Below are 288,358 nucleotides of genomic sequence, written 5' to 3'. Positions count from 1 at the left end.
CTATTTCTTTTTTTTTATATTCATGTTTTGCTATTTATTTTCCATACCCTTATTCTGTTTCTCTCTGCCTATTATCCATCATACACTCTTCACCCACATCTTATACTTTTCTGATTATATTTTTCCTGCTAGATCTTCCTATTGAGTTCTGTGACTTGCGGTCATTTAAAAAGAAACCCTGGCAATATTTTTAATCAGGTAAGTCTGCTCTTTGCCTAGGAGAAGAGCAGGGAGTATTCACGGGTATATTAATTTACCTGTTTGAGGATCCCTGGTCAGGGCACTTCCAACCCACCTTGGTGTGAATTTTAAAAAGGCATCCATTTCTTGAGAGACAATTTTTTCCCTCTCGGAAAATAGTTGCAATCTGCAGGCTCTGTTATAACAAGATATTTTGTTGCCATTTGCCAGAATAGATGATGAATGTATAAATCTATGGATGTGAAAAGCCCTCCCAGGGTTGCATATTTTAGGCGGGTTCTTCAATTCTGTCTTCCGGTTTACTACTTTCAATTCCATTTTCTAAGCTACTGTAATTCAATCACTGGTTTTTCAATTATATTGGTGTCTATTTTTTTCAAATCTATAAATTTAAGCAAATTCTAACACCCATTTTGAGTTTTGAGTACTTTTGAGTTTTGTCATTATTTCTGTTTCTTTATTTAAAACTATTTTGAGCCTTATTGTCTCTCATTTATTTTTTTAATTTTACAGATGCTTATATCTCAAGCATGATGTGCTAGACATTGTTGGGAATATTTTATGAATATTATCTCATTGTTCTATGATAAACCTTACCTGGCCGCTCAGCTCACTGACTGGTGGGTGACATAACCCCAACTCAGGTACATCCGATATAAAGTAAAGGCAGCTGGACCGCCCATCCCACGATGGCCAGATCTCTTGCAGCAAGCCACCTCCATGCATACGTGGGTCCAGTGCTTTCCTAAGCAGCAGCACTCAGAGACTTAGGTTTACTAATGCTGGGCAGAGACGGTTCATGAGATTTTGGCTTTAAAAACTCACCCTGTTCCTCTTCTCTCAAAACTTGTCTTGGAGAGGCGCTAGGGTCCTGCTTGAGAGTAAAACTTTTCAGCCTTCAGTCTTTGGTTTCTTTCTGTTTAACAAATATGAAACTACTTCCCTATTGTCGCCTATTCTTGGGATGATAATTATCTTGTTTCTCATACATGCTTTGTTTTATTTTATTAATTTCCTTGTTTGAATGCAATTTTCTGTATCGTGAGACTTTCTTTATGAAGGTTTTTTTTTTCTTTTTTTCCCCATGGGAATTCTGTGTCCAGCTTGTGGAAATCTCTCCATATTCTAGTTTTGCATTTGATCTGAAGGAAAACTGGGGAATTCATAAACTCAGAATCAGTGTTGGTCTTAATTACGCAGTGTTGGTGGATTCGTGCCTCCCAGAGCTGAGGTTTAAATTCAGATCTATATCTCCGGGTGGGATGATGTTTGGTTTCCAATTCTCTTTGAGTGGCATGGCATGCGGGCAAGCTTCTGCCATTTCTGAGGTCAATGGGAAGAGTTTTCCCAATCCCAGGGTTAAAGGTGGGCTAGCACTGGACGTTAGCATATTTCTGGTTTGCTGGTGGGGGAGAGGAGGAGCAGACAGGAGCGTGCTTCTTCCTTAGATAGGCCTAAGACCTGCCTCCTTTCCCATATCCTTCCGTGGACAGCAGGACCAAGCCCCATTGCTAAGGCACTCATGTGTCCGGTCCTCCCACAGACCACTGCAGGTGAGCCCTGCATGCTTCTGGTCTTTTGGGACCTGGGGATTTCTGCTATCGATTTTCAGCTCATATATGTTTTTAAATATTTTTTGTTGTATTTTCTCCATTGTTTCTTTACATTCTTGAGACCTAACAGTCCTTGAAGACCTCAACTATCATAATTCATATAGTATGGTGCCTACTTTAAATACCTAATTCTTAGATCCAGTTTTATTCTGCATTGTTAGCAATCTACTATTTTTAGCCACACACTTTATAGCAACAAGAAAGAAAGCATTTCCTAGTCAAGGAACTATAAGATGATAAAGTTGTTACATTTTAGCATTCACTCTGGAACTCACTATTGAGAGGGGTTGTTCCTTTCCACAAAATGTGTTGAATGACACCAACTAGTGATTTTAATTTCTAAACTTCAAAAGATTTGACAGTTTACCCTCGGTAGTTTTCAGTTTATAGACACCTTGTACTTAATCTTAAAAAAATTTCCATAAGATTGTAGGATTTTTATTTCAAATTTTCTTTTATTATTACAATAACTTTTAAAATTGTTCTCCAAACAGCCCCAGAATTTAGTAACGGTCCCTCAGAAAAGTGGTAATTTGCACGTTTATATTCAGACCCTCCTTCACTTTCAGCAGAACCGCTCTCCTTTTCTTTGAACACAAAAAGCTAAAAGATTGAAAACAACTACATAAAGCCAATGGTATAATAATGTGAGTTACAGTTTCTCATCTTCAAAAAGAAGATGACTGAAGAAGAATATGCTTTGTGGAAGTAGTCTGAGGAGAATCATTCAATAGAAAATGCTGCATATTGAAATAAGTTTATCAGGAGCATCACAATAGATAACATATACTGCGAACTTTTGTGTGTCTAGGAATCCTAACTGATTTACATTTATTAACTTGGTGGAATTCCAAAACAATCTAATAGGTGGGTCATATGGTCCATATTTTACAATGAGAAAAATGAGGCACAAAAAAGTAACTAAATTACCCAAGGGTATTTATCTAGCAAAAGATCTACTTACAGTTGGAAGGATCAGATTCTAGATTAGCACTCTAAATTTTATTTATTTTTCTTTGGAATTACCGTTTGATTGCTTTTTATTCAAACCCAGCACTAACCTCTAATGTATAATGGTGAATATTCCAAGAACGTATCCAATAAGAGACGGACACTGTTGGCTGAACTTAGACTTAAGAATTCAGATGTTTTAAGTTCTCACCCAAACTAGACGTTCGGTCTTTCAAAATATTTAAGAATTCTAAAATCAAAATCCTTTAATCTAGCTCAGAAAACAAGTGTGTTTTGATACAACATTCGCTCTCCATTTATTTTAGGGGTTGCCAAAGATATCATTGAAGTAAACTCCAGGGTTAATTATGTTGAGTACTTTTGACTTTAAAAATTTTTATGTTACTATTTGCTAATATTGAAGTAGATACTGTAAAGGGTTTTGAGGGTTTCAAGAAAAACATAATTTTCTTCCTTTTCTGTACCAATATTCTAAGATTTTACTGTGAAACAATTCACTATCAAGAAAAGAGACAAACAGATATAAGTTTCTCCTCTGGTTCTACTACTTTATAGTTACGTAAAATTAACCATTCTGAAACTTATAATTTGCATATGGATATAACTTTTTTTTGGTACAATGCTGTTTTAAGGATTAAATGAGATAATACAGGTCAAGAATATATGATGGAGGGACTTTTTCTTCTCATCTCCACTTTCTTGTCTTTTCCAGAGTGACCATTGCTCCCTAATTTATATAATACTAATGTGTTTTGGGAAACAAATCATGGCATCAATTTCAACATAATTCGTTAATTCCTTCTCTAAATATCACATAGATTCATAATTAAATCATCATAATATATCACAGCTGAAGATTAGGTTAGTTAAGTGAAGACATCAATTCAAAACTGATGTCAAGTTCAGCAAAATAATAAGAAAGCATTTATTTTATGGGTAAATACATTTCTAGTAGAGAAAATTAAATGCTAGTGATAGATAAAAATTACATAAATTGATTTTTTTTAATTTAACTTTTTTTTTAAAGATTGGCAGCTGAGCTAACAACTGTTGCCAATCTTCTTTTTTTTTTTCTGGTTTATCTTCCCCAAACCCCCCCGTACATAGTTGTATATCCTAGCTGCAGGTCCTTCCAGTTGTGGGATGTGGGACGCCGCCTCAACACGGCCTGACAAGCGGTGCCATGTCCGCATCCAGGATCCGAACCCTGGGCCGCCGCAGAGGAGCGTGCAAACTTAACCACTCGGCAACGGAGCCCGCCCCTGATTTTTTTCTACATGTAAATAGGAAATCCCAGGTATGTATAAAAATGCTGAAACAGAATTTTATCATTTTATCATATACATTTTACCATGCACATATAAAAATTACATTTTTCAGAGCCAGCCTGGTGGTGTAGTGGTTAACTTCATGCTCTCCACTTCGGTGGCCTGAGGTTAGCTAGTTTGGATCCTGGGAAGGGACCTATGTGCTACTCAACAAGCCATAGTGCAGCGGCATCCCACATACAAAATAGAGGAAGATTGCCACAGATGTTAGGTCGGCAACAATCTTCCTCGAGCAAAAAGAGAAAGATTGGCAATAGGTATTCGCTCAGGGCCAATCTTCATCACCAAAATATATATATATATTTGTCAAAATAACAAAAACTAAAAAATTTATTTTGACAAATATATTTTAAATGTTGCAATACTATCAATAATGTTGTTTTGTAGTCTCAAGCCATACATTTCCCTGTGGAAGAACACACAGTATAATGAATTTCTTTTGGTATTATAATAATACCAATAATCCTCCTCAGATAGCCTCTAAATTGAATACACTGTCTCTCAAATATGGTGTAGGACATTTTCCCATAAATATAAACTTCCCATCAAATATTTCACAGTATTTCCTCAACATTTCAAGTGCTAACATTTTAAAATATGTAACATATCCTAAAAGACCTTACCTGAATCATTTGATTTGATTTCTTAGAAATATTTGATTAACGTCACAAAGCGATTCAGTTAGCCTTATGCTCGTTTTCCGAGATCTAGTTGTTCTGAGCAGCATGGTGTGCAGTGACAAATTGTTAAGCTGTTCAATTTTATAATTTATTTTAATATCTTATTTGCCTCTTTATATCCACTAGTGTTGTTACGGCTGTTCTTTGAAATCATTAAAAATAAATGATTTTGTTTTTTTGATATTGTTTTTGTTTTTAAGAGATAGAAATTTAATGACAGAAGAAAGAATAAATCAGTTATACACTGATTACTTTACTATCTGTTATGACCTTCCATGGATGGCCATTATGTGGAAAAGAGGCTTAACTGATAAGTTTTAAGGAAAAAATAAAACAACACTGGCAAGAAATTCTTTAGTAGGAAAAGTACTATAAGGGTCAATTAGAGTGATGCTTCAAATCCAAATATTGCAGACTTCCACTTCCAGCTTTGATGGAGTAGCTTGTAGCTGACCAATATTCTTGCCAAGCACAACAGGAAAATACAATGAAAATTGGAAAGAGGAACTCGAATTGGCCAGTGAACATATGAAAACTTCCTCAAGCTCATTAATTACTGGGAAAAATTAAACCCACATCAATATGTCATTACATATCATCAGAAAGATTAAAATTAAAAAGAACAAAAATATCAAGTGTGGCTGAAGATGTGGAGCAATTTGGACTCTCATGTAATGACATTTTTACAGCCCCAAAATGGTGAAATATCACAAATTTCATACGTTTTCACCTAACTCAATCATTTTTTGAAAACCTGCTAAGCAATACCTGCTTAATATTAACACACACTATGACTCAGCCGTTCTACTCTTACATATAAAACCACCAGATATTTGTGTATGTGATGTATATGGGAAGGGGAGAGACTAGTAATTATCATCCAAAGCTGGAAACACTCAAATATGCTAGGTATTTGTGATATGTTCATGCAATGCAATACTGTAAATCAATAAATCAATGAGAATAAAAAAATGATTGGTACATGCAATAGCATAGATAGATCTCACAAACATAATACTAAGGGAAAAAGAGCCAGACTCAAAAGAATACATACTGTGTGCTTCCATTTACATAAAATTCAGAAACAGAAAAACAGAATTGATAGTGATGCAAGTAGGTATACTAGCCACATGACTGACAGTGGGCTCAGGGGCACTTTCAGTGATGCTGGCAATGTTGTAATTCCTGATCTGGATGCTAGTTACTATTGGTTCATTTACTGTATGTGCATTTCAACTAAAATATATTTTAACAAAAAATAAAAATGAATTTTATGAATTTGGCAATAGTTTAGTGCTTTGCCCAGCTGTATTACCATTGTGGTCTTCCTAGACTAACGTTTTTGACACATAGTAGAATTGGATGCACCCACAGCTAAAAGGCTACTTGCTTAGTTTGTATCTCTGATTCTGACTTTTGAAACTGTTACAGTGATGCCTAGATCAGAGAATCCTAAACTGCAAAGCGAAGCAGTAAGAGGCCTGTTGAAATTTTCTTTCCGTATGTTGCCTTTTCTCTTTTGTTTCATGATTTTATATTTGTTCTTATTTTTCTCTAGTGATTTGAAATATATAGGTACAAATACCCCTGAGGGTTAATTTTAAGGCCTTAAACAATGTAGTTGAACATAAATTACTCTAATTAGGAACAGCAAGAATGAAACATTATTTGCTATTTCCCACCCGTATAGGATAAATAACTCAGCTCCATTTTCTTCATGTCATCCTCTAGTACTCCTGTTTCACAAATGCTATTTTGATAATAAAAGCTAAAATTTTTTATGCATACTGCAAAGATCAGATCATTTAACTCCATCTTTCAACACTTATTTCATCATTTTTATGGTGTTATATTTCCTTTAAAATATTTAAATTTCATTTTTCTGATTGCATTTTCTAAAAATTGTATTTCACTTCACAAATCTTAACCTCTTTGATTTGCACCATCTCTCAATTTAGTGTAACTCTTTTTTTCCTATTGTGTTTAAAGTAACAGTTTTCATTAAATATCCATGGGTTGTTTACATTCTGAATCCTATGACTGAGGATTTTTTTATATTCTGTTGCCCAGGAATATCAACTTAGAGTATATGTTGTGTCTTAGATCAAATATTTCTATCTCAATCTTACTAATAGCAGTGTTTCTTTTAGTTAAATCCAAGTCCTGTCATATTTTTGCAGGAAATATGATTTTTAAGAAAAGTCTGGGTATTAGGACTTGTTTTACATTGCTGAATTACAAACAATTGAATGTGAAGAAAAAATATATGGATGTTAATTGTGTTTCTAAAGTTCAAATAAGCATAAAGTGATGAGGAAATTATTGTGTGCAGAGCGAGGTGGATAAAAAACACACCAGTCACAATGTAGAAAAAAGTGTTCCATGAAAATATGACTAAAATAAAGAAAAATCGATTGACTTATGAATGTAGTTTTAAAACATTAAAGATCTTTTAAAAATAAAACCAGAAGTTTGACATTCATCTATTCAGTTTGGGTATCATTTTGCAACATATTGGAGATGAAATATCAACATAAAATCTGAAAAACAAAGACTTTGAGCAATGACACATTTACTAAAAGTATAGCTCAGGGATATTTCATACGACAAATTAAAAAGCATCAGTAATTAAGATGCTATATTTTTAACTAATTATGACAATGTAGAATAATTTTTAGTGTTATATGAAGCAGGTTCAAAACAATATTTACCATCATGAGCTCCATCCACTTATACATATAAATCTTGTTAATATGTAGATAGGGTAAGGTAATATTTTGAGAAGAAGTAAAACCAAAAGATATATGTGATCTCCCATAATACATGAATACAAGGACACAATTTCACCCATGAATGGTCAATGCAAATCATAAAATAATTTATTCCAAAAATATTTATATATTTCTATATGCCAGAATCTTTGTTCCTTTATGAAAATACAAAGACGAACATGACACAGAAATGTCCTTCAAAGGACTTAATCTAAAGATACATATAAAAAGTAAACTCTTCTAACAATACGGTGGGATAAATGTCATAATAAAAACAATAATAGTGATTATATAGGGTTTTTTTGTGGTTGTGATAATGTAGGTCTCTTTTGTTAAGATGAGAAAATAGAATCACAAAGCACAATTGCCTAACATCAACCATCCTGCAGTGCTGGTGGCAGGATTGAAACTGAGACAGTCTAATCTGGAGATTAAGGTCCTACCTACCACAGAAGTGTCTCTTGAAAGGCTACAATGCTGTGGGCTCACAAAGACCTTTTAACTCATCTCATAGCCTCAGGTACTTCCTAGCAAATATAGTCTCAAAACTAACCAAGGAAAATAGAGCAATTGCAAAAAATAAAGATCTCCTCTATTTCTTTTAATATGGGAAAATTTTAAGCCTGGTTTTTTGCTCAAGGAAATGGATCACATGACTAGAAATTAGAGATATGGAGATACAACAGTTGAAAATAATAGCAGAGAAATGGCATCAAATATAATTGAAACTAAGAATAGAACAATACAAATAAGAAAATTATCCTAGAGCTGATTTAATTTTTAAAAGATGTGGGATATTTAGAAAGATTCTATTTTTGTTCTAGTCATTACATTTGTACTCACACCATTTTTAATGTCCTTAATGCTCGTTCTCTCATTTAATCGTTTAATGCCTGGTGTGTCAACCTTTTTTAAAATGGTGTCTTTTATCTCCCAACGATTGACTAAATAACAAGGAGCTGCTCTGGGTTCCTATTCTCCCTCTTACATTTTTTAGTTGAGTTGTTACTACTTTGCCACAAATATAGCACTTGCATCTCAGTCTTCTACCTTTGACACCACTTCTGTTTTAGTTGTGATATTTATTTACTAAAATGGCCATTATCTGTCCTTTTGCTGGTATGTTTCCATTCATTGCTTGGTTGCATGAAGCTCATCTTGAGCAAGATTCCTCCAAAAGTGCTTATGGGTAGACAGTTCCCCAAATTCTTACATTTTAAGCTTTTTTCCTTCTTTCTGGCAGTATAGCAATGTCTAGACATTTAGTGGTTTTTTTTTTTTATTCTTTGAAAGTGGAGGAAGGGTTTGTGTGTGCTCTTCGTTACTCAACTGTCAAAGGATGCTTCTGTTTTTCCTTTGTGCTTCTCCTTTTCCTTTGTGCTTCTCCCCCAGAAATGATTCACTTCCATGCTTGCCATTTCACAGGACGTCCTTTCAACTCCCTTCCCTGTAACATGTTCTCATCTACCTGGGCACTTATTTTAGTATCTTCAGACTCAGGGTGCACTTGCTCTTTCTGATGGTGGTTTTAGATAAACTTTAGGTCCATTCCTAGCTCCTTCTCTCTTCCCAACAGATTTCTCTTGGTGGGGTGGGGTGGAAGTATGAGAGAATGCTTGCTGGAATTTGGTGGGTTTATTATTACTTTTTTGTATAAAATAGAGTTGTCTAGAAGTTCGGGCATTTTCTGCCTTCAAATGATGTTGATGTTGGAATTCTTGTATAGTTTTATTTTATTTTTACCTATTGTTCTTCTATATTGTTTCTAGAGGAAATATGGAAAGATGTGAACTAGACATTCCGCTTTATTGTCAGCTACCAGGAACCTTCGTCTATTTTCTGCAACACAGAGATCACAGTTATTTTAAAATTCCTGTCTGCTAATTTTCACATCTACATCTCCTGTAGGTTTATATCTCTCATCTGCTATTTTCTCTTAGCTTTTGGCCACATGATTCTCTCATTTCATATTCCAAGGAGTTTTTTATTTAATGTAGGTGCTATAGAGTGAATGTTTGTGTCCCCCCAAAATTCGCATGTTGAAACCTAATCCCTAAAGTGATGGATTTATGAAGCGGGGCCTCTGGGAGGGGATTAGGTCATGATGGTAGAGCCCTCATGAGTGGTCTTAGTGTCCTTATAAAAGAGACTCCAGAGAGCTTCTCCTCACTTCCACCATGTCAGGACACAGTGAAAAGATGGCACCTATGAACCGGGAAGCCGGCCCTAACCAGACACCCAATCTGCCAGCCCTTGATATTGGACTTCCAGCCTCTAGAACTGGGAGAAACTTTGTTGTTCATAAGCCACTCAATCTATGGCCTTTTTATTATAGCAGCCTCAGCTAAGACAGTCAGGAAAATAATATACGCATACATATATATTTAATAAAAGATGATACCTTCCTCTTTTATGCAGAGACAGCAGAGAGTTGAACACCTTAGTCCTCTCACAGACTAGGGTGGGCTGAGGTCGGTGTGCAGTGTTAAGAACAGTGTACCTTTGTCTCACCCCTGTTCTAAGAAAATGACTCTAGAATTCTCAATGGAGATCTAACGGGCCTTTGTCTCTTCACCACTGGGGGCTGCAGGAAATGCACTCAGATTTACAGATCTCTCCAGCCTCTGCTCTAAGCTTCTTTACCATTTAATAAAGCTCTGAGGTAGAGACTGGCTATATGTGTGATGTTGCTCAAGCCTCCAGTTTTTCAATGATCACTCCAAAGCTCTATGGCTTCTTCTCCCTCAGCAGAGGCCCTCAGCCAAGGAACTGCCTGGACCTCAGCCTCTCCCTGAGCCCAGAGAAAGACACACCCTCAGGGAAGATGCTGTTGCACTTTGTCACTGTCAAGGCACCAAGATGTTAGTCAAAGGGTACGAACATTCAGCTATGCAGGATGAGTATGTTCTGGAGCTGTAACATACAGTATAGTGACTATAGTTAATAACACTGCCTTGTATACTTGAAGCTCACAAAGACAGTAAATCTTAAATGTTCTCACCACACACACAAAAAAAGTAATTATGTTAGGTGATGCAAATATTAATTAGCTTGATTGTGGTCATCATTTCACAACGTATACACACATCAAAACATCAAGTTGAACACCTTAAATACGCACAATTTTGATTTGCCAATTATACCCCAATAAAGCTGGAAAAAAGGATTTTGATTCTTCACAGTGTTCTCAAACCCTCCCCATAGTAGGTCTTTTATTCCTAAATACCACATTACTGCAGGAGATTTTAATCTGTTTCATAGAAGTTTGGTTGAATTCTTTAGCCTTCCATGGGAAGCTTCTGAATTTAGTAAGTGTATTGAGCCTGTAACTAGCCTTGTGTTTGAAAATCCTCACATCTCTGATTTTGGCCAAAAGCTCTAATGATTCCTGTCCTAAAATAGAAGACCTCAGCTTTGTTCAAACCTAGATTCTGAGGCTCTAGCCTGTGCCAGGTCAGCAAATGATCCTATCATAGCCAACAGCTCTCTGAAGCCTTTAAATTTATGCTTTTAAATTTTTCTCCCTTCTCAAAATTTTCTGCATAGAAATGCAGTCTTGTCACAAAGTAGTTCATTCTGCTTGAAAGCAAATAAACCATTTATATTTTTTAAGTCACCATTTGAAGTTACCAGTTTCAACTATTAAAACAACAAACTGGAAAACATCTGGGCATAAATCTAGCAAAAAGTTATGCAAGATATCTAAACAGAAAGCTATAAAGCTTTACTAAACAACTTTAAGAAAGAGTAAACAAAGGGAGCAGTTATCGCCTGTTCTTGGACAGGAAAATTCAATACCACAAAGACATCAATTCTCACAAATTTTATAAATATATTAAGTGAAATTTTAATGAAAACCATGAAAGGAATTCTTGTGGAAGTTAACAAGTCAATATCAAGCTTAGAACTGAAAAACAAAAGAACAGCAACAGCAGCAGCAGAAGGAAGAGAGGGAAGAGGAGAGAAGTTAAGAAACCTATAATTATAACAATTAAAAGAGAGAGCTGCTGGTTGGTACAAACACTTGCAAACCAACCAAGGGAAAAGAACTGAGAAGCCAGAGGGGATACACACTTACATATGCTTCTTTGACAGATGGTAAATGGCCACGGAAGATCAGTGAGGAAGGCAGGACCTATTTTGTAAATGAAACAGTAAAATGTGTATCACTACTTCAGTCCACATGTGAAAGTCACCTTCAGGTGACTTAACTTGATTTTTAACCCGGTAACATTCAGAATAGAAACATGGACAATGAATCATCTAAAAGTAAATCCTCTCAGCAAAGAAAACCATCAACAACTGAAAAGGCAATTTATGGAATGGGAGAAAATATTTACAAACTGCATATCTGATAAGGGGTTAATATCCAAAATATACATGAAACTCACAAAACTCAATAGCAAAACCCCCAAAATAATCCAATTAAAAAATGGACAAAAGACATGAATAGACATTTTTTCCTAAGAAGGCATGAAAGGCCAACAGGTATATGGAAAGATGCTCAATACTGCTAATCATTGAGGAAATGCCAATCAAAACCACAATGAGATATCACCTCACACCTCTTAGGATGTGTCATTGAAAAGACGAGATATAACAAACGATGGCTCTGTTGGTTATGAGGATGTGGAGAAAAGGGAACCTTGTTTCCCACTATTGGTGGGAATATAAATTGGTGCAACCATTATGGAAAACAGTATGGTGGTTCCTCAAAAGATTAAAAATTGAACTAGCATATAATTCAGCAATACCACTCCTGGGTATATATCCAAAGGAAATGAAACTATTATCTCAAAAAGATATCTGTACTCTCGTGTTTATTGGAGCATTATTTGCAACATCCAAGATATGGAAGTAACCTAAAATTACTGTTGAACTGCAAAAGATTCCAAATAGCCGTAGCAATCTTGAGCAAAAAGAATAAAGTTGGAGGCATGACACTACCTGGTTTCAAAATATACTACAAAGTTATAGTACTCCAAACAACATGATACTGGCAGAAAAACAGACATACAGACCAATGGGACAGAATAGGGAACCCTGAAATAAATCCACATATTTACAGTCAATTGATCTTTGACAACTGTGCCAAGAACATTCAATGGGGTAAGGACAGTCTCTTCAATAAATGGAGTTGGGAAAACTGGATAAGCACATGTTCAAGAATGAAATTTGAGACTTATCTCACAGCATATACAAAAATAAACTCAAAGGGATTAAGGACTTCATGTAAGACTTGAAATTTTAAGACTATGAGAAGAAAACATAAGGAAAAAGTTTCTTGACATTAGTCTGGGTAATGATTTTCTGGATATGACCCCAAAGGCACAGGCAATAAAAACAGAAATAGACAAATGGGGTTGCATGAACTAAAAAGCTTCTGAACAGCAAAGGAAACAGTAAATGGAGTGAAGAGACAATGAAGACACGACGTACGTTATGGGAGAACATATTTGCAAACTATACGTCTGATAAGGGGTTAATATGCAAAATATATAAGGAACTCAAACAATCCAACAGCAAGAAAACAAATAAGTCGATTCAAAAATGGGCAAAGGACATGAATAGATATTTATCAAAATAAGACATACAAATGGTCTATAATAAAATATTCACCATCACTGATCATCAGAGAAATGCAATTCAAAACCACAATGATATAACACGTCTTACCTTTTATTTTATTTACTTTTCACTCATTTTTTGAGGAAAATTAGCCCCGAGCTAACATCTGTGCCCATCTTCCTCTACTTTATATGTGGGACACCTGCCACAGCATGGTTTGACAAGCGGTGCATAGGCCCACACTCAGGATCCGAACTGGTGAACGACAGGCTGCCAAAATGGAATGTGCGAAGTTGATTGCTGCGCCACTGGGCTGGCCCCCCTCATATCTTTTAGACTGGTTGTTATTAGAAAGACAAGAGGTAAGGGTATGGCAAGGGTGTGGAGAAAAGGGAGGCCTTGTACACTGTTGGATGGGATGAAAAGTGGTAGAGCCATTACGGAGAAAAGTATGGAGGTTCCGTAGAAAATTTAAAAATAGAACATGTAATTCAGTAATTCCTTTTCTGAATACATATCCAAAGGGAATGAAATAAGGATCTTAAGGAGATATCGCTATATCCATGTTCATTCCAGCATTATTCACAATAGCCAAGATATGCAAAAAGCTTAAGTGTCCATTGACAGATGAATGAATAAAGAAAATGTGATAAACACACATACATATACACACACACACACACACACACATATATATATATAATGGACTATTATTCAGCCATAAGACAAACAGAAATCCTATCCACAACAACTTGCATGAACCTGGAGGACATTATGCTAAGTGAAATAAGCCAGACACAGAAAGACAAATACTGCATGATTTCACCTATATACAGAATCAAAAAAAGTCACACTCATAGAAGCAGAGTAGAATGGTGGCTGCCAGGAGATTGAGGGTGGGAGAAATGGGGAGATGTCAGTAAAAGGGTAGAAAGTCTCAGTTACAAAGGATGAATAAATTCTGGAGATCTAATATAGAGCATGGTGACTAAAGTTAATAATATTATTTTGTATACTTGAAATTTACTAGGTGAGTAGATTATAAATGTTCTTATCACCCACACACAAATAACTATGTGAGATGAGGGATACATTAATTAGCTTAATTGTGGTACTCATCTCACAGTGTATACCAAAACATCATGTTGTATCCTGTAAATTGCTACTCTGCCTGCCGCATTGAGAAAGGACTAAGGGCAGGTGGCTGAAAGCAGAGAAACCAGTTAGAAGGTCACTGCAGTAACCAAAACAAGAGGTGATGGAGGCTTATAGCAGAATGGTGAGGAAAGGTGTGAAAAATGGTCAGATGCTGGATTTATCTTGAAATTAACAAAACTGACTGCTGATGAGATAAGAAATAAAATGGAGAGTCAAGGAAGAAACCAAGGTCTTTTGGCTTGAAAACCTAAAATAAACAAAAAACAAAAAAGATTACATTGCCTACTGAGATAGGGAAGCTCTGGAAGAGTGAATTTGGTTGAGGAGATATGAAGATTTCACTTTTGGATGTATTTTATATGAGCTACCTTCTAACCATCCCAGTAAAGATGCCAAGTATAGATTGAGTCTGTAGCTCAAGGGAGAGGTTTGCTCCAGAGGTATCAATTTGGAAATCATTAACATACAGATAATGTTTAAAGGCAAGAAGCTGAATGAGATTCCCAGTGGAGTGTTAACAAGCAAGGGAGTTGAGAAAACATCACTAAAATTGTATTTAGTAGGGAGGGTCAGTGCATTAGGGAGAAAATCAGAGAGCTTAGTTTTCTCAAAACCAAATGCAGAAAGCATTTCAAAGGAGGATGGGTTGATCAACTGAGCCAAACGCTGCTAGTAGGTCAAGTGAAATGAGCACTGTGAACTAAAAACTTGAATTTAATCAACAATGTCTTTGGCAAGAAGAGTTTTAGTGGAGGAGAGATGGAGGAAAAGCCCAAACTAAAGAGAATTCAAGAGAGAACGGGGGCAGGCATAGGAGACAGAAAATATAGACTATAACTTCAAGGAATTCTGCCATTAAGCAAGGCAAAAAAGTAAATAAATAAAGTGGGAGAGGGGATACTCAGAGAAAAATGTTCAGGGAGAGAATACTTTTCATGTTGGAAGAAAATTACAGTATATTTGTATGTTGCATTTTGGGATAAACTAGAAAAAAATTATAATGCATGAGAATGAGGGGAGAATTGCTAGACTGACGTTCCTAAATAGATTCAAAGGCGTGGACTCTAGGGCACAGGTGTGGGAAGAAGCCCTATAAAGAAGCAAGGAAGTTACATCTCTGGTCACTCCAGGTTTCTCAGAGAAATGATGTCATCATCTGAATATGAAGATGGAAAGGTGTGAAGAGAATGGAATGTATGACACATGAGAGAAGGTAGACTAGAGAAATCAGATTTGAAAGAGCACAAAGGGCCAAATTGCTAGCATGACTGAGTTTGATTTTACCAGAAATGTACACAGAGAATAAAACAGATCTCTAAGCTCACGTTTCACCAGAGAGAAGTCTGGCTAAGGATTGAAATTTCTTGCTACCAGAATGATTGTGTACGTGTGTGCGGTACTTATGAGTATGTATGTGTGATTTTACATATATTGAATTATAAAATCCCGTTATAAACTGCATTCCCCACTCCATATGCCATGAGATCATTTGTTCAGCTCATAGAAATCTATCTCATATTTTTAAAAAGCCAGCCTTTCTTTGAAAGCTATCATACCACTTACATACATCTCCACTATGTGCAAATGTAGTATTTATTTACTGGGCATTCTTTTTGTAGAATTTCACTATGATATTAAATTCCTGAATGAGCATTTCTGTAATATATTCTTCTCTATCTGTGCTATTCCATAATTAGATAAACTTCAAGAAGTGAAATTGCTCATTAAATACTTGTATATATAAATATAGATACAGGTTGCTGGGACATCTATACATAACATAACAATAACACAACATGATCTTGCCATTGATACCAGTGTCCCAGATTCCCTAACCATGAGGTTTCTCTTATGCTATCTCCAAACAAGGCTGAAGGATGGTGTTAGGTGTCTCTTTCTCCACACAACCGTACCTTCAGCTAAGGAATCCGAACCATCTCATTAGCGCACCACAATTTTCATCACGTTAACTATCTTTTTAGATATGATGTAGCTTCCTGTGGTTTCTTAGGAGCGACTCTCTTAATCTGACTTATGACCATCCTTTCAATTAGGAATTCAAAGCAACTTTTACTAGCTTTATGCATAATTTGATCTTGATAACTAAAAATAAGTTGAGGATGATTATTAAAAGTAAAAATACTTTTAAGTAAGCCATAAAAATATAGATTTATGTTTCTACTTTGATACTTGATTGTTAAAATGACAAACCTCATTAAACTTGCATAATGAGTATTGATCTACCATTTTCAATATACTGTTCTCCAATATCATGCAGAGCATTAATTTTTGTTTAATTGGGATGTCAACACACTGTCACAAATTTTAAAAAATAATCAGCTATTCAACAATGATTACAGATCATATTAATCTGCCTATATGGATTTCAGCAGCAATACAGCGTTAATATACCTGAGATAAAGAATCAAATGTTTCAAAATTACTTATGGGTAACAGTCACAGTTCAAACTATTCTTTGAGCTAGAAATGAGGTTTATAAAAATAACAGTCTGTGGAATGGGATATGTGTTGCTGCTGATAAGCAACTAAAAGAATGGAAAATAATATTAGAACTCAAGAGTCTCTATTTTGACCATTCAATATGTCCCACGTATGTGTTCTTTTTGGTGCAGGAATTGGAAATGTAATGAAACGAAGAACATCACAGATGAAATCACAAATAACACATTTAGGTTTGTGCTTTTGGAGTCTTACTGAAATAAACAAAATTCACTGAAAAGAGAAAAGTTAATCTGTCTAGCCACACACTAAAGAGTCCATCCAGGCTCTCTATTGAGGAACCAGTCTGAAAGTGTCTGTTGATGGGATGGATATTACAGCTAAAGAAACAAAGATTCTATTTAAATATATAGAAAGAAGGATAAGCATGCAATAGTCTTTTCAGTCACATCTCCATACATACATTCACAAAGAACCATATTAATATGAGTGTATTTTGGCCCTTCTGTCAGAATGGTGTGCAGAAAGAAAACCCTGAAATTACTCTGATATCCTCTGAATCTTGTATGTGAGACACACTTAATTAGTCCCAAAGGAGTAAAAGTCTCTCATGGCAGATTGAGACCCAAGACTGAACCATCCATATGAGGCAATTTGAAAGGGAGCCATGCAAAGCTCCTTCCCAAAAGGATTAATCTCCTCACCTGCCACCTATAACTCTCAAATGTGATTCTCTACATCTGAAAGCCCTTCCACACTGAAGATGGAGATTAGCCTTCTCACACAAAACTCAGATTTATGTTGGAAAAATAGCACCTTATTTATTCTACAAATTCTGTTTATTACATAGCATTCTGACTGTAGATTTGGGGAGAAAATGGTGTAAAATTATTTCTTCCTCAAGTAATTCAAAGTTTTCTTCTATGTTACATATTCTATGTCCCATGAAATAGTAATTTTATTTCAGTTTGAAAAGGTAAATACAGTTTTAAAAAACACAGTCTGTACATTTTTTGCAGAGGTGTGGACTACCAATTCTAAAACTACATCCCTGTGTATTCTGAGATTAAGCAAATAAGTAAAAATATTGTGATATTGGGAGCAAGGTTCCTCAATGTCAGAAAAGAGAGTTACAAATATGGATATGGGGAATTCTACAATGAACTTTATTGTGTTCAAACGGAATTATAGATATTAGTATGAGTGCATAGTTTTCAATATCTATATAGTAATAGAAACAGTATTGTGATCATATATGTTTATAAGCATATAAATACATAGTTAAATGTATGTTTCTGTGTATGACTAGACATATGTATTTGTGAGATTTGTCAGCTTTTTAGAAGGCCTAGAAACAATTACACCCAAATGAAAATGATTCACCCAAGAGCCCAGATCTTGGTTTCTAAATTCCATTCTCCACCAAAAGAACCTTGGAGAAATGACCAATTTTGGCTAGGATAGGAAAATACACGGCGATTTTAGAACATATTATGCCAAACAGTAAAGAAGTACTCGGAGATTTATGGACACATGTCCAAAGGGTGCAGGAACCAGACTGAATGTGTTACCAGTGGCTACGGATGACACATCATTAAAAGAATGAGAGTAAAGGATTGTAACTCATTGATTAAAATAAGGACCTGTGATTCCACATGTAATTAATGAATTAATTAATAAAAATGGCTTACGGGCTTTCAGTTGCAGTAGAGAGAATGGAAGCCTTTTCCTTACAGTACAAAACCAACTGGTAAATATAGAAGGAATAATATAATTTATGATCACAATTTGATGATTATCCTAATAATAATTAAAGTAAGAAGAATCAATGGACGATAAAAACTGAAGAGTGAATTTTGAGGAGTAAAAGGATAATTTCAATTACCCCGCAATTTACTTGCTATTTAAGAAAAAATATTAACTTTTCAATGGTCAAACTAGACATATACCAACTTAGCCAAAGTTGACATCGCCAGTAATGGAACAAATTGACCTCATACCTCATGAAATACACTGAAAAGAACAAAATATCCCTTACTGCATAATCTTGCCAAAAGTGCAATAAATTGAAAGGTTTTCTACAAATAGATGGTCATTATTTGTGCTATTTAAAATGACTGAAGCTATGTGTCTGATTAAAGATTACAAAAGGAACATGAAAACTGAATGTAAGGGATGATCTGGAATTTGGCTATGAAAGACGCTATTGAGACAACTAGCAAAATCTGTATAAGGTCTGTTGATTAGCTAACAGTATCCTATCCATGGTATTTTCCTCATTTTATAAGTATACAATGGTTATGTCAGAGAACATCCTTGCTCCTAGGAACACTAAAGTATGATGTAAGGGCAACAATTCTGCAACAGAATCTTTAATGTCTCATCCAAAATAAGAAAATAGTATATTAATGTAGACCTGGAGAGGGGGCAGTAAAAGGTGAGTGTTACCATTTGGAGAATCAGATGGAAGAGAAGGTAGGAATTCTTTGTATTTTTCTTACAACTTTTCTCTAAGCCTGAAATACCGTGTCCAAAGTAAAATTTAAATGAAAGTAATGCCACTTACTGTATGGAATGTCTTGGAGATTTCAAATGAACATTATAATATTGAAGGATTTGCAAATAATTTTTAACATTTTGTTTGGCTATTATTTCTAAAACTCTAATGAGTAGCTATATGTGCCCACTCAATTGTTGCCAGAAATCTCTGCATTGTAGATTCATCAGAATTTGCACAGCTGTAAAAATAAGTGATCATTTATTTTCATTCCAAAATGCATCTATACATATCCTTTTGGAATACATAGAAAAGAGTGTGGCGATCAAGATGAGGTTTCTTGTTTCTGGCCAAGGTGCTCACCTAAAAGCAGCAAAACCTGCCTAGAAGTGCTGTATGTTAATACTCAGCGCTGGATGTTAACACCCAATAAGTGTGAAGATGTAGGGTAACAGGCACACTCTAACTACTGGAGTGAGCATGTAAATTAGTGCAACATATCTGCAGGGAAATGTCCCAATATTATTGTTAGGACAATAGCAAACTAAGGAATTTATACTAAGAAAACAATTTGTTAACTGCACAAAAATGTATAAAAGGATAGTAGACACCATACGATTTATACGCAAAACTATTGAGAACCATTTAATTGTCCATCATTGTAGGACTGGTCTGAGAGTAGAACACGTAAACGATAGAACAGGCTGTGTAGCAGACAAGTCAAGAGTCTGAGTACTGAAGTCAGGCAGCCTAAATCCGTGTCTCGGCTCTTCTACTTACCAGCTGGGTAACATTGGTCAGATCACTTACTCCCCTTTAAGCCTCCGTTCACGCATCACAGGATTATTGAGATTGTTAAAAGAGACAAAGTATGAATTTCATAGGGCTTTTGTGGGAGTCAGGTACATAAAATACCCAGCACAGTGCCTGGCATGTATTAGATGCAAAATAAAATTTAGCCATTGTTTTGTTTTATTGTTAATTTATACTCACACAATGGAATTCTCTGCAATTATTACATTCCATTGTGTCTACCTACATACTACCTATGTATATTAATTTCATATAATATGTAAATATAACATTGTTAAAGTGAAAAAATTGGTTTCAGATAGCATTGAAGTATGATTCTTTTTCTGTGTGTGCATATCTCCATAGAACTATCTTCCGGGCGACAATCTAAATATTAACACATAATATTCTTGTTTTTCTTTAAATCTTGTTTTCTTTTAAGTGAACATGTAGTAATTTTATAATCTGGAAAAAAAGGAGAGTCATTTACGTTAAGAAACTGCCATCCTCAATGCTTAATTCCTCCCTTTCATCTTAATCTCATTTCTGATTTCCATTGCCCAGAGGAACAGGAAGGCACACACACTGCATTCCTACAACTGCTCCGAGGGAAGACAGCGCTTGACAAGAGCACCCTGCAATCACCCAGCTCGTAGGCCTCTCTCATTCTGGCCAAGTGACTGATTTAGTTTATACAGGCATTAAATTTTAAATTAATCCTTAAAAATCTCCAGTTGACTATTTGAACTTTTCATGAGAGGGTTTGAGTGTATTGATAACACCTGCACTTAAGGATTTTTTTAAATTAAATATGTGCTGTGTTTGTACATAGTAGGTGGGAAACCATATGGTCTCAAAGAAATTAGGTATGATAACTTAAATCAAAAAAGTAATGCAGTTTTTAACACAAGTTGTGTTTTTATGGAAAGACAAATATTAAGTAAGCAGAAAACCATGTATTATACTTTATAAGATGCCATTGATGGTAAGGTGCACTATTATTTTATGTCCTCCAAAAGAATGAAAGCAAAAGTGGTTTTGTCACATTTATTGTAACAAGAATCCTAACTTCAGAGATGTTAAATATGAAAAGAAATAAAAAATAAAACCCACTCAGTTTTAGAAGAATAAATCACCATATTTTCATAGAGGCTGTGTTTCTTAGCATGGAATTATGGAAGTTACTGCATCAAATCCTATGAGACGCATTAAAATGGGGTTCTTCCTGTTTTAATTATTGGCTATCAACACAATGTGCATGAAATTGAATCAGTGTATATAATGAAAAGGGTTAAACCTCTAACCGGATGAATATTCCAGTGAGCTCCCTCCACAATTAAAACATGAAGGGCTAATAAAAAGTTGAAGCACAATGTGGTGGGTTTTTTTCCTGGTTACAGGCTAATAAAACAATATTCTCTGCACAAATATTTTTTCTTCCCCATCCAATACAAACCAGTGCTTAATGGAGAGTCAATAACCTTATTACGAAAATTGGTCTAAATCAATAGTGTACAGACAGTGGTTAACGATGCTAGGTAGCCTTTTCAAATGCATTTACTGACAGCATCCCATCCCTCTGGTCAGGAGTTATTGGGAACACATCTTGAAAAGCACACTGTGATATAAAGAATGCATGCAGATGCCTAGTGCTCGAGACTAAATTTAATCACCTCCTGCTTGCGACCATTTGGCAGCTTTGAGAAAGTTCTCTTCTAACCAGCTCTCTGAAGCCGAGCTATTAAAGCACTAATTAAAGACAGTGCATGGAAGACACGAACACTAGGAGTCTGGGGTAATTGGCTACAAAAAAGACAAGGCTGGAACACGTCACTTTGTCTGCTTCTCCTGATTAGACTCTAATTCGAATACCAATATTTCACTGCACGCCAAGGTGCTCTGGGAGAGATGTCTGCCTCTCTCTCGGTTGAATGGATGGCTCTTGTGTGAAAAGGGAAAAATAGCAATTTTCTTTTATATTTAATCCTCTGAAACCCTCAGGATCAACAAGGAAGTCCACAAAACCTTTCCTGTGCATCTTGATACAATTTATTAAAGATGAGGAAAATAAAGAAAAAATAACATCTAATGAAACAAATAAGTAATTCTGTGCAATGGCAGTTGCCCAGCAAGCCCATCATGGAGCAACAGTAATTACATTTGAAGAGCTTATGTGCTGCCTGATAAAATGGTTCAAAACGTAATGTGTCTAGTTCTCACCTACTTCGAGCTTTCTTCATAAATGAGACACACTAGAAGGGGTTCAGAGTGGGAGAAGAGAAGAAATTGGGGGAGGAATGTATTCACAAAAGTTCTAAAGTATCTCCCGTGCTCCAGACACTTCCCTGAGCACAGAACACGTGCTTTTACTTAACCCAGTCAAAACCCAGTGAATGGGAATTCCTTCTTTCTTGATTGATGAAGAATTTGAGATAAATTAGGTTATGAATCTACCTAGGATATCCTGTGAAATAATCAGTGAATTTCAATCTAAAAGGTAAGGAAACTGAGGAATGGAAACGAAGCATTTTTGCTAAGGATACCCAGCAGTCAATTCTGGATTCAAGATTTGAGCCCAGACTCTCTTACTGCAGTGTACATATAAACTACTAAACATGACCATTAGTCGTCACAAGGGCAAAAGTCCTTTTCAATTATGTGATCACTAAATTCGTGCTATAATATCTATAAAATTTAAGTTGATATGATACTATTAAACAATGCCAATTCAATTCTTCATAATGCCTATTCTGTTTCCCATGATACTGTATTTCAGTCACTACAGAAACAGCCCAAAGACCATGTTCCACAGATGTTGAAATAGTGACATCATCTTCATACATGACATATTGGCTCAACAAAGTCAGTTCCATAATCTTTTAAAGACAAGCCAGTTCATGTGTCAGACTTTGGAGAAAAACCGAATGTAAGTAAATATTCAAGGCTGAAAAGTAACTCTGAATTTGGCCTCTTCACCAGAATTCATTGTCTTTGAGATAATTTTAAAACTTGAGCTTGGAATGAAAGATGTGTTCTTCAAAGTCCCCATTTAAGCCAGCACTCACACTTCAGAAAAGAGAGGAGGCTATTCTGCAAAGACAGAGGAACAATCATTAAAGATTCTAGAGTAAAGTCTAGATGAAGGGGTGAGAAGTCATTGGGTCTGGACTCATTGCAGGAAAAGGGCCATAAGAACAGGCAGCTGGGGCAGCTGAAGAGGAAATTCGAGAAAAGAGAAAAGATACGACTTTTACCCACCATGCCTCGCCCACCCTCCTCCACTCTCTTTTGTCTATCTCCTCTTTGACATATTCAATAAAGTCTATGTTTGTCTTTGTATCAGTGAACTATTTTTGAAGCCTGAAAGAGTTGTCAAGAAAATGCATGTGAGCAAGGTCTATCCAGAGGAAGAAAGTGCCATGATAATGTAAGACTCTGGTATTTCATGGAAGCCAGAGGGAGTAGACAGACAGCTTTTAGTCTCTTGGGAACATCCAATCAGCAGATAGAGTCAGAGCTTCACCTGGCAAGGGCTCAGAACCAACACCTGGATTATATAATCAGAAGTCAAGAGATCTGAAAAAACTTTCAATATAGAAACCAAAAAGAGGAAAGCAGGGACCAGCTTGCTGGCATAGCAGTTCAGTTCGAGTGCTCTGCTGTGGCAGCTGGGGTTCACTGGTTCAGATCCCGGGTGTGGACCTACCCACTGCTTATCAAGCAATGACAGGCATCCCACATATAAAGTAGAGGATGATGGGCATGGATCTTAGCTCAGGGGCAATCTTCCTCAGTAAAAAGAGGAGGATTGGCGGCAGATGTTAGCTCAGGGCTAATCTTCCTCAAAAAAGAAAAAAAAGAGGCAAGCAATGAGCACAGTCTTACAGGAACTCTGCCACTACCATCTCACGTTCAGCATAACCCAGGTCGTTTTTGCTTATTTGCACGTTTGTTTTTAAAGTAATGGCTGCATCTGTGCTTTTTCACTCCCTTTTCAAAGTGAGAGCTTCCCCTCTTGGTCAAGGTTAATTGTCCATTTGTCTTCCTCTGACCTAGACTTTACACAGTGCTACAAATCTTAGTGCAAGCAAACCTCAGGCAGATATTCATGAAAAGCACTCAATCTGAGTCACATACCCTCTTCTGGAGTCCTACTGAACCCTGTGGATACCTTATTCATACCACTTATGCACTGGACTAAACTTGCTGCAACTGTGGCTACATGGAGTCAGTTTGCAGGAAAGTGGGAGGTACTCTATGCAAGGTAAAGAGAATAGTTTCCCTGGTAGTCCTTTCCTTGAAATGTGCTGCCCGGGACACAGAATTCAGTGTTACTGGGGCAGTGAGGAAGAGGGCATATAGGAGGTGAGATATATTTGACATCTCTGCCCACCCCAGCATATTGTAAAATCCTTGTAGGCAAAAGCATACTTTTCAGCACTTAGTACAGTTCCTGGCTGGTGGTATGCTCTTGATATGTGTGTTTCTTATGTTGAAAACGTATTAACCAATGAGAGAAAAAATGAAAAAGCATCCAATTTTATTAAGAAACAAAGGATTTGACATAGTTTTGAATTTGTTAAATAGATAACATAATGAGTAGAGCAGAAAGTTAATAATTAAAGTAGAAAGATACATTCAAAAAGAGCAAATTGTGGCTGCTGTGGGGGCCACTGTTGCCAACAAGACACCAATGAGGTTGAGGAAGCAAACGCTCGCTGTGTGGAGTTAGTTTAGGCCCTGAAGTCTTTCCACTGAAAAACAGTAGCAGGGAAGCAGAATCATACAGTGAGGAAGGGGCATATAGAAAGTGAGATATGCAACTGAAACATGTGAGGATGTTAGGTACACCTGACAATCCAGATGGTACTGGACACGAGTGTGCAAAACAATGTGTCCGTGAAAGAACACTAAACAAGTTGCATCTGATGAGAAGAGGGCACGGCAGATGTATTCTGATGCTCTGGACCAGGGCTCTCCATTCCTCAGGTCACACTGGTTCCAAGGCTGATACTACACTTAGTTTCTTAAGTTTATTATTTGCATCACACATGGTATCACATACATCATTACATAATTTTTCAGGTTCTTAATCCTTCATACTTATTTTGACCGTTGTGCTTTTCAAGTACTTATATATATTACTGAGAACAAAACCCTGAATGAGAAAGGAAACCGAGACAGGTAGGGGAAATGAGTTCCAGCGTGCTAAAGACCCCCAGGATCACAAAGCAATATATTGGCTAGAACCACCAACTAGAATTTAAATGTCCTTTTCCAGCACATTTCAACAATATTGGAGTGTTTCTTCAAGGCAGGATATAGACAAATGGAGCAGAGAAACAGAATTGAACATTGACACCCTTCTCTGGACACCGGAATATGGTATTGCTTAACCAAATGCTATTATAGGTGAGTAACGCATTAAAATATAACATAAATATTTTACTAAAATAATAAAAGTACATAAATTTTAAAGAGACATTAAGAAGCATATTTGAAATTGATTTTACAGTTAAGACTCATTTCAGAAGAGACTATGCAAAAGTAAATTAAAATAAGCTAACTAAAAAGAGAGGCGAGGATAATAACTCTAATATCAACTACTTCAGCATTGACTTGAATTCTCTCTTGGATAACAACAATATCCTTGAAGTGTATCTTTTTCTTTTCTGAAACATAAGTATATTAGTTTATTTATGCTGCATAACAAACTACCACAAATTTATCAGCTTAAAATAACAGCCACTCATTATTTCACGGTCTCTGTGGGTTGGGAATCCAGGCAACATCTATCACTTATCTGGTTCCTCTCATCAAGGACTCACAAAGTGACAATCAAGGTGTTGATTGGGCTGAATTCTCATCTGGAGGCTCAGCTGGGGAGGGGTCCACTTCTATGCTTACTCAAGTTATTGACAGAATTCATTTCCTTGTAGCTACAGAGCTAAGGGCTGCGGATTCTTGCTGCCAGCTGGAGGGTGTTCTTAGCAACCATAGGCATCTTGCAGTTCCTACAGGCAACCCACCATTCCTTGACACATGGACACATACTTCCTCAAAACAATAAGGAAATTCCTTCTTGAAGTCTTTCAACTCAAGAAGACTCAGTTCTTTTTTTAAGGTTTTCAGCTGATTAAGTCAGGCTCACCCAGGATAATCTCCTTCTTAATCTATTGAATTTATTAATTTGAGATCTTAATTACATCCATAAATCCCTTCACCTTTGCCATAGAAGTGGCATTTCATTACTTTTGCCTTATTTCATTGTCTAGAAGCAAGTTATTGGCCCCACTCACACTCAAGGGAAAGGGATTATACAAGGCATGGACAGTAGGGGTTGAGAACTATAGTGATCCATCCTGGGGTGTGTCCAACTTGACCAGGGGGAGAGAATCCAAGGGGGAAGTAGGTGTGATTCAACTCAACTGTGTTTACTAAGATACTTTGGAACACTTTTCTATTAGAAATAACAGGGTCTTTAAACTAGCTGCTATTAAGATGCTCTTTTACTATTCTGTTGCTATTGCTTTTTATATGTCTGTGCAGAATCTTCAGCAGCTCAGCTGCACTATTATATTCCTGGTCCCAGGAGGTTGCTCCAGCTTGCTTAGTTTTGAACTCCTTAAAGTTGTAAACATGCAAATATGAAAACCACTACATATTTTTTATAAGGTACAAATACTATTTTTGAGATTGAGTTAAGTTTATGTGAGGAACTATATGTATGAGGCCACAGGGTCATCTTTATTAGCTTGAGAGAATCAGTCTGAATAGAAGCAATAATTAATGTTTGTGGAAGAAAAGAAAAGCTCATGGAAGTGTTATTCCAAAGAAAATTTCTTTGTGTGTGCATGTGTGTCTGTTTATCTTGAAACTGTAATCTGAAATATTAGAAATAATTGGGCAAAACATGTCATCATAAATTTTGTCTATATCTTCGTAATTGTTAAAGCTGAAAACCGCACTAGCAGTGGAAAGTAAAGAAAAACATGGCTACAAGAAAAGTAAAGATAAAATGCTTTACATGGTGCTCCTGCATATGTAGCACTCTTATTCTCAAATAATTCCCAAGATAAAATACAGGTAACTTCCTTTCTAAATGTCAAATGAAAATATTTAAAAAATCCTAATAAATGTATAGTAGGAACTACAAATAAAGGACATATAATCTAATTATGGCAATGAAGTATATTTTTTATACATTTTTCAGATTTAAGTACAACCATCGTGCTTCTTGTATTTATTAGTAAACATTCAAAAAAGAATTTATGTTTTCATCATTTTCTCAGTACTGAGAAATGTAGTCTTATATGGCTTGGTTATTACTTCAATTGAGGGGTAAATTAGAGGGGAACAATGACTACAGCTTGATATTTGCCAGGGTTGGGAGAGGAGTTGTGGTCCTGTATGTTCTGAAAAAAATCATAGTTAGTCCCCTCTCTTCCCCATTCAAGAAAAGTAACTACTAAGAAGAACAACTAGGAATATATGAGGTTGTTGCCCTGAGACAAAATACCAACATTGACAACAATTCTCTGAACTTTGGGGACTATGAAACCAGTTTTGACTTTCGTTTCATTTTAATAACACTTTTTAAAGTGTTCTCAGCTCTCTTTGAGTTCACACTCAGTTTCTTCCTCTCTGCCTGGACATGAAGCATCAAGCCCAGAAGCTATGACTGGTTGCTCCTGGGTGGAAGCAGGACATAAGGAGGGAGGAGAAAGGTGGGAATCACAGTGAAAGTGACAAGGAGGAGACTAAATCCTCCAGGGCACCTTCCAGGGCACCCCCACTCTGAGCCCGTCCCTGCTTTTACTCTGTCTACACTGTAGCTGGTGCCTAGAACTTACTAACTTCTGGATCTGCAGCAAGAATAAATGACATTTAAAATTTTTGTTTGTATCCTAAGGCTGTAAGTGTTAAAGAATGTTTTTTGAGTGAATTATCATTATAGTCTTACTAGTTTAAAATCCATCATACCATAAATATATATGTTTTGATACATAATTATTAAATATAATAACTATAGTTTTATTGAGCATGCTTCTGATAATGACATGGATGGAGAGGTTTTTAATTACTTCATATACCTATAGATGAATATTATTTTTGCTAGGCTTAGGGTTCTGCATCAATTCCATTCCTATATAATTTTTTATTTTATAGAAGTAAAAGCTAAGAAAGCTTTTTTACCTAAATAAGTTTACGGGAAGGGAAAGAGTGTTCTTGCTTTTATAATGCTCTGTTCTCTAAAACATATTCCTATTGTTATATTAACACTGTTGTAGCAATTGTTCTCATAATTATCAGCTGGAAGCTTGATTAGTTCTCCTTCAATTTAGTTGAAAGCAAACCAGAAATTATCTATGTTATGAAAAGTTTTGTTATCAGAATATTGTCAGGTCGTTGAAGTCATTGACTTTTTGTCAGTTTGATTTGTGTTTCTTCTTGGCATTTCTGAGATTTTGAATCTTGGAGCTTTGGGATTGTTTTAAGCTAAAATCCAGAATGCTTGTGAGGTCTGTCTTTTGTATTAGGCAGGGAAAAGATGATGTGAAAGAAGACACGGGAGAGAACGATGGGAATCTGGGATGAAGCTCACCTCAGTTCTGTTCTCAGGTTGACCCATTTGTAAAAGAAGGGAAACGAAAGTTGAGAATCTGAAAAGTACTACCCTAGTTTGAAGACCACTGTCGTAGAGAAGCCTACTTCCGAGCATTTTCACTAGGGAATTCCAGTTGAGCAAACATTTGTTGCAGATAAACATGCACATGCTGTTTTCAACTGACAGATTCAGACTTATCAACCTACAATGCGCAACCTACCACGTAGTAGACACTGTGTGCTGCACAAGGTTCAGAAAAATTAACAATTTACTTATAATAATGGTCTAGTAGGAAGTAGAGATTAGACTTCAGGCCTACTATATATTTGGAGTTCGGTCCAATTCATCGTGATGTTGTTCATAAAATTAAGGCTTGGAACAGAGCAGAATGTGTTCAAATGTTCAAAAGAAGAAAATGGAAGGTGTTTCAAAATATTTAAATCATATACAACTCTGTCTTTCCTCTTAGTGGAAATGGTCCTCTCTATCCTCATGGACATGCCAGCATTTTCTGCTGGCCCAAAGAAAGAACTAAAGGTCATTCTTTTTTACAGAAACTAGTCCAAATGACAAGGGTTGTAACAATACATTTGGACATCAAAGTACAGTGTCATGAGTCAGAAGAGCCAGAAACAAAGAGAACTTTCGTCTTGTTTCAACCATATTAATACAGTCTAAATAACAAGTGGACAAAATTTTAGCAAAGTGTGGTTATTTGGAGCAAAGGCAGGGTCATCCCTTGATTATTTCTACTGAGCCATCAGGTTCACAGTTCACCCTTAAATCGAAGATTTTCCCATATTAAGTTGACGCAGGCAGGACATTAATACACATCCTCAGTTGAGGATACCCATAGGCATTTGTAGATTTTAGTTGAAGTACTTTTTTATTACAACTCTTCCTTTGAATAACTTTCACCCTGCATTTAACATAAGACTAGCAATATTTATGTATCATTTCTTGATAAAATTGTTAGGTCACTTTTATCCATTCTGTGAGTATGGGTTTGGAGATATCTCAGCATATAAGAGTCCTTCTCATCTTTCCTACTCCAGCCTTCAGAGAACTGCTGGTTTTATGGCCTCTTCTCTTCATGTCGCAGCCCTTGAACTTCACAGTATTTGATATTCTACCATTAAACACTTTTTCTCTCACTGCTTAAAATAAAATAAATTTGTTCCAGCAAACCTAATACTATTACTTAACACCATTTACAAAGCCAACATTTGGCTTGCTTTTTCTACTATTTAACCTTTCTCTAGATCATGATAAGAAAGGACCAACTACTTCTAAGTCTTATGTTTTCTACTCAGAACTTCAAAATCACAAGAGATGGTGTTTCAGTCTAATCTGTTCCATCCTGCCTCACCTCTTTTGGTATCAGCTGTTGTTCACAACAAATCTGGAGAAATGGAGAACAGTTGGTATTCTTCAGGATCACAGACAGAGAAACTCTAAAGGACCATATAGGAGCATGTTTTGGATGGATGGCATATTGTTTAATATCTTTACTCCTTGATATAAAGAGAGCGCCAAAAAACATATTTGGTGAATGGAGTTCCTTCTAAATAGCCTTTAGTGAGAAGTCATCAAAAAGTGTGGTTTGTCTTTTATTCTGGAGACAACACTGGGATTTCCTTTACCTATAATGGACCAAGTACCCTCCTGGATTTCACGAGTCTTGTGTTCTTATTTAGGAGACTTGAGAAACTTCAGAACAAGAATTTAAGACACTTGTTTTGTATCATCTCAGAGAAATATTGAGAAATAAGCATAGGCTGTTCTCCTCTATTATGATATATACTGTACTCACTAAAGTATTCTTTAAACATCAGGCATGTAAATCACCCTCCACTAAATGGAATTTGGCCCAATAAAGACATTTTTTCATTATTAATAGAAGCTGAATTTTATGCCAGATTCACGATATTAACTGCAGCAATGTCTTGTTCTCTATCAATGATAAGTTTTGGTACAGTGAGTTTAAGACACCATTGAACTTTTACAAGCTTCTCTTACTCCTGATATTCTTCATGAATACTCCCCAGAAGAGGGAAAGGAGGCATATAAAAGTGTGGTGTCAACGAAGCTAAAGACTTTAGAAAAAAACATACTAAAAATGAAAATTATATGATTTGTTAATATATTAAGAGTAAGAAATTGGGAGTATTTGAGATTCTTGTTAAATATGCGTCAAAATTTGAAAGATGTAGATGTTCCTTAAGGTGCCTATGGTTCATCACCTAAAAGCTTTTATTGTTGAAACGCTAATGAAACTCTGAATGAAAATAGAAACAAAAATTCTGGGTGAACTAATCCACCCAAAATGCCCTTTACTTTTCCCAGAAAACTCCTGGAAGGGCTTTCTATTCAAGTGAATGTCAAAGTCATTGTTGGGTAGTACATCTAAGAAGTTCATTGCTCTGTCGATTTTGCTGAGCAAAATCACCTTTGAATACCTATCATTTCTATTCAAAGTATTGGATTTGATTTTCTTTTTCAGTGCCATTCCAAACAAGCAAATTCAATATGGTCACATTTTTTCCTCTCTAAAACCATAGGTTATAACAGTTAAATTGATGGATCATATTTTTAAGTATCAGAAAATGAGAAAATATTTTTAAAGGCAGGACTTCTTAATATTTATTTCTAAATTTTCATATGTTTATGTACTGAATAGCAATGAATACATACAAATAATTGCATATAGTCATTATTTGAATTTGCATTTAAAGTGATTTCATGTACTAAGACTACAAGGCTACGCAATCAAATGATAGCAATTTATATTGAAAATAACAAAAGAATTTATATTCACAATCTTTTCTGTGTGATTATGTAAATGACTTTTAGGTTTTAATTAAAAACTTCCTTTGTAGAGATCTATGACAGTTCTATAATTTAGTTCACTATGGTATTTTGAGGAGAGGAGAAAAATTATTACTAATTAATTTTAGAGCTATTTCCATTGGTGCTTTTATTTACAACCCCTTTAGCTCAGAACTCAGAAATTATTTTTTTCTAAGGTAGAGTACAATTGGACAGAGAAATAAACAACCAGTTTTATTTTTCTTAATAAGACTTACCTTTCACAATTGAATAGAACTGTAATAGTTTAGGGAAACAAAAGTGTGATCCTGACTTACTAGATGTCTAAATCCTCATTTTTATAGCATTCACCTAGTCTTTGGAATTTAGTCAACACCATGGCAGACTCCCCAGCAAAACCTGTAAATCACAAATTATAGGTCTCAGTAAATCTTTAACACTATCCTTTTTGGTATAAATCATTTGCAAATCATCGAAACATCACTTAATGATGTCCAAATTTATGTGAGTTTAGATTGATTCCAGTCAAACAGCATCACTTGACATCTGATAATTAAAATAGAAGGTAGAGATAAATCAAAAGTACATAACCCCCTAATGATACAAGGTGCTTATTTTTAGAGCAGATTACTGGATTTCCACATTTATATACACATTTGTGTGTGTGTTTCAAAAATACATGACGTAAAATTCCATGAGATCTATGTTTTTGAGTTCTGGGGTCTTAATTATAAGTTTTTAAGCCTTGGGTAATTAAGTAGACATCTATTTCATTACAGCGTGCAATTTAAATGCCCACTTCTAAGAACATGCAGATAGGTTTTTCTAGAAATATTTTTTTCCAACCAACCTGAATACAAACAGCTGTAATTCAGGTATGTTTAATCTAACTGAAAGTCAGATGGAATTTAAGATGAAGTTGTGTTTTAAAACTATGCATGCATATACATTTAAGCCATGCATATAATATACACATTTAAGTTAGAAGAGAAGGTTAAATTAAAAATTACAAGTGAAGAAAAACAGAATAAGCCATAAGACAGTACCAATAACCACGATTAAAAAAGCAATATTATTTCCAAAAAGAATAAGGCAGCAATTGTCAACAAGACATTTTTGAAGTTGGAAGCCCTATGAGTGCATAAATTCAAGTGTTTTGCCTATAGATGATTTATAGGACCTAAATATATTGTACATTAAAGAGTAACTTTCATTTTGTTTAATATCTTATTTTGTAATTTTTAGGACTCTTTGTATACAAGCCAAATAAACCCAATCTGGCTAACTTGAACAGAAAATGTATACTGGATTTACATGAAGAGGCTGCAAGAACTGAGGGGAAAGCTGAAAAGTCTCACATCAAAGAGCAGAGCCAAAGCACTGCAATGATCTATGAAATAGAAACGAAACTAGAGTTCAGTTTATTCCTTACTATTAAACTCTTTTGTTGTCCCTGGGTCATCATGTCAAGACTCATAATTCAAGAAGAAACCAGAATTGAGTTGGTGAGATGAGGCACAGCAGTTGTCTGACAAAACCCTCTTCTCTGCTTCCTGATCTCGTGACTCGGCCACATTTCTCAGTTAACTCTTCCCCCTACTTGTGGCCATGCGACAATATTCTCCTCAAGTGTGGTGATGTGGACCAGTTTCCAGCCTACTTTTGATGGCTAAGTCCCTGCCCTCTCCATCCTTCCTTTAGCTAGAACACAAATGTGCCTGAAACTTTCTTTTTCCAACAGAAAGGGACAAGGCCCTAGTGGATGATGGATAAATAAGAGAGAAATATGCTAGGTCTCCGAATGACCTTGTAAAGCAGAGTCAGCTTGGACTACTATGTGGAAGAGAAATAAGCTCTTATTTTCTTTAAACGACTGAATTATTGTAGGTCTAGCCTTAGCTTAATAACTCTACCTAGCTTGGGTTATATGCCTACAGCTTGGAATATCAAAAGAAAAGGCATTTATATTGACCATCCCACCAAGGCGACACAAAATGGTGGAAAGGTAACATCTTTGAGTGAAATAGAGACATTGGGCTGGCAAAATGTCAGGTGTCTTTGATAATTAGTACAAGAGGGATGGTTGAAATGGAAGGAAGAAGGGCCCATGTTCCTGTTTAAGGAAAGATGTCTCTCTATCCTCTGCTCTCTTTTTTTCCACATACCCAAGAATTCAATTTTGAAATGGGTAATTCCCTTAGGCATACAAACTGCTTAAAAAACAAAACAAACAAACAAAAAAACCTCCCTTAATCCTATCCGTTTTTACTTACTATCTCATTTCTGTGCTTGCCCTCTTTAGAGCAAAACTTCTTGAAGTGTCCATAGCTACTATCTCCAGGACTAACTACCATTTTCTCTGTTATAAAGCGATGAACTATTTCACATCTAAAGTCACAGAGGATAATATAAATAAGTCATATACTCAATTTTACAGGAAAAGATATAAAACGTTAAAAACAAAGTGAAAGTGTTCTGTGTATTTCCTTGATCATTTTACTAAACACACACACACACACTGCCCCCGCACTGCAAAATAGAAACTGTGCTGAATTTGGCATTTGTCGTTCTTCTGCATGTATTTATACTGCTACTTCATGTGTATAACCCCAAAACAAGACTATTTGATTTTACAGCTTTGGAAATTTTTGCAAATAGTGCCTTCCTGAATTGATCATTCTGCAATTTACTATTTGTTTCAATATTATGTTTTAAAATTTATCCATGTTGATACACGTAGTCACATAGTTCCTACAAATCCATTTTCTCTCTCATGTTCACTTGATGAATATAACAAATAAATTTATCATTCTTTTTTGAACGTCCTTTATTATATACACATACATACATATATTACATCAATATGTATAAATTTATGTATGCATATTATGTATATATAATTACATATATAATTATAGCTATGAGAATTTTATCTTATAAATAATTTTTGTGCACTTCTTTGAAAATCTCATTTGTGGAGTTGTTTAGAAATGGAGTATTCATGTCTTTCATCAAGTCTAGAAAATCTTCATGCATTATCTCTTTGAATAGTACTTCCCATTCTGCAACTCTGTTGAATTCCTACTCATCTTTTATCCTCATCTTTAACCTCACTTTTCTATTTGCTATGTCTTTGTCTATCATCTAGTTTTCCAATTCACTTTCATCTATGCATACTATCTAATCTGCTGTTTATCCAGCCATTGCATTTGAAAGAATAAAAATATATATGAACTATGATTATATTATAAAATTATGTATAGATAAATTATAATCATATAACTACATTATATAATTTTTATTTTTTAAATATATATATTATTTCTTTCTCTTTTAAATATGTCTTGCCTTTTTTTGGTCTGGTATATTCCTTATGTATTTGGTTCCATTTTTATTTCTTTGATAATTCATATATGCAAACTAGCATCTATACATGCTAATTCAATGACTAGGAATGTGAGAGGTTGTTTCTTTCTGCCGTTTGTTGTTTTGCTGACCCCTATGGTCCTGGAGGCTTTCTTTTCATGTGATTTGAATTAGACTGTGAAAGCATCTTAGTGTATTTCTCTACAAAATTTTGTTGTTTTTGTCTAGCCAGATCTGCTAGGTTGATTTTAAGCCCAGCACAGCACCACACATTGCAACAAACAGAAACTGCATATTTGAACATTAAATTGAAAGCAGGCCTGTTGTTACCAATTCTTAGGTGCGATTTTTATCCTGTTCAGCAGTCAAGTGAAGAGAGACAAGATTTCATATTGTTTCTCTTTGACAGTGACCAGAATTATTTTCATTTCCATTTTTTCACTGAAGTTGTAGCCCTTCAATAGGACTGGCTATTTCAGAGAATTTCAGTAAAAACTCCATGCTTTGCACAAGTTCAAAGTCTTGCCTCTTGTCTTCCTCTATATTACAATTAAAGAAAGTCTCTTTGATACTGAGACTGGTAGTGCCCCCAGGAAAGTTAAAACCACGGAGACCACTTAAGATTCTTCCTTTCCACCTCATCCTCATTGTTGGCCCTGAGGAATTTCTCTTACTTTCTTGCCAGTTTATCTACATCTTTAAAATAATGTTTATTTTATATTACCCATCACTTTTTACAAGTTTTATAGGTTAAGTTTTTCCATGATACCATTATAAGGTCTTTCTATTGTGTAACGTAATTGAATATATGAAGATGAGGAGAAATATTCATTAAAATTCTATTCAATATTTTATAGCATCATATACTAATTTTGTTTTTTAAGCTGTTTTTGAACAAACATGTGGCACGTACTAGTCTTTAAAACCATTTTAGGGGCCGGTTCGGTGGTGCAGCTGTTAAGTTTCCATGTTCTGCTTCTCAGCAGCCTGGGGTTCACAGGTTCAGATCCCAGGTGCAACATGGCACTGCTTGGCACGCCATGCTGTGGCAAGGGTCCCACATATAAAGTAGAGGAAGAGGGGCACGGATGTTAGCTTAGGGCCAGTCTTCCTCAGCAAAAAGAGGAGGACTGGCAGTGGTCAGCTCAGAACTAATCTTCCTCAAAAAAAAAAAAATTAGTTGTGAGTTGCAGTAATTGAAATACTCATATGGCAGTGAAAATTAAAGGAAAATTAGGCTGATCTCATCAAGATGGCGCTGTGAGCAGACATTGAACTCGCCTCCTCCCACGAACACAACCAGGTTACAACAATTTTGGGAAGAATCACCCTGGATTGAAAACTGAAACCTGGATAAAAAGAAACCCACGACAAGGGACAGTCCTGACGAAAGAGGAGAGGCAGTAACTCTGGCAGGAGAGGAAAAAAGCCACCTTTGGGAGCAGCGGAGCTTCTCAGCTGGCCAGGTGGGAGCCAACCTAAGGTACGAGCCCTCCCTGGAGGAGTGAGGTCCAGAGCGGGGGCAATACTGCTATAACCATCCTTCGGACTCAGCCCAACTGAGATGGGGGTCTTACTGTGTGGCTTTGCTGGCTGTTAACTGCAGCGAGGACACCCCAGAAAAGCTATCGGCCAAAAGCCAAAAAGATCCGGGTCTTAAAGGGTCCACGCACAAACTCACTCATTGCAGCAACCTAAAATCACCAGAGAGAAGGCTGACTGTCCTTTGGTGAAACAAGACTCACCTGGTGGGCTCTGGGGGCATCTTGATGAGAGGAGGATCCTCTCAGGAGACTGAGACATTGGTGGGGGCTGTTGTTCTGAACTGGTCCAGGGTGCTGATAGGGACACCAGTGGGGGCCATTGAGGTGCATCCCTTGGGCTGTTAGCCCAGGCATCTGCCACATCCACTAGAGCACAGATTTAATCCAGTTCAGCCAGGGCAGGCAACCCGCCCTAAGGACTGGCCCCACCTAACAGCAAGCTCTCAGGCTACTTTTCAGCCTGCATTGACTGAGTGCCTTGATCCTCTACAGGCAGGCAAGGATGTCTGCCTCTGTGGGGCAGGGCTTGTGTGAGGACCAGCTGAACTGGGGGGTCATTGGGGCAGAGGTGACGGCCTCAGAAGTGTGGCATTGGGGAACGCTCCAGGGGGTTGATAAGTGTGCACAGACCAGGACTGTGTTGACAGTGTATGTGGTCCAGTGGGGGGTGAGTCTTATCAGTGGCAGAAGACTTGTGCTTCACAAATAGCCATAAAAAGGATCAGCCCCACCTTCCAAAGCCTGAAACAACTGAGTGCCTCCATGCCAAGGGCTAGCCCCACTCAGCTGCACTCCTAAGAGAACTGACAACAGCCTTGTTGGCCTCAGGCCTATCACATCTGTACACCCCTTAGCCTAGCAACCAGCTACACTGGGTACCAACCCAATTAAGAGGACAATTGCAATAAGAGTGTGCTAATAGACTTTGTAGCCAACAGTGCTGAGGCCCCTCCAAACTGGATTTACAAACAGCTGACCAGGGAAGGAAAGATCAGACTCCCTGGGTACCTGCAGTGGGACCAACCCTGCCACAGCAGAAGAACACAAGTAGCCCACAAAGGGGTCACTCCTGGTTCTTATGGTCTGGTGACGAGAGGGAACCACACTGCTGGGCTTCATAAGGCATCTCATAAATAAGGCCACTTCTCCAAGATCAGGAGACATAGCTGACTCACCTAGTACAAAGAAAATAGCACAGAGAAAGAGGCATAATGAGGAGGCAAAGGAATACTTTCCAAGCAAGTCAACACTACAAAACACCAGAAAAAGAACTAAGTGAAACAGAAACTAGTGACCTACTCGACAAAGAATTCAAACAAAATATATTGAGGATGCTCACAGATATGCAGAGAAGAATGGATGAACACAGTGAGCACATCAGCAAAGAACTGGAAGATATGAAAGAGACCCAATCAGAAATGAAGAAGACAACACTCAAAATGAGAGATTCACTAGAGGGACTCAATAGCAGAGTAGAGGAAGCAGAAGAACGGATCAGCGAGCTAGGTGAAAGATTAGAGGAAATCACCCAAGCAGAACAGAAAAGAGAAAAAAGAATTAGACAGAATGAGAACCGTGTAAGGGAACTCTGGGACGATATCAAGCGTGCTAACAGTCAGATTATAGGGGTCCCAGAGGGAGACGAGAGAGACAAAGGGGCAGAAAATTTATTTGTCGAAATAATAGAGGAAAATTTTCCTCACCTGAGGAAGGAAACAGACATCCAAGGTCAGGAAGCACAGAGAGCTCCAAACAAGAGAAGCCCAAAGAGGCCTACACCAAGACATATTATAATCAAAATGTCTAAAATTAAAGACAAAGAGAGAATCCTAAAAGCAGCAAGAGAAAGACCACAAGTGACATATAAAGGGAAGCCCATCAGGCTGTCAGCAGACTTCTCAGTCGAGAGCCCACAGGTGAGAAGAGAATGGCACAAAAAATTTGAAGTGCTAAAAGGAAAAAACCTACAACCAAGAATACTCTATCCATCAAGGCTGTCATTCAGAATGGAAGGAGAGATAAAGAGCTTCCCAGACAAGCAAAAATTAAAGGAGTTTATCACCAAGAAGCCAGTTCTACAAGAAATGCTGAAGGGACTTATTTAAGTGGGAAAGTAATGACCACAAATAGAGATAAAAGAAAAAAATAATCAAAAACCCCAAAAGAACAACAAGAAAAAACAGGCAATAAAATCACTAGTAAGGTAAAAGTATAATAAAGGCAGCAGATCAACTACCTGTGAAGGTAAGATGAAGGTTAAAAGACAAATATACTAAAATTACCTATTTCAGTGATAAGAGGGTAATGGATAGACACACACTAAAGAAAAGACTATATATGATGTGAAAAACATATAATGTGGGAGGAGGGTAGTGAAAAAGCAGAGCTTTTAGAAAGAGCTCAAGCTAAAGAGTCTATCTACTCAATATAGACTGTTATATGCATAGTATATTAAATAGGATCCTCATGGTAACCACAAACCAGAAACCTATAACAAGCAGGAAAAAAAGTAAGACAAAAGAAATCAAACATATTACTAAAGATAGCCATCAAACAACAAGTGAAGAGAGCAAGAGAAGAAGAAAGGAACTGAGAAGAACTACTAAAACACCCCAAAAAAAGAAAAAGTGACAAAATGGCAATAAATACATATTTATCAATAGCTACTTTAAATATCAATGGACTAAATGCTCCAATCAAATGCCATAGGGTGGCCAACTGGATAAAAAAACAAGATCCATGTATATGCTGCATACAAGAGACACACTTCAGACCTATAGACACTCACAAACTTTAAGTTAAAAGATGGAGAAACATATTCCATGCAAATGGCAAAGAAAAGAAAGCAGGGGTAGCAATACTTATATCAGACAAAATAGACTTTACATCAAAAACTGTAATAAGAGACAAAGATGGGCACCACATAATGATAAAGGGGACAATCCAACAAGAAAATATAACACTTGTAAATATCTACGCACCCAACATAGGCGCACCTAAATATATAAAGCAATTATTAACAGGCATAAGAGGAGAAATAGACAGTAACACAATAATGGTAGGGGACTTTAACACTCCACTTACAACAATGGATAGATCATCCAAACAGAATATCAATAAGGAAACACTCGCCTTAAAAGACACATTAGACCAGATGGACTTAGTAGATATATACAGAACATTCCATCCAAAAAGCACAGAATACACATTCTCTTCAAATGCCCATGGAACATTCTCCAGGATTGATCACATATTAGGCCACAAAACAAGTCTCAATAAATTTAAGAAGATCAAAATAATACCATGCATCTTTTCTGACCACAAAGGTATGAAACTGGAAACCAACTACAGAAAGAAACCCAGAAAAGCCACAAAAATGTGGAGATTGAGCAAAATGCTACTGAACAATGATTGGGTCAATGAAGAAATCAAAGAAGAAATCAAAAAATTCCTGGAGACAAATGAAAATGAAAACACGACGTGCCAAAATCTGTGGAATACAACAAATGCGGTTCCACGAGGGAAGTTTATAGCAATTCAGGCCTACGTCAACAAAGAAGAAAAATCCCAAATAGACAATCTAAAAGTGCACCTAAAGGTACTGGAAAAAGAACAACAAAGCCCAAAATCAGCAGAAAGAAGGAAATAGTAAAAATCAGAGCAGAAATAAACGAAATAGAGACTAAAAAAAAAAATAGAAAAAATTAATGAAACCAAGAGCTGGTTCTTTGAAAAGATAAACAAAATGGACAAACCCTTAGCTAGACTCACCAAGAAAAAAAGAGAGAAGGCTCAAATAAATAAAATCAGAAATGAAAGAGGAGAGATTACAATGGACACCTCAGAAATACAAAAGATAAGAGAATACTATGAAAAGCTATACGCCAACAAACTGGATAATCTGGAAGAAATGGATAAATTCTTAGAAACATACAACCTTCCAAAACTGGACCAAGAAGATGTAGAAAATTTGAATAGACTGATCACCAGTAAGGAGATCGAAACAGCAATTAAAAACCTCCCAAAAATAAACGTCCAGGGCAAGATGGCTTCCCTGGTGAATTCTACCAAACATTCAAAGAAGACTTAATACCTATCCTTCTCAAACTCTCCAAAAAATTGAAGTGGAGGGGAGGCTTCCTAACTCCTTCTATGAAGCAAACATTATCCTGATACCAAAACAAGACAAGGACAACACAAAAAAAGAAAATTACAGGCCAATATCACTGATGAACATCGATGCAAAAATCCTCAACAAAATACTAGCAAATCGAATACAACAACACATTAAAAAGATCATACATCATGATCAAGTGGGTTTCATTCCGGGGATACAGGGATGGTTCAACATCCACAAATCTATCAACGTGATACACCACATTAACAAAATGAAGAATAAAAATCACATGATCATCTCAACAGATGCAGAGAAAGCATTTGACAAGATATAGCATCCATTTATGATAAAAATTCTAAATAAAATGTGTATAGAAAGAAAATACCTCAACATAGTAAAAGCCATATATGACAAACCCACAGCCAATATCAATCTCAATGGAGAAAAAGTGAAAGCTATCCCTGTAAGAACAGGAACCAGACAAGGATGCCCACTGTCACCACTCTTATTTAACATAGTATTGGAAGTCCTAGCCAGAGCAATCAGGCAAGAAAAAGAAATAAAAGGGATCCACCTTGGAAAAGAAGAAGTGAAACTGTCACTCTTTGCAGAGGACATGATTTTATATCTAGAAAACCCTAAAGAGTCTAGTAGAACACTTCTAGAAATAATAAATGAATACAGTCAAGTTGCGGGATACAAAATCAACGTACAAAAATCAGTTGCGTTTCTATAAACTAACAATGAAGTAGTAGAAAGAGAAATTAAGAATACAATCCCATTTACAATTGCAACAAAAAGAATAAAATACCTAGGAATAAACTTAACAAAAGAGGTTAAATATCTGTACACCGAAAACTATAAAGCATTGTTGAAAGAAATTGAAGAAGACACAAAGAAATGGAAAGATATTCCGTGCTCTTGGATTGGAAGAATTAACATTGTTAAAATATCCATACTTCCTAAAGCAATCTATAGATTCAACGCAATCCCTATCAAAGTTCCAACAACATTTTTTACAGAAATAGAACAAAGAATCCTAAAATTTATATGGAACAACAAAAGACCCCGAATAGCCAAAGGATTCCTGAGAAAAAAGAACAAACCTGGAGGTATCACACTCCCAGATTTCAAATTATACTACAAAGCCATAGTAACCAAAACAGCATGGTACTGGCACAAAAACAGACACACACATCAATGGAACAAAATTGAGAGCCCAGAAGTAAACCCACACGTTTATGGACAGCTAATATTCGACAAGGGAGTCAAGAGCATACGATGGAGAAAGGAGAGTCTCTTCAATAAATGGTGTTGGGAAAACTGGACAGCCACATGCAAAAGAATGAAAGTAGACCATTCCCTTACACCATGCACAAAAATCAACTCAAAATGGATTAAAGACTTGAATGTAAGACCCGAAACCATGAGACTTCTAGAAGAAAACATAGTCAGTACGCTCTATGACATTGGTCTGAGCAGCATATTTTCAAGTCCCATGTCTGACTGGGCAAGGGAAACAAAAGTGAAAATGAACAAATGGGACTACATCAAACTAAAAATTTTCTTCACAGCAAAGGAAACCATCAACAAAATGAAAAGGCAACCTAACAATTGCGAGAAGATATTTGCAAACCACATATCAGATAAGGGGTTAATATCCAAAATATACAAAGAACTCATATAGCTCAACAACAAAAAAAACCAACAATCCAATTAGAAAATGGGCAAAAGATCTGAACAGAGATTTCTCCAAAGAAGATATACAGATGGCCAACAGGCATATGAAAAGATGCTCAACATCATTAGCTATCAGGGAAATGCAAATCAAAACTACAATGAGGTATCACCTCACTCCAGGCAGAATGGCTATAATTAACAAGACAGGAAACAACAAATGTTGGAGAGGGTGTGGAGAGAAGGGAACCCTTGTTCACTGCTGGTGGCAGTGCAAACTGGTGCAGCCACTAGGGAAAGCAGTTTGGAGTATCCTCAGAAAATTAAGGATAGATCTAACATATGATCCAGCTACTCCACTGCTGGGTATTTATCCAAAGAAGTTGAAAACACAAAGGCATAAAGACACCTGCACCCCTATGTTCATTGCCGCATTATACACGATAACCAAGATTTGCAAGCAACCTAGGTGCTCATCAAGGGACGAATGGATAAAGAAGATGTGGTATTTATACACCATGGACGACTACTCAGCCATAAGAAATGACGAAATCCAGCCATTTGTGACAACATGGATGGACCTTGAGGGTATTATGCTGAGTGAAATAAGTCAGAGGGAGAAAGTCAAATACCATATGATCTCACTCATAAGTAGAAGATTAAAACGACAAAAAAAACCACACATAGCATTGGAGATTGGACTGGTGGTTACCATTGGGGAAGGGGGGAGGGCAAAAGGGGTGATTAGGGTCACATGTGAGGGGATGTACTATTATTAGTGTTCGGGTGGTGAACATGATGTAATGTATACAGAATTCAAAATATGATGTACATCTGAAAAAATAAAAATTAAAAAAAATAAATAAATAAAGGAAAATTAAATTTGCTACTGTAGCCACCCCTGACACAGGAAGGGTTAATAATCACTGGAAAAGGTTTGCCAACAAACTGTGACCAAGAGGTGAGAAGGCCAGTCAGCCAATGACGGGTAAGACCCCCAGGGCAGGGCAACCTAAGACAGGCATGGCCACCTGGGGTCACAGATGGAGCAGGAGGGGCCGTTGCCTAAGAGACCTTGCCTGCTTGGAGATAAAAATATACGAGCACAGCAATAACATGATAATATCAAAACAGAGGCCAAGGGAGGGGTCCTTGAGAAATCACTAAGAATTCTTGGCATTTGCTAATTACTTCATCCAGAACACCTGTGTATGTTTAACACCTGTAAGCTATGTATATATTGAAAATGCTGGTTATAATAAACTCAGAGTGGCCATCAGCCCTCTCCGCGTCTATCCTGGTGTGTACATTGGATCGCGACTCTGACAGCTACAGATACTGAAAACATATGCGGAATATTACTGACATTCTTGGCAATTAAATGAATACATGAAGAAAAGAATCTTGATTTAATGTGGATGTGGAAGTAAGGTAATACAATTCTATGCCAATAGAGAAAACTTTCAAAGAGTTTCTGAAAAATATATGAAAAACAAGTCATTCCTCAAAGCTAAAGAATACTGTTTAATAAAGGTACTGCTACAGAAGTCAAAATACAGTGATGTACACCTGAAATTTATATAACGTTATAAACCAAGGTTACCTCAATAAAAAAATAATTAATTAAAAATAAATAAATAAAGGTACTTCTCCTAAATGCTATAGCCAAAAGGACAGAAAAATGATAGAATGAAGAGTGGAAAAGCACAATAGGTCGAATAGTTAAAAACAAACAAAAAGTTGGTTATAATGACCATATTACCAAGCTCTAAATTAACCTGGAGCAAGTAACAAGAGCACTTACATTATATATATTTATGTGTATATATATATACACACACACACATATAAAACATATATAACTTATGTTATATAATATACATATTTTATAGATGTATATTTATATATATTATATATTTTTCTATGAAGAAAGAGAAAGCGTCATAAACCAGACTTAATAACAAGGTGAAGCATAGCAATTCCGTTGGAGTTAATGAGATCATCACCCCATATGAACAACAGAGTACTTACTATGTAAATATTTAACTATTTAACAGCACATGATGCTGTGTTAATTTACAACTGCTAACTACTTGTAGTAACATAGGATTACTGATTTTTAAGGAAATATAAGCCAGTGTATTCTTAAATGATGAAGGTTAGATCTTCACTTATTTTCATAATAGTTATTCCTAACATTTTATCTCAAAAGCCAATACTTTATATCATCTCAAATTTGCTACAAGTTGCAATGGAAATTGGATTCTGCTTCACCAGTTACTTTGGCCATAGCATTTTACCTCAATTAAATACTTTTTTCCTCTTGTACAGCCACAATAATGCTATCCAAAAAAACCCATAATCATACAACCATATGACATTCAGCAATAACTGTTTATGGCTTCCTGGGCTGGGGTCAGCTAATGGATACTAGACAGCTCTGTTCTCACTGTCGGAACTTGGTGACTGGGGCGATTCAACTCTATTCCAAATGTTTCTCATCCACCTGGCATGTTTTTATAGCAATGGTACAGACACCAAAATGAGCAGATCCAATTATACAAGTACTTTTCAAGACTGTTCTTGAAGAGTTGAAGAGTTGAGGTGATGGAGCTGAGAGCCCAGGGAGACGAAGATGGCTAAAGACTGCTAAAGATTGAAGAAAAAGAGCACTGCAACATGGAGAATTCTAAGGATCTATTGAAAATTCCTTCAACTATTCAGCAAAGTTATGTCAGTGCATGCATGGAAAGAAAATACATGAAGTCAGAGAAAAAAAACAAATAAGAAGATTAGAGGTTACAGTGCTCATTGCTAACATAGAGACTCAAATAAAGCTTGTTCCCACCAAACACATTGAAAATTGAGAATTCACAATGCATTGGTACAGTACCAAGAATAGTTTTGCTCTAAGATTGGAGAATAATCAGTCCTAGACTAAACACAGCTCTCACCTGACACATCTTAAAAACCAGACCCCCAACAATTCAAATTGTTTCCAAGTGCTTTAACTGTGTCCCAGAGCAAATCTCAAGATAGTTATATGAATATAAAGTTTCCACATATGACAACATAATATTCACAATGTTTGGAATCTAGTCAAATATTACCAGACGTGCAAAGAAACAAGAATATCTGACCCACATTGAGGGTGAGGAGGAAAGTCAATCAATCAAAACAGAGGCACACAGTTGTTAGAATTAGCAAGTAAGGACATTAAAACAGGAACTGTATTTCAGATGGTTAACAAATTGAGTAGAGACACTAAAAATATAGAAAGACTTGAAATGAACTTCTAGAGATGAAAATATAATAAGTGAGATGAAAAACACTCTGCATAGGATGAAAGGCAAATTAGGCATGTAGAAGAAAAGATTATTTAACTTGAAGATATAATAATATGAACTATCAAAATGAAAAACATAGACAAAATCAAATCTTTTAAAATGAAGAAAGCATCATTGAGCAGAAGCACAATTTCAAGTGGTCTACTGTACAAGTAACTGAAGTCCTAAAGAGGAGCAGTTAGAGAGGGGGACAAAAATATAATAGAGGAAATAATGGCTGAAAACTTCCAAATATGATAAAAACAACAAACATACAGATCCATGAATCTCAACAAACCCAAAAACAAGTAGCATGAATGAAACTACAGAAAATCACACAATAATCAAATTTTTCAAAAGCAGTGATAAAAAGAATATCTTAAAATGTCAGGTTTTTAAATGTACATGTGGTAGGTAGCTTCTAAAAAGGATTCCAACGATCCAGGGCTAATGATATGCAAGCCTTTATATGTAGGCTAGACTTAGTTACTTGATTATGATGAATACCTGAGGAACATATCTGAAACTATAGGAAAATTGATCCTTGTTATGTAATGGCAGAAAGTTTAGCAACACTCTCACCTGCAATTATGCGAGAAACAGAAAATGTGTCCCATGAACGTGATGATCTAGTTAAGCAGATTTCCAAATAAAATGCTAAAGGTGCCACATCATTTTTTTTCTTGCTACTCATATCAAAATGAAAGAATAGAGAAAACTATTTAACTATTAAACAAAAAAGAATCAGGATTTGATATTTGAGAAATGTGTCAGTCTCCAGAGAGCAATGAAAAGCTAAATTAAGAACTGACTTCTCAGCTCTCTAAGGAAAACGAGGTTTAGCGATAATATGGAGGGATGTGACTGTAAACCAGAGAAAGATCAAAATTTCAGAATATTATTTAGTCACACAAAGGGCTTCTAAAGAGACTTAGCATGTGGCTTAGTGTCCTAGACCACAGATCCTTTCAATTGAACAAAAGGGTCCCTAGGAAGCTTAAAGGAATTGTCCCTCAGCTATCACATCAAGAATTCAAAGTAGAGAACAGTTTATTTAGATGATATTTGTAGATGTGGCTTTTGTCTAATGGAGTAAATCCCAGAGGATCCACAGAGTTTTTGAGAAAACCATACCAGCAGAAACATTGTCAGTTGTACCAAAAGGGAGAGAGACAATATCAAATTTTAAGATGCTAATAAATCCCCAAAACTCTATTATTAGGAAGCAGACTGAGAAACTATTCAGCTACAAATATCGTCTCCCTTTCAAGAAACGGTGAAAGCAAGAGCCAAGAGTTGGGAGCAGAGGGCCATAGAAAATTATTAGCAGGCTTTGTAACCTGTTCAAAAGACTTCCAACATTTGCTCTGCTGCATTTAAGAATGGCTATGGATGACTGGCTCATTTATGACTTCTATATTCCTTTTTGAATAGGACTACTTACAGCAGTTGTCCTATGTCTATCCCACCATTGTAGGCTGACTGTACTAAGATAGCATGTCTTTTTAATTTAACAGTCCTACAGATTCAGAGGAGCAGTGCTCGAGGTGCTGAACTTAAGAAACTACACCCATCATCATACCAGAACCTGCGAGCTTCAATGAAAGCAATGCTCAGAGAGAAATTTACAGCAAGAAATTAATATATTAAACATGAAGAAAAATGCCACATCGATAGTCTAACTTTGCACCTTATGAACTAGGAAAAGAAGAGCAAGAAAAACAAGATAAACTCTAAGTTATCATGAGGAAGCAAATAATAAAAATTAGAGTGGAAATAAATAAATTAGAGGATAGATAACAGTAGAGAGAACCAACAAAACCAAAACTGGTTCTTTGAAAAGACCAACAAAATTAAAAAACCTTTAGACAGACCAAGAAGAAAAAGAGAGAAGACTAAAATTATTGAAATCAGAAATGAAAGTGGGGACATTACTACCGACCTTACAGAAAAAAAAAATACTATTAAAAATTGTGTGTAAACAAAATAGATAACTTGGATGAAATGGGCAAATTTCTAGAAATAAATATGCCAAGAAATTTCTTTCAAGCCAGAAGAAAGAGTGCATATACTTTATGATGCCATTTGTAATCTAGAAAATTCAAAGTAAACTATAGTGACAGAAAGCAAATCAGTGGTTATCTGGAAGGAGGGTGTGTAAGGAGGAGTGGGATGGAGGGGTTAGTTCAGGAAGGGCTCTTGCTCCACTCCCATGCTTGGACTCTGTGATACAATCGGTTTGCCTGGGGACCAGAAATCCACCACCTCCCTTTAGACTAATTTTGTGTGTGGATGTGAGGAAAATTGGCCCTGAGCTGACATCTGTTGCCAATCTTCCTCTTTTCCCTTGAGGAAGATTGTCACTGAGCTAACATCTGTGCCAATCTTCCTGTATTTTATGTGGGATGCCACCACAATGTGGCTTGACAAGTGGTGCTAGGTCTGTGCCTGGGATCTGAACCTGTGAACCCCAGGGCACTGAAGCAGAGCATGAAAACATAAATAGTAAGCCACTGGGCCAGCCCCTCATTAGACTAATTTTGCCTAATTGTGATACAGAGATGGCTTGTCACCATGGATTATAGTGAGATTATGACATTTATGGAATTCACAAAGCCCCCATTCTCATCTGATTTTCAAAAGAGACTGGTGGAGGTATAAGTACCCACTGCACCATATATCACACAGGTGTTTCTCTATGTGGTGTCACAGAGACTAAGAGAGGGTGTTCAAGAGTCAGGCAGCTCAAGCTCCACTCTGGGCTTCACCAAACTAGCTGTTGGAACGCAAAAATTTCCTTGAACTCTTGGTGCCTCATTTTCTTATAGGGTTATTCTAACAGAATTTTCTTTATAGTATCGTGGCAAGGTTTAATATGTTACAACAAGTCACATGCTCAGAAGAGTGGACAGCCGCCAATCAGCACTCAACAACATTGACCTCTGATAAGAGTAATAGCCATTACAGCCAGGTGCCTGGCTTCTTCATGAGGATGGGAGCCTCTTGTGAGCTGGGATGTCTTCTTATTCAGATTTGCATCTCCATCATTGTAGATATTCAACAAACGCTAGAGTAAGGAGGGTGAGAACTGTGAGATTAATGACCTACAAAGTCTATCCCCCACCAGGATTCATGAACCTCTGCTTTTCTCTGATGAGATATCCAGAAGGTGGTCACCCTGCTTAGCCCCTAGGTGATCTCCCCAAATCCTTTAACTTATGATTAATGAGAGAGCAAATACTCTATATGTACAAGAACAAAGAATTAACCACCAATATTAAGAGAGGAATGGTTTCCTCACAGCCATTGCCTCTACTCAGTAAAGAAAAAACCCACTATTAATTGTAAGAGTCTTTGGCAAGTCCTCCTCTTTTTCATTCTGTCCAGCCTTTCAAAGAGCCCAGCAGCACACCTTGCTCCCTAGCGCCTGCTCCTAGACCAATGGCAATGTATCGCTATTGATCATTTGAACTAACCATTTGACCTAATTTCAGTCAGAGTGAATTCCAAGTAACAAATTAGTTCACACTCAATACTGACAAACATAAATATTGAATTGTCATACTATCATTTTCCACAGAAGGTAACCACCATGAAACCTAACTTATTTCAATTTTACATAATTAAGGCCAAAAGACCCCACCATCACCAAGGTACATCATCCTTGTTAACATACAAATATAAAGAAACAACCAAATAAATCTCTGCCTTTTTAGATTTTTGGAAGAAATATAAAGAAACAGCCAAATAAATCTTTCCCTTTTAGATTTTTTAAAAAAAACTTCCTGGAGATAGCTGCTCATCACACTCAGGGCCCCTTAAATGGAGGCAGGTCACCAATTATACAGCTCCCTCAGCACCTGAGTTGGCCAGGCTAAGAGCACATGTGTGGGGGATTCGCTCAGAATGCCTTCCTCCTTGTCCACTGCAAACAGCATCTTCACTCCTGCTGTCAGCGGCTTTTCCTTGCTCTTGTCAATCTCCCAGACTTTAAGTCTCAAGTCCCAGTGCTGCCCAGACCTCATGCCTTGTTCTATCACCTGGGGCCCATGCTCCTCCGACATTGGCCCCCTCTTTTGGATACACTTTAACATACACCTCTGGCTCCAAGCACCAATGTGGTCATCCTGTCACCTACCCTGATCCATGATACATATACGCCAGGCCTTCTTCACCAGGAAAAGGACTGAATAATGATCGGTCTTAAGATGACTTCTGCACTGAAGCAGCAAACCAAGACAATGTCAAAACTTCTGTTCTGGCTACTGTACATTTTTCACTCAGGATAATAGCAATAGGGAGAAAGGAAAGCAATATAGTGGCTTTCGCAATAACTTGGTCAAAGTTGCTCCTTTCACACACAAACAGAGCAAGTCTCTTGACGATGACTTTTCCTATCTAATGTCATCATTGCCATTAAAATGTCCCCAATTTCCAAGAAATAGCTAGATGCTCTTACAAAATGTTCTCCGTAATTTGTTTTCTGTGTTTAATAAATTAATAACAATAAACTAATAATAATAAATTAACGCAGTCACTGGCCCTTGTATACCTTTGCCTTCTATTTTAATATGCACTGCCCTTAATGACATCTTAGAACAATAAGGGAACAAAACAACTGTCATTACTCTCTGTCCCTGGCTTTCTAGAGAGAATAAAAGACTTAGCAATCATATAAAATTGTATTGGGGCATACATGTGTATCCACTATCAATTTGATCTGATCTGAAAACGTATTTCTTGGAGCTATCTTTGATCAAATACCTTTTGGAAAATCTCAATCTACCCTCAGAGCTACATGTACTGCAGTCTGAAAAATCACTTTTTCAAATCCAATTTGAATAACAATATCCAATATACAAAGAATTTCCAAGTGTAAACAAATTCAATTTGATGACTTAATATAGTATCAATATTCTATTTCATGATTACACTATTCTAGCAATTCCTATATCTTTACATCCAATAACTTGGCAATATTAGCATCTCTTGCCCAAAAGTTCAATTATGTTTGTATGAATTCTTGTGGAAACAATTACTAAAAGATCTCTCAAGATGATTTCGGGAAAAATATTCAAAGAAGCCTGGAGAAAAGCAACATAAATCCCTCGTGTGCATGTACTTTCAAGGTCAAAATCTAGCACATCAAACTAATATCACATTAGTTTTCTTCAAGGTCATGATTAGAACATAAAATTCCGTGAAAAAACAGCAACATTTGCATTTCATATGAAGTGTGACCAATGACAGGTGCATCCCTTACATGGCTCACAAGACTAGCAAGGATTGCTGAAGAGTTACTACCCATTTGATATAAAAAGAAATATTTACTGAAATGGAATGTACAGTGATGCCATATCATAATGCTAAACCAGGCAAACCCAAGTCAATGAACCCTCCAGGCAGAAAAAGATTATGTTTTAACACAATTAATAGGGCGATGTGATTCCAAAGAAATATGAAATCATGTTACAGAGAAGAAAACCCGGTGGCCACGTTCTTTCTAGGGATGATGATATTTACGCTGGTAACGTCAGGTCACTTCCCGAAGTCACACAGCTAGTTAGGGGCACAGCCCAAAAAAGAAATCAAGTCCTTCAATGTCTAAGTCACTGTTCTTTCCAAATTGTTAACATACTTTAGAAACTTCATTTTAAGGATAAAATTGAAAACCAAAACAAGAATAAAAACTTCTTACTCAGGGGCTTTGAGGTAAGATCCTTAGCTGAATCTAAAGGAAAAAAAGTCATTAGCCCGAGTTAGAAAGGATAACCCTCCTCTTCCTGCTAACATTTTTTCACATTTTGCTTTTGATCATTGCTAACAGACCTCATTTGTACTGTTGCCTTTAATGTTCCTCTGCCTCATGCCATCTTTCCTTTAACTAAGGAAGATTTTTAGGCTTTAAAATCAAGCCTTGAGCTAGCAAGGGCTGAGTAGATTGATCACTAAGCAGGATGCACTATTAGCAGAGGCTGAAAACATTGAAAAAGCCCACAACATTCCAGCAAAGACTTCAGTGTTCACTTCTTCTCCTAGTTTCAAAGTTACTCCTACTTTGTGGTCTAAACTGCTCTCTTGCTAGCTGAAGAATCTCCTCATTAGCATGAAGCTATAAAATATTAACAGAGGAATTATTCTTTCTTTGGAACAAGACACCTTGAACAATTTGCTCAATATATTTCCAATTTATACTTCCTGGCTCATTGAAGAAACCGTCTATCCAAATAACACTGGAAAGAAGGTGGAGAATCAGCCATGGCAACATAAAACAGCCAATAATCTACTGAAGAATAGACTGCATTTCATCATGACAGTTATTTTTACTGATGCTCTTAATCATAAACTTACATGGGCACAATTATTCCCAAAACAGTTGAAAGACTTGCTGAAATGTTTACAAGGGTTACACAGTATTAGCAGTCTTGACAGATGTTTATTTCTTTTGCTTCTATTGAGTTGTCCAAATAAGTATTTGTATGTATATATTACTCCAAATATTATAGAAATGAATAATAAAAGATATTATTTTCTTTAAAATTATAAAATTTTATCTACCAAACAATGCCAAAATTATAAGGAAATATTTTAAATATAATTGGGCCATGGGATTTTTTCCCCAAAATTTTTTGCAGCCCCTGTCTTAAACATAATAGAGATGCAATGTTGGCCTCAATGAATACAAAATGTACCAACAGAATTTAAAAGAATATATTGAAATTCACTCAAATATTAATTTGAATGTTCAAGCTTATCAGATTCTAAAATGTTAACAAAAATGTTCTGCTATAGGGCACAACAATTATGGATAAATATACTTTTCAGCTTTACGTTTTTAACATGGAATGGAAATCTGTCCCATAATGTATAAAAAGGCCTATAAATACAGCCTCCTATGGGAGGAGAGAATATATACCTAGTAGATTGCCAAGTGTTTTGGGCCAACATATTGCATTTGAGGCTCCTTTATAATACATCATGTTAGAAATTTTAATGAACATTATCAGAAATTCATACTGGTTAGTTTCTGTTTTAAATGTTTACCACATTGCCATCAGACAATGCTATTCAGGTTCGTAGGCATAATTGGAGATGATTCCCCTTGAGAGCCAAGATTCTCCCTTCTATGAAAAGTTAAGCACAAAAGTGTTTGAGAATATTTCACATTCTTATTACTTATACATCCTGGTGATGGAAATGTACCCCATATTTTATGTTATGGGGGAGTTAAATCCTCCCAATTTCAAGATCACAACGAATGTCACGTACTAGTCATAAGATTCATTGCTAGGCTTGAGACGGCGCATGCAAGCCAGCTGATAAAACAGCCATGCACAAAGACCAGAAACCATGGCTAACACTTACCTGTTCTTCTTTCAAACCCAACATAGTAAGACTTAAGTACTTCAAAGGAAATTCATTGTGATTAAAATTAAGTAAACAATTATAACTTCAACAGGTCCCTGAAACGTCCTTTCTTAAAGAAAAAGTATATTAGACGTGAAATAAATCATAGATGTTATCTATCTTACCACTTTGCTGTTGAGGGGAGAAACCCGACGCCAAGAGCCCACACTTGCCCACAGATTGTCATCAAGACGATCCAGTTTAGAAGCCACAATTCCTGAACACAAAACTTTTCATCTAAAAAAAAAAATTTTAAAGTTCAAAACACTTACAATTATATGCCAAGGATTACTCTACATATAATAGAACCTAAATAAAATGTGACAACTGAAAATTTTTATTAAATGTCTTCACGTTTTCTTATAATATCCCAGTCAGAATAAAACATTAAAATTTATTTTATCTAGGGAAAAAATGGTTTTAAATGCACTATTTAGGAATTTTGAAAAATCTACATGAAGGTATTCCTAAATTAACAATTTTAAGGGCCAGCCCAGGTGGCCTGGTAGTTATGTTTGGTGCACTCTGCTTCAGCAGCCCAGGTTCAGTTCCTGGGCATGGACCTACACCACTTACTCTCAGTGGCCATGCTGTGACAGTGGCTCACGTACAAAATAGAGGAAGACAGGCAGCTGATGTTAGCTCAGGGAGAATCTTTCTCAGCAAAAAAAAAAAGAGGAATACTGGCAACAGATGTTGGCTCAGGGAAAATCCTAGTCAACAACGACAAAAATATTTAAGAAAAATAAATTATATCATTTCACATTGTCTTCATGAGTGAACACACGTTTGCTCCCAGGACACTTATTTCAAAGGATTATAATGAAATTTTATAGAACGAGTCATGACTCTAGACCACAGGGAGTCTCTTTTCAGTTCAGGTTCAATACTTATGAATCATCCTAACATGGGGGGAAGAGGTAAAATAAACTGTCATTTTATATCCAGTCAAGGGAGCTCTCAAGTGAGTAGAGAACACACATGCACACAAACAGACACACACACACACACACACACACACACACGCCAGAAAAACGGATGGAGAAAGAGCTGGAGTTAGAGCAACAGGCACATCATTCGCATATGTGAGACGTAAAACGAGCCACTTAGCCTGTTGCTCAGCATTTCGGGGAGAAGCAAATTCCAGTGTAAAATGAGCTCTGAGCAGTTTCAGATTCAAAATGGAGAACTCAGAAATAACGGGGCTCAGGTGAAAAATTATTCAGTCATAGCACAGACAATCACAGGACAAATACAAGAGGATCGACCAACCTGGGATAATTCTCAAATGAGAAAGCTTCTGATTTAAACTAAAACAGAAATTCAACTCACGGATGCAGTGGTAGCCCCAGCTTCTTGGTAAGGAGGAACTAGAGGGGGACTTAGAAAGCTGATGACTAAGGATATTTAAGCCTATGTTAGCTGTAAACTAGCCAGCTAACCACATCCTCACTACGTAGTCTAGCGGTTAAGATTTTATGCTCTCTTGGCCATGGCCTGGGATGGTTTCCCCATAAGGGAACCACACCACCCATCCATCGGTTGTGAGACCGCAATGGCTGTGTGTTGCTGGGATGCTGAAAGCTATGCCACTGGGATTTCAAATACCAGCAGGGTCACCCATGGTGGACAGGTTTCAGTGGTTCTCCAAGACTAGAGAGACTAGGAAGAAGGACCTAACCACCCACTTCTGAAAAAATTGGCCAAGAAAACCCTGCAAATAGCAGCGGAGCATTGTCTCATATAGCTCCAGAAGGTCAGAGGATGGCGCAGAAAGAGTGGGCAGGGCTCTGCTCTCAGGTCCTCAGGGTCACTAGGAGTTGAAATCAACTCAATGGCACTAACAACAAAACTATAAATTAAACTTTAAAAAGAATATTCAGTTCAGTGATTTCAATTCTATAGAGTAAATCATTTTATCCTCACAATCTGAGTTTTAAAATATCTTTCTCAGGGGCTGGCGCCACAGCCGAGTGGTTAAGTTCACGTACTCCACTTTGACAGCCCAGAGTTTCACTGGTTTGGATCCTGGGCATGGACATAGCACTGCTCATCAAGCCATGTTGCATGGTGTCCCACATAGCACAACCAGAGGCACTCACAACTCGAATGTACAACTATGTATTGGGGGGCTTTGGGGAGAAGAAGAAGGGAAGAAAAAGAAGATTGCAACAGTTGTTAGCTCAGGTGCCAATCTTTAAAAAAATATATATATCTTTCTCTCTCTCCTTCCTATGCTCTCCCCTCCTGGTATACCCATTACTATACACCAATTGTTTCAGCCTAGATTTTCTAGCTTAGAATATGCAAAGTAAATTAGGGATTCTTCCATGGACCATTTATCTTCTCATCAATGTCACACCCGCAAAGGTATATTGCTACACATTACATTAGTCATTAGGAGTCCTGTTATTAAACCCACAGTGTGTGAATTTATTGGGGTGTCAACTTCTTGAAAGCAGGTGGTAAAGCTCATCCCACATTTTGGGAGCACTGGCAGGAGATGCAAGAGAAGTGAATGTGTGCTCGACTGTGTTGGCTGCCCTCAGAAGTGGCACAGAGACGACCATAAAAATGATTCCATCCACAGCCTCCGCCCTTTAGTCTGCTTATCCTTGATCTGTAATAGAAAATAATCCCAATCCACAAAGAAAAGCTTTTACATTTGTGATATTGAATATCTTCATAGAAAAAGAATAAGTAAGATGTCATGAATCACATTGAATTTTAAATGAGAAACCTTCATTTCACTTCTCTCTGCCACTCCCCAGCTATATGCCCTTGGGTTTACGACTTAAACAGAGGTTAAGCCAGGGTCAGCCACACCCTCTCCACACCTGCTTCACTCCCTCCATCAATAACTGTCTGGGTGCCTTAGTCCTTGACTTAAACCCTGTAAACCTGCACCTCATTTTCCTCAAACAACCATCAGAACACTTACATCATAGATTTGTTGGGAGGTTTAAATGCAAAATATGCAAATCAGCCACATGCCATTTTTCTCAATAAATGAGGGCTTTTATTACTAAAATGGCCAGAATAATCTGTGATTCTTTACTTCTTAAACTTGATGCAAATTACACCAACTTCCATAGGCTGGAAAAATTCCATGAAGATGTGTAAATGTAAATAAAGATTCTGGAAGATGATAGCAGTTATGTGCCCTAAGGAAGACATGAGAAGGCACAGTGGGGTCCCTCTAAGTCTCTGCTCTTCCGTCCTATATGCATCCCAGTAACCTCAGCGTAGCCGTGTTTATTTCACAGGACTATGGACACAGCCGTAGGCACAACCCAAATCCTCATTTTAAAGATGAAGAAACATTTTAACAGATTTTAAAAAGCATTTCAGGTCATTAGAAACTGAATTATTTTTTCCATTTGGTTAATAAAATGCACTGTCTTTTTAGACAAATTCTTTGCTCTAACACAGTTTTAAAATTTCAGAGGAAAACTCCAGGATAAACATTATAGTGGTGTGTATATGCCGTATACCAAGAATGATTATCTCCCTCTGTGACTATGGAGATGAACATTATTGCATTCCTTTTAGGCACTTTTTTTTTGTATTTATTAATGCTTAACAAAATATTAATCACAAGAAAAATAGACGTTTGGGTCAGAAGTTTTCTGTGCACCATACTGAGCAGACTGGGCTAACAATGCAAGCAATCTGACATCCCATTAATGAAGGCACTACTGTTGTGAGTTGAATGCTTGTTTTACTGAACTAAGCAAGGGCTTGGTCTCAAAGAGATTTTGACTCTGGAAAGCCTATTTAAGCCCTGAGAAATCTTCTGTTAATGTCAGTGACATCTTTCAAAGGGCACACTATTGCCAATTACATTTACCCTGCCTTTTAAGGCTAGAATTTTAAAGATAAATCCAATGACAGTATTTCTTCTTAATCATTAAGCCTGTTCAGAGAGTTGACATAAGATAATGCTTCTGGATATTATAGTTAGACTTTGTGAAGTGTGCATAATTGAAAGCGTGCATCTAGTATTTCATTTGTATTTTCAATTTAGCATGGTGGCTAAGACTGCAGGCTGTGGAGCCAGCTGCCTTGATTCAAACCCTGGCTTTCCAACTTATTAGTTATGTGACCTATGGCAAGTTGCTTAACATTTTCATGCATTGATTTCCCTATGTATAAGGTAAGGGTGATAATACATTATTACATAATTCTATTTTAAGGATACATACAAGCCTATAGAACAGAACCTTGTACATAATAACTACTATATGTGTTGTTTTTTGTTATTTATATTAATATTCACAATATTTATTGAAGATCTCCTTTGTGCCAGGAATTTTTCCAGGTTGGATAAAGCATTGCTAAAAAGAGGTGACAGGCCAGAAATGGCATCATTTGTGCTAATAAGCCCCATGTCTGCAAACTGAGACTTGTACCTAACTTAACAGTTTCAGCCTCCCCCAGGAATGAAACCATAAACCAGTCTATCTGGGATTACCTGGTCAGCACTAGCGAGGTCATCTGCCTGACAGACGTCTGCAGTCCTCTAAAGAAGGGTGACCTTGTCGCAAACCATCAGCTCTTAGGCAGTGTAACTTCCTTGTCCGGCCTCCTTCTGCCTATAAAAGTTTTTCATTTTGTACAGCTCTTCGGAGGGCCTTTCTATTGCTAGATGAGATGCTGCCTGACTCACGAATCATTGAATAAAGCCAATACCATCTCTAAAATTTAGTCAGCTGAATTTTGTTTTTTAACAGCATTCAACAAAATATACACAAATCCCTGTTATTGTGAAGCTTTTTGTTTGTCGGTTTTTTGGGTTATTTGTTTATTGTTTTTTGGTGAGAAAGATTGTCCACTGAGCTAATATCTGTGCCAATCCTCCTCTATTTTGTATGTGGGACGCTGTCATAGCATGGCTTGATGAGTGCTGTGTAGGTCCCTGCCCAGGATCCACACCAGTGAATGCCATGCCACCAAAGTGGAGTGCACAAACTTAACCACTACACCACTGGGCCAGCCCCATGAAGCTTATCTTTTGTTTTGAGGAAGATTAACCCTGAGCTAACATCTGCTGCCAATCCTCCTCTTTTTTTGCTGAGGAAGACTGGCCCTGAGCTAACATCCATGCCCATCTTCCTCTACTTTATATGTGGGACGCCTACCACAGCATGACTTGCCAGGCGGTGCCGTGTCTGCACCCAGGATCCAAACCGGTGAACCCCACGCCGCCAAAGTGGAACATGCGAACTTAACTGCTGTGCCACTGGGCTGGCCCCTGAAGCTTATGTTTTAATAGGGCAGATGGACAATAAACAGTGAGAATAGGAAAAATATGTAGTACTTAAATGAGAAGCACTAAGGAGGGTAGGAAATAGGAAATGTGGGAAGGTATGAAAATTTTAGAAACAATGGCTATATTAAGTATTAAACTTCTGTCTCTGAGTTTCAAACTCACCCTTTATACGGTACCCAGTAATGCTGGGGCTGGTACCTTGTAAACCACATCTCTGCTTAGCTAGCAGGCTCCCTGCGAGGCCCTGCCAATAGGGTATGCTAGAAGGAACAAAGGCAGGAACAGAAAGAAGGGACTCTCTACTTCCTGTTCATTCCTGTTTGCTTCCTGGTTCCATCAGTGTCTTTCCAGCCTCACTTTACTCCAGCAGAAGTAGAGCATTCCAGTTGAAGCAGCTGAACCCAGTTTTAATTTTTTCCCAACGCTTATCATATCCCAGAGAAGTACTTGCGTCAACTGGCTGATAGCTCCTCCTCAGAGTCTCCCCAGCCTTAGCTCCATGGATCCCTTTCTCAAAGCTCAGAGACACCACCCAGTTCAGCAGCACTCTCTGCTTAAAGATCTGGACCAAGCTTTACAAGGCTCATCTTCCAAGCTTCTCAATTTTGATAATCCCAGTCTTTTCCCTTTTTTATTCAACACTAGGGATGGCAGCCATTCCCTGCAGCTGCTACCTCTATGATACCTTAAAGTTCTATTGCGCCATTTTCAGTTTCCTAGTTAACGAAACTTTATACTTAGCTAACAATTTTTCTATTAAATTTTCTCTTTAAAAACCTGATGTGAGTTTTCTCTCTCAAATAAAGCATGACTGCTTGATGGACAACAAAGAATTCACTGGGTAAAGACCAGAAAATAGTGAGAGAATGAGCCAAACAGATATAGAAGGAAAAGCATTCTGGACAGAGTGAACTGCATGTGCAAGGGCCCTGAGGTGGGTCTGGGCCTAGTATGTGTGAGGAAAAACAATAAATCCTGGGTTTCTGGAAGAGAAGAAGCTAAGGCAAAGTAGAGAAAGCTGAGGTCTGAGAGACTAGAGGACTGGATTATGGAATGCCTCATAAATACGGTGACTATTACTTAGTGTTGAATAGGATGCTTTAGAAGATAAAAGGTGTACTATTAATAATTATGCTGAAATAACAAGCATTAACAGGGAATGTTCTAGGCATATGGATCTGAATGACCTTCCTATGTGTAAGTTATTATCAGGACCAGTTTTTATTTAAAGTAACGTATGAAACTATTTGAAAGTATTGTATTGAAAGATGACTTTCTCTTACATTTTAACTTCTCCCAAGAGGAGAGTAGATATGTATTTTCTGTAAAACACAATGTTTCTTAACTCAGTATGAATTATTTAACTACAATCTATAGTAAGCTTGGTAAAAGATACATGGGTTTTGAGTAAATTTAGTAGAAATAAAAACACATAGATATGCCAACATATTTACCTTGAAATCCAACTGTTATCAATTGTTTAAATAAACATTGGCTGTTTTTTTTCTATTTTAAGGAAAATCATTAAGATTTTTGAAACTTTGAAATTTAATATCTTAAAACTCCTTAGGCCTTTGTCTCTTCTAGATTTTTTCCTTCTGTTCTTGAAATAGTATAAAGGACAAATTAGCCTACATTTATCTCCAGCTAATATTCATTGCAGGAAAAATGAAAGTTTAGAAGGAAAATCATAGCTGCGAATTAACAGGGCTGGGATTTGAGCCCTGGCCTATCTTCAGAGCCAAGACGGTGTGTGCCTCACCAAGCCCCACGTATTAAACATCCCTTCTGTCTAATTTTATGACCCTTTAATTTCATTTTAAACATTAAACATAAAACACGAAGAAAGGTGCATGCTGTTTTAATTTGTTATTTTGTGGAAATTGGAACTTTTTTAAATGAGAAAAATAATTCCCTTTAAAGTGAAATTTCAATAATCTTAATTCTTTTCCTCTGCCAAAGATTGCCTATTTGCACTCAATACCATTTCTTTTCTCTAATGTCCCCATATGTGGCAAGAACCAGGAGACTGGAAGCTATGTCTACCAGACTCTGCTGTCGGTAGGGTCCCAGTTTAGATTCTACCACGAGACGCACTTACGCAAATGGTTCATTACATGTGAATTTCAGTTCTGTGCTTTAAAGAGAAGAAACAATCATCCATTATCTGGGTGGTTCTGTGTCCTACCCAGGCTAGAAAGAACCTCAACTCTGTAATGTTCTCTACATCACTTGTATTGGGTAAAAGACAGTTTTAACCTATTCGTAGGAATAAAACAGAGGTGTTTCAACTTTTGTTTTGTTTTATTCTCGGTGACAGTAAGAAATTAACCTCAAAGAAAGGCAAAATGTGCATCAAGTTCAGTCTATGTTTCAAACACAATGGCCTTGAGCATCTCCCTGGAAATAGAATTGGTAACAACAATACTGGGATAAAGAATACTGAACTAAGCAAGATAATGAAGACTGCAAATAAAAATCATCAGTTAGAATTTTGCTTCTCTGATAATATACTCTACTGATAGCTCATGAATTAAAGGCATTCCTGTTTTCTAAATTATATATTACTTATTTTTCTAAAAGGCATATATTCTATTATATGAAACAAATATCTGTGCTAACTGAAAGAGCAGAAGAATTAAAATAGCTGAATTTTGGAGGAAGGGCTACTTTCTTATTTGGAAGAAAGTTTTTAATAGTGAAGTCATTTTTTTCTAAAATCCATAGAGAATTTAATGAAAACCTTCTCTCTGAGAGACCTGAGGAGTTGATATTTGTGTTGATGGTAGATTCAATTAGCACGCCAGGATCAGATTCTAACCATCCTCCCCCGATGCTGAAAATATTTGACAATTCTGCACTGATGGCTGAATGTAATTCTAACATCTCATGCAGTCATGAAGGATCTTCTACCATAGGATCCAAACTTTTCATCATCCCTCGTTATTCATCAATATGAATATTTTTCCTTAACCAGAGTGGATTTCTTGCTCTTGTCCAAAGAGCTCCTCATATTCTCTCCACTTTTTATAAGACTGATTTCTCCACACAGAACATTGTTTACTCTCTTCTGGAACAATTGCCAGGAGCTCCAGCTTTACCAGTGACCAGCAGCACGTTAAGAGATATTTTTCAAACAAAGTTATTCTGTCCCATGGAGGGTATGGCTGTGCTTCAGAACTCTAGAGGTGTGTGCTGTGACTCATATATGGAGATACGTCACAGATGTCTCCAGCACTATCAGACCCCTCGGATCATACGCTCTATTCTCAGAACACCTTGAACCACACCTTGAACTTGCTATAGTACTCTTGCTCTTGGCCCCATGTAAAACTCAAAGTCATCTGTTAATCTAACAAAAGTATCACAGAAGTACTGTTTTCTTTAGCTAAGACAAAGACTTCATATTAGCATCATACAGGCAATGAATTACACATGGACTGATCTCTTGACTGTGCAACCCAAACCAAGCTGTAGGCAGATAAATAGGCAGAGTGAACTCTATCACTGAACACAAGTGCAGAAACAGGATCTTCAAACAGAAGACTGAAAATCACTTTACAAAAAAAGCAAATAAAAACCGCACCTATTTTAATATTTTTAAAAACTTGTGAACTCGTAAGTGGCAGAGCTTCAAAAATATCAAAGGATATGTCCTATTAGCTTTGTAATTCTTGAATATTTAACTGTTCATTCCTCATGTGGGCCAGGCCTGTCCTGTTGTTTTTAAATTTCAATTGAAGACATTCATATTTTCATCTTTTGGGAAACTTTTAACATTTCCTTTCTCTATTATTTTTAATTTCTTAAACATGTCAGCATAACACTTAACTAATTTGTATCAGTTATAAGTGATAAAACCAAAAATCTTTCCCTTCCTAAGTTTTAAATCTGAGTAAAGAATAAAGAAACTGAACACCAAAATCTTAAAAAGTCAAATGATAGAGGAGCCAATTGAGAAAAGCCAATTGAGAAAAGCACTCTTACCCTGCCTTAGAGCTCTACTTTGGTAAATATTAACATTTAACCAGTTAGCCAGATGTTTAACCCAGTTAGCAAAATTAACAATGGCATTCCAATAGTAACTCTTTTGTGAATGGTAAACGTTACAAGATGAACTTCACATTTGATAAGGCAGATCCAAAAGACAATTTGCAGGAAATGGTGCCTCCCACTTAACGCTGATTTAAAGACCAGAAAAATGAATAGACCTCTTGCAACTGCTGTGAAACAGAAAATCAAGTGAGGCTCAGGAAAGAAGGAAATGGAAGAGAGGCAGAAGTGAAAAGTCAGAGCACATGGAGAGGAAGGGCTGGGGACAGAGAACGGGGAGGCAGAGAGTGTCAACAAGTGGGAAAGTCCCTCTCACAGAAGTATTCTTAAGTGAGGTATACGTGGCCTTCAAAATCTAAAGATGTCACCCAACTATTTACCTCTGTTTTAGTGGTCAGAGTTGCAAGGTACAGAAACTTTCTCTTTACCTCAGAGAAGTATGTTCCAGCATGACCAAGACCCGATAGGTTTTACTATAAATTTTATTAATAGAACATTCTCATGAATGTTCATGGAGTTTATCTCCCACCGCCTGGTATATGTGTGTTTTGATAGAACATTTAGGATACTTGTAACTTCCGGATTACCAGGTCCAGTTAGCACAATGTCACCAATGAACTGGACCAGCATGATATTCTTTAGAATGTCAAGATTACTGAGGTCTCTATGTACTATTATAAAAGACAGCAGGAGAAGTAACACAGCCCTGGGGCAAGACAGTGAATGTGTGCTGTTGTTCTTGCTACTTAGAGGCAAACTGTTCTTAATCCTCCCTGGTGATGGTTATAGAGAGGAAAGCAGTTGCCAGATAAAAGGCCACATACCAAGTACCAGAGGCTGTGTTGATACATTCTGTTAAAAAAAATTACGTCTGACACAGCATCTGTGATGGCGGCTACCACTATGCTGAGCGAGGCAATCTGCTGTTGGACCTGAGTGTCCCTGCTTGGTGTTGCTGAGTGTGCCCAGAGGCCAAGGTCCTGACCAATCTTTACCTCAGCTATTTCTCAGGCTTGGGTTTTCAGTGACCAACCTTGAGGGATGTGGTAACATCTCCCTCTGGACATTATGCTCCCCCATCTCCAAGTCCCTCAGCTGTGAGGCAAAATCCCTATTCCTACAGAGCACGGTCAAATGATGCTTTTTTAGCTGCTGTTTACATATCCATTGTAATATCTACAACAGCTTGAGTCCCTTATCCTTCCTTTAATACTATGAGAACGAAGTTCTGGCCTCTTTACTTTGTTTTCTCTAGGCATAGTTATGTCTAGATTTCAGTTATGTCTAGATTTCATAACATGATTAGAATGAGTTCCAAGTGTCCTTGCCAAGCATTGCATCCAAATGTTTGGATCAGTGTCCCCATGTTAATAATTCTCTCCTATCGCAGTAAGTAGAGTAATGGCTCTCCAAAGACGTCCATGTCCTAATCCTCAAAACTTGTGAATATGTTATGTTAGGTGCAAAAGGGACTTGGCAGATGTGACTAGTTTTAGAAGCTTAGGACAGGGAGATTACCAGGTGGGCACAATGTTATCACAGGGTCCTTTAAGAGGGAGGCAGGACCGTAAAATTCAGAGTAGGAGAGGTTGGTGTGACACTAGGAAGAAACTGCAGGCCTAGGACAGTGGGCAGCCTCGAAGCTGGAAACACAAGTCAGCGGATTCTTCCCTGGAGCCTCCAAAATGAACACAGCCAGGCTACGCCATTTTAGATTGCTGGCCTGCAGTACAGTCGGATAAGTTTGTGTTGTTCTAAGGCACCATATTTTGGGTTATTTGTTATAGTCACAATAGTAACCTAACATACCTATTTAGCCTGATATTTATCCCACCCCTCCCTCAGTATCATTCCCCCAAGATCCGTTCCCCCATTTATTTCCCCAGTTCCTGCCAGTAAATGTTAGCTGGATCTGAATTCCTCTTCTGCATAAGGCTTCAACTTCTCTGCTTGGGCTCTACTGAGAGCTGAAGGCAGTGAGAAGTGAGAATGGTTCTTAGGAAAACAAGCATTATCTTGCTAGACATTGCTTCAAGTGGCATCTATACACAGTCTCCGGGGAAAGGGTGGCAGCTACTTCTGCCACCAAGAAGACCTTAAAGGCATTTGGGGGAGGATACTTTTTGGGTTCAGCTACCCAAATATTCCAATCTTAAGTCTTGGGGTCTAATTTTCCCTCTGAGAATCCTGAGTCTGACAAGGGAAACATGGAAAGTTTCTAAGAGAGTCTTTTTTGTGGCTGGGTCACCATTATAATATGATCCTGACCTGTTTTTTAGCACAGGAGATAAAGGTATGCATTAAAGTTGCCATAGAGACTCTAGCTTTCAAATATGTGTGAAGTTGTCAATTATCTGCTCTGAACTTATACATCTGAGATAGTTTCAGAATATCATTTTTGTTACAATTTCTCATCTCTATGCTATAATTCCTACCCTTCATAATTAAATCAAAGCTATATCGCTGTCCACCAAAATGATAAAATATCACAACAGAAAGTCAAATATGAGGTGTGGATGCTGTAGACTATCAGTATCCCAAGCCTCATTTCTCACAGAGCTGAACGCCTCATATCGATCAGGTTCCTGACTACTAGAGTGCACCCAAGAAAGGCAAACCAGAGGCTGGCAGTGGGACTTTTTGTTCTATTGTCCCTTCCTCAGCCACTCCACCGAGTCATTTGGTTTAAGTCAGTCAGTTTCATAGCTTTTGCAGAAGGGAAGACTGGCATTTAAATTAACCTAAGTTTCTCAGCTTCCACTCCAAATACATGCTATAATCTTTCTTCTGATGATTAGCAACTAAGAAGGGTATGGTGATGTAAGCTTAGGATTGTGGCAATAGAGGAATCTTCCTTATTGTCATCTTTGGATGGCACTTTTCAGGATCAGCATAGAAGGAATGACTTTTGGATAGAATTTGATTGCTAGATAGGCTATGAAGCCAGAATGCTTTCTTTGGAAAGAATACTTGAAATCTGGGGAAGACAGGATTATTTCAACATCAAGGGCTACCAAATCATCTGGATGTCCTCAGGGTTGCCGGATGCTCATATGGTACACTTGTAAAAATTACAAAAAAGCATCCCTTCCTCCAGACACTTTACTTCCATCCATAGGCAAATTTTCATAATATATTGATTTTCTTATGACACTTTGTTGCCATATTCCAGGACAAATTGTGATAATGAATCTACACATCTATACTGTGTACAATGTGAGAGACACACCTAGATGTGTGCCCCGTGCAGTACACAACTGTAAAACTCTTCATGAATCTCCTAGATTGTATTTCCTCACAGAGTAGTAATTCTTGGCCAAATGTATTCTCTAGTAAAAGACTGATCCACAGTGGTCTTAGGGGTTATGGTTTCAATGATATAAGATCCAGTCGATTGGTAGTAAGATATAATCTAAAAATTCACATAGTTTTCAACTATTGCAATGTAAGAGGCAAACCAAAGAATCAATAAAATCCCTCTTCTTTCATATAAAGTCCATTTCTGGCATATTCACAGTAGATAAGTGATTGATGAATCACTAACAGGAACTAGGGAATCTTAATAGAGAACCATTTATATTGGCCCAAGTATTCTCTTTCTAACCATGCAAAAACTCCAAGGGTCAGCCTGGAGTGAGTACCATCACAGTAGATTTAACCCTGTCAGACCATGGGCTCCTGAAATTTCAATCCAAGGAAATATATGAGGATTTCATGTAATCACATAATGATATTTCAATTGAAGTAGTTATGAAGGATCTCATTCATCAGTAGTGAAATGATATTTATTCATTTACTCTAATATCATTTTTAATGCTTTTAAATTTCAGCTTATTTTCATCATCATAAAAACAATTTCAAACTTCTTTATTTTCTGCTAGTGGGTTCTTCGCATCTTACACTGTACCTGCCAGTAATCACTATAAATACTGCCCAAATTATCTGAACACCACTTTCATATTGATTTCTAGATGACCATTTAAATTCTCTGACTCCAATATCTATACATCAAATAAACACACCAAAGTTACAAAAATCCAGAATAGCAGTAAAGAAAAATATATATCATTATCTAAAAAAATACCAAAGGAAGCAGTAAACGCTCTAAGTCCAAAAGCTATATCCACAGAAAAAGAAATCCTGGATGATAGTAGGTATTATGACATCTAAGTCACATAACACGATAGTCATGTTTTAGATTTCATCATATTTTAAAGCCCAATAATATTCATAACTATTTGTTCTTGACTTTATCCCCAACCCCTTGTTGAAACACTCACTCCCTTCTCTTGGCTTTGGTGATATATTGCTCCAATTTTGCCCAATTGCTTTGTTCATTTGTAGGCTCATCATCCTCTATTTGACCATACGATGTTGGAATTTCTCTTTCTCATTTTTTTTCTCCCACTTTATTTTATTCACTGTAGGAAATATCATCCACTCTCAATGATTTATAGAAAAATACAATTCTTTTTTGTATAAGGTCAAACCCAGATATTTGACCACAAAGATGACATCTTTATTACATCTGAGTAGATTAAATCATCAATAAGTTATATTTACTCCCAGCTTCATTGAAGAAGTATAATTCCCTACCCTTTTGATATTGAACTTTCTATGAGACTTTGGTCTCATGATTTACAGTATCACAAGAGCAACTTAAACTAACCATGTTCAAACCCAAAATAATTATCTCCTGTATTCATCCACATTAAGTTTACTTGTCTAATTCTTATAATGACATCTCCACCTAAGAGAAAAATATTTTTTGGCGTGAGCCAGAATCCTTTGGGCCATATAGGAAAGCACTATGCCCTTCATGTGCATATCAAATCCATGAACAAATCCTGTCAATTTTACTTTCAAAATATTTTAATAAGAGAACTTCATATTTATTATAAATATCTTAGTCCAAGGTATCATCTCTTACCTAAACTACTACAAAAATATCCTAAGCAGTTTCTCAATCTTCAGTAAGGCCAGTTTACAATTTTAACCTCAACTATGCCCCTCAACAAAACAGCTGAACAAATATCATTAACCGTCACAATCTACCTTAGAAAATAGGTAGATTTCTTCTTAAGTTTCTCTATTGACCCGTCACGGTGACACAGGCAATAATCAAAGTACAGCAAGACGTGTTAGTGATTATACAGATTTCATCTTTGCCTTCAACAAGAAAGTCAAGGGCAATTCTATCATCCCTAACAACTCTGGAGAGTGATATTTGGCTGACTTGAAATTCTTTTCAAGGCTTAAGTAGTGTCATTGATCACTTAAGCTAAGTCAGGGACAAATTTTGAATTTAAACACACATTTCCAAATAACATAAATTCAAAAGGAAAATTAGAGAGTATTTTAAATAGGATGAAAATTAAAACACAACATATCAAAATTTGTAGGATGCACATAAAGCAGTGCTTAGAGGAAAATTTATAGCATTAAAAGCTTATATTATCAAAGAAGAGTTCAAGACAATAATCTAAGCTTTGACATCAAGACACTAGAAAAAGAAAAATAAATTAGATTCACAGCAAGCCAAGTGAAAGGAAACAGTAAAAATAAGATGGAAATACAATGTAACTGAAATCAGAAAAACCAATGGATATTATCAATGAAGTTATTTGAAATAAGTAATAACACTGATAAATCTCTAGCTGGACAGACCAAAAGGAATAAAAAAGACACAAATTACCAACATCAGGAATAAACAGGCATCATTAAAGATCCTATAAGCAGTAAAAAGATAATAAGGGATCATCATGGAGTTTACACCTATAAATTAGATAATTTAAATGAAATGAAGAAATTCATTGAATGAAAGAAATTACCAAAGCTCTCTCAAGGAGAAATATATTGACTGCATAGCCCTAGGTCTATGGAAATTGAATTTGTAGTTAAACTTTCTGCAAAGAAAACATTCCAGGCCTCGATGATATCCCTGTTGAATTAAATCAAACAGTTAAGGAAGAAATAATACCAACTCTATTCAAACTCTTCAACAAAATAGAAAATTAAGGGCCATTTCAGGAAGACAGCACTACCCTGATTCTAAAACCAGACATAGACATTAATAATTAATTTAAAGGCCATATCTCTCATGAACATAGATGCAAAACCTTCAGTAAAATATTAAGAAAGTGAATATTAACAGAGACATATGGAGCAGTACACAACTATCAAAAAGTCCATCTACAAAGAATACATAGCAATCCTAAATACGTATGCACCAAACAAAAGAACTGGAAAACAGATGAAGCAAAAACTGACAGAAAAAAAGAAAAGATAAGCCTCAAGTAAAACTGGAGACATTGACTCCCCTATCTCTAGAATAGATAGAACAATTAGAAAATCATCAAGGATATAGAAGAACTCAACAAAACCATCAACTAATTGATGTTTATAGAAAACTCCACCCAACAACAGCAGAACATACATTTTTTCCAAGCACCTACAGAATACTCACCAATATAGACCATATCCTGAGTCACAAAACAAACCCAAGCAGATTTAAAATGAAGTATATAGACCGTGTTCTCTGACCACAAAAAAATCAAAGTGGAAATCAATAACAGAAAGATAGCAAGAAAATCTCCAAAAACATGGAAATCAGGAAACACGCTTCTAAGTAATCCATGGGTCAAAGAATAAATTTCAATTCTTTGAATGAGTCTTATTTCTTTGGCAATAAAAAAAAATACAGCAAGAATGAAACTGAAAATACAACATATAAACTTTGTGATGGAAATTTGTAGCACTAAATGCTTACATAGAAAAGAACTGTATCAAATCAATTATCTAATTCCCCACCATAAGAAACTAGGAAAAGTAAAATAAAATAAACCCAAGGCAAGTGGAAGAAAAAAAATAAATCAGTGAAATTGCAAGCACAAATACAATAGAGAAACCAGTGTAAGAAATAGTTTGCAGTGGTGTTTACACAAAACTATACACACACTTTATACCAATTTCCTGGTTTTAATATTGTACTATAATTACTTAACCAATGGAGAAAATTGGGCAAAACATACACAGAAACTCTCTGTAGCATCTTCCTATAAATCTATAATTATTTTAAAATAATAATGTAAAAAAAAGAATGCTCAGGAAATAGGCAAGATACTTCACCAAAGCAGAAATATATGATAATTAAGCACATGAAACAGTGTTCAACACCATAAGGCATTAGGGAGATACAAATTAAAATCACCAGGACATGCTGCTACATACCTTTTATAATAGCTAAAATTAAAAATATTTATATACAAATCAACAGTAACGGGCTCTGACCAAGATGCAGAGCACCTGGAACTCTCATTCACTGCTGGTGCAAATGCAAAGTGGTACAGCCACATTGGAAAATAGTTTGGCAGTTGCTTATAAAGTTAACCATTCTCTTATCCCGAAACAGCAATCCAACTCACAGGCATGTACTCAAGTCAACTGAAAACTTGTGTTCCCACAAAACATGGACATGAATGTTTATAGTGTCTTTATTCATAACCACTCAAAACTGGAAAGACCCAAATATCCTTCAACTGGTGAATGGATAAACAGACCACCAACCCACCTCAATGGAAGGCTAGTCAGCAATAAAAAGGAATGAACTAGTCATTTATACAACATGAATAAATCTCAGATTAATTATGCTAATTGAAAAAGCTCAAAATGACACTTGAGGACAGACAAAACTATAGGGAAAGAAAAGAGAGCAGTCACTTCAGAGGGCAGGGAATGTATAGACAATGACTACGTAGGGAGAAAAGGAAATTTTGTAGGGTGAAGGAAATGCTCTATATTTTTATTGTGTTGGTAATACAGGTCCTCAGGTCAAAACTTGTAGAACTAAACATCAGAAGGGGGGAATTTTACTTCATGTGAATTAGACCTCAGAATTGAATAGGAACAAAAAAGAATGGCTATCAGGAAACATAAATTAAGATGATAGATGTAAGTTTAAATACACCCCTTTTCCCAAAAATGCATATTTAACTGACCTTTTAAAAGAGAGAATCTCAGACTACATAAAATGATAAAGTCAGCTACATCCTCTTAATAAGAAATATATTTAAAAGATAATGGCCAGAAAACTTAAAATAAAAAGATGGAAATAATGTATCATACAAATACTTACCGAGAAAAAAATGGTTTAATATCAGAGTAAGTAAATTTTAATGCTAAAATTAAAAACAAAATGCAAAATTGTATCATTTGTTTTCACAGGGGACTTCCAAAAGTATCTAAAATAAAGGTCTGGTAATAATATAAATGTTGACATTTGTTACATCTGATTTTACCAGCACATCGTATTCTTCCATGTGTTAAATTAATTAAACAAGGAGCCCATTAGACTGGAGTGGCTCTAATGCCATAGCAGCCTACATAAGCAAATCAAAATCTAAGCCTGTAAATGCCTCAAGGTTATGAAATCAAAACGCTAAGGACAACAACCAATTACAAACAGCCAAGTAGGCTTTAAGCTGTAGCCAATCCGCCATTTCATCACTTTGCTTCTGCACTTTCTCTATATAAGTCTTTCCACTGACTCTCATTGGAGGAACATTCCTAACCACTTCTGGTTTGGTGCTGCCTGATTCAAATCAGTTTTTGCTCAAACTCTTAAACATTTTAATATGCTTCAGTTTATCTTTTAACAGTCCTGGTGTCAGAAGAAGGAACCCAAAGAGACTCCTGACAATTCCCAGGAGAAATGAGCAACCAGATGTCGGTACCTGCTAAGCCCTTTGAGCTTGCAGCTTTCTTGCTCTTCCTGGAGGCCGTGGGTAAGTCCCTTTCAGAATCGGGATCCCAGCTCTGCAGCTGTCCCGTTATGAGCTTTCAGACTTTGAGTATTTCTTTTTCCTGATGGGATCCAGGGTCAGACTTAGACCAGACCGGGTCCAGTGTGAGGCCTCAGGTGCATAAGATTTTGTTTAAGGCTGAAGAAGCATGCTATCCTCTCAAAGATAATCTTGAATTACAGTGGCCACAGTGGAGAACTTCAGGCCATGTTGGATAAGCTTATTCATTTAGGGGGTTTCCTGGAGAAAAAGGGGCCTCAGTCAACTCACTATAAAGGATAGAGGAGAAATTACTTTTCCTCTTCTGCAGCTTCTGGTGACCAGGATGGGGCCCACTGGAATACCCTACTCACTCTAGAGCCTGCAGATGGCATCCTGGGAAAACTGGGAGAAGCCCACAAATGGTAGAATTCTTACTAAAGTCAGCTGTCTCAGATCTCTATCTGTGGTACCTGCTCAAGAGGGGAAGGTAAAGTTTCCTATAGTCCCTTCCTTTCCAAATTCAGATTGGAAGGAAAAAATACTGGTTATTGATCCTTTCTCTCCCACTGACAGTTATTGCCTTATTGCTGTCTCACTTCATGTCCTGAGAACTTGGCTTAGCAGTTGTCATCTTTGGGGCGCCCAAAAATATGGCCAGTGAGAAATATGGGTTGCACTCCATTTTTTGGCTACGATTGTACTCACTGTGCCAGCTCTCAGGGTAATTATCTGTGTCTTTCTTTCTTTTGGTTATCTTTGGAAGTGGCTGAGGATTTTTGGAGGGTCATAACCTTTGCACCCTCTCTGGGGAACCTTCTTGTGCCCATTGGTTGTTCAACATTGACAGGAATATTTACTGTTTGTCCCAGCTGAAATCTGACAAGACTTTTGAAAGGACTTTTTTAAGTAGGTCTGTGGTCAGAAATTGCCAATTTGGAAGCTGGTAGTCAGATCCTGACAGGAACTCCTTTATAGGCCTTCTCCTCTAAGCTAAAATGAAACTATGTACCCAGAGGGAAAGAAAAAGATCCTGAAGACCTTGTGGAAATATTTACTAAAACATTCCAAAGAAACACAGCTCTAAATATAGAACACAGTAATCTTTGGATTTCCATCCTAGTTGAAGAGCTTCTCCCTGATATAAAGAAGCAGATTGAGGATAATGTAGTTGGATGGTGGGGTCAGAGTCTTGATATCATTCAGGTTATAGCCCAGTTCTTTAAGGAATTATAAACAACTGTACTTGTCTTATAAATCTAATATTTACTAGAACAGAAATGCAGCTCTAAAAACACTTCAAAGTTCACCTATTCTTTTCACCAATCCCAAAACCTCCCCTTTCATCTCAAAAAGCTTGCAGATATTGTAAAAGATCTGGATTTAGGAAACAAAACCCTTCTTGGAGAAACTTACATGCCTCTGAGAAGCAAATATTCCACCAGGTCTTCTCTAGGAGCCCAAAGCCATTTCTTGAAATGCAAACTTCAGGGAGATAATTCTAACCAGAATAAAAATGAAGCTACTTGGAAATTAGGTGAATGAAAAATCTTACAGGTCTTTTCCACAAAGATTAGTAAAAGTTTTATCCATCTGAGTAGATAACCTGAACTTATTCTATCTGCCAGAAACACAATTTAGATCCAACCGTTCCTTTATAAATTAGAAATTTTTGCATTATCTTACCTATCTCATGGCAAAAATTTTACAACAAAAGTTGTAAGATCTCTCTGTGTCTGCCTATATGTTTCTGTATGTATGTTGCAGGATGTGTGATATTTTCTATCTCCAGATGGTATTGCCAAAATTAATTTGTAAAGAGCTCTATTTACTTGATGTAAAGATAAATATCAACTTATATAAATTAAGTATACTCTCAGAAATGTAAAACCTAACCCCAAAGTTTTTCAATTTCACATGCTCTAGAATAATTCAGTAAATAAAATCTAGTTTAAGTTTGTTGGCGTAATTAAAACAGGCATGTACTTAAAGTTAGCATTAAATATAATACTTTTAGTCCACCTAGGGTTACTAAAAGTGAAACTCATGTTGTCTCTGTTACAGAATTCACCTCAAGAAAGATAACTTAAGATGACAGTGAGCTGTACAATGTCTCATGAAATTTTCATTGATAATCTAAATATAATTGTTAATACCAAGTAAATTAAATAGATGTAAATAATATGAAGGTTTCCAAATAAGCTTTTCAACAATAATTATGCTTTATGGTATATCCACTTAAAAAATGGTTTCTAAAATCTTATTGTAAGTTGAAATCTTAAAGTTACACTGAGTTGAGTTAAATGATAGATATTCAGTGAATATCTAGAGCACTTCCAAATACGGAAACATTAATTACTGAACATAGGTTCATCGACTTTTGCCTTCCTTTTACAGAGAAACTACAGATATTTGGACCTATTAGTAAAATGTTTTGTGCCACATTGAAAAATTAACTATGATGAAGAATATACTTCTAGAAATTGTGAAATATATTTATAAATTTTCTAATTCACAGAATGCTAGTGTAACAGTTCACAATTGCTTACTTTTTAGTTTTCACCAGGAATAAGGTATTCTAAGGGTTAAGAATTCAATCAATATGCATAATTAAAACTACTTAGAAATAACAAAGGTAAAAGAAAATAACTCTGTTTGAAAAGTAGGTAAGGAAAGTAAAATGACAGCTTGTTCCAGAATGAGAAAAAGAAAAAACATATGGCAAAACTTGAATGGATATAAAAAAAAATTGTAGATGTTTGAGGAAAATAAATCTTGGAATAGGAATTTTATGTGTGGTGAAGCTGTCTAAAATTAGAATGGATTCATGTAGGTCTTTAAAGAATGATATTTAATATTAAAAGTACACTGGTACAAAATTAGAATTTGGCTTTCTGTTGAAAGGACAAAGTTTTCTCGGACTATTGGCTGCTTTTCATAACAGATTGCAAAAGGTATTTTTTACCTTTTGGGTAATCTACCTAGAAAGCAAAGATTTTGTGTCTTATCAAGATAATTTATTATGTTTTACATGGTCTTTATCAGGTCTTTGATTACTTAAGAAATCTCAGTCTTCTCAATATTAAAACAGCTAAGTTTTGTTCACAACTATGTAATCTTCTGTATTTGCATTTAAAATCTTTGTCACCTTAAATAGATAATTAAGTATTATTTCATAATGATCTGAGATCCTGTTTAGTCAAATGCTCTAACCTTTTGACAACTGTTCAAAATCATATACTAAATGGAGCCTTTTTGACCTCTAAGTAACTGAGATTTTCCAGAGAGCCCCTGGAAAAATATCAAAGGATTTGTTTCTCACCTTGTATAATAGATGTTAAACTAATTAGGTTTATTTGGTATGTTAAATTACACGAGAAATATTGTCAGATAAGAAGTGATATAAATCTTCTTAAGTTATATGCATATGGATATGTTACTAATATAGGTATTCCAGAAATTGTTAAAAGATTCTAGAAATTTGCAATACTCTCATGTCCAGTTGTGATCCTAAACTATTGTTTGCCACAGAAATAACTATATACTCTTATTGAATGAACTCCCATCAGATCTTTAACTATGACCAATTTTTAAAGTCTTTTTGTTATTTACAGACAGCTATTGTTTTACTCTGATGTTTTTGCAAAGACCCTTCATCTTCAGAGAGATTCATGGAAATCTCTGACATAGAGATGGACAAGTACTCTAGAATACAGGTTTCTGATAAATAAGACATAAAACTGAACTAGGTAAGAATTTCCTGAACTGATGGAAAAACTGGATTCAAGCAGAACAAGAATTAATAATATGAGATTGAATAAACTGATGAAGATGATTATAAATTTTTTTACAATTTTTCTTTGAAAAGATACTGGTTACTTAATGTTTTATTTTTTCTGTTTATGGACACTTTTTGTCTTTTCTCTTAAGTTATCTGTGGATTATAGAATTTTGGAAAGTATACCTCTGGAAACAGAATTGAAACATTTTCTGTTTCACCTTGCTTTATCCCTCTAGAATTCAGAAACTTCTTTTTTTTCTTTTGAGGAAGTTTAGCCCTGAGCTAACTGCTGCCAATCCTCCTCTTTTTGCTGAGGAAGACTGGCCCCAAGCTAGCATCCATGCCCATCTTCCTCTACTTTACACGTGGGATGCCTACCACAGCATGGTATGCCAAGTGGTGCCATGTCCACATCTGGGATCCGAACCAGCGAACACCAGGCAGCCAAAGTTGGAATGTGTGCACTTAAACATTGTGCCACTGGGCTGACCCCAGAAACTTCTTGAAGTTATGCAAATAACTACTTTTATGGCAATAATAGTTATTTGCATAAGTTCAACAATAATCTGTTTTCCTTATAACAGGACACAAATGAAAACATTGGCCATATTACCAAGGCTTTGACTGTAATGTCATATTTGAGAATATATATAAAATCAAACATGATCAGACAGTTTTAAAGAACTAAGGTTGACTTTATGGTGCCAATAAAAGCTCCTTGGAAAACTGGCCTGGTACTTTGCTTACTGGGTTCCCAGCAGCCTTATCAGATGAGTGATGAAGGTCACTTCCTGGCAGACCCAGGAATCTCAGTATATATTGGGGACTTCAAGAAGAGGGTAATTCACCCAAATCTATAGGTATCCCAGCTGAAATCTGATGGTGAGTTCTTGGCTTGGCTTTTTAATCTGTAGAGGTTATTAAAAGTCCAATCTAAGCTTCTTTATGAAAAGTTCTAGCAAAGCAGATTTTAAAAGAGCTTTATCTGGTCAATCACTATTCTTGCTGTACTTATGTAAGTAATCAGGCAAACTTTAATGTGACTAGACTTACTTTGAAATCATATTCATATTACTGTGATTATCTTTAATAGAAATGAAGGGTTATTATAGAGGAAAAACTTATGTTTCAGCAGAAAATTATAACTCAATCTTGTGTATCAGATTATAATCCTGTTCATTGTCTTTGGGGTTTTGTTTCACATCTGTAAATCAAACTGGGTACTGAATTCTTCTAGTTTCCTCAACTATCTGGCTATAAGCATCCAAACTAAGAATTCCAAATTTCTCCCACCCTTCTGATTTGGAATCACTAACAACAAAGACTGCCTTAACTCTCCTTGGAAGGGACCATAACAAGTCCCCCTTACTATCCAGACCACAGCCACACTTCAGGGACTTGAACTTTGGGACCACATCCCCCAATTAAAAAGAGCTCCTCCAGACACTTGGAACTGCGCAGCGGGTAGTGATCTGAAGTTATAATTAACTATTGAGGTTCCTCTTCAGACACAGAAGGCATCTTGAGGTGGACAGCTCTCCCAAAATCACAGATCAAGATCTTCATCTCCAGTATAGAAACTTCATTTCTTTTGCCTTTTTGCTGCTTGCTTTTTCTCTCTGTTAATGCAAGGGAAGACAATGCTCCTGAACTTTGGCAACTATTGCTGAATCTACTACTAAGGCCATAGTTGCACAACAAACGTCCCTAGACTTTCTTCCTAAGATGGTTTTAGAGAATAGAATTGTCATAGATTACTTATTGGCTAAACAAGGACGAGTCTGTGCCATAGAAAATACCTCTCACTGTATCTGGATCAACACCTCTGGTACTGTAGCAAATATCAGAAATTAACAAACAAGCCAATCAGCTAAAACAGGTTGATGCCCCTTCAGGTACATTCTTTGATTTGATACCAACTGGTTTGGGTTAAGGGGACCTGGGTTAAGGACTACATTTCATTCTTTTGGTATTATCCCCCCAATAGGCATCATTGTAGTCTCCCTGGTGCACTTTATTCCCTCAAATGTCTTAAATGGAAGTATGCAGCCATCAGCAGCACGTCAGATGGCCTCACTACCCTTGGAGAAACAGAAATGAGATAAACAACAAAAACAATTCTTCCATGGATCTAATATCATAGCCTATGAGTTTCACAATGAGACAAGAGCAATTTAACTCTGATGGTGATAGAGAGGCACTAATACCAATTTTTTGGTCAATCTCTCCTGTATGAGAGGATGACCAAAAGGGAGGAATTGTTAAATTAATTAAACCAAAAGCTCATTAGACTGAGGTGGCTCTAATGCATAGTGGCATACATAAGCAAACCCAATCTAAGCCCATAAATGCCTCAAGGTTACAAAATCAAAGTTCTAAGGATGACCGATAACAAACAGCCAACTAGGTGTTAAGCTGTAGCCAAGTAATTATTTCCTTACTTTGCTTCCACCTTTTCTCCATAAAAGCCTGTCCTCAGCTCTTTTGGAGCAGCACTCCTAACCACTTCTGATTTGGCACTGCCTGATTTGAATAGACTTTTGCTCAAATAAACTCTTAAAAATGTTAACATGGGGACCAGCCTGGTGGCATAGTGGTTAAGTTTGAATACTCTGCTTTGGCAGCCTTGGGTTCATGGGTTCAGATCCTGGGTACAGACCTGCACACCACTCATCAAGCCATGCTGTGGCAGCATCCCACATACAAAAAATAGAGGAAGATTGCCACAGACGTTAGCTAAGGGCCAATCATCCTCACCAAAAAATAAATAAATAAATAAATGCCTCAGTTTACCTTTTTACATATGTTTGTAATTTTTTTAATTGTATAAATAAGCATAAAAAGAAAATAAATAACTGCAAGATATAGTAAAGCTCTAGAAATTCTTAACTTGGAGAAATTTTCTAGGAATTTAGCCCTACCCTTTAATTTCTTTGTCCACTACAGGTCATGACAATTTCATTTGAGCATTCTCTTTTATGGCTGTGCACACTCTTTACACAGACAAATACATACTCACACACCAACCACTAAAATTAACATTCACAATAACTAAGGTTTTATTTAGAAAACTGTTAATAAAGAGTGTGAATATTGAGGAAAATACCTTTCCTCTGGTAACTACAGTTAACAGTTCTCAGTATTATTTAATAGCAGCAAGGAATGAGTGGAGACCTTTAAGAAATAAAATAAAAGTGGTCTTGGAATAATGAGTGATCTTTAGATTCTTGGGGCCATAAGAAGCACAAAAATAGAACAAGTAAACAAAGGCTGCCAACAGGAATTCAGATTGAATTAAAATAACTAACACTGTGCGTCCTTTGCTCAAACATGAGTTGAGGTCATTCAGGTCTGAGGGCTTAAGCATGTTTTTATGCCAGATTTGCATATTATGGACAAGTCTCTGATTAGACAGTAAGTAGTCAGGTTATCAAGTGGGATTTATTACACCTTCCTGATATCTGTAAGCATCCATTTATCTGTCTTGCTGAAGTTTTGCCCCCGGACACCAAGTAAGTTAGGAAGCCTTGTGTCATCTCAGAAAACTAGTCAGATGACTGCCGTTTTATCCCCTTTGATGAGAAAATATAAAATAAATTAAGGCAAGTAATTGGTGTGAAAATGTCTTTAAAAATCCATGTGTAGGAAATATTTTAAGAGATGTAAGGAGAATAGGATACGATGAAGTATTCCCTGAAAAAATGTCACGGAGGCAGAAATGTTACCAGTCTTGCTTTTTGCTGTACCACCAGCATCTAGAGTAATGGCTGTATACAATAGATGCTGAAGCAACATTTTTAAAAGAATGAATGAAATATAAGATTCTCTGTGGAGCAGAAAAGCAGATAATGCTAATATTTTTGAAGTAAACTTTTGCAACAGTTGAAAAAAGCAGCTCAGCCCAAGCTGCTTTCTCTAGCTATTGTCCCACAAATTGCATCTGCCAAAGTGAAGAGCCTGGGCTGTCAGATGCATGTCATGAGGCTCTGGATAAAACTGATGCACTGTTTGGACTGCTTATCAGGAAGAAGGCAATCCATTCTCTAAGAGGGATTTACCAGTTTCTGCTTCTACATTAGTTTGACTGAAAGACCCAGGAGTCTACAGTTAGATGCTGGGGGGTGGGGATAGAGACCGGGGGCTGGAGCTTCCATGAGCAGTCAATAACTATGCACAGAAAGTGGCCATGCAGACACGAGTAGGAGTACACGATCTGGGCAAAGAGTAGCATAGCTGAGATACCATGTGGCTCAAGGGAGAAAACAAGGGAAAACAAAGTTTTTATAACATTCAAATTCGAGTGCAACAGGGTTTTGAGCTTTGTTATCGTTAAGAGATAAACTGAAGCATATTAAAAATTTTAAGAGTTTATTAGAGCAAAGATCCATTCGAATTGGGCATCATCAAATCGGAAGCCATTAGGAGCCCTCCACCTACAGGAGAGAGAAGAGGCTTTTATAGAAAAAAGGCAGAAGGAAAGTAAGGACAGGATTGACTGACCCTGGCTTAAAGCATACTTGGCTGTTGTGATTGGTTGCCCTTAGGTTTCAATTTCCTAGTCTTGGGGCATTTACAGGCTTAGATTTTGGATTGCTTAGGTAGGAAACCATGGCATTAGAGACATCTAACATAACGGCCTCCTTGTCTAATTAAACACTATTATGATACAACTTTTTATGCTTTCAAATAATTTATTCATCTTACAAATAAATATTCAGCTCCCACATTATGCCATGCATTATTCTATACACTAGAAACAGAGCAATGAATGAAGTAAAATCTGTGCTTAAAGCTTATATTCAAATGGGACAAAAAGGAGAGGCAGATAATAAACAAATGAACAAGAAAATATATATATATTAAGTGGCAATAATTAAAGTGGGACAAAGAGAATAGGAAGAGATAGCAATTGGACTTCAGTTTTATAAAGAGTAATCAAAGAAAGACTCACCAATTAAGTGAGGAATTAAGAAGTCATTAGCAGAGGTATTAAAATCATGAAACTGGATGAGATAACCCAATGAGTGCGTATAGATATACAAAAAATGTTAAAAGTTCTCCCTTTTACACTGATTTCAAGAGATTTATGCTCCTTGCAACCAAACATGTTTAAAGTAAAAGAGAAATTATTCCTGGAAGAAGCTGAAAATCCCTGATGACGCCTCGTTCCCAATTCTGGATCTTAGGATGCCTGGCCATATCTTTCCTCTCTCCTTTCATTAACTCCCCTTTGTTTGAATTAGCTTGATTGGGTTTATGTTTCTTTCAATCAAATACCCTTTATGAAAGAAACTTAATAATAAACTTGGCTTCAAACACAGCAGTATACTTTTTGGTCTTCTTAAAAACTCTTTACATCCCTCGGCACAATTACAACTTAAATGGTGCCATTTGGCTAGGACCCTGAAACTAGTTTTGCAACAATTTAATTTTAATCTTCTCTAAAAATGATTAAGTCAGAGATGACAAATGACTCAATACCAATAAGTTGTTTCCTTAAGTGGTGAAATATATAATAATGTCTACTTTCAGTCTGTATAAAAAGAATTCTAAAGCAAGCAGGATGTGTGGCATACTTTTAACAAGCTTCTGCACTGGCTGACTGCAGCACTCTCTCCTGAGACAGTCTGTCAGATATACAAAAGAAAAGGCACTTAGAAACTGTTGCTTACTGTAGCTAAAGTCTCCAAGATATTTTTTCCAGTACTTTTTAGAATCAGAGAATTTTCTCTGTCGATTCAAATGTTTTTGCCTTCATTAAAAAAATAAAAATTAGTTCTGCTTTGTTTATTCTTGAAATCCTTACTTTGTTAAAACTGTTAATGATTTTTCCCCAAAGGCTTAGACGTAGATGGCCAGGATAACGAGCAAAAACCAACTTGAACATACACTTTGATTTTTTTTCTCCCCGATTAGCCTTATGTTTTATTTGTTCAATGTGAAAATCTTGATGTTATTTTGACTCAGTAAAAATCTGCTGAATTCCAGGTTAATAATTAATCTATACATTCTCTTGACTTTCCATTTTAAATAGACCACTATGCTAGAGAGTTATAACGACTCTAAAGGTGGGGGGCAATACGACTGTGCCTATACCCTGGGTGAGCTTAAAATCTAAAACTCACGAGGGGCCAGCCCATGGCCCAGTGATTATGTTCCCGCACTCCACTGTGGCGGCCCAGGGTTTCGCCAGTTCAGAACCTGGGCGCAGATAAGGCACCACTCATCAAGCCATGCTGAGGCGGCATCCCACACGCCATGACTAGAAAGACCCACAACTGAAAATACACAACTATGTACTGGGGGGCGTTGGGGAGAAAAAGCAAAAAGTAAAATCTTAAAAAAAAAAAAACTCTAAAGCTCATGAAACTATCAGATAACATTGAAGTACCAGACTTGCATAATGCTGACAAGTAGAGTGTAGACAGGGAGAGAGTATGTGGCCTGGAGAATTCACGGATAGCTTCTCAAAGGAGAAAAGTCTGATATTGGCCTTTTCAGGGATTATTAAAATAATAATATTGCTCTGATTACCTATCACATTCCATTTAACATTTATTGAATATCTACCATGAAGAAAGCATTTTGCAACATCACAGGAAGGCCCAGGCTTATAAATGTGAATAAGACATTGTCTCTGACCTCGGGCAATAATAAAACTCCTGGGAGTAGGAACCATTGTTTATACAAAGAATAAAAACAAATGAACAAAGGAAAAGGAGAGCTAAGATGTTTAATGGGATTAGTCTCAGGTTTCCCTCTTAGGACATGTTTATTACAGAAACGTTCCCTTTAAAATCTGGCCAAGCGATGCTGTTGATAAGAAAACTACGTGGAATTTAATAAGAAGGCCAACAGGAGGGGCCAATTTTTTAAGCCTGGTTTTTTTCTCAAAATGGAAAAAAATTTAAGTGGCCAAACACAGAGAAAATGTTAAATGAATTATAATGCACACATACAATGGGATATCATGCTTTCATTTTTTATTGTATTATGCCTATTCTACAGCAACATAAAAATGTATATAAAGTCATGCACTACATTTGGTCAACAATGGACCTCATATATGACCATGATCCCATAAGATTAGTACCATAGAGCTTAGGTGTGTAGTAGGCTATACTATATGGGTTTGTGTAAGTATACTCTATGATGTTCAAACAAGGACAAAATCGCTTAAGGATGCGTTTCTTGGAATATGTCCCCATCGTTAGGTAATGCATGACTGTACACAGATACCAATAATGGTACATGCCAATGGGGACAGAAAGCCAGACAGGCAACACTTGTGCAAACTAAACAAATTTATTTATCTAAATGATATAGGAACAGATAGGCCCTGTCAAGATATCTAGCAGATGCAAACTTCCTGGCCCCTAAAACCTCAACAGTTGGATTCACAGGAATGGATGACAATATCTAGATTGAGAATGTTATATCAAAAATTCTGAAGCCCTACCTCTCACCTCCAGTCTTTATATGCACGAAGATGGAGCAGTCCAGCTGAGCCCAAACCTGGATACCTGTTGAGACCCACTTACCCAGGTTGATGCACCATATATCCCTCAGAGTTACACAAGGGACAGTGTGCTTTTTGAGTTATGATGTGACCAAATTCTTTCAGACACAAGCAAACCTTTCTTTCAACACTCTCAGCCTCTCCAGATTGGCAGATATATCCAAGAACATTCCTGAGTTGCTAACTTCAGGATCAGAATAAAAACCACTTAAACAGACATCTCTGGGAGTCATTTGCTGGGCCATTAACCCAACTTTAGGGCTGATCTTTGACTAAAAAGCCAAAATGCAAACTATTTGTACCCTATGGTTGTTATCATGTAAAAATGTATAGGCTAATAATGTACAGGTTAATAATGATGATTCTGCCATATATATATACTGGAATTGAACAATTAAGTAAATGAGTGGTGGATGGTGGGAGCCAAGTTTCTCACGGTTGGAGTGAAAATTTACAAATAAGCAGGGAGGAAGCAAGAATGCTCCATGTGGTAACAGATTAGAGTTGGAAACTGTATGAACTCAGTTTAATATAGACATAAATGATTAAATACAGAAACATTTTCAGATATGTGTACATACATGGCTTAGTATACACACATATATTTACTTGCTCTGTCAACTGAGAAGGCTTAGAAGCAATGATACCCCAGTAATGACAAGCACACTGATTGCCCAGATCTTGGTTTCTAATACAATTCTCCAGTATAAAGAACCAGGGCTCCTTGCAGAAATGTCTGATTCTAGGAATGGGGCATGAAATATATGAGATAAACCTGGATATATATATAGACACACACACACAGACACTTATAGGGGGTGTGTCAACAGAACACAAGAGCAAACTAAAAGAGCTCCCAATAGCCAAAGTTGGAAGGCTTTGAGTAACCAACATAGTATTGGATTATAACCCAAACTACAAAATAAATATCTATAAATCCACAATGATATAAACAAATTTTTGAATACATTAATAAATGGGGGAGAACAGATAAATATCCAACACAAAAAAATTCCAAATGATTTATGTAGATACTCCTCCCTCATGGAGAGGAAGCCTAACTTCCCATCCTTAAGTGTGGGTTATGCATAGTGACCTCCTCCCAAAGAATACAGCATGAAAACAGAGAAAAGAGTAGAGAAATGTGACAAATACTCCTTTGATTAAGGTCAGCATTGACAGTCATAACTCATATTGATAGTATATACACTTGATATAATAGTAATGAAAATAGCCCTTTACTTCTGTCTTCATTAATAAAAGACATCAGGCAAATTCTGAGAGTGGGGCATCCTATGAAATACCTGACTAGTTTCCTCAAAACTGCCAAGTCACCAAAAACAAGATAAATCTGAAATAAGCCACAGCCAAGAGGAGCCAAAGAAGACGTGGTAAACGAATGTCATGTGGTATCCAGGATGGGATCCTCTGACAAACAAAAAAAGAACATTAGGTAAACTCTAAGGCAATCAGAATAAACTACGGGATTCAAATAATATCAATATTGGTTCATTAATTATACTAATGGAAGATGTTAGGAATAGAGAACCTAGATGTCTCTATTATGGGTATCTGTAATATGTTCTCAATTTTTCCATAAAATTTAAAACTCTTCTAAAAACTAAAGACTATTAAGAAAATATATAGGCATATTGATTAAAATGAAAGAAATATATAGCAAAAGAAAGTAGATATAGTGGAGTAGTGGAACTACAGGGAATTTTTAAAAAATATGTGTTTTGCCCTTTTGCTAACGAGAAAAAGAGAAATAATTCCCAATGAGATATAATGCCAAAGAGCTGTATGATGTTTTTTAAAATATTTTTCATAATCTCTTGGTTCTCATTTTCATAATTTCCCTAGGATTTTTTGTTGTTGTTGTTGTTGTATGAGAAATTAAGGAAGCAAAAAATTGGGAGAATTTGGCCAACTTTGCACTTATTTTTAGAGAAACTTGATCGTTTAAATGGAACTTGTCTGTTTCTAATCTGACATAACTGTCTCTAATAGCAAGAGAGAGACCTTTTCAAAAGCAAGTTCATAATTCAGGAGGTTATGGTAACTGAAAAATACTGAAAAGCATTTTGGTTTGTCATAAATACATGATTAACTGAGATATGAGATGAAAACATAATATAAAATGTTTAATTTTCAGAGTCAGTTGTATGTCTAAGTAACAGAAAGCAACAAAAAGAAACATATCTGCTTCCTGGCTAGCATTGACATATGTTTCTAAAAGACATCCAAAACATTTAGAACTGCTTAGAACATTTCTGTGGAAACTTTTTATCTGACATTCTACTGATGACAAACATTTTGTAAAAGTCTCAAATTTGTATAATTTATCTTGAGCTTTCTGTTTAGTGTATTTCCTAAGGTTTTAAGTCTAGTGGGAAGGTTCAATTATATTTAACTCCCAATGTAAAAGGAAATTCTCTAATTTGCAATGTATTTGCAATGCTTGTTTCAAAGCTGGAAATCAAAATGTAATTTAATCATTTTTTTTTCAGATTGATTAGTTGTCTATTGGAATAGTTAACAAAGATGGCTAATTACAAAAGATTAAGATAGAAAGGGTGCTATTTATACATAAATAGTGTTTCCAAAGCTGGGAAAAATCACATGGCCTTGAAGGGAGGATTGAGTAGGACTAAGTCCAGCCCACAAAAGTTATAGAGTACATTATGATTTTTTTTTAATATTTTTGGCTCCCTAAGCTGGAACAGGGGCTTGGACCATGCGAACACTTCCAGCACAGTGATTATTTGATTCTCTTGAGCCTCCTGTACATTTGAGGGTGAGAGGCAGAGACTTGAATGAACCCTGATTGTTTGGGATCAGAACACAGATATAAACAGCCTTTCTTGATGTGGAAGAGTAAAGAGAATTTGGATTTCAGAATGATCCTGGGAATTCCTAAGGAAGAATTTAAGGTAAAGGGATAAAGTTTGACGTAAAAAGAGAAATCCAGCAAAGGGGCCAGTGGCTGGTGGGGGAAGATGGTGGCGGTCCAGGCACTGTGGTTGACGGGGAACTCAAGCCTCACCCGGCCACATGGGCAGCAGGACTGACCTGGAGAGAAGGTGGGACTGCACATGAAAGCAAGCTGGATGTCACTACCTGCTGTGACCTCCCAGGTCCCGAGAAAGCATGCCTCGGTGCTCTCTACAACCTGACTTAATGTACTGCAGTGTTTTCTGCCGACTGTGACAAAGCAGGGACACAGCTCTCTGGTGCCAGTTCACAACCTTAGCATTACAAATCCCATTACAACAAACAGATTTTCAGCTCCATCAGGAATCACCAGGCCAACAGTGCAAAGAGCAGAGTTCCACCTGCTCAAGAGCAGCTGAGTGCATCTGTCAGCGACAGGGCTGCAGAATCCTGGCTGATCCAGCCTCAGTGGTGAGGGAAGGAAGTGTGTCTGTGTCATGTCCAATGTAACTCTTCAGAGTTGAATGACCTTTTTGTGGGAGCTCCTACAACATTACTTCCCAAACAAGTGTATCACAGGGTTCTTAATTCTCTAAAGTCGTGGCGCAGATCATGAGTTGTCCTGGTGCAGTTTCACTGATGTTGGTGGTGTGTCACCTCATTATAACCCCCTATCTTAACTAATTACAGGATCTGAAGAGTCGGCCAGTCTAGATTGGCCCCAAAGGGTAACAAAAGGTCAAATTATACAACAAAAGTTTTTAACAAATAGTGAAACTGCGCAACTCTCCATATTTTTTTCTTGCTTGCATGTCAGTTTTTGTCACCTGTGCTCATAAAACTTCATTTACATCAGAGAAATTCATAAGGCCTGTGTATACAGATAAATTTTTGACCTTTATAGTACTCTCTTAGAACTCTCCATGATGATGAACATCTTCTATAGTAATATGGCTCTTCATTCCTTGACATGTGGCTAGTGAGGCTCAGGAACAGAATTTTTATTTTATTTAACATAAATTTAAATTTGACTATTCACGTGTGGCTGTTGGATACTGCATTAGACAACATAGGCCTACAAGAGGAAAAGGATATTTTATTTAAATACGTAATTTAAGAATCTCATTATTGTGGGTAGCATAAAACATCCTCCCCATCAAGTTACCAATGAGAGCCTCTCTTACAGTTACAGCAAACTTACTAAGTGTTGTTATATGGAAGACTCTGCTAGATACTGAGATCTGCTTCCTTTGCCTCTCTCCTTTCCCAATGAGCAATTTGTGGAAAGGGAAAAAGAACTGAGCAAAATGCAAGCAGAAGAGGAACAAGCAAATAGCAGTGATGCATGGTAATTACATCTGGAAAACCATTAGCTTTTGAGTAATTGTGAATTGGCTAACTTACAATCTAAGACCCCTAAAAGTGCCAAATAAGCAAGGTTACTTAAGCTATTTGAAAATAATTTACTGAATATCTACTAGAGGAATAATTTTTATCAGATACTGGAAAGGATGGGGAGTTAGGTAACGAGATTTTGTTTTGTTCTTTTTCTGCACTTTAAATATTGTTCACATAACTTCTTGTCCATAGCTATTTGCCGTTTTTTTCTGTTCTCCAATAAATGCTGACAGAGACAGATATGTCAATAATATCTATATTCTACATTTCTGATAAGTAATTTTCTTCGCCATGACAGCTAATGTTGATAACCTTAAAATTATGACTCTACATTTTAAATTTATGTTCGCATTGTTCTTTGCAGAATTCAAAATATGATCTCTGCTTTTAGCATCAGGACCCTTTGTGATGGATGTAAATGGTGGCTAAGAGAACGTGACTCAGAAGGAAAGATTGACAGTCAAGTCCGTGTCAGTCTCCTGATTTACCGCATTTCACTCTTTTGGATCAACACGAAGAAAACGAAACACGTAAGATATTAGCAATGACAACTTGCCATTTTTTGTTTGGATAAACATAGTGTGAGGGTAGTTTCAAGCCTGAGTCATACTTTGATAGTCACCTATTCCTGACCTCATTTTGATAGGCACAGGTAAGAATTTATAATATGTCTCAGGATTTGTTAAACTCTAGTTGAAGGACAGATTGCAAGAGGATAAGACCAGCTTCAAAAAATACTGCTATACCTCATCCAGACTTTATCCTACATCACTTGATTTGGAAACAGCGCCTAAAATATGTCATCTAGAGTACACAAGAATTATTGGCACTTCTGCATGTAAGATGCTAAAGATCTTTCTCTCTCTCTATGTAGTAAAAAAAAAAATTTATTGGTTAAAATTCCAGGATAAACCATATTTACTTGCTTTTTACCTTCTGGTCTTCTCATATTTGTAATGGGTAGAAGTAGCATTATGAAAACTTTATGAAAAGACCCAGCATGTCTGAAGGGAATCACCTGTGAAATCCATGTACATCATTCCCCAGCCATCCTAATTAGTTACACTTCCAAAAAAAATTTTTAAAGGAAAAAAGTGCTGCTACATTCCTCTGATTGAATAAATTTTCTGAGTTAGTATTTTTCAAATACATACGTATTTAGAAATAATATTTATAAGCACTAAAATGTCTGGTTCTTCCTGAAATCAGAAATCCCAAGAGTCCCTTGCACCCCTATGTTCATTGCAGCATAATTTACTATAGCCAAGATGTGGAACCAACCTACATGCCCAGAAACTGATGATTGGATAAAGAAGATATGGTATATATACACAATGGAATACTACTCAGCCATAAAAAAAGACAAAATTGGCCCATTCGCAGCAACGTGGATGGACCTCGAGGGTATTATGTTAAGCGAAATAAGCCAGTCAGAGAAAGATGAACTCTATATGACTCCACTCATAGGTGGAAGTTAATATATTGACAAGGAGATCTGATCGGTGGTTACCAGGGAAAAGGGGAGGTGGGGGGAGGGCACAAAGTGGGAAGTGGTGTACCCACAATATGACTAACAATAATGTAGAACTGAAATCTCACAAAGTTGTAATCTATCATAACATTAATAAAAAAATATATTAAAAATTTAAAAAAAAATGTCTGGTTCTTATCAGATCTGTTATACTATTCAGTGATAAGTGATGGCTATGACATTGGCTACTTGAAAAAAGCACATTCATCCTTCTAAAACTCTATGTGAGGACAATATCTTCCCACTGCTGTGAGCTGAATTGTGTCTCCCAAAATTTGTATGTTGAGTCCCCAACCCCAAATGTCACTATATTTGAAGATGGGACATTTAGGAGATAATTAAGGTTAAATGAAGTCATAAGGGTGGGACATTAATCCAATAGAGTTGGTGTCCTAATAAGAAGACAGAGAGAGCAAGCACAGGCTGTCTACAAGCTGGGAAGAGAGACTTCAGAATCCGACCATGCTGGCACCCTGATCTCAGACTTCCAGCCTCCAGAACCATATCGATCAGTATAATACTTTGTAAAATATAGCTACATATTCCTCATAAGACTAAGATCACACATGTCAAATGTCCACAGTATACATGTATGAGTCAATAGCCTCATATAATTATATAACATATATGTTAAATGGCAAACCAAGATGGAGATATCCTTCTAGAACCAAAGATTGGTAAAAGACATTAAACATAAAGGCAGGATTACTAACAGAAATAGATCTACAAATATCAGTCTCTGGCATTTAAAATTGAACAAATCGAATATATGTAACACCAGTATGCAACAGAGATCATTGGAGTAGTTCCACATAGTAACCAAAATTTGGTACTCAATAGAGTGTAAAAATTAGTCACTCAATGTGTGAAAATCAGGCACATCATATTGTTAGTGTATGTGAAAGTGGAATTTGTATATCTATCCATAATGTTTGTAAATCTAAACATCTAGAAAACTGAAAACATTCACCTGGCAAGAATATAACCTAAGTGTTTAATTTTACCACATTTCACTTAGAATTTAACAATACTGTTAATTACTTGGAAGATAAATATAAACAAATGATTTTTAACTTCAATAGTCAATGTTACAAAATCTTGACTATAAAATCTTAATTATTGAATTCATTTTTAAATTAAAGAAATTCCCTTTGCTAGCATCCATGTAGCACTACTTGTTAGTACAGTTCATGTTGTAAACCCTATGCTCAATCACTCTGTCAAACAGATAATATTAAAGATATACAAAAAAATCTGTCTTATGACCCAAAGGAGCTTATGTTCTAGATTTAGAGCATTGCTGACACACAGTCCCGTGAGCAGGCTCCTCTCCCCAACGCTGTCCTGAAATGTTGGTGGCCACACGGTTCTAGCTTCCTCTTGTCTCTTCTCACTCCTACCCCTTTACAGATCACCAGGAAATATAGACATCCATATCAGCATCACTAGGTGTCCTCTTTCTCCTAGGATCCAGACGGATAGTTCTCATGCCAAGCCAAATGCAGTATTTCATAGATACATCAATTTCAAATTTTCCCGATCAAACTCATTAACCTCTTCTAGCCCCAAAATAGTGTTGTTTTTTTCCAATATAGAAGACCTGATAGCCAAACCAGATGGATGACCATCATCATCATCTTTCATTCCCTGCTCTTTATTCATCCACAACTAAATTCTGAAAACTCTTCCCTTCCCAATTCCTTTTTTCTATCCCTCAGTACACTCGAACAACTTCAAACTTTTATCTTCACGTCATTAAATCTTCCTACTTGTAACCAACTGTCCCACTAGAGAGTTGAGTATTTTCCAAGTTTCGGCAGTATTATCTTTCCACTTTCAATTGCTCCATGCCTGAAGCTTGCAGTTTTTAGCATAGCACCCGACAACTTATACCAGTCTAGCATCATGCCATGGTTTTAATCTTACCTCCTGTTCCTACCTACTCCATTCCTTCCCCCCACTCCCAATAAACTTGGTGCTTGTTCATTCCAAATATGAGCCTGTGTTTGTATTGTTTTTTTTTTTTCTCTAAGAATTGCTTCTCACTTTCTCTGTGGAGCCTTTTCTCTAGCCTCCAAGCACATTTGATTCCACAGCACAGAGAGCTGACAGCCATCATATTCTTTCTCAGATTATAGTAGCTGGAATTTTAGCTGGTTCTCTAACTGGATCGGGCACTTTTAAGAATCTTATTTAGTTTCTTCTCCCAATCCCTAATACATACCTCAATGAAAGATAGATGCTTTTTAAGCATCTGTTAAAATAAGTTTAATTTAATTGAATATTAAACACTTTGAGTTTTAAATAAGAAGGACAACGAATGCATTTGCATCACTTCTTAACTTCCAGAATTCTGTATTGATAGCTTTTGCTTTATTTTTGCATCTCATTGTACCATCCTAATCATTAAGTCTTTTAAGTTAAATATTCAGAGAGTTTGGTCATGGATATGTGTTGCTATGGTAACGTGATCCTGCCAATATCTAGTGCCCTTAAAAGTTTGTGAGTTTTCTGAATGTAAGAACCCTGGAATAAGCATAACCTTTACTCTTTAGGTGCAGCTATAGTCTAAGTTATGTCTAAATTTTCAAAAGCTGAGTCTAAGCAAAAAACAAAGATAAGTTTACATAACTTGGAAGTGTGTGTTCTTAAAATAATATTCATGTAAGAAGAATGATATTCTATGTAAGAAGCTTAAGTCCCATAATCTGAAAATACACATCTTTAACTATCATGGGAATAAGCTCTGACCCTACTGACTCTATATACATACTTTGAACATGCATCTATAAGTTTGGCTGACAATTGCTCATTGGGAAGATGCTATGCAATGCCAAAATCTTATCACTAATAAATAAGATCTTCTGAGATTGATATACCTACTATGTTATATCATAGCAAAATTACATACTATCAAAAAGCATCTTGCATTTAATACTATCTGTAGCCCACGATTGTGCTTGCAAATAGCTAGTTACTAAATCACAATTTTTTTAGTTTAGCACATCTATATACCTCATTTAAGATAAGCAGTCGCTACATAAAAAATAAAGACCTAACTTAAGAAATCTAATATTATAAATTTCAAAGCTTTTTTTAATTAACAAAGTCAGATTTGATGATTCATATTTAAATAAAGTTCCTTATTTTTTAAAGAATTTGTTTCCCTTCCTTTAAATAAAACAGTTTCATAATTAACTGATTTATAGAGCCTTATGTCCAATGAGTATGCAGGGTATAGGAAATAATTGTAACAACTGCTTACAATTTCAAAATATTTATTTCAAAATAGATATGATGAATTATGAAAATTTTAATTAATGAATGATTTATCTATCTCTAACATTTTTATAAGTTAGTGTAATTTGCCCATAATATAAGTCTCATGAATGCTTTATTTCAAGGCTATTATTTCTATAATTTAGCAGTTACACACAATTTTAACTGCTATATAATATCAATGCCTCCAGATAACAGACAAAGTATCAGTAAGCTATTTAAATATTGTGCATATGAGAGATTAAGGATACAGATATTCATAAACATGCTAAAATTTGTAATTTTTTCTTAAATTTATAATTTTGCTTAACTTGACATCAAGTTAACATTAAAAGAACTCAATATATCTTTAAAATTTTTTTCCTCAGACATAATGACTCATATAAAATTAGTAAGTGAATAACAATATAAATGCAAAGCATTAAAATTTTCATTGTATTCATCCATTCTAAAGAGACAGTGGGAATCATATTGCTTTCTGCTTCTCATTATGCTCTAGCTTTGGTCATAAGGGCCATTTTCAAATGCAGAAGAAAGTAGCAACGGACTACATCAATCTATATTTAATTGGATTATTGCTTATTTTTTCCTAAGTAGTTGTTATAGGAATTGGCCATTAAGGTAATACATGGCAACTCATGAAGAAAGCCAGGAAACTGCAACACCTAAGGGAGAGAATGATTTTGTACCTTCTGTTACAAGCTGGTTTGTGCTGGTCAACCAGTTGACCAGTTAGAGTACAAAGGAAAATGAAGTCTCATCTACATTAAAGAGTCACTCAGCTTCTTCCCTAAGGACAAATCACTCCATAGGAAAGTTATAGTATCTGTCTCCACAATGAATTACTAATTCAAATGAATTTCTCACAGTTCTTGCTTGAAAATGGTAAAGAAAGCATACTTCCTAATAACAGATGACTTAGAACTCTGAATGAGTACCTTCACTGATTACCAAAGGCTTGAGATTTATTCTTGCAAAACTACGTTTGGATAAGTATCCCTCTCCCCAGGTCTATATTTTCCCCATAAAGTGATCATTAGAATAATGTCTGAGTTTGCCTTCTATATCTGTGTCTATATCATCCATCTACATATATACATATATATTTATTTGAATATACATAAATATATGGTTTGAAATACATGTATATGATCTGAAAATATATTTAATAAATCTTGTCAGAAGCTTCTAATGAAGAACAGTTTATCAAATATCAAATCATTATTATAAAGGTTTATAAAACAATAAAACTAAGACTTTTAAAAGATATATTATAAAAGCTTTTAAAATATACATGCATACTTTAATAGTTTACATTAACAATCCAAATAACTAGAAATAATAATTTCTCACTAAGGCCAAGCTGGAAAATATTCATGAAGAAAAGATGTTTAATTAATAGCTGTTGTTGCAGCTGAAGAACAAAGCTGAAATAAGACCACAATCCAGGGCTGACATGATCAAAATTAAAACAGACCAATAAGCGGAGAGGTGCTCATGTAAAAAGAAGGGAGCTACCCTAAAACCCCCACCAACCACTTAGGCATGCAGTCAATCCGTTAGTAATTCGACTAGCAGTTAAATGACTCATCTCAGAGCATTCTCCCATCTCATTCTCTGCATTACACACTGACAATAAATATCCACTCACTAACATCATCTAAACTTAGTCTAGTTTTCTGATTCAGGCATTTTTTGCTTTTTTTTTTTTTCAGTTGTTTTTCTAAAGACTGCTCCTTTCATCGGGGTCAGAGAACATGTGAAAAATTAATTTTCTGTAACAGAAACTAAGCAGATTCTAAACCAAAACACTTTTGCATTTATCACTAAGTATTTACCATTAGCTAGCACTAACACTTAAAGACGGTTTACAGGAAGATATTTACATGGAATCAATCAAGAGAGCTCTATGCTCTTTGCTTTCACTTTTAACTTTTCAAAGCAGGTAACCTAACAACAAAGAACAGTGGGGTGTATCGCCCCACTTCCGTGAACTCAAGCCCTGCTCTAAAAGAGTTTGATGCCAAAAATATGCTTTGGTTTAGTGTAAATTTATTCACTGACTCTTGTAAAGGCTCGTCCATATAAAATAATGGTATCACTGGCTGATAAATGTAGGAAGCCACTTTATCAGATAGCAAAATTATCTTTCCACTAAGGAATCCATAAAGAGAGCACTGGCACTACAATTAAGAGCTTATTAACATTGGTGAAATGACTGGTTTTGACAAAATAAGCTGCTTAAATTTTTCAACACCTAATTAACACCCTTAATCAATGGCATTTTTTTAATTCTTTTTTTTCAAGTAATTTTATTGGGATTATAATGGTTTATAATATTGTGTAATTTCAGGTGTACATTATTGCTTATCAATTCCTAAATACACTTCATCATGCTCACCCCTAGTAGTCTAATTTTTATCCATCACCATACATACGTGCCCCTTTGTCCCTTTCACCCACCCCCACCCCTCTTACCTTCTGGTAACCACTAATCTGTTCTCTTTATCCATATTTTTTTTATTGCATTTTAATCTATTAGTGTATCATTCCACAACGCCAATAGTATATTAAATATATTTGATCAATCTTAAAACAATGGGTTTGAATCTATGTCAACTAATGGTAATGGGTTTTATTTTAAGTCTTTATCACTCTATATCCATTGCTTCATGGATTACAACGTGTAATCTGCTAGATCCCTCATCTGTTTTTTACAAACAATGCATCAAAGAGTCTTACTGAACAGAGAATAAAACTGAATTATATCATCAGAAATATGTAGTTTAAAAACGCCAATACTTTTACCCTTAAAAATCAATATTAGGTAGACAAAGCAGAGTATCTAAAAAAGTGTGAACTGTGACTTAAGAATACTTTGTCTTCTTAAAGGAGAAGATGCTGGCATGAGATGAGGAACACCACTGAGAGCTGGGCAGGTCTATTTCAATAAGGAGTCTCAGGTCTCCTAGGAAGGGAAATTTAGAATCCCTTATTTCTGAGATTCAAAGCCAGTTAAACCTTTCAGAATAGACATGGTAGCACTAATAAAGGACCAATGGCTAAGAATAAATGGGGCTGGCATGATAAAAATCACCATCAGGAGAGAAGCAATGGGTCCAAAAAGCTTGCCTGCCCTGTAATGAATCAGAATGGGGGAAGGAGCACAGAGTTTTGAAGGACTCTAAGGAGCTAACACTGAAACCTATTTCTATTTCGTCATCACAATGGCAGACTGGCACCACCCACAGCGGCTCATGGATGGAAACAGGGTGGGTTGTTGGGAACTGGGAATGATTATCTTCCCTCGCCTTTGAAAATAAATGCAACTTTGGGATGCCCACATACCAATAAGAGATGAAGTCCCAGCCATATTACTTTACTGGAAGATGTTGCCAGCAAACAATCTTTTCAGAATTTCCAGGTTTCAGTGAAACCACAACAAAGCAGCAACTAATTCCGAAGCAAGGAGTTTTGGTCACTTTGACAGATTTGTCCAACCTCAAGAGAGCTTATCAGAGCTCCGATTTCAGGTTCTCTAAGGGAACATGTAGGATTGTCCTGAAATAAAACTGAGAACAATGCATTCCTAGAGAAAATATGCCGGACTCCCTCCCTCATCCAGCATGGAGTGCCTAAATTGTTCTTTGAATTATTCTCAAGCAGCCATTTATTGCAAATTTAAATTATAAAGCAATATGCTACAGGTAAATCTATAAATTTATTGCCTGACTTAGACCCTTAGCCAAGGGAGTATTAAGAAGTGCCCTGGTAAACCCCATCTAGGATATAGACATACTTCTGTTTTATCTCCTCCTAGATAGCAGCAAACCATCACTCCCACCTGACAATTAAGATCAATCATCCCAGGCACTAGAGTGACGTTTTTCTTTGCCATATGAGGAGCCCAAATGGCCAGGGAGCAGTTTCAAATTTCAACTAAGCAGAATCATGGCTATACTCTTGGGTAAAATCACTTGTCTTTTCAGCAATAGGACCTCCAAGCTACTCATCCAGACTTGCTAGGACAAGAAAGAAAATTTCCTACTGATTTAATAATGAGAGAGGCCACTTCCATTTCTACTAGTTTCCCCTACACGTGTGCATTCTGCTTATGGGGAAGAAAACTAAATATCAATAGTGGTTTTCAAGTACCTAAGGTGCTCAATAGAAGCAGTACCCCAATATCAAACAATTTTGTCTCCAAAGTGATATTGTAACTGAGTCATATTCTATCAAACCATCTGCTTCTGGGTAAATGGGAACATGGTGAGTCCAACGAATTCTGAGGATATAATCCCATTAACACAAAATATAACCTCTCTTGGAAGCCAGTTTTGCAGCATACCATAGTGATGGCTAAGGCATTTTGTCCACACATGATGATGCTAACAGAAGTGCTGAGGACAGAAAAGGAAAATCTGTACCCAGATTAAGTGTCTATCCTTGGGATAAAAATGAACTCTCCTCCAAATAAGAAAAAGCATTAGTTATCTGTTGACGCATAAATAAATAGCCCTACATTTAGCAGTTTACACAACATTTAGTATCTCACAGTGTCAGTGGGTCAGATATCTGGTGTGGCTTATCTGAGTGCTTCTCACTCAGATTTCTCACAAGGACGCAATTACATATTGGTCAGGGCAGTGATCAAGGTTCAAAGAGAGAGGATCCACATCAGAGATCACCGACATAGCAGCTGGCAGGCCTCAGGAGATCCACACTTAAGCTCAAAGCCACTAAGACTTTGACTAACACTCTCCTCAAAATCCATCCAGCCTCTGCCCACTGCCCAGTCCAGAAGCCACTTCCATGTTTTTAGGTATTTCCTATGGCAGCACCCTACTTCCTGTACCAAAATCTATGTGTTGTCTATTGCTATGTACCAAATTACACCAGGATGTAGCTTAAATTACAAACAATATCTTTCAATACCTGTAGTTTAAGGATCTGAATGTCAGTTAGCCATGGATGTCTCTGACTCAGGGTCCCTCACAAGGCTACAATCAAGATGCCATTTGGGGCTGCATGCATCTCAAGGCTTAGCTGAGGTAGGATCTGCTTCCAAGCTCTTGTTTGTGGCTGTTGGTAGGACTCAAGTTCTAGCTGGCTGTTGACCAAAGACATCAGTTCCTCGTCACATGAGCTCTCCATATACACATACACATAGCCAATTCCTTCTCCCAGAGAGAGGGCTGAGAGAGAGAGCGCGCGAAGCAATAGAAGCCAGAGTCTTTTTGTAGCCTAATCTCATCATTTTGTCATGCAAACCTACCATGCAAATCCATTAGTTAGAACCGATTCACTACGACCAGCCCACTCTGGAGAAGAGGAGATTATACATAGCACAAATTCCAAGAAGCAAGGAGTCATTTGGGAGCCATTTTGGAGACTGCCTACCACGGGGGAGGGGGGGGGGGTTACAGTAATGAACCTGCCATCTATAAAACTAGTCCCCTCAGAGAGAGACTCAGTGTAAGCTTCTTCTTTGGCAGGTGGGGAAATCAGCAGTGGTAGCTGCCAGACCAGCTTTGGTAAAGGGAAATATATCATTGTTCAGCCATACAAAACTATCATCCCTGAAATGACCATTTTGTGCAAGGGCCCATAAAGAAATACTTGAATGACCAGGGAAAGAAGTTGATTGGCATGCACTAATGGGTCATCTTGTCCACTTAGTGAGTGTTTGTGGTTTTGTTGTTGTCAATACCCTCTGGTATACATTTTTGTGGGATGCAAATATTTTCACACTCTGCTCTTCTCTCAAGATAGATACCTTTTTCTTAGATGTCTTTGTCACTAACTTTTCAGTCCTATTCTTGCCAAGTCTTTGTCCAGCCAGTCAAGCGACTAACAATTGCTCATGGATATATGCCTCAGGCCACTTCTCATTCCACACAAAGTGGACAAATGCACTATCCAAAGTGCTACCAATGGGGATTCTCTTCATCAATGTCTTGCAGGGCTAATCTGAGTGAGAATGTGCTTCATAGCATCCCAACTTTACCTGGCACCAATTTACCATGCAAATACTTTAGTTGGCCAATATTGGGTAATAGGAACCTCTTTAAAGGCTCATCTGTGTAGACTGAGGGATAAGTAGTGAAATAGAATGAGCAAGTACCATGAACATCTGAGCCACCTGCTCTTAAAGTTTACATGTGCCTTCCAGACCCACTAGGAGACAATTTCACACACAGTATTTCTGGTTTATAATGAAAAATGTATGTTTTGATAAATCATATAACTTCCAGTCATGAAAGAAAGTTTGGGTGGTGTGGCAGCCATGGAGGTGTACCCCTCAGATCTCACTCTGAGAGAGAGGCTAACGTGAGGCATGCAGTTATCTCACAGCTTTTCACAGACATGATTTTGGGATCTGCTACAGTGTTCATGCCAAGGCCATGCTCTCTCTGGGCTGCTTCCAGCCAATGGCTTGGAACAGCAGGAGTATTAGAGCAGAACCATTTCTGTCCAGAGCTAGACTCTTCTAATGGTGACCCTTTGCCTTGGGCCTCCCATCAGCCTGGACTGCATTTTCTCAAAGTGAGACTGCAGTCCAAGGCTATTCTTTTTTTTTTTTTTTTTTTTTTTTTTTTTTTAAAGATTTTATTTTTTCCTTTTTCTCCCCAAAGCCCCCCGGTACATAGTTGTGTATTCTTCGTTGTGGGTTCTTCTAGTTGTGGCATGTGGGACGCTGCCTCAGCGTGGTCTGATGAGCAGTGCCATGTCCGCGCCCAGGATTCGAACTGACGAAACACTGGGCCGCCTGCAGCGGAGCGCGCGAACTTAACCACTCGGCCACGGGGCCAGCCCCTCAAGGCTATTCTTATCCACTCTTCCTGCCTTCCCTGTCTCCTTTCAGAGTTATCATACCTCCACTGTGGTCTGAAAGCTCTCCCTGTTTATTCCTACGCCCTCCTCCCTCTGTTCTTTACAAGCATTTCTCCCAATAAATCTTCTGCATCTATAATTTTGTCTTGACATCTGTTTCTCAGAGGACCTGAATTGACATGAGTTGCATAGTTATTGGTACTGCATCTTCAGCTGCTCAGTGTCTACCCATGCTCAATAGCAACCAAGAGATACTATTCAAAAAGAAAGGAGGACATTGCCTTACTTCAAAATCCTAGGAGTCTGTACCTACTATCTTTCTATTGAGAAAATTGGGAATTTCAAGATGTTCTATATTTCTTCTTCGTCACAGTCTCATCCAATAGATGGGGTATGTTGTGTCATCTGGCCCAAGTGTCAGCACATCCCACACTTCAGGCTGTGGAGCCGTTTCCTACTAAACCTACTGGGTTATCTAGTAAATGGGTCAAGTTGGGTGTGAATGCACAACAATTTGTTTCTTGCCTTAGAGAGATATGACATGCCCCAAACCAGTGGACCCCTAGAAACTTCACTAATGAGACAAGTTCCTGAAACTTCTCAGGATTTATCTTCCCATGCATTTATCTTTTAAAGGTATCTATGGTACTTGGTACTTCCTGCTCACTGAGTCCAATTATCTTAGCGTTATTATACAAAAAAGTGTAATGTTCAGTGGGATTTCAAAATAAGCAAGTTATCTCTAGACTTTATTAGGACTGGAGCAGATGTGTTGACACAGTTCCGAGGCTCTTCAGTTAAGGTACACCCTTGCTTCTGCTTTCTTTACTGAAAACAGTGGAAGAAAAGTATTTGCTAGATCAAGAACTGAATGCAGGTGCCAGAGGCTATGTTGATTTGCTGGAATACAGATAGCACATCCAGAAACCCAGCTACAATTGATAACACCATCTGATTAAGTCTGCAATAATTTTCTGTCATTCTTCCTGATCCAGCTGGCTTTTGTTGTGACCAAACAAGCGATTTAAAATTGAAATGTGATAGGAAGTGCAACCCTGCATGTTTGAAGCCTTTGACAATGATGCCAATTTCTTCTTTTCCTCAGGGACATGGTATTACTTTTGGCTTATTGTCTTGATGAAAGATGGAAACGTGTCCAAGGACTTCTTCTTGCCCTTTTCTATCATAATAGCTTGTATTCTAGGGGTCAGAGAACCAATGTGGGGTTTCAGTCTGTTTCTAAGTATCTTTATACTAGACGGTGCAGAGTCATCACAGCAATAGATCTTGGCAATATCGCTTCTCGTTGTACAAGTGTTCTTTTCTTGAAGCTGGCCTTGTACTGACTGTCCATGATTCCTATGTTGGGATATATTCTAGTTATGGTCCTGAAGGCTATGAAAGGTAGTGGAATAGTTAGCCCTGACACTTTGTACCCCTTGTAAGAAATCTGCCTCAGGTATAGTCATGATGAGTAGATTTTTTGTGAAAGTTGTTTCCTCAGGCAGGGTGTGGAGGGTCTGCCTCTGCCAGCAAAGGGAATTCAGAGAGTTTGGGAGAATAGAGCCCTTCATCTGTCTGCCTGTGTTCTTGACATATGTTACATCTCACTTCTCCCAGCAGTGTGGGGTTTGACCTTTTAACTGACTTCAACTCTGCCACTCATACACTCAGATCTCTAGTCTGATCCTCAGGCATGTATGCCCTGCAAATACAGGAGATGAGGGATTTCTTCACAGCTGCCATCATGACTTTCCAATGATCTACTTGCTTTCTCAATTAGACCCTTACAACTTTCATTCCTTCTTTTTCTCTGTTGTGCTCTCTGGCCCCAATAGAGGTCAGGCAACTCTACAATCTTTCCCATCAATATTGTCACCATAATGACCAAGAGCCATGGTCATCAACTCTCTGGACACCTTGCCTTCCAGCTGCACCTGCACATCACCTCATGCCAGCACCGTGAGAATTTGAGAAACAGAGATGTCACCTATACTATGTGTTACCCTGGTTCATTTCCCTCCAGAAAGAAGGTTATCCATATGGTCTTCACATATGTGAGCAAATAAATCCAAGAATCCAATTTTGAGGGTCAGTTTCCTGTTCCTTTATGGAACTAATCAAAATAAAGCTGGAGTATCTACATTAGTATTAGACAAAGTAGATTTCAAACCAAGAAATATAATCAAGAAGAAAGAGGGCATTATTGTATTAGTTTTCTAGGACTGTGTATGTCTTCTTGGGCTGCCCTAACAAAATAACAGAGTAGTCTAAACAACAGAAATTTATTTTCTCAAAGTTCTGGAGTCTTGAAAGTCCAAGATCAAGGTGCTGGCAAATTTGTTTCTGATGAGAGCTCTCTTCCTGGCTTACGGATACTTGTCTTCTTGCTATGTTCTCACATGCTGAGGGGAGAGAGAGAGAGCTTGCTTTTTGGTGTCTCTTCTTATAAGGAAACCAATCCCATTAGCTCAGGCCTCTGCTATTATGACTTTCTTTTACCTTAATTGTCTCCTAATAGGCCCAATATCCAAATATAGTCACCTTGAAAGTTAGAGCTTCAATACATGAATTTTGAGGGACAAACTTCATTCCATAGCACACTATCATAACAAAATACCACAGACTGGGTTGCATAAACAACAGAAATTTGTTTTCTCACAGTTCTGGAGGCTAGAAGTCTAAGTTTAAGGTATTGGCAGATTTGGTTTTTCCTGAGGCCTCTCTTCTTGGCTTGGCCATCTTCTCACTGGGTCCTCACATGCTCTTTCCTCTGTGTGCTTGCATCCCCTATGTCTCTCTGTGCGTCCAAATTTCTTCTTATAATGACAGCGGTCAGATTGGATTAGGTTCTACCCTAACAGCTTCCTTTTAAATTTATCATCTCTTTAAAGATCCTATCTCCCAATACAGTAACATTCTGAGGTACTGGGGATTAGAGTTTCAACACCTGAATTCAGCCCGTAAAAATTACATAAGGAAAAAGGAGGTAATTCTTCAAGAAGCCATACAATCCTAAACATTTTTGGACTCAAGAACAGAGTATCAAAATAAATGTGGCAAAAAAATGATAGAACTGAAGGGATGAATTTGGTTCCTTGTAACCTAAAACAACAAGTTTTTAATTTTTCCTATTAATTAAAGTTAAAAATTAGACCCTTATATCTGGGAATGCTGGCATAATGCATTAACACCTAAAAGTATAGTACAACTACATATTCTATGTTAGTGATAGAAAGGATTTATATGTACGTCAACCAAAGGAGGGCACTCCCCTGGCTTTTCTAGATAACCTCACTCCTTGTTCCACCAAAACTGCCTCCAAATTTGAGCACGGTCTGTTGCTATTACATTACGAACAATAACATCTTCTGCCACATCCCACCTGATCATTCTCTATCCTCTAATCCTGACTTATTCTTCTTTGATTAGACTTAGCCCATGTGAAATACTGATATTTCTTTATTTTTACTTCTCCACTCTAGAATTTAAGCTTCATGAAAATAGTGACTTGGTCTGTTTTATTTATTATATCTGAGAGTAGAATAGTGTCTGGAATATAATAAGCACTCAATTAATATTTATTGATTGAATGAATAAATACACGAATGAATGAGTCATGAGTGTTCTACACTGTTTTGGGACATGCTAACGTAATAACGTTTTTCTTCTTCTGCCATATGAATTCAAGGAAATATTCTACTTGTAATTCTATTATGAAATTATGCAATAAGGGGCTTAAAAGATCACAGTCAAATTTGGACAGCCTAGGAAATATGTGACCAAGACTGGAGAGAATATAGAACCTACTCCATATACCCACAAAATCACTTCCTTTTTTTGTGCTTAAAGTTTTTTAAGTGGGGAAGAAAATCTTTTTATAATATGAGAATTCTTACAAAGAAAACTTATGTGGATGAGATAGCACATTGTCAAATCCCCACTGTTGGCTTTTATGCCTTTTTGAGAGCAGATTTTGGCACTGACTTCGATGGAGTAGGATGATGTGGAAAATGAAAGCCACATTGCCAAGGATGAGCACCTAGAACAGGCTTTTAGTATGACTGCAAGGAGAATTGGTTCCAGCACACAGAATAACAACTTCTAAATTTGCTCCTTAGTCCTAGTTTTCTGCTGTAATTAGAATATGTAGAAGGTTTTAAGTTTTCTGTAGCCACTTCAGTAAAAAACAAACATGCTCAATGTTATTTAATTATTCACTTTCATAACAACATACTGCATACTATAATTTAGCACACATTAAAAATTTACTGCTGCCAGGCACTATATTGGACTCTGAGCATACAGCAATAAAATGACAACGCCCTTGACCTGAAGGAGTTAAACTGCAGTGGTAACAGTCATAAACAGTATTACAATATAATGTCATTATTATAATTGAGGTACACCTGTATATAGGACATAATATAATGGTACTATGTAGAGATTAAATAGGAACACACAAGAATGAATAATTAATTATCCCTAACAGAGCCAGAGAAATCTTCCCCCCAAAAAAATCACTTGAGCTCTGACTTGAAAGCATTGGAAGTTTGTCAGAACGTCATGGCATAGAAGGGCAGAGGGAACCATGTAACTGAGCAAATTTCTCATTTTATAGTAATAGGGAAAAAGTATATTTAATATTCAAATCCAACAATATATTTTTATTTTCCATTTTATTTTTACTAATTTTCTGCAGATACAAATATTGATTTGCATTTGGCATTTCGTTACTAATTGTCTATATTATTGATATCATAATTTTGTTTGTATCTTTTTAAACACTTTGTAGAAAGCAATGAGATAAAAACAAGCTTTTAAAAAGTTATTTTGAGCTCCGTATTTATTATTACTACATCTAGAGATATTTTTTAGCCATTTAAATTACAGAGTTAATAGCTGCTTGTTATAATGATTCAAAAATTCAGAAGAGTCTAAAATGTAGTTAATGGTCACCCCACTGCCCTCTCCAATTTACTTTCTTGTGTTAAACATTGAAAACTAATAGCTAATACGTAATACATCCTTATCTTCCCTATAGAATCATATTAAACAAATGTGAATATCTAGGATACTTTCTGGTTTCTCATTTTATTCTACCAACAGGTTATTATATCATGCATACACTTCTGTAACTCTCTTACTTTACATAACAATATATCATGAATTATTCCACAACATTTCAGCCAAATTCAGTTATTTACTTAAATATTGAGGACCTAAGATGTGCCAGACTTTGTGACAAGCACTGGTGACAGAGTGTGGGACGGGGCAGCTATGGCCCCTGCCCATGTGGGACTCACGTTCTGCTGGGATTTTAAGGAAGAAGAGGGGATGTCATGCTTGTTCTAGATGCAAGACAGCTACGTACTTTCATAGTGTGGAGAAAACCGGAAAACACTAGTTCTTGGAGAGTGAAAATAAATGTTCAGAGTAACAAAGAGAGAGGGGAAAAAGGAGGAACTATGTTTCACAGGGTTATCATTCAAAGATTTCAACAAGTATTTATAGAACACCTACTATTTACCAGGAACAAAGTGTTCCTGCTGTTATGGAAGGGGAAGAAAAAGTTAATATATATGCAGTGTATTAGGCAGGAATGAATGCACCAAAGAAAAACATAGCAGGTAAGGATATAAGAAGAACCAGGATGAAGTGGGAAATTTTATTAGCTCACATAGGGTGGGTGAATGAAGTCTTCACTCATAAGGGGATATTTAAGCAGAAAAGAGAAGAAAGTAAAGGAATAGGTTATGAGGACGCTTGTGAAAAGCTGTTTCAAGGCAGAAGAATGGTCAGTGCAAAAGACCTGAGGTCTAGGAGCTGGGCGTTTGGGGGGGAAGTAAAAAGGACATTGTGGCTGGAACCATAATAGAGTAGTTGGAGATGAGGTCATGGGTCATAGTGAGACTGGAAACCGCTGAGAACTTGGACAAGATAATCACTCTGGCTGCCGTGTGGGGAACCAATATTGCAGGGCAAGTGAGGAAGGAGGAGGACCAGGCAGAAACCTAATGAAACAGAGCAGGCAATGGAAGTTGGTGGCTGGACCAGACTGGTAACAGGATGGTGTGCTAAGATCACTAGTGTTTATGCTAAAGACAGTTGCAAGAACCTCTAAAGGATTTCACGTGAAGATTTTCGTAAAAACTGTGGTTGCAAGAGAGCAAGCATAAATTTGACTATAAGGAGTCTAGTCAGGAACCTATTACATAAATTTGGAAATTTTCTGTTTTCCCTCTTAAATAACCTTATAAAGTAGGACAAGAATTACTTCATATTCATGATAGAGGCTAAGCAGATGCATATGTTGGGATGGAAGAGAGGAGCTAAAGTGGGACAGGATGGAATAGGAAGCTTGCCAGGCAATCTAGAGAACTGATGAAGGGTGATAAGATTTCAAATCGATGGGGTTTTATATTGTAAAAAGGAATGTACTATACCATATTTTAAAATCCACAATTAAACATTAAGAATATTTTTAAAAGTCAAACTACTTTAACATAAAAATTATTTTTATGGATAAAAATGCCATGATTTAGCTTTATAATTTCCTGCTAATGGAAGCATTTCATGAGTGTTGAAATTATTTGCTGAAATACAAAGTCATGCTTTTTTAACCCATCAAAACCATGAAGATCTAGTCATTATTATTTATAATTGCTGCCTTAGTTATTTTAAAGACTGGACTTGGCTAATTAGCTCTTTTGGAATACTCTGAGGCTCTGGTTCCTGCTTCATCTTCATCCAGGCTCCATGTAGTCTTGCTTTTATTTGTATTGACCTTTGACATTTCAATTTTCTGTTTGCTTTTTAAATCCTGGCTAATTAGAGGATTTCAAATTCTTCATGATAAATAAGTTCTTGTACAGAGCGTGTAATTAGAATATCTGATGACAAGAACTGGGAGTTGAACACCCCGGGGTTGAAAGATCATACCTCCAAGCAGCATTTTCCCACAGGATGTTTTGTGTTTCAGCAATTAACCTCCTGTTCAGGACATGGCCCGCTATTCATCTCCTAACATCCCTTCGTCAGGATTATTTCAAAGTCTGTGCTTTTATTGCCTTTTATCAGATGTGGTGAACCCTCAGGTCAAAGTAAAAATGCCTAGAGAGAATGTCTCATCATCTTGTAGAAATGATCACAGTGCCTTTTATTAGAAATGTATCATTGAAAGCTTCCGAATTGCCTTTTGCCCTGCATAAAACTGCTACACTTATGTTCCATTATAATGTTACAGCTATTTCCTCAGTGAATTACAGTACTGGCTGCACATATGCACTTGTGTGTGCACACACATACACTTCCTTTGGAGTCACAGAAATTGTTGGAGTAAGAATTCATACTGCATAGGCAATGAGCTAGGACAGGAGGCAACTAGGAACTCTTTATTGCCACAAAACTGTAGTTGGGTATTTTCATTCCTCTTTCATTCTCTATATATTAACAAATGCCTACTCTGTGATAGGTACTGGAATTTGTATTGTGAATATAAATGCAATAAACCACCAGTGGTCCCTGCCTTCAAGAAATGTAGAGAACAGATGAGAAACAGACTTTAAAGTGTTACTACGACCAGATGTGGAGCTACATAAGTGGTAGTGCATAAACACTTAGTGGTAACAAAAAAGGAACATCTGCATCTGCCTGCAGACTCACAGAAGACCTCAGAGAGGAATATTTGCCCTTATATTTGACGGATAAGTGGAAGATTACTGGACAGACAAGTGTGTAGCAGCAGGTGTGGTGTGGTGGGGTGATAGTGGGAGTGAGAAGGAATTCCAAATATGTAGAAATGCACAGAGCCGGGGGAGCATGTTCACAACCCACCTTAATTCCACATGGTGAGACTGAGGGGCAAGAAGAGCAGTGAGAGAAGATAAACTGGACATTGAGGAAGTTAATGAATTGAAAATACATGGCTCCTCCTCTAAGGCAGGGCTAAACTTGCAAGAGCCTTGGCACAGGTGCCAAAAAAGACATTTCACATTCTCTGCTACAGATGGTGGAGAACCACGGAAATGCGCGTGATCACATGTGGTTTGGTAAGATTATCTTGCTAGTAGTAACCAGGTTAAACTTGAAAGGTTGGGAGTACAGGCGGGGAAATCAGTAAGATGTCCGTTGAGAGAGTCCAGAAAACAGGAGAGGAGAACCTGAAAGTGGATGACAGCAGTGGAAAAGTGGAGGTGGCAAAATATACAAGAGGTATTTAGGAGGTAGACTATAACAGTACTTAGAGACCAGTTTCTGCTAACTGGTGCAGTCCCTGTTTTCCGACTTGAGAGAGTACATGAATGAGGGAGATCTATGACGCAGAGGCTCAAAAGGGTGCTCCATCACCCAACAATGATGGAACTTTGAGCAGATTATGTGACTCCTTGAAACTCATTTCTAAATGGAGACAATACTAGCACCTGCCTCATAGAGATGTTATGAGAATTAAATGAATTAAGACACGCAAATTAATTAAACTACATGGGCTCAGAGCAAGCACTAAATGTTAGCTAGTATTATTTTACAGAAATCTTGAATTTATCATGACTTTGAGGCAATCAAGTTGAGATGTCTATTACTGGATAAATGATAGACTGTAGAGAATGTATAATTTTCAGCTTAAAGATAATAGATTAAATGCACAGACAAATCTAGAAATTTCCAGAATGAAAACAGAACAGGTAAGCATGCAATTTTGGAAGATGTCAACACTTAAGGGGAGAACAGAGAAAGTAGAACCCACAAAAAGGTTGAGGCTAACTGGGAGTCTAGGAACAGACTGAATGCAGTCATCGGGCAACATAAGACAGACTGAGCAGACTGGAGTTAAGGAGCAGGTATCTAACCTCTGAGAGTTTCCTGAAAAGAAAAAGACGTCACACCTTGTTTCAACCAGTATCCTGACATAGAAATATGTTTCTATTATAATGCACATAATTTTTAATTCATGAGTTAGTTTTACAAGTCTGTCTTCCATTTTAAAAGAATGATAATCTTCTGTAACAGTTATCTACTAACCGTAGCAAATCATTCCAAATCTTAGCAATTAAAGTCAAAAAACAACAACAACACAGGTGGACCCAGAGGGTATTATGCTAAGCAAAACGAGTCAAAGACAAATACCATATGATTTCACTTATATGTGGAAACTAAAAAACAAAACAAGCGCACAAACAAAGCAAAACAGAAACAGACTCATAGACACAGGAAAAAAGCTGGTTGTTATCAGAGGGGAGACGGTGAGGGGTGGAGGGTGGGGTGAAACAGGTGAAGGGGATTAAGAGGTACAAACTTCCAGTTATAAAATAAGTCAGTCACAGGGACGCAATATACAACATAAGGAACATAGTCATAATACTATAACTTTGTATGGTGATAAATGGTTACTAGACTTATCGTGGTCATTTTGTAATGTATATAAATGTCGAGTCACTGTGTTGTACACTTGAAACTAACATAATATTGTATGCCCACTATTTTTCAATAAAAAATTAAAGAAATAAAAACAAGAAACATTTTCTTTGCTTACAATAACAAGTGTTACATTTTAGGCTGGCTAGGTGAGTGGCAAGAACACTTAAGATCTACCCTCTTAGTAAATTTCAGGTATACAATACAGAATTGTTAACTACATTCACATTGTTGTATATTAGATCTCTAGCTCACTCATCTTGCACAACTGAAACTTTGTGCTCCTTGACGGACATCTCCTCATTTTTTCCACCCTATAACCCCTGACAACACCATTTTGCTCTCTGGTTCTACGAGTTTGACTACTTTAGATTCCATTTATAAGTGAGATCATGCAGTATTTGTCTTTCTGTCTTGGTTTATTTCATTTAGCATAACGTCCTCCAGGCTCATCCATGTTGTCCAAATGTCAGGATTTCCTTCCTTTTCAAGGTTGAATAATATTTCATTGTATATATGCTTTGGTCATCTAGAGGCTCAACTGGGGCTATAAAGACTAAGGTGGCTTCACTTACATTGTTGGCAGTTGAGGCTGGTTATGGTCTCAGCCCTATGTCTCCAAAAGGCAGCTGCTGCCTTCTTCATGTGGCAGTCTCTGATTCTGGGAATGGGAATGGAAGAAGAAGGCCTCTTAAGGCTCAGGCCAAGAAATCCTACATCATTTTTCGCTACCTTCTGTTGGCCAAAGCAGGTCACAAGGCTGGCCCAGAGTCCAAGGGTTGGGGAAGAGACCCTCTCTCTCTGTGAGAGAAGCTGTAAAGAATTCTTGGCCACTTTTGCTTTACCACATCTCCTTAGAGTAAAAGCCACAGGGTTTTGATTTTGTATTCCTAATTCCTGATACGCTGTTTTTTTTTACAGCTGTATCGAATGAAGGCATGTTTCTATGGTTCTGTGGGGTATACTTCCTTTACAAACATCTAAGGTTAAGAGTTTAAAAGGAAAAAAAACACTCTTCAATAAAATAGAACCAGATTTACTAAGACTGGCAAAGAAAAATGAATCTGTGTGGGAAGAATGAAGCCATACCTCAAAACCATGACTTTTCTCTTGAATTTTACCCTCCCCTTGAGAGCTTACTTTTTTCTGCTGCCAACACCATGTACTCACTCCCTTTAAAACTATGGCTCAGGAGACTTTCTTTGATACTCCATATTATCTTAGATGAAACAAATCTGAAACATTAAACAAGAATTTTCTATGGCAATAAAGGTCAAGAGTAACATAAATCTAAATACTGCTTGCTCCCACAGGTTTTAGAGCCCATTCTACTATCCTATTCATCCTTCAAGCTTCCACCTCGACTCTCAGAGCTGTCACTGCATCTCCACAGCTGCCCTCCTGACTGTCCAAATGCAGGAAAGACAGCCGTGGCGAGCGGCAGCAACTCCGCCCCTCTCCTTCAGAATCCTTCTTCCCTGCCTGAGAATCTAGCTCTTTTTCAAGTCCTGACTCAAGGATTATAGCAAGGGAGACTCCAGGTCCTTCACCCATGGTTACTTCTAGAACCTTACCTGGAGAGAAATAATCACATCATCCATAAATGATGTAACACCAGGAGGGCACTAGCCGGGAGGGTGCTTTTTCACACAGCACTTAAGAAATGTAAAAGGCAAAGTGATCCAACATTATTTTTTTTCATTCACACTAATAGAATTTTCCTGATGTGTCAGAGGAAGAAAGGAAGACAAGGAAGGTAGGAAGAAATGCCCAACCTCGTTTAAAATCTATAAAAGTGTAATACTGTTGCTCCTTGAGTAACTTAACATATGTGCGAGGAAGCCAGTTCTTGACATCTATGCAGTAACATTTTCTGGATGTTCTATAAGATTACTTAATTTTGCAATCATAAGGTTTACTTGTCCGTAGTGCTAAGATTATTACTCATTTCACTGAATCAATGTTAGGGAAGATACAAAGCATTAGACAAATTATCATTTAGTCTCAAAATATTTCTAAGATCATTTCACTCAAAAACAATAGAGATACTAAATAAACCTGGTTATACCAGGTAGTAAGTAAATTTGAAATATATCCCACAGTCTTTCCCTTAGTCTGTCATTACTAATCATAGTGTCAATCTGTCTGCAATTGTAAAATCTTTCACTGCATTCTCAAAGCTAGGGAAGATTTGCCTAATAGAAAAGAAAAGGATGAAGAGAGGACATATAGCTACACATAAGCAAAGATTTTCCTTTAATCTCCTATAAGGCCACATTGGTGCCAAGGTTAAAGGAATGCAGTAGAACTAAGGATCTTCAAATAGAAAAACTTGAATTGAAATGAATTTCATATTTCAAACAGAAAACTCCCAAAGGAAAAAAATTGATTTGTTTGAAAAAATTTTAATGAGCAAATAACAATATCAGAAATTAATTTCACATGTGAAATGGAAATAAATGAAAATTTTCATATGGAAAACAATAAAGCGTATTTGTGGTAATAGTGGTAAATAGCATTTACATAGAGTATTTCAAATGGTTGATTCTCTACTAAAAAATAACTAACGTTTCAATTAGATTCTCAAATTTTGCAGATTAAAGATGTGCACCACTCAGCATTAGAATTGTTTAGTTTGAACTCGATAAGGTGGTTCAGCATAGACAATAGCAATATCTCTTTTTCTTAACAATACAGTTAGGTGCTGTTAGACTTGACACCCAGATAAGGACAAGAGGCAGTTGCTCTAAAGTTTAAGGTTCACACTAGATATTAGGCACCATAAATCTTTGGGAGTGGCCACCTCATGTTGAATGGTTCTCACATCAATTGAATATAAAGAAACTAAGTCACCCTTTTTTGAAAAATTGGATATACCAGCATATGTGCTGGTACACCAATAGGAAGAGCTAATGCCAGGAGCAACCCAAAATCCATAGATGCGAGTGCTTGAAACTTCAGAGAATCCTGATAACATGATCATTTGGTTCCCAAAGACCCACTGTTAATGCACGTGTTCTTCCTAGCCAGACTCCAAACGTCTGGGCTGCTGCTGAAGTCACTCTTCAGTGTAGTTATGGACCAACTCTGGACAAAGTAGTGAAATATGTTTCCCATATACTTGCTGCGTCCTCATTGCCAATGCCTCCAGACTCTGTCCAAGTAATTGATGCCTCCAGAGGGCATTCTGCTCTCATAGCTTCTCAAGGTGATGCCAAACATAGACTGAATCTTCCCATATTGTCATAATCCAGATGTTTTGTCATCTCTTCCATGATCAAAATTGATCTTTCACCTCAGGACTCTGCTAATTCATATGATTAACTGACTTAACCAAAGTACCCATGGTTTATTTAAGATTAACTTGTTATCACTGCCAGTGGCCATGTTCACGTTCACTGGAGATGTATTGGCTGAACTCAGTGAATGAGCAACGTGCAACTTTCATGACCTGCAGGATATCCAGGGGGAAAACAATTTGGGAAGCAGGTAGAACCCTGGTTTCCATTAAATTCACACTGAATTTGTGGCCACCACCTTGCCAATGCAGGTTTGCAAAGAATCCAGAACTGGAATGTTTTGCTATAAGAGCTACACCTGATTGAGATGGAATTCTCAAACTGACAGCACTTTATTGCTTGGCTTGTGCTTTCAACTTGAAATTCAGCAGAGAATGATACATAAACTCATAGGTTTTTTAATGTCTTGATGGGAATTATTGAGTTGTAAACTTTTTTATGCTGGGAAAAGCCAGGTGAAAGTAATTGAAATGTAAATTCTAAGTAAAAATGGTAACATAAAGAAAGGGTTCATTTTAGATTTCATAACAATCCAATGTACAGTTATGAATTTTCAAGGGAAAGCAGAAGTTTCCTATTACCTTCTGCTCCTGGAGGATGGACCAAGCATAGATGATTACTTCATTATCGCTCTCCTGGGAATTTGCCAGATGTTAGAAACAACGCAATAGAAAAGCACTCACTTGGATTGTTGCCACTGAATTAATAGGAAGCAGCAAGTGGATGGACTCACAAGAAACGTCTTCACCATTTCTCAAGATAGTAAGAGTTTAGCTTTTATGGCTGCTATTTTTATTCCCTTTGTATGCCTACCAGGTATTTAAAAACTTTTTTTAAATATCCAAAATGTGTAAAGTACTTTTCCCTGGTCTGAGAACCTCATTAAATATCATGGAGATAAGATCTGTATTAGGCATTTATATTTTTGCTATACTGAAATACATTCTCTATGAGAGGTCAGTGAACTTTTTCTGTAAAGGGCAGATAACAAACATCTTAATTTTTATGGGCTATATGATCTTTGACACAATCACTCAATTCTGTCAGTGTAGCGTTAAAGTGTAGTGTTACACAGACAACATGTGAATGAATGAGCTTGGATGTGTTCCAATAACAATTTATTTACAAAAATAGGCATCAAGCTTGATTTGGCCCATAAACCACAGTTTGCCAGACTCTCTTCTATAAAATGTTTTTTTGAGTTTTTTCCCACTCTGCTATATTGCTCTGCACATAGGTGATACACAATATTTGTTGTATATTGGATGACTAAATGAATGATTTTTTAACAAAATTATTTAAAGTTGATGATAAGTGTTAATAAATTTCTGCAAAGTCTTATTAGGAAAAAAAAAAAACCAGCTTCATAACCACGTTTTCTTTTCTCTTATAAAGTGAGACAATATTAGCATGCTCTTCCCAGGACAATCCCTTAAAAATAACTTTGCATTTTTAGGAGAAGAGCACATAGAACAGTACAAGCTTTCGCTCAAGAGCTACTTAAAAGATAATTTACACCACTAGATATTTAGGAATCAATGCCTTATTTAAATATTTTGCCGTGATCTTTTTCATAGAGAATTAAAAGATATAGCAGTACAAAAGAAGAGATCCTAAAAATATAAGAATATTGGGAAAAATCCTTCTAGATTTAAAAATAAAATATTTAATAACTGATTACCAATAATGAAATTTGGCTTAGTAATTGGTGTAAAATTCTTTCAAATTAAATTATAATTTAGTCACCTTTACTCTTTTAGCCTAAGAGTTTTTTGTGTGATCCCTGTTGGGGTGATAATTTCACTTAATTCATGGCCTTGACATGCTTTATGACTTGTCAGTTCTGATAATAGAAAGACTATCTACCTCTTTCATACGCCACAGCATATATAAGAGAGTTAAGAATAAAATGTCTTTAGGATTCAAAGAACATATGATACCACATCAAATTAGTGGGAACAGGAAAAGAATTACAGAGCCCAATCTTTTTGGTAAGGCATATGAACATATACCTACATAATAATCTGGACTCAGAGAATTTCTTATTTTCACCATGTTGCATAAATGTCTTGTGCATTTATATTTCCTCATATGGTTTCCAGTAAGGGATACCAATCACACACTTGGCCACCCTGACTACCCTTCAAAATCTACTTCAAACATCTTATCATGAACTCTTATTAATCTTGACTTCTTCCATCCCTAACAGAATCTCTGTCTCTACTCAAAGCTGTAAAGCCCTTTCTTCGATTCCTAAAAAGTACTGATCACACTGTGAGACTTTTACTTGTTTAGATATGTCAAGACTCTGAAGAGTCTCAGATTTTTACTTACTTCCAAGCTAACAACTTAGCCTGCCCTGTTTCATGGATGCTGGCAGAAGACACAAGATGCCTGTGTCAGAGACAAAGAACTTTATTACTCACAGCAATAGGAGGAACCAGAGTGGCAGCTTTGTGTTGATACTCCAGGCCCCAATTTCCTCAGGCCACATGAAGAGGACCAGGTGATGCTCGTACACACAGAAGGCTGAGCTACAGGGAGTGAACCCTGAGTTCATGGACCTGAATCTTTTCTAATGGGCAGTTAGTATGCCTGACCTTTGCCTCAAAGAAAGATATTATCTTTATTACACTATACATTAAGCAAATCTTTTCTCTGCTCCTGAGGGAATCAATACCCTTGTTTTCCTGGATGTCAACTACACAAATTGAGTTGAAATCATTGTCCAGAACAAAGACATTGTTTCTACTCCCAAGACCTGCTAAAACGTTAGGGAACCATGGAGAATTGTCTCCCAGCAAGTGGCTTTCCCTCCTTGTCACTACAGAGCAGTCTAGTTTGTGCTCCTCCTGAGGAAGATCTTGAGAAGCAAGTAGTTTTGGGGGAGGTGATGCCAGAAGACACCAGTAAGAAAGAGATAAAAGGAACAGAAGGAAGCCAATAAAGGGTGAGTTAACACTGTATAACCATATAACAATGTAGGTAACAGAAAGTCAATCATTTTGAGAATTCAGAGAGATCATGTAGAATAAATAAAAACCTCTAAATTATCCCCTTCAAGGAGAGAGTGCTGAAGTATTTATATACCCGTTGTCTTTAGTCATTTGAGAATTGTTCCTGGAGTGTGGTAATATCTCTGGTGGCTCAACTGTTGTGTTCAGAGACAGAATAAATTCAGGGAACAAAAAAGAAAAAAAAGAAAAAACTCTCTCACCAAGGAAATAGGATCATTGTACACTGTGAAAAAAAATAGTAACACCCATAGTCATGGTCAATATCTGCTACAAGGGCAGAAAGTGTGTTATTATGTTTTTTTTATGTTTTTGCTTTTTAGCAATCAGCAAAACTGAGTTTATTGTTGGCACTTAATTTTTTCTTTCTTTTGAATGGAAGAGAAACATTTTGAAACACATCTTGAAAAAAGGATATCCATAGACATAAATGGAGGAAATAATGCAGATTTTATCTCTGACAAAATCTCCTTTAACAAGTAAATGCCATATCTAATGTTGTATGGAATTAGACATGACTGAAATATTTAATTCTGCTATTGCACTTCTGGGCCACACAAAAAAGTAGCCCTACCACTCGTAAGATCATAAATTCAGTTTGGTGAAGACTAGTGAAAATTGGCTCTTCTTTTAAAATTCATTCATCTTCATCATTTAAATGAAGACAGGAGCTCAATGAGGCATGCTAAAGATAAGGTTTAATTCATTTGCAAACATTTTTAACACTAAAGGTTTTGTCTCATTATCTAAATTCTTTCTGTAAATCAGACAGTCTGAAATAAAATTGTCTTAAAGAAACTAAACTTTTGAATACAATTTTGTATTCTAAATTAAATGATTACATTCTAAATCTGTGCCCTTCCATAGATTAGACTCTGAGGCTTCCATGGAGATTGACACTATCTCTGATCATGAATATATGAAACTGTTTAAGGATGCCCTTATTCGTCCAAGTATTTAAGAATCTGTTTCTGGGTGGGTTTTGCCAAATAAATGTAGAGGTTCATGCATTAAAGACTTCCTTTCAGTTCAGACATTGATCAAACTACTGGCTACATAAGGGGTCCCTTTGATTTTTCTTTCAGATGCTGTAGAAATTTCATCAAATCCTGGCTCTTGCCAGTTAGCCTTACTTCAGCCTGCCTTTGTCAAAAACAGTAGAATGAGACCTCCAACAGGGGTGGAATATCTTAGCCCAAATTCACTTTTTTTATATTATTATTATTATTCACAAACTACTTGAATTTGCTTCCTGGCCACCTAACCTCACCTAAGACAACAGAAAAACTCTCTAAAGAAGACCAATTATGCTTAGGTATCCTGTATCTGACGGTTAGAAGGAAAAATGGGTCATCTAATGTTATTTCCCAAGCCGTTATCCCTTGTAGAGTGTTCCTGGCTAAGATCATCCAGTTCCTCCTCTCCTGCTTACTACCCCAGAAGGTAGAGATCTGAGTGGTGGTGAACTTTCTTATCGTGAGTCCAAGTGTATTTTGTCAACCTTTTCCATTAGCCTTTAAGTTCAACCTCAAGCAACAAAAAGTAAGTATAATTAAGAACTGTCATATACTAAAAGACCAAGCCTTTCCCTTATTTTCACTTTAGTTTCTTAAATCATCTATCATACAGCACTTATCCTAGAATACCTCCAGACCCATTGCCAGCCTTTTCAGGCTTCACTACTACAATTCACTCTACGTTTTCAAATACCTCTTTTTCAAATACTCAGATGTTTTTATGGTATCCTTATGCGGTAGGATGACTTACCTCACCAAATATTTTTAAGATACAAGAACACTCAACTTATATACTTTACACATATAATTCATTTCTAGTTACAAATTCAGACTTTATTGGTAGGAAAATACCATAAACAATTATTTTAAATATTTCAGACACCAGAACTAAAGGCATGTTTATAGACATGTTAACTAAACTATTAAATATTGTTATTCCCTTTTGCACATAATCAGTACAATTACATTAATTATCAATAAACTAAATCCATAGTTTTGACTAGTTTTAAGCACTAGTGATAACAAATCTAATATCTTTACACATATTTTATATCAATAAAAGTTTATTTTTAACTCTAAAATTCATAATCTAAAGCCAAAAATATTTTAAAGATGAAAGGGACAAAAAGGAATAAGCTATAAAATTATCAAAATTATTTGTTTTCAGGGAAGAATAAATAAGCAGCAATATATGGTGAAAGGTAGCTATGTGGGCTTCCTTTCAGATGTAAAAAAAATTTAGAACTCAAACCACAAAACACTCCCTGTGGAATCTAGTATCTTTATCTAATGGATAAAACAGATACCAAATTTTAAAATAATGCTTAATATATTCAAGGAATTAGGAGAAAAAAAGGAAAACAACATTTTCTAAAACCGCACACTATCTCAGTGCTTCATATACAATGGCTGCATCAGTAAAAAGTATCTAAGTACTCACCAATAAAATGAGACCAGACATGAGGTGTGGAGCTTCTACATCATCAGCTTAATCAGAAATTGCTCACCCTGCTTTATAGTTCTTTTGGACCAGAACAAAAAATCAACTTCAACCACGCACCCTAGGGATGCAGAGCAACAAGATGGAAGGGATTGGCTCCTTGAATAACTTCATGAGGCAGAAGCATATGTGCCTGTCTGGGCCACACACTTCTGGGCTGTTAGCTTATTGAAGCCATCGCGTGTTTTTGTGTGGAATAGCGGCATCAACTTGACATTTCTTACTTCACCAAGTATCCAGAGCTTTGAAATTCCATCACTTATTTTTCCTTTGGTAATTGTTGTTCAATTTACTATTATTATTATTGTAGATAGAGATGAAACTTTTAAATCCAATCTCATTGTCTTTGGTTCAATACATTTTGTAGGTACTGCTGCCTGGAGATGCACAAATGCAAAAGCATTTTAAGACTGCTCCTTATTTTTTACATTTCACAAAAGAATACACCATGCTTGATGATGTATGTTCTTTGAGTATGAATTTATGGCACATTTTTCAAGGTATTCACTGTCAATTCAGCTACACTGCTATTTTGGACTCTTTTATAATGTTCATTTTTCTCAGTCTGACACTTCAGTGGGCCCTAACATACACACATTCACTGGGGAAGCCTAAACATTAAAGAAATACAGAGTTATCAATCAAGCAGCAACACTTCCTGAGTGTCTACTCGGGGCAAGTTCTCTGCTGGGTGAAAAAGATTCAGAAAGGGGCAAAACATGCCTGTGAAAGCCAGGAGCCCATGATCTTGTTAGGGAGCCCAAATACACACACACATTATGACCCAAAACACTAGAAAGTACATGATAAATGCCACTAAGTTCTGATGAAGGGTTGGAGGGAATATTTTAAGGTGACAATGATGCAAAAATTTACAGCTGCCTAGATACACTGTCCACACTCTTGATCCCTACATTTCAGTATTCCTCTTCACTTAGTTTGTGATGCTATTCCAGATACACATACCCAGTTCCTCAAATCTAGCCTCTGGTCTTCACATCATGGATTACAACCCAGAAGGGTTAAAAACAGCAAAGCCTTTTGCTTTGGACTTCTCTTTTGCTTCCATAGTTTATCTTTTCCTTCTATAGTTTAATTTTTCTGCCCTATATAGATTTGAGCTCAAGTAAGATTGTGATCTAGACAAACTTTTATGCACTATCATCACTCAGGTAAAATGTTCCCAGGAAATCCAGAAGTGTGAGAGAATGAAGAGTGATAGCCTAGACTGTGTTGACAACTCAGCATTGCTCCCAGCCTCTTCTAAGATCTTTTCTCATCACAAGGAATTTCAAATACATTTTCCAGAATTCACTTACTCAATTAGAGTTTGCTAATGAGAAGCACTTGTATGAGATTAGTAGCGCAGAAAGATGGAGCCATTATTATCTAGAAGGAATTGCAGCCAGGCATGTGGACAGACATGGGGTGTCTTAGTGAGTTCCTGGATAGCTCTTGAGAAACACATGCTCTACTCTTGCGGACTGAAATAATTGGTAGTAGCTTCCCAGAAAGTCTTAGAATTTCCACCATTCCTCAAGAAGCACTTGAGAACCACCTGCTTTGGAGCTTCTGGCTGAGGCCTCTGCAAAGACGTTCATGAACTTCAGTGTCAGCTTCCTTGACCTTTACTCTTCCAGTTTTTGCTACATTTATGTAAGCCCCTATTCCCTTATTAAGACTTTATCCCTGGAGTACCTACAGGGGCTTGTGTTTTCCTGGCTGAACCCTGACAGTCACAAGTGGGAATCCATAGTAAATGAGGAGATGATAGGAGGAAAGTTCTTGCACTTTCAGGCACTCTCTGTACAAAACATCACACTGAACAACGCATGGAGGGAGTGGGAAAGACAAATCCAATTCTGAAACTGATAATCCCATCACTTAAAGTGAATGAAATAAGAAGGTGGACCTGAACCAGGAGTCAAACAAGATGCTGGACATAAGCACTCGTTTGGTAGAGGCAGGAAGAAACGCCTAAAGAGGAAAGGAAACCAAAGAGGAGCTCACCTGGGATGTGATGAAGGACACAAGCAGATCGAAGAAGAAGAAGAAGAAAAAGGCAAGAGGAAAATAGAGAAGTTAGTTCAGCTAAGGAAATCAGGTTACTTTTTAGAAATCAGAGTGAAAAGAGTTTCCATTTGAAATACCAACTATCTTGATAGGATTTGAAAATCATTCTATATGAGGAATTGGAATATATTTTCCTCCAGTCTCCCCATCCTAAAGAGCCTTGGCTCCTGCAGAACTCATGAGTGCCATGGATGTCAACATCTCAAGTTCCATTTTAAGTCCGCTTCTTCCTTTCTTACTCACTTCTATACATAATTAAAAAAAAAAAATCAAAACCTAAGTTGTACTGTCATCCCACTTTAAGAATGCAGAGAGCCAGACTTTAGAAAGCTTCAGTGAAAGTGAGAGGAACAAAACTATAGTCATACCATCTGATGAAATGCAGTATAATGAAGTATCTCCAAATATGTTCGAATGGTTACTGCTCCCTGCCGAAGCACAGTTTGCTAAAAAAACACATGGTACATACATTTTCAGGAAACTTCTAAGATTTGTTTTGAATAGTATCAAAATTATATTTAACTGAAAAAGCAACCTATGAATAGAAGAAAATATCTGTAAAGCATGTATCTGATATGGAGTTAATATCCAGAATATATAAAGATCTCCTACAACTCAATAACAAGAAATCAAATAATGTGATTTTACACTGGTCAAAGGACTTAAAGAGACATTTCTCCAAAGATGAAATACAAATAGCGAACAAGGATATGGAAAGATGCTCAATATTACTAATCATCAAAGAAATTCAAATTAAAACCACGAGAAAAGACCTTATACCCATTAGAATGACCACTATAAAACATAAAACAGAAAACAAGTATTAGCAAGGATGCGGAGAAATCAGAACCATTGTGCCCTGTTGGTATAATTATAAAATGGCAAAACAGCTAGGGAAAATAGAATGGAGTTTCCTTAAAAAATTAAAATTAGAATTACCATATGATCCAGTAATCCCACTTCTGAGTATTTCAAAAGAATTGAAAGCAGGGTCTCAAAGAGATATTTGCACCCTTGTGTTCACAGCAGCACTATTCACAATAGCCAAGAGGTAAAAGCAACCCAAATGTCCAAATGGATGGATAAAATGTGGTACATGCATACAATGGAATGTTATTCAGCCTTAAAAAAGGAAGGAAATCCAGTTAGATGCTACAACGTATATGAACCTTCAGGACATTATGCTAAGTAAAATAAGCCAGCCACAAAAGGACAAATACTTCATAATTCCACTTATATGAGGTATATAGAATAGTCGAATTCGTAGAAACAGAAAGTAGAATGGTGGTTTCCAGGGACTAGGTAGAGGTGGAAAATTGGAGTTGTTGTTTAATGGGTATAGAGTTTTAGTTTTGCAAAATGAAAAACTTCTGGAGATGTTTCATAACAATTTGAATATACTTAACACTGCCAAACTGTATACTTAAAAATGGGTAAGATGGTGAATTTTATGTTTTTTTCCACAATTTTAAAAATAGCTTTAAAATTATCCTTAAGAACATTCCAAGAAATACTTTTCACAGCAAATGTGCATGGTTCCTGCCAGTACAGGTGGATCCAGCTCTTCCGTTAGTGACATTTGTTGATGGCTCCTTTTTCACCTCTGAAGCCTTTCTCACAGTAATGTCTTATATTTGCTGTACACAGAACTTCCATGGACACATTTAGGGTACGTAGTATTTCCATTATGCCCCTTTGTTTGTTAGTAGTTTTGTACATTTGTGAAACTTCAATAATTTCACTGAAACTCTAAAACTATCAGAACGACATTAGCTTCCCTTTTATATATCATACAAAAACATCAGAGACCATCATTAGTTCAAACGCTTAGCACGTATTTGCTGAGATTCCACATTATGCTTGGTGCTCAGTACATTAAGGTGAAGATAACATAGTCCTCACCTTCAGGACCTCACAATCCACTAAGTGAACAGATAATTATAACACCATAAATGCAAAGCAAATCAATACATACAGAGGTGAGAAGTTCAATGATAAAAGTGCATAGGCAACTTGAATAGGATTAATTGTCAGAGTACACAGTGAAAGCTTTGGAGAGACTGCAAGCCAATAGAATTTACCAGGCAGGTGGGAGAGAATGAAGACGGATAAAGGGATTCTAACAGAAAGAAGAACATCAGTAGATGAATAATACATTTGGGGTTCCAGGAACTACAGGTCTTTCAATCTTGCTGGAACTTGCGGTACAAGGAGATAGAAAAAAGAGATAAATTTACAGCAAAAGATAGGGTGATGGAGGGGGGCCTTGTAACTCATACTAAGAAACCTGGACTTTGTATTGTAAGGGAAACCCTTTGAGTGTTTTCAGCGGGATACAGGGTATAAGATCAAATTTTCATTTTAGAAAAATCACACTAACAACAGTGTAGATTACAGTTTGGGGAAAGTTAGACTACGAAAGGGAAGGGGATCAATTAGAAAACTCTTGAAACATTCTAGATAAAGATAGTGAACTACTGAAGGGCATTTAAGGCAAATGGGCAAGTTGAACAGGGGAAAATTTGAGAAACATTTATAAAGTTTACGGGATGTGATGTTTAGTTTGGTATTCAGGATAAAGAAAAACAGAAATCTAGAATGCATCATTGGCTCTCAACATTAGTACCTTCCGCAGACCAAAGTAAGATATGAGAGAAGTATCTCTGGTGAATGGAGAAGTAGTAAATACTGGAGCTTGAAGCATAATGAAATAAGATATTGAATTTGGGCTTCTTGGATATAGATTCCAGTGGGTTATGAAGAGGAAGACATGCACAAAGCAGTTGAATACATGGCTCTGGACCTTAGGGCAAGATTGGGACTGGAGTCAGAGATTTGAGATTCATACACATAAGCCATAATAATGGATAACATTCCTTAGGAAGTAAAGGTAGAACAAGAAGAAAAAGTACAGAGAAATGTGTATCCCAGAATGCAACAATCTAAAGGAGTCAAGAAAGAGAAGCACCTGGCCAAAAAAAAAAATCCGTAATAGTATATTAACAAAATAAAGTACCCACTATTATAAAAAAAAGCTATCTTAATAAATGAAAGCATAATCAATTTTGTAGCACTAATCTGAATCTCTTCTCATAGTTTACCTCCTCATTCAGAATGTTAAGTATACGTATATGCATATGTATAGATAGATAATATAGTATAGCTACAGATATAATGTGCTATACCATCTTGCCATCATCATGATATCTTCACATCATTTCATACCACTTTGCTGATCTTCAACATAATCCTACCTGTCTCTTATATTTATATCTACTTACATTTGAACAGAATCTTCCCTCAAACTTACGGTTATTATCATCTACCCTTTCTGTTCTTGGGGCACATTTTTTCTGGTCTTCCAACACCACCATAATCATGCTCTTTCCACAGTTCCCTTCTCATCTATTGGCTAGCTACCCTAAAAACTAATTAAATGTAAAGCATCCTTAGATGAGAATGGCTTAAATCCATGTGTTCCGTTTTTTTCCTACAGGAACTTTCAATCTCTTGACCAAAAGGAAAGATTGATGTTGTGTTAGAAATTACCGTCATTCTATGTTAACCTTTAAGTATGCTAACTGGCAAGCTATTCCAGAAGCCACAGAACAGAAAGCCTCACCAATCACATTAAGATGCTTAAATCACACACAGTGAAAAAGAGGAGGAAAAATATGGGCCAAGTTAACACACTTACTATAGAATGCAAGTAGGGTAGTAGAGCAACAACACTTAAATCCCAGGTCATGCAATGTTCTTAGGTACACTTGCCTGCTCTTTCTGCCACATCAGTTTTCTTTACTGATGCTGTGTTTATGAAGACCAGAATCAAGATTTGAACCAGGGGTCTTAGGAGGCCAAAAGTCCTGGAACTAACACACACTTGCTCTATTGGAGAGTACAGTGTCAAGTATGCCAGGTCACAGCTGTAGCTTGAAGAGGAACTATGGATTTTACATGAGATTCTTGGACAGAGGACAGGTGGAGCCAGGATAAAATCTTAATGCTTGTTACCAATGGGTGGTCACTTTAAGATCTTATGAATACTGAGTGCTTCAGGTACATCATGTATATTTGTGTATCTTGAATATTAGCTGCCTCTCGGTCCTTCCATTTCCTCTGTATTCAGCATCTAGACTCGTACTTTATCTCTTATCTAACGTGTTTCATAGGCAATTAACTCATCAACTTGACTCCTCTTTGTGAATTCTGTTTGCATCTCACATGCTACTTACATATTCAGTATATATACATGACACAGCTTATGAGTTTCAACTATGTTTACAATTGACTTATCATCTATGCTTAACTATTTATAGATAATGAATTTTTTTAGCAGTTTCATCATACCATGTATTTTCTCTTCATTTATAGCATAACTATGGATTCTTAATTAAGGCAGCAAAAACACATTACAACAGAATACTAGGGAATTTTCCAGGCATGCGACAGGTCACTGGAAGAGACATTTTGATTTTTAAAAAACAAAAACTTTAGATTTCCATGAAATTGCATTTCATAGACAACTGCTTACTGTTTAAAAACTTAAGTACCCAAGCATTCTGATATAGTGTAAGTCAAAGATATTGCTTGAACATGCAATGCTGAATATACTCACGGTCGCTAGTAGTTTATCCAATGTGAATGTCCAAGTAATATTGTCAGATAGTTACTCCATCAAATTTCTGAAGAATATAAAGAATGAGTAGAAAAGGAGAATAATGATGTTTTTTCTTCATTTACTAAAGTGATAATTCAGCTAACTTTTTCCATTTCTATGAGAATAAGTTTCTTAATGATAATTCAGAAAAGTTGAAATAATTAAGATGTTTCTAGAAATTCTTATTCAAAACAATAATAATCACCCATTGCAGTTGTGTGTAAAAGTCTACTTAGTGACATTAGTTTGCTTTGTGAATAACCAAATTTCTCTGTAAAATAAAAACACATTTCTTGAAATTCTTAAAATTTCAAGAATTTATTAACTTGTTTTTTGGGGATAAGAGAGGCCGAAAAAAATCAATCGTCTAAATTAATTTTTTTGAATCAAAGGATGTCACCTCATTCGAGGAAGAAATGTAGTAAAATATAAACAGTCCATAGTATAAAGATTTTCCACATACTGTACCAGGTTTTGTGCTAATAAAAATTTCCGGATACGAAATTTAAAAAACACCATTATAACATAGCCAAAATATAGTTATTTAGTGGAATTAGCAAGTAGTTATTTTTCAATATTACTTTGTTGATTCAAGATAAAGTAGAGATTTTTGCCTATGTTTTCTTAACAAATAACCAAATTGAAAAGAAATTGAAAATCTTGCAGTAAACATTTCTAGAAGAAAGCATAGGAAAAAAGCTTTTAGATTTTGGTCTTGGCAATGACTTTTTTTGGATATGACACCAAAACCACAGGCAACAAAAGCAAAATACGCAAGTGGGATTACATCAAACTAAAAAGCTTCTGCAGAGCAATGGAAACCATCAACAAAATGAAAAGGCAATCTATGGAATTCAAGAGAATATTTTCAAAGCTTATATCTTAGAAGGAGTTAATATCCAAAATATATAAGGAACTTATACAGCTCAATAGCAAAAAACAAATAACCCAATTAAAAAATAGAGGACTTGAATAGATATTTCTCAAAAGAAGACACACAAATGACCAACTGCTATATGAAAAAATCTTCATCATTAATCATCAGGAAAATGCAAGTCAAAACCACAATGAGATGTCACCTCACACCTGTTAGCATGCCTATTATCAAAAGACAAAGAAGTATTGGAAAGAGTGTGGAGAAAAGGAACCCTTGGGCACTTTCGGTGGGAATGTAAATTGGTGCCAGTCACTATGGAAAACAGTAAAGAGGTTCCTCAAAAAATTAAAAATAGAATTACCTTATGATCCAACAATCCCACTTCTGGGTATATATCCAAAAGAAATTAAATCAGTATCTCAAAGAGATATCTGAACTCCCATGTCCATTGTAGTATCATTCACAATAACCAAGATATGGAAACAACCTAAGTTTCCATTGACAGATAAATGAATAAAGAAAACGTGGTGTATATATATATATATATATATATATATGTGTGTGTGTGTGTGTGTGTGTACACACATGCACATACACAATGGAATATTATTCAGTCATGAGAAAGAAGGAAATCCTACTATTTGCAACATTGTGCACGAATCTGGAGAATATTATGCTAAGTGAAACAAGCCAGACACAAAAAGACAAATACAACATTATCACACTTACATGTGGAATCTAAAATAGTCAAACTTATAGAAGCAGAGAGTAGAATAGTGGTTGCCTGGGGCTTTGGGGGGGTGGAGGCAATGGAGAGATGTTGGTTAAAGGGTACATAGTTTCCATTATAAGATGAATAACATTTGGAAGTCTAATGTACAGCTTGGTGACTATAGTTAACAGCAATGTATTGTACACTTGAAATTTGCAGAGTGTAGATCTAAAGGATTCTCTCCACAGATGTAAAAAAAGAAGAAAAGGGTAACTGTGTGAGGTGATGGATATGCTAACCAGCTTGATTGTGGTGATCGTTTCACAACGTATACATATATCAAAATAGCAAATTGTATAGCTTAAATATATACATTCTTATTTGTCAATCATACCTAAATATAGCTAGTTTTTTAAAAAAAGATATCTGAGATACATTAGTGAAAGTAGCAATTTCTGAGCAATATCTAAAATGTGATTCCTTTTTTGGTTAAAATAAAAAACTAAGCGTCCTATTTTATGCATTTATCAATACCCATAGAACTGTAGACTAAAATGAGCAAATTTTACTATATAGAAATTAAAAAGTGAACTAAAAAGATTGTGACCTCCTAAACGTACATTAAAACATCACCTTTTTCAAAAATATGTGTCAAATCTTGTAATATTAAAAAAAAGCACTTGCTTTAAGTAATTTTGTCCCTGCCAAAAGTAAACATATTGATAATGGTTTATTTGGGGGTCAGAGGTGATTTATAATATTAAGAAGTCTGAAAGAGTGCTTAAGGAAAAGCCCAGTGGCACCCAAGAGAAGTCAATGAGGCATGGCAACTATAGATTGTGGATATGTCATCATAAAATCAAAATGACAAGGGGATATGAGCAATAAATGTAAAATGATAGACATTCTGTCACAAAGCCACGTAGACATCAAATACTGGTAGGACAAAGGTGAATGTTCAAAGGTCATTACCATCATCAACCTTACAGGTCAGTCTTTAACTCTAGACACAAGACAGTCTAGAAGTCCAGATTTAGGCAAGAAAAGGAGAGTATGGGAAACAATCCTTCCAAGGTCACATGTAACATATCAGAAAGCAATAAAACTATTTATCACACTTTCTTCTATGATCTAGAGTCCATTTTTAGTACTGTATATTTTTAATAAATCCTATCATAGGTGGGTGTGTTATGAGGTGAATTTCCTTCTAAATTCACCATGTAACTTAGAAGTGCAAAATAAAGCATGAAAGTACAGTTTTCCAGCTCACACTTCAAAGTGTATGCCTCAAACTGGCCAGCAAGTTGTGATCTCATCATATAACCTGTAAGTGTTGAAGGTGAAAGAAATCTGTCACACACGGGGCTATTTTAATTTACTTAGAGAACATATTCATATTGTATCTACTATTACTGAAAGAGTAGGATAGGCTCAGGTGAGTGCAAACATGGGTACAGTCCTCAGATTTTCTTACAATCCCATAGGCAAGTGGAAAAGTCCATGAACAGCACAAGAAACAAGAGAACACATTGGCTGGATGTGACTTTAATATGAAAATCCTCAGCCTCCCTTTTCCAAACCTAACATGGATTTTGTATATATTTTCTAACCTACAGGCCCATCCCAAAGGTCAGGTCTGCTAAGAGTCCTAGGAAGTGAGTGAAGAAGAAGCTGAAGGTTGTGGGTGAAGAATAAAGTTCATTTCAACTAAATGTTGGTTACAGAGAATTATTCTACCAGGGACATGGGCAAAACAGTGGGATAGATAATGTATATTCTGGTATCTAAAAAGATAAAATGTTGTGCAATGTCTTGAATATAATTTCTACTAAAAGGTTAAAAAACAACTTTCTAATATGCTACATACTCAATAGCAAATGCTCTGAATAATCATGGAAGTGGTAGGTGCTATTTTGATGGTGAGACAGAAGAGAAGGAAAATATGAACATAATCCTAAATTTGTTCTAAGGACTTGAAATCACCAAGAGCAGTTTGGAGTTAAAAAGGAATGTCAGAAATAATGGGGTGACTTCCTTATAGGTATGCTTTTTCTGGTGAGGAAGATTGGCCCTGAGCTAACATCTGTTGCCAATCTTCCTCTCCCCCTCCTCTTTTTATTTTTTTCCTGCCCAAAGCCCCAGTACATAGTTGTACATCCTAGTTGTAAGTCATCCTAGTTCTTCTGTGTGGGATGCCGCCTCAGCATGGCTTAATGAACAGTGTGTAGTCTGCACCCAGGATCCTAACCTGCGAATCCTGGGCTGCCAAAGCAGAGTGTGTGGACTTAACCACCTGGCCATGGGGCCAGCCCTCTAACTTCCTTATAATACAGTACAATCTCATATAATTTGAATCAATTAACAGCTAAAGTGGAAATTGGAGGCTTTGTGGCCAGTAGGGAAATGTGGGAAAATGTCTTATTGATCCAACCAAAGTTTCTCATCCAGGTGAGATTAATGCATTGAGACGCCACAGAAAGGAGGATATAGTGTTTTGTTTGGGTGTGGTTTTCATCCATATCTCATTTGATAAGACCAAAATGTGAAAGCTGGTTGGCAGTAGTAGTGATTAACTGTCTGTCCTGTCTGTTTTAGCTTGTCTCTTTCACAGATTCAAGTAAAAAAAAAAAAGGTTTATTAACAGAAAAATGTGTACAACTAATGTAACCACCACAAACAGAAAAAGTAGAACTCTACCTCTGACATACTGCAGATTTAGGCCTTAATTTCTTCAAGAACAAGGTTGAGAAAACAGGAGTTTATCATCAAGTTACAGATGTCTGTCTGTTTGTGTAAATGGCTTCACTTTCCCAGGAAAAAAAGAAAAGGAACAAGACATAGACTAGGTAAATACTCTTGAAAGCCATTTGTAATTCACACAAGAACAAAATGCCTCCTTTTCCATTATTTCGCTTGAAGGGAATTCCTCTGAAGTAATGATGGAGTTGTTAGACTTCATTCTTCCATGCTGCAGAATACCAAATCCTCCATCCACCAGCCATCAGGACTTAGATCCTATTTAATACAACTTGTATTACCAAGTCTACAGGTTCACAGGCTTTCTAGTCAAATAGTACCAAAACCTAATATAAGAAACAGTTTTCTAGAGTGAAAGTCAAGTAGCAGTCATATGAGAATTGATTTCTACCCACCAAAAGCAATGCCAACACAGCAGAGGAGATACTTGAATCCAACTAGCTGTGCATAGAAATCTTCTAACAAGATGTTAGTAAGTGAGGATGAAAAGCTATAGAGCAAATGTTATTTTCAACAAATTACATATTTTATGTAATTTGTTTTGCCTTTTTTTGGAGTAGAAAAACAAGCACTGATCTATTTTACATATATTTGGATTTTTTTCTTTAATATTTGTTTTTTAAAAAAATTTTAGTATTATATGTAAATAGACATTAAGCTCAAAAACTAAAGGTGAAAATAAAGGCCCTCTGTTGACAATAGGAAAAACGAAGGGTATGTTCACATGGAATCTTTTAGTTTAGAAAGAAAACCAAATCAGTATCATTTGATATGCATATGCATAAGTATGGTAAACAATCCATAATAATTTTAATTTGGGAAATATGTAGATCATACTACATTCTTTCTTAAAATAACTATAGCTCCTTTAATTTTTTTTGGTGAGGAAGATTGTCCCTGAGCTAACATCTGTGCCAATCTTCCCCTATTTTGTATGTCGGATGCTGCCACATCATGGCTTGATGAGCAGTGTGTGGGTCCATGCCCAGGATCTGAACCCACAAACCCCGGGATGCTGAAGCAGAGCATGCAAACCTGACCACTACACCACCAGGCTGGCCCCACAATAGCTTCTTGTGATAAAAATTTCCTAATATTCTATGAATCACTAGGATGGTTAACCGAATCTTTGATGGGAAGGCAGCTATCACCTATTAGTTCTGGTTGACCAGAGGTTACATTTAGGCTGTTAAGTATTTCACCTGGGGGTTCAAACTGTGAGCCTCAGAACCTCATCAGAACTCATAGTTGGAACAGACCTTTGAAATCAGTCCCAGTGTTTTATTCTCTGTCCGGAGGGGAAGACTAAGCAGAAAGGGATTGATTTTGCCTCTTTCTCAGGGAACTTGGTCCAAAATGAAGCTCTGAGGAGACCGGAGAGCCCTGAAACCATTCTTGTTTTCAGAATAAACATTGGGAAAAATAAAGTGGGTGACAAATCTGGTGATGGACAACTGAGCTGCCCCAAGCAAGCACTGAGGACAGAGGTTCAGTTCTTTTACTATCTGTCCTTTTTGGGGAATAGAAAATCCCTGAGATTATAACTGATTCCCATGAGAAAACTGTTTCACATTAAGAAAGTGTCAATATATTAGCAATAGTCATTGAATTATATTTGAAATTTAGGATTTCTTCTTGACACTGGGGATCATTATTTGAATTCCGATTTTAGTCACATGTATTTCTTTGCATACTATTCAAACACAAAGCCTTCTATATGAACTCCATCCACAAGGGAGTAGCAAGATTTCATTAGTGAACTATGTGTAAGTTTTATGGAGGTTCTCTCAGGTAAGGTGATGCATAATATCAAGTTATAATGTTGAAGTTATTAGATCTTAGCAAATAGCATAATTAACTGTCTATGTTTAAATAGGAGACAAGTGAGAATTTATAAACTAAGATAAAATATGCTTTATGCAATTAAGGTATGTAAAATTCTTTTCTGTAAACAAAAGCAAACAGCTTTTTTTCATAGCTGTAATGTCATTTTGAAAGTACCGTGTTTCTCAGGGGCCATCAGTAAAGGCACTGCATCCATCTTTGTCAATTTCTGAGCACAGCCATTAGTGTAATGTCACCTTCTGAGTTCCTCACACCTTGACTACGGAAAGTTTTTAGTTTTTAAAACAACAACAATAAAAACAATGCCTGACGATGACACTGGGCATTAGAATTGTGCAACTAGAAACACTGTCCTGTTAGAAAAAAACCTTGAATGATAACAGACTCTGTGTTGTTTTAATTATAATCATCACTAATCTGTTATCATTATAACAAAATTCACCTCAGTCATTCTCCCCCCATTTAAAACTATCTCCGAAATATAAGAAATGTAATCTGGAGTAAATATGTCATTTGAAGGAGATAATGCCATGTTACTCTTTGAACTTTCCCTGTTTAGGAATCATTTTGTCACTGTATAAAATCTGGGATTTGGGAGATGAAAAAGATAATACAATCATATCCTTCCCCATAATTCTATACAACTGGAAAGTCAGGGTCAGGATCTGGTGTTGAATTGCTGTGTCTGAGGTACCTTAGCAAAGCCCAGGTTCTGGATTTCTGAACATTTTGGCGAACGAATCACATCACTTGCCAAAGATGATGTTAAAGAGAGTCTTACATGTATTGAAGAGCTGAGCTGTCTGATATCTAACATCAGCTCTGAATACAGGATTCCAAGACTACAACAATCACAGACAATAATCAAATTTAGTTCTCCGATAAAAATCTGCACTTTCAAAATACTTAACGGCTTTGCTGAATTCTAGACATTTGCTTTATAAAAAGGAATAAAACAGAACAAAACTATAAATCTGCTCATATTCCTGATTAAAATTAATTTAATTTTATTAAACATGTTTTCTTTTAGTCCCCTGGTAAACATTGTTAGGATATAGCTAATTAAAAGCACTATCACCCATCTACTGCTTGTTTGTCTCTAGGAAATTGAAAACACATAGCAGCAACCGCTTAGCTCATTTGGTGAGGCCAGCCATTAGTTCAACACAGAAGTCTTAAGTCTTACTAGATGACAGGAAAATTGGATACAGAGATGAATGAGACAGAGTTTCTATCCTCAAGACTAGTATAACCTCGTTGGAGGAGAGAGATGTGGAAACAAAGAGTGATAAATGCTATGATGGATGTAAGCACTATATTTCTAATCATGTAGACTAGTCTCATTTTGAGATTAGCTTCCTATTGCTGCTATAGGAAATCATCACAAATTTAGTGGCTTAAAACAACAGGAATTTATTCTATCACAGTCTGAAGGTCCTAAGTGCAAAATCAGTTTCACTGGGCTAAAGTCAAAGCGTCATCTGGGTTGGTTCTTTCCGGAAGCCCTAAATTTTCCCTGCCTTTTCCAGCTTTTATTCCTTGGCTCATGGTCCCTTCCCCCAGCTTGAAAGCCAGAGTAGTAGCAATTTCTCTCTTCTGGCCTCTGATTCCATCCTTACATCTTCCCTGAATCTAATCCTCCAAACTTCCTCTCACAAGGATTCTTGTGATTACATCGGGCTAATCCAAATAACCCAGAATAATCTCCTCATCTCAAGAATCTGAATCACATGCGCAAAATCCCTTTTTCAAAATGAAGTAACATATTCACAGATTTCAGGGATTAGGACGCTGGCATCTTGGCAGGGGAGGGGGGGTGATGCATTATTCAGCCTACCACAGCTATTGTGGACAACTTCTTACAAATATCAAAATTCATGCAGAGTTTCAATAAGCTTTTGGAATTTTACCAACTCATCTTTTTTATATTCCAGGCCTGTGCCTTGTAGGTAATCTGGAGAATTGTTATGATATGATATGATATAATAAGAGAATTCTTATTAGATATGAATTAAAAATGTATGTGAAATGAAACAGACTGTACTATGGATAACATAATGGACGGTACTATTGTTATATATCAATATATATAGTGGACTATACTATTGATGGTAGCATAGTTTTGGCTTAAATGACCCATATTAGCTCTTCAAATTATATCAATGCATTAGCTGATTCTCATGTTTCTATACTCATCTTGGCTTTGAACTATAATTGCAGATTGAGTTCCAGTTCCAATTTTTTTAATAAAGTGTATGTATGTGTATATATACACATATATATTTATATATCCTTTCCATTAAAGAGATCTGGTATTAAAATCTAACAGAAATAGAAATGTATTAAATACATATTATTTGCGCTTTGGTTTAAATGTTTAGTGTTTACCTAGTTTTCAGGAATTCTTAATTACTGTACTGATGAGATTCAGGGTTATAAGTTCACTACTGCTTGCAGTTTTCTGTAATTCTTTTATTATTGAGGTTGAGTAATGTGATTCTCTTGATAGTGTAAATTAATGAAATACTGTAGAGCTCTAATTGATGGCTTTCTCAGATTTCTTCATAAACCATTATTACTATCTGTCTGTGGAGGCTTATAAACTCTGGGAGTTCCATGGCTTCTTTGCATCTTGAGACAGATGTTCTGAAATAATTTTCAATTATACGTCCAATTTTGCAAGTCTAAGGTAGACTGGGAAGAGAGAACAGAAAGCAAATTTCAACCTACTGTCTCAATTTTAGCAGATGTCTCAGTTTGAAAGAAGGATCCTTGGACCCTTAAGGCATTTCTTTTGTATCTCCTCCTGACCCCCAGCCCCAGTGGGTGCCAGCTTAAATCACATGAGCATCTCATTTTGTCAGAAAAGGAATCAGGTTAATATATGTGGCGTACCTCCTACTCCAAAGCTTTGAATTAGACATTTTCCACATTAATTTATTCATTCAACAAACATTTATTGAATTCATATGTGAAAAATTGTATGCAAGTTGCTGAGGATAGAGTAATATAAAACACTCTATCATTCCTTGCAGAAATTCAGGCCTAGCTAGAAAGGACAAGTCTCCTGTCACTGTAGTACATATGATTAATTTTGAAATAAGGGCAAACAGGGCGTACTATAGGCATACCAAAAGACAGCATCTAAATCCAATTTTGAATAAGAGAGTTTTTATTTGGGGAATTGAATTTTGAAGGACAAGAAGAAATTAGCTAAAGAAAGAGGAAAAAGACATTCTAGGAAGAGTAACAGCAGAGAAAAAGCATGACATGACATGGCACCTGAGGAATCAAGGATAGATCCACACGGCTGGAGATAAGGGAACTTTCATGAGGCAGTAGATAGGAATACGTGGTCTTGTTCTAAACTAAGAATTATGAGTCTTATCCTGTAGCTGTTGTGAATCCCTGGAAGCACAGTACTGGCATGATCCAATTTACATGTTAGAAGGATATTTCTGGCACCAGTGTGGGGGGACATGTTATTCAACCATCAAGTTTGCTCCGACCTTCTCCAGACTATAAGGTGTCCCTGAAGGCTGGTCTGTATGGACCATATCAAAGAGCTCCCTGGGATCTACTTCCAGGTGGCCCCAACAGAGGAAGAGAGGGAGGAAATTAAGGTCAGTGTATTTGTTCCTCTGACTCCTTGCCTGATTGTCTCAGGTTAGATGCATCCCTACACCAAAGTTAGGGCTCCTGTAGGAGGCTCTATCTAGGGACTATGGCCCCACTCTACTAGTACTGGGATCCTCCACTATCCCTGGTGGTTTCTATGCACGCTGCCTGCAGCTCTTTAAATGGTTACTTAATTAAACTCCACTGTAATTCTCCAATATGAATCCACCACATTTTATTCTGCCAAAATTCTCACTGATAGCATTTTTATGGTTTTACTTCATCACATAGTGAGGTCAAAATCATTTTTCACATTTCACAGGTGAAGAAACTTAAATTTTAAGAAGCCAGGAATGAATGTCCCTCCCTGCCTAGAAAGTCAGCTCCTTCCACTTCCTCAGATCACAGTGGCATGAGATCCTTACTGACTACGAGAGGACTGGCAGGTCCTGGGGATAGAATCTGAAAGACCATGCCCCAATATTTCGTGCGTTTCCACCTTTTACCATGCTAACATGGTGGATCTGCAGAAAATATGATGTGACTTCCCATGCATTTCGTCTTGCTTCAAAAAACCATTGGATGAGCCATTGCCTCCTTACCTTCAGAATGAATAAAACTTCACAGTTGCATCCTCAACAAGGCAAGGGGTCTGTGACAATCACTCCAATTTGCCAAGACCAATGTTATATATATTTTATATGAAAATATATTACTATATTTTTGGTATATACTATGTATATTTCTTCTTTAAGCATTGTTCCTCTAAAGGAATTGTCAACCCCATTGAAGGAAAAGGCTGTAACTTTTTTCCTCTCAACTTTACATAAATTTCAATGCAAAATCTAATGTGCACTTCTAATAGGAAGTATTTAACAAATGCTAAAAATATAAACAATCCAGATGACAGCGTTTTCAAGCAAAATTCACATGGTGAGGGTTTCTTTTTTTTAATCAAAGAGTTTAAAGCAATTTAACTTGTCTACATAAATTTTTTTCCTTATACCATAACATGGAATAGAGCATTGATATTTTACTAAAGAAATAGATGTCAAATGATAACTTTTATTTTGCTATCTTATTTATACTAATAGTATTATCCCTTTTTTCAGGATCTAATTTATTCTTTCTCATTATATCACAGCTCCTTCATCCCACATATTTGTCTTCTAATCTGAATTCTTGATATCGTTGATAAAGTCTTCAAAAATATGATGGTGCGTGAAAGTCACTAGCATCCTAAAAACCTTAAAAACAGATATGATGACACCTAGTGGTCCCAAGAAAATGTATCTGGCTTGAAGCTAAGTAGATTCAATGAATACGCATAGAAAATAACTGAGAAAATTGACGAATTTCAAGCTTAAACATGAAAGCACACACATCTGCTGAGTATATACGTCCTTCACTTACTGGACTTTACATTCCAGAAGGGACAGGTCAAATTAATCCCAAAGTGATTTATCTTCTTACAAATCTTTTGTGTGCTGACAGAATACATTTGAACTTTCAATACAAAAACGTAGATGAGGCATTCTACAAAAAGATTAATCTAATTTGAATTAATCAATGAAATATTATTTAAGAGGTCACTCAGCGTTGATGCATAACCCCAGAAAAATCTCAAAGAGGCTCTTCATATTTCCCTATTTTTTATATTCATAGCTAACACAGAACTAAATTAAATGCTATACAACCTTTCAGTGTAATATTTACAAATAAACAAATACCCATCTTTCCCAATTCCTCAGAGAATTTAAAATGACAACAGATTTGAAATGCCAAAGTCTTCAGGATAATAATTTAGATGGTGTCTGTTATTGAAATTATCAGAGTGCCATCATAAACAGGACTTTGTGTTTAATTTCCTACCTGTCATATGAAAATGTCAAACTATATTATAACAGCTATTAAAGATGACCCAAAAATTGGATTCTGCCTTCTGTCCTGAGTTTTATTCAAGGTACATGCAATATCCACATTATTATGCTCAAGGAGAAAAGATAAACACAGTGTTAACTCTCAATTTTATCACATCATCATCATAGCAAATGGAAAACATGCCTGGCCTTTTGCTGTATTATTGGAAACAATAAAGTAAAACACGGTTTTAACTTGAAATAAAATTTGGTAATGTACCTGTGTAAGCTCTCGTGTGAAGAATGGAAAGCTGGGTGTCAGGAAACTCAATCTAGTCCTTGTTGTGCTTTCCCACCTGTGTGACCTCAGGCAGCTTCCTGATCAATTTATGCTTCAGGTTCCTCACCAGTCATACCAGCGTGTGCACCTAGATTATATTTAAAGTTTCTTCTGCTTCTATGATGATACACTGTTAAAGCTGTCAAAATCACAACTAATAAAAGACTAGTTGATTTTCTGCATAACTGTAAAGTTTCAGAAAATCACTTTCTTTTTCGTTTAGCTTTGTAAGGCTACCGTGTTCATTAATCACATTTTCTCCTCCTGAAAAATAAATTCACCAGGAATAAAAATCCCGCTTACAATCTCCAGGAAACACTAAAAAAGATTCATTAAATTTAAATATGCAACTTTAAGGCAATGAAACTGATTTCTGTAAGACTCTCCATACAGAAAAAAATTCATTCACTTCTACAATATTTTCTTGAATGACATCACATTACAGATAATTATGCAGCAGAGAATTTCATTGGCTACTTTGACATATTTAGGGGGAAGTAGAGAAAGACACAAATAAACCACTGCATTTGAATTCATGTAAGAAAGAGCTGTGAGCTCTATTGCATTACATTTACAGAATCTGATTAATAGTATACCGCTATTAAGATTCTGGCTTCTGGTGGGAATTATAATGTATCTTAAACGTGACCTAACTTCTTCTTTCTACATTATTATTAATTAAGATCATCTTGGGAAAAAAAAGAAGCTATTTTTGCATTCCACACATACCCTGCAGGGAGAAGGCATAAACACATTCTTTAGGAAGGGCAATCAATTTTCTAATCATCTAATAAAGACAGAAGTTCTTGCTCAGGTTCATTTCATTCCAGCTCTCCATCAGCAGCAGAGCACAGAACCTGGACCAAAATATGTGCCACTCTCATTTTAGAGCAGAAAGGCCTTGGAAGAAATTATGAAAATCCACATATATTGTCACAATATGATACCCTTAGATCAAGAATTTATACTTGTTTTTTATAGGCTCATATCTCTGTACAAGCAATCATCCATATTTCACTATAATTCAAATATAAATATTTAGAAGAATGAAATTTGATTGTTTTCTCAAATATTATATTAAATCTCAAAGAATAAATCAAGATAGTCTTTGCATATTCATAAGTTTCAAACAATGCTTTTCTCCCTTTCAAATTAGCGAACATTAATATCTGCTTAAATGTATAAACATAAAACACAAATATGTATGAATTTTGATGCATGATGTGAAAAGGCTCTATTTCACTGAGTTGTTAATGATGATATAAATAAAATTAACAAGGCTAGAGTATTTTATACTTTCACTAAAATGCCAAGATGCAAATATATCTTTCTAATAAGTTAAAATGGGTATCAGCTTATTACTTATAATAAAGTTGCTGACAAATCTATTTACCTTAGAGTAATGTTAATGAGTGATACTTTGGGTTATCTATTACTCAATCCAGGACTTTTTTTCTAGTTCTTCTTAGATACTTTCAAAATCTTTCCTGGAGACTACTATCTGGCTGCAGTACATTACGTCCATTTTACAGATGGCTAAAGCAACACAACAGCATATTAATCAGCAATGAGATAGTTCTTTCTGAAAATAATCACTTTCTCATATTTTATAAACTAAGAATAAATGGAGCAATATTTATTTAACATATCTGATGTATCTATATTCAACACGAACCTTTTTGTCTGAAATAACACACATATCGTAAACTAGTTAGCAATTCAAGTTCATTGAATAGGCTATAAAAAGTCTATGATATTGGAACTATTGTAGGAAAAAAGCGGAAAATATAAAAATAAGGAAAAAAGTGTAGAAAGAATAAGAAATTATTATTTTGGTATGTATTTTAAACCCAAAACAGCTTGTTGAGAATTTTAAAGTTACATGAAGAAACTACTTTTTTTACAAAAACGTAATAAATTATTTGATGTTAACAAAACTATGGCACAATGATTGGTGGCTTTGCTATCAAAACAAACAGGTAGATACAGGGGCTATAACTTTAGTTCCCAGAAATGACTTTGAAAACCAGTCAACTGTAAATTAATCTTAACCACAAGGCATTGTGATTACAGATGTCCTCTCATTCATTCCTGTCTGAAAGGTTCCGCTCCATCTACCCACTCCAAGAACCCCACTGTGGTTCTCGCACTGATCTGCTGTTGGGCTGAGACAGGATTTTTTTTCTCTCCCTGGGACTATATTTTACCCACAGAATGAAAATAATATCACACAGAATTATTTAGAAGAACGGTTACTGCTGATTAATTCATGACTATAAAGTACTTTTCAGCTACTCTACATTCTTCCCAGGGAATGCAGCCAGAGGCAATTTTACCTTTTCAGATAGTCTTACATAAAACCTAAAAGATTCTGAACATAGTATTTTTCAAACAGTTTTATTCTTTCCAACCATCTGTAATGACTGGTTGTTTTACATTTCTAAAAGGCAAAATATTATATCATCAAAAACTTACTCCTGATTTCATAAGGGTAAAAGGCTTCCAGAAATTGAGGTTGTTAAAATGATGTGAAATAAAGTTAGCTCTTAATATTTAACTGAAAATTATGGAAACGAAAATAACACTGTCCTATGCAAGTTTAGCTTTAGCACTTTTTTGATGTCTGGCTCTCGGCTGTATGTTTCCTTATTGTAATTATAACTTTTCTCGGCTGAAAAGTCTGAAGAGCAGAATGCTACAGCAAAAGCCAAGTGGAACTGTATGGTCTATGACATATGGGACTTGGATATCAAATATTCTGAAGTTAGTAATATTTAAGCAATATTTAAGTTATTAGCAGTATGCCTCAAGGTTCCCTACTTCAGAACTTTTTGTAAGTTAACCTAAAGTAGAAATATACTATAAGGAAAAATAAATAACCTTGCACAGATCATTCATTAAGGTTTTCATTTGAAAAAAAAATTGAGAACATTTCTCACTTGACAATAATACAGGTGTAATTGGGGCAAAACATTGAAAAATAGCTGAATTTATCTGTAGAATATGTATCCTATGCAATATATTTGGCTTTGTAATCAATTGTATACTTATATCTGGATATGGGGTTGTCTGAGATTATTGGAATTCGGAAAAGATATTAAAGATGTAAAAAGAGAGAATGTGTTTAAAGGCCAAGTTCTGGAGAGCTGAGATTCTGCTTAATTTCTTTTTTTTGACGGAGGGTATTTCTATCAACAGTAGACTTGAATTGTGTGGTGGTTTGAATAAGGTTAGAGAATCAAACCGATAATTTGTATAAAAAAATGTTTCCAGATATTAGTTACCTTTGTTTTCAAGCGATAATAATTGCCCACATAAAACTGGGGAAAAGGAGAAAAACAAAAGTAATATTCATTGAAGATCTATTCCATATCAGACTATTCTAGTACTTTAAACAGACTGTACTCCCTCATTTCTCTGCCCTTCTGGAGACAGAGGGATAACTTATCTTTCACGTGGATTCTCAGAACTCTTCTCAAAATTTGCAGAATATTCTATACCTCTTAGTAATACTTAGTATTGCTCTTTTCGCTTAGGCACGTTGTCTTCTTTATTTCTAGGCTCTAATCCTGCAGGCTACATTGCAGGAGTAAGAATAAGCAGAGAGATAGTGCTAAATTATCTGGTCTCCCCATCTCCATATCAGCAAGACTGATGGTTTTCACAGCCAATTGGTGATGAAACTACCACGTGAACAAGCTGTGCCTAGCATGGGGTGGGGGACCTCCAGGCAGGAAGATCACAGACTCTCTCACTTTTTCATGAATAAACAATTCTCAATTTACAGCTTGCCATGGTTGATTTCAAAAGCGCAGAAATGTTTGTTTTCACAGTTTTACCCAGTTTAACACTTATCTGGGGGGAGTGAAGAGTCACCCTCTTCTTCACACCATCATAACCAGAGGTCAATCCACTTACTTTTCTCCTTACCTTTTTCTATTTACTTTTCCTTGTCAGTAAATCATCAAAATCTGTAAATAAAGAAATCTTTTGGGGGGAAGTTTAGGTACTCAGTAAGTTACTTAATTTTTATAATTTATAAAGCACATCTATCTTGTCAAAACAGTACTTTACAAACATAATAAGCATAATAAACTGTTGATTTAATGGCAGTGCAAAAGAATAATCAGTGGCTTACTTGCATGGTAAGATTATTTATGCAGTTTATTTCTACTGAGTATTTATGCAAATTTGATGAATATGAATCTATAAGGCCAAAGCCAAAAATTGCCTTGAATTATCTATACAAGCTGTTTACAAACTTCTTTGTTTACACATTATCAAAAAACAATTTCTATCCAACACTATCCTTTACAGTTTTGTCTCTAAAAATTTTTCATTCCCAATTTAAGTAGTTGAAATGGATAAGATTTCAATTTTATTTCAACTATTAAATTTTTTAAATAAAAATTACAAATCCTTTTTTCTATAGATATCCAACAGAGATTGACCATAAAAACAAACAGGCAATTTTGTGGATAAACTCTCCTTTAATTCTTTGAAATTGTATAACATTTCTTTTTTTCCTTGAACTCCTCATTCCCCACTACTTACTCCTGAGACTTTTATCCTAATCATTCATATATATCTTATGCTTATTTTTAGCAGATATCATCTCTGTAACAAAATTTTGCATTTTTCTGTCTAACTTTAATTTTTACGCAAAAATTTCTTCTTTATTGCAACACAATTATAACTTATATGTAACTTATCAAAACTAAATAAATATGAAAAATAACTATGAGACAAAAATTAAAATTTCATTAGAATTATATCTCAATAAATGGCTGAGGCTTTTTAAAATTTGTTTTGTTTGATACATTTCTACAAAGAGTTCAGGACTCCACTGGGGAACACTATTTACAGCTAAAATCTGACAGATTTAGAGCCAGCCCTGATGGCCTAGTGGTTAAAGTTCCGCGCTCACTGCTTCAGCGGCCTGGGTTTGCTTCCCCGACTGTCGTGGAACCACACCACTTGTCTGTCTGTAGATATTCTGTGATGGTGGCTCACGTGGAAGAACTAGAATGACTTACAGCTAGGATATACAGCCATGCACTGGGGCTATGGGGAGAAAAAAAACAAAATGAAAAAGACGAAGATTGGCAACAGACGTTAGTTTAGGGTGAAATTTTCCCTGAAAAAAGAAAAAAAGACATCTAAAAAAAAAAATCAGACACATTTAAGCATCAATTCTACTCTAATTCCTATGTTTATAGATGTAAGCATTAAGAAACATTGTTTATAGAAATTAGGAACTAAAAGGCTTTAATACAAGAAAAATATGCAATACTTTCAATTCCTTCTGAGTTAAATGTCAAAAATCACATGTCTATTTATCAAAAATGTTTCTGCTGTGATCTAGCACCAGACAGCACTATTAGGTGCTTGCTTGTAAAATTTTGTTGAAAATAAACAATTTCTTAGGAGTACCCTGTAGAAGTATTTAGTACCCAGTCAATAACTCATTCTACTCAATATCAAGAACAGTAGTTTCCACTGTAATTTCTTTGTTGGTTTTAGGGTAAAGCACCAGAGGGAGAGTCAGGATATGTGAGAAGCATAGATTTCTTTGGTACACTGGAGAAGAGCAATGGCAAAATGAAAGGTGGAAAATTAAAACCAACATGATGCCTTGACTAAGGGATTCAGGTTCAGGAAGATCAGTTTAGAGAATGAATATATATGGAGCTGTAGGCTCTCGAAATTGATTCCTTATACCTGCCAATTCCCAGGTAACTGTGTCATGTACACTCAGTGATAAGTGTAACTCAGTTTTAAGACCATTGACCTACATCAAGCCCTAATGGTACAAAAGTAGCCTACAGTAAGTCAATTAAACATGTTTAACCTGAAGCTACATGTGAAGGACGGACGTGAATACACCATTAAATATGTGGTGTACGTAAAAAATTGCAGGTTTAATTCATTAGCATAAAGTAAACTTAAACATGTTTTCACATAAAAATCAAATGACTTGCAAACCCCAATACTCAATTTCAATTCCTGCAAAATCACTGTGACTAAGAGGATCCATTAAGATGCTCTGAGATTCCTCCTTCTCTCAAATCCTAAAGCATGTATTTTACTATAAATCTTTTCTTCTTTAGGACTAAAATAAGTAAAATTTAAAGCAGGGACCCTTTCCCTACATATTTTAGACAATAGAGAACAAGCAGAAATAGCGAGGTTATTTGTTCCAGGAGATACCTACCCCGAGAAAAAAGAATGTGAGCCAATTAAAACAGCTAATTTATCAAGATTCACAACTCATTTACCAGCATTGCTTCAAAATCTTTGGCTCACTGTGCACACTAATCATGAGCCTTGATGAAAAAGACCTAATCAGAAGGAACTATTAATATTAGTATAATATTAATCTCTTAGACTTTTGGATACACATCTCTCAATTAAAGAGACATAAGCCTTCCTCGAATTATTTCCTTGAATTTGAAACTGTTCAGATTGGGGTCCAGAAGCTGAGAATTTTTAGGAATCCTCCTAAAGCAGACAATCTTGGAGAAGAAGGTAGCTTCTGAGCAAGACCTTAGGATCAAGACAATGAACATGTCTCGATGTTCAAAAACGAGCATGATGAAGTAGACATCTTCCACCTAAAATCCACAGAATACGATCCAGAAAACCGAAAGGTCTCCTTGTCACATTTTAACCTTATATTTTTAATTTTTGTCTACTCGACTGTTTTCATTTATCTTTGCTGGTTTAATACTCTGCATTGTCTTAGACACTCGAAACTATAGTTATGAAATTACTGAGCTTTAGTGCTTTGGGTTGTTTTAATGCCTGGTTCTGAGAGCTCTAGGGACTGTGATGGGATCAGTTCATTCACGTGGGTTAATGTGAGCATTTTGGGCTCCTGATGTAGTGGTAGACTTAAAATTGTGATCAAATCTTTCCTTAATATGCATATTGCAGGGCAGAAATGCAATTTCTCAGGAGTCTCAAATACTGCCCAGCAGCGACTGTACCAAACGATCTAACAAACAATATTCCATTTATAGATAAAAAAAAGAAAGAAAATCTGACATGTTTAAAAGTCAGAACTGCAATAAAAAATTCTGTATGCAACCATGACACACTGAATAGTGATGAATATCTGATATCTGGATTGATCATATTCCCTAACAATGATATTCTATCCTCCAGCTTAGGCTGAAGAATGCAAAAAGGGGGTACTAAAAACTGAAACCAACAAATTTACCTGCTCCTTTATTAAATAATACTGAAATCATATGAACTGTTCATCTCTAAGTAAAGCACTGCTGAGAATGAGTAGAGATAATTTGGCTATTTACTCCAGGAAATACTTGCTCCTGGAAAATAACACTATTAGGGAAATAAAATAGCTTACTTGTTGATATTAATTCTTTCCTTATCCATATTTGCTTCAAAACTTTGACTCACTGTGCCCAATCTAAAGCTATTCTATGTTAAATTTTGCCCAATCCCATCCTTCTCCCTGCCTTGAAAGACTTGCCTTAAAATCACTCCATGCGGGCCCTAAAGCCATATTAATATCCTCCCTTGACTTCCCCTTGTAAAACACTACTCACATTCTGCCAAGATGGTGTCCCTACTCATTGCATTATGTGTAACAGACTTATCTTCACTAGATTAAAAGTTGTTCTTGTATTTTGTGGAAAGTCAACAGTTGGCAATATGTACTGACACTGTAACACTCTTTGTAATTATGTATAGAAGTGTGATTTACTTTGATATTGTTATTCTACTATTCTTATTTTTTTTATTTACCAATCAGATTTTGAATACTGTTGTCAGAGACTATATCTCATTTGGTTATTTATAGTGCTCCATAGCACTATATCTTAAGCATCTAATATTTCATTTATTCAGCAAATGCATAGACAAATATGACTAAAGATTTTAATAATATGTACACATTCATTAAATTCTCACTGCATATATGTACAAACGTGTGCACACACACAGAAATATGTATGTGTATATAGTTTTTAATAGATACACATTCTAAGTATTAATTAGTAAAATATACATGATACACAATACTGAATATATTTTACATATTTTTAAATGTGCTTGTGGATACATAGACACAGACACACCACACATAATTTTGAGACTATATATAAATATTTGTGAGACAGCACATATTTTCCAATTTGTACTTTTGTTTTCTATCATTGCAGATGTTGCATACAAAAGAATATCCATTCAAATAAACATCTGAAAAAAATCTAGGCACCTTCATAATCTCACAAGCCATCATTTTAACATCAAACTTATATAAAAGTAAACTTATGCACAAAATGAAGAGAAAGCAGAGTCATAATTAGTTTTTTACTCAAAGCCTAATATGTGATATTAGACATTGATGATGAAATGGCACATAAATTATCTGATTCCCCAAAATAAAACCTACGATCGTATACATTTATAATTATCTTTCAAATATAAACATGTTTTCTTTTCCATATTTGCCCCATATGCAAAGCTATAAATCACTATTTCCTTTACAACTTCTCCTGATGCTCTGTGCCATGCGACTGTTATAACAAGCTAGTGATTCACATATGAACGTCTAGATTTAAGGTGAAAGTTTGTTTATTCTTCTGCACCTGTGAGTTTCAAGCCAGATAACTTTTTGCCCTGAAGAAATAAAATATTCAATTTAATATATTTGCGAAAAAAAATCAGTTGAAGCCACAAGAAATTCCTATGAGATTTCTAAATATTCCTGGAGCATATTTCATAGTCCCTAAGCAATGAACATGTATAAAGATATAGCAGCTTGGTAGAGGCAAGATGCAGCCCTTATTCACATCTGTCAGCTAATAGAAGACTAAAATGCTACAGCTGCCAGGGTAAATATTAATCACTCGAGAAAAGAAAACTGTATTAATCTCCTATGCATGCTATGTTTATATATGAGTGCTATTTATGCACCGCATGCTATGCTTTTGCTAAAATAACCCTGCCCTTGATAAGCCATAGGGAAGTTTTGTGATTGGAAACAAATCACGCATTTACGTGAGTTAAAGCATCAGCATGCACCGGAGATAAAGAAAGGCCAGCTACATTACTAAGTGCAGAGAATCACAAATGTAATCGAAAATCAAAACTGTGACTTTTCTTAAGCAGGATGATAGAACAGTACCAATACAAAACTTAGACTTCTGAAATAACCAACCTTTATTTTTCTTACCACAAACAATATAAAGCCAATTATTTGATACTGCTGTGAATTTCTTTTTGAAAAACAAGTATAACTGAGGGGTAGAGATTAATTTTAATTTCAGCTGGAAATCCTGATTTAGAATATGTTTAGGAAATCTTTTCAAACAAAAGTAAAAAAATCTGATATCTTCCCCTGTTTCTTGCTGTGACATGGTTGGCAGCTATTTCTGAAACACAACAGAGAGAGAAAGCTGGTATACCAGTGCAACCCTCTGTGGATCTTCCAGGAAGACTGTCCTCCGACTCAGCGCTATCCAGGTCCAGCATTACCTTGTTCTGCTCCTGCAGACCTATACACACCAGCTCCCTAAGGGCCAGTGAACTCCAAGAGAGCAACGTTAGAAGTGATCTTGGAATCGAGCCCTCAGCATTTAAAAGTAATATCTACTATTTCTTTCTATGGATTCCAAGCACCAGGAACTAATGTTTTTTACTTTCCTCCTCAATAGAAACACATGCGGAAAAGGAGACAGGCTGAGTTCTAGGTAATCAGAGAATGATCACATGACTAACAACTCAACTCATTTTCCTAAAACCTCACTAGGAAATAAATATAATAAAAACAGTGAGGAGACACACTGCAAAGCGTCATAAGTGGAGGAGAAATAGAATGAAGGAGTGATGGGGAATGGTAAAGAAGAGTGAGGTAGGTAGAAATACTTGGACAGGAGCAGACTGTTGGATTGGAAGCAAATAGAGCTTGTAATGACAGAGCATTTGGCTTGAAAATGCCAGAGAATGGGAATGAAATTTGGGGCTCAAAACAAGGGGATAAATTGAAAGCCCTATATATGGATTTTTAATAACCTCCAATATCATACTCCTACTTCAACAAGCAGAGAGAGAACCCAGGTTTCTAATTCCAAGTTAAAAAGAAATTAATAGTTCTTCTTTAAAGGATTTGGAAGATACTAGAGAAAAAAAAAATGCCTCAGACATGTTGAGATCTTCAGAGTAATAGCTGGTTTCTCTCTGGTTACCCTAAAATGCAATAGGGCAATCAGGGGGCCCTCCCTGACCGTGTGCTCGTAGTTCCCAATGAGTTCCTCTGTCCTTCCATCTTAAATATAAAGAAACAAGTAAGGACCACAAGACCTTGTTGGAAATGACAAACAAACAACTAAAATGACCTCTGAAAACACAGACAGAAGTCCTTAACGATTATGAAATATCCCCAATTAGATTCCCTAGACGTACGTACCATTACATCTCAGCCAGAAAACAAGATCCATGTTAAAAGAAAAAAATGAGTAACCAAAGGATAACACTGCTCTGAAAATAAAATATAATTACTAAAATGGGAAAATCAATAAAAAATTTGGAAAACCCTACTAAATATTTCCCAGAGAGTTGAACAAAAGATCAGAGATAGAAAATATGGAAGACAAAATACATAAACCATGAAGTTCAACATTAAATTAATAAAAGTTTCAGTGGAACAAAGAAGAGAAAATAGAAGAGATAGGTCTAAAAGAAATCAAAAAACAAAGAGACCTGGGCCTGGCCTGGTGACTTAGTGGTTAAGTTCCCGTGCTCTGTTTCAGCGGCCCAGGGTTCAAAGGTTCAGATCCCAGGCACCATCCTACACACCACTCATCAAGCCATGCTGTAGCAGTGTCTCACACATAAAATAGAAGAAGATTGGCACAGATGTTAGCTCAGGGCCAATCTTCCCCCAAAACAAAAATTAATCCCCAGAGCTTAAATCCAGGAGTCTCCAGATTAAAAGATCACACCAAGTGTACAAACTAATTTAAAAAAAATAAGGTTAATACAAAAGTGTGACCAAGATGATCTTAATGTTCCCCTGAGCTTGATCAAACTTTAGATAGGTTTCTTCCTCGTTCTGACTTCCATTTCATTAGAGCATTTACTTTAGAAAACTTGTAATTCTAAATCCTTTCTTTGCTCCTTTGAGATATAAATCCTCACCCCAGACTCTCCACCAATTTTATAATTGAGGAATATCGGTCTCAAGGTCCTGGGAGACATCCCTTTGAAATGTAATCATAGAAGAAGATAGCACCTTAATCTCCTTAGGGTGATAAGGTGAGGGTGAGGATAGGAGTCTAACTTCAAAAGCAACAATTAGCAAACACAGAAGGTATAATCACATTGGTCAACCTCCCTACTCTCCTTATTGTCCCCCAGTACTTTTCCACTAGCACACTCCAGTGCTTAAGCACTCTTCCAACTTTTGTTTCAGCAGAGTTGAGTTCAATCTCTCAATTTGCAATAGTCCTTAATAAAATCTTCCTTTCCTGTTTAACTTGTCTGATTCAATTTTTCTTTGACAAGTGCATCATCAACAATTTTCAGAATATCAGGGATAAGGAAAGGATCTAAAATAACTCCAGAGAATGGAAAAAGATTATCAATATTCTAAACTTCTAAATAACATTACTAGATACTGAAAGAAAAAGGAGCAATTCTTTCAAGTTATGAGAGAAAATAATTTTAAACCTAGAACTCCACCTTTAGCCAAGCCATAAATCAAGAAAAACAAAGAATATAAACAGTATTATAAACACAGAGAAGCTTTCTTCTTTAAACCTCTATTTAAATGGAATTAAAATAAAAGTATTGGTGTTAAGCTTGGTTGGCTTAAAGAAGAATAGTAAAATAGATATAATGAGACAACTAACATCTATCGTAAGATGGCACTCAAAAAATGTTGAGAGGATTTAGAGACTGGGAAGACTACTGAGGTATGATAAGCACACATAACATTAAAAAAAGTAAATTACTAATTTCAGAACCTGTTTCTCTACCCCTCTTTTAAAACCAGACAGATAAAATGGACAAGTATGTTAATATACTAGAGATATGGGTAGCACAAATAGAAAGCACATTTTAATTGACGTATAAAGATATAGATAGGGCAATTCTTGCAACCACAAATAGAAAAAAGCAAATTAGTTTCAAGCACATATGAAACACAAAAATTGACTATACATTTGATCACAAAGGAAGTCTCATCAAATACTAAAAGAGAAATATCATACCCCATTAAATAAAAAAGAATTCTTTTTAAATCCCCCAAAATCAACATGACCTAGACCGCATTCTCTTACTATAATGAGATTAAAATTTATTGATAAAAAGGAGTCAATGCCCAAAACCATTTCATAATAAAAACTCTGAGTAAACTAGCAGTAGAGGGAAATTTCCTGAACTTTATAAAGAATATCTACAAAAAACCTACAGCTAACATCACATCTAATGATGAGAAACTCAAAGCTTTTCCACTAAGATCAGGTACAATGCAAGGATGTCCCCTCTCATCACTCCTTTTCAACATCATACTGGAAGTTATCGCTAATGCAATAAGGCAAGGAAAGAAACTATATACATATTGGGAATGAATAAATAAAACTGTCTTTATTCATAGATGATTTGATCATGCATGTAGAAAATCCTAAAGAATCAACAAAAATACTCCCAGAACTAATAGGTAACTATAGCAAAGTTGCAAGATGAAAACATAATATACAAAAGTTGTTTTCCTATATACTAGCAATGAACAAGTGGAATTTGAAATGAAACACACAATACCACTTACATTATCACCCCCAAAAATGAAATACTTAGGTGTAAACCTGATAAAATATATGTAAGATCTATATAAGGAATACTACAAGACTCTAATGAAGGAAATTAAACAACTAAATAAATGGAGAAATATTCCATGTTCATGGAGAGGAAGACTTCATATTGTCATATGTCACTTCTTCCTAACATGACCTACAGATTAAATGCAATCTCACTCAAAATCCCAGCAAATTATTTTGTGGATACTGACAAGCTGATTCTAAAGTTTATGTAGAGAAGCAAAAGACCCAAAATAGCCAACGTGATACTGAAGGAGAAGAACACAGTTGGAGGACTGACACTACCCAACTTTAAGACTTACTATAAAGCTACAGTAATCAAGACAGTGTGGTATTGGTGAAAGAATGCACAAATAGATCAATAGAATAGACCCGAGAGCTCAGAAATGGACCCACATAAATATAGTCAACTGATCTTTGACAAAGGAGCAAAGGCAATAAAATGAAGCAAAGAAAATATTTTCAACAAGTGGTACTGGAACAACTGGACCTCCACATGAAAAAAGAAATGAATATAGAGACAGACCTTACATCCTTGAACAATTTACTCAAAATATATTACAGATACAGGTGTATAATGAAAAAGTATAAAACTCTTAGCATAGGATAACATAGGAGAAAACCTAGATGACCTTAAGTATGGTGGAGAAAACCTAGATGACCTTGAGTATGGTGATGACGTTTTAGATACAACACCAAAGCCACAATCCATGAAGGAAATATTCATAAGCTAGACTTTTTTTAAATTGAAAACATCTACACTACCAAAGACAATGAAAACATTAGCCACAGACTGGGAAAAATATTTGCAAAAGACACCTCTGATAAAGGACTGTTATCCAAAATATATACAGAACTCTAAAAATTTAACAATAAAAAAAAAAAACAACCGGGGCCAGCCCCAATGGCCTAGTGGTTAAGTTCAGTGTGCTCTACTTCGAGTGGCCTGGGTTCAGTTATCAGGTGCAGACCTACACCACTCATCTGTTAGTGGCCATGCTGTGGTGGCAACCCACATACAAAAAAGAGGAAGATTGGCAGCAGATGTTAGCTCAAGGCAAATCTTCCTCAGCAAACACGTTTTTAAAAAAGAAAAAATCAATTAAAAAATGAGATAAAGACCTGAATAGACAGCTCATCAAAGAAGATATGTAGATGGGAAGCATATGAAAAGATGGTCTACATCATATGTCATCAGGGAAATTCAAAGAATAATGAGATACCACTACACACCTATTAAAATGGCCAAAATCCAGAACACTGACAACACCAAATGCCAACAAGGATGGGGAGAAACAGGAACTCTCATTCATTGCTGGTGGAAATGCAAAATGGCACAGCCACTTTGGAAGACAGTTTGGTTGTTTTTTACAAAACTGCACATACTCTTACTATACAGTCCAGCAATCACACTCCTTGGTATTTATCCAAAGGAGTTGAAAACTTACATTCACACAAAAACCTGCACACGGATGTTTACAGTAGCTTTATTCATAATTGTCAGATCTTGGAAGCAACAAAGATATCCTTCAGTGGGTAAATGGATAACTAAACTGTGGTACAGCCAGACAATGGAATATTATTCAGTGATAATAAGAAATGAACTATCAAGCCGTGAAAAAATGTGGAGGAAACTTAAGTGCATACTACTAAGTGAAAGAAGCCAATCTGAAAAGGCTATATACTGTATGATTCCAACTAAACGACATTCTGGAAAAGGCAAAATTATGGCGATTGTAAAAAGATCAGTGGTTACCAGGGTTGGGGGGGTGGGGTAGGATGAATAAGCAGAGCAGAGGATTTCTAGGGCAGTGAAAGTACTCTGTATGATACTGTAACAATGGATACGTGTCATCACACATTTATTCAAACCCATAGAATATACAACACCAGAAGTGAACCCCAGTGTAAACTATGAACTTTGGGTGACTATAATGTGTTAATGAAGGTTCATCAATTCTAAGAAATTTGCCACTCTTATGGGAGATGTTGATGATGGGGGAGGTTAGGTACATGTCAGGGCAGTGGGTATATGGGAAATCTCTGCACCTTCCTCTCAATTTTGCTGTGAACCTAAACTACTCTAAAAAAATCTTAATTTTTTTAAAAAGTAGCCAATGCCTACACTTCTAAAGTTAAAAATCATCACATTGAGATTGAAAAATTTCAATAGATATAGAAAAAATCATTTGAGTGTTTCCAGGACTGTGGTGGACTACATCTTTCTTTTTAAAAAATTATGTTCCCATGGACCAGATATCAGAAAGTAGCAAAAGTATGTACTTAAAACAAGTTATTGAGCTCAAAAGAAAGTTAGGGACAACTCTAAACAGACAGAAAGATAAAATAAAATAAAAGTATATGAACCTGAAATTGGAAAAAGACTGTTCTTCCTTAATGGAGATGTCAATGCTGGAAACTGAGACACAGGGAGAGAAGGGAGAAGGAGAGACAAGGTATTGTTCTAATAAATGAGGGGGGAAGCTGATACAGAACATCAGGCATAAGAAATTCAAGAAAAACACTTAGTGGAAGGGTCACTAGGGAATAATTTGTCTTCATGTGAGGAGACCCACAAATGAAACTGCCTCTGCCTGTGCCATCAAGAAATACAACTACTACTGATGATGATAATGATGATGATGATGATGATGATGATGATGATGAAGAAATAATAAAACCAACAATAGCAATAACAATACTAACAACAATAATTGTAGTGTCCCTTAATAATTTCTATCCATGGGACTAAAACATTTGGGTCTGGGATTCAAATTTAAAAAACATTTTATTGCAGGAAGAAAATCACCAGGTGAAGAAATTAAACAGAATTTATTTCAGCTTGGTAATATCATATCAGCTGATACATATTAAAGAAAATACCAATCTTCTTTGGATATAATCATCCTCAATCAAGGTATTCCATGATCCCACAGGTGAAATTCATCTAAGTATGAACTAACTACAAAGAACTGATGAAACAAAACATTAGTAGCAAGTGTTGGCATAAGTATACCAAAAACAAGGTCAGATTTAAACTCCTAAAATCTTTAGACTTTAGAATTATGAATTGGAGCAAAACACCACTATGACTAAAGAATTGTGAAGCATAAATGATGAATCTACAAAATTATGCAAGCAACAAGACAATATCAAAAATGGCCAGAGAGATTTGAGGAAGAACCAAAATACTCATAGAGTATGTGTCGGGGGGTGGGGGGGGGCGTGAGGGGGTGGGGGGGTGTGTGTGTGTGTATGTGTGAAAGCAAAAATTAAATCAACAGGTTAAACATCACTTTAGAGGCAGCTGAAAAGATCATTACTGAATGTATGATCCAGAAAGCAGACAGAGAAGTAGAAATAAAGAATATGATTGAGGTTAAGGGACTTGAGGATAGAAAAAGGAGGTCTACTATATGCCTAATTGGAGTTCTAAAGGAGAGAATGGGGGAGGAGTTATTAGGAGAGACAATGAATATAAATATCCCAGAATTAACGAAAAACATAAATCCAAACATATAGAAAGCACAATGTGTATCAAGTGAAATAAATAAGAAATGTCCACTGAGATATATTTATTGGAATTGCAAATACCAAAGAAAAGTGAAGATCTTCAGAGAAATCAGAGACAAAATGGAGACAATCTCTAAGGAAGTTACTATAACTATAAAAAGTAGAATTCCTAAGAATAAAAATATAAGGCAAAGCTAGTAGAATTATATCTTCAAATTGATGAGTAAAATATATATATATATAGTGAGATGTACATATATATAATATGGTTATATTTAGCAACTTACAGTTTAATACACAACAGGAATATTATTTTAATGATTATGGTGAAATAAATACATTTTTATCAAAATTAGGGAGCAAAAGATAAAAAGGAAAGAAAAAGTGGAAAAAATGAAATATAAGAAAATATAAGAGAAGAGGTGAGAATAAAGGATTGAAACATTAAAATAAGCAATTACAAACCAAAATATAACTGGCATAGTTATATTGAAAAAAAAGGACTAAGAAAAAAATGGAAAACATCATTAGGGATATACAAGATCATCGTATATGAGAAATTCAAATTCTCCAGGCTGATTTAGCAACTCAAAACACACATGTACTAACAGCGTAGACTTAAAATTACCAAGTAAAAATTAAGAGAAACAAAAGGAGAAATAGCCAAATTCATCACCATATTGGGAAATTTCAAAACATCTATCTTTTATAAAGGCCAAAAGTCAGTAATGGTATAGAAAATTTAAAAAATATAAGTCATATTTAATGGTAATTTAGAGAACCCATACGTGACAATCACAGGATATTTTTATCAGGAATGTTTGTTTTGTTTAAAATGTTTTGTTGAACATTTTAAAAACTTGTCATAAATAAATCCTTAAAAAAAATCTTAATACACTTCTAAGAAGTGATATCATGCAGATAAGTTTTTGACTGCAATTCAATTGTCAGAATTTTTTTACAGATAACTTTTAAAATACTACATACTTTATAAAAATCACACTTTAAATATCTTAATTTATAAATAAATTCATAAATAAAATGACTGAAGAAATAAATAAAATTGTATATAAACCAGTGTACATGCCAAAGGAAGAGTAGATAATAAACTAATAGACTATATTAAGAAATTAGTAAAATTGTAATAAATGCAGAGTTAAAAAAAGAGTGATAAAACATGGACAAATATACGTAAAATAGAAAATAAAGATACAAAAATAATTCAACGAAACACAAAAAACATTGATGCCCAATATTTCATGTTGAGGAAGACACAAATCACCCAATCTGCTAAGAAACCTTGGATCCTATCTTCATCCATCGTATACCCAGAGTCTGACTACTTCTCAGCCCAGTCTGGTCCAACCTGCCGCCCCAGCTCCTCTGCGATGACTGCAATGGCCTCCTAACTGTAGCAGCTTGCTTCTTCTTCCTTTTCCCCATGTAGTGTAGTCTCAGCACCACACTCAGAGTGTTGCCTTTAAAAGAGTAATTCCTTTGTGCAGAATTCCTCACCTCCATTTCACTCAGATAAGGGCCCCCCCCCCCCACTTTCAGTGGCCCACAGGATGCTATGTGAGGTGTTTGTTAACTCTTGGTCCTCATCTCCTGCTACTCTGCCCCTTATTCCCTTGCTCACTCCCTACCAGCTGTTTCTGGAACATTCCAGACATTCTCTAATTTAGGGACCTTTGTTCCAGGTAGTCCTTCTTCCTGAAACTTCTTCCAGATGCCATTTGGCTACATTCCTCCATTAATTCAAGCTAAAATACCTCCACTTCAAGGATGTTGACAATGACCACACTAGTTACTATTTGAAGCTTTCCACAACTTCCAACCTCCCTATGTGTTCTAGCTTTTCTTTTTCCTACAGCACTTATTAATTCTAACATATTATAATATATACCAGTAGTAAGTTTATGGCCTGGCTCCCACCAGAATGTATATTCTGAGTCAGAATATCTAGTTGGATTTTAATAATGAAAAAGTCCTGCTTTATGTAATTTACCGGAGACACACCTAAGACACAAGGATTCGAGAAATCAAAAGAATCATAAGAGTTTATTTTTCCCGATATTTATTGCAGGTTTATTTATTATCAAATGATCAAAAACAACTGAAAACAACCAATAAGGGACTAGTTAAATAAATTACAGCTCTTCCATACAATGGGAAATCATGTCTTCACTAGACAGGATCGAGCAGCTCTAATTATAGTATATGAAATATTATCAAGATATATTGGTACAAAAATAAATATGTAAATAAATAAAGCAAAGTGCAGCGTGTATATATAGTATGCTACAATTCCATGTGTGTAAATACATGATTTACTTCCAGAAGCATATGATCTATTTCTGAAGGGAAACACATGTACCTTGTAACACTGGTGGTCTTCAGAGTGAGTAGACTATGTAGCTGGGGGATGGGTAGGAAGGGAGACTGCCCTTCCAAAATTGTGTGCCCCATGAATATAACTGCTATAAAACAATTAATTGGATATACCTACTAAAATATGCAACTAAACTGGGGCAGAAGTCTCTTGCTTTTAAATTTAAGTATATATTAAGTGGATAAATATACAAGAAGCTAAAATAGAAGGCAAATGATCTGATTATGCTCTCTTTCCCAGAAAAATAGTACTTTTAACACTTGTAAGAGAAATGGCTATCCTGATTGTCTCCAGAGCATCCTACATATTCCCCCGGACCACATTCCCATCCCTCCTAGAGACGTACTATGACTTATGAATGTTTTCTCTCCTGAAGATAAACAAGTGACTTTCTTCTACCTCTGTCTGCTTCAGAGAAATAAATGTGCACACGTGCATGCCCACACACACAATTTTAACCTTAGTCAGCACTTTCCTGTTATACTGCTTATTTTTCTCAGTTGTGTGCTTCATGTTTCATGGACACATTTACAATCAAATATACCACTAGGCTTTGATAGGTGTTTTTCTCTTGCTCAACCTGGCACACAGCCATCAGCATCCAAGACCATCTTGTGAAGTTGCCGTCCTCATGCAAAGCCCTATGTAAAGTGAGTTTCCAGTCTATGTCCTTGTGTGACACATTGAAAATGTATCGCAGAAGACATACACTGCATAAAACAGACAGAAAGAGTAGATCAGCAGTGAAATAGTGAGCTGACATTAGGGTCAAACAATGTATTTGCTCTGAATACTAAGGGCCAAGTTTATTGTGTCAATGAAAAGCTCACAGTAAACATACAAAGTTTTTGCTTCTCTTCCATTACAGATAAATCACATATTTATCACTTGTTCAACTCGATCACTTAGGCCTTGTAAGGCAATATTTAATTTCAATACAGTCATCTTCACGAGCCTAATCACAATCCTCCTGTTATTTCTGAAATGCAGAAAAGACCCCTTGAGGATTTCCACAGGGGCCAGATATCCTGGAGAACTTCCCTGAATTTCAGAACTCCTGCCTTACACATGTGTTTTTGTTAAGGCCCTACATGTTGCTTTCCAAGGGGGCAGACGGGCATTATATGCATTCCCTCTACAGTGTGAATGCGAAACAGAAGAGCACCAGGCAGGCCATCAGGAAGCCAGAGTTCTTATAATAGGATCCCAACACTTAAACGGTCAGATATTTTGAGAAAATATTTTAAGAACCCCTTATGGGAAAGTAGTCAGCTTCATCATTTCTAAGACTCTAAGTTCTAAAATTAAGTGAACGTCCATGTGGACATTTGTATATGAAGATGATTTAGTTGGTCTGTAAGGGAGTATATTTGTTTATCAGGCTGAGATAACACAGTACCACAAACTAAGTGGCTTTGAAACAATAGGAATTTATTCTCTCACAGTTCTGGTGGCTAGAATTCTGAAATCAAGGTGTTGGCAGGGTCTGCTCTCTCTGAAGGCTCCGGGTGAAATTCTGCCCCATGCCTTTCTCCTGGGTTCCGGTGCTGCCTGCAATCCTTGCTGTTCCTTGCCTAGTAGATGCATCACTCTGATCTCTGCCTCCATCAGCACATGGTGTTCTCCCTCTGCCTGTCTCTGTTTTGCTACAACTATTCTTATAAGGACAGCAGTCCTATCAGATTAAACCCACCCTACTCAGTATCCTATTCTTAACTCACACCTTAATTACAACCAACTAGGTCACATTTTCACAAGTACTGGAGACAAGGACTTCTACATATTTTGGGGGGAACATAATTCAACCAATAGCAGTAGCACAGAGGATATTGCATACTTCCCCATATATACCTTTAAAATCAGATACTCAGTTTACCAATCTAATATGTGGAGAAACTGAAATACAGACAATTAGAACTTAGAAACCTAAAAATCCCATAGTCATGAAGAATATCTCAAAGGACATTATCTGTCATGCCTCTGCATTTTATAAGAAAAATGTGCCTCTCTAAAATATTGCTTCTTCAGGAAAATATATTGAAATTGAAACATAAAAATAAAGAAGATCCCACATCAGATATTATTGCAGGAAATTCAAAATCTTCCACACTCATAAATATCTAAGGAAACAATTGACTTTCTTTAACAAAATTACAAATCTGGTAAAGTTTAGATGATACAATTGTAAAGAACGTTTTATAGTTCCTGATAAGGTAATATAGTGCTACTGGAAAGAATTCACTAAGGAAAATGAGATTTACATAAACAAATTTTCACTTATTTATGCAAAGTAGTATTATAATAATGTTAATTCTTGTATATATTAGGATCTAATAAATAACTGTCAAATTAATCCGTTCCCTTGTTTTCAATAGTGGATGGAATGTCTGGTTGATGTGTGTTCAGAGATGTCCTTGTTAAACCATAAACAGAATGTTACAAATGTTTTCCTGATGGTCTTCCTGCTTCTTGCACAGGGATCTCTATGAATACAAGAAAGGTCAGGCTGGGAGAGGTGGTTAAGAAGGAAAACTGTGTCGGTGTAATGGTAAATGAGGCTCAATGTAATGTGCTACTTTGTCATCTGGTAAAATCTAGAAGCCTCAAATGGCCTAACCTCAAATTTCGCCCCCCTCCCAACTCTGCTCCCATGGATAAGGTCCCTTAGCCAAACCGCCCTCCTACCTAACAGAGGAGGCAGAATGCCTGCTTCTTCCTGAGGAATGGGTTTCAGTTCCTTGGCAGCCTACAGAATTATTGGAACAAGCTAATCACATCCTCCCCTAGGAACCAGGGGTGGATTCACCCTCTTGATACTACAAAGCCTGCCTCCTACAACCCCTGGTTGTTCCTCCCATAACGCTATGTAGTCCTGCATGACATGCAATGTCCTCCTCCCCAGGCTGTGAATGCACATGACTAATGAAACTGCTGTTGATCACATCTGTCCAATGTCAGGTGTCAAGCATTTAGCCATCCACATAACCCTAGAGCAGGAATGCCTCCTTCACCAAACGGGTGAATAGGAGGCAATTAAAACAAACATTTAGTTAAATGACCACATAAACAAGGAATTCCTAGAGGCTCACAAAAGTATTTAGCATCTGACTGGATAAGGAGCTTGATCTCCTGGGGCATGAATAAGCAGCAGCTACCTGTGCATGCCCATCTTCTTACAAGCCATGTATTATACCAGGATATAAACATTACTTTATCAACTAACGTACCAAAAGGGAGCTAAATGGTCTACCTGTTTATAATTGTTTGGAAATAAAGAGTATTCTGGTTAAAGAGACTGAGTTAATTAAAGTATGGATTTAAACTTAGAAGCCTTGAAAGAAAGAGATTTATTTATTTTAGCCAAAGTTGTCATATTTACTTGTCTATAAACCACTTTTTTTGAGGAAAATCTAGTAACATTTAAGAGCATCTAGTCTTTTGCAGAACACATTTTAGGAACACTATTTACACTTTTGGCTTCTATTTACACCTCTGCAATCCATCATTCACGCAGCAAACAGTCATCTATCTAAAAAGCTAATATGACCATGTCATGCCCCTGCTTGAATCCCTTTGGTGGCCTTCCATCCCCCAAAAAGGTATAACCTCCTAAATATCACATACACAGCCTTGAGTGACTGGCTCCCATTCCACTTCCTCAGTCCCACCTCTAATTACGGATAGTGGCTTGTAAGCATGTTTACAGCCCGAGAGGAAGTGCCGGGAGGAAGTACATAAGAGAGGGGACAAATAAGAGAGAAAGATTCTATAGAAGGTTGGAAGAGGGCTCAAGGTTTTAAATGGGAAGAGATGTAGCTCACACTCTGATCTTGATATAATGGAGGTAAGATATGAGATGAAAGAAATAAGATTCAATGTAGGGAGTAGAAAAGAAGCAAGATTATTACTGAAGGCCCTAATATTCTCCCTGAAGTAGGAAGAAAGGTCATCTGCTGAGGCCGAAGGGAGCAGGGATTGAGTTGGTGTTTTGAAGAGCAAGGCAAAAATTTGGGATAGTTGTTCACGCGAATAGGAGGGGGATCTTACCAAGGGCTCAGGAAGGACCAATCTGAGGCAAGATTTGATCTGTAGGGAGAAGTGTGTCAGCTAAACAGAACTCAATCACCTAGGGGCTGAACTATCAGAGCAGAGAATGAGAATCGTTTTATTTCTCCAAAGTTATAGTTTAACTGGACTATGCAGTAAAAAGTGGTTTCCAAGGCAATTGACAAAAACATAGTTCAGATCACAGAAGAAATGGAATCATGGATCTGTGTGGGTGAACAAAAGGAAAGAGAAGGCTATGACTTGGAGATAAAGCTCCTAATGAGCAAAAACCTCCATAAAGTCAAATATCATATGGAGACAGGAAATGTTGGGAAGCTTATGCTAATATAATGGACTTTTAACACTTCCCATTTCTGAGGTTATAGTATTTCTAAAGGACAAAAAGTTCTAGCCAATCTCTCTTAATGTCTCCTACAATTATGGCAACACTTGAACTAAACAGAGAAATTATGAAATTGTCCCCAAATCTTCCGTGAATGTGGGTAATGTATCATTTAAGATACTTCAATTTCAAGAGACAGAAAAACCTATGAAATCTGGAGAATTTATTGGCTCATGCATCTGAAAAATTTTGTGATAGTGCTGGCTTCATGGATTTAAGGGCTCAAATAATATTATAAAGATTAGATTTCTCTATCATTGAGTTCTGCTTTGCTATTCTTCGCATGTTGACTTAGATCAATTTCCATGTGGCAGCAAAAAGTCTATAGCATCTCCAACTACAGATGATATCATATGCAAGTCTGGCAGGACAAGTGCCTCAAATGGAAGCCCTAGAGTCAGCTGTAACTGTACCTAACCCTGAAACACACACTGTGTCCAAAGGTTTCAGGCACTAATTGGCTCGAGCTGGACCACACACTTTGCTCCTGGAAAAGGATGAAACCTCACTCAAACCAGAAGGATTGAGACTGGGGAAGGCATGGATTCCCCAAATGGAAATCAGAGTCTGTTAAAGGAACTAAGATGAAAATGATAAGGAAAAAAATTTCCCAATCTAAAAGCACTCTAAAGTCCCTAACCTCAAAAACGACGTGATACAAGCCCAAGATATGACACAGAACAATTTAAGCAGCTATGTTGCTCTCGTATAATAAGAATTTCCAACTCCCTAACCCTCCGTATAACCTCAACTCAGCCAAATTCATGTTTTATATTCTGTCACTTTCAAAATCCCACGATGGTACAAATTTCCATTTCTGTTAAAATTAGTTGCAAGCAAGAGAAAACAACACTAAATAATTTAAGCAAACAGCAAATAAACTGAAAGTAAATATTAGAAATCAATCAATTTTTTGGAAGCCTGAAGAATTAGTCTCAAAAAAAGGACATGGATAACAGTAATTCTGGATGTTGGATACCAAGAACTCATCTTCACTCTCATCATGGAAATGCAGGATTGAATGAGCTGTAATCTGTTTCAATATTTTGTGCAACTCTGTTCAAGATTCAAATCCCGGGAAAAAGCATCTTACAGGCCTAGCTCGGGTGATGCTGATCTTGGCTAGAGGAGAGGCGGACATGTTAATTAGAAATCACGTTAGAATGATCCAAAGGTTAAGAAGTGAGAAATGTTATATGTACCAGGATACCAAAAACAAATGGCCACCATAGGTAGTAATGCAAAAGCCTGTGGATGAGAAACACCAGAGTACACTGGTAATCATTTTACAATATCTAAGTGTATCAAATCAACATGTTGTACACCTTAAACTTACACAATGTTATATCTCAATCAAAAATAAATAAATAAAAATAAAAACTCATGGCAGTGGTGGGGAAGCATAGAGAATGGTAAAGCCAGAGAGAGTATAAGCTCCAAAGGAGAATGGGTACAACCACAAAAGAATAATGAAAGCTCACAATCATTTATTATTCCTGACAGTTATTAGTGAAGAACCTGAAGAATGCAAAGGGAAGCCAGGGGAGCGGCTGTTTAAAAAGAATAGCGATCACTGTGATGGACTCCAGAGGGCAGTGACATCTATGTGGGAGAGCTGGGGTCTCTCTAGGAAATGGATGTGGAAAGAGAACTCTTTGGTAGAATGAAAATGATCAAAGTTTCACATAATGGACCAGATTGAGGTTTGGTTTTCTGGCAGTCAGGACAAGCTCCAGTGAAAAGGAGAAAAATTGCAAGACATCGTTCAGTCAACCAATGTCATGAGATGCATAATTGTTCCTGTCGTAGCACATTGGTACATTTAAAAGAAATATATGATACGGTCCCTGATTTCAGATCTATGTGTTCTAGCATTTCATCACTGTTCTGCAATAATGAAAATATTCTGTAATCTGTGCTGTCCAATTTGGTAGCCATTAGCCACATTTGTCTATTGAGCGCTTGAAATGTGGTTACTGTGACAAAGGAATTGAATTTTGAATTGTACTTTATTATAATTATTTGATTTGTTTAAATATAAACAGCCATGTGTGACTAGAGGCTACAGTAAAAGACAGCACAGCTCTGGATTATGTTATATGAAATAAACGGTGAGACTTACAAGATAAAATAGCATTAACTCGTATGACGTAAAAGTCTCCAAATTTTGTAAATGGAAATTTAAAACAGTCTTTGGATTTATACTTGTATGAATAAGAATTCAAAAATGAGTGTTAAATTCATCAAAATTCCCAAAGGTGGCTTGATAAAAAGCTGAACTTAAGTAATCTTTTTATTACACTTTTTCATCTTAGAATGCAGCTAGTGTAGCAGTAGTATGGGGGCATTCACAGGAGAGAAGACAAGGTTCAGATAATCATGGAGAAAAATTTCCAGAATCGGGGACATTCACAGCTCTGAAGATGATGACAGGTGGTGCATATCCAAACAGTAGGCTGTTCCAGGGACACCTCAAAGAACTCCTCCACCAACAACGTCGAACTATCACGGGGTTGTTCTCCAAGTGTCCTGTGAAAACTACTTCTCTACTACAAAAGTAACAGGATTTCTAGTAGTCTTCTTATTCCCTCTACCTGTCAGATACTATTCCTACTGATTTAGTTAACAAGAGGTTCAATCAGACAAATCTGAAATTGCACACCCACTGACTTAGATGATTTGGATAAAACTGCTTCATAGGTGACTGCCTTTTTTTCTCCAAAACCAGTCCTAGAGAGGTCACCAGATGAATTGGAAAAATATACCAAGGCTGTAAAGAAAGAATTTCTTCTTCATATTTCATTTCTCCTTTTAACCAAGTGGAAGTAAAACCCAGTCATTTTTTTTTTTTTGAGACATTTTCCTATGTACCAGCCCTTTCATTAAACGATACACATTTATAAACTCATGTAATCCTCTATGCAACAGAATGAGGGAGGCTCCATTATCATGCTCACTCTAGAGAAAAGAGAACTAGTGTGCTGAGTGGTTAAGTAACCTGTCCAAAGTGAAGAACTTGATGCGGTAGAACCAGGACTCCAACAGGGCAGTCTGGTTCTAGAGCCTTTGCTTTTAAATTTCCCATCATACTGCTTCTCTCAGCTCACACATACACTTGCACAATCACACATACACACACAACAACGACAACAATGAGAGCACCTAAAACTGATTTTGGAGAATGAAGAGACGCACACTATTGTTACCACATGCCCTCCATGACCAGTTCAACCGACCCTGTCTCTTATCAACAGAGTGATTAAGAACTGTCTTTCAGAAAACGGGCAAGGTCCTATAGCCAGAGCATGCACAAAAGAGGAAATCTTGACCTGAAATGACTGCGGAGCCAAAGATCCTCCTCTCCACAGGACCAACGGCCAGGGACATGACTGGAACTTGAAAGTCAGACTTTTATCAGAAGCAAGGCATCCCTCATTCAGGAAGATCTGGTGTTGAGTTACCGTGGACATTTAATTGGAACTATGCAATAAGCAGTTGACGTGTTTGCTTCATTCATACAACTTCTAGAATGGGCAATTTTATGCTTATTTACATATTTCTTTGTTTGATGCTGATTCTCCTACTAGATGTAAACTCCTTAAGGCAAACATGTAATACGTGCTTAATAAATAGATTTTTGTGGAATACATGATTCAAGTTGTGGAGAAATTTTTTTTTTGAGGATTTGCTACAGAAAGAATGCTTATATCCCCGTGAAATTCATATGTTGAAACCCAATCTCCAATGTGATGGTGTTTGGAGGCAGGGCCTTAGGATGGTGATTAGGTCGTGAGGGTGGAGCCCTCATGAGTAGGACTAGTGCCTTCAGAAGAGAAACCCCGGGAAGCTCCTTTATCTCTTTTGTCATATGAGGTTATAGGGAGAAGACAGCCATTTGTAAACCAAGAAAAGGTCCTCACCAGACACCAAATCAGCCATCACCTTGTTCTAAGATTTCCCAGCCTCCAGAACTGGGAGAAATAAATTCTGTTGTTCATAGATCATTCAATCTATGGTATTTTTCTTATAGCAAGCAGCCCAAGCTGACTAAGACAGTAGGAAAATGTACAGTTTTTAATAAAAGATGATTCCTTTCTCTCCTAGAGAGAGAGAGCAGAGAGTTGAACACCTTATCCCTTTCACAGACTAGGATGGGTTGAGGTTGGTGTGCAGTGTTAATGACAGTTACCTTTGTCTCACCCCTGTTCTAAGAAAATGACTCTTTAGAATTCTCAATGGAGACCCCAAGGGCATTCGTCTCTTCACCACTGGGGGCTGCAGGAAATGCACTGAGATTTACAGATCTCTTCAGACTTGGCTCTGAGCTTCTTTAGAATTTGACAAAGGCCCAAGGTAGAGACAGGCTGAGTGTGTGATGTTGCTCAAGCCTCCAGTTTATAAGACACCCAGTCTATGATATTTTGTTATAACAGCCTGAATGGACTAAGACAGGAGTTAAATAGTATGATAAAATCCAGTAATCTTGCTGCAGTGTTTAGTTGGGGGTGGTCGCAGTGTTGTCGGCTACATCTCCTCCGTCCTTTGTTGCAATCACAGTGAGGAATAGCTCAGGTAGCACCACAAACACAACATGTAGAGCCATACACCTTTCCCAGACCAGAAGATGGGGAGCCGGGGGTCAAAATATTGTTCAGAAGAGAGAAAATGCCATAAAAATCTCTTCTATCACTTCACATCCTCCATAATTCTCTCTCCATTCTGGACCCATGGGCTCCATCTCCTAGGAGGAATCTAGCAGGAGACTCTAGAAATCTGATACAGTAGGGTCCGAAAGAAAGAGATATATCATTTATACCATGGCTGGGGCTCACCAAGCCAAGAAAGGACATGATGATTTGGGATAGGAGACACTAATGGAGTGAGTACTTGGCAGGAGAACCCGCTGCCTTTCTTTCCAGAATCTAGGTATGGAAGTGGGTGATTTAAGGGGCGGAAATATTTACACAGGTGGCAAATGCCAATCCATTCCAAACATGACAGATTAATAAATATTATCTAGCTACAACAGTCATATATAGGCAAATTCCTTGATGCTTTGAATTCCTGGGATGACTCCTTCACACCCTGAAATTTTTCAACAGCAAAAAATGATGAAAACATCTATGTTTCTATTCTATCTATATGTGCCATGCCTGCATAAATAAGACAATGAAAAGTCCACTAAAATATTTGCAAAGCATCTGTTGAAATCAAAATGCACACCAAATGGGTCTGGCAACTAATTAACACAGGTTACACACTTAATATATCTTAAACAATTATCACATCATTTAGTAAGAAAATACTTTAGAGTCTACTAGAAAACTTCCAGTATTTTCAAAAAGCCGTCTACTAACTATCTTTAAACTATTTTTCATACTTCTTCAAGGTACTACTTATAAGGACACCAGTCATATTGGAATAAAGACCCACCCTACTCCAGTATGACCTCATTTTAACCTAATTAACTACAACTGCAACAATGCTAATTCCAGATAAGGTCACATTCTGAGGTACTGGGAGTTAGGACTTCTACTTATCTTTTGGGGAACGCAATTCAACCTGTAGCAGGCACCTTACTAGAATATTATTTGATCTGCATAATAGACACAATTTTAGATTTTGATGAGAAGAAACCTGACTTGATCTACCATAGCAGATAATCATAGCCTTTTATCCCCTGAGTTCACAGATCCAAATCGTTTGATTTAAGGGGATGTGTCACCCCTTTGGAAAAGATATGGCAACACTGACATGAATACACCCTAAATCTTTCTCCACCCTTTCCCCCAAGAGATCTGCCATCACATGCTAGGGTAACTAATGCACTAAGGAACAAAACTGGCTCAATCTGCCTTACTGGAAATTCGTTCTGAGTTGATGTTAATAAACAGCGACCCCAAATGCCACATTGGTCTAGTCAAAATGGAGGTTTGTGGATACCAGATTATAAGTGGAATTTTGACACATCAGGGCTGCAACCCATGTGGTTATTTCCCAAGTTCCTGAATTTACAAAGAAAATGGACATATTCAGCAACTGGCAGAATTCCCACACTAATGTCCTGGCTTATGAAATGAAGGCTACAGTAGAAAGAACCAGGTGAAAGAGGAGCTTCCTTTCCCTTCAAGGATAGCAAACTAAGGGCAATATGGTGTCTCTGGAGGAATTGGGAAGATTAGTTTCACCACCAAAGACTTCAAAGATGGTGGTGATTCTTATCACGTCCCAATTTAACTCAGCCATTGGATTTATGCAATTCATTTATATCATTTTTCTCCCTTTTCTTGTTGTAATATCTCTTTGCTTTCCACCACCCTAGTGACTTCAGAAGCTGGTTCAACTTCATGTTCTCTTCCTAGATCCTGAAATCATTCTCCATTTTTAACTCTCTAATGATCCTTTTTTTCACAATATCTTTTACCTTCTCAAAGTCAATTAGTGGTACTTCCACCCATCCCAGTTACAATCTGAACTTCATCATCACTCAAAACTAAGTCGTATCTGGATCTCTAACTCTGATAGTCCCTTTTTGATCACAGCCTTCCTATCTCTTTGCTTCCAGTTCTCAGTGAACACATTAGTTATCCACTTTCTAGTACTAGCATTCACTGTTTATTTCTAAATCTTTGCATGGTTCGTAATTTTAACATACAGTCCCTGCTACTTGGAATTTTTAAATCACAGTGTCTTCCATTATTATCGCTCTATTATTCTCCAATTCTAAGTAAGCCGTAGTAAAGTTTTTCCTTTATTTCTCAAAAGTAATAAATTTTGATGATTGGGACCATTATAAGTTTATGTAATCATACCTTAGGTAGACTCTCACTGACACCTGGAAATTCACTTATCCAGACTTTATGGGTATCCTGATGCATTTTCATAATAACTGTTTTAAACTTTCTACTGTTTTTTAAAGCTCATAAATCTCCATTTTTGTCTCAAAGAAAACGTCTCTATTTTTTATTTAAAAATGTTTTATCTTCACATTTCTTTCTTATCATTTGACTATTAGAAAACATGGCAAAATGCTTGAAAGGGGGAACAGCCGTGTCTCCATTAACCTAATTATTCCAAAAGTAAATAATAACCTGACATTCAAATTCAACACCCTTTACCTATTCCTAATCTCTTTTAAACAACTGCAGTATGCCACTTTTTACTAAATTCTTTTTCCTATTCTATTCTTCTTGTGTCCAAGTGTATACATCCAATCAGGAAAATACAACCTCACTAGGTATTTTGCATAGAGGAGATCGAATGCAGGGAACTCATTATACAGTTGTGGGAAGGCTGACAGCGAAAAATGGACTGTGGAGGTAACAAAGAAGTAATAACAGAAAGAAGAGGTAACTACTACTATAGCAGGAGAGATAAGAAGTGATGAGGGGGCGCTACCAGAATCCAGGAGCTCAGAGCGGAGGCCCCAAGAGGCAGGAGCTTAGATTTTTAAAAGTCCATGTATCTGGTGTCCATACTGCTACCTTATGGCTGGTGTTCAGAATGCTAAAAGAAGCTGGGGGTAGGCTTAACTCTGTCGCTGCTAGAGTCACACTGACAGCAACTGGAAAAATGGGAAGTCCCTCTTCTCCTTCTCCCACTTTTCAGTCTTCTCTGGTGTCTTGCATTAGCAGAACCTAACCGCACAACGCTTGTCAAGTGAATTTAGGAAATATCACTTGCTGAGTCCCAGCCTCATCATTACACAGTTGAGCACAGAACCATGGGCTTGGAGCAAAGAGACAACAGGTGAATTTGTGGCACACCATGGTGAGAAAGCATCTTTACGCCAGGCTGGGACAAAGCACTGTCCAAGAGAGAAAGCACAGGTTTTAGAATCAGCTCAACATGGAATTAAAATTCAGCTTCACATTTCCTCACTAAACACCAAACTTCCAATTCTCAGTTCCTACTTCTATAAAATGAGAATTAGAATGCATTATTTAGAGAGATTTTGAAGGGTTAAATTAAGTAAGGAACTGCATACTGAATGTGTATGAGTAGCCAACAATTAGTAGGCACTCAACATGTGTTTGTGGCTTCACTCCTTGTTCTACTCCATGCATCTATTTTTCCTGTTCACTCTTATTCCAATTGCTATTTCTATGTCTTCTCCATTGAATAATCTTTGTACTGCTTGTACTCCCAATGTCCTGTCCCTGGACCTATTCTTTACTCCTTCTACATTCCTTCCCCTGTAATTAATTTAATCAAGTTTTAAATCTTACTGCTGTGTGAATGCATCCCAGTTCTGAACATACAACTCAGACTCTCTCCTGGGTTCCAGACACATATATCCAATTACTCACTGAATTGCACCATCTGATCATCTGTAGATACCATAAACTCAGTATTTTACAATGGAACTCAACTCTTTCCACGAAAGCTCAATTCCTTTCCCCACCCAAACCAAAACACACACATACACATATACAGCATTACTCAATCCGTGTTTTCTTTCTGGGCTAATGCTACTACAAAATACTCAAGGCAAAAGACCTAGGAGAAATCTCTCAAGTATTCTTCCTCCACTCCATTTAGCCAACTTTGTCCCATCAACGTTGATTGTCTCAACTTACTTATCTGAAACTTGACCACTAAATTATCATCTAACTAATATTCCAAACATGTCTTTTACTGCTTCTACCCACCCTACACACTATTAATTTAAGGAGCATTACTGTAATGTTAATAGCATTAACATTTTTATTTCTGCCTAATGAATTAGAGCTAAACATCCACCCTGACACTAAGGGCCATTTGTAATACACATCTACTCCAACATTTTAGCATTCCCTTTCTCTATCCTTAAAGTTCCACTCAAAAAAACCTAGTCATTCTATCTTGAGTATATTCCTTCCATAGTCTACTCACTCCCATTTTTCTTCCTTGTAAGTTGCATCTCAAATAATGCCTGTTACATGAAACTCTGTTGGATAATACTGCTTCTTCCCGTGGTCTACATAATACTAGTCACATTTCTCTTAGGACCCTTCCCGTATTTTATTTTAGCACACAGTAATTGGAAAACAGAAAATAAAAGTTGAGGAATACCTTTATTGACATATACATCTTTGAACAATACTATTTACTTTTCGGAATAGGAGATGTGATTCTGTAAAAGGATTTTATGTACAGATTTAGAGGCACAAAGAATGAGTGTACTAATGAGAGTAAAGCAAAATATTAGGGCCTTTCCTGAAATTTCTACTTCCTGGGATTAAATAATGATTCTTAGGGCCAAGGGTTGGGTTTAAATTTATACAATTTAAGATCTGAGAGAAGAGAGCGAGATTGCCAATCTGTCTACATTCAAAGAGTCACTCTGGGAGTGAGTGCTATTCAACCAGGGAAATGCGCTGCCTGATGCTTCCACCTGGAATGAGGTCTTGCTTGCTCTGGACCAGGGCCACGGCTACTGGATTGAAGAGGAATGACAGAGACAAAATTGTTCTTTACATGTTGTTTGTTCTTGTTTTATCCCATCTACTAAACAGTAAAATGTTGCAGAAATGAAAGGTTCATGGGTATAATTCTACAATTTATCGCAAGACTCTTACCCAAAGTAGGTGATTGATGTTTATTGAAATAAACCATTAAATTTTCTCGTTTTGAAAAATAGAAATTTGACTAATTATCTTGGACAAGCTCTAACTGACACATCCAAAATACTATCTTTTTGGCAGAATTCTTCCTCATCAATCTTTCATCAAAAAGGACTTACTAAGGGGGCTGGCCCAGTGGTGTAGTGGTTAAGTTCGTGCACTCTGCTTTGGCAGCCCAGGATTTGTGGGTTCAAATCCCAGACATGGACCTACACACTGCTCATCACGCCATGTGGTGGCGGTGTCACACAAGCAAAATGGAGGAAGACTGCCACAGATGTCCGCTCAGGGACAGTCTACCTCACCAAAAAAAGAAGAAAAAAAAAAAAATAGTAGTTACTAAAGCAGCCTCTGCTGTGGTTTTGAACTTTGATGCCTGAACAGGAATCCAGGACTGCTGTCTATGAAGCTGCTGCCACCAATGACTCCAACACATATAGGAGTCTCCCTTCCTCTTACCTTCCAATATCCTGCTTGCCTCCCACTGGCAGACTCTCTCCTTCATTCCTCCAGTCCTTCTAATAACATTATAATTAACGCCTGTATTAAAGTTTCCTTGTCTGGAAAAAAAAAAGTAGGTGCTAAGCATATACAATCTCATGTGTCTGAAATAGCCTCAATTTGTTTGTAAGGCACAACTTATTGGTGGATTCCTGTTTGATTGTCCATAGGTAAAATGGAATTGAGATTGTCAAGAAGAGGCTTTGGAATAAAGAAACCTGCTGAAATCTCTCTTCAACATCTCTGATATGATTAACAAAAGAAGTCTTTGGTTTTTTTTTCCTTTTCACATTTCTCTCAGGTGGCTACGTCTGATTAGAAGAGACCCCAGTGAGAACAGTTAGGAATTTCACAGGACTCATCTCCCTAGAAGAGTCTGAAAGTGATGTGATTGACTAAATGGACTTTGAAACAAGCTACTTAGAGAGTAATAACAGAAATTTTGAGTGTAAAGTTGAATGGCAGCCAGGTCCCCTATGGGATATTGTGGCCAGGGACATTCTATTATTCTCCAGGCCATATTACTTTGGATAAAAAAAGGTGTATCAGTGATTTATTAAAATCAATGCCACCATATTACTCTAGGGAAAAAAATGTATCAGGAAATTATTAATATTGGGTGCCTTCCCTCCCTCTCTTATCAAGCAGCAGTCGCATTTCAATTGTAGGATCTGTGTTTCACTTTCTCTGTTTTTGCCTTCGTATTTTCTTTCTCTGTCTTAGGAAGCTAAAGTTGGTTGTTCTTAATGCCTTCACTGCTGGCTTTACCTCCTTAAGCACTGTGTATGGTGGCCACCAGGGAGATTATTTGATGGGATAAGCAAGACCACGTTCTAGAGTAATGAAACAACTTGAAAACTTCTATTTATGTCTTCTTAAAATCATATTCTTTGAAAATTTCCACTTTTAATATAGCTTCCACTGTTACTATATTAACACAGTAGAATAGGTATATAATGGACAAAAACCCATATAAAACATGATATATATGCATATGTGTGTATATATATATATATATATATATATATATATATATATATATATATATATAACACACATAAAACATATCTCTAAATATCTGTAACTTTCACCAATGGAGTGTCATCAAAACTTGTGGACCCTACAGTGCTTACAAGCCACATAGGGACAGGCCTTGGTATAGAAGAAAAAGGGAAAACCAAGAGTGGCCATCAATGCCATCAGGAGGACTGTCTCTTAAACAGCCGTGTTATTTTAAAGGTTTAGAGGACATAAGCTATCAGTAACCTAATTCCAGACTTTTCTGACCAGCACCAGGTGACTGATGAACTGGTTCCTGAGTCTCGAAGTATTCATGATTGCAGTTATCCTTCTCAGATAAGTGCCATGCTACCTTTTTATAATGACAGCTCTGCTAAAAGAAAAATACACATCTCAAACCATACCATTAGTTCTCCTCTCTGTTCTAGCACCACCAAATTGACCACACATGCCATCTTCAGGCTCAGTTTCTACAAATTTCCAGTCAATTCCTCGCCAGGGCAGATGATGTGGCTACATACCAGCTGGTGGAGTCAACGAGTCATCTGGCTCTAAGACTGATTTGTGGTGGCCCCAGAACCTTCCTGTGCACATACCTGCTTACCACTACAGTCTCTCCCTCAAACCTGATTCTTTTGCCTCTTCCTTTGAATTGGACCTCTGCTCCAGTTGTGTAACCCTTATTGTCCTACAGGTGCGGGAGCACTGTCCCAACGTGCATTGCACTGATTACTCACCTAGCCTTTGCCAGCATCCTCCTTAGATTGATATTTCCTCAATTGTACTATTGGCTGACACCATATTCTAAATGAGCACTGCCTCCACGAAGACTAAGTATATATACTTATATACTTAGTATATATATAGCAATATATAAGTATATACAAAGTACATAAGTATATAGATAAGTATATATAAAGCAACTGCCTAGAAATTTCTACTGCCATTCCGTACTGACATGCCCTGAGCTTCTAGCATGTTCAAGATATTCAACTAGGCACTGATAATACAGCATGGAATAAGCCAAATCTGTTCCTGGTGTTACGGAACTTACAATTAGGAAGAACTCTCTTAAATCAGGATTCTCACTCCCTCTTTAGCTGCCATAACTCACTTGACCTTAAGTATTCTTTTGTTTATGAAAATAAGTGAACATGGTAAAAATTATAATGGACCAATGTGTATACGATGAGAAGTTCTTCTTCCTCCAAAACTAGTCACGACCCCAATTCCCAAAAATATTTTTAAGCTCATAGAAATTTCCCATTTATATGTATGTATATATATAAAAATATAAATATACCTACAAGTCTGAGTAAGCTTTAAAGTCATGGCCACAGAAACTGCTAAGCCCATACACACAAACACACATATACAAAAATAAAAGTACTTTTTGAAATGGAGGGATGGAATATTGAAAGCTAGGAAAAAAGAACACTTTCAAAAATAAAATCTCTCATTGATTCATGAATTCTAGGATAATTTTAATAGTCTGATTTTGTGAAATTAAATGATTTAAATACCATATTAATGTCATTTTCATTTTTAATGAACTTTTTTATTTTAAAAGAGAAATTACATAGAAGATACACTTCAACCTTAGGTTGTGTTTGGTTGGTCTATAAATTTCAAGGCAAAGACAGCATCATTCAATATGACATTCTGGAGTTGCTGCAGGCTTTCTCCTACCTAAATGGAGCATTTTGCAATGCAAGTTGGGGTGCAACCATTAGTTATTTTATGAAAAAAACTGATTTCTGTGGGTAATACACTTTGAGCATAACACATGATGCAGCTCAGCATCCATGAATTTAGAGAATATAACCTAGTAGTATATTGAATACTTATTGAGCAAAGCAGAAAATTCTAATCTTGGTAAGACACCAGATCTATGGCCTCTCAGTACCCAAAAAGCACTCCCTTGAAAAAGGCCACATGATAAAATTACTTTCAAAATAACATTCTTCAAACTTATGAGGTGGTATTTCACCTACATTATAAAATATATTTTGATTATGATACTAAGTCATCATTTTATACTATAAAGAGACCTAAAATTGGTCTCAGATGTCATCCCTATGATTTTTGGCTAGATCCCTAAACATAGTCTACTTTCTTATCTCTAAAATGTGACTAGTAAACTTGGTATACTTTTAAATTTGTTTATAATAGATATAGAAACACTTTGAATTATGGAAAGCACAGAAAATAACTAAAATGCCAAAAGAATGAGGAAGTGAGAGCAAAATCAAGGCTGAATAACACATGCAGAACATGAACGAGTATTCCGTTCTTTATTCCTGCAATAGAAAGTTTAAATGAAATTGTTGGCAATTTCCACCATGCACAGGAAATTGGCATTGACTTCCACTGTGTTTACTGATTGGGTGAGCATATAGCGTTCTTGACAATGATAAAAGACATGGCAGTTGAAACATGCCAGGAAATCTTTCTCTTCGCTTTATTCCAAAGAAATGAGTATTGCTGATTTTCTTGGCAATTTCCTCAAAAATCTCACATGGCTATTTTATATAAGAAGAATAAGCACCATTATGAAGAGTGTTTTGCTTCACAGTCAACAACTTTTGGTTAAGATCTGAGTCAGGCTTTGCATAAGTGGAGGGTTAGAAAACGTGAGGAACCAAGAGTGAAATTTCTAGTAAACAACTAAACTTTTATCAAAATAATGATTTTTCTGATAGGCAAATTGATTGTGACCATAAGATCTTCACATACACATATCAGAGTTTTGCATAAAATATTTTTCTCTGTCTCCAATGACACATCTATTCATATTTGTGTCCATGAACACAGTCTTAACAACCAATATTATACAGGGAATAGAGGACCCTCAGCATAGGCTACAAGCACTAGTAGGACTCTGAGACCGAGAAATTGACTTATAACTCACTTTCTAAATTGAAACATATTATGAAATTTGAGGAAATTGTGGCTTCATGACATCATCATGAACCTGTGAGATTCTTCCTGATTTTATAAGAAACGGCCATAGAGATTTGTTTCAGGTAGGATGGTTGATGTAGCCTTTTACCTATGGTATATGTTTTCTATTGCTGTATAACAAATTACCACAAATTTAGCAGCTTAAAATATCAGTTTCTTAGCTCACAGTTCTATGAGTCAGAAGTCCAGCGCAGCATAGCTGGGTTCCTTGCTCAGGGTTTCACAAGGGTGAAACAAAGGTGTTGGCTAGGCTGAGTTCTCATCGGGATGCTCTCGGGGACATCTGCTCCACACTCATTCTTTATATGCAGAGTTCACCTCCTTGCAATTATAGGGCTTAGGTTTCTGATTCCTTGCCAGCCGCCAGCTGAGGCTGCTTTTAGCTCCCCGAGCCGTATTCCCTACTATCAGGCCCCTCCGTCAACAAGCCCACAACAGTGTGTCAAATCCTTCTTTTGCTTCCACCTTTGACTTCCATCTTGTGACCAGCCAGAGAAAGCTCTCTGTTTTTAAAGGGCTCATGTGCTTAGGTCAGGCCCAGCTGTGCCATCTTCCTATCTTCAGGTACTTTAATTACATCTGCAAAATCTCTTCACAGCAATACCTAGATTAGTATTTGACTGAATAACTGGGAGAAGATGTGTGTACCACAGTGGCAAGGAATTTGGGGTCACCGCAGAATTTAGCCCAACACACATCTCCAAACTCTATCTAAAATTATGTTCCATATACATACACAAAATTTCACTCTAAGAAATTGTCCTTTTCCCATACGATCCTGTGAACAGAGGAGCCCTCTGAGACACCACAGGACCTAAATACATCGTTCTGGAAAGAGCTGAGTTCTGCAGCTGAGTACCCCTGGTCCCAAGTCTGAAAGCCAGTACCAGTGATTGCCAAAATCCAAAACCCAATGTCTCCCTAAATTTCTCAAAATTGTAGCTCCCCCAGATGCCTTTGGCAGTACATGATTCCAGGATAGAAATACATAGTGTATGGAGAACACTAAATTGCTACCTTTCTAAATGTTTATGTATTTCCATTAGCTATTTTTTTAAATATCCATTCTTAGAACCAGTGAATAATATTTTATAACATAAAGTGCTTAAAAGACAATTAATACTCCTCAACTCCTGAGCCTATATAGTTTAGGCCAAAAGTATTTACAAGAAACAAAGTATATTTTCTTCTTAAAAATCACATGGAATTTCAAGGGCCTGATGTTTGATATTTACATATATTAGCATTTAGTAATATCCTACTGCTTTGTAATTAGAGTCGACTCCCAAGAGGTGGAACATAATTGCTCATTTTGTAGATGTGGCACTTTTGGATCAAGAAGTGATTAAAATATTTATACTGCACAGCTTGCTCAATTCACTTATATTATCAGATTAATTTACTTGGATCCTCTGTATATCGATATTTTTGTTTTTCCTCTAAAATGGCACTTGAAAGAAAATAACTTTTCATCATAGTCTTAACACCTGATTATGCATTTGAAATAAATAAATGATAAAAGATTAATATAGAGTTTGTTCTATATTAACACATTGTAAATAGATTTATGTACAAGATGTAAAACACAAAAGGGACTAATAGTTAAAATCATTTTGAGTAGGACTTCCCTAGGGGATAGAATTTGAATTAGTAATATGAAAGTGATACATGATTTTGAACTTTTTGTCTATGTTAGGAGAATTTATTTTCCATTGTTCAAAATATTGCTAATTATGATGAAAACATTAAAGAATAATATGATGAATACATTTATTATCTTACTTTCTGGTAATGTTATAAATATTGTTCGATTTCCACTCAAGTGAACCTATGTATATTTATCATAGGGAATTGAATATTCAAGTGGAATTTGTAGGAATACTTTCCTAAATTCATTTCTATATTGTACCTTGGAGTTATAAGTACTAGATGCTGTGCTTGGGAGAATATTTTAATTATTAGATTTCTGAACAGTTTAATGAAAGTAGCCCCCAAAATCACACTCAGGAAAGATCTATATTTGGAAACTGATTTTCAAAGGGCTTCATTTCAAGTTATCTGTGTTACAAGGACAAAAGCCAGTAAGGGAAATAATTATCCAGGATTGAGAATGCACAGCCATGGTCTCATCCACAACTAAATAAATTAGTTTGGGGCACTTCTGACAAACTAAAATAAAGAAGTGAGTATGAGAGGTTTACTTAAGTGACCAAAAAAAAAGTCCCCTGTTAGTAATTTTTATGAAATCATATTACTGAAAATGAAATCTGTCCACAATCAATTTTAACATCATTTTTGACGTATGTTAAGGAAATATAGACTTCAGCCTAGGGGCCATGGGAGGGGTGACTTTGTATCTTTGAGCCTCGCTGCCCCAAGGAGAGGTACAAAAGACGGAAGAACCGTCAGAACTCGGTGCCCCCATTCCTGTTAAACATTCACTGCCTGCAGTGTCTGACAACATGAAAGGAAAGAAAACAGAAACTTGTCCAGTTAGACCATAATATCTTTTAGATGACATTGTTGTGGTCCCTTAAGCAAAACAGAAAACAAGAATTAGGTTAGGAAAAGAGACATGCCAAAATATGAATGCACAAAATCTCTCTAGCCAGCAAAAGACCTCTGTAGTCAACATTATTGATTTCACCTGGAGGCAAAATGTTCTTTGCTGTAACAAACTAACCCAAAGAATAAATTCCAGAGAGATAAAAAAAAGCCTGTAAAAGATGGAGATGGCAACATCTGGAAAGAACCAGGTAAATGGAGAAGGAATCCAGTAAAGAAACTTTGAAAATCAACAATAAACATGCGAGTGCAGTGCCGTTAAGCTAAATTTGCTCCAAAAATTTTTAAGATGTAATCTCTCATTATAAAAAATAAATTAATTAAATTAATTTAAATTAAATGTCACTTACATACTTTGGGTAAAAGCTGAGGCCAACACTGAGGCAACTCTCGGGCAGGCTTTGGGGTTTCCCTGAATCCCCAAAGCTTGCCTTTGTGCTGAACGAGCAGAAGGCACCAGACAAGCGGTCCAAACTTGGGAAGACATCCAGATAACAGAGAAGTGCCTTCAGGGAAAATCAACGTGTTGGATGGATTTCTCTCCACACATAGGTGTACGCGCACACGTACATACAATGCCAATTATCAAGGACGATACTAGTGCAATGTAGGTGACTCTTGTCCCCTTCCCCATGGCACAGAGAGTCCCTCTTTCACCCTTACCCATTCTGTGTTCCCACATGGAGGGAATGCTGGCGTCAGCCCTTCAAAGACTACCCCTATCAGGACCACCGCCCAGCTCCAGCCCATCATCTCCACCTATCTCTAGAACTTTGTCCTTGCGTTGCCTTCAGTCCAGTCACATCTTCTACCCTGCTGCCAGTTTGTAAAAACTGATGAAACAATAAGATGTTAGTAAACAACCTCTCTATAAAAATCCTAGTCACTGATCTACAGCATTTGCTGATTTCTGTGGTCTAAATACTCCCACCACGGCTAAGTGCAGGCTGCCAACCTGATCTCACCAAACATGAAATTGGGAAGAGATGCACACAGTTGTCTCTCAAGAGCCAGTGCAAGCCATGGTCGCACACCTCTGAAGGTAAATGGAGCAGCCCAAAGAAAGGAGCTTTACGAACTAACAGTCAAGCGTTGAATGCCTTGAGAGCCATAGAAACCACCGTCCAGCCTCTCTTTCTTCTCCAAGACTGAGTGCTGGATTTAAACTTCTTAATAGATTATTTCAGAAATATACCTCCTCACACTTTGTCCTTGCTGTCCTTGGAAGTGTGTTGTTTTTATGGGAGATACATGGACTCCAAGCATTTCCTTTCTCATCCCCTTCAACAAGCATCTCTATAGAAACCCCTCCCTTTCCTGGAGAGAAGAGCGAAAGTAAGACAAAAGGAACTGATCATATGAATACCGTTACAGTGAGACAGTGGGCTAATCGTTTTACCCATTCATTTGTTTATTCTGCATGCATTCATGGTTCACTTACTCCTTCCCTGAACATTCATTTTAAGAAACAGAACTAATGTTCCTTCTCTTGGAACGTTTTCTCAACTTATCTTTGCAGCGTTCTTTGTTTGATTTTTTATAATCCTGCAGAACGTTTTTCCCACCTGCATTAAAATTTTTAACACACTGAAATTACTTCTTTACTTATAGGAGACCGTAAGTTTCTTGAGAGCAGGGAACATCTTTTACTCAACTTTATACACCCAGAGCCTAGCACATAGCCTGGTGCATAGTAGGAGCAAAGAAACAGTGAACAAGGTTGGTAGACAGTGGAATAGCACTGGCCAGGAGGTCTGAGTCCCATGCCCAGCTCTGCTGTTATAGGCGATGACATTTTAATTGCTCATTTCACCTGTCAGGCTCTGTGCATTATATATAAAATGTAAAGATGAGCAGACACTTTTAATACTAAATGCTTACAAATTTACCTTACACTTCTACCAGGGATGATACTAACATCTAATAAAAGATGTCTCTGTCAAACCCCAGTAAGAAAATAGGTATTGTCAATTGAATTGAAAATAAGTTCTTTTATTCTCAGCATTTTGATTTTCAGTATTGTGCTGCCTCTCACTGAACACAGACAATATGTGAGAGAAATGAATGAGGTGACCTTTAATTCCTTAGTCGGCCAACTATTTGTGGTCTAAAAATCTGCTGACACTTTTTCATGCTCTAAAGGGAAAAACAAGTGCCAAAATTTATGTATATTTTTGATTCAACTTTTATTTTTCCATGGCCAGGAAAAAGAATCAGATGAATCTCGTCTCTTGTGTTTGAGGAGACTCCACCCAAAAGTCAAATTTTAACAAAATATTTAAGAAATGTCAGCTGAAATAATCCATTTGCCATTTTATATAGTATATTTTTATAATTCTTTCAGACTGGATAAATTTCAAATTCTAAATAACCGTGAAGGAGTTCACCCCAGCAGTTTGCTTCTAAAACCTGCTCTAAGGGGAAAATGTTAAAAGTTCTGATTTTTAGCATTTGCTGATTTCTGTGGTTCAAATACTTCCACCAGGGCCAATTTCAACACAATAATAGTTTAACAACTGGCTCACAAAATTCCTTAATATTTAAAAATTGGTTCTCATGAGCTGGTTGTAGAAGGCTCCAGCATACCCCTGGAACATAACAGACTTCACAAGAATTTATGTATTGCTGCTGTGGACCTCTGCTCTAAAACTTTGCTACTGAAAGCGTAGCCCCTGAACCAACGGCGTTGGTAGAATTAAAGATAGGTGTCAGCAATCTTCAGTACCCAGGTCTGCCACCTTTTTTTGTAAATAAAGCTTTATGGGAGCAAACCACATCCATTCGTTTATACCTGGTCTATGGTTTTTTTGGCAATGCAACAGCAGAAATGAACAGTGCTGACAGAGACCACACGGCTCAAAATATTTACTACTTGGCATTTTGCCAAAAAAAGTTTACCAACCTCCAAACTAGGAGATTGTTGAAAATGCAGATTCTCAGGCCCCACCCCAGACTTACTAAACAGAATCTGTGTTTTACAAGATCTTCAGATGACCTGTATACAAATTAAAGTCTGAGGGGCACTGCTCCAGAGCATGCCGAGATGGGAGAAGCACAGTGAGGACCTAAAATATCAGGCCTGTGTGTCAGGCAGGCTTCAGCCAGAGAAACAGAGCCAGAGGAGGCATACTTTAAGATAAACATTGTCAAGGACTGGCTCACAGGATTGTGGGGGCCGGCAAGGCAAGTTCAAAAACCATAAGGCAGACCATCAGAAAGGGCATGATGTGAAACTTCTGTCCAAAGGCGGAATTGCTTTCTCCTCAGGAAATGCTCAGTTCTACTCTTAAAGCCTTTCTACTGATTGAACCAGGCGCACTCAGATTAGGATAATCTCCCGTATGTAAAGTCAACTGAGTAGGGACTTTTATCACATCGACAACATATCTTCATAGCAAAGCGCAGATTAGAGTTTGACCGAATAACTGAGGACTATCACCTAGCCAAGTTGACACATAAACTGGGCTTCCCAACAAGTGGGAAATAGCTGAAGCATGAAGGGGAAGAATCTAGACAGGATACACCAGAGAATAAATGTGACAGGGCTAACCAGTTAATATCTCCTAATTCATGATATCGCAGAGGGATACATATGACTCTACGGGTTTAAACAGTAAATGCAATCACCACTTGACTCTGACACCATAAAATGATTTGGGATCTATTATTCTATAAATTCTAATAAACCTCAGTAAAATAATCTTTTCTAGAAATTATGTGGTTAATTTTTTTTTTTAGAAACTAGGCCCCTGAAACATCTATGGTCTCCAAAAGAGTAATTTTATGTTTCTATATATTAACGAATGATATCAACACTCTCTCCCCATCGAATCATAATATATAGTTTATTTAAAGACGACATTGGTGGCTGTTAAACTCCAAGGGACTATTCTTGGACCCAAAGATCATGAAACAATTTTTTAATTTTCAAAGGCAAAAAAAAATCACACAACAAAAAATGTTTTGGAGGAGTTAAAATGATAAAGGTTTCCACTTGTAATGAGATGCTAGTTGGAACAACTCTAGATTTCTCCTGGGGTCTTTACTTGACAAAGACAGACATAATATTTTCTCATTATTAGCTCTTCAGCAGAAAAGAAACCAGATATCATGTTCTTTTCCATCTCACTGAGGAAAGGACATTTTGAACCAGTAGTTTAGAGGGCCAAAATGAAGGAAAGACGGTTCCAGAACTTACAGTGATGCATAATTATTTCACTGAAAGAGATGGGCCGTGAATACTTCTGTTGATTCTGCTTCAAGTGGAGCTCTCCTGAGGAATGTGATTTAGGGAGAGAGGAAATAACTGGAACAACTCTGTTGTCAAGCACAGACACCTCATTTCTTTATTGTGTCTGGTATTATTCTAAGAGATATTTGTGTGACCACCAAAGGAGATATCAAACAGCCCAGGGTATATTTAGACTTGAGTCAACTTACTGTGTTTATGTGTATGGTAATCTGTATTTTATTTTCATACTAAAATCCATATAGTTTGAAAAACATTGAATTTTTTTAATATAAATGTTTGACCTCTGCAAATAGTAAACATTCATCTTAAGACATAAGTGCTGATCCACGTGTTGAGCTCCCTAAAAGAAATTGGAGGATCCAGAACAGGGGTTAACTGGGACTTTACAATAGAATCTGCGGGGGTGCTTTATAAAATAGGAATGTCTGCACAGTATCACAAATGCATTGATTCCCTGGGAGTGGAACTCACGGGCCAGTAAATTGAAAAATTCTCCAGCTGATTGCAAGGTGTAGTCAGGGCAGAGAATTACCAGGCAAAAGCCTGAAAACTTTGCAACGCTTCACTTTTACTCTATAGTTGTTGCTTTTCAAAGGGAGTAACAGAAATCCCGACTGCCCATAGTTAGGCATTAAAAATGCACAGTCTTCGGAACAGAAGTTGGGATACTGTTTACGTGCTCAGGCTTTGACTCAAGACAGACCAAAGTCCCCTTTCCTGCAGCACGACTTAGCTTCTCATCTCTAATCTCTCCGACAGGCCACACGCCTCTCACCCACTCCATTCTGTTTTCTCCCCTGTAACTAGAATGCTCTTTTAAAAATGTGAATATCGTTACAAATCACATCCCTCTAAACTTCAAATTCTGCAGTCTCTCTCTATTGCTCTTCCAAGACAACAGGTTTAACCTGAGCTACCACTTTTCTTCATACAACCTGAGCTCACTGTCCAGCCTCACCTTTCCTCCAGCCACACGACCCTTCTTTCCATTTCTCAAATTCAGTGACACTCCTTCCTATCCCAGGGTCTTCAAAAATGCTGTCTTCCTAACTATTGCTTTTTTGTGTACCGAACTTGTCAAGTGTCGCTTCCTGTGGGAAGTCTTCACGCAACCTCTACATTTCATGGGACTTTACACAATTCACAATTGTCTACTTACTCGAATGATACAAACCTACTTTCCTCCTGCCACCTAAGTCTCATGAGTGCAGTGGGCATGCTCCTTTTGATTTGGCTTCCCCTCAGCGCTTAGACACAGGGCCACACCCACAGTAGGCATGTGAATGGATAAAAATTCCTCGCATTACACATGATAATGCATAGAAAGTGCTTAGAAGTGTAGAAACTCACGGGCTTCATCTAGCATGATTTGTTAAGCACAATGCAGTATATTCTACATATGACGTGAAAATCTCTGTAAAAATATGAAATATACAGAATTTGTACACCAATTAACAATTATTCATATTCTGGGCTGTCAAAAATAAATAGCATAGATAGTAGAAACTTTTATTTGTAATGGTATTTGTGAAAGATTGTTGGAAATCCTATGGAAACAAACACAAAATCACAAATTAAAAATAAGCTTTATTTGGGTCTTAAGGAAAGAAAGACTAGAAGAGGAATGAGATGTACCACACTATGCTTATCTGAACTCTCCAAGTTTCTAATATAACAGAAGTTTTAAAAAAAAAAAAAAAAAATCTAGAATAACTATGATTTAAATCATGGCAAAGAGTTAAGGTCTCAACCAGAAAGACTGCAAAAAGAGGTGCATGAAGTTAAAAAGAGTATTTTGCTGTGAACAGCCCTGGGGTCTTCCCTTTCTCAGTGCTGAGTCTGATGAATTGCAACTGCTGTCTTCAAAGGCATATAGTGTCATGACACATAGTTGTTTCAGTTTTACTTGAGCCAAAACTGGTAGTTTCTTACCATGCATGATTTAAGACAAACCAACTACCCTCAAATAAATAGCAGTCAAATGATTTAAATACATTAACATTTAGGATCTTTAAAAAAAATACCTCTAATGGGAGTGTAACAGATAAAAATGGAAAGAGTTGCAACAGCCTCCTGCTTTGACTGGCCAACACCAGATAAACTCATGGTCCAATAATTTTTTCTCTATGTGGCTATAACAGATGATAAATTAATATGATGGGGATGACTACTACTGGCCAACGGCTTAACTTAGCCATTGCTCAGCTCCCACCTCAGTTCCTTGTTTGAAGGAGACAAAGATCAAGCATCACCCAAACAATCAAGGTACACTCCATTCACAGCGGCTGAATTTTTTATGATGTTTATTTTTTTCTTCATTCTGCCATTTGATACTTGGGGGGGGGGGCCTTTATCCCCCAAGTTTGCCATTTCAGGAGTAGGAATTTACGATCCACTGGTTCACTCTTTCCTAAGCTTGCCATCTCAGAACTGGTGCTTATTTCTTAATTCCTCAGTGGCTTTTACTCTGGATCTTACTATTGCATACAGATTTCTTGGAGGTACAAGGCTTTTATATCCAAAATAATTCCCCCAATAAAAGAAATATTCTTTGGTGAGATTTACTTTTGTTGTGTTGGGCTGTAAGGTTCTGTGCTTGATATAACAAAATAAGATAAAACTAATTTTTAGTCATGATATCTGTGAAATTCTACAGGGGTTGACTAAAGATGAAAAAAATGTATTTATATGAGCAGAAAATTCTGATGTAAAAATGGAGTCCATTTTTTGCTGCAAAGATGATGGCTACTTGTCATCACATGTGGAACACAAGTAGAACAAGGTGCTAGACAGCATTGTCAGTAATGTGTCAGCATTCAGATAAACCTGCCTTCATGTCTTCAGTGAATTCATGTTTTTATATTCTAATAACTAAAGATGCTGGCTAAATGCTGTGGGTTGCCTCAGATGTATTATTTTAGAGCAGCGACCTCTTCTCATCAGTGTCCAGATATCAACCAGAGAAAGGATGAGAGAAAAAGTGAGTTATTCTAGTATCACCTTTCTGGTTGACCCAGATATGTGTTCTCAGTTATATTTGTTGAGTAAATGAATCAATTGACCTATCAGCTTGAACAGAAACTTTCTTCAGGCAAAACTACCTCGTGAAGAATATTATTTTTTGTTTCTGGAGGAAAATATTACACTGTAGAGCTTATGTGATTTAAAAAAATCAATGGTCAGTGACTCTTAAAATATATTATTCAATGTCAACAATAATAAACATATTTTTTAAACAACAATAATAAACATCTATATGCATACTCACACATAATCACACAAATACATAAATTTGGATTGTATGACAGGTTAATTCTTTTGTTTATGTTTCCTTCTTATTGGAATATATTGTCTAACTGACTGTTGATGTGTTTCAAATCACAGTAAATTTAGGGCATGTCGAAAGGGCAGAGGAACTTACTTGAAAGGGCTACCAATGGCCAAATATGAGCCAATTTGAGCAAAAATGTTACTAACGGATTATATCCCATAGAATTGAACAAGAAACCATGAGAGCATACTAATATAAACAAGCAACTTAATAAATAAACAAAAAAGGAGTCCTTTGTTGTAGGATAATTCCAACTAACAAATGTGTAAGGAATGATAAAAATAGAAAAGTCACTTTTGGGCATCAGACAAGTAATAATTGTTTCAGACAAGAATCATCAGTGAATGCTAAAATGAGCACACTAATGCAAGACAAAAAGCAGGATATTTATATGGTCCCAAAGAATCCCCTCAGAATATACTTGTTTATTACAAGAAATATAGATAAACTCACAGTAGAGAAACGTAGCAGACAACACCCTCACCAAGTGATTAAAGTTAACATCACCATTAACTGAACAAACAAATCAACATGACATGCCTCCTGATATGATGCGCTGAAATGGACACATTCTTGCTTTGTGATTTTATTTCCAAAACTGTGTAACATGAATTGAATCATAAGGAAACATCATACAACCCAAATGCAGGGGCATATTTTTCCAAATAACTGGGCCAGTGCTCTTCAAAACTCTCAAGGACTTAAAAGACAAAGCCTGAGGAGCTATTACAGATTAAAAGCCACCAAAGAGACATGAAAGCTAAACGCAATGCATGATACTAGTTCTGACCCTGGACCAGAAAAGGAACATAACTGAAAATTGGCAAAATTTGAATAAGTCCTGCATCTTAATTAATAACATTTATGAAGTTATCATTTTATAAGATGTAATATTTGGTACATCTGATGAAATTTATAGGACAATTCTCTGTAATGTGTTTGAAATTTTGCATAAATTTGAAATAATTTCGAAATTAAAAGTTAAAGATGTTTTGTGGGTTTTTTAGGAAGATTAGCCCTGAGCTAACTGCTGCCAATCCTCCTCTTTTTGCTGAGGAAGACTGGCCCTGAGCAACATCCGTGCCCATCTTCCTCTACTTTATATGTGGGACGCCTACCACAGCATGGCGTGCCAAGCGGTGCCGTGTCCACACCTAGGATCTAAACCGGCGAACCCCAGGCCGTCTAAGTGGAACGTGCACACTTAACCACGGTGCCACTGTGCCGGCCCCTAAAAATGTGTTTTCAAAGATACAACAATAAGAAAATTTGTTTTAAAAATAGGCAGAAGATCTGAATAGACACTTCACCAAAGAAGATATATAGTGTATGAAAATATTCTCAACATCATTTGTCAGTAGAGAATTTCAAGTTAAAACAACAGTGAGATGCCACTACATAGCTATTTGGATAAAACTCAAGAAGCCAATAACCGCAACTGCTGGAAAGATATGGTGAAACAGATAGTGATGCATTGCTTAACAATGGGGCTATGTTTTGAGAAATGCATCGTTAGGCAATTTCATCATTGTGGGAACATCACAGAGTGTACCTACACAAACCTAGATGGTACAGTCTGCCACACACCTAGGCTATATAGTACTAATCTTATGAGACCACCATCGTATATGCAGTCCGCGGGTGACTGAGACATCATTATGAAGAGCATGACTGTATTCTCATACATTGCTGATGCGAATGTAAACTGGTACAGACATTTTGGAAGACAGTTTAGCAGTTTCTCACAAAATCAAACAGTTATTTACCCAAGTGATCTGAAAACTCATGCCCACGCAAAAGCCTGCATGCAAATGTTTATAGCAGCCTTATTTAGAATTACCATTAACTGCAATCACCCAAGATAACCTTCAAAAGGTAAATGGAAAAACTGTGGTATCCATGTAGTGGATTATTATTCAGAAATTTTTTAAATGAGCTACAAAGCCATTAAAAAGCTACATACTGCATGACTGCAATTGTATGACATTCTGGACAAGGCAAAACTATAGAGACAGAAAAAAGATCAGTGGTTGCCAGGTGTTTGGGTGGTGAGCGATGGAATAACACATCTGGCAATAGATGGTTTGGTTCTCACTTCAGAAATGTATCATTAAGGCAGTTTATTTTCTATATGAACTAAAGCATTGTACTAACTTCCAAAAGCTGTCTAAGTACAATGAGAAAGAATGGTCTATTAAAATTCAAGAATAAAATCCTAGCTAGTGATATGGTGTGGAAGATAAGATGTGTTGGTTTGTTGAACTCCATTGAAAGAAAAGATGTAAAAGGATACAGGCAGTGGATGGATAAGGATACATACCAAATTCTACCCTGTTCTTTTCTGCTATCTAAATCTACATGGCGTAAAAGTGGTGTGGAGATGCAGATTTGGGCTGGCATGTTCAGAAATGTCAGAGGGTCTCTTCAGACTTAGGATGCTTGCTGTAAGTGAGAGGACAAAACATATTGCCACAACAGGGGTAGGGTACCAAAAATTGATGGTGAGGATATATGGAATTTTAAATTAACCTTGTCACATGACTTAAGATTGGTTGGTCATGCTCTTCATCTTTCATGATATCCAGAGACCTGATCAACAGTCGGCAAAATTTTACAGAATTGTACACATTGAATATGAAAATATACAGTAGTGAAAACCAACCCATTAGACTAAGTAACAAAAACCTATCTCGAGTATAAAAATAGTCATAAATCAAAACGGAAAAAAATATCTGTGGTTTTCTTCACTTGGAATAAACAAGAATCCAAAATAATTTCTGTATCAAGTATTTAAAATTAAACAAACTAGATTTTATGTCTACCAAATTTCCCATTTCTCTACTGCAAACAGACATGGATTTAAATTCCAGCTTCACTGCATACTATCTATGCAACCACAGGAAAATTATTTAAGTTATCTAAGAATTATACTTCTACCTTTGTACAACAAGGATACTACTACTTGCTACTTTATAGATTTGCTTTTAAGATTTAGGTAATGCATGTAACACACAGAAAAGAGTCTAACCATAATAACTATACAAAAATGTAATTTATTTATTGTTTATTAATTTACTGATTATTTATACTTTTGGATCTCCAAATTATGATATTGAGTCAGTTAATGAGAACTATATAGCTAGGAAAAATGTAATAGATATCTAGTAAAATTCTGCTGTATTTTCAATCAATAAGATTTTTTAAAGTTAATGTTTTAATATATTCTAAAAAGTTTCCACATAAACTCTTACAATACATGTCAATAATGCATAACTTATGCACCAATACACATCTAAAGTACTATACACAGTGCCTGACACATAATAGTTTGTCAATAATTGGTAGTTAGATAATGATGATGACGATGATGAGAGATGGATATGAGGAGGAAGAGGACAGGAAAAGGAACCAGATAACATATTTCCCCAGTTATACACATTCTCATCCAACAAGCTAATAAGGAAATATGAGAGTCATTATAGATGGTGAAACAAGCACAAACTGGTGAAAAAAATTTAATTCTGGGAAATACTTTTCAAGGTGAATACTTTCTTGTGAAAGTCTTTAAAAACATGAGATTCTTAATTATTGAGGCTTTAACATAATTCTTTCCAGTCTTAGAGAGCCTTCTCAATGCTTTCTCTAACCTGGGGGTCAGTGCAAACATACGTGATTTCTGGGAGCATCAGCTAGGAGAGCTCTTTGCTCTACAACAGGTATCAAGTACTTAAGAAGTTTCATGTAAATACTGTACCGACATTAAAGAAATTGTCACCCTTTCGTCAGGAAAACATGTGCCTTCTGATGCTCAGTCAAGAATTAGAATGCCCATCCTACAGTGCAGAATTCTATTATTCTACCAACTCGCACCACGTAAGTGGATAGCAAAGTGTTTACATTAATGATCCAAAACAGCTCATAATCCAAAGTATAACACTGATTTTAATTTTGAAAATGTAAAAATTTTAAATAGTGTTTATTACAGCAGAGTTATGAGTCCTGTGTTGTTTGGTCAGGTTTTATGTTCCTTCCACATCACTCTATTCTAAAAACTCTAAATTTAATATTGCACACATAAGAAGACAATCAGTCCAAATTAAGAACATACTGAGACTGTTATTTTACAAAAGTTTTAAAACTAAAATAAACTATGCCATACGTTGGACAAGATAAAATTAGAGAGTCCCTCTAATGGAAACAAAAATAAGTCTATTTTAACCATGACCAGTGCAGCATATACATCATCCAACATGCAGTGCTTACTATGATGTTATTTAGAAACAAACAAGGAAGGGAAGCCAAACACAAGCTGACTCCCGTTACTCAAAAGAAACAGGCAACGCAGATAACCTCTAACTCACATTTCCAAACTTCCAATTCCCAGGGCCTTAAGAAACCACCAGTGATCACATTGCTCAAAGGCAAGCATTTTTGAAATTTTATCTGACCAATTTTTAGCCCCAATATGAGTCTGCAAAGTTAATTGAATACTGAAAACAAGTGTTTGAAGAATTAGTCCAATTCCAATTACTTTATAATTAAAGTCTAAGAAAATATGATAAAATCAGTTCTTTTACTTTTAATTTCTATTACAAATAACGCAAATAATCATTTTAAATAAAGTTTTCATATATCACTTTTCATGCTATTTTACTTACACCTATTTCAAGGATAACAATTAGTATGTTTGAAAATAAATCCAAATACACTGAAAATCTTTAAGCTGTAGAGTTGTAGGTTCTGAACAACAATGTCAAAAGTTTTAGGGCTATGACAATTAATTAATAATCTATTTCCACATTCTGGACTCTGGGCTGTAGTTTGGAAAATATTATATAACATTCTGAAACAACAACTACCTGAGAAACAAAGTAATTTGAAGAGCAAAGCAATAACCAATAGGAATGATCAAAATATTACTTTTAAAGTACCACTTACTTTTGACTGTGCAAAACTTTCATATTAGGTGCTGAATCTGAGAGGGGAAAAAAAGAGAGAAAATGGGAGAGAAAGAGGAGTAGAAAAGAACATGAAAGATCCCGAAAAGAAGAAGAGGTGGAGAAACACCAACTGCCTTCCTAGATTTGTCTTTCTCAGTACATTGGTGAAGCTCTGTGTTTGTTTCTTAAAACATGTGTTTTCAGAAATCCACATTTGAACACTGAGGACTTCTGACCTGTTCAAGGTGATGTAAACTCTCTCTCTCTGCTCCTCTCACTGAGCACAAATATAAACTCTGAAATAATATACAAGACAACCAAAGGAAAACTCAAAAAGGTGGGAAGACAAAGGCAAACTTGGTTAAGAACAAAGGACTAAAGGAGCAATATAGCAGCAGGTTATGATCTTATGATTTAATGAAGACCCACCTAACAGAAGAAGGAGACTCAGGTCTCTAACACCCATCCTAGCCACTGAAGACAACTCAACTATGCTCATTGGTCTGTGGGATCGAACAGGAGTCTTGTCAACAACACCAGGCAAACCCAACACCTCTGGCAAGAGGGATCAATAAACACCCTAGGACATACTCTCTCCTTTCCCCATTCCCCACTGAGACTTCCTTCCCAGGCCAAGAGATACTGGGAGGCTAGAGACACCAGCAAGGGGGATCTTGCCATGACAAGTGCCTGTCTGGGAAGCCCACTCCACATGTTGCAGGTAGAGGGGATTCTACAGCAAAAACCACTGACCAGGGAAACTCTCCCTTTCGGCCAGAAGGGATTTTTCCATCCACAGGCAAAAGGCACCCTCAACTGGGAAACTGCCTTTGGCCCCCATCTCATGTACCACCAGCAGGAACCAGTGGGAGCCCCAATGACACAAAATAAACCAAGCAGACCAAATTAGCATAACAAGGATTCTGAAAATTAATTATCATTAGAACCACAGCTGACAAAGGCAGGCCAGGACCTGCATACTAAACCTAAACAGGTGAATGCCTGCTAAAACATAAATTAATTAATTCAGTCAGTAAGACCTAGTGTATCCTAAGAGCCAAAATGTCCAAGATATAATTGAAAATCACCCGTTATACTAAGAACCAAGTGACTAGTTGAATGAGAAAAGATAATGTAAACTGATGTGAACATCAAGGTAAATCAGATGTTGGAGTTATCTGATGAGGATGATAAACTAATCCTAAAAATAATTCAGCAAGCAATAACAAATTCTTTTGAAACCAATGAAAAACTAGAAAATTTCAGCAAAGAAATTGAGTTATAAAAAAGAACTAAATTGAAATTGTAGACATGAAAAGTAAAATAAAGGAAATGAAAAGCAAAATTCACTGGATGGGCTCAATAGCAGAGTGGAAATAACAGAGCATATAATCAGTGAATTTAGAAATAGATCAATAGAATTCACCAATCTCAACAATAGGGAAAAGAGTGTAGACAAAAATTAACAGAGTTTCAGGTACCTGTGGGACAATAACAAAAGGTCCAACATTCATATCATTGGATGCTGAGAAGGAGAGGAGAAAACCACTGGGATTAAAGAGCATTTAAAGAAATAATGGCCGAAAGATTCCTGAATTTAGCAAAAGTCATACACTCACAGATTTAAGAAGCTAAGCAAACTCTGTATAAGATAAACCCAAAGAAATTCATGCCAAGACTCATCAAAATAAAACTTCTAAAAACTAAAGACAAAAAAAAAATCTAGAAACTAGCCAGAGAGCATTGACATATTACTGCTAGTGGAACACCAATTCCAATGACAGCAAATTTCTCATCTGAAATCATGCACCAGAGGAAGTGGCACAACAATTTTCAAGTGCTCAAAGAAAAGAACTGTCAACTGTGAATTCTATATCCAGTGAAACTACCCTTCAGGAATGAAGGGAAAATAAACACATTTTGTGATGAAGAAAAACAGAAAAAAAAATGTTACTAGCAGATCTACCCTTAAAAAATGGCTAAAGGAATTTCTTCAAACAGAAAGGATATGATAAAAAAAGAAAATTGATGCTTTAGGGTGCAAGAAAGAACAATGGAAAAGAAAAGCAATATAAGTAAATTTAATCCTCCTCATGAGTTTTCTAAATGAGCAGTGATCTTTGAAACAAAAATTATAACATCATCTGATACTAAGGATGTTATTTAAAAGTGGGGACGATACAGGAACCTAAGTGGAAGTAAGGTTTCCACACTTCATTCCAAGTGTTAAAACACTGACATCAGTTACATCTATGTCACAATACACATGTCTATTGTAATACCCAGAGTAATCACTAAAAAGCACCACTTACAGCATAAGCACATTTAGCCAAACCCTTAGTTATCAAGACCTCCATAACAATTCTAAGTCTTGTTCATCTGCCTAATATCTATAATTTCTTTGTGGTCCAAATGAAGCTCCCTTCCTTTCCAAAATCTTCTCTGGCCACCCCAGTGTTCGAAGATAAATGAAAATCTATAGTAGAGATAATTCATCCCACACATTTCAAACATACTGTATGATATTCTAAATTGTTACCTATTTTTTCATACATGCCCTATCTTCCCAACTCGTTTGGAAACATGAGTATTGTAAAAATATTTTTGTCATCTTTGTGAATCCTCAGCCCTTGTTAAATAAATGTTTAATAACCATTGAATGAATGGTTGCTAGTTCTTGAAAGGAACCTAAATATTATCTAATGAAAACACATTTCAAAGATGAGAAAACTGAGGCCACTGAATTATTTATAAGATCATAGAGTTTGAATACAAAAAGTAAATAATGCAAAATGTATAAGAGCTTAATAGTGGGATAGGATGATAGCAGGGTACAGAATGATGGTCCAATTACCCCTAATTGTGACAATAGCAGAGCCAGCAAAGGCTGGATATAAGATGCAGCTTTGGCATATGTCATGCCATCATAGGCTTAGAAGAGGTAGAAAGACTTGAATCATCAGATAAACATTACATGACAAAAAATGAAAAGAAGAGACAAGTACAAATTATAAAGTAGCCATTTCTTCTGTAACCAAGGTTAGCACAAACCCCATTACACAGTAAATGCTCTATACCTAAAGGATGTTGTAAAGATGAGATCATATTTTACATCTGAAAAGTATAATAAGTTCTCCAGCTTAGTTATGAATAAAATTAGAATAGCTTTATACATTTAAGTCCAATTATTAGGTAATGCATCGTATTATTCTTCAAAAGGCACAGTAATATTAATTTTATAAATGATTATTATCAAAGGAAAAGGATTTCCCTCTACCACATAAACTATCTGTATGAATGATGAGATGTAAATAGTGTAGATGGAAATATGATTTTAATCAAGTACCTATCACATCAAATTATTCAAGAAAGAGGCAATAAAAGAATGATGAGGACATAGAAACATTCATTTACATAAAAAAGTGATGATCAATACACAAAATAGACACAGACTAAGTGAAATATTTGCTGAATGCAAAAGGAATCACGGGAGCTCATATTTAATTCTTCTGAAGTTGGAGCGGATATAGATTTCCATTTTACTTCTGTTGAAGGACTGACCTAGAGCCTTTCTTATAAAAGATGCAGCTCAAAGAGCTCATGTTTCCAGTTTCATGATGTGTTAAAGAAGGATACAAATCAAAGGGAAACGAGAAAACCTCAGAGTGGAAACATCTACATATCTGCCTTTGGAAAATTACATAAATGGTAATTGTGGATTATATTTTGCATCACGTTTTCAGTTGAAATTAAGGGCAAATAATATGTTTTCTGAGAACTAGCAAATGATAATTTGAATATGAGACATAACATGATTTCTAATATTTTTAACCAAAAGCATTCTTTCTACATTTTTCACGCGCTTTGATCTCCAAAGCATGGAAAAGAATCAATGTGCTAAAATATAACCAGTAGGGGAAAAGAAAGATGACTCAAAGGCTTCCTCCTTCACCTGCACTACAGATATTTAAATAAAAGCCATCTGAATGATTCTTTGCAGAAAGTTAATTTTTATTTTTAAAAAACCATGGAGAGGGAATGACTAGCACAAGGATTTTAGATATCACTCACCTTCTAAACATGGAGTTTGTTACTATCTGACTTATTTTCCTTTGGGTAGATGTTTGTACCTGCTGAAGAAGTCTAAGGTAGGATAATGGTAGCTGCCCACTCCCACCAAACCAAGTTATGAGGAATGCTACCCTAAGACACAATTCTGCAAGATAGCCAGGCATTTACCAACCAAATACTTACTAGCAATTAAGTACAAAAGGTGGTCTTACAGCCTATCTGTAAACTGGATAAGTTTTAGGTTTCTATCCTTTTAACTGCTCTAGTCACCAGCTTACACTAATTACTCATTTAAGACAATCAACAAAATCCAGAGGCAAGTTTCTCTCACCCTAAGGCTACAGTCAGGCAATCACGTTCCTCTAGATTACTTGGCTGGAAACTGGGCCATTGAGCATTGTTCATACATGTTGAAGATAGAAGCCTTAGTCCCCATCCATGCATAGGTAGGAATGTCTTTAAAATATTTTTGCCAACTCACATGTTTAGAATTTTCTCATGTCACCAAGAAGAGCCCAATTCTGAAATTCATCGCACTAAGTAATAGGTCATCATTTTCAACAACAAAATCTCATTTCTGATATTCAATAAACAAAATGTCCTAGTTGATGCAAATACGTGGAACAAAACTGCTCAGAGTGGCCACTTCTTATGCATGTGCTTCCTGTTTAGAACCACCGTAAACTCTGGTTTCCTGATTAGAACCTGGGTAACAAACACGTAATTTCACACTCCATATGCTGAAGCATTTAAAGTAAACTACAACCATCATGACAGCATATTTTCTTGTTCTAAAAGTAACTTATGTGCAAGTTATAGAAAAACTTAAAACTACAAAACATTTAAAATTTTAAAAAAATTCTAAATCAGAATTGTCACTCTGCTCCCAGGCTTAAGGTGTAAACACTTTTAACATTTTGACCTTTGACAAATACACACATACACACACTCACACACACACACACACACACACACACACACTGGTGCATTTTGGTTTACGCAAATACAAAAATACTGAGTGGCCATAGTTTTCACCATCCTATGCATAAGAGAGATCACATTAACATACAAGATTAAATGTCACTACCTTATGAGAACCACTTGTACAAGCAGGACTTTAAACCCTTGTTTTGAGGATTCCCTTGACTCCATTCCTTCTAGTGTCTCCGTTTTCATTGTTCTATTTTCTTGTCATTTGACTTAGACTATTAATTTTATTTCTGTCTGTTAATTCTCAATTCTAGAATGTATTTCCCACCACGGGGCTACTGTGGCCAACACCTGGTCTCAGAGTAGACTGATTCACTCATTCATTTACTAGTATGAAAAATATTTATTTAGTTCCTACTATGGTGAACACACCTTTCCAATTTCTGGGACTGCAGCAAAGAAAACAGAAAAACATCTATTGAGATTTGGGTGGAGGGGTTAACAATAAATAAAATAACTGAGTAAAAAAGATATGTTATCTAGTGACAAGTAATAGAAAAAAAAGCAAGGAAGTGTAATGCGAAGTGCTGAGATTAAGGGAATTGCAACTTCAAATAAGGTGACAATAGAAACTGAGTAAAATCTTAAGAAGTTGGGGAGTGCAAAATGCAAATGTCTTAGTATTAGGACAGAAAGTGCATGTGCAAAGACTCTGAATCCGAACTATGTGTGTTGCATTTAAGAAATAACAAATAGATGTGGCCAGCCTGCTGGCGTAGTGGTTAAGTTTGCTTGGGCCGCTTCAGCGGCCTGGGGTTGGCAGGTTTGGAATCCGGATGCAGATCTAGCACCACTTGTCAAGCCATGCTGTGGCAGCATCCCGCATAAAATAGAGAAAGATTGACACAGAGGTTAGCTCAGCAACAATCTTCCTCAAGCAAAAAGAGGAAGATTGGCAACAGATATTAGCTCAGGGGCAATCCTCCTCACAAAAACAACAACAATAAAGATATAGCAAAAAGGCACAAATAGTTGGAGCAAAATGAGCTGGGGATGAGTAGAGAAGGATGAGGTTGGAGATAATTGAGGTCTAGATTACACAGGACTTTGTCAGCCAGGGAGGACTTTGGCTTTTATCTAGATGAAATGGAGAGCCATTGGAGTGTTTTCATCAGAGAAGTGACTTCACCTGGTTTTACCTTAAGACGATCATTCTGGTTTCTGTGTTGAGAATATAAATACGGGAACAAAGGCAAAATACAGAAACTATTGAGCTAATCAAAGCAAGAAAAGATGATGACATAGACCAAAGTGGTGGGAAGTGAATGGATGAGGAATATAATTGAAGGTGCAACCAATCAGATTTACTAATGGATCAGGTGTATGATTTGAGAAAGGAAGGAACACATTTTATGCCCATATTTTGGGGGTGATCTAAAGACTGTAGTTACCATTGACTGAAACTGGAAGACTCTGTTTAAGGTATGAGACTTTATGAGATTACCAAGAAAGGAAGGGAGTGAAGATAAAATAAGAAGTCCGCAGACTAACTCTTAAGGACCTCCAATGTTTAGAATCAGAGGAAAATCAAGAGAATGTACTGCTCTCTCCCCATACAAGCCTTTTCATTAATTCCCCAGAGCACAACTGAGATCAGTTTTAATGTGTTATGCAACTTTACTAAAAGCTTAATGATAACCGAATTCAAGTTGTAAACAAGAGATAAAACAGGAAGGGCTACACTACCTGATGGACCTACGTAACCCCTGGTGAAAAGCCAACCTCCTGGGCATGGTGGTTTCAAGGTTATTATTATCCAACATTCCACTCTCCTGTATGCAGGAGAATGCTCTTTTTCCCGTTGGGGGAAACATAAAACATGTCCAGACACTCTGAAAATAAGGCCAAGGAGAAGATGAAACCAGAGGGAAAAATGAATTCCATCATTATGTCAGTCTAATGCTTAATTTCCAAGACCTCATTTCCTAAAATTCAAGATATGTGTCTGTTCACACAGATTAACAGTGGGAGTCTATTCTTGTTCATCCTCATCTATGAACCTTACTTCATGACCTACTTTTAGAATATGTGTTCAGAACACAATCAACCAGCATTAGTGTAAATAATAAGCCTAGGTTAAGAGGGTACAGTCTTGCTGTCTTCTGTTTCCCCATTTGAAATTTGGAAATAAAAGGAAAGAGAATGTCTTTGAGCATCAGCATTGCTCCATGTCCTTCTTATGTTGTCTTTAATATCTCCAGATGTAGGCATCACTTGTCCAGCCCCAACTAGTTCTTCCTCCAGCCTTCTATGAAGATGATGACTTGACTTCTGTCCTGCAGTCCTGTGGGCCTCAGCTGCTGATCCTCTGTAAACTGGATCACAAACATCTTCACAGGAAAATGCCTAACTTTGCAGCCATAAATTCATGCTTAGGAAAGACACTTTTCTCCAGGAGAAACATAGTCTTCAGAGGTACATCTGTGTATCCTCAAAAGGATCACTATTTTAGGAGGACCTTAGTAAAATTTCCTTTTATAGGCACAACCCTTCTCAATATTCACCATATACTTAACGTTTTATCTTTCCTCTTTCATTAGAAAAGAAAAAAAGATGAGATGACAAATTGATACTGTTAACGATTATTCTTGGTAAGTCAGATGAGACTTTTGCAAACCTTTTTAAAGAAGAAAAAAATGTCTATTGCAATAAATGACCATATATTGCTTGGAAAGTTGCTGTGAGAAATCACTTTTTAAAACTTGTGCCAGCTTACTGTTCAACATCACCTCTAAAGTGCATCCATTCATTAACTTAGGCCAGGCACTCCTCTCAGCACTAGAGAGAGTGCAACGAACAGTACAGACAAAGTCCTCCTCCTCTTCTAAGTGACATCCTAGTTGAGAGAAAAGTGCCCAGGAATCTGGCTCCAATGAAATAATAGCTGTCTGAGCAGAACTCATAATAGGCACTCACATGCCTGAAAATAGATGAAGACAGAAGTCTGTTAGTGTTTTGTTCTTGGCCCCACTGAGCTGAGGACGAAGTGAACAGTTGGACAGCATCCTCTCTACCTCCAGGGTGGTAGAGTCATAGTCTCCTCCTGTCTAGGAAGGGAACCAGAAACCTGCCAACAGCTGTACAGCTAGTGATCCATGTTCATGAGATTCTATTTTGTATCCCAGCCACTGGACCTCAGTGGGCAGAAAAGAGAAAATACCTGCCCATGGGTGCTCAGCTGTCAGAGAAGACTATAGACAGACTCCTAAAGGGAGAGATTCTGGTAGAAGATGGCAAATGAACATACACAGACCACAGGAGGATGGTGCCAGAATGGCACACACATGGTGATGACGTATTTGTCTCAGATTGAAGACATAGCAAAGACTCTGTCACCCACAAAGCTCTAATTAAGAAAATAACTGAGAAAGACTCTATCCAAATATCAAAAACTCAGAAAGGAAGCCTGAAATCACCAAGACAGAAAGCAGTGAAGAACTGTACTGGGTTGCATAAAAAAGGATGATATTCTATCTGGGAGTTAATATAAAGGCTAAATAAGGATTCTGATTTTTTTTAAAGAAAAGATATATTGCAAGTACATTCTCTTAATGTTTTGAAAGTATGTAAACTAAAATATCAGAGCAAAACTCAGATTTGGGGCCACAGAGAAAGGGAGGAAGTAAAAGTGTTTCAAAGTGTTCACAGGGAGGGGAAAAGAGCGTGGGGAAATGATCTTATTAGAAAGGAATCACCCTTCTAGGCTGAGAAGGAAGAGTGTGAAAATCATATTCATGTAAACAGTTATTTTCTTTCCAAATTATAGTAAAGAAATGCACGTATGATTACGGACACTGTAAAAGTGAAGGTACAGAGAAGTTGAAAGACCACACGATACATCATCCAAGCAGGAGTACCTCTGAGAGCAAACGGTCTGTATTAATGATTCCCTGGGATGACAGCCTCCCGAAAGCTTAGAGGACGTGTGTGCAGTCTAACTTCTACTGCCGGATGCGGGGTGTTCTTCATACGATAGCCCCAGTTTCTCATTTATTCCAAAAGCATTATAAGTGATTCTTAATCATTTGTAGTCACTAATCATTAAGAGTCTGATAAAAGCCAGCAGACCCATCTCAAGTAAAACACACATATGCATCTATGATTTGTATTTTGCACATCATTTCATGGAGGTTGCAGGCACTTGAGGCCCATCCATGGATCCTTTATGAATCTAGGTTAAGAGACTCTGGTTGGGACAACTAATAAAGTTTATAAAATTACCATAAAAGACGAATTTATGAGAAGATATAGGGTCTGTGTGCAGGAGGAAATAATAAACCTGTTATCCCCAGGTTCCTTCAGGAGCTAATATACAAGGCTAAACAGAGTTCAACAAGTTTGATTCTGCACATATCAAATAATATGGTTAAATTGGCTTTTATATTTATGATAATATATTTAGAAAAGAGAAATTTTATCCCTCATGTAGTTAGGCTATTAACAGTTAAAGTCATTCATATGCTAAGCCAGATTTTAGAACTGGTATTCAAAGCTATAATCTTGACACTGAAGACAGATTTGAAGGGCAAATCTGGGAGGAAAAGAAAAACAACTAAGATAGTTTGCTTGATTTCCTAATGGGATAGACTTCCACTTGGCCAAAACCATGGTGCTCCCACCAGGAGGCAGATAAACATGTCCTCTCCAAGAGCTTTTATAATGGAGACCACAGGAAAGGGGTTGGTGCGCTACAGAACTGGTAGAAGAAACTACTGAGACAGTGCTCAGTTATGTGTGGCCACACGTAAGTATCAGAGAAATCAAATCAAGAGAGGAAAAGCAGAGTGGATGGCAGGAGTAATATGAGAGCATCCTGAAGGGCCCGTAAAGAGACCAGCCCCATAATGGGCTCAATCATCAGAATGATGGCCATGAATGAGTATCACTTCTCATTTGCAGGATTGCAAATCAGAGGTAAACAATCTGTAATTACTGTTAAGGTGCTATAGCAAGTGAGTGATTTATTGTTTATGTAAATTAGAGTGAATTCAAGACTATCTCAACAATAGCATTACCCCTAACTTACTTGCATTCCAATATACCTTAAGCTGGCAAGTATTTCAAAAACATAACCTAAAACACATTGAATGATGCTAAAGGCCTCTCACCTGGTAAGAACATGGAGGTGGAATGCCCGAATTCAATTCCTGACTCCTCAACTTAATAGCTGATTGATTCACCAAGATTATTGACATTTTAGCACTTTAGTTTTCTCATCAGGAGAATAGTGGTAATTATAAGATTTATCTAAAGGTTTCTCCAATAGTTAAGAATAGTAGTTATGCAAAGAACTGAACATAGTATCTGGCTTATAGAAGGCATTCAATAAATGTATTCTATTAACTTTTTATTATCACTATCAGTATTGGTTTTAGCAAGCCACACTGAGAAACTCTTACAAATATACTGCAAATGTTTATGAGTTATGGATTATTTCAGTGGTTTACTCAGCCTCCATCATGGGAATTTTTGTCAAAATCTAGATATATCTACAGGAGTCTATCACACCTATTGCCATCACCTAGATGTGATATGGCAGGAGAGGAAAAGGAGATAATCCCCCTCCTAAAGGATCAGGAAGAGTGAACCCTGTAGGTGGTCATATATAAGGGCAATATAGACTCAGTTCAGGAAAAGGCAAAGAGAGAACCTGAGCTCAATTTCAGGTCATGAATTGCACAAATATGCCAAGAGCTTGGAGAAAGTAGTAAAACTGCAACAATTCTAGGGTAGCAGGTATATTTATAGTAACATGAGCAAGCTTTCTTTATTCTAATAACCAATGAGCAAATAACTCTACCTAGTCAATGATACTGATCATAAGAAAGTACAATTATGAATATAGGCATGAAGAATTCTTGCGAATTTTCATGTAACACTCAGAAGTCATTCATCTTAAACTGAATTTTCTCACAAAAAATAGACTCCATCATATTTTCTTACTACAGGTGACCAAAAAATAGCAAGAGTTAGGCACTGTCAGCATTTATATCCCACTCTATAAACATCCGGTAAAGGGCTAATAATGTTAATAAATTGCTATATGAAAATACTGTTATGTTTAATCAATAGCAGACCATCTCAAATCACAGACCAGCCACAAAACTTACAGGTGAAGGACACTTTGTGGAACACAAGCAAAATCCCTTAGTTAATGCCTTAGACAAGTGAAATATTCCTTTATTAAGTAGAATTAAAAAGGGATAACCATACAAGGGTTTCAGGAGTATGAGGTCGAGAGTTGTGGAAAGACTGCACTGAGACGACCTATACTCACATTTGACTGATTCAAGTTATTTTTAAAGAAAGTTTGGTGACTCATCTGCCTTATGAAAATAGGAGAGCAAGAAACATTCTCTGCACAGTATGAAATTCCTCTGTCTTTCATATTTCTAATTCCAGGCAGCATGCCGTCTGCTCTGAAGAGCAAGAACACAAATGCCAAGCTTTAATCAGAGTGGTATGGCTGTGGGACTTTCAGATCATTTGCTCAAACCTAACAAAGTTATTCAGATTCCCATCAGAATATCAATGCCTGGACCTTTGCTCATGCTGCAAAGAGAAGGTTGCAAAACACTGAATATGAGTAGCAATTCTGGGTTAGCTTGATATTCTTCTTCTACGTTCAGAAAAAAATAGTAACAATTTCAGTCTAATTTAATTCTATAATGAAACTAGAAATTAGAATCCCTGTAGTGTTGAGCTAACCTTTCTCAAGTCAGGCTTCTTTTTTTTCCCTTTAACTGTATCTTAGTAACACTGATGGCCCAAGGCTATCTGAGGAAGAGCAAAAAAAAAAAAAAAAGAAAAGAAAAGAAAAAAGTCTATTAACAAGAGAAATAGTTTAAATTCTCTTGAACCTTAAAAAACTGCCTTTTAACAAGGATCTTTGTTTTTGAAAATGCTCAAGCACTAATTATTTTTAACCACAAAATATTTGATCATTTTATTCTGTAGCTATTCTTTGTGAAATGAGAGAGACACAAGCACCAGTTTATATTAAGGCTTGAGACTTCTGGTTCTCTACAGCGCTCAATTTTGAATCCTAATGCTATGGATTTTTTTTGGATGTATTTTGTCCCCTAAGACTTTATATCTCTCTACTCTCAGTGCAATAATTGGAGTTCCTATTGGAAAGGAATTTAAAGACTATTTTTCCCATTGTCAAAGAAAAATTGCATTGGACAAGTTAAACAGGCAACGAAGACTTTGTTTAAGACTATGGCAATAGAAGAGAGAGAATGAACTCAAAAACCCTCCTCCTTTTTGTTTTGGCAGAATTAAGTGGCAGGAAAGTGGAAAAGTCCTGGAGGAAGTTGGGGGAGGTTGGAAGACCATCTGTGCTTCTAACAGGCATTTATCAAAGTTAGGTTCCTACCTTCCCACAGAAACCGGATAGAGGGACACAACCCTTCTTGAAGATTAAATTTCAAAAGGATGCTCCCAGGTCCTTGAGAGAGACTCTCTCTCAACCTGTAAAATCCTGCAAAAGGCTCTTTAAAAATTTACATCTCAAAGGGGCAGAGAAGGAGTTTACAAGTGTAAGATTTCTCAAGTAAATGCTCTAAGAAAAGGGACATCAGGGGCATCTAGTCAGGAAGAAGCCTGTGTAAAGCTTAGTCAAGCTAAGAACTTTAAGGTCATCTTTATCACCACAGTCATTATAAGAGAAAAGACATTCTACTTCAGGTTAATATGCTCATTTCTAAGAGTGCTAAAACTTCCATTAGACCTGAGCAGGAGATGCTATCAGTCTGAAAGCTAACAAAGTAAGTCTCCAAATATTTCAGTCCTTGTTAGGAAATTCACATGTTGCATGCTTAAAATATTTATATAACCAAATTAAATAATGTATAAAATATGATATATTCTACTCTTTATCAACCTATAATGGATTGTGTCTGAAGTTTGATATTTTGTGTGTAGAATATCAAAACTATTTTATTTATAGTACCCTAGTTTAGGATTTGCCTTTACAATGAAATAGAATCCCCCGTTTAAAATTGCGTGATTCAATCTAAGTCCATTTTTATTCAGGTTCATCGTGTTGTTGTTATTTCTACTTAGTTATATACTGTTTACAACAGGAATGATACTTCTAACCAACGATACAATTTGAGTGTCCTATGTCATGAAAAACCATATTTAAGTTCCCTGTGACTTTTAAAAATTACTCTGATATACGATTTCTTCTGCTGGTCAAACAACAGGAAGCGTAGTTGAGAGCCTCTGTTGAGGTACAGTTTGCACCATCTTCTGGTGCATTCATCTTCGTTGAATACTGATTTAAAGAGCTTTAGGACTTTAAAACTTCTTACCAGGTCTATTTGATCACAACAGATATTTTAATAGATTTTTTCAAGGCCATTTTAATACTTAGATTTTTTAATGATTATTATCACATTTTTATTTAATTTAGTTTTTTATTATTATCCTGTTTTATAAATTAAAGAATTGGAGTAATTCATAATAGAAAATTAGCAAACCACTGTTTCCTTCTCATACGCTCTTCATTGAGGAGAAAAAATGTGGAACTAGAATTTGTCCCTATTCGGTATGTACAGTAGGCAGAATATCCCCCCAAGGGTGCCCGTGCCCTAATCGCAGAAACCTGTGAATATGTCACATTATAAGACAAAAGGGACTTTGCAGCTGTAATTAAAGTTATGGACATTAAGATAGAGAGCTTATCCTGTATAACCCAAGCAGGACCAATCTAATAACATAACCCTTTACAGACAGAATTTTCTCCAGCGGGAGAGAAGGTAAGAGACTTGAGGCAGGAGGAGGAGTCAGAGATAGTCAAAGTAGAACAGGGACTGGACCCTTCATGGCTGGAGGGGCCACCTGGAAAGCATGGGAAGTAATGTTGGCAGCCTCTAGGAGCAAAGTCTGCCCCACTATGACAGCCAGCAAGGAAACAGGAACCTCGGTCACATCAAGGGATGGAATTTAGCCTGAATGATTTTGCAAGCAGATTGTTCCCCAAGCCACCAAGAATGAACTCAGCCCTGCCAAAACCTTGATTCAGTCTTATGAGACCTGGAGCCAAGGAACCCACCCAACCACACTATGCTCAGATTTCTGATCCACAGAAATGAAGAAATAATGAATCAGTCTTGCTTCAAGCCAGCAAGTTTTTGGTCATTTGTTATGGCAATCATAGAAAGCTAATACAATATGTTTATATAATGTATTTCCATATCTTCTTCTTATCATACTTTACAAATGTAAAATCACAAAATCGACCATATTTTCCAAACTGTATTACATGACAGATACACCTGGCAAAGTTTCCAGTCTTCTGTCACCTCTGTTGACCTGTAAAAGAAGTGCATGAATTTGCCTAGGATGAAATGATAGGCAAGGTCATTAAAATCACATATGTATGCTTATTTTTAACTTTTGGTTCTTGGGTGACAGGTAATTTTATTCTTTCATGTTATATTAAAACAAAATTTCAAATAAGAAAACTGATAGAAGGTTTTATTTTTTTTTCCTTTTTAACCTCAAAGATAGTCATCTTTATTTCTTGAGTAACTTTATATGAGATTAATACCTCTGCATCCAACAGATGTGAATTTTATAAATATATTTGTATTTATCCTGGCAGCCTGCAGTCCCTCACAATCTCTGCCAAAACTTATGAGAAGAAACAGCAACTGAAACATGCTCTTGCCTTTAATTAACAAAGAATCAGAAATAGAGAATTTAAGTACCTTACACATCACTTAGGTTGACAATATCACAGTTTTAACTGAAAATGTAGATGTATATTAGTTTCTTGTAGCTGCTGTAACAAAGTACCAGAAACTGAATGGCTTAAAACAACAGAAATTTATTGTCTTACAGTTCTAGAATCTAGACGTATGAAAGCAAGTTGTCAGCAAGGCCATGCTCTCTCTGAAACCTAGGGGAATTCCTCCATGCCTCCTACCAGCTGTAGTGGCTTGCTGGTCATCTTTGGGGTTCCTTGAATTGTAGTTGTGTGACTCCAGTCTCTGCCTTCATCATTACATGGTGTGATGTGTGTCTTGGTCTTTACATGGCCATTTTCTTATCAGGAAACTAATAAGTCATATTGGAATAGAGGTCTACCTACTCTAGTACAACTTCATCTTAACTAATTGTTTCTACAATGACCCTATTTCCAAAGCAGGTCACATTCTGAGATGCTGATGATTAGGACTTCAACATATCTTTCTTGAGGAGGCACAATTCAACCCATAATGAGAAGTTACCATACATTTTAATATAGAGAGTTTTAAGAATTAAAAATTATTCTTGGATTTTGAGAGTTTAAACCAAGCTCTTATTATTATGATTTCTTCTCTTTTTCTAGGAAGGCCAGATAGGGCTCACTGTCCCTTTGTCTCTATTATGAGCCCCTCCTCCCCAACTGCACTTTGACCGGGCACCACTCACCAAAATTAGAAATACAAAACCAGTTACATTTGATCCAAAAAAATGAAATATTTAAGTGTGAATCTAAAAAAACAAGCAAAGTACATGTATGCTAAAAACTACATTGTCAAAGAAGCTTTAAATATATCAAGAGATGCGACATGTTCATGGACTGGAAAATCAACATAGTAAAGATGTCAATTCTCCCCAAATTTAGACAGGTTTAATGTAATTCCTATCAAAATCCCAGCAAATTTCTTTGTACGTACAGACAAGATTATTCCAAATTTTATATAGAAAGGCAAAAGAATTAGAATACCTAAAACAATTTTGAAAAATAAGAATCAAGTGAGAGAAATCAGTCTACCTGATTTCAAGACTTATCATAAGCTATAGTAATCCAGGCAGTGTGGTCCTGGTGGAGGGACAGACACATAGATCAATGGAACAGAATAGGTAACCTAGAAACAGACCCCCACCAGCATGCCCAACTGATTTGAGAAATGCGCAAAGCAATTCAGTTAAAGAAAGATAACCATTTCAACCAACAATGCTGGAGTAATCGGAAATCCATAGGAAAATAAACAAGCAAATAAACAAATAAACTTTGTCCTAAGTCTCACTACTTAGACGTAATTAACTCAAAATCAATCATGGATTCAAACGTAAAATGCAAAGCTATAAAACTTTTAGGGAAAGAAATAGGAGAAAATCTTCAGAGTTTAGTGTTAGGCAAATTTTCTTAGACTTAACACCAAAGCACAATTCATAAAAGGAAAAAAATTGATAAATTGGACTTCATAAAATTCAAACCTTTGATCTATGAAAGATCCCATTAAGAAGATGAAAAGACAAGATACAGACTGGAAAAAGTATTTGCAAACCACAAATCTGATAAGGGACTAGATTTAAAATATATAAATAACTCACAAAACTCAACAGCTAAAAAATTAACAATCTAATTCAAAAATAGGCCAAAGATATAAAGAGACGTTTAGTGAAAGAGTATATACAGATGCCAATTAGTTACATGAAAAAATATTCATCATTAGCCATCAGGGAAATGAAAATTAAAACCACAGTGAGATGTCACTGCACATCTGTCAGAATAGCTGAAATAAAAAATAGTGGCGCCATCAAAACGCTGGTTGGGAAGCATAGCAACGGGACCACTACAGTCTGGTGGTAGGAATATAAAATGGTACAGCTCCTCTGGAAAGTAGCTTGGCAATTTATCGAAACACTATACATGCAACTACAATACAACCTGGTAATTGCACTTCTGGGCATTTATCCCACAAATATGAAGACTTCAACTCACACAAAAACCTATACAAGAATGTTTATAGCAGCTTTATTCCCTGCAGCCAAAACTAGAAACAATCTAAATGTCCTTCATTGGGTGGTTAACCTATAGTACATCTGTACCATCGAATCTTACTCATCAAAAGAAAATGAGGAACTATGATACCCACAACAACCTGGATGGGTCCCCACAAAATTATGCTAAGTGAAAAAAAAGCCACTCCTAAGAAGTTACATATTGTATGATTCCACTTATACAACACCTTTAAATGATAAATTTATAGAAATGAACAATGATCTGGTAGTTGCCAGGGATTAAGGTTAGGGTGGGGGCAGGGGGTCAGTGTGACTATAAATGGGCAACGTGAGGGATCCTTGTGGTTATGGAAATATTCTCTATCTTGGCTAAATCAATGCCAGTGTCCTAGTTGTACTATTGTATTATAGTTCTGCAACTGTTGCCATTGGAAAAATTGGATAAAAGGTAAATAGAATATCTCTTGTTATTTCTTACGACCACATATGAATCTACAATCATCTCAAAATTTTAAAAAATACTTTTAAAAACCCATCCTTCCTCTTCTGTTATTCAGTAAATGCCGCCATGGCATGACTTGATGAGTGGTGTATAGGTCCGTGCCGGGGATCCCAAACTGTGAACCCCTGGCTGCCCAAGCGGAGCACGGGAACTTAACCACTATGCCACTGGCCCAGTCCCCTCTGCTGGAATTCTTAGTGTTACCTCTCACCTGGTGACCTCATGCTCAACCTCAATGCTCAACTGACTGAAAACTCTTCCCTAAATTTTTACTTCTTTGTCGTATTTTCATTATACATTTCTATTTGCTTCCTCCTTTAAACTATGAGCTCCTTGTCAGAAAGCTTTATCTTCAAATGACCAATGACAGCCATAGCACATGGTGATAGTACCCAGCAAATTTTAGTGACATTAATAACTGCCATTTTATATCATAATACAATTTATTTTATGGTAGCTTCTTTATCCCTAATCTTCACAAGAAATCAGCAAGATGGCTGTCTGCATTTCCATTTTCTAAGTGAGAAAGCTGGGGTCAAAAAGGTGAAGCAATTTATCTGAAGTCTCAGAGCTAGAAAGTACCAATCTGGAATCCATACTTTTAAAAGAAATAGGTTAAAAATCTTTAGATAAATCTAGTAAGAAGTTAAGCTTCCTTATATACCTATCATTAGATCACCTAGCCCCAGGTTGTAGTAATCCTCATTTCTTAGCCATGGTTAGAATGTCATGTCTTAAAGATACAATTAAATCACTGGAAGAGCAGAATTTGAATGAGACTTTACATTTTTTTCCACTTATAAAAGAATAAACGCAGTGTGGCAGTTTCATACAAAACTAAATGTAGTCTTACCATAGGAAGCAATTGTGCTCCTAGGTATTTAACCAACCAACTTTAAAATTTATATCTACCAAAAGGAAAATGCATGCCAAAAACTAGAAGCAACCAAGATCTTCTTAAACAGGTGAATGGATAAATAAACTATGGTGTATCCACACAACACACTACTATTCAGCCATACAAGTAAGTTCACTATCAAGCTTCAAAAAAATGCATGAAAATTCAATGCATATTTCTAAGGGAAAGATCTAATCTTAAAAGATCACATACTGTATGATTCCAATTATATGACATTCTGAAAAAGGAAACACTGTAAGACAGTAAAAAAATTCAGTGATTCCCAGCAGTTTCGGAAAGAGAAGAAAGGAAGGGTGAGCAGGTGAAACACTGGGGATTTTTAGGGTGGTGAAACTACTCTGTATTATAATGTAATGATGGATATACAACATTATGCATTTGTCAAAACCCACTGAACTTTACAGCACAGAGTGAATGTTAAAGTAGGCAAATTAAAAAAACAAATCATTTAGGAGGTGGAATGATCCCAGGAAGGAACACAGACTGACAGGGGACTCCAACTGTATTACAAATGTATGAAACAACTTCACTGAAGAAGGTGAGGGGAAAAGGTGTGACCAAAGTAACTCCAAAATGCGTGGAGTCTGTAAGACTAAAGGCAAAAGGAACCAGACATAGTACTGTACTCTACTCGAAGTTACTTCCCATGGGAGTACTGGTTAACAAATCTGCTATCGCTATACCTGTATACTGGAATTGAACAATTAAGTAATAGATGGCAGATGATGGGAGCCAGGTTTCTCACTGTGAGAATGGGAATTTATAGATATGCAAGGTGAGGAAGATAGAACAGTCCATGTGGTAATATATTACAAGTGGAGACATCAATATGAACTCATATTTAGCTTAATATAGATACAGATAGTTACAAATAGAAATATCTATAAAATGTGTATATACATAGATTAGTATATATGCACATATATTTCCTTGCTGTGTCAGATGACAGGACCTAGAAGCAAAAATACCACAGGAGGAATGAGCACACCTAGCACCCAGTACTTGATTTCTAATACCATTCTCCAATAAAAGGAACAAGGGCTCCATGGAGAGATGGCTCCAGGCCTGGGGCAGAAAATATATTTGTGGATATATACACATACATGGATTAGTATATACATACATATTTCTGTGTTCTGTCAGCTGAGAAGCCCTAAAAGAAATGACAATATCGTAGTAACGAGTACAGCTGTTATGCAGACCTTGGTTTCTGAACCATTCTCCTATACAAAGAATCAGGTATCTATAGAGAAATGGCTGATGCCCAACTGTGGCAGGAAGCATAGAGGATGAACATGGAGTACCTTGTAACACCAGAAAGTCAGAGAGTGTTAAAAAATAAAAAGCTACACTGATGGGGGTTATGTCAAAGGGACACAGGAACCAACTGAAAGATCCCAATGACCAAAGCTAGAATAATTTGAGTAAGAAAATGAATACACTAGTTTTGGATTATAACACAAAGTATAAAATATCCATGAGTCCATGATACCGATACAAATAAATGATTAAATAAATGAATGGGGGAGTAGAAATAAATGTCCCTTGCAGAAGAATTCCAAATAATTTATGTGGATACTACACCCTCGAGGAGGTTGGCACATCAATCCACAATTCTTAAGTGTGGGCTGTTCTTAGTGACTTCCTTCTAAGAAGGACAGCATGGGTGGGAGCTGGAGAGGGGAGGGAGAAGGTAGCTTTACAGTGGAGAACCCTGGCAAGCACTACTTCAGCCAGGTGATCAAGGTCAGCATCAACAGTGACAAACCCTGTTGATAGTACATACCCTTGATATGAAGTGGTGAAAATGACACTTTCCCTCTGTAGGCTTCCTCTTCCACACCATAATCTCTGTCTAATCATGAAAACATCAGACAAATCCCAATAGAGGTGCATCCTACGGAATATCTGACCAGTACTCCTAAAACTGTCAATGCCATCACAAAACAAGGAAAGTCTGAGAAACCATCACAGCCAAGAGGAGCCTAAGGAGACATAACTACATGTAATGTGATATCCTAGACGGGATCATGGAAAAGAAAAAGACATTAGGTAAAACTAAGAAAACCTGAATAAAGTATAGACTTTAATACCAGATCATTAATTGTAACAAATGTACTGTACTAATATGTTAATAATAAGGGAATTTGGGTGTGGCAGATATGAGAGCTCTCTGTACTAACTGTTCTATTTTTCTGCAAATCTAAAACTGTTCTAAAAAATAAAGTCCATTAAAAAATAAACACAATGGTCAATTCAAAACTTAAACAAAACAAAAAAACTAGTAAGTCAGTGCTTTGCGCCTACATGTGGCCTTCATTTCTCTAGTGCTTTATGCTGACAATAGACTGCTTAGCATCTCGGTGTGCGCCATATTGGTTGCCAGTGGTGTTGGATCAGGGGCTCAGCTGGTTCAGGGATTTAATTAACAGGTGTTGCTCTCCCGTTCTAGCTTTTGCGTAGGGTGCAAAATGACTCATTCCCAAGTGGGAAAGTAGAGATTTTCATATCTGAACTTTTTAGTATGAACTAGCATTTTACCTTGATAGAAAGTTTGCCAAATTTTTATATTTATAAAAGTTTTAGCTTAAGCATACGGTGGTCAGTATTTATTTTCCATATACATTTTGAGTAAATATTAGGGTGAAAGCATTTATCATCTACAGTGCATACACAATAAATTGCTTTTCTGAAGTAAATTTTTCACTCTTCCTCATCATCAAAAGATGTTTGCCACTCACAATTAACATATACCTTTTTGGTTTCTGCACACAAGTTACTAAGCAAGTATGGTCCCAATTATCTACTCATTTATAATTAATTTAACTCAAATTCTCACTTTAAGGTAGTCACGCTTGTGTTAAATGTGTAAATGCTGATTATTTAATATAGGAAAAGAAACTGTCAATTAAAAAAATGTCAAGAGGCAAAGCCATCCTTCAGGGAAAATTTTTAATTATGCTGCTTAGGTACAAAAAATCCCCTATTTATTATTTTCCCTTGCTTAAAAATATCTTCATCTACTAAAGTAGTCATCTTTTATTCAACAATTTCAATTTTCTTTCCTGATGATATCATTAAAATAATTCTATTTAACTTTGTGCTAGTTTTCTCAAGCCAGTAATCAGAATACAAAAAAAAGATCATAAGTATGTCTTGAGCATGTATAATTTTTTAAGTCAAGATTGCCTGTGTTCAATCTTACACGATATTTAAAAAGAGAGGAATGCTTTCTAAAGGCCTCAGAAATAAATGTTCTATTATCTGTTAAGCACACCAGATGATTTAGGAATGTTATTACAAAATAACCTCCCACATGTTTTGCTTTCTGACAGGCAGCCAATCACATATAAATTACAGAAATTCAGGCATCATAACCTCTTCAAGTCATTTCTGAAAAACACGTTTAACAATCTTTAAAAACTATATTAATAAAATGTATGTGTAGCACCTTAGAAAAATCAGAAAAGATAAATTAAATGAAAATAGGAAGTAACTGATTAAGAGAAAAAAAGTATTGTTAACTCAGTCCTCATCTGGTGCTTTTAAATTTCTCTTTCCAAGAAAATCTCTGCTGACAGTGCATTCTGACAAGGCATTTGCCTATTGCCAAGCCTGGGCGAGGAGCCAAGCAGCACAGGGAACGTCAGGTAGAGGGAGGCACAGCAGTGGGAACACCCCAACGGAGGGTGGTCAAGGCAGAGGTGACAATGGAGAGAGATGGGCAACACCATTCCAGAGGTTTGGAATTAGAACAAGTCACGGAGTCAGTAACAGGCAAAAGTCAGTCCTCAGAATTGGCTTTGAAGTAAAACTGTGAAACAAGCCACACCTACAGTTAAGAGCTCAGAAACCCATAGGTCCTGGAGATCAAGGTAAAGCTACAACTGCCACACATAGGAATACAAAAGACTGATACTGGAAAGCAGGGAAAAGTAAATCAGGAAATTCACAGGACCTGAAATGGAGGAGCAATGCAGAGGCCAGGCTGACTCAGAGCTCCCGTTTGCAGTCGGGAAGCCGACTCCAGGTCTCCTGCCAGCGTAAGAACCGTCCCACACCTTCTCCTTCAACAATCCCAGCCTTACAGGGCAAGCAGGCAAGTCCACAGCCAACCAGAGCAGAGGAAGAGCCTAAAAGCAAGCACATTTCAAAGCTTTCCCTACTAAGTGTTATCATAGAATTTGTAATTCCCTTCCTCACCCCACACAGCCAATTACAATACTCATGAAATAATGAAAAGCAATAGGACATACTGGAGTATATGAGGAAGCCATTTGGTTTAAAACTAATTTGATCTGACCTCACATTTCTACAAGAGCCTGACATGGCCTGCTGAGCATGCATTGTACATCTTCTGTAAACATTGATGGTGTCCCCAAGCTGAGAATAATGCCCTTAAAAATAGGGATGTTGTCTCTCCCCATATCAGCATTTCTTTAAGGATAAGCATTTCTTCCCAGAAACTAAAGATTAATTACTGACCTGTTTTATCTTGTTACCAGTGACCAGCTGACCACCGATGCTGTCCTCACCTTGTGACCACTGACATGCTGTGCTAAGCAATTCACGACAGTAGTAAAAGAGATAGTCCTGTCATATGTGATGTCTATTCTTTGTTCCAAGATAGTATATAACCACGCTCTGTGCCCCACTTCCTTGGAGAGCTTCCTTCTTTGGTGGAAAATTTCTCCTGGGCTATAGTGCTCAAACTGGCTCATATAATAAACTCACCCCAATTTTGACTTATATATTGACTATGGATTATTTGCGTTGACAATAAAATAGGCCTAAAAGGCTCAACCAGATCCCTCAGATTAAGCCAACTTCAGTGGGAATTCAGAGTCCAGTTCCTTTCTTCTCACATAAGTAAAAGTCTTCCTAAAATTAAGCTCCTGGAGAATGTAAAGCAATTTGTTCATGGTGCTCTCAGTACATCGTTTTTTAAATCTATAAACAAAATAAATTGAAAAATATTTTTTGACAAGAGCTGCTCATACAAGAGAACTAAAACAATTCAAATTGTCCAAAAAGTCATTGAAAATAACAAATCACAGGATGTCCTCTGTGTTGGGGCAAAAGTCTTCATTTTTTTTTCAGATTACATTTTCAATTTCTAATGAACTTGAGATGGAAGATGGGCATTGTTTGCCCTTCACAAGGATATATTTTCTTTGTCTTTAACGTGTGTTGTGAAATAAATGTGGTGAATGAGGGCTTACTGTGAGCCTTGAATTTTCGCAGGTCCTGGTGGCTGGGATGCTTGAGGGAGTCTAAGCTCTCTGCTGGCCTGGAACCCCGCACGGCCTCGGGGCACAGCATTCATCTGTGGTCTAATTTGTTTCCACTTTTCAGAAACAGTATAAAGTCATTCACTTTCCATTCCAAAGATTTAAATATCTGGTTTTCCATCTCATTGATGATGAGTTTACAGAAGCTGACAGAGAAAGGCTTTCGATGAAGTGTGCCTGCCCCACCCTCCTGGGGCTCACAGAGGATTCCGTAGACTTCTGGAGCCTTGCTCTACTTTTTCAGATTCTGTTTTGGATCAATTCATTATTTCAATAAACATCTATTGGCTGTCTGCTATACCCGGCACTATATTGGTGACTGTTCCCCAGAGGTGTTTTGAGGAGAAAATATGAGTTAATAGACAATGGCAATATAATGTGTAAATATTTTAAAAACGGTGTCATTAGAGTGGGGACTCTGGGAGCTCATTGACTTTTTGAGGGTTCCCAGAAAGCTTTCTGGAGGAAGTGATATCTAAGCTGAGGTTTAACTGTAAAAAGGAATTAGATACACAGATTTAAATGATGTGAGATGTGTTCCAGTCAGCTGAAATGTTCTGTAGCCTAGTCCAGCTAGAAGATAGAACAATACAAAGAATTTGAGATGAGAGTAAAGAAAAGGGGGTTCCAAATCATGAGGAACCATTTGACTAAGAGCAAAATTAAGTGAATAGGAAGAGAAAGAGGACCTCCTGAATAAGGGCATGCAAAAGGACCAGAAGTAAACCCAGGAGGGTTGTGGTAACTGAAGCTAAGGAAAGTGTGTTTCAAGGATGTGAGAAAATGATGAATAGCAGATATGAAAGGCTGATTACACGATAGGACATCAGCCAGACCCTAAGTAAAAATAGAACTCTGACCCACAACCTACAGCAACCAGCCCCGGAATCCAAACCACAGCATCTGATCAATAGACCCCATTTGGCCAAGACTTGATCAACAACTGAGAGCTTCCCTAATTTTTACCCTTACTTTCAACTTGCAACCAACCAGAGAAAGCCAAACACACACCCTTAACCAACCCCATAGGACACTCTGCTTCCAGCTAGTCTGCCTACAGCTTCTCCATACCCACAGCCTTCAAGACACACCTGAAGCTTCCCTTTTGTTTTCTCACTATAAAGGTTCTATTCTTCCCTGCCTGCCTTTGAGTCTCTGTCAAACACAAGCGATGGTGGGGGACCCTCTTGCTACAGGAAATTCTGAATAAATAGCCTTTGCTTGATCTCATTTGAGTGGTATTTATCTCCCCAAGTATAACCAATCTTTTTTTAAAAGGAACGTGATTTGGAGAGGGAAAAGAAAGAGCACAGAATCTGCCAAGATGATGGCAGGCAGCTCGATGATTACTGTCCAATGGCTTCTAATTTCTTTGACAATGGAGGGGGAGATTATTTTCTTAGGTCATCTCAAGAAGTAGGATGTCTGAAGCAAGTAAGAAGACTTAGTTTGCTGCTGGTTTATCACCAAGACTATGATCTAAATGTTGGAGTGCCTCAGGGCACCAGGAAGGGCGTCTCCAGACCTCTGCTTGCTTTAGTCTTGACTCTTTCCTCAGACAGCACAGCATAGCAATTAAGAGCTTGGACTTTACAGTCAGCCTGCATTCACAATCCCAGCTCTACCACTTACTAGCAATGTGTCTTTAAGAAGTCATTTTGTTTCCCTGCGCCTCAGTTTCCTTCACCTATAAAATGGAGATGATACTAGCACTAACTTTTGGGGTTGTTTTGACAATTAACTGCTTTTGTAAAAGCAGGTAGAACAGTGTCTGGGACATATTAATTACCATATAAGTATTTCTTAAATAAATAAAATTATTCTCATGTCTTCGGAGGATTGCTAACTTCTATCTCCAGCCCAGATAAACCTTCTAAGTCCAAATCAGTACATCTAACTACCTAAGTGACTTCCTTTCTTGAATGTCTCCCAAGCAACTGTCACAGGACAAAAATCATAATTCTACATCTCTCTATGGATTATCTTATATTTGATAGAAATTATACAGTAATGGAGAAGAAAATTCGAATCACAAAGTTTCCATGAGAGCTTTTTCTCCATCTCCATAGGATGTTGCCCTCAGCTTCTCAAGCAGGGGTGGTGAATAGGAGTGGAGGAAACTTCTATAGGGTGGGAGGAACGCTATGAGAAGTTCCCTGCGATTCATCAATTAGAAAGTGCATACATGTCCATGGGAATGTGTCCAGCTGTTGTGCTCACTGATAACAATGATGCAGCTCCAAGGCACCTCCCTGGGTTTTACAATTACTACTCTAAAGTTACACACCTGTGACATGATGGCATGTTCTCAGGGGACTGATTCCAACCAAGCCTTTCTACCTCCAGTAGCCTCAGTGGATTTACTATTCCTTCTAATCTACACTGTAGAAACAGACAACACAACAGGCTGCCCGTCATCCTGCATTCCTTTTCCCAGGAAATGGCACCACCAAAGCCCCAGACTGCCCATGCAGAGACCTGCCAATCTCTCCTGGAACTACTTTTTACTTTCACACTCACTTTTTCCAAGTGCTGTCAATTTGACTTTCTCCAAACTTTTCACTTTTTGCATGGTCAAAGCCACCACTGTGATCCAAGCCACCCCCATCTCCCCAATATCCTGCAGTAGCCCGCCAATATCCCAGGGTCCTGCCTTCAGACTCCTCCTCCAATTTTCTCCATTAGCAATGGATCAAAATACAATCTTTCTTCTCTGCTTAAAACCTTAAAGAACTTCCTGCTTCTCTTAGCATAAGGTACCATAATATCCTTAGCTTTTCCTAAATAATATCTTGCATGAACTGGTCCCTGATTTCCTCACCAGTCTCTTACTGAACCCTGTCCTCTCTCCCCAGACTTCAGGTATCTGGTCTTCTGTGAATTTCTTCTTCAAGGGCTTTGCATAAGTGGTCCTTCATTCCTGAACTGACCTCTACAACTTTGCCTAATTAACTCCTTCTAACATTTGAGTGTCAAATGAAATGACACTTTCACCAAGAAGATTTGCCCTTCATCTTTCTGCTTAACATGGCTTATGACACCTGCAGGAAAACAATTTATTGTGCCATTGTTGTCTGATGCCTGTTTCGTCTCCTTGACAATTAGCCTCATGAGAGCAACATCCAGCCCATACCTGGCGTTGGTTGAAAGCTTGTTGTATAAATGTGAGAGGGCTATGGAGAAAAAAGAAGGATTTGCACAGAGAGAGAATGATAGATTATATAACAACATTAACGGTCTGCTTTAGGTTTAGGACATAATTTAGGATGACATCGTACAGTGCAGCAGTTGAGACTGGAGGTGAAGGAGGGTTTTGTTGAGTATACAGGAACAACAGAGCAAGGTAGCTAAAAATATGTCAAAAATTATTCAAATTTATGAGATTTAAAAAGAATAGCTAAGAAATAAATTTTTTTCTGGTCTCATGCATATAAGACTTGGTAGTATAGGTAGATTCATAAATTTCATTTAGAAATTCTAAACTTGATCTCAACTTAGACCAGAGCAGAGCAAATTGTTGAAGGAAAGGGAATACTTTTTCTGTTTTGAAACTATATTTTAAGCATCTGTTGATTCATGGCAGAAACAAGTACAGTGAAATCAATAAGAAAATAAAAATTACTGGCAAAGAAAAGGATAATGATAATTAGATTATGTATTTACCTGCATAAAAGACCAAGTTGATTAATATAGCACATTACTAAAGTTGTGGATACAGACATCATTAATCCTTTTTTTCTCCTAAGTAGTATTTTTAGAAGAAATGAGCATAAATAGTATAATTCACTTCCAAAAAAATGCATGAAAACAATTTATTTATAAGACCTGGCTGGTTGATGCTAGATTAAAATTATATTAATTGCCTTTACCAATGAGGTAATGTTAGTTAAAAGGAGTTTTTTTAATATTTTATTTGATACTAAGAAAATGCTGAATTGGTTATCAAATTACCCGAGGCAGAGATAGTTAGAAACGAATTTTACAGGAAGAGCTGATAGATATTTCGCATTCATTTAAGAAGCTATAGGACAAGTAAACAATTATGCCAGATGTTTTGTGTCAGAGCAACTGCGTTTTGTTTTAGCTGAGCCCAGCAACTCTCACAGGGCATCCTGGGAGATGACATCTCGTGCAGGGCAATATATGAAATCAGGTGTTACGCACAGAGGGAGCACAATTTACTGCAAACAGCTTTAACAGTCTCAGCAAAATATTTGTTTCATGAAGAAAAAAAAGTTCAACTCATCTCTCCTTGCAAAAGAGAGTGTTAATAACTTCACAAGATAAATGTTTGCCTTTCTTTAGACTTTTGCCATCTTGTGCAGGCTTTGTGGGATTTATAAGTGGGATTTTAAAACAATTTTCTGCATCTTTGATGTCATAACCCTTAAGCCCCTCTCAAGGAATCACAGATCTAAGGATGTGGTGGCAGGGTTGGGAGGTTAGTAATGAAGATGGCCAATACATATGACGTTTTTAATTGTCAAAGAGCAGTGTGAATATTCAAGGAAATAATTCTGTAGATTTCCCTTTCCTGGCCTATTTCATTTTCACAGGACTGCTTCTATAATATTTCTTACTTCAATTTTAGGAAAATCTCAGAAAACTGACATCTATCCAGACTATGTAAGCACCTCAGGCAGTCGAGTTATCAAGCTGTTTACATGGCAACAGTAGCTGTCCAAATATCTCAAAAAAGCTATCATAAGTCATCATGTCATGCTGTAATTCTATTTTTTGTGAGGGCATATAGGCAGACATTAAGCAATCTGGCAAGAAAATCACAAAAGATAATCATGCATTTATGTTACTCAGTCTGGCTCAAAATTACAGCTGGCAGTAATACTGTAGCTCATTTGTGTAACACTTTTCTGGAACTCTCCAAATGCAGAAGCATACCAGAAGTAAAAAATATACCCACAAATTAATTGCCTAAATATTTTGAAGATTGGAAACTCATAGTCAAATGAGCAAGGAAAAGTTTTTTAAACTGTGTATTTTGAGTTAGTGACAATAATTTTATCTGTGTATCAATGCAATCTTTCTCCAAATAACCACTCGTCATAGTCTAAATGAGAAGGAATTTCTAAATTGATTCAGGAAAAATGAGGACATTGTTATATGTTTAAATTCATACTGTATTCTAATATATTATTTTTCCCTTTAGGAATTTACAGAAAATCACCAGGAAAAAAGGAATAGTCTAATGCTTAATGTGTCTGTGCAGCACAGAGGAAAAGTAGCAGTTCATAGACCTGATCTGTGTATGGGATGCTTACTGGGGAGGGTAATGGGTTGAGTTGTGTCTCCCAAAAAGATATGTTGAAGTCCTAACCCCTGTACTTGCGAATGTGACCTTATTTGGAAATAGGGTCTTTGATGATATAATCAAGCTAAGATGAGGTCATTAGGATGGGCCCTAACCCAATAACACCTGTGTCCTTTTAAGAAGGAGAGAAGAGGGACTGGCCTGGTGGTGTCGTGGTTAAGTTCCCATGTTACGCTTTGGTGGCCCAGGGATCGCCAGTTCAGATCCTGGGCAGGGACCTACACACCGCTCATCAAGCCATGCTGTGGTGGCATCCCATATAGAAGAACTAGAAGGACTTACAATTAGGATATACAACTACATACTGGGGCTTTGGGGAGAAACAAAAAGAGGAAAATTGGCCACAGATGTTAGCTCAGGGCCAAGGTTCCTCACCAAAAAGCGTACCTTTAAAAAAAGGAGGGGAGAAGAGACACAAAGACACACACACATACACACAGAGGGAAGGCAGTGTGAGGCCACACAGAGAGAATGCTATGTGATAACCAGCAGAGAGACTGGAGTGATGCATCTGCAAACCAAGGAACACCAAGGGTTGACGGCAAGACCAGAACCTAAGAGAAAGAGAAGGAACAGATTCTGCCCTGGAGGCTTCAGAGAGACCACGGCCCTGCAGACCACTTGATTTCTGAACTTCTAGCCTCCAGGGCTGTGAGAGAATAGATTGTTGCTTTAAGCCACCTAGTTTGTGCTACTTTGCTATGGCAACCTTTAGAAACTAACACAGGATATGTCCTCAGAAGCAACACCTAAATGGAAGTTAGAGGGAGAAGAAACTCTGATGCAGTTACAGCAGGACCTCAGGTGATCTCACCAGAGACCCGGGAGCTGCAGTGGCCCTTCAGGGTTGCTCCCAATTGAGTCCATGGGCCAGGGCTTGGTTCCCAGTTGTGGCCATGGCCTGGGCCTTTGTCCCCCTGCACAGAGCACGCACTGGATGTAGGTCACCCCAGGATGTAATCTTCCAGCCAGGGATGATGCCCAGACAGAGACTCGACTGTGACCCCCCAACAAGCCCGCTGCCAGGAGCTTAGGGAAGTGAGTGCCTCCATCTGGAAAGGAAGATCTGGACTGGCCACCACAATATTTACTACACCCTTGTGCACACATGTGAATATTTCTGTAGGACAGATTCCAAAATTACTAACATTGTTTGCTCAAAAATTGTGAGTATAAGTTTGATAGACATTGCCACGTTGCCCTCGCTGAAGTTAAACACCAATTTACTCTCCCATCACCAGCACATGAGAATGTCCATGTTCCCTCATCCACCCACGGCCAACCAGATGGATGAAATAGTGTATTTTATTTTAATTGATACTGCCAAATTATTAATACAGCGCAATATCTTTACAATGTAATTATTGACCACTTTTTGTTTCTTCTAAGTTTTATGCATATTTTTGCACATTTCTTATTGTGTTTAAATGATAGTAAAAATATATATTTTCAATTATTTGCAGGAGTATAAATGGTAAATATTTTTTAGCCCCATTTTTGGAGCGATTTTTATCTTTGTAAAATAATATCTTTATAATACTGGAAAGTTCAATATTTCTGTTTTCAAATCTCAATAGTTTATGTGTTTGTGTTTATTGCCTAGTATTGTCTTACATAAGATTATAAAAGCATTTGTGTATAATGTCAAAGTAATATCATTACATTTATCTTTTAATCATTTGGAATTTATTATTATGAATAATACCAGGTAGGGGTTCAACTTTTTATTCTAAATTGATCGTCAATTGTCCATATAATGCTACTTGTGCAGTGATTAGTTATACGATAAATTTTCACATATAGGTGTTTTACATTATTTTATTACTATAATTTTATAGTATACTATGATATCAAAAAAGTTTTTAATCCCTTAAACACTTCCTTGGCTTCATTTCTCTCTTATATACTTGCAGAGAAACTTCAGCTTGTTCAATTTTATTTCCAAAGAATTCACTGGGAATGTCATTGATTGTACTCCATTTTCAGATTAGCTTTGTGTTATTTGACATCGTCACAATCCTGATTCTTTCCATTCAGGAACTTCCTTGGTGGAACTGTATAGGTTTCTTCATAAAGGTCTTATTGATGCTTTTAATGTTTTCTTTGCTTCTTAATCTTTTAAAATTTATTCCTAGGCATTGGAGTCTTTGGTTCCCTGTTAAGACATGAGTTTTTGTTTTTCTTCATTACACTTATTGATTGTTATTTATCACTTGTGTATTAGCTAGTTGACTTTATTTCCAAACTCTTTTTCAAAATATTATTTATTGGAGATTTTCTAATATGGCTCAGGTTTTCCAGAGAGAAAAATAATGTCATCTGCTAATTATGACAATATAGTATCACTCTTACAATAATGATAATCACCCTTTTCCTATTTGACTTAGAATTATTCTAAAATTTAAAAATAAAATACCATGTCTCTTACAACATTTTGAGACATAAATTTTTTTCAAGGTAAGAAACTTTTCTCTCTTTCTCAGCTTAGGAAAAAATTTTGTTATTTTTGGCTCTTAGAATTTTTTTTTAGCTTCACAATAGGTCATGGAGAAGTCCAGCTCCAGACCAAAATCCTATATGTGATCCTTCAGACTCGACTCTAGGCAGTTTACCTGGCAGATCTCATAGTGGAGGCTGCCTTCCCTTGCCAGACGGTGCACAGACAATGCCTTGCAGTCTCTGGAGGGAATTTCAGTCAAGGACTCAGACCCCACCCTCCAGGCTAGCTGTGTTCTTGGGAATATTTACATTCAATGTCTATGCACTTCATTCAGAGATGGCCCTTGGCCAAGACCTTTCTCAGTTGTCTCTGCTAAGACCCCCTTATCAGGGGAGTTGAAGATACCATTCTCACTATGACTCAGAACTCAGCAATTTTCCTCTCCTAGTCTAGTCTTCCCCTCCCCCTTTTGCCAGGCCCTGGGTCCATAAAATGGCAGAGTCCTTCATTCAGGGTTCTCTTGGCAGTGAGACTCATTGTTTTAATGGACCACCTCGACACCTGGCAGCTCCGATGATCTCTCTCTCAGCTCTTGACAGTAATAGAGTTTATCAAATTCTCTTCATGGATCTTTGAAATGATAATATGATTCTTCTACATTAATCTGTTAACATAGTGAATTGCATTAATAGCTATCAGAATGCTGAATTACACTTGTACTCCTGGGAAAAATCTCAGTTGGTTACGGTGTATTCTTCTAATAGACAGGCAAGTAAGCTTTTTGTTGTTTTATTTAGGTTGTTGGCCTCTGTGTTTCTAAGTGAGACTGAACCATAGTATTTACTTTAGTTGGCGCTCTCTCTCTCCCTCTCTACACGATCTCCTTGTTGGGTTTTCATGTCATTCAGACCCTATGGATGTTTTCCTCAGTTCCATGCTCTGAAATAAGTGAAAAAGCCTGGTTATTAGCTCTAATATGCAGCTGTGTCAGGTGTTGAGGTAGAACTTAGATGTCTGAAGTGAGGATGGAATATTCACTTTTGTTTTGTTTTTCATTTTTACAAAATCTGAGCATCTTTGTGTTTTAAGGAGGGGTTTAAAAAAAACAATTTTTTTGATGGCTGGAACTTTGGACTTACTGTTTTCAATTTTTTCATTTACTGGATGTTATGTTAACATTGTTTCCGTCTCTTTTCCTCTTTTATCCTGAGAATACACAATGCCTTTTTTATTCATTTTTATTGTTTTCTCAGCATTTTGGTAATTGAATATTAGATTTCTATTTTTCCAATGTTCTTTCTTATACTAAAACATATATTTTAACTAATACTTTTGTATTGATGAGAATTTATCCCTATCCATCTCCATTTATAGATACACTTTTCTCAGCACCAAAAAGGTTTTATTAAAATCATATGGAATTTTTATTCCATATTTTTTTCTACTATGCTTTGGCTGTTTTAGAAATTGTTTAGAATTCAAAGCCACAGAGTATCAGCAATTACTTGCTTTGCATAAAGATTGTAAGTCTAGCTGCACCATTTTCTTTGCCAAGCACTCTTTCTTATAACCCATGATATCCTCTTTCTCTCACTCCTTTATGCTTGGCTGCATTCTTGTGATTTTCTGCTTTTGTTTTCAGGCAAAGTGGATAAGTGGGAGGTAAAATTTCAGATTCGATGCATATTTCTATTTTCTCATACAATTTAAATGACAATTTGCCTGAATACATCCTTGTAGATTGTCTATAAGCCTGACAAAAATTTGAAAACTGCATAATACAAAATGTAGGTGTGTATGGATATGGGCAATAGAAAGGCTCATGCATTGTCAGTGTGAAGTAGACTAGTGTAGCCATTTTGGAAAACTGTCTAGCATTAGTTAATCAAATTAATTATACAAATATATTATGACCCAGTAATTCCATTTCTAGATATATATAATAATGAAAATTGTGCATACATACAAATAGAGACATGTATGAGAAATTCCCTACAGTGTTATCTGTTGGAGTGGCCAATTAAAGGCAAATGCAGTTACACTAATAGGAGAGTAGACACTTTAAATACAGTGAGTATGCACAATAGAGTATCATAGAAGGAAAAGACAGAATGTACACATAATAAAAAATTTTAATTACATCCTACTTGGTAACATGCCAAAAAAAAAAGAGAATGAAATATAAAATACAAAAAAATGCATATAAGAATTCCTAGTAACATACAGCCTACCAAGACTAAATCATGAAAAAACAGAAAATCTGTACAGTCCAATAATTAGAAAGATGAATTAATAATCAAAAACCTCCCACCAAGGAAAAGTCCAGGACCAGATGGCTTCACTAGTGAATTCTATGAAACATTTAAAGAATTAATGCCAATCCTTCTCAAACTCTTCCAAAATTTGAAAAGGAGAGAACACACCCAAACTCATTTTACGAGGTTAGCATCAGCCTGATACCAAAGCCAGATAAGTACCCTATGAGAAAAGAAAACTACAGACCAATATCACTGTTGAGTATAGATAGAAAAATTCTCAACAAAATATTAGAAAACTGAATTTAACTGGTACATTACAAGGATCATACACTATTATCAAGAGGATTTATCTGTGGGATGCAAAGATGGCTCAACATCCACCATCAATATGATACACCACATTAATAGAACAAAAGATAAAAATCGTATGATCAACTCAATAGATGCAGAAAACATATTTGACAAAATTCAACATCTGTTCATGACAAAAAAATAAAAAGAGCTGTCAACAAATTGGGTATAGAAGGAACATACTTGAACACATCAAAGGCCATATAAGACAAGGCCACAGCTAACATCACACTCAATGGTGAAAGGTTGAAAGCTTTTCCTCTAAGATCAGAAACAAACAAGGGTTCCCACTCTCACCATTCTTATTCAACAAAGTACTGGAATTCCTAGCCAGAGCAATCAGACAAGATAAATAAATAAAAGGCATCCAAAATGGAAAGCCAGAAGTAAAATTGTCTTTGTTTGCAGATGATATTACTTTATATATAAAAAAGTCTAAAAGTTCCACCAAAAAACCGCTAGAAGTAATCAATTCAGTAAAATTGCAGGACACAAAAATCAACATAAAGAAATCAGTGGGATTTCTATACACTAAGAAAATATCTGAAAAAGAAATAAATAAAACATTCCCTTTCACGATGTCATCATAAAGAATAAAATTCCTAGGAATAAATTTAACCAAGGAGGTGAAAGATCTATACACTGAAAACTACAAGATTTTAATGAAAAAGAAAACAAAATGGAAGACACTGGCAAATGGAAAGAGATCCCATTTTCATGGATTGGAAGAATGTTGTTAACATGTCCATACTACCCAAACCATCTGTAGATTCAATGTAATCTTTATTAAACTTCCAATAGCATTCTTGCAGAAATAGAAAAAACTCCTAAAATTCATATGGAATCACAGAAGGCTCCAAATAGCCAAAGAAATCTTGAGAAAGATCAAAGCTGGAGGCATCATACTTCTTGATTTCAAACTATCTTACAAAGTTATAGTAATCAAAACAGTATGGTAGTGGATAAAAACAGACACATAGGCCAATGGAACAGAATCAAGAACCCAGAAATAAACCCCTGCATATACAGTCAAATAATATTTGATAAAGGAGCCAAGAACACTCAACGGGGAAAGGATTGTCACTTCAATAAATGGTGTTGGGAAAACTGGATAACCACATGTAGAAAAATATAATTGGACCCCTTTCTTACATCACTCACAAAAATTAACTCGAAATGGATCAAAGAAACATAAGACTTGAAACCATAAAACTCCTAAAAAAAAAACATAGGGGACGAGCTCCCTGACATCAGTCTTGGCAACAATTTTTTGGATATAACACCGAAAATACAGGCAACAAAAGCAAAAATAAACAAGTGGGACTACACCAAACTAAAAAGATTTTGAACAGCAAAATAATCAACAAAATGAAAAGGCACCCTATAGAATGGGAAAAATTTGCAAATCATAAATCTAAGGATTTAATATCCAAAATATGTAAAGAACTCATACAACTCAATTGCATTAAAAAACTCACAATTCAATTAGAATATGGGCAGGGGAACTGAATAAATATTTTTCCAAACACCAACAAATGGTGAACAGGTGCATAAAAAGATGCTCAAAATCACTAATCATCAAGGAAAGGTGAATAAAAACCACAATGAAATATCACCTCACACCTGTTAGGGAGTCTGTTATCAAAAAGAGATGAGTGTTGGCAAGGATGTGGAGAAAAGTGAACCCTTGTACATTGTTGGTGGGAATGTAAGTTGGCACAGTTCCTATGGAAACCAGTATGGCGGTTCCTCAAAAAAATTAAACATAGAACTACCATATGATCCAGCTATTCCACTTCTGGGTATACATAGGAAGGAAACGAAATCACTATCTTGAAAAGATAGCTGCACTCCCATGTTTATTGTAGTGTTATTCACAAGAGTTAAGATAGAAACAGCCTAAGTGTCTGTGAATAGATGAATAGATAAAGAAGAAAAGGATATGTGAGGATTATACATACATGCACACACACACACACACATATGCATACACACACAGGCATATACACATACTCATATATATACATACACACACACAGGAATATTATTCAGCCATGAGAAAGGAAATCCTGTAGTTTAAGACAATATGGATGGACCTTGAGGGCATTATGATGAGCAAAATAAGTCAGACAGAGAAAGGCAAATATTATATCATATCACTTATATGTGGAATCTAAAAAAGCCAGATTAGTAGAAACAGAAGTTAGAATGGTGGTTGCCAGGAGCTGGGGATGGGGAAATGAAGAGATGTTGGCCAAAGGGTACAAGCTTCCAGTTAGAAAATGAGTAAGTTCTAGGGATCTAATGCACAGCATGGTGATTATAGTTAACAATACAGTATTATACACTTGAAAGTTGCTAAAGGAATAAAACACAAACATCCTTACCACAAAAACATGGTAATTATGTGACATGATAGAGGCATTAGGTAATGTTACAGTGGTAATCATTTGTATCGAATCGACAAATTGAAATATAACATTGTGCAAATTTAAGATGCAGGATTATATCTCAGTAAAACAGGAAAATAATAAATGAGATTTCCAAACAAGTTCTTAGATGTTTGTCAATTCCATCCTTTAAATGTTTTATTATTAATATATTGCTTTTATTCTTTATTATCTTGTTCCTCCTGCTTATGTCACTTATAGGGACTTTAGAAGTATGTCCTTCATAGCAAAATCTTTGAAAAAGCAAAAGTTTTGAAAAACTATAAGTGATTACGAATTCTTAAAGTAAGCACAATGTCTCATTGTTTATTTGTCCTAATTTTCTTTAGGTGGTTTTTAGTCATCTGTTTCTGAAGGTTTGCCTAAATATCAGTAAACATTTTAAAGGGGAAGCTGGAGAGATGTAGAATAGAGAAGATATTCTTCATTTTATTTAGGCAACAAATATTTATTAATCAATAATATGCAAATAATGACAATAAACATTTATGCATATGGTTATTTCCCTTTGAAGACCTCATTATAAACAGGCATATGGAGAGAGGAAAGATAATCGTGACTAATTATTTTGGAATTAGGATGTGTGTTTAAAGAAACAATGCGTATGAGTAATTCTGAGATGAGCAGTTAGGAAAAATGTGACTACAATTTATCCCCATACTTTTAAAACTGCATTTATTCCTAATGCATTTTAAAATGAATGGTATGTAACAAGCAAGGACAGATACTAGCCAAACATGAATTATTTTCAAATATAACTTGCCAGTTACGCAAATAATTTTAAATCATTTATAAAACATACCAGTGAATATTAGACTTCACAAAAATTCACTTTTTTCTCCATGGCTATGCCATTAAATAGTAAAATAAAATTGGTCCCAACATTGTTTATGTCTTGAAAATGAAATATTTTTAAATGTTAAAACTAAAACAGAGTCAAAGGATAGAAGTGGCTGCATGGAGCTTTCAAGCTCTCAGAATCTTTGCAGGATAATCATTCTCTATAAAAACATTCTATCTAAAACAACCACCAAAACTACCCCATTTGTTCCCAATTTTCACCACCATTTTTTAATTTTCTCCACAAAATGTATCACAGCTGACATAATATACATGATGACCCAACACAGTGATTAAGGGTACCACGCAGAGCCTCATGGATCATCTGGATGTGCTTTGGCTTTTAGTGTAAGTGAAAGGGGAAGGATTGGAGGATTAAAGCAGAGAAATGAAGTGATCTGACTTACATTATAAAGGGATCACTGGAGTATCCATGGAGAATAGATGGCAGTGGGGCAAAGGCAGATGCAAGGAGACCACACAAAAAATGGACCAAGCAAGAGATGATGGTGACTTGCAGCATGGCAGCTCAGGAAGAAAGCAGTGGACTTCCATCTCCAACATCAGAAGTGAAGACAACAGCCTTCAGAGACAACACAGACTGCTCAGCCAGCTCCCACAAGTACAGAAGTTCATGTCCCTGTGACAAACCCTTAATATATGTAGCAGAGAAAAAGATGGAGAGAGGAAAAAATATATATACGTACATACATATACACATACATACATATATACATTTCCCAGTGGTTCTGCTTCTCTGATTGGAATCTGACTGATACAGGTAGTTAGGTAAGTAATATTCAAGCAAAATTTACAAAGTGAAATAAAGATAATCTAATCATTGACTTGATGGGAGTGAGGAGGTCTAAAGGAGATGGAAGAATTAAGCATGGCTGGCTTGGAGGACTGGATGGATGGTGGCGGCATTCACTGAGATTGATAATGTGAGAGAAGCAGCAAATTTACATGGGGAAGCCCAGTCCCCATTTGAATCTAATATTTGACTGAATATCCTGTAGTATCAAATACCTATTAGAGTATTGGGTAGAGAAACAAAGGGTGAGTTAGAAGATGAACATTCTGAGTTAAGAAGAGGAATAGGAGGAAACCGTGTCCAGGAGCAGAGCTGCAGAACTTGAAGGTGGAAGGAGGAGTGAACTGAGTCAGTTGCAGCGGAGGGTTTAAGTAAGGAAGAAACTGACAATGTCCTCTGCATTTAACAATTAGGAAATCATTAACAACCTTAGCTAGAGCAACTTACATTTTACATTTACATTTATTTTCTTGGCAATAGGTAATGAAAAACAGTCCCCAAAATGGACATCAATGTGTCTTATATGTGATTTTATGTGCATTACTTTTCTTCCCAAATAGATTTTATATATCTTAAAGGAATAAAAGTGCCTATGGTTCGGTATTTACCTTGGAGATCAGTATAATGCAAAAATACACACAATGCACTCAATCAATGTTTTTGACCTGACATGGTTTTGTAACCCTTGGCCTTTGCTTCTGCTCCACTGTAATGCTTTTGTTCTCATCTTGCTGCCTCTCATTTCCCACATTATACTCCTGACCCTTGATCTTATCTTTCTGTATTTGTAGGTTCTTCTCCAACTTTTAAACAATGACATTCAACACTGGATATTCCAATACTAATGGCTCTTCAAGATCTACTGATAGCTTCAAGAATATTTTTTTTACTAGCTATTCTTTCTTTTGTCCTCCAGAGTCATTTTATTTCACAAGTATTGGTAACACCTCCCCCTCCCCCAGTTCAAACCTCCCTTTAAGGATTATTAAAGTATAGACTCCCTTAAAATACGTTGATAAGCTTTAAAATATTTTTTCTTATGGAATTGGGAGCAACTATTATAATATTAAAAATAAAATAGCAAAATGACTATTTTAAGCATACACACTATAGACCAGAAACTGTTGCAAATATTTTATAGGTATTATCTCATTTACTCCTCATAAAAACTCTATGAGAATATTATTATCCCCAATTATAGATTAGCAAACTAAACAGAGAAGTTAAATAGACTTTCCCAAATCCACACAACTAGTAACAGTTGAAAAAAACATTGAGTAAAGTCTTTCGGACTTCAGGACCCCAAGATATACATTGATATGTATTTAATGTGTACATTAAGTAAGAGATGACCATTTTGGGATTCACGCAAATAACATGAATCACTCAAGAACATGACTTATATGTCGCCAGTGAAATTTCTATTCCAGAAAAAGTTGACATTTTAGAAAGACAGCTGAATTTTCTATGTAGGCAACATTTTCTGAGATAAAGTAAGTTTGATCACAGTCTTGGTATTCTCATTAAAAAACACAGTCGTTTTAGAAGGTGAAATCTGAACAGTAACCAAAATTTTCTTTGTTACAAAATATCTCTCTCAAATTACGTACCCAAATTTTTGAAATTCTCAAGGTAATTACACAGTTGTGCTAGTAGATCAAAATCTGTCACACATGACAAAATGGTGTTTGAGTTTGGAGGGAATGGGAGAGAGGCAGGTACTTGGATGAAGGGCAGAGTGAATACGTACTCGGAAGGAAAACTGGTTAGAAAAGTAACAAAGGATGATAAAATTGCCTCCTGGAAAGTAAGAGAAAAGAAATGGAAATTTTCCCTGGGAAAATTGGAAAGGACAGACAACATCTGCCCACAGGTTTCAGAGAAAGCAAGAAACGCAAACACACAACTGCCAGGATTGCTGTCAACAGATGTATTCCAAGACCCAGAAAAGGGAACTGGGCCACATGACAATGACACAGGTGCTTTTTCCTGAGCCTGGCCTCAGTGCGGCCCCTCCCCATCAATCTGCTTTACAAGGTTACACAGCAATTGAAAATGTCTATGACTGATGAGTCACCCCAAGGAGGCCACAACCAGGAAGAGGGTCCACAAATAATCATTTGGTTGAAAGTCTAAAGATATGATCCTTTGGGCTAATCTATTGATAATTTATAAAATGAGTAGGATAACATGTTAAAGTATAATTCGTCCCTAACCCCTTGCTAGCTATTGTTTTAGTAAAAGATGATTTCCTCCATGTTGCTGAGGATATGGAAGTTTTGAATGATAAAGTAAGATAGGCTTTATTTTGGAAGACTGAAAAATGTTATTTGGGGATGGGGTAGAAACACTAACGCTATGCCAGAGGCTTCCATCAGCCAGGTATGACCATGTCTTGCTGAGGTAAAAAGCACTGGGAAAATGTGTTGCCATAAGCAAGAAGGATTAGAGTGGGTACAAATTTCTAAATCAAAACTTGGCCAAAAGGAAAATGAAAAACGTCTAGTATAGCAAACACCTTCTGCTTGTAAAGGAAACATCTTTGACCACAATGGGCCATTCCTTTCAGTCTACTGTGGAATCAGGAAGTGATCAAAGCAAAGCATAATTCCACAACACGGACAGTGAGAGGACACAGCTCCCCTGTGCCTCCCTCATTCCACAGGGAGCCGGGTCAGAACTTCACTGATAAATGCAGTCCTGTGTGTGAATAATGAGGTGAAGATGAGACCAGAGCTGGGCTCCCTGCATTTCATACCAATAGCCATGCAAGGGGATGTATCATCCTTTAAGCATCTTCCCTAATACCTTATGAGGAAATTTTTGCTATGCCATATTTCACATTTCTACGTTCATCTTTCTGAAACAAAGGTCTTACAGAATGCCCCATCCATAGCATACTACAACCTATAATTACCTTGATTCATACAACATTGTTATGGTCAATTAATGTCCAGCAAAAATGTTCTGTCTTTTATAGAGTAGAATTGCATTGAGAAGTAGCTTCTCAACCAGAAACTAGATTTAGCCACTAGGCGTGACCACATGATCGGACTTCTTTGAATGGAATGTGAGACACTTTCTGGTCTGGCCCAAAAAAGGTCCCACGCAGTACTGCTGTATGCTTTTCTCATTCTCTGGCTAGAATACATACACTCCCTGGTGTGAGCTTAGAAGCCATTTGTTGAAGATGGTAGAGTCCCCTACCACTGCCAGATGTCTGTGTAAAGAGGGCTGCCCTGCTGACCTTGTCAACCCTCCCAATATTTTAAGTAGACAAGAAATAAATTTCTACTGTGTTTAAGCCATTAATCACTTGGAAATCAATTTCTATTGGATTTGGTCCCCTAACTAATAGAAACACCTAGAACAACATGACATCCCAATGCTAGCAGACTACCTCTACGCTTTGATGTAAGTGGGAAGATTGCCGATCCCATTATGGTTTCATTTCTTTTTGATGAGGCCTCACCTGCTCAGTCACCAGCACAAGTAGTTAGAGATGATAATGCACTCAAGAAATTTAGAAGTGCTCAGGGGGGTCATTTCAGAAAAATTAAAATAGCCTAACGGATGAGCAGGTATTCTGCTCCTCCACTACCATAAAAGACAGTTATTAGAACCAGCGATTATCATTAAGGACAACTTTCTGACCCAGGGGAGTTGGTAAAAATCATCTGGGCTTCACTTGTAACTATCTGGCTTCCTGCACCCCAGTGACTTTTCAGAATAACCAATTAGCTCTGTGGGAAATGTAGCTGGAGAAAAAGATATAAGCATGACAGAAAAATTTGAGTGATACCTTTCATTTTCTTAAAGTTAAATGTCCCTTTTTCTTCCCAGCAATATCATGCCAGCCATTCAGTTTCAAAGGGAGAGAGGTGATTTCGTTGGCCCCTAAAACATGCACTTAGCCACAGGCACAGTGATGTATAATCACTCTGTCTGACAATGGCTTTTCTCTGTCATTCCCAAGCTCTTCCCTGTGTCCCCTTCACCCCATTCAAGTTTTTAATTTGCTTGTCATACAATCCCTCTAACCTCACCAATAAATGAAAAATATATAAAAAGCTCTCAGTGTGACAGAGCATCACTGTACACCAGAGCGCTCAAAATGGCTGTATTTCACTCAATTTCCAAAATCCCTGTTGCTATGGCTGCTGCTGATCACAAATTCTCTAATCCAGCCAAAGATGCTGCTTTCTATGATCCCCATGGTTGAGTTGTCAAAATACACGATCCCCTTTTTGAAATTTCCAGCATCTCCCCCAAAGTACTTTACCTTAGGCCTCCCTGCCACAAGTCTCAGCTGCTTCAAAGACTGACAACTTCCCCAAGAGGGTGTCTGCTTGATGAAATCATGTCTGCCTCAAAGTGTGGGCTCTGTGGCCTCTCTTTGCCTTGTTCTGTGCTGATATAGCAGTGGGAAGACTGATTCTAGAATCAGAAGTTGGGAGCTTAAAGGGATCTAATGAATCATATAGTACAACTCTCTCTGGGGCCTGGAGGGTAAGTGACTTGTTGAGGTCACCAGATTAAATAATGGAAAGTCAGATACATTAACCCAAGTCTCCCAGTTCCAGTCCTCACTCTTTCCTATGCTGTGTATGAGGATTGGTATTACGAAACCCCACATAGTCTAAAAGAGAGTAGGTCGAAGATCAGTTCTTTGCCTGCGCTGCTCTATTCCCAAGATTAATTAGGGAGTTCCTCATGTAGCTCTCATGTCAGTGATGATACACAGCTCAATTTATGCAGTTGAATTGGCAAATTTCTCCATAATTTAGCTTCCAGCTAGAAACGGAGGAAAGCCTCAGCACTGAACATTTCAGTGTGTCAACATCAATTTACCACTGGACAAGCACATGATCAACAATAAAGCAGGAGGAAATTTTATGGGAAGGAGATTTTTAAAAAATGTAAACTATGTATCTATTAGAACAGCCAAACTCCAAAAATACTACCACCACCAAATTGCTGGAGAGGATGTGGAGCAGCAAGAACCCCCATTCATTGCTGGTGGGAATGCAACATAGTACAACCATGTTGGAAGAGAGTTTGGTAGGTTCTTACAAAGTGAAACATGAGCTTACCATACATGATCCAGCAATCATGCTCCTAGATATTTACCCATAGGAGTTGAAAACTGTTCACACAAAAACCTGCACATGAATATTAATATCAGCTTTATTCATAATTGTCAAAAATTGGTGGCAACCAAGGTGTCCTTTAGTAGGTGAAGGGATAAACAAACCATGGTACACCCAGATAATAGAATATTATTCAATGATTTTAAAAAATGAGGCATCAAGCCACAAAGATACATGGAAGAACCTTAAGTATACATTGCTAAGTGAAAGAAGCCAGTCTGAAAAGGCTACATACTGTATGATTCTAACTATATGAAATTCTAGAAAAGGCAAAGTTACAGAGATAATAAAGAGATTAGTGGTTGCCATGGGTTCAGGGGGAGGAGAGGAGGGATGAATAAGTGGAACAAAGGTCATTTTTAGGGTAGTGAAATTATTCTCTATGATACTGTGACATTGGATACATGACACGAATTTGTCAAAACCCATAGAACTACACAACACAAAAAGTGAACCCTAATGTAAACTATAGACTTTAAATAATAACGACATATTAATATTGGTTCATCAATTATAACAAATATACCACATTCATACATGATGCTAATAATAGAGGAAACTATGTGCTGGAGAGAGGAGGTAAATGGAAATTCTTTCTGCTCAATTTTTCTATGAACATAAAACTGCTCTAAAAAATAAAAGCTACTTTTTAAAATATAAACAATGCATATTCAACAAGAAGAAAAGCATTACCATGTTGATACAGTTCTGGCTGACATAATCTTTCAACTGTAAATTCCCACAGTTCAATTCAAGTTAATGAGGCCATCCCTAAGCCTCCTGAATCACTTATGACTGGTTGATTCAACAAATATTATTTAAGCCTAAGTCACTGCCCTTGTGGTTATTGCATTCTAGTGATAATAGCATCACACACTTATGTATTGCTGACATACTTGTCAGACATTGTTCTAAATTCTTTGCATGTGTTAACTCATTTAATACTCACAACAAAACTACAAAGAATGAGATTATTAGTATCATCCTTATTCAGACATGAAAACTCAGGCTCGGAGAGCTAAGTAACTTGCCCGTGATTACACAGACAGAAAGGTGCTGAAAGAACTGAGCTCCAAACCCAAGCCACCTGCATCCAAAGTAAGTGCTCATAACCACTGCATCATAGCAGGTGAAACTAAGGCAAAACTTATGAATCTGACAAGTGATTACAGCTCTTCCAAGAAAGCCCAAAACTTAGTGGCAGAACTAAAGAAACAAAAATGAACAGAATAAAATTAGGAGCCTCAAGGAACTCAGTATCAACTAACAGTGTTAAACGCTTGGACCAGGAAGACAGAAGACCTAAAGGAGATCTTGGGAAGTCAGATCTCACAGAGGAGACTTCAGCTAAAAGATCCTTAAAGGCAGAACATGGAACAGAGAGGTACGAAAAGGCACTCACACTTGGAAACTGAAAATAGTCTGATAAACCCACCTGAGCATGAGGAAATGGTCCAAGATTAGGGCAGCCTTGGTCAGACCAGGGAAAACATTCTATGCCAGTGCTTCTCCAAGTGTGTTCCCCGGACCAGCAGCATCAACACCACCTGCAACTGTTTAGATGTGCAAATTCTCAGGCCCTATCTCAAATCTACTGAATCAGAAAGTGAGGATGGAACCCAGCAATCTCTAGTTTAAAAGCTCTGCCAGGTGATTCTGATGCACGCTAAATCTTGAGAACTACTGGTTTAAGCCATTCTCAAATGTTTGGACCTAAGTTCGTTAACAGATGGAAAGCTACTGAAGGATTTTATGACAGGGAGAGACATTACAGGTGTAGCAAGCAAAATCCTTACTTGGTAGTCAAACGGAGTCCCAAGGTTGTTCTGAGGTGCTTTGAAAATATAAAAGATTTTAGGATCAACTGATTATTTGCATCTCCAATTTTCAAAAAACTGTCTCTCATGCTATTATTTACCAAAATAAAGAAAGGGACTTTTGGCCACAGCTCACACCTCACAGCATCCCCACTTCAGACATGAACACACAGATATACATTTCACTTACAAGAAATGCTCTGATATGAACCCAGAGAACATATTTGGGCTATGAAACCAGGAAATAAAGGCTTTGGGAGTCAATAAAGAGCCAAGTGTTTTGTTCCCTTTCTTTTCCTTTTGAACGCCCCATCTTAGAAGTGGCTGCTTGGGGGCTACATGCATGTATAACGAATCCATCCCCTTTTAAATCCCAGAGGACCACTGGTCTAGGACGCCAGGACTGGATTTGTGGGGAGAGGGGACTGTGTCATTCACCATGTTTCCTCTATTCCCTTGGGAGAAAGGCTCTTGTTTTTACTCCAGCTGGTTGAAGACTTAGGAATTTGGGGTCTTCAATAATTAATTTGCAACAAAAACATCACCTGACAAAACAAATCAGAGTATGAGTAAAATCTTACAAAAAAATTGGTTCGTGATAGAATATGGAAAAATGGAAATAATAAAATTATGAAAGGCGGAAATGACGATCATAAAATATTACCATGCTCTTGTTGGCAACTGTAACTCATGTGGAGAAGAATTAGACACTATCACTAGGGAAAGGATATATGAGCAAAATTTTGAGGAAACTATTGTTATCACTATCAAAAATCTGTTGCCATCTACGCTGTTCTTGTTCAGCCAACATCTTAGGAATCTACGGGAAACCCCAGTTTGAGATGACTATACAATTAGGTAGGTTGCTTCCCTGTATGGTCTATTCCATTTGTTTAGGACTTTTCAGTTTATAGGCCTAAAGGATTATGGGGAAATGGAAGCATTTATTTACTATAGAGTGATCCATAATAAAAATAAATCCATCACTTTGCTTTATGTGATTTCTAGGGCCACTAGAACTGAATTTGCTGTCTTACTGGTAAGTACCATGAACTTTCCACCCGTGCCTCCATGGCAGCATCTGTCTCGCACATGACATGCTCCAAGCCCCTCAGAGTCATTTTTCAAAGTCAGTTATTCAAAGTGCAGTAAACTTTAGAACAAATATTAATAATATTTCGTTCCCTTGCCTCTGGTCTGCCTACTAAAGAAACATCAATCCCACTTTCTCCTTTCCTACCTAGGGTTTGAAGAAACTATATACACACTTCACTGGTTTTCTACTTTAATAATTCCTTTCCCATGTGAATAACAAGTAAAATAATCTAACATCAAAATTAAGGAAGTGAGTGATCTACAATACTAACTACTACTTTTTAATCAACCATAAAATAGATATATTATGACAAAGCAAATATATGATTTTCTCTCAAAAAAATAGAGATTTTAGAACACTTCCTTGAAGTCTTTTCTGAATAAAATGCCCATTAGGATGTCTCTAAAAAGTAATGTGTAAATAACTTTAAATCAAATCACATTTATTTAGAGAGTTAACCAATTATGTGGCTATATCTGTCTTTGAGACAAAGTAACTCAAGATATACAATAAAACTTTTCTCCCAAACACTATTTTTCCCTTTTTTCTTGTTACAGAAAATCCAAAACTAATGCCAAACTCTCTTAGATTACTCTTTATTTTGTTAACACAATGAAAATTTGTAAGTCTTTCAATTTTAGAAATTCAGAGACAAATAAATCCAACTGATGAATTAAATTTTTGAAAATATAACTGAGAACAGCATTATTGTTTCTATCAGTTTTGTTGAATCAGTTCTCACTCATGTTGCATATGGACAAGAGCTTCCAAACTGGACTAACTTTTGAGTTCTATTGAATATACTTTTAAGAAAAGTTATAACATCATAGAACAGCACAGTTATAAAAATTATTAAGTTTACCAAATTCAACCTCTCACCAGAAACTCCATAGAATTTTCAATAAACTAACCAAAACTTCATTAGCTCTCACTGCACATTTTCTATTTAGTCTGATTTGGTAGAAAGTTCTTCCTTATATTGACCTCAAATCACTTAAATTTCATTCTGCATCATTTCTAGTTCACTTGGGAATAATAGTATACTTTTTAACAGTTTCATGTTTTCTTATTTTCTGCTCTGCCAACTAATGACTTTTTTTAATAGTTCTTAATATGCCAAAGTTTTAGGCCCTCTTGCATCCATGTCATTCACCTAAAAAGAAATCATATTTTTTAAATGCTATTTTTGAGAAATGAAAGTACATGATTTTCCCTGTACATAATGAGAAACCATTCCCTGAGCTTGATGTTCTGGGTATGGTTTAACAAATTAAGGACTCAGACTACCAGAAATAAATCCATTTTTATTAGAAGCCCAAGATCATCTTATCTTTATACTAGCTTTTATGCACCTTTCCTCATATTAGGTTTGGAGTTAACAACAAAGACTTTTTGTCTTTTGGGGGGTTTTTTTGGTGAGGAAGATTGGCCCTGAGCTAACATCTGTACCAATCTTCCTCTATTTTTGTATGGGACGCCTGCCACAGCATGGCTTGGTGAGTGGTGTGTAGGTCTGCACCCAGGATCCAAATCCACAAACTTTGGGCCACTGAAGCAGAGCACGCAACATTAACCACTATGCCACCAGACTGGCCCCCTTTTTTGTCTGTTTAACGTTAGTCATTGCTAAGCATAATCTCCCACATTCCGTACTTTACAACAGATTTATTGTAGTAAAAGTCGGCTCATCAAAAATGGTTTATAAAGGTAAATAATGATGAGAAGGCTACAGAGAAATAGAGATTGCTATGAGACTTAATTGGAACAAAACATTTGAAAATCAATTTGTCAGTATGTAATAGGAAATGTGTTTTTACCTCAATTTCTGAATCAAAATTTCCATTTTGGGGGATGTTTCCTCGGGAAATACCAAGAGCAAATGCATAAAGATATGTGTAACAGCAATATTTTTAATGTAGATTTCTTTTGGTAAAAATAAAACCTAAATAATTTTAAAAAATGGGTATCCACTATAATTACAACTACTAAAATCAAACACAGAGATCAGACTTGAAAATTTCCTGAGCAGACAAAATCACTTTAGTCATACAAGCAAAGTTTCATTTAGCTTATATTGCAAGACAAGCAAGATCTGACCTGGGTCACTTCTTGTTAATGCTTCTGAAAATCATAAGCAAAACTTAAATTGTTCCCCAAAACTGATATGAGGTAACCACTAACCAATTCCCTATCATCAAGAAAACTCTAACATTATAACCAACCACTGTGCAGAATAAGCAGTCCCTACCTCCTCACTCTACCAGCTGTTTTGGAACAATATACTGGGAGCCTCCTTCCGCATTTCTTTGAGTCTTTTTGGTGTGTGCACAATCAATTTTGCTAAGTAATGTCTTGGTGATAGCAGTTTTACTTCTGCTATTTCTCAACTTTTGACACAACTGTGTAAAACAACAAACAGAATTCTGGATGGAAAAACAAGGACAGTAAATGCATATTCTAATTACATTAGCTTGGAATTTTAGTACATTTGAAAAAATTATTTTCAATTCACCCAATACTTCATAATGCTTTTGCTACATTTATTATTATAAATTTCTGCCTTTGGAGTCCTGAGACTTGGGTCAACTTCCACCTCTTCCATTCTCTAATTGAGGCCAAGTTGCTAAACTATTTTAAGCTTCATTTTAGAGATGCAGTTTCTTCATCTTTAAAGTTGAGATAATAATGCTCATTTCACAATGTTCCGGCAGCTAAATATTTATTTCTCTTAAGTCTAAAATGCTATGTCAGCATTTCCCAAAACTGTGTCAACATGACTAATGAGATTTTTCATTGTTTTCATTTTGTTTCTTTTCCTAAAGAAGCTACTATAAAAATATTGTGATCCAAAGAAGACAACTGACATGTCTACCTACCTTCTGTATTTCTTAAGGTCCCACTGAAAGAGCAAAAAGGAAATATAAAGGAAAGCAGAAAATCATCAAGAGGCTGGAAAACATGAAGTAGAACAACAAGAATCCAGTACAATAGAAAACAGACTGATGGAAAAAATAAAAACCAGGAGAAACACTCACTCAAGACAGTAGAAGGAAGAGTGGTCCTTCCCCAAAGAGCTCTGGACAAACTTCAGCAGAGAAGCAACAAATATAAGGAGCAGGTGTGGACCTCAGAACCGCCAAGAGGGTAATTACTTAATAACCTTTCTCATGAAAGCTGGCCAGGTGGGTGCTGCCTCTCCTCCTTCCCAGGTTATGTGAAGAACAGAGAGAAGCTTTAACTTCTTGAGTACAACTCGAGAACCACTCTCAAAAGAAAGTGGTTTGTCTAGTTAGCAAACTAGTAGTACAGGTGATCAAGTCAAGATAAAGGAGCAAAGTTTGAAGAAACTCCAGACTTGACATATGTAACAAAAATGTAGAAGGAAGCTCGACTCAGGAATAAGATGCAAGCAAGTGCTCTCCCTGCAGATGAGAACGGCCTTTATATGTGCTGTTGTGGGGATCCACAGCCTGGCTCCCCCGTCATCTATGCACACCTGTGCCCACTTTCAACAAACACCCATTGGTCCTTCCATTGAAAGGAATGGGCTGTTAGGAAAACAGATCTCCACATCTGCAAAGGAAAACCACCCAAGTCAGCTATTCTCATCAACTTAATTTTTCGTGGTAACAAATTTTAAGGGGTGATCACCAAGTTTCTGAGGAAAATTAACAGCATGTCTTAAAAAAGACAAGTCTAAAATGGAGTTGCTTATGCTAAGCCCCACAACACCAAACCAAGACTTGATTACAGTTTTGGCTCTCCCAGAAGTCGAATCCTAAACCAATGAATAACTAGTGACCTGATGGACCCCCACCATCCTCCAAAGGAAAGTAACTTTGCAATAACCAACCCACGTTTTTGCCAGTATAACTTCCTTGTTCCTGCTCCCTTCTGCCTCGGAGCTCCTTTCTACCCACTAGATTGGATGCTGTCTGATTCAAATCTATTTTTGCTCAAATAAATTATTAAAATTTTTAATAAGCCTCAGTTTATCTTTTAACAGTTCTGGTGCCAGAAGAAGGAACACAAACAGACTCCTAACAACCCCCAGGAGAAATGAGCAAATTTATCATTTCTCAAAAAAAAAAACCTGGGGTAGGCTCCTGTTGAGCCCCTTGAGCTCACTGCCTCTGCAGGTCGTGGGTAAGTTCCTCTCGGATCCTGAATCCCAGCCCCAAAGCTTTTGCCTTATTATTTTTCAGACATTATTTGAGCATTTCTTTTTTCCAGGCTGGTCCAGAAACTGGCCAGAGTTGGACTGGGTCTGACTTAAAAACTAACTGGGTCCAGCGTGAGGGCTTGGATAAATAAAATTTTGTTTTAAGGCTGAACAAGCAAGTTAACGTTACCAAAGATGATCTTGCATTACAGTGGCCACAGGGGAGAACTTTTAACCATGTTAGACAAGCTTATCCATTTAGGAGACGCCCTGGAGAAAAAGGGCCCTCACACAGGCACTCACTATAAAGGGCAGAGGGGAAATTATTTTTGTTTAAATAAACTCAAAATTTTTAATATGCCCCAATTTATCGCTTAATGCATGAAAAAGGATCAATATTCAATCATTTCCTAATCCAATAATCATAGCCATTTAATTTTTGAACACAAAGAAACTGAGATGTAGATTTTGTCTAATGCTTTGCAATAATTCATTAACTGCTAACAAGATTCCCCTTCAATGAATCTGATGTGACTTGTTCATGGTGAACTCTGGAGTTAGTGTGCTTCAATTTATGTCTCCCATACATGCAACCATTCCATTCTTTAAATAATATGCATAAAAATCCTGCCAAAGATCTTCATTAAACAAACTAATCTCTACTTTTCTAAGTCTGACATTGTCTCCAACTTAAAAATCAGAAAGGCATTGTGTTGACACTTGTTCCATTCTCCATGTCTCAAAAATGACCCACCTGATCAGCAATTTCCAATTTCACATGCAAGTGCCTTTGGCAGGATAAAAAGAAATCTGAGGCAAAAACTTGACTTTTTTGAAAAATAACATTTTGTGTATCTGCACAGAGTTTTATAATATTATTGATTATCCATAACAAATCTATGAGTCAGATGTTTTTCTGCCCACTTCTAAGATAAGAAGAACAGAAGAATGATGCTCAAAGAAGTAAAGAACTTCCTAAAGTCCCAGAACTAGCGAGTGACAGTGCCAAGTTCCAATCCATGTCTGTTTGGGGAAAACAGTCCTCTTTCCATGGTATTTTTGGTTTTATCTATGTCCTTTCAACATCTTTTTTCTTTATAAAAATAACTTAGAACATAGAAATAGAATAGCAGTTAAAGAGGTCAAGCCTTGCCATTTCACCATATACTCTACTAGCAATACCTTCCTCTTCTGATCTTTGTAAAGGGAAAAACTAAAGAGATAAGTAAGTGAATAAGCTTGTGTTGTTGTTAGCGTTTTGGCCTCAGCTCATTTCAGGACACAAGCTTCTTTATACCCTACAATTCTGTGCCAACATCTTATATTTACCCTTGAATAGATAGTCCCATAACCTCTTCTCTATCTTGTGCAGATCCTTTCAGAAACTGGAATTCAAAAAGCTCCTGCCCAGACAACCACAGTGGCATCTTTAGATACTGTGCCCTATTCATCACATGGAAGTTCAATAATTGCACACTGAATTGCATTTCAAGAGAAGCTCACCCCTCTCAAGCCATTTCTTTTCCAGAGATTTGTTCTTTGAAATGGAGCTGACATTTTACTTAAGCTTTTGAAATCTGCTATCATATCAAAGAGCAAAGCTATCTGGTTAGCCTCAACTTCTCCTTCCTTACTATAATATATCCTTGGATAAAACAGTCACATCTCCTTAAGTTCCCTCTCCAACTTCTGTTAGACTGCATCCGGAGAATCTGTTCAGTCAATTGTTTCCTAGGTCTTGCAGTTCTCGTGTGCTCTATGTACATATAAGTATCACGTAGGATGTCTGGTTTAAAAAAACAGAAACTTTGGTTGCACATGTAGAATTTATTGCATCTTTGGAATGCCCAAGAATCTGAATTATAAAATGTATACTGTTAAGATTTTGGTGTGGGGGGTGTTGCATATTCATATTTTGAGAAACAATGTTCTACCTGGTAAGAAATAAAATTTTCAAGGATCTGTCACGATTTTCCCTGATTCTCTACATTTAACCCAAGAAGCGATCCAGCTAAGGCCTAGAACCTAGCCACTCTGAGAGCTTGCCTACATCTCTTCTTCCCTGTCATTAATGTTATCAGTTTGTCCATCTGGCCATGTAGTGCAATCATTTTCCTAGACTAACGCTTAACGTCTCCATTTAGCCTCCTGAAATGTCCACTGATATCTGTAATTTTCTGTGCAGTACAGATATTTTTGACATGTCAGATTACTCTGCCTTCTCTTTCACAGTTCTTTGTATAATGTATACACTTACATTGTGGTTGAATCTCAAGGACTTACAGGGGTTCCATAAGTTGAGTGACTGAGTCACTGTCTTTAATCCTTAATTCCATTGCATACAACCTCACTGATATCAGTGAAAGGATATCCTCTACCCTTGGTCAAAATCTGAAGGTCTTTTTCAACTCACATTTTACACGTTGTAATTGGGTAGTAAAGCATATCTTATAGAGGATGTTACTATGAAATTAGGCCATAGCCAGAACTATCAGAAACACTCAAGAGTGACTGTTTTCACAGTAAATATGTCCCAAAACACTATTAATTCTCTACTTTTCCTCCATGAACTCCATTCAATATGTGTTGGTAACTCACCACAATTTTGTGTCAATAACCAACACAATACATAAGAGGAGGGGAATTTTGAGACTATATTTCTATCCCCTTTACGGAAATATAGAACGAATTAAGGAATACTACTGAATAAAATCAAATGTAGAGGACTTATATACTGTGATGAAGACATACAAAAGCCATATGTTTTCACATACTGAGTTCATTGAAACTTACCTTCCTGCCAGGGGAATGTTCTGTTCTCATCAATCACTTTATTCAAAAGTCAAAATGACTGAAATTATAGTGGCAAATGTGCCTTTGTTTGGATTTTTGAGTCATCTTATCCCAACTGAGCTACTCAGTCCTTCCACGAAAATTCATAGAGAGAAAAATGCACAGGGAAGCTGGGCAAGGGTACATTCTGTTTATTATTACAAAGCTTTCGCCCCCAAGTCATCACTATGATGTCTGAGCATCACTGAATAATCTCTGCAAAGCTGAAGGCCGAGGAGTAAGGTAGACTTAGCAGCATCCCCAGCCCCTTCTCCTAGGCTATACTCTACTCTCTAGTCATCCTCTAGTATCAAAAATATCCTCCCAAATGGCAAGTTTGAACGTCCAGTTATAGTTATCTTTTTATCAAAAAATTATTGGGAACAATAAATTATACAAATGTTTATTATATGGATTGAAAATGGAGCCCCCCTCCCAAGTTTGTCATAAATATATGACCATTTGCATTGGGTCAAATTTGTGAAGTTATAGATTATATTTCCTGGTTCTAAATTAAACCACAAACTGGGAAGTTGGTTCTAAAAGATGTCTGCAAAGAAATCAAAATTGAAGCTGATGTTAATAATGCAAGCACAATTTAACAGCAAAAATATATTAGATGTGATCACTCTGTTGTCTTAGTTGAAGCTCTGTTTTATGAGTTTAGAAACAATGGTGAGTGGCCCAGTGGCATAGTGGTTAAGTTTGAGCACTCTCCTTAGGAGGTCCACAGTTTGCAGTTTCGGATCCCAGGTGCAAACCTAGCACAGTTCATCAAGCCACATGAGACAGTGTCCCACATAAAACAGAGGAAGATTGGCACAGATATTAGCTCAGGGCCAATCTTCTGCCAAAAAAAAAAATGGTGAAATAATTAGGTCTGATAAAAATTAGACCAAAAATTTGTATCAAGAAAACCATTTATCATTTGTAGTATTCTTCCATCTAAATGTATGTTGTGAGATATTAGCTAATAATCAGAGCTTCACTTTTGTTTTTTTCTATTTATTTTTTTGTGGGAAAAATGGTTTATAACAGTATACAAATTTCAGGTGTACATCATTATATTTTAATTTCTGTGTAGATTACATCATGTTCACCCTCCAAAGACTGACTAAAATCCATCGCCATACACATGTGCCTAATCCCCCTTTTGCCCTCCTCCCTCCCCTCTTCCACTCTGGTAACCATCAATCCAATCTCTGTCTCCATGTGATCGTTCGTTGTTGTTTTGATCTTATATTTGTACATGAGATCATATGGCATTTGACTTTCTCCCTCTGGCTTATTTTGCTTAGCATAATACTCTCAAGATCCATCCATGTTGTCACAAATGGCTGGATTTCATCATTTCTTATGGCTGAGTAGTATTCCATTGTGTATACATACCACATCTCCTTTATCCATTCATCCCTTCATGGGCACCTAGGTTGCTTCCAAGTCTTGGCTATAGTGAATAATGCTGCAATGAACATAGGAGTGCATGTATCTTTAGGCATTCATGTTTTCATGTTCTTTGGATAAATACCCAGCAGCAGAATAGCTGGGTCAAATTATAATAGAATAGTAGTTCTATTCTTAATTTTTTGAAGAATTTCCATACTCTTTTCCATAGTGGCTGCAACCAGTTTGCACTCCCAACAGCAGTGTATGAGGGTTCCCTTCTCTCCACATCCTCTCCAACACTTGTTACTTCCTGTCTTGTTAATTATAGCCATTCTGGCAGGAGTGAAGTGATACTTCATTGTAGTTTTGATTTGCATTTCCCTGATGGTTAATGATGTTGAACATCTTTTCATGTGCCTGTTGGCCGTCTGTATATCTTCCTTGGATAAATGTCTGTTCAGATTTTTTGCCCATTTTTTAATTGGGTTGTTAGTTGTTTTGTTGTTGAGATGTATGTGTTCTTTATATTTTGTATATGAACCCCTTATCAGATATATGGTTTGCAAATATCTTCTCCCAGTTGTTAGGTTGTCTTTTCATTTTGTTGATGGTTTCCTTTGCTGTGCAGAAGCTTTTTAGTTTGATGTAGTATGATATGTCTATTTTTTCTATTGTTTCCCTCACCTGGTCAGACATGGTACTTGAAAATATGCTCCTAAGACTGATGTCAAAGAGCATACTACCTATGTTTTCTTCTAGAAGTTTCATGGTTTCAGGTCTTAAATTCAAGTCTTTAATCCATTTTGAGTTAATTTTTGTGTATGGTGTAAGAAAATGGTCTACTTTCATTCTCTTGCATGTGGCTGTCCAGTTTTCTCAACACCATTTATTTAACCTTGCTCCGTTGTATGTTCTTGGCTCCCTTGTTGAAAATTAGCTGTCCATGGATGTGTGGGTTTATTTCTGGGCTCTCGATTCTGTTCCATTGATCTGTGAGTCTGTTTTTGTGCCAGTACCATGCTGTTCTGGTTACTGTAGCTTTGTAGTTTATTTTGAAATCAGGGAATGTGATACCTCCAGCTTGTTCTTTTTTCTCAGGATTCCTTTGGCTATTTGGAGTCTTTTATTTTTCCAGATAAATTTTAGGATTATTTGTTATATTTCTGTGAAAAATGTTGTATCTTTGATAGGGATTGCATTGAATCTATAGATTGCTTTAGGAAGTATGGGCATTTTAACTATGTTAATTCTTCCAATCCAAGAGCATGGAATATCTTTCCATATCTTTGTGTCTTCTTCGATTTCTTTCAACAACGTTTTATAGTTTTCAGTGTACAGATCTTTCACCTCTTTGGTTAAGTTTATTCCTAGGTATTTTATTCTTTTTGTTGCAATTGTAAATAGAATTGTATTCTTAATTTCTCTTTCTGCTACTTATTGTTAGTGTATAGAAACGCAACTGATTTTTGTATGTTGATTTTGTATCTGGCAAGTTTACCATATTCACTTATTATTTCTATAAGTTTTTTTAGTGGATTCTTTAGGGCTTTCTATATATAAAATCATGTCATCTGCAAATAGTGACAGTTTCACTTCTTCCTTTCCAATTTGGATCTCTTTTATTTCTTTTTCTTGCCTAATTGCTCTGGCTAAGACTTCCAAAACTATGTCAAATAAGAGTGGTGAAAATGTGAATCCTTGTCTGGTTCCTGTTCTTAGAGGAATAGCTTTCAGTTTTTCTCCATTGAGAATGATATTAGCTGTGGGTTTGTCATATATGGCCTTTATCATGTTGAGGTACTTTCCTGCTATACTCATTCTATGGAGAGTTTTTGTCATAAATGGCTGCTGTTTCTTGTCAACTGCTTTCTCTGCAGGTATTGAGATGATCATGTGATTTTTATTCTTCATTTTGTTAATGTGGTGTATCACATTGATAGATTTGCAGAGGTTGAACCATCCCTCCACCCCTGGAATGAAACCCACTTGATCATGGTGTATGATCTTTTGAATGTATTGTTGTATTCGACTTGCTAGTATTTTGTTGATGATTTTTGCATCAATGTTCATCAGTGATATTGGCCTGTAATTTTCTTTTTTGTGTGTTGTCTTTTTCTGGTCTTGGTATCAAAGTAATGTTGGCTTCATAGAATGAGTTATGAAGATTCCACACCTCTTCAATTTTTTGGAAGAGTTTGAAAAGGATAGATATTAAGTCTCCTTTGAATGTTTAGTAGAATTCACTAGAGAAGCCATCTGGTCCTGGACTTTTATTTTTTGGTAGGTTTTTAATTACTGTTTTGATCTCCTTACTGGTGATTGATCTATTCAAATTTTCTATTTCCTCTTGATTCTGTTTTGGAAGGTTGTATGATTCTAAGAATCTATCCATTTCGTCGAGATTATCCAATTTGTTGGCACATATCTTTTCATAGCATTCTCTTATAAACTTTTGTATGTCTGAGGTATCCATTGTAATTTCTCCTCTTTCATTTATGATTTTATTTATTTAAGCCTCCTCTCTTTTTTTCTTGGAGAGTCTAGCTAAAGGTTTGTCAATTTTGTTTATCTTTTCAAAGAACCAGCTCTTGGTTCATTGATTTGATTTTTTCTATTGTTTTCTTAGTCTCTATTTCATTTATTTCTGCTCCAATTTTTATTATTTCCTTCCCTCTACTGATTTGGGATTTGTTTGTTCTTCTTTTTCCTGTTGCTTTAGTTGCACTGTTAGATTGTTTACTTAAGATTTTTCTTGTTTGTTGAGGTAGGCCTGTATTGCTATAAATTTCCCTCTTAGAACTGCTTTTGCTGTATCTTGTAAATTTTGGCATGTCATATTTTCATTTTCTTTTGTCTTCAGGTATTTTTTTTATTTTTACGTTGATTTCTTCATTGAACCAATCGTTATTCAGTAGCATTTTATTTAATCTCAACATATTTGTGGCTTTTCTGGTTTTCTTCTTGTAGTTGATTTCTAATTTCATACTGTTGTCTTCAGAAAAGATGCTTGGTATTATGTAAATCTCCTTAAATTTATTGAGACTTGTTTTGTGGCATAATATGTGATCAGTCCTGGAGAATGTTCCATGTGCATTTGAAAAGAATGTGTATTCTGTTGGTTTTGGATGGAATGCTCTGTGTATATCTACTAAGTCCATCTGGTCTAATATGTCTTTTAAGGCCAGTATTTCCTCATTCATCTTCTGTTTGGATGATCTATCTGTTGGTATAAGTGGAATGTTAAACTCCCCTACTACTATTGTGTCACTGTCTATTTCTCCTTTCATGTCTGTTAATAATTGCTTTATATATTCAGATGCTCCTATGTTGTGTGCATAGGTATTTCAAAGTACTATATCCTCTTCTTGGATTCTTTCCTTTATCACTATATAGTGCCCTTCTTTGTCTCTTGTTACCTTTTTTGTTTTAAAGTCTATTTTGTCTGATATAAGTATTGCTCCCCCAGCTTTCTTTTCATTTCCATTTGCATAGAGTATCTTTTTCCATCTCTTCGCTTTCAGTTTGTAAGTGTCTTTAGGTCTGAAATGTGTCTCTTGTATGCAGCATATCAGTGGGCCCGGTTTTTTATCCAATTGGCCACTCTGTGCCTTTTGATATAAGCATTTAGTCCACTGACATTTAAAGTAGCTATTGACAAGTATGTACTTATTGACTTTTTGTTATCTTTTTTCTGGGTGTTTTCATAGTTCTTCTCTGCTCTCTTCCTCTCTTCCCTTATGGTTCAATGGCTTTCTTTATATTATGTTTGGGTTACTTTCTATTAACTTTTTGTGTATTTATTATGGGTTTCTGGTTTGTGATTACCATGAGGTTCATATGTAATAACCTAGGCATATAGCAGTCTATATTAAGTTGATGGTTTCCTTAGTTTAACCTCTTTCTAAAAGCTCTACTCTTTGACTCCCATCATCCCATATTTTATGCTTTTGATATCATATCTAACCTCTTTGAGTATGTGTGTATCTGTTACCCTTTTATCATAGAAATAGGCAATTTTAGTACTGTTGTCTTTTTACCTTCACATTATCTTCATAGGTGGTTGATCTGCTACTTTACTGTATTTTTGGCTTTATTAGTGATTTTATTGCTTTTTATTTTGATGATTTCCTTATTCCTGTTTGTGGTCTTCTCTTTCCCACCTAAATAAGTTCCTTTAGCATTTCTTGTGAGACTGGTTTCTTGGTGATAAACTCATTTAAGTTTTGCTTGTCTGGGAAACTCTTTATCTCTCCTTCTATTCTGAATGATAACCTTGCCAGGTAGAGTATTCTTGGCTGTAGATTTTTTCCTTTCAGCAGTTTAAGTATTCCATGCCACTCCTTTCTAGACTGTAAGGTTTCTGCTGAGAAGTCAGCTGATAGCCTTATGGGGTTTCCTTTGTCTGCCACTTGTTGCCTTTCTCTTGCAGCTTTTAGGATTCTCTCTTTATCTTTAATTATCAACAGTTTAATTATAACATGTGTTTGTGTGGGCCTCTTTGGGTTTATCTTGTTTGGTGCTCTCTGTGCTTCCTGTACCTGGATGTCTCTTTCCTTCCTTAGGTTAGGAAAGTTTTCAGCTATTACTTCTTCAAACAGATTCTCTGCCACTTTGTCTCACCCTTCTCCTTCTGAGATACCTATAATATGGATGTTAGTGCACTTGATGTTGTCCCAGATGTCCCTTTGACTGTTCTCATTCTTTTTCATTCTTTTTCTCTTCAGCTTGGGTGATTCCCTCTACTCTTTCATCCAGCTCACTGATCTGTTCTTCTGTATTATCTACTCTGCTATTGAGTTCCTCTAGTGAATTTTTCATTTCCAGTGTTGTATTCTTCATTTCTGATTGGTTCTTTTTTATATTTTCCAATTCTTCATTGAAGTTATCACTGAGTTCATCCATTCTTCTCTCAAGATCAGTGAGCATCCTTATGACTTTTTGTTTGAACTGTTTTTCAGGTAGATTGTTTATTTTTGTTTCTTTTAGTTCTTTTCCTGTGGTTTTGCCCTATTTCCTTGCTTGGAACGTATTCCTTGCCTCCTCATTTTGCTTCTTTCTCTGTACTTATATTTATGTATTATGTAGGTCAGCTATATCCCCTGATCTTGGAGAGGTGGCCTTATGTAAGAGCTGACTTATCAGGCCGAGCAGTGTGCTTTCCTCTTGTCACCAGTTCCAAATGCCCCTGTGTGGCCTATGGATGTCCTTCTGTTGTGGCAGGGTTGCTTTTGCTCCAGGGAGGCTGTCAACCTAGCCAACTGGTTGTAATGCTCAGCTGCATGTGGCTGCTAAGGACTCTTTAGTCACTTTATTGGTCATGGGGAGCCCCAGCACAGTTGGCTGCAAGGTCTAATAGCACATTCCTGTTGCACTTTTTCTGTTAAATGAGTAGGCCCCCAACATGGCTGGCTGTTAAGCTCAGGGCCTTACAATTGCTGTAGGCCTCCAGCTTGCAAGGCTCTTACCAGCTCTCTCAGGATTGCAGCTGAGTGGGTCTGGCCCCAGGCACAGGAGCACCCAATTGTTTCAGGCTTTGGAAGGTGAGGCCAATCCCCTATGTGGCTGTTTGAGAAGCACAAACCTCCTGCAGCTGAGAAGCCCCACCAGCCACAGGGCCACACACATTTTCAATACAGTCCTGCACCAAGTGTGTGCCCTGACCCCCTGAAGCAGACCCAGTCGCCCCACTGCAAAGGCCCCACACACTTCAGCAATGCCCCACACACTCTACCCACTCCTCATTTATGCCCTGCCTGCAGAGGCAGACCCACTCAGCAGACTGAAGAGGATCCAGGCACCCGGCCTATGCAGGCCCACAAGTTGCCTGAGGGCTTGCTATTGGGTAAGGCCAGTCCTAGCCTTCCCTGGTTGAGCTGGATTAAATCAGCACTTTAGTGGGTGGGGCAGACCCTGGGCTAACATGCCAGTGGAAAAACTCCAATGGCGTCTGCAAGTGTCTGAGTCAATGCTCCTGTAATAGGTCACAATAATGGCTGTCACCAATGTTTCAGTCCCTGGAGAAGGCTCACCTCTCACCGAGATGCACCCAGAGCCTATCAGGGGAGTGTCTTTTCACGAAAGGACTGCATTTTTCTTTCTGGTGATTTTAGGTTGCTTTCTGAAATGAGTGAATTTGTATGTGGCTTTTTTTCCCTTATGCTCGATAGCTTTTCTAGGGGTATTCCCCATTGTTGTTAATAGCCAGCAAAGCCAGATATTATGACACTTATCTCGGTTATGCTGAGTCCAAAAGATGCTTATAGTGGTAATGCTCCCCCACTGAGGTCCCCCACTCCTCCAGGGAAGGCTGCATACCTTAGGATTGCTCCCAGCTGGCCACGAAGCACCATAGCTTGTGAAGGTGGCTTTTTTCTCTCCAGAAAGGAATTTCTGCCTATTCCACCTCAGTCAGGACTGCCCCTTTTGTGGGGGTTCTTTTTATCCAGTTTTCAGTTCTCTCTCAGGGGTAATTATTCCAAGAGTAGTCATAAATTTGTTGTGTCTATAGGAGGAGGTGAGTTCAGAGTCCACCTATGCTACCGTCTTGACACCAGCCCATCCTGAGCTTCATTTTAAAATTAACTATAAAGAACGTGAAAAGACCTCTTTTTAATTTTTCAGCAAATGATAATACTGAACCTTAAAAACTTTCACTGACCCTAATGATAAATGCCAAGAAGCATTTTTTGAGGTTTCTTACTTAAAAATAAAAGACAAAACCCCACAAATTTAGGAAATGCTTGTTCTTTTGGATGCATTAAAAATGGCTAAAATAATACATGAAAAACAGTGTAAAGGCAAAATAAAATATATTCCTTTGTCAGCAAATACTGCTAGAAGACATGGAAAATATTGGTGAAAAGTTGAAAAAACAATGTTAGAAAAATATGTAGTGTGGGAAAACTGCTATGTAGTTGGATGAAAATACAGATATTGCTAATACATCAAGCTTATAGTACTTTGGTATATTATAGATTCTTTTGATAATGAAACACATTGAAAAGCTACTTTTTGTGAGACAATAGAAGAAACAAATACCAGAGAAGATACAGTCTCAATACTAAATTATTTCTTAGATAGAAAACAATGTTTTATGGAAAAAATGTGTAAACAACCATTGATAGAACAGCTGCTTTGGCTGGAACAAAGACAGAATTCCAGAGTGAGTCTATGAGCTAGCACCACAAGTGAATTTTCTTCACTGTATTATACATAAGCAGGCAAATGCAGCAAAAATGTACAATGTGTTACATGGATGTGGTTAATTTTTATGAATGGCACATTTAAAGTGTATTAGAACCATTATAACATTTGTAGTGAGATGGGAAATGACCGTGAAACCCCTTAGTACCAGAGGTATACCAGTTATCTTGGGATAAATTACTTAACTAGTTGTCAGATTTCAGTGTTCCAAAATTACTAATCTTGTTTGGGAAGACTAGTGGCCAAATGGATGTTCTTCCCAGTTGATATTTAAATGCACTTGCTCATACACACACGCGCGCGCACACACACACACTTACCCTTCACAAAGGTGACAGTTTAACAAATGAGAAAATTGATCATTTGTCTAAAGAAACTTATGCTGCTGAGGTGATATTTTGAAAAAAGTTACTTAAAAAACACCTGATCTCCAATCGTGGCTTTGCCCCACTTATTTGCTGTATGCAATTTGGCAAATTATGGAATCTCTGTGTCCCTCAGGTTCTTTATCTGTGAGGGAGATCATAGAACCTACTTCACAGGATTGTAGTCAGGATCTTATGAAATAACCATATGAAAAGCTTAGCTCAGTGCTTAACAAATGGGAAGCATTCATTCAATAAATGTTGGATCCTGTCCATATCACTATCCCCACAACTATCATCACAGATTTTACAAGTGTGGTTACCTTGGTAATGTGCCAACATGACTAGATGGAACTACATTCCCCAGAACTCCCTTTCTTGTATGTTTCTGGTTAGGATGGGCCACAGGGAAGATTCTGAAAGCATTTGGAGGTTGGAAGGAAGGCAACAACCACTTTGTAGCACATACACACTGTTGCTGACCGGCTGAATCACCTGACTGATGTAAAGCAGTGACTGGGCCAGGTGGATGTCTCAGCTCCATGATACCCTTGTCACCAAGGTCAGAGACAGCAAAAATAAGCATGGATATCAATCTATTCCAAGGGATCTGCAGGGCTCCTGGACCCAACCTCACATCTATTCCATCATCAGTTTTCAGAACATTCTTCCACTGTTGAAAGTCATGGGCTCCAGGGAAATGTGTTGCTGGGATTTTTCACACTCCTGTTTGGTCTTGATCTCAAAACTCAGATTTTTCATACTCCTGTTTGGTCTGGCTATCTCTCTCTCTCTTCTCATCCACATTTCTATACATTAACCATTTCTGCCTCTTAAATTATTTCTCCTTGTCTCCCAGCATGCTTCATGCTACATAATTAGCACTAAGCATATTCCTGGTAGCTAACAGGAACTTACTGGAAATACTTGGCAGAAAGATAGATAGATAGATAGATAGATAGACTTATGAAATGCACTTTTCTTGTGTGGAACATTTCTGGTGACCACAAGGAAAATGATAAAAGGAGAGAAGAATAGACATTTTACTGAGGAAATATGTTACAAACTATTAGGCCAGATGGAGGAAATGAATGCTATGTTCCACAAAGAGATAACATAACTGACATGAGGTAAAGATTTAGTTTGCTCATTGCTTTTAACCAGAGCAATTTAGAAAAAAATAAAGCCACTCTACTTCGTGAAAGATTTGGTCAGTTCTGTTGCAGGCTCTCCCTCCCACCTTCCCTACCATTACGGATCTCCTATTGTCTATAATTCACTTTCAAGACTTTGATGGCATTCTCATAATGGTCTTCTCAACAATATTGCCATTAGAGTTTATTCAAAAAGTCAGATTGGCAGAAACTCTCCAAGAATAGGAACATTCTCTCAAGCATCATAAGCACTATTGGAAAAGATCTGCAATGTCTAGCAAACAATTAAAACCCCTAAAACAGACTGTGCAGCTATTCATCCTCATTAAGAGGTGGTAAAATATAGGTTGAATTACCTTACAGCAAATTAGATGGAAAAGTGGAGAACATAATCATGTAATAAAAGACCTCATTAACTCCTCCCATTTTTCAAAGTACACCACCAGTTGTCATTCTAGCTTCCCAAATAGACTAATACTCCAGATCCAAAGCAGAGGATGGTTGCGGAACAAGAAGCAGCATTTTCTCTTTAAATCAACCTTATATGCTTCAATAAAAGTCCAGCTTAGAACACCCAGAATGAGGTGCAAGCAGTGGTCATCACCCTTGGATTTTATACTTCATAAAATATTCCTGGATTTTATGAGGTGTCTCTGCACATCAGGAGAGTCGCTTCTATTTTCTTACATTGGGTCAATTTCATACCCAAATGTTCCATGTTCAGTATACGAATAGAAGTTGAAGAGAAAACAGAATTTTCTATTCAAAATGCTTGAAAAACTGAACTGAAATACATCAACTTCATTGTTGACTAAAATACATCACAATAAAGTAGAACATAATTTATTAGTCTTTTAAAGTTCAATAATTTATTTTGCCTAATCCTTTGCCAGTAGAATGTGATTTATTTGTATAGCCCAATTTTAAGGTCACTGTCTACTCTTGAGAACTACATTTTAAAACCTTTTTGATTAAATCTTAAAGAATATATTAATATTTATATTTTATACTAACTCTATGATCAAAAGGGTATATGAAACACATACTTTGAAAAAAACTTCCTGCAATTTATTAATTTAGAGGTGATTTCATTTTCTTTTGTAGGATCTCATAGCTATTTGTGCCTCTGAGCTCTGGAACAAACACTTTCTTCCCTGAGGAAGCATTTATTTCTCAATCATCTCAGGTTTTAGCCACTCAAGCCATCACTGCTGCATTTATTCTATCATTCTGTTCTATAGTTCAGTTCTGTTCAGGAATTCTGTAGCAAACAATAAGGCCAACAGCATGTTATCAGAATGGTTTGCTGACTCACCAGAAAACAGTGGAGCTTAATGGTCAGTTTCATGTGTCAGTTGAGGGTGTTAGTGCTTCGAAGGTCGCTCTTGGATGTTTTTGGCTCATCTCCTTATCTCAAAATCTATAACTATAAAGGATAGATAAGAAATAAATCCATTCGAATCAATCACCAATCAATCAGGCAATCAAATGATATCCATTAGAAAGTCAACTAAAATTTATCACTTAAAATTTAAACAGAAATAATGAACTGCAAATAGGGTCAGTTAATGCATGAAGTGAAAAAAGAAGGTAAAAGGAAACTTTAAGTTTTTTTAATATACATTTTTCACTTTTTATGAAATGGTGCCAATAACTACACAAATGGCAAGGCTGGTGTTACTTAACCAATCTGGATGGAATAGGATATAAAATGGGAGTTTATTGTTTCATTTTCATCCAGAACCCAAGGACTTAGATCAAAACAACAAATGATAATACTTTGACATTCCAAAATGAGGAGCTAGACCATTTAAGTAAGACTTGCACATAAGTGGGGAGAAGCCAGTTATGCAATTCTTAGATGACAACCCACTCCCTGCCTATAAAAGAAGTTAGAGATTAGAGAAAGGGTCTATTAAGCATTATCAGTGTGCAGTTAATCTCAATAAATCTTCACAAGTCGACCCACATCCACTTTTCCCATGGACCAGACACTGGCTTGGGGTTGCCTAAGAGGACCAGCTAAGGAGAAAGGCAAGACGTCAGGGGTTGAGGGGAAATTCAAAAGTGAGCCAGAGGAGATGCATTTTGTAGGATCCAGGAAATGTCTGGTTAGAAATCTCCAGCTTCAGGAAGAGAAGAGAGGTGGTATCTCTGAGGAAGCTACAAACATGTCATGAAATTAGTGTCTAATTTAACAACCTTCTCTGTCCCTTCTCATCTCCACCATCAAATGGCCCCTCTCTATTAGATCCCAGAGGGGTCAGAAAGTATGGAGAGCTAGCTGGTGAGAAGAGAGAGAAATGAAAGGCATAAAGAGGAAATTGATCATGCCCCATTTCTGACTATTGGCTTCCCATCTGGAGGTGGCCCAATCTGTGAGTGGCCCTGGGAAGACAGATAAAATAATCTCCTTTTTAAATCTCATAGGAAAATTAAGTACACTCCCCTACCAAAGAAAAGATTCACAAAAGGGCCCAGGGTTAGTTAGTGGCAGAGCCAGAAGCTCTGATGCCTGGTTTAGACTTGCTCTACTGCTGTCCCTACCCAGTGGATGCAAGCATCTGACCCAAGGTGATATAACTCAGGACTGTGAGCATTGGTGATCTGAGAGTGAAATAACCTTAAGTTACTGAGAAATTATAAGTAATATTTCATTTAAATAACATATGCATGTTCTATGGAAATAAAATTATACTAAAATATCAAAAGAATGTTCACATAGTAATAACTACCATTTATTCAGCTCCTGCCGTGAAGATGAAATTAACTTCACTTGTGTATAAGTGATAATATATGCCAGGCGATTTGCACACATTTACTCATTTGTCTCCCTTCAGGATTATGATCAAAGTGTGATTTGCCCTATCTTACAGATGAAAAAAATAATATTCAAAAAGTTAACTCATTTTTCTAAGGTTACTCAATAGGCATGAGGTTTCAGGAGAATTCAACTCAGGGCTGCTCTCCAAGGCTGCACTCTTCAATACACCCACTCCAGAGAAGAAAAAAAGGAAGGGAGGGAAGGAGAGAGTGGGGGAGGAGAGAGAAAGGAAGGACAGAAGGAAGGGAGGGAGGCATAAGGAAGAAAAAGAGAGAGAGAGTGAGAGAGAAGGAGGAAGGGAGGGAGGAAAAAATGGAAGAGAGAGGTGGCAAGGAAGAAATACTAACAGCCATGAACTGCTGGAAAAGAGATACGCAGGGCAGCTATGAAATACTTTTTATTCCAGGGACAGCAGTTATTATTTTAAAGTGCAGATGGTGCATAACTCCAAAAGGGAAAAAAAGGCCCTCCCCTCTTATCATAAAATTTTTGTTAGTGCCCTTGAGTAGATTCTGACTTCTAGGGCCCCCGTGTACAGCAGAGCAGAACCCTGCCTGGTCTTTTTGCGCCATGCTCTGTCCTCTCACCTTCCAGCACTATATAAGACAATGCTCTGCTGCTATTAATAGGGTTTTCATGGCCAATGTCTTTGGAAGTGGGTGGCCAGGTCCTTTTTCCTAGTCTTTCTAGTCTGGAAGCTCTGCTGAAACCTGTCCACCATGGGTGACTCTGCTGATATTTGAAATCCTGGTGGCATAGCTTTCAGCATCCCAGCAACACACAGCCTCCAGTCTAACAACAAACAGGCAGGTGGCATGGTTCCTTGATGGGGAAAGGAACCCGTCTATGATGGTGAGAATGCCGAATCTTAACCACCAGACCACCAATCTTAAAATTAGGGAAAGGGAGATATATGAGGTAAAAATTTTAGGGATAATCAAGGTTAAGTGTGTGTCACTGCTTTCAAATGGAATTGCCTAGAAAAGGAAGTCTTTGGGTACGTATTGAGAGTGTATCAAATGTATAATTAAGAAAAGAGATATGTTCCTCTTTTATGAACAACACCTTCATTATCGGCAACACCCACTCGAAAGCAGACATTAGTGAAAATTAAACCCCAAAATCTTTAAGTTGTTGTCATGAAAACAAAGAAACAGTCTTGCTTGGGGTTTATGTCCCGGTCTATTTTGTTCAGGCATAAACATTTCCCTAATTTTCAAACATCAAAAGACAAGAGTATTACATGACTTCATGCACGAAGTGACATGCCATTAATAGGCAAATTAATCAGTATGACTAATTAATCTCTGTTTTCTATAACACAGGATATTGGAAATACTTCTGAAATTCAGTATCTCATCCAGCACAGTCTTTGAGAGCCCTAGCTCAAAACCAACGTGAACAGAACTCTTGATTATGCACCCTATACTGCCATCTAGAGGCAAAAATCCCAAACAACAGGCAAAGCCACCCTGAGGAGAGAGAAATTAGCCTAAATTGCTAAGGGAGGCACATACAAGCACAATCTTAATTGTATCTATGAAGGCAAACCTCAAGGATTACATTTTGATAAGTTGTAACCAAATGAGTAAATTCTATAATCAAAAACAGTAACTATTCATTTATAGACAACTTTCCATCTGTAATTCAGTATTCCCTGCATAGTATAGCTTTCCTTTTTTGCATGTTCACTGTCCAACTAATGTGATGTCCACTACTTGGAAGCTGCCTTCAGCTACTGTGACAACCTCTGTGCGAAGGAGCTGGAAATGAGGTCCTGGCATGGTTTGGGAATGCAGAGAGCTAAAAGTGTCCTGCAACACACTCTGACTCAAGTACTCTGCATTATAGCAAAGCACCGATAAGTGGGTCATTCTGAAGACACACGTGAGGTGTTTTTAAAGGAGGGGGCAGCATTCTTTGAAAATAAAGAGGAAGATTAAGTCAATCTTATTCTTTTTTCAAACCAAATACCACAAAACTGCATTATTCTGATAAATGGTGATTGCAGTGTTGATAGAGTCACTAGCAAGATGCTCTTTGATTTCATTACAATAAAACAACTTGCCTAATCTTGATTCCTGAAGCAATTAATCCTTAAATTACCATGAGATAAGCTTGAAAGATGTTTAGCCTAGCAGGAGAAATATATTACTAGCCTAAGGTCATGGTTGCCATTGAAAAGTACAGCCATCTGCATTTCTGAAAGTTAGGATCTTCAGGTTTAATTACATAAGTTATTTCATTTTAATCTGTGTAGAAAATATGCCTTTTATTATAAAAATGATAATAGATAGTGAAAACTAACATAGGGCTGCTTGATGCTAATGTCAGAGGAAGTCTGATTATGGAAAAAAGCAAAGGAAATTATCACTTTACCTTGACACCTTGGTAACTTCTAATTTGTGTTACTTAGTTGGAGTTTTTAATACATGGAATTTTCTTATTTCTTTGTGTTATTTTCTAATATACAGAGCAATTAAGCAAAAACTACTCTGACTAAGAATCAAAAGGTGAGCAAAATATTTGAACAAATATGCAAAAATATGGTTAAAAGGTAAAAATATGTAAAATATTTACAAATATGTAAAATATATGCATAGTTATATGTCATGAGGTTTTCATTTTAAAGTAAAATGTATCCTTAAATTATCATTTATTGTATGTTATGATTATAAAGCCTATTTAATAAAAATACAGAACTAGTAGAAAGAAAATAAGCCTTGTACTGACCTCCCTCCTAGAGAGAACCTACACACACAGAGGCCAACGTTGAATCATAAGTCACATAGTCTATTACAACCTGTTTTGTTCTTCTAAAAATCTGCCTTCATGGTTACTCTAAAATATAATCATTAATTATGAAAACAATTGGAAAATAATACATCTTTCTAAGGGTAAGGAAGTTAAAGCAATGGATAGTGAAAACACTAGAAAATGCCGATTGTCTTATTCATCATTCTCTTTGCCCTCTTAGTTTTACGTATGAATCTCACTCAGTGAGCCAAATAAACCATAAACGGCATGAATGGAAAGGAAAACAGTTATTTAAAAGACATTTAGGAGTGATAAGTGATTGATTGGGTGTGCTAGTAAAGGACAAATCTTCTCTTCTTTCTGTGCAGAACTGAGTTTTAGTTCCCACCTAAAATGTGTGCTTCTTCTTAAGTCTGGCTCCACACAGAATCAACCAGAGAGCTTCTAAAATGTACCATTTCCTGGGCCTCAGCACAAACCAATTAAATCATATTATTTGTGGTTTCTGACAGTTTTTACAAAAGCTCCCTGGGTCAGGATGCAATGAGGATTAGCACGCAGTAATGAACAGGTGGTGAGGATTGATAACTACTGATCTAAACAATGTTGAAACCATGAGACTAAATGAGATCATTAAGAGATTGGTTATAGATCAGAAAGAGAAGAGACCTAAAGAGCGAGCCCTGGGATATTCCAGCAGTTAGGGAGGTCAGAGAGATAAGCAAACAGTCACAGATGCTGAGAAGGAGCTACAAAGGAGTTCCAGGAAAACCAGGAAAGCATCAGTTTCCAGTAGCCAAATGAGAGAAGCATTGCAAGGGATAGGTCAGGAAATGTAAGGAGTGAGAATTGACCATTAAATTTAGCAAAACAGAGGACACTAGTAACCCTGAGAAGAACAGTTTTGGCAAACTAATGGGGACAAAATTTGATTAGAGTCTGTTTAAGCAAAAATGGGAGAAAATGAACAGTAGAAACTATTTCAAGGATTCTTGTCACAAATAGAACAGAGAAATGAGATGGGAACCCAGAAGATGTAGTGTCAAGGAAGATATTTTCAAGGCAGAAATGATAACAAGCCTGTATGCTGACAAAAATGATCCAGAAAAGAGGAAAAAATGTTAATGTAGAAGACTGAGGGGACAAATGTTGGAACAACATCCTTGCGTATATGTGGTTTTGGATGGCTCGGCTCAATGGTGGTTCACATACAGGAGGAGGAATGGCAGAGCATATGGTGTACAGTGTGGAGGCAGGGAGATTGGAATGGATACATGAGGAAACACCTTTTGACTACTTCTGTTTTCTCCGGAGAGAAAGAAACAAGGTCATCAGCTTAGAGTGAGGATGACAGTGGTGCTGATGGAGGTTTGAGTAAAGAGATGAAGTGAAACAGGATGCTAATAGTGACTGACATTAAATGATCTAGGTAAATGGACATCCTCTACCAGTACTATCAGTATTTTGCACATCACAGATGCTCAATAACTATTTAAGCTAAGACATGAATTTGTTTCTTCACGAAGTGTTGCTCCGAGGCAAGCTAAAAAATAACTTTGATAGTCTAGGTTTTATCTTTGTATCCACCAAAATCATCAGAAAGATGCCTAGTTGAGCTGTATTTCTTTGCTGTGCCTGAATGACATGTGCTATTATATCCTTGGTCTTTATGGAGGGGCAATAAAAGAAATAGCCCCTGCCTCATTAGAGGTTTTGTTTGTTTGTTTGTTTTCTTTTGAGGACTTTATCCCTAAGTTGCTTATTGCCTCTTCCATGAAATTCTAAGTAAAATTTTTATTTCAGAGATGTCAGAAAGGGTTATTCATATTCCATACTCAAACAAGCACAGCGTACGTTATTAAACAATATGATCTATATAAGTGAATATCTCCCTTTTTTGTTATGTCTTCAAGAAACTCAGAACCAAATTCATGCCTCAACTATAACCGTTATTTGGCACATCTGGCCTGCACAACTGGGAAACAATATTCCCCCAGAAGCTACTTCCTATTCTAATTCACCTTTTTTCAATTTTAAGTTCATTCAAATTTACATTTTACCATTTTCTTCTAAACTGCCAAGAATTTATTTATGATTTAAACCAGTGTATAAATAGAAGTAAATTAGTACAAAAACATATAAAGTTGGAATTGCAAATATGATTTGTCTACAAAATATTGATGCTTTACTATATATACATAGTTTTTGATACTTTTATATTTATCATCTCATTTTGATGCTCCCCTTAATCCTTGACTCACACAAACCAGTTAAGATTGCCTGAGTTTCCTAGGTAATGAACAAAGGTTCATATCTGAATTAGCATCTTGCCTCTCATGCAGCCAGTGTGTGCTGAAGTTTTCACCGAACCAAGTTCTTCTCACTACATTCAATGTCTCTAGCTCCCCACAAGCAAAAGAGGTTAGAAATTCTGTTCTCAAACTACAAGTGGAATGTAGTTCTCCAGAAAGTTTTTATATTTCAATTTTTTCTTTCCAATATAAAGTAATAAACAGGCAGCTATCTCCTGCTGGCACTGACCTGTCAGTATAGATTTTCTTCTTTGTATTTCTTTCTTTATATTAACAGCTGGTTTTTCCCTACCAATATTCTAAATTATTTTGTATTTCTGGCATTTGCTTTTATTTTTGGTATTTGCATCAACATTACACAAATAGATCTGCAAACATGCTCCTCATACTACAAAATTATTTGCTCATTTTTACAGAAATATCTTGAGAAAGAATGAGAGGGCTTAGAAAAGAAAATTTCCTCCAAGTGCAGGTAGATATATAAATACTAATAGAAAAGGACAGTGTCCTTTCATTTTGCTGACATTTAAAGGACTATATTTCTCCTGGTGAAATGGTGACCCCCTAAAGGCTTCTGACCCACCGTTTCATGGACCTTCATTTAAAGATGTCATCGTGTTGTGTTGACCGACAGAAATAGCACTATCACATATAAAATCAGGCTGCACAAAACTTGTTCAGCCTCAAAGGCACAACAGATCCAGAGCATTTTTAACATTTAAATTCTAAACAATATTTTCATTTTAGGCTTTAAGCTTATATTTTTACAGTTACCAGTTTAGCATTCTTTTTACAGCTCACACAAACAGGGCTGTCTTTGTAAATTCCCAAAGGGACCACTGAGCCAGTGATGTTCAAACTGCACCATGACTGTTAATTCTTAATCTCTGCAGGAAAAGTGCTGGCTTCAGGGTGAGTTCTTAGACCTGACCATGGAAAATGGAGAAAGACAGGAGTGGGGAATGGGGGACAAGGGAGACAAAAGAGAAAACAAAGCAGTCGCAAGAATCAGGATCAGAAAATTAGAGCTTGAAGGAGGTGAAATTCCTGCATTAGACAATTGAATAAACTGAAGGCCAGATGAATTCCAAGACTGGTCCAAAGTCACTGGGCTAATCTGTGTTCAAGCTAGGACTGTTCTGTCATTCTCAGGCCCTGCATATTACATGACACTGTCATAAGAGAAAGAGTTAATTCACTGAAGGAATTAAAAACGAAAATTCAAGTGTTACCATCATTATGATAATTGAAGTTTCATGGTGTAATTAACATTTTATTCAAAACGCTGTTGTTGAGTAATAAGTCATTATAAGACTGCATTAAACCGACTAGATTTTTAAATGAAGAGAAATTTTATTCCCAATGAGAAAGGTCTTACTAATAGAAAGCAATTGAGAACGACATGATAAATATCTCCAGGTAAGGCAGAGATACAACACAAAATGCTAAATACCAGCCAAGGAAATATCAAGATTATCAGAAATACAAAAATAAAAAAGCAATTCCTAAGGTAGGAAAAATTATAATAGAAGTGCATTTTAATTAAAATGCTCTGTCACGTGTAATATCTTGATTCCAGCATTCTCTACGTTAGGTCATCTTGACGATCATTTCTCTCCATACTAGGAATGTTCGTTTGTGTATCAAATTCTCATCTGTAGCAAAGAATAATAGAGAAAGGAAGGGAAAGAAGTGCCCTTTCTTGCTCTGACAAAATATTTTCCAAAATGAGACTTGAATCCCATGTGCCAATATTGTAATGGGATGACACGTAATGTTTCTGTAAATTTTCCAAAGGTTGAAGTATAAGAAATCTTTAGTCACAAGAGGGTTTCCTTGTGCTTATCCATTTTAGAATGTGTGCAAAACCAAAAGCTCAAAAAATGAAAATTAAGTAACAAATGAACAGTGTTGCATTGTGGAAAACATTATTACCCGTGAAAATGAAAATTTGTAATGAAAATCCAATATTACACTGAGTTTAATAAAGCCAGCAATCATCCAAACTTAACAATAAAGGAATCTCATAAAGTGATGAATTGACAATATACAGTAGTTGTGAGCTACTTACATGCAATAAAAACTTTCAGGAAGCTAAGATATTGGTATTCCTCAATGTTATTAATAATAATAGTAAAAGTGTTTAGCTTATGCTTAGCATAGATCCTCCTTCTAAAAAACATGAAGGACTTCACATATGCACAGTTTCATTTGTATGACAATTATTGTGTGCTTACTGAGTACACAATGATAGCAATATAAAGATACGTGTGATTTGGTCCTTGCCATGAAATCTTTGGCACAGAGAAAGCACTTGAAAAATGGTACCTATTTTTAGGCTTTCCTCATCTCCTTGACTGCAGCTAGCAGGATTTCCTATTCATTAGAATAATGAGGACAAATGAAATTATACCCTCATTGTATATAGCATGAATAATCCCTTGTGGAGACTAGATAATATCATCACATTATACTAATACGCTGCTTTTCCAAGTTACCCAGGAAGATAATCCTATATCTTCTCTAAATAGAAGGATCACAATAAATTTACCTTATTTAACAAGAGTCCTGAAGAATTCAATGATAAACAGACATTTTGCTCAATAAAAATTATAAATTAACCTGACCTTTTTACTCCATTCCTTCCTTGTCAGCAATCTCATCTGCTGCCATAGTTTCAACTGCAAACCACAGGCAGGTGATGCCCACTCCAGACCTCACCTCTGAGCTTCTCTAGGTTCTTAGGGCCCAGTCACATGCAGCTACATCTACCTCAATACCCCACAGCACCTCAAGCTTCATATGCTTCAAACAGAACTCATCACATGCCCCCTAAACCCTGTTTCTTCTCCTGCACACACTCTCATCTCATAGCATCACCATCTAATCTGTCATTCCAGCTAGAAACCTTGCCCTCTCCTCTCACCTTGGACTCTATCTCTGCTTCAAGCCCTATACCCAACCAGTCAGCAAGTCCTAAAAGCTTTTTCTCCAAAATACTTCTTAGAAGCATTCCTTCTGCTGCATCCCTAGCACTATTTTCCTGGTTCAGGCCCTCACCACTTCTCACCTGAGCTACTCCAATAACTTCCTCACCAGTCTCTCTGCTTCCTCTCAAAATAGCATGCCGAGGGTCTCCATCTTGTTCTGTCTGTTATCCTGGGCACGTTTCTCTGCTGTAAAGTTCCAGCAATGCTCCCTCTCACCAGCCGGCCAGAGCCAGATCCCTTAGCACGGCCCACGCTCTTCATGATCTGGCCCTGTCCTATTTTATTAACTTTATCTCCTGTCACTGCCAGTGACACTGTCCTTCACAGAGTTTATTACTATTTGTTCACCTTGCTCATGCTCCTTTTATCTACCTGTACCCTCCTTGACTAATCAACCTGTGCTCAGCTTTCAGGCTCAGCTCTTCCAAAAAGCCTTTTCTGAAACCAGAGACTCACATAGATGCCTGAGCAAATGCATAGAATCATATTGTCATTTCAGACTCAAATGAACCAAAGATCTTATCTGTTAACAGGTTTTACTAACAATTTCAAAGATATAAGCAATCAGGAAGCTCAAATTAAATATAGAGAGGTCTGGGGCTTTGAGGGTGGTTCCCAAATCCTTTCTTCTTGCCACAGACACCTGTTCTAGGGCCCACAGTAAGCGAGGTATTTAGAAGTTACTTCCTCACAGTGGGATGTTTAGTTTATGAAACAGATCCGTTTTATACTCCAGCTTATGTGAGATTATTTCAGGGAACTTATTTACCACAGGCAACCTTTAAACAGAGACATCCTGTTAAGAGCATTCCACAAATAAGAATGTTCTAGCAAATATCATTAATCTATTTGCCAGGAGGTCCAGTTATTGTATTGACAAAGTTACCCAGGTCACCTGTCGTTTCTGCTTTCCCCCAGGAGTCCACATCGACACCCATCCCCAAGGTAGAAAAACTGAGAATAAAAACAACAGGCCAGCTGACTGAACTCTGTCCTCTCCACTGTCCCCATCTTATATTTTGACAAGAATACCTGAAATTTTGTCAGAGCTATTTTGATGTGGCTATATTCACAGAGGTGTTCACATTGGGAGAATGGATATTTTTACACAGTCTATTAAAACAAATTAAACCCTTGTTCCTCTTAAAAGCTCATTACCCTGTAAATGTGTATAGCAGACACCTATAGCGCATCCCACACTTCAACCCAATACACCTCAATGGTTATATTTCTGGATGGGATAAGGCTTAAAGAAGAGGGAAGAGTCAGGATTGAAATGGTCAGATATCTGTTGTATCCCCTAACAATTAAAAAAAAAAGGTCACCAAAATAAATATCAAGGGGCCGGCCCGATGGCATAGCGGTTCAGTTTCTGCGCACCCCTTTGGCAGCCCAGGATTCACCAGTTCGGATCCCAGGAGCAGACCTACGCACCACTCATCAAGCCATGCTGTGGCAGGCATCCCACATATAAAATAGAGGAAGATGGGCACGGTTGTTAGCTCAGGGCTAATCTTCCTCAAAAAAAACAAACATATAATAAATAAATATCAAAAGAGTAAGGTGGAATTGCTTTTTTGTTCAAACACAGCATGTCCACGTCACTGTCTTTAACAAACTTGTGTTGAAACTCTCTGATAATATATGTATTCATAATTAACCTGTAAGTTTCTGAATTTCAGATATTTCCAAAAATCCTAAACTTCTTCAGTGATATTTCCCTCTAAGCCCCTTCCCTGATTGAAGGAGAACTTTCCTCTATTAGCACAAATTCCCTGCTGCTCTCTCTAATAAAGGTGACTCATGTGTTCACATCTCAGAGCCCTCAAGTTCCAGAACTGGTGTGAGAGTCTTGCCTGCTCCATAGTGCTAGTCACATCCATTCTTGTAAGAAACACTTGTTCTTTTCAGTCGCAAGCTTCTCATTTATAACAACTTATGCCCCTCCAACTTATTATGGAAATCTACTGAAGCCTGGATACTTTCTCTCTTTTCATTTATAATAGATCCAAGTACTTAAACCTAGAATTATTCAAACTTTCTTCTTTTCTCAGTTTTAATAAAATACATTCTTCTTGAACTTTATGTCATCTAAATTAAAAATCTGTTGTCATAGAGTTGTTCTGAATTTCCTTTTATATTATTTGTAATTTCTGTAGGATTTGTTGTGATATCTCTTTTAAGTTCTCAATAGCAGTCATTTATAACTTCAATTTGTTTTTATTAGTCTTACTATGAGTTAGTCAATTTTATTAGTCTTTTAAAACCTAAATTTTGTCTTTGTTGGTTTTTGTCTATTGCAATTTTGTTCTCTTTTATTACATTTTTTCTGTATACGTGCTTTAAATTTAATTTGTTGTTCTTTTTCTAACTTCTTGGGACAAATATGTAGGTCACTGATTTTCATCTTTTCTTCTATTTAAGGAAATCAATGCCCTGCTAAGTGCAGTTTCAGCTGTCTGTCACAGGTTTCAATGTGTCATAATTTTTATGACGCTTTAGTTCTATATATTTTCTACTTGTCATTGCATTTTTCTTGGGCTCTTTAGGGGTAAACTGTCTAATTTAGAAACATTTGGGTATTCTTATTTAGCATTTTGTTTTTTATGACTAGCTTGTTTCAATTGTGGTCAACAAGCATATTCTGCAAGATTTTAATGGTTTAAAATCTATTGACTTGCTTTATGGCCCTAAATATGGTTGATTTAGTTAAATAATCCATAAGTACCTGAAGAAGTGTGCATTCTAATTGCTGGGTGTGGTGTTTTACATAACAATCATGTTGTTAATCAAGACATTGAGCTCTTTTATATCTGTTCCCATATTTAATCTGCTGCATTATCACTTTCTGAGACAAATTGAGTTTGTATATTTTTCCTTTTATTTTGATCAATTTGGGCTCTAGATAATTTTCTTTATATATTTATATACTTTGAGCTATGCAATTTGGTTTATTTTAATTAAGAATTGTTAAATCTTCCTGGTTGTTTTATCCTTTAATCATGATGAAATGTCAACCTTTCTCTCTATGCCTGTTGCCTTAATATTCACTTAATCTGATATTGGCATATCCACACCAGCTATCTTTCATTAGGTTTCCCTGAATATGCTTTTCTACCCTTTCATTTTTAACATTTTTGTTTCTTATATTTAAGGTATATCTCTAGGAAACAGTAAATAGTCAGATTTGGTTTTTCACTCAGTAACAGTTTTTGAATTTGTTTTTATATAAAGTAATTCATCATATAACTTGATTTAAATCTGCATTCTTACTATTCGTTTTCTATTTGCACCAATTCTTCCCCTGTTTAGTAGCTGTACTATTTAAAACATATGACCTCTTTGGTCAATGTGCTAGGGGAAGAATGACATGGAGAATTGTAAACCAACTCTTAAATTCTTCCACCTGGAAGTGACATGTCACTTCTGATTACATGTCACTGGGCAAAGACAGTGATGTGGCCATGCTGAAACTGAAGGAAGCCAGAACAAGAATGTTCTGTGTTCCCAGGAGGAGAAATGAACCAGATACATCAGGAACACTAGTAATATCTCACATGCTGTACATAAATTTTAAAAACTTCCGTATGTCAGAGAGCACCATAAACAGTATTCAAAGTCAAGTGACAACTGAGCAGAAACTATTTCAAACATGTATTGTAGAAAAAGATTGCTATCCAGAATATATAACAAAATCTCTCTTTTCATTTTTAATAGATTCAATTACTTAGATAGAGAATTATTCAGACGACCTTGTGTCAGTTTTGGTGAGTTGCATTTTTCTTTAACTTGCCCCATTTCATCTAAAATTAGAACTTTGTTGTCATAGATTTCAGACATTTGAGTACCCAAAACATTCATTTCCCCCATATCTTTACTCAAGCACTCCAGCAAAATGAGAAGTAAATCAAATAATCCCACAAAACAATATGAATTGACGAATTTAAAATTAAACAGTAATGTAGTCTTAATACATTGATATATATTTAATACATTATTCTCACCCTTGGTAGATGAATATTTAAGGAAACAGCATTTTCATATACTCCATGAGAGAGTATAAATATAAAGTTTGAAATGCATGTATCCTATTGCCCAGAAATTCTGCTCCTAGATATGAGAAAATGAGAGCACAAAAAGGAATATACTATGGAGTAAATCTAGACATATTGACCTGAAAATCTCTCTGAGACATATTGCCAAGTTAAAAAGAAGTTGCATATCAATATTTAGAGTGGTCTATTTATGTTAAAATTATGCACACAAATAAATCACAATCATAGGAGCTGTCTATGTACACAGATGTGTAATATAAGTATAGAAAATGGTCTCATAGGACCAACCACAGAATATGACCATTGGATGAGGGTTAAGAGGAATTTTTGCTTTATCAGCATTATTTGAATATTTCACAATGATAATTTAGTAGTTTTTGTATATGTATAACATGCTAAATAATACCAAATATTAATATATACTAAATAAGACACATTCTAAAGAATAACCAGATTGTTTTCATGTTTATAGATTTATACTCTATGTATTTTCAAGTGATTTTTCATGTTTCATCAAAGCACTATATGCACATAATAATAAATCAAGTGATAGAGAGGGCTCATGACAAAAAGCAATAGTCCTTTTCCCCATCCTTCCCCAGAGGTCACCATCCCAACACCATTCATCCAAGACAAACTCTTAACTCTTTCTGTTTCGAATCTTCTTATACTTAGGAAAAAACATTAAGGAATACATTTATACCTCCATTTGCCAGTTTTAATAATATTTTTGATAACTCCCTATAAAAGCAAGAACATTGCTCATTCTACTGACTCATACTACCTTTCCTTTTCATAAAGTTGTATAGTTATAATTATATAAACTTTTCTATCGATTACTTGAGTTGCTTTGAATAACATATTTAAATATTTCCCACTCCATCAATTTTTTACAATATCAGTCACCTTTCACTCTGTAAGGTGCGAACATTAGCACCCTTACCATTCTTTCCACTTTCCATGCAGCTCCCTCACATCTGCTCTCTGCACAACAGGACTTTCACACTTTCAAAGTGGAAAACACGGATATTTTGTTCCGCAACCACAAAAAAGTCTTCGCTGCTTAGTTTATAGGTTGATTCTAGAAGTTGAAAGACCAGTCAACAGAATTACGTTATTATGACTATATAAATATTAACTATTTGGTTCACTTAGCGTGTGAGGATTGCATTTCCTTTCTTACATTCCAATGTCATGAGCTTGGGATCCTTGAAAGACAAAGTTCCTAGTACAAATGTCAAATGAATTATTCTTTTGTTATCCTTTATCAGTGACTTATTATTGTGATACAATTTAGTTTGCTTTGTACTTGGACCATAGCTTTGAATTTGCCATTTGCTTTTCCCCAGAGTTTTTGTGTGCTTTAATTTCTCCGTCCTCTCAATTATATTATTTATCCAGTGGAATACTCTCTCCTTTCTCCGTGGGGGCCTCCATCTTCATGCATCACTCTGTACTCTGGTACTGCTTTGCGCTACCATTGTGAAAATTCCTTCACTAACTCATCTAGGATGGATCCATTCTTTCCCAGATCTCATGGTCACCCTTGATTTACTTCTCAATTTTCTGGAGTACTTAATTTACTTTCTAAGCAAAGGCATGGAAGGAGTAAATATTTTGAGTACTCAAATGTGTGAAATTGTTTTTTTCTCTGGCACACTTGATTGATATCTAAGACTTATTTCGAAAGTAGCTTCCAAATAATTTCCCCTCAGACTTTTGAAGGCATTCCTCTATTATCTTCTAGCATTGAATTTTAGAGATAAAAAGTGTGCTTTCAAACCTAGGTGCCCATCAAGGGATGAATGGATAAAGAAGATTTAGTATATATACACAATGGAATATTACTCAGCCATAAGAAATTATGAAATCCAGACATTTGTGACAACATGGATTGTCCTTGAGGGTATTATGCTGAGTGAAATAAGTCAGAGGGAGAAAGTCCAATACCATATGATCTCACTCATAAGTAGAAGATAAAAACAACGACAAACACACACATAACGGAGATTGGATTGGTGGTTACCATAGGGGGAGGGGGGAAGGGGGAGGGCAAAAGAGGTGACTAGGCTCACATGTGAGGGGATGGACTATAATTGGTTTTTGGGTGGTGAACAGGACGTAATCCACACAGAATTCGAAATATATTATGATGTACATCTGAAAGCTATATAATGTTATAATACAATGTTACCTCAATAAAAAAATAAATAAATATTAAAAGTTTGCTGTCAGTCTGATTCTCATTTCTTTGTATGTAACCTGAATGGTTTTTGCTTGCTTTTTCTTCCTAAGATTTTAGAAACTTCTCTTTATACTTGTTATTCTAGAAACCTTGAAGATATGTTTAGTCTGGGTTTATTCTCTTTTTCTTCATTCTTTAGACTCTCTCAGTGTGAAGATTTGGATCCTTCTTCAGCACTAAGAAATTCTTATTATTTTTAATTTCCTTGAGAAATGTGCTCTTATCCATGTTCTTTTTTCTCTCATTTTGGAATCCTTGTAGTCAGACGCTGCATCTCCTAATCATCAATGCCTCTGAGGAGAGACAATCTAGATGACCCTGGAGGCCTTTCTCTTTGCCTTGGTAGCCTAGCAGAGAACAGGCTCAGGATATCAGAGTTAGTTCAACAGAGAAACAGGATGACAACAGCCAGTGGGCTCCCAAGGACCCTCCTCCATAGCAAGATTACCCACATGACCGGGGAGTTTCTGCTGTTGCAAAGTCACACAGATGTTCCCTCGCTGTACCCATAAATACCCAGCACATTAAGGGACAGCCCCTCTTGGCTGCAGCATTGATCATCATCATGCAGACCACCCACACCTGGCCTACGTGTGGGACAATGAGAGGTAGGGAATGCATACACCCTACTATTTCTATCTTGGTAAAATCCCCCCGCTCAATAAATTCTGTTCACATCTGCACTGCGTAGTAGTCTAATATTTTTGTTTTTTATCTTGTTGCTCTACATTCCTTGGAGTTATCTGAATTTATTTGTTAATTTCTATGAACTCCTTCTTGTTCTTGAATTATTCATTTTCCATACGATTCTGGGTTTTTTACATTGATTGTAATATCTTCCTACATCTCTCTGGATATATTAATGAAAGAAATGTTTTAAGTTGGTATGTTGTATTTCAGCTGTCTTTAGTTTCTATATTATTTCTGTCTTCCTAGTACCAGCTTTGTTGTTCATTCGTCTTCATTTCTCTCTTTTGTGCTCTTGGTTCCCCTCATATGCCCGGGGATTCTTAAGAGCTGGCATGGATTTCCTCTGCTGATTTGTAAACAGGTCTGTTTCCACTTGAGCTCTTTCTCCTGAGAGAGGATTCTAATGGGAGCTCTGTGTAGGAACACAAACAGCTGGCTGTCAAGCTGCAGGTCTGACATAACTTTTTCTTAAGAATAAGCAGGTTGGCAGCAACATAAGAGAATGGTCCTGATAATAATACAACCAACATACAAACTCATGGCCTGACTGGCGGGCAAGGCATGGCCCAGAGGCACCAATGCACAAGAAGACCATACTGAGGAGTGAGCAGGGCTGAAGCCAGCGGCACAGCCATCCTGCCAGTACAGTCATTTCCCCGGGGGATGCTGCTCTGGGGGTGCTTTCTTTTCACTAAGACACCAAGCTCTGGACCTGCAGGGTTGCATCCACCCAGAGGGAGAGCCTGTTCTAATTTATTCAAAGACGTCCTATAGACTAGCTGTGGTCCTGTAGTCTTGCTGGAATCTTAGGAGAATAAATGACCGAGATGAGAATCAAAGCCTCAAATCCCAAAAGCGGCTAAAAGATAAAGCGGGTCTCTAATCAGATTAAATAAATTTACATCACCTATTTCTTCTCCTTACTTTGCATTTGAATATTTTTTCTTTCCCATGTAAAACGAGATATGAGAATTTTAAATGAGACTTTTACAAAACTGAGGAATCATAGCAAATCTCTTTTAGACCTCCTCAGTTTATAATAGCACATGAAAATTGAAGTCTATTCTTCAATCTCTTCTCCAGAGCTAAAATGATGAGGCTTTTAGAGTATTTTTCCATAAAATTGTCAATTCTAAATCTTCATTTTTTTTAAACAAAGACCATTTGAGCCAAAGCACACATTTTTTTCTTGAAAGCTACAAACAGAAATCTAAAAAGTAACTGGGAAGCCTAATTAGCCACTATGTTTTCCTCTTCCTAACAATCTTAAAAACCTATTTGCTGAGCATGCATTAATAATCCACAAGTAATGAATTAATCCTCGTATCAGTGGGATATCCACAAAACCTCCTTTATATAACTCCAAAAGTATTAATTTGCCCCTGCATGGTAAGGCAGAGAGCTCTCTCCTTCATTGCTCAGCACTCTCTTCGCCTGACCTATGGGCCTCCATAAACGATGGCAGGGGCCTGGGAGGGAAGAGACTGCGCGCAGCCTGGGCCAGCTCGTTGCACAGACACCTCCTAACCCAGAGGCTGGGACTCAAGGGCTTGTCTCCACAGCCCGCAAAGAGCAGTCCTGAGCTTAACAAAAAGATAAATTCATAACTTTGCAAACCTGGAGAATGGTGTAAATGCACCTACCATCTAATATGCATGCTTTCTGTTAGTCAGGAATAATTATACAGAAATGGCCTCTTTTTAAAAAAATAATGTGATTTCTCTGTAATGATTTAGACATAACTTGAGATTTTAAAAAAATTAATCAGTAATTGATAAGCGTAAAAGGATTATGTTCAGTTATTTCTCATGAAAGGCAAAGTACTGAAAACAGATGTGATAAAGGAATACTCTCTTGAAAAGCAATCTGGGGCCGCACATCCTCACAGCCGCCCACGCACACACGCTGAGAGATCTTGATTAGCATCCCATAATGCCAGAGATGGACGCTCAGCCAACGTCCTGACACAAGAGATGTTCTGTGTGTTTCAGAAGATGTGTCTCAGGCTTATGGTGGAAGAGAACGTCATTAAGGCATGGGGGAAATGTAAAAGGGTCATCTGCAAGTGTGTGGGCGAGTGACTGGAAAATAACAGCCAATTTGACAAAGAGAAGAGGAAAAACAGGTAATTGCTGGGCTAAGAATACAAGACAAAAACGTAAAATGTTAGAAGCATTTTAAAAATGTGGAAAATAAACAAGGTACAAGCATTAAGAAAAAGCAATCACTTTGAAAAGCCTCTAAATAAATAAAAACCAAAAAGAAACCCAAAATAAGATTTTTGTTTTGTAAAAATATAGGTCTCTACCTATTTATAATCTGATTTCCTACACAGAATTAAGTGCTACATAAAACAGTAGACTAGGTTTCCTATTCATATATAGTCCTTTTGAAAACATGAAAGACTAACCCTAAGAGACTGTTCTCATTTTTTTTGGACCCATAATTGACGGATGTAAAAATCTTGCACTGTCCTCAATATGCTTTGAAATGTCAGATAGAATTAGCGTTGCTTTCTAATCCACATAAGTATTAATAATAATAGAAGATAAAATTCTCATTCGGACCTTTGAAGACTTTTGGCTTTTAGTACAAGTCACATCATATCCGGGGTTCCCTGAGCCCACTACGTTTTCTGTCTCAGATAACGTGGAAGATGGAGCACCATTCTCCCACCTGAAAGTTTATTTTGTGGCTTTGTGTCCATTATATATATATATGAATATCCAAAATAACCCGAATCATCTCCCTATCTTAAGGTTCATAACCTTAATTGCATTTAAAAAGCCCCTTTGCCATGTGACACAGCCTACTCGCAGGTCTAGGCATTACGGTGTGCACATCTTTGGGAGGCCACGCTACCTACCACACACACAGGTACTGGAGCAAGTGGATAAGTGATAAAAAAAAAAAATTGTCCATTAGTTTTCTAGGGCTGCCATAACACAGCACCACAAACTGGGGATCTTAAGCTATAGAAATTTATGGTCTCACAGTTCTGAAGGTGAGAAGTCCAAAATTAAGGTCTTGGCATGGCTGGCTCCTTCTGAGGGATGTGAAAGAAGGATGTGTTCCAGGATCCCTCCTGGGCTTCTTCATGCTCCCCGAGGGCTGTCTTCATGCTCACATGGCATGCTCCCTGGATGCTTGTCTGTGTCCATGTTTCCCCTCTTATGAAGACACCAGTCATACTGGATTAAGGGCCCACCCTACTCCATTGTGACCTCATCTCAGCCAATTACATTTGCGACTACCCTACTTCCAAATCAGATCACATTAGGAGGTACTGGGAGGGTAGAACTTCCACATGTGAATTTTGAGGGGGACACAATTCAACTCATAACAAATTGATAAATGCTATTTCTTTGAAATTTTAAAAATTAAGTAAAAAATATTTTCATAATGTAATTCTTCTCAGATACATATTCTTAGCATTCTGGGTCATGAGAAAGAACCATAAATAAAGACTATAGAAGATAGAGGATGTTTTTAATATAACCATCTATAGGAACCTTCTCTTTTTCCTCCTGAAGGAAAACTGCTCTGGTACAATAAAAAAAGTCAAATTTCACAGTTAATTATTCCTGGAATATTAGAACTCTGGCCTCAAATTTTTCCAAAAGAAATATCTATTTCCTTAATATCAGGAAACCTTAACATGATGTGTATGTTCCAAAATTAAATTATTCCTGCGCAAAGAAATGCATTGCGTGTCCTTGCTAGCCAGCTCTGGAGCTTGTAGGATGCTTCAGTTTTATAGATGTCACTCTGGTTAGCTCCGTGCACACCATGGAGTCAGATGTCCTGCAAGCACAATCCCAGTACAAGTCCTCAAGTGGTGACAAATCATTGAACCACTCCACAGCCTGAGAAACTGATGACTGCTCCAAGTTGCTGCTCCTTTGGCTTTCGGGTAAATCCTACACTCAGAGATCAGTGTATTGTATGTGGAGCAAGAGCAGAAGCACTATGAATAAGAAATATGGGGCCAGCCCCGTGGTGTAGTGGTTGAGTTCAGCACACGCCACTTTGGCAGCTCAGGTTCACAGGTTCGGGTCCCAGTCACGGACCCACACCACTCATCGGCCATGCTGTGGCAGTGACCCATATACAAAGTAGAGGAAGATTAGCACAGATGTTGGCTCAGGGATAATCTTCCTCAAGCAAAAAAAGAGGAAGATTGGCAATAGATGTTAGCTCGGGATGAATCTTCCTCAGCCAAAAAAAGAAAAAGAAATATGAGACATTTTCCCTCCTGTAATGAACAGATATGGTACATTATGTGAGCCATTATATACGGTGCACCTGGCACAGTGCAAGGTTACAATTTTTGCATAAAATTAGAATTCATCAGCAGTGACATAGCCCCCAAAACTTAAAATAAAATGCTGCTCGTGTCATTATTCATTCACTCTACAAACCTTTACTGAGCACTAGCGAGTTCAAAGAACCACAATAGGAGGAGTTGGAAATCTCATATGAGTGATGAGACCTGATCTTAAAGGTAGAATTGTTCAGCCCCATGGGATTGCAAGCAAATCTGGCAAAGGAATCACTCTCTTCTCTGCAGCTCCATTTTAAATTAAAAGGACCGATTCAGAAAAACAATAACCCTTTTTGTCAACAGCTTGCCTCTTTTTATACTTCCACTGAACAAAATGTTCAAGGGCAAAATCTGTTGCGGAGATAATAAGAGCGGAGAACTCTGCAGCAGCAGGTGTTAAATGAACGGAAGCATGACAGGGTTACCTATGGCTTCCAATTTTCCAGGGAGGGTTTTTCTGCCTGGTTAGGCAAGCAAGTAAAAGCAAAGGATAGAAGGACACATTTTGCCAAGTTTAAGACTCTCAGAATATATTTCTTCAAGATTTTCAAGAGAGTTCAAAGCTTTTGGATTCTGAGGGATTTTTTTCTACTGAGAAACTGGAACATTTCTTAGAAAATGGACGCCGGAAACAAAAAAGATATGTGGATAGATGTTTTCCATAAAATATTTTAAACATCGATGTGTTTAATCAGACATTTAATCCATTCAATCTTAAAATGGCAAGACTATTGTGTGTTTAAGGAGGCCATTAGATTGATGTGGCTTTAACGCCATGGCAGCCTACATAAGGACACAAAATCTAAGCCTGTAAATGCCTCAAGGTTACGAAATCAAAATGCTAAGGACAACCCATCACAAACAGCCAACTTGGCTTTAAACTAGCCAACCAGTAACTTCCTTTCTTTCCTTCTGCACTTTCTTCATATGAGTCTTTCTCTTGGCTCCTGTCCCTTTTGGCACTGCCCTATTCGAATCCATTTTTGCTCAAATAAACTCTTAAAAATTTTAGTATGCTTCAGCTTATCTTTTAACATGGGTTAGCTTTTTACTACCACCCTAACAAATTACCACAAATTTAGTGGCATAAACTACACCTGGTTTTGGCTCACAGTTTCTGTTCATCAGAAGTCAAAGGACAGCATTGGCTCAGTTCGGTCCTCTGCTGGAGTCACAAGGCCCCCAAAATCAAGGTGTGGGCAGGACTAAGTTTCTCTCTGGAGGCTCTGGGGAAAATCCCACTTCCAAGCTCATTCAGATTGTTGGCAGAATTCAGTTTCTAGCAGCTCTAGGGCCGAGTTCCTCGTTTTATGGCTGGCTGTCAGCCGGGAGTCTCTCTCCGCTCCAGAAGGCCCACATTCCTCATCATGCTGCCGCTTCCGTCTTCAAACCAGCATACAGAGGGTCCAATCCTTCCTGTACTTCAGATTTTTCTTCCATACTTCTACTGCCTTCTCCTGCCACATCTGTCTTTTGATTCCGGGTAGAGAAAATTCTGTGCTTGTAAGGGCTCAGGTAATTAGATTGGGCCCACCCAAATAATCTGAGAAAACTTCTCCATTTTAAGGTCCATAAACTTAATTGTATTATCAAAGTCCCTTGTGCCATGTAATGTAGCATATTCACGTGGACCTTAGGTTGTGGACATCTTGACAGGCCATCTGCCTACAACAAATACAGTTATTAGGGCAAGTTGATAAGTGATATTTCTTTCAAACTTCAAAAATTAGACATGAAAATATTTTCATAATGTAATATTTTTCAGATCCATATCCTCAAGCATTCTGGGTCATGAGCAAAAAAGACATACGTAAAGCCAACAATCTTGCTTTGGGATCATGTTCACTAAACTCAAAAAATTACCCATGAATTGCCTCTATATGAGTTATTACAGTCCAACGAAGGGTGTAAAATGTATCATTAGCCTTATTCTTGAATCTGATAGTGGTTGAGTCACCCATCACTCATCAATGACTTCCATGTCTTGGCTATGTGAAAGATCAGTTCATATTGATTAATGTGAAAATGAACTCACGTCACTTTTCTTGGTAATCTAAGATAGAAAATATTAAAAGCAGTGCAAATAGCTTCTGTTAATTAAAGGTTATCCGTGGGAAAAAGTGACTGGTAGCAATGTTGTGATCCGGTTTCACTCTGCAGACTGGGCATTCATTAAAGACGAATGAAAGGAGATTCTCTGTTTTGATATTCATTTCCCACCTCTGGGCTTAGCATGTGATGCTGTTATGGAAGGCTCTATTTCCAGACCTTTGAAACTCCAGGAATGATATAATCAAGTAAGATGTGACAATGCGTGGCATTGGTAATAAATTACCAGCACCCCATGGGTTACAAACCTGTGTTCAGGGGTGTTGCTTGAGGCCATAAAAATAGGCTTAAGTATATTTGCATATTGTCAGGAAATTCATTAACCTTTTTGTTTTCAGATACAATTGAGTGAAGTATTCCTGCAAATTAGAAACCATGGGAACATACATAAATTGGATCACCTGGATGTTTAGGCTTCTAGTTTCTTGTCGTACTGAAGAATAAGCAGGGCCACAGGATTTCCAATACCCACCTCTCTCCACTTGACGCAGAAGGCATTTTCATCCATAATTAAATTTGTGCTCTTTCTTGCTAAGAGAATTGAAATATCCTACAGTGTTTTATAAGAAGTTTTGACATTATCTTTCCATTTAGAGCCATGTTACAACAGCTCAGAATTTTCCCTCTAAAAGGGCATGAAAAACACATCACACACTAATTGAGGCCCTGCCTAATCAGGCAAAAATCAGATTTCTTTCAGCCAAACTGCAGCTTATGGTAACTCCAGATGTGTCAGTGAACTAAGTCAAATCACCTCCAAAAATAATATGGTAAGGAAATATATTTTATGCTACTATAAATATTTCTCATTATGAAAGTTGCCTCTTTCTGCCCTTCTCCTCCTCTGCTGTCTCTTCCTCCTCTTTTTCTTGTTCCTCCTTCCTCTCCTCTCCTTCTCCTCCTTGTTCATTATAATAGTCTGAGCTCTCAGATCAACAAGATCCAAGGGTTATCTGATTTTATGTATTAAGAAACTTAAAATAAAGAACGCTTCCATATGGGGGAGAAATGAAATGCCCAGTAAGTTCCACTAGTCATGAAACAAAACCCAGTGTCAAGCACCTCTACTAAAAAGATGATGCAGAAATTTGCAGTTGAGGTATTTCTGCTTACTATTAGGAATGAATGAATTTATATTACTTGTTCATTTCATTCTTTTAATCTTTCAACAAACACTCTACCAAGTGGCTACTACACGCCAAGCATTGTAGTCGGTGGCCGGGGATAAAATGGTTGCAAATCTGATGCAGCCATTGTCCTTGTGAATGAATCTTACAGTTTATTAGGAAAAAAAGTTAATAATCAAACAATCACACTGAGAGATAAGTGCAAATTAGTATAAGTACTATTAGGAAAAGAGCATATATCAGGGGCCAGAGAGGCTATTCTAAGGATGTGACCTTTTGGTCCTGAGATCTGAATGAGCGGAGTTTATCAGGCAAGGCAGAGTGGAGGCCAGCAAGAGAGCATTTCAAGCAGACCCTGAGGTGAGAGGTGTGTTTATGTGTGTGTTGCTTTGAGGAGAAAAGAGAGAGAGATTATTAAACTTTAGAAAGAGGAGACCATCAAATTTCAGTTTGTTTCAGGAACAGTTCTTCAAAGATGGGACCCAGAAGAGGGAAGAACTAATCTTGTGATTTGAGAGCCTTTGCTTGGGCAATTTAGGTTTATCAACACATGTGGGCACTAAGTTCATGCAGGGACTGCCAGGAAAAGAAAGAAGGAATGGTTGTGGGAACTAAAGTCACGTGAGGACCAGAGTAGAAGATTTCAGGCATTCAAGGTTTCTCACAGTCTCTCTTTTTGGTCCACAGGGATTCTGAGTCACATCATGTGACCATATCTTGTTGTTTTTTTATTCCAGTATTCCTGATCTACACATCTGGTCAATAGCAGTCTTAGCCTCTTTGTTGATGATGCCATCACGGCTTCTTGTGACTTTTTTTCTTTGTAGTTGAATTTCAATCATTTGTTGAGTGAGTCACTGCATAAAAGCATTTCAGTCTCTGGAAGAAACAAAAGCAAAGACTATGGAGAGAAGTATTAACTTAAGAATTACCAGAAAGCCTTGAACAATGCCTCTTAACCAAGATGCACTCTGAACTGGGATCACCTGGGAGAGATCTCATCCCTACCTCAGGTCTATAGAAGCAGAGGTTTGATATTAATAGATCTGTGTAATAGCGATTTACCCAACATGACCTGAATAGGGGAAGGAATTTAAAGAATCTCATTTTTACGATCAAAATCCTTAAACCAACATAGCAGGAAAATGATTGTCAGGAGAAGAAAAAAGAGAAAGAGACAAAGAAGAGGATGGTGATCTGATTCATTGCGCCCAGCAGTAATGGGTTTTGATCTGAAGGACTGGAAAAAGACAACTACTTCATCACGCCATCTGCTACTGGAGACCCAAAGACAGTCTCAGTGCTTGATCTTACATTGGCATGGATGTCTGGGCAGTAAGTGTATGCTGCTTTTTTAACTAAGAGACCTGAATCCAAGGGGCAGTTCCCAGGAGTCTCTCTGCAGTGTTTGTGGTTCAGCATCCCCTCCACTAAGGTTCAAGAGCAGTCTTACATTGATCTCATTTTCAGTAAAGTAGGTCTCCAGGCTGAAGGACACGCAGTACTTCCTTATAATTTATCTTTGAGTAAAGCCACACGGGCTTAATGAAAATAAGCTTGGCCGCAAGGTTCTATAACACTTGGCTATATTGGTCTCTAAACAAGCAGAGTCATATATGGGGATGATATCCCCAAATACATGGGCATCCAGGGGCCAGTCCACATGGGACAATCTATTAGTTCCTGTTACAACGGGCCTAATAGCCAGGGGAGCTAAGAGTAAAACCTTTGACCACAGCAACTGAAGTTGCTTAGAGATTTTTGCAAGTTTCCATTTTAATGGGCCATTCATTGCTCCTGATTTCTCCGAGGACTGGTGATCCTAGGACAAATGAGGCTTCTAGGTGACAGGCAAAGCCTTACAGAATCCCTTGATCACTGCTCTGGCTACATGGGGACCCCTAAAAGAAGATAAATAGGTGAGTATTACTCAGGTGGGAAACAGTCTAAAAGTTGCTTTGCTACTGTCAGACAGTTACTTTATGGAAAGAAAGCTATTCCAGCCAACCAGAAAATAGACAATATTCCGTGATTAAGAACATATTCACAATTCACAGCAAGCAACTGAATGAAATCCATTTGCAGATGTTCTAAACGGCCCAAAATTTTGGCTTACGTCTTTGTCCCAACTTTACAGTTTTTAAAGGGTTTGAGACCCGACAGCTAGAACAAAGACATGCTCTGCAATCTCATTGAGGCCTCCCTGTTAATACTTATTTAGGATGTTTTTACATTTTCTTTTCCACGGATGGTTATAGCTCGTTTTTTTGAGAGACTTTATTTTAATCTCTCAACACAGACCAAATAACCATCTTAGTGCCACCAGATACCATTTGGTGAAGCAAACAACCTGATCTTTTCCAATGTGTTATTACAGAATCAGGTGCTTGATTCTGGAATTGACTCAAGACCTGATGCCATTAGCCAGGAATTCATTTTGGCTTTGGATTTTTGACTTGTTGGGCAGTCTGGATATGTTAATATAGCTTGTTTAGTATATTAATCTGCTAAAAGATGAACCTTTGCTTCTTGAAACTGCTTTTACGTAGTTTCCTTGTTTAACTGGAGTACACAAGTTGCAATTAAGAAGCAGTGTTTCTTCCAAAGCATGTCAAAATCTTGAACCATTCCAAAAGCATTTCTGTATAGACATTTGCTCCCTTATCTCTAGCTGACTGGCAAGACTTAGTAAGGGCCATAATTTTGGAAACTTGTGCAGATTTTGTGTCTTAGAGAGGGTTGGATTTGAACAAGTCTTAGTGGGTTCTGATTGCATATCCAGCTTGATAGCTTCCTTGTTCAGTTCTAAAACAGGACTCATCCACAAATAACTCACAATCTGGGTTGTCTAAAGGGGTTTCAAGGAGGTCAGATGAAAGCAAGGAAAACTCCCAGATAAGTTCATAGCAGTCATGAGTTTCTCTCGCCTCTGGGAGAGAAAGAAGAGTGGTAGGTTTTAAGGTATTTCAGGATGGATAGAAATACGTGCAGGTAGGAACTAAAGGCTTTCAAAGGAAGTCAGTCTAGACACAGAAAAATGTCCTATGTTTTCAGTCAAAAAGAAGGTCTGAATGGTATGAGGGAGCATGGGGTTAAGTGGAGATCCTAAAACTAAGTCAGCAGGGGCCTCTGTTGACCTTGAGCACCTGCCACTGTGTGCAAACAAGGAGGGCAGACTTTTGTCATGAAATCAATGTGAAGATATAATAAGCAATGGGCCTCTGATGTCCATTTTCTTGTTAAGTTAGAATCCGCAAAACTTGTCTCAATGTACAAATAGAAAGAAAGATTTATGATCACTGGACAGTCTTTCAAGTTGTAAAAACCATTCTCTAGTGAGTCTGTGTAATGCAAAGGCTCAGGAATGTCAGCTTTCATTGGCTTATAGGAAGAAGCAGCTGGTCCAGAAAAGTTAGGAATCCAACGTCTACAATATCCTATGGGACCAAGAAATCCTCTAAGTTGTCTTTTGGTAATTGGTCAGGAAATTCATGAAGAGGTTCAAGTCTTTAGGGGGAAAGAGACAATTTTTGTTTGATGTCATGGCCAAGAAAATGCACTTGAGTCTGGTGAAATTGGAGTTTATCCTTAGAGACTGTGTGTCCCTGTACACTAAACACGTCAGCAAGTGGAAGAAATCAATTCTGCAACACTGTATATCCGGATTACAAGTAGAAGATCACCTATATATTGTATAAAAGTGGAGTGTGAGAAATTGGATGCCCCTAATGATTCAGGTATAGTTGAATATTTGCAAGAAGTAAGAGGAAGCTTCTTCAAACCCTTAGGCACAAATGCCCAGGAGTATTGTTGATTTTCCCAAGTGAATACAAATAGATACAGTGAGTCTGGGAGGAAGAAGGTACATAGCAAAGAATGCTGAGCATAGATCTGTCACTGTAAAGTAAGCAGCGGTCTCAGAGAGTGAGGTTAGGATGTCAGAGACAACAGAGAAGCAGGGAATTAAAATCTCACTGATGGCACTTAAATCTTGTACCAAGTGGTAGCCATCCCAATTTGTCTTTGCAGTGGACATTTCAATAATAATAATAAGCCCTTTCTGGAGGCACATGGATATAATGGGCCATAGTCCTTCAATAGGTTCCTTTTTCAGTGGGTATCGGGCAGTTTCAGCAAGAAATACCTAGATGTATATTGAGATATTTACAGGTTCAGCCTCTTTTGTGTGTCCCACATCTGAACCTTCTTTGGCCAAGAGGCTATCAAGCACAGTCAAAGTCTGAGATGTCCATATAAGAGACATCAGGGAGTCGTGATCAAGCCGTGCCATTATCAGGTTGTAAGCCAGAGATTCTTCTGCTTTTAGGAGTTCCAGAAATATTCCATCTGGTCCACATTTAGTAATACTACCCCATTTGCAAAGTAAGTCTCATCACAACAGATTCACCACCTGGCTTCTATTACTCCAGAGCCCCATCATCCCATGGATGATCCTGATCCATTTCTATGGCCACTGATCCTCCTGCCAGCCCCAGCCTACAGAGGAGCACTGCCACTGGACTTCTTGGTGGTGCTGGTGCTGGTTCCCTCCTGCTAGTGAGTCATTGATGCCTTTGTGAGTAGTGTGCGCTTCCGGCCCTCTCAGGGCTCTTCTGGTCTTACCTGAAATATCCATTACTTCTTTCTACCTCCCCCTCCCTCTGTTTATTCCCTCCTCCGCCACCTGCCAGAGTAACTCAGGCATTTCCTTTTCATTGGGGACTGGCCATCAATTTTTTCCAGGATTCTTAGAGTCACTCTAGCCATAAGTTTATCCCATTACCTGGGTTCCTTGCCATAATGTTAAATTCCAAGGCTTGAGAAAGTGCCTCTAAGTCAATGAATTCTTGCTCATCCAACATAATGTTCCAAGCCCCCTGATCAAACAATCTCAAAATCCAACCCCAGGGATGCTCCCTGACTTCTTCCAGCACACACTAGCTAAGCTAATTCATACTGCAGCTTTGGTGTAGAGTTCCATCCTCCCTTATCAGGCCCAGCATCTCTCCAGCTAGGTCATGCTGAGATTTACCTTAGTTATTGGCCTGGCACTGATTTATAATATAGCATATTAATAGAAAATGTGAGCTGTAGTAAGACCACTAGATCAGGAAATGACTGTGATTGAAAGGATAGTTTATTACTCACAATTCCCAAGAGAGGGGGAATGTCACGCCATGGGGTGGGGAGCACACAGAGAAGCCCTGCGGTCAGTAATGAGGCAGAAGGAGAGGGAGGAACTGTGGGAAAGAGCCTTTATTGTGGTTTTTGCAGAGAGGACTAGGCAAAGCAGGGTAAGCAGGCTTAGGAGAGGCTGATTTGAATACTTTCAGCAGGCTCTGGGGCATAGGGACTGTCCCTAGTTGTCTGGTATCTGGCCCTGGAGTGATTAGGGCAGGTAGAAAGTGCCCTGAGTGTGAGAGCCCAATAGAGGAGTATAGACTCTGGATTGGCTGGTTTATATTAGAAAAGGACTTCTCCCAAGGGTGGGGAGGGAGATGAGGGAGGCAGGAGGTCAAGGCAAGGTGACTCAGGTGTATTATGAGGTTGTCCAGGACAAGGCGTATCCAGCATATGCACGTAGGGCAGATATTGGATTAGCATCAAGTTTACAGAGGTTAAAAGCATGGTTAATACAGGTGCCCATGAGAGGAGGCAGGGAGAGCTCCTGAGGTAGACACCTGTTTCCTTGCAGGGGAGAGGCTTCTGCAGCGTCTTCCAGCAGGTCTTAATATGGAGGGATGGGCCCTCTGCAAGCTCTTGTTCAGGGAGGTTTATGACATCTCCAGAGCCAAAATCTTCAGAGGCATCCATTCAGATCTCCCCACCCCATATTTCCGGGTCCTGCATTTTCCTAATCATGCACCTGAGCCTAATATTACAGACCTCCATTGGCTGAGCATTCAAACATCTCCAAAGCTCTGAGACCCTAATGATAAAATCTTTAGTCTCCTGCTCTTCCACTGCAGGAGAAATGGCTTCTTTGTAAGCCACCATAGAGGCTCTTTGGCTCTCACAAATTAACAAGTCTTTATCTTCTAGTTAATGATCCTTGATTCATTATTATCCCTCCACAAGGCATTTCTATATACATTAGTCTGAAGCAGCTGATTCCACTGCTTTCGTAAGCTTTGTCACTCCCCCCCTCATGTCTTTCAAATGCCTGAGTCAAGGCACTGCAAGGGACCACTGCAACTGGGCTGCCACCTAGTTCCAGGGACAACCCAAGCTCCATCCACCACTCAGGATTCTGTGTTCCTCACCTGCTGTGTGGTGAGTGAGCCAATTCCAAATCCCCATCTTTTTGCCAAGTTTTTGGACCATTTGGGGACCATTTGCATTACTCTGGGTCTGCCAAGAAGCAGACATCAAGATGGGATTAGACATACAAGAAATTTATTGAGGAAGGAGGCAGGCAAAGGGAAGAAGATAATTCAGATCACAACACAAGTCTGATACCTGCAGAAGGAGAGACGGAAGGAAGTAGCATTGAATAGAATGAGTATTGGACTGCAGAGCAATTCAAGAAATGTTCAGCCAAGTTGATGGGGCGTCCTCAAGTCAATGTCACCCTTAGAATGAGTCCTGCATCTCACCAGAGTGAGCCTGTCTTAGTATTTCTGCCATACTTAGTCAGTGGCCTGGAGCATCCAGTAGGAAGCATGGCCTTAACATGAACACTATGGAGGAATCAGAAGGCATCAGCTGGGGCCATTCTTAAGTGAGTCATCAAATGCATGCTAACAAATGTAGAAATATAGCATTCAATTTAATTAGCTTATCCAAATTCAAATTAACCTGTACAAAATAGGAATGTAAAATTATCCTTGAATATATTACATGATAATACATTTAAACGTAAGTATATTTATTATTCATTTTTTAAAACATCATCTTTGAGAATTACTATCACAACTGCCTGTGTAGTTGAATAGATGGGCATATCAGAAAAGTTTCCCTCTATATACTTTGCTCTGTGTCTTCTCTCTGCACATCATATCATTGCTTATGTTTCTACCTCAGAAATCCTCAGGAATAGTAGGCATTTTACAAATCCATGAGCTCCAATGCTATGAAGTTTCACCCATTCGTTTACTCATTCTTCCATGTTTTCATTTATTCAATGCCACTATCAATCATCTTCTATGTACCAGACCCTACCAAGCTCTGAGAGCCCATAAAGCTGATGGCATGTAATTATTGAAGACACGGAATAAGCAACAACATCTCAGAATCTTTTCCTCTTTTCCCCATTTACAGTTTACCACGGATAGCACTACATCCTTTACAAATTATGTAAGCTATCCTATCCTAAGCAGCACATCAGACTCAATCAGAAGCAAAGAATTTCCAATTGTTTTTCCCACAAAGAACACAAATATATGTTTTGCATTCAAACACCCAGCTACATGAGTGGAAACCTTCTATATTTTTCTCAGGAAAGATTTTCTAAACCACTTTCTGAGTCAACTTTGTATGCAGTCACAGCATATTGCAAATCAAGGAGAGGTTTCATATCAGAATAACCTTAGGGCAAGTAAAAAAGCAAAAAGTATTTCTCAAATTATTCAATGGATATTCAAAGAAACTGGCTACAATTAAACCTCACCTCCAAGAGTGCCATGCTGAAAACCACAGAATATAGATACCATATAGTATAGCAGACTGGCAGGCTAGCTGATGTTTTGACAGTAATTGAAAGGAACATTGTATTTGCTGGAGTTGAAATTTCTGAGACTGTCAACGCACTTACTGAAAATTCATTTGAGACTTCCCTTCTGATGTCTGTTTAACCTGAGTTTCAAACCCCCAGGAAAACCATGATCTCTTCATCTATATCTTACACAGCAGGAGGCAAGACACTTAATAAACTGAACAAGACTTTAGAAAGATGGAAGTCTTAAATCTGAATTCAACCCATGGCTTACTTACTACAGACACTTTTTCCTGGAGAAACCTCAGGCTGTTACAAATGAGAAGAAGAGGTGGGAGCCTACCCTATCACATACAAATGTTTCCTCTCTGTTTGAGGGCTGTGGCTGATGGATTGGTTTCTCCTGAGGCAGACCATGAGCAGTGTCTCTCTGTAAAAGCAGTTGGATGCAAATTTGTGACAGGTCAGAATGATGACAACAACAACAAAGGACAGAAGAGCACCAATTAGCAGAAGAGCCAATTAATACAAAATAAATGAATGATTTCAGAGATTTTTAATTTTGTAACAATTAGCTAAAATTTTCACAAGAGGTATTTTTTAATTTAAGGGTCACCAAACAAATCCATGAGACAAGGTTTTCTCTAACTCATGATCATTAGTCTCATGACCCCTAAAACTTCTGTTTACACAAGTGAGTTGGTTCACGTATTCATTCATTCATTCACACATTGTATTCTTTGGATGTATAACTCATGGATGCTATTCTTGAATGACTGCCACTTTTTAATGCTGAAAAGTCAATGGGATTTGCAGCTGTCCTTCATATATGGGGATATATGGGAATATAGGCAGAGGCTCAAATAAGTCTTTAAAACGATGGGACTAAAACCAGCCTATGTTTCTTCCCACAGCTCTAGTGACAAAATAAATCTATACAATAATTTCAGGTCAGACATTTTGGCTTTACAAAATAATAATAGATTGGAAACACTTGCCAAAATTTTATTGAGCCAGTGATCTACAAATAACCCATACAATTTGGCATCTGTAAACAATATGTGAACATGAACATTTAATGCCCAAACTCTGCTATATGAAGACTCTAAAACTATACTACATTTCATATTGTCAAGGTCAAAAGAATAAATCAAATCCAAATAAAATTGTTTCTATAATCCATATGCACCAAGAAACTCTAAAAATCCCTGGGGTAAAAAGGACTCTTTCTAGTCTGGCTTTGTATTTCCTCTCTGTTCCCAACTGTTCAGAAACATACCCAAGTGATTCAACAGCATCACAGGCTACTCACCTCCACATTTCTAGCTTTCAAATAGTTTATATGGTGAAATCACAAAGGCACTGATTGTCATTCTCAAAAGACAGAATCACTCTGCTATCACATCAAAAGCATTTGAATAGTTCCTCTAGTTATGGAGAAGGTTAGAGCTAAAATGTTGAAACTGTTGCATTATTATTTTGAAATGAAATAGCAAACCACATCAGACAGCTCAATTGACACGGAATTGTGCATGCCCGGAAAACTAAAGACAAATGCTTAGACTACGCTCAGTATCTCTTATACTTGATTTATGTTTATTTTCCATGCGCAAGTCCCCATATGCTCTAGTTTTCCATTAAGAAACAATAGGGGAGTCCTTCTGAAGCTAATTTAACACCTGTGAATTCCCATAGGCTATAACCAGAGATAGTAATCTGTTTGATTAAGTGACTGCGTTAAATTTCAAAGGTACTAAGTTCAACATCTGCACAGGGACTCTATTTTCATGAGAAGCCCATTTTTAATTTTAGTGATTGTATGCAATGGGACAGAATTTCAGTGGCTAACAGATGTACATTTTTAGTTTCCTGATAATGGAAGTATGAAAATTTCCTCAACTTTGACATCAATGCAACTTTTTGAAATTCATACACCACCAAAAGTGTAGAATAACCAAGGAATACTTAGGTTAAAAATAAAAGGATCTTGTATCACTAGGTTTCCTCACGTGTCCTTCACCCATGAGCACGTCGGACACATGGATTATACATAAAACACAGCATACTCCCTTTTCTAGATTTATCTTCCCACTAAATAAGAGTTGGACTATTTCCCCAAGCTTTTAACAAATTTCAGAGTAAACTCTCAAATAGGGTAGGCCACTGTGATCTCTTTTTCTGAAAGCACAGATTACCTTATGGGTACCACAAAAGTATGTCAATTTTTCTCCAAGTAACTCAGCACGGAGCCAGGCTGTGTTGGCTTCGATGGAAAAACTTTCTCTTAAAGAATTTACACAGTTGCAATAAAATACTAATATTTCTAACAGTACAGTTCTTCCAAGGGAGCACTCGTTGGTTTAGGATTTCTTCATGAAATAAGACTAAAAGAATGACGATCTGTCTGAGGGTGGCGATAACATTGTTTCTTGGCCTTTCTAATCTACTGCTCCTTCTGCAAAGCAAATCATTAATCCATATCTGGCTTTGCAATCAATTCAGACCTGGAAATAAATTAAAGCTTTGTAACGTGAGCAAATGCATTTTTCATCTTACACCATCCCCTCACTACAGTGCCCACTTCTCCTTCCTTCCTGTGTGAGCCATTCTCCAGAAAATGAAATCACACATGTTATGACGAGTGAATGTATCTCATCGTCAAAACTAGAGAGAAGTCTGCAAGCTGCAATCTAAGGAATTTACTATCAACATAATACAAGCTAAAAATATAGGTCCCCAAAATGGTTAATATACCCACAAAATATAGACTCATGAGAAACTATTAGAGGACATTAGAGACAGGGTACAGTTCTGATCTTTTAGGGTAAACCACATGAAGCTGATCTGAGAAAATTCATTCCCCAGATCTCGGCAAGACTTATTTCTTCCCATCTTCCAGGTCTTTCAAATGCCACATCATCAGAGAGGCCTGGCCTGAATATGGTATCAGAAGTAATGCCTCCCTCTGAGCACATCTCTCACGATGCCCTGGTGTTTTCTCCTGGCAGTGATCATTACCCAACTTTATATTATGTATTTACTCGTTTTCTGGTTGTTTCTCTCTGCCCCTAGAATGCAAGCTCTATGGGGGAATGGTCCGTTATATTCATCTCTACTCCCCAGTCCCTGGGACGGTGGGACTTGGTGGGCACCCAAGAAATGTATATTAAATGAGTAATGAATAAACATGTTCCAAAGCCCTCACGCACCATTAGTGCAATCACCAAAGGGCAGAAAATGAGCTAGGATGAAAGTCCAAAGATAGTACTTCTTAAAAAAACAAACAAATATTATCGCAAGGATTATGCCTGAAAACCTAGAGAAGTAAATAAAATTAAACTTTGCAGCTTCTGGAACACACACAGATACATTAAGTTATTTATATTTTCCTGCAAGCACAGAAATCCATAGTTTCAGAACCACTAAAATCATTTTATATTACATAATTATTTTAGAAACAATACTTAAAACATACAAATAGCTGATTGCAACAATGAAGCACTCAAGAGCTCAGAGCCTCTAGCTCAGAGTATGCAGCTCAGTCTGTTTTGTCACATTGGTTAGCACATCGATTTTAGGTTTCTAGGAAGGAAACTAGGAGTCTGGGAATGAGAGCTTCTTAGGCCAGGAAACAAGTTGTTTCTGCTGTTTCCTTACGGTCTGAGAGTAAAGGCATCTGAGTCATCCTCTACAGCAAACTTGCTGAGGCTTTCCGGCTTGGAAGTATGAGTTCTGGTGATTAAGGCCCTTTAGCTAATCAGAACTTTACCATCAGAAGATAAGCCCTCTTTCAGTGTCCTCTAAGCAGCATCACCCAGAGCTCTCCTGGATGGGGAACAGGGTCTCTTAGGTGACCCTATACTGACCATACCATCCTTCCTCCCATTTCACGGCTTCTTGCATGTGCTTTTATTGTTGGGTGCGACCACAATCGGGACAGATTTCGTACGGTCTCCTACAAAAAGTTAGAACACCAGCACACTTTGTATTTTCCTTTTACACATCAATGTTACATAGAATCTCAGGATCGTTGAGTAAATAAAATCATTAGCAGCAATTATAAATTACTTAGTCTCTGATTTGATGCATGATAAGATAGTTATCTTTTTATAGTCTTATTAAAATATTCTAAAGGATGCTTCCTAATGTAGCCCTTAGGAAGGACTTTCCTTCCTCCCAATTTATGCCTTCCCCTAAACACTCAATTTGAGCATAACCATATCCTTGCACCGTCTTGTGGTTACTCTGTCCTAATTTTTCTTCATCAATCGGTCAGGTTAACCTTTACCGAGAGTCTTATCTTATCTGGATTGCTCTTCCATCATTCACCAAGTGCTGTCTTCTTTAATATTTCCACTTTTATCACCTATTTTATTATTTGGTGTTAAATATAACCCTACTTGCCAATACCTGGTAAGCCGTCGCTTGATGACTGTCTTTCACAC

General features: G+C 36.9%; 2 long non-coding RNA genes across 2 annotated transcripts; both read right to left on the bottom strand.

Moving 5' to 3' along the window:
• Positions 1 to 48,311: 48,311 nt before the first annotated feature.
• LOC111774766 (uncharacterized) lies at positions 48,312 to 127,684 on the bottom strand. The gene is made up of 4 exons (XR_002810014.2): positions 127,559 to 127,684; positions 123,231 to 123,297; positions 53,040 to 53,151; positions 48,312 to 48,574 (listed from the first exon to the last, which is right to left on the bottom strand). It is a non-coding gene; the product is annotated as an uncharacterized lncRNA (long non-coding RNA).
• Positions 127,685 to 138,442: 10,758 nt separating this feature from the next.
• LOC138925438 (uncharacterized) lies at positions 138,443 to 271,897 on the bottom strand. The gene is made up of 3 exons (XR_011441609.1): positions 271,694 to 271,897; positions 252,142 to 252,252; positions 138,443 to 140,344 (listed from the first exon to the last, which is right to left on the bottom strand). It is a non-coding gene; the product is annotated as an uncharacterized lncRNA (long non-coding RNA).
• Between the last annotated feature and the right edge of the window lie 16,461 nt (positions 271,898 to 288,358).

The sequence above is a fragment of the Equus caballus genome, chromosome 8 (genome assembly GCF_041296265.1).
Source record: "Equus caballus isolate H_3958 breed thoroughbred chromosome 8, TB-T2T, whole genome shotgun sequence".
Classification (NCBI taxonomy): domain Eukaryota; kingdom Metazoa; phylum Chordata; class Mammalia; order Perissodactyla; family Equidae; genus Equus; species Equus caballus.
The sequence above is the reverse complement of the archived record's forward strand: the minus strand, read 5'-3'. Positions and strand labels throughout refer to the sequence as shown.